General features: G+C 40.0%; 6 protein-coding genes and 1 long non-coding RNA gene across 23 annotated transcripts; 4 read left to right on the top strand and 3 right to left on the bottom strand.

Moving 5' to 3' along the window:
* Nucleotides 1-12,510: 12,510 nt before the first annotated feature.
* LOC127473092 (uncharacterized) lies at nt 12,511-19,161 on the bottom strand. The gene is made up of 2 exons (XR_007905271.1): nt 19,065-19,161; nt 12,511-18,521 (listed from the first exon to the last, which is right to left on the bottom strand). It is a non-coding gene; the product is annotated as an uncharacterized LOC127473092 (long non-coding RNA).
* VGLL2 (vestigial like family member 2) lies at nt 18,961-28,966 on the top strand. Of its 5 annotated transcripts, none has more exons than XM_051792277.1 (4): nt 18,961-19,121; nt 21,379-21,670; nt 23,371-23,928; nt 24,819-28,966. In XM_051792277.1, exons 1-4 carry the CDS (start codon nt 19,041-19,043, stop codon nt 24,917-24,919), a joined length of 1,032 nt encoding a protein of 343 aa, XP_051648237.1. In that variant the 5' UTR covers nt 18,961-19,040; the 3' UTR covers nt 24,920-28,966. The 5 variants fall into 5 exon arrangements, with proteins under 5 accessions (XP_051648237.1, XP_051648234.1, XP_051648233.1 ...); XM_051792274.1 differs by having other exon boundaries at nt 18,962-19,121; nt 23,371-23,886; nt 24,998-28,966; XM_051792273.1 differs by having other exon boundaries at nt 18,962-19,121; nt 23,371-23,886; nt 24,836-28,966.
* Nucleotides 28,967-37,918: 8,952 nt separating this feature from the next.
* Nucleotides 37,919-110,163, bottom strand: ROS1 (ROS proto-oncogene 1, receptor tyrosine kinase). Of its 8 annotated transcripts, XM_051792086.1 has the most exons (44): nt 109,846-110,163; nt 108,099-108,152; nt 106,353-106,412; nt 105,617-105,643; nt 102,881-102,941; nt 102,120-102,268; nt 100,822-100,960; nt 100,140-100,341; nt 99,401-99,477; nt 97,025-97,147; nt 95,880-96,064; nt 94,663-94,760; nt 93,616-94,124; nt 92,783-92,995; nt 91,804-91,914; nt 91,123-91,304; nt 89,966-90,157; nt 84,929-85,029; nt 83,151-83,365; nt 82,654-82,811; nt 81,886-82,048; nt 80,788-81,050; nt 80,135-80,198; nt 79,300-79,502; nt 78,561-78,772; nt 77,766-78,052; nt 76,611-76,787; nt 73,982-74,199; nt 73,184-73,325; nt 67,541-67,773; nt 66,443-66,619; nt 65,259-65,433; nt 64,666-64,783; nt 61,618-61,805; nt 60,898-60,987; nt 60,046-60,181; nt 59,466-59,628; nt 59,125-59,189; nt 56,378-56,507; nt 55,327-55,424; nt 54,524-54,727; nt 53,240-53,374; nt 47,815-47,978; nt 37,919-39,280 (listed from the first exon to the last, which is right to left on the bottom strand). In XM_051792086.1, the coding sequence occupies exons 1-44, from the start codon at nt 109,966-109,968 to the stop codon at nt 39,135-39,137; spliced, it is 6,930 nt and encodes a 2,309-aa protein (XP_051648046.1). In that variant the 5' UTR covers nt 109,969-110,163; the 3' UTR covers nt 37,919-39,134. The 8 variants fall into 8 exon arrangements, 7 of the variants coding, with proteins under 7 accessions (XP_051648046.1, XP_051648047.1, XP_051648048.1 ...); XM_051792087.1 differs by lacking the exon at nt 76,611-76,787; XM_051792088.1 differs by lacking the exon at nt 89,966-90,157.
* A 17,157-nt stretch (nt 110,164-127,320) lies between these two features.
* On the top strand, nt 127,321-177,901 carry DCBLD1 (discoidin, CUB and LCCL domain containing 1). 2 transcript variants are annotated; one of them, XM_051792161.1, is made up of 15 exons: nt 127,321-127,693; nt 143,136-143,348; nt 153,851-153,988; nt 154,544-154,595; nt 155,338-155,407; nt 157,008-157,141; nt 161,480-161,520; nt 162,805-163,020; nt 164,567-164,697; nt 166,434-166,581; nt 166,670-166,786; nt 168,301-168,391; nt 169,425-169,474; nt 171,033-171,152; nt 173,627-177,901. In XM_051792161.1, exons 1-15 carry the CDS (start codon nt 127,447-127,449, stop codon nt 174,142-174,144), a joined length of 2,286 nt encoding a protein of 761 aa, XP_051648121.1. In that variant the 5' UTR covers nt 127,321-127,446; the 3' UTR covers nt 174,145-177,901. The 2 variants fall into 2 exon arrangements, with proteins under 2 accessions (XP_051648121.1, XP_051648120.1); XM_051792160.1 differs by having other exon boundaries at nt 155,335-155,407; nt 173,627-177,900.
* Nucleotides 177,902-181,423: 3,522 nt separating this feature from the next.
* GOPC (golgi associated PDZ and coiled-coil motif containing) lies at nt 181,424-211,492 on the bottom strand. 3 transcript variants are annotated; one of them, XM_051792238.1, is made up of 9 exons: nt 211,099-211,492; nt 198,027-198,191; nt 195,500-195,523; nt 192,050-192,225; nt 191,607-191,772; nt 190,292-190,387; nt 189,371-189,535; nt 188,517-188,697; nt 181,424-188,004 (listed from the first exon to the last, which is right to left on the bottom strand). In XM_051792238.1, exons 1-9 carry the CDS (start codon nt 211,366-211,368, stop codon nt 187,886-187,888), a joined length of 1,362 nt encoding a protein of 453 aa, XP_051648198.1. In that variant the 5' UTR covers nt 211,369-211,492; the 3' UTR covers nt 181,424-187,885. The 3 variants fall into 3 exon arrangements, with proteins under 3 accessions (XP_051648198.1, XP_051648200.1, XP_051648199.1); XM_051792240.1 differs by lacking the exon at nt 190,292-190,387 and having other exon boundaries at nt 211,099-211,446; XM_051792239.1 differs by lacking the exon at nt 195,500-195,523 and having other exon boundaries at nt 211,099-211,440.
* Nucleotides 211,493-219,515: 8,023 nt separating this feature from the next.
* On the top strand, nt 219,516-229,261 carry LOC127473107 (nephrocan-like). Its single transcript, XM_051792328.1, has 4 exons — nt 219,516-219,529; nt 220,500-220,644; nt 222,919-223,820; nt 227,100-229,261. Exons 1-4 carry the CDS (start codon nt 219,516-219,518, stop codon nt 227,545-227,547), a joined length of 1,509 nt encoding a protein of 502 aa, XP_051648288.1. The 3' UTR covers nt 227,548-229,261.
* A 1,555-nt stretch (nt 229,262-230,816) lies between these two features.
* On the top strand, nt 230,817-247,264 carry NUS1 (NUS1 dehydrodolichyl diphosphate synthase subunit). Of its 3 annotated transcripts, none has more exons than XM_051792293.1 (5): nt 230,817-231,351; nt 239,417-239,539; nt 241,987-242,139; nt 246,237-246,336; nt 247,032-247,264. In XM_051792293.1, exons 1-5 carry the CDS (start codon nt 230,961-230,963, stop codon nt 247,120-247,122), a joined length of 858 nt encoding a protein of 285 aa, XP_051648253.1. In that variant the 5' UTR covers nt 230,817-230,960; the 3' UTR covers nt 247,123-247,264. The 3 variants fall into 3 exon arrangements, 1 of the variants encoding a protein (XP_051648253.1); XR_007905261.1 differs by lacking the exon at nt 247,032-247,264 and adding an exon at nt 244,393-244,526 and having other exon boundaries at nt 230,861-231,351; XR_007905260.1 differs by lacking the exon at nt 247,032-247,264 and adding an exon at nt 244,393-244,564 and having other exon boundaries at nt 230,861-231,351.
* Nucleotides 247,265-250,580: the final 3,316 nt, after the last annotated feature.

Genomic DNA, 250,580 nt, shown 5'->3' with positions numbered 1-250,580 from the left:
AAGGTGAAGAATTTATTAAGGAGCTCCACTTTCCACAAGATTTAGGAAGAAATTGAACTGTGATAATAATTCACAGCAGATTGCAGGTGTTGTATTGAACTTGCTTTTCTTTCCTCCATTTCACCAGCTCCTTTTGTTAGGGAGGATGCAGGGAAGGGTTGTTTTCAGCAAAGGGTTCTATTAATGGCATGTTTGCAGGAACAAATGTAGAGAACTAGCACATTTTTTTAATATTGTCTCCATGATAGGTATAATACGCTCTTCTATTAAACCAGTAGAAATAGTTCTTCCATATTTCCAAAGGTCCTGTGAGTTCAGAGTGTCACTTAGCCACCATCAACTTTTATTATTTGATCTGACTCTTAAAACATTGGCAATTGCAATTAGTCAATATATGTATCCAGAAAGACAAGTATCAATAATGTCAGCCAAAAGAGATATGTGAGTAGCTTCTGTATATAGATGACATTTGTTACTACTGTGGAGACTGAGATGAATAGCTCTGTGTGACCAGGCTCAGACTACAGGCTCTTCATATTTGCATAAGGGTACCTTAATGACAGTTTAGCATTCTACACTGATAGGAATTTTTAAACTTTTTCAGAAAGCTGCAATCAGTGTGCTGCTTAATTCACTGAGCAGACTCAGTCTACATTAAATTCTTGCTATAGGAAGTACAAAAGGAAGCAGTAAGCAACTCAGAGGTGGCAGGAAATAGCGACTGGGCCAGCACTGCTCAGGTCAACCAGCAATAGCAAGTGGGAAAGGTGAGACCTAAAGCAATAAGAATGGATTAAAAAAAATGAACAGAAAGCCCTCCTACTCAATTAAACCTTACGTGTTCAAAATTATTTAGCAGCTCAGCTCAAAGATGTAACGTAGAGGCTATAGTATTTAAGGAGGAATTCATCTTAGTTGAAAAACTAAGGATGACCTGGGCCTGATACTTAATGGAGGGGAGACCCTGGTAACAAAGAACACTGAAAAGGCAAACTTACTGAATGCCTTCTTTGCATCTGTCTTCAATGACAAGGCCAGACCTTAGGAAACTCCAACCCAGAAACCAAGGTAAAAGAATGTTGAAAAGAAGACTTTCCTTCGATCAAAAAGGATTGGGTTAGAGAACACCTAGACAAACTTTACATCCACAAGTCCATGTGCCCTGATGGGATGCATCCATGAGTGCTGAGAGAGCTGGTAGACACCATAGCAAGGCCACTCATGATCATCTTGGAAAGGTCATGGAGTTCAGGAGAGGTGCCTGAGGACTGGAAGAAAGCAAATGTCATCCCAGTCTTTGAAAAGGGCAAGAAGGAGGACTCAGGGAACTACTGGTCAGTCAGCCTCACCTCAATCCTTGGAAAGGTGATGGAGCACATCATTCTAGAGGCCATATGTAGAATGATATGGCTGACAAGAAGTTGATCAGGAGTCGTCAGCATGGATTTGCCACATTTAAATCATGCTTGACCAATCTGATTGCTTTCTACAATGAAACAACTATAAGGATGGATGAAGGGAGAGCACTGGTTATTGTCTACCTCAGTTTCAGCAAGGCTTTTGACACTGTCTCTCACAATCCTATTTGGCAAACTCAGGAAGTATGGACTGGATGAGTAGACAGTGAGGTGGATTGAGAACTGGCTGAACAGCAGCACCCAGAGGGTTGTAATCAGTGGTGCAGGCTCTGGTTGGAGGCCTGTCACTAGTGGTGTCCCCCCAGAGTCGATACTGGGCCCAGTATTGTTTAACTTATTCATCAATGACTTGGATGAAAGGGTAAATGCCTCCTCAGGAAGTCTGCTGACGGCAAGATTCTGGGAGGAGTGGCTGATCCCCCAGAGTGCTGTGCAGCCCTTCAGAAGTACCTTAACAGGTTAGAGGGATGGGCAGAGAAGAACTGTCCAAAGTTCAGCAAAGGCAAATGCAGGGTCCTGCACTTGGGGAGGAATAACCCCATGCACCAGTAAAGGCTGGGTGCCAACCTGATGGAAGCAGCTCTGTGGGAGTCCTGGTGGACAACAAGCTGTCCATGAGCCAGCAGTGTGCCCTTGTGGCCAAGAAGGCCAATGGTATCCTGGGGTGTATTAGGAAGAGCATTACCAGCAGGTGATCCTGCCCCTCTACTCAGCCTTAGTGAGGTCACATCTGGAGTGCTGTGTCCAGTTCTGGGCTCCTCAATACAAGACAGACATGGGGGTCCTGGAGCTGGTCCAGCAGAGGACAAGAAAGATAACTAAGGGACTGGAGCATCTCTTACAAGGAAAGGCTAAGAGAGTTTGGCCTGTTTGGCCTCGAAAAGAGACACCTGTGAGAGGAGGCCTCATCGATGTATATAAGCATCTGAAGGGAGGGTGTCAAGAGAATGGAGTCAGGCTCTTCTCAGTAGTGCCAAGCAATAGCACAAGAGACAGTGGGCCGAAACAGGAATTTCCACCTGAATAAGAGGAAGAATTTCTTTCTGTGCAGGTGACTGTGCACTGGAATAGACAGCCCAGAGAGGTTGTGTAGTCTCCCTCACTGGAGATATTTGAGAACTGTCTGGATGCAATCCTGTGCAATGTGCCCTAGGATGACCCTGCTTAAGCAGAGAGGTTGGACCAGATGACCCTCTTCCAACCTTACCCATGCTGTGATTCTGTGATCTTCTGGCCTCCTCCAGACACTTGTGATCTCTGTGTGTCTGTGCTCTTCCACAGTCTTAAGAAAACCGAGCATTCTCTCTCCTTCATCGTGTTCACAGAAAAGCACATACAAATCAATTCTTGAATACAATCTTTTCTCTTTGACTAAGTAGAATGACAACAGTGACAAAATTAAGTAGCAAGTTTGCTTTTGTATAAAGAACTAGGAAATTCTACTTTGAGAAAACCATTGATGTTTTCTCAAAATAGAAGTTTTAATGGACAATTCAAAATGCTAAGCTACTTTTCCAGAAGGGAGGAATCTGCAGAACCTCTTGTAATCACTTATAATTCCAAACAATCAAAAATCATTGAGTGGTAATCATTTAAATTTATGTTAATGGACAAACACATGAATTTTCTTGCAGAGGGAGTTAAATGTTCAGAGTTGAGAGAAGTAATAATGTGTGTTTTAATGGACTCAATGACAAGTACCTTAAAAGATGCAGACCCTGTATCTTGTAAATAAAGTTGTTACTGTTACAGGTGGATTTGCACACACTTTTTGAAACTCTGGATTCTGCTATTAAAACATTTCATACAACTTGACTGAAACATATGAAGCAAAAGATTTAAATCTTAAGAGTTAACATCTCACTATTGAGGATGTAAGTAAAATCACGAACCAGGTCTAACTGGCGGCTCCTCTAACCCTGCTGTGCTTGATCACAGTCCCCTTGCCAATTGGACAGATTGCTTCTGCCTTGCCTGGAATTTTCTTGATCTTCTCTCTTGAGTGGCAGCTGCTGGCACCCTGCAAGCATGGGAACTTCATGGCATATTGTGAGTCAGACACAGAAGATGCTGGAGCACAGCAGAAAAGTCAGGTGAGATCCTGCTAACTGAGACTGAAGAGCTCTTCACCAGGCCTGAAGGTCTAATATTTTTTTTAATTAGTTTCTGTCCAAATAATTAACTCATGTACCGTTTCCTGCCTGGACTGTATTGATGAACCTGACTGTAGTGGAATGGTATTAAAACACCCAGACATCTGCCCATACCCAGTAATAAGTAAATTCATGTGCCAACAGTCACAGTCACTTCTCCGTGGTGCCTGGACTTAGTTAGCATGAGCACCATGTTGGGTGCAGTCCTGGAGCCAGCTGCACTTCATAGTGCCCTGAGGCCAACACACAGCTGGGAACACTGCTGAGGTGTCTGACATGGATCTGCCTGAGCAACCTCCCATCCAAAAGATAGCACATATTCTCACACGAGTTGGCACCTGGAGTTTCTCTGCCTGTCCAACACCACTTATACCCACAAAGAGTAAAATCATGGCTAGACTTTGCGAATGAAGATTTAGGAAGGCTCTATCCATGTTTGTTACAGGCACGCTGGTGACTTATGAGGCCAATATGAGATAGACATATCCGATTGCAAAAGGCACAGCAGAAAGACTCCTTAGGTGGTGTATTCAGCAGGATACGATTCTTTCTGCGTTGTCTTTTCTCCTCAAGAGTGATCCTGTGTGCGTTCTCAAAGGAAACGGCAGAGTTGTAGATGGTGTGTCTCCAGGCCTCCCGATTGGAGGTCAGAGTAGACCAGTTATGATGATCAATGTGGCCGAGGTTGAGATGTTGTTTCAGGGAGTCCTTGTATCTTTTCTTCAGGGCTCCTCTCTTGCGGCATCCAGAGGCAAGTTCACCGTAAAGCAAGATCTAGGGAGGCGGTGGTCCTTCATCCTGGAGACGAGTCCTGCCCAGCACAGCTGAATTCTCAGCAACATGGTCTCAATGCCAGTGACTGCTGCTTGTTCTAGAACAGATGTGTTGGTCACATAATCTGACCAGTGGATGTTTAGGATTGTACGGAGACAGCGTTGATTGAAGCTTCCTAGAAGACGCGGGTGGTGGCGGCAGACAACCCATGATTCGGAACCGTATAAGAGAGTAGACAGCACTATGGCTTTGTAAACACTAATCTTGGTGCTTTTCTTCAAGTGTTTATTACCCATAAAGAGTAAAATACCAGACTGTTAATAGACATCTGCAGACAGATATTCTCCTCCTCACCAGCAAAACTGGTAGATACTACTATGCAGATCTCAGGTCACCAAGAGGATAAAAGACCTAAAATTTTATACATGGTTGTTTTTCCCTCGTGGTGAATACTTCAGCAGAGTAACAGAGATAATCCTGTAAATACTGGGATTTTGTTTGGCTAGAGAATCTCAGTTCTGCTTCCCATTGCATCTTTCTGGTGCTGCAGAAATCCAGGGCTTTTCAGGAGCATGGAAGAAGGCAGCAGTAAGGGAGACTACCTTGGGAAGTGTAGAACATGTAATTTAATACATCCCCTTTACAGTCAATATTGTGCAAACATTCATGAGAAAAAAGGAAATTAAAAGAAAGAAAAAGAAGGAAAGCGAGAGGGTCGGAGAGGGTCGGAGAGGGTCAGAAGGGGTCGGAGAGGAGAGGAGAGGAGAGGAGAGGAGAGGAGAGGAGAGGAGAGGAGAGGAGAGGAGAGGAGAGGAGAGGAGAGGAGAGGAGAGGAGAGGAGAGGAGAGGAGAGGAGAGGAGAGGAGAGGAGAGGAGAGGAGAGGAGAGGAGAGGAGAGGAGAGGAGAGGAGAGGAGAGGAGAGGAGAGGAGAGGAGAGGAGAGGAGAGGAGAGGAGAGGAGAGGAGAGGAGAGGAGAGGAGAGGAGAGGAGAGGAGAGGAGAGTGTTCAGCCTCCTTATTGAGCAACACATATGTCAAGGGCGATGAGGAACAGTACAGTGCCTATATGGAAATGCATGCTCATTTCTTAAATCATTATAGGAAATCTTTGGTCAGAAGGAAGCCAGAAAATCCTGCTAAGTCTTTTCCATGAAGTCTATCAGCTGCTATCTAAATTATAGTAGCCCAAACTGATAAATGACACATGACAAATATTGGTGTGTCTAGCTCTTTTTTGGTTTTTAAATATGTCTACCCTCTGTTGGAGAGTCAGCATGTGTTGTCACAGGTCAGTTGCCTAATTTTAACCACTAATGGAGTTTGCTTATCCTGGGATGCAGATTCAGGCCAGAAATAGGAAGCCAAGTGATGGTCATGTGTCTGACAAGGAGCCGGGCAGTGGGCCAAAACACATTTGAGTTGGATGGAATTTCTTGCCCCTGTGAAAATGCAGCGCTAAATCTTCCTCCCCCACTCGCCTCTTTACACACAAGTGGATCCCTCTAGTACAGTGAACTGTCACCCGAAACTAACAAGGAGGATGTGTCTCCCAGCAATCTGAGCTTCGGTCAAAAGTTCACCACTTGCCAGCCCCCCTATGCCAACTTGGACCAAGATTTCTGGAATGGTTAGAAAAATATTTTAATGTAATTCACCTTGCTACGCTATTTCATTAATAACCTCTAAAAATGCAGAGAGTGCGGCCTTAAAATTCCTTGACATCCTCAGCATATGACTAATAATAATGAAACTTTCTCGCTGTCGGTGGAGCCACTCTGTGAACTCCCTGTTTTCCCTGGAGTTTCATGGAGCCTTTAGTAAATGCAGTACATTTGCCATGTCCATTTTTTACAGCCTAGTAACTGCTGTTCAGCCAGGCTTGCCTGAGCTGGCTCTTTGTCCAGCCCACTACACTGTACTCTCCTTTCTTGCTACCCTGTGCTATTTTTCTCACAAGAATATTTTGTACAGGCATAATTTGGACGTGCGTGAAATACTCTTTTACACATTAAGTCTTTCCTATTTTCTCTGTTTCTGTTCTGAGTCCAGTCTCTCAATGTCTTCCAAAATATGTCGTCCATGCTAAGCACGGAGTTGTTACCAGCCCGCATCTGTGTGTGCTCCACACTGTGCTGAGTAAAAAGGGCTCAGCCCTCGGATGGGGACAGAGCGTGTCTGACATGCCATTATATAACTTGAAACCAAAGTATATAATACTGTCTTTAAAAGTACATTTTACATAGATCCCCATTTCTATATCTTGCTTCAAGCATTGCTTTCTAAAATAGCCTTTTGAGAGTCAGTGGATGAGACTCCGCTCACTGGGAGTAGGTCCAGGGCTGCAGGATGTCTTTCCACACCATGTCTGCATTCAGACTTCTAGGACCAGGACTTCATAAACCACTGGATGGTGTCTAGAATTAAATTAATTCTAGATTAACTTTTTACCCCAGTGGCAAAAGCAGAGCAAAGACTGCCAACACCTCCCAAATTAGTGACAAAACAGAAATCCTCTCATCATAATTTCTTTAAAACCTGTAGCAAGGCCTGATTATGGCCCATACTGTGTACTCCCTATCAGTCCTCAATAGGTCTGTCTCCACTGCATACCCTAATGGGATCTAATGGGATCATGTTCCACAGCACCAGTTGACACATGAATATTTGGAGATGTCATGAGGGATGACCGGAATAGATTCTTTACCCAAACAAAACCTCCTTTGGACATGAGAGGTTTGCAAAAACATAGTTCTTCTTTGGATCTGGTGTTTTTCCCACTGTGAGAAGCAATTGAGATCAAATCAAGACTGCTACCAAAAACCATGATAGGTTGTAATCCAAACATATTCTCTCCAACAAGCATAGCCAGAGGACTAGTTCCCTCAAGGCTATCCCGTGCCATGCCAAACTGACAAGCCTATTTCATATTGCGGGATCTGTTCATACCACACTTGTACCACACCAGAGGCAAATAGGCAGATTCAGAATAGTGTAGAAAGGGGAAGTCGCTAAAAATTATTTCTATAGCCAGATGACCTTCCACTGTGTTAATTCTAAATTACTCCTTTCCTAATGAATCTCTTTTTTTTTCTAACACAGCCTTGTGCCTTCCTCAATTAACAGTTCATTTTTAGATTAAGGTTGTGCCATATGCACTGAGAATTTATTTCCAAGAACCTCATGCACTAACATGTAATCTAGTACAGGTGAGGCTGAGCAAAGGAAGAATTTTCCAGCGGTGAAATGGAGATGGAATATTTTTTCCAAAATACTTCCATATTTGCCCAGTATTTTCCTATTCCTTCAAAAATTTGAGCTAGGAAAAAAAATGGAGCATTCCAACTTCTCTAGAGGTAAACAAAAACTGGGGAAAAAGAAACAAAAATTCATCAAGACAATTTAGTGACATTTTAAAGTCCAGAATATTCATGGACAAATATAAATATTCCCAGGCCCAGTTGCCTTGGATTTTGTAATAACAAAAAAATTGGATTTTTGGGAGAGCACTTTTCATGGCATGGACATTTGATTCAATTTGAAGAAAACAGACAGAGACTAGCTTTCCTCCAAAGTATGGGCAGTTGTCATGCTTCCACCAAACACTGCCATATGAACATAGGTAATGCTTTGGGTTTTTTTCTGCATGGGTTTGGCCAAGGTCTCTAATCATCATTTATAAGCCAGTCGTAGATGGTGCAGGAGCAGTTGCAATCTGGGGGAGCTGGAAGTGTTCTTTTGCAGAGGCCTTCTTTCCAAAACTTCTAAGAGAAAAAAGAAAGACCTGCTTCTGGCATCTTCTGGTTTCAGAGAAGCATCATCTACTGGCCTGGCCACACTCTTTATGTTGAGGCGGTCTTCAACTGAATATTAGGTTTTACCATTTTTTAAGAAAAGCATCCCTTTCCCAGTTTTTAGTGAACGATTTGTTGGTTTCTGACTATCTTCATCTTCAGACTTTCATTATGGTTACCAGAGAAGGAAAAATAATATTTGTATGTCAATCTGTCTGTCTATCTATCTATCCATCCATCCATAATGTATATATGCACGTATGTGTGTGCATGTATATAGGTTGGATATTAGGAAGAAATTTTTTACAGAGAGAGTAATCAGACATTGGAATGGGCTACCCGTCCCTTAGTACCATGGTCTAGTAACCACCGTGGTGTTAGATCAAGGGTTGGACTTGATGATCTCAGAGGTCTTTTCCAACCCAGTTGATTCTATGATTCTATATTTGTATACATGTACATGCATACACCTTTTAACCACTTTTACTGTCTCCTTCACAATAAACTGTCCATTTGTGACAGCATGTCACATCTGGCATTACATCCCAGATGACTAGTACACCAGTGGTGTACTGTTCTGAGCAGTCTCAAGCCCCATTTACCCAGAAAAGCTAAAAGTACATGTATTTATATGCAAGCTGATAAGTGGGAAGTAGTCAATACATCTAAGTTAATCAATAAAGCAGTCTTTTTAAAAAGCTATGTATATAACAATTTTTTCTGCAGGCTCATTCTTACTGCACTTGCTGTTGGTCCACAGTGCCAATCCTCAATCAATGTGCTTCTGGAAACTTCTATTCTTCTGAAAACCAAACCTACTCCTGCACTCATTTTCTTTTACCTTCCCTGCCTATAGCAAACCATTTCCTTGGTTTTGGTACTGTTGCTCACTGTGGGTCAGCAAGACCGTGAAGCTGGAAACCTCAGTGCACATGGGAGCAGGCTGTTAGAAGCATTTTTCACACATCAACAAGACCTGCCCTGTGTAGTTTTACATAGCATGGTGTGAAAGAAGGTTATAACAGCCAGCTGGCCATGCACACTAAGAATGCTGCTTATGCAGGGCTGAGATGAGGGTGCAACTTCCTAGGAAGTCCAAACTGGGCCCACAGAAGGGCAGGACTGCTGCTGAAGACACATGCACAGTGAGGTCTCACCACAAAACTGAAGGAACTAGAGGGTCTTCAGAGGCTTCAGCTGGCTCCAGCAAAAAGGATGGAAAGGAGGACTCTGGCAGGGAAGGGAGGCATAAGGCAAAAGTTCCCCCTTATCACAGAAGGATCATCACTAGAAAGCAACTACAGCAAAACTATCAAATACAATAGAACTAAATGGTGATCAGCTGTAGTCCTTATTGTAATTAGGCTGTGCTAGGGATTTTTAAAGATGTTAATATTCCCAATACAGGTAGATTTCCAGTCCTCCTTGATAATAAATTATAAAAACAAAAAAAGTGAGAGAAAAATATTAACTGTGGGAAATTAATGTTTTAGGTTTGAATCGATTGTTTCTACAAAAGACAACAGCAATCTGGAAATATTATGAGTTCCTAAAGAGGCTGGAGGTGAATCTTGCCCATGAAACTGATGCATATTAGCTTTTAGGCTACCTAGCCCCCATAAGCCAAAATGCTCTGTCCAGCCCTTGCTTTAGAAGTTCCCCCATCTTAGATCTGAAGGTTTGGCTTCTATATATTAGTTGCTCAACCTTCCCTTTCCATGCTATCCCTCTCAAATTGTCTCTTCTTAGGTATTTGATAATTGTGAGAAATTTGTATAATAGGCTAGTACATAGGGAGGGAGGGAGGGAGGTAGTAAATGGATAAATCTTGGTTGGAATAGTCCAGCAGACACATGAACTTCAATTTCCAAAAAATTTGGAGCTCTTCAGTGTGTAAGACATTATATATTTTGTGCATGTTTTCATACATATTTTAAATATTTTTTATTCTTTCTGAAGAGCAAAAGAATTGACTCTTTGTGTTGTGAAATTAACTTGTAACCGACTTACATTTTAGGACAAATGGTGAGTACGGGGAACACAGTTGAAGAAACAAATGTGTTGATAAAGAGATAATTACCTTTTTACTAAGTTGATGATGGTAATTTTTTCTGCTTAGTGTTTCATATATGTGTGAAATCACTACTTCAGCATGTGGTCTCTGAGAAGCAGAAGAAAACATGGTCTAGCTAAAGCATATATAACTACTTGGATAAAAACATGCAGTGTCAGGATGTCTGGAATACCCTTTGGAATGTTCATTTTACCTTGTGCCAGCTTTGTCTCACCTACCCAAAAGCTGCGAGGCAGCATAACCAATCTAGCAGATTAACACTGATACAATTCATGGAGTGCGAATCATCTGGCTTTTCTCAAATAAGAGAAGGCAAGAGAGAACATGAGGCAGTTGCAGGGCAAAAGAGAACACAGAAAGAAGGAATGAAGAGGTTAAAAGACATCTTTTCCAATACTGGCTTCAAACAGTGCAACAGCCCTTGCAGGTCAGTGGAGTGTGGCACCTGGTGTGTTTTGCTGAATAGTAAAAGCTGTTCACTGCCGTGAGAACTAGCTTACCTGGGAAAGAGCACAACACCCATTAATCTGTGTGTGGTTTCCCCTGGAGCATGGCAGCAAGCTGTGCTCCACATGGGCAGAGGCAGGAGCAGTGTCCCGTGCTGCGCAAATGTGAGGACTGCGGAGTTTTCTTGGTGCTGGAAGGTGAGAGACTAAAATACGGTTTGGCATGTGCTGGCTGGAAAGGCACTTTGAAAGACAAGCTCCTGTCTCTGGGTATGCAGGAGGATGGGACAAAACAAAGAGTATATGAGAGAGAAAAGAGCTGTAAGGGGTTCCTGAGTATCCTGCTCTTCCTCTGGAGCATGGAGCTGATGGCAAGGTTCCTCCAACACCTTTTTCTTGCCTGTTTCTGATTTCCCTGGAAATCACCCTTAGCTCCTGCTTCAGCTGCCTGTCAAGCAAATACCAGCCTGATCCAGGAAGGTGGACAAGGGCTCCCAGAGGCAGCAGCATCCTTGCACAGCAAAACAATAAAGCCAGGTCCCACTCTATTTTCAGATTGGAAGTAAAGGAGCAAATCAGGACAAGAAACACACAGACTGGTAAAATTGTCCCTGTGACCAGCAATAATATAACAAAAATTAATGCCAGTTTATTTAATGCAGCAGTTGTATTATGTCAACAGACAGGGACACAGACATACCTTTGAGCTGCTTTCCCATCACATTCTGCATTTGGCCAGCTCTTCAGCTTTCATACTGTTCTCTATAGTAAACTATCCTCCCATGTGACCAGTGAACTGTCTGTGAGTTAAAAATCAATTTCTGAAAAATGTTATTCAAAATGTTTGCCAAATTCTGAGCCTAAACAAAGTCCTGTCTATTCATTTCTTGTGAAGTAGCAAGTATGTGCCACCTGATGTTCTTGGCTCTTACCAGCTATGTCCAGAACCTCAACAAAAACTTAAAGGCAGTTTTTGAATTTTTCCTCAATTTGGTTATCTTTCTGAATTACAAATTGCATTCTGTTACCTTAATATAAAAACTGTACCTTCATTTCAAAAACTTGATATGTTAGGATGGTATCTCCATCAATTTAACTCAGTAGACCAGAAGATCTTTAATGCACTCATGCCTTCTTTAAAGAAGAGAGCATCACACCAGAGGTATGAAAATTACTTACTTTCCCTAAATTCATGCCTCTTCCCTCCTGTGCAAACTCACTGACTGATTCATATGTACATGTAAAACTCTTTGCAGCTCAGGGTAATGCCCACCTCAGCATGAGAAGAGATTCTTCTTTAAAAAGTACAACCATCATGTGTAAAGACTCCAGCACATGATCGCTGGTACGCACGTAATGATTTGCCTCAGAGGGTGTGCTTATTGCATGGGATTTAATTTAATTTGTCCTCATTCGAATAATTTTGTGTACAAGCAAGGGAATGGGGTACAGATTACATGTGTTCTCAATAGAGTTTGGAGCACTGTTATTTATTACAAATAATTCATCTGGATACTAATTTCTTATCTTTCCATATTAAAAGAGGTAAATCTATACAGATACTTATATGAAACTAAATAAGAGTTTCCATCCAGGCTACAATATGACTATGTATGCACTGGTTTCTGGTGGACTGAGCTACAAAACATAGGTATTATTATGAAAATCAAGTGACATTTTCTTTTGTCCCCTTCTACTTCACACAGTGCATACCTATAGTGTCAGCACCTTCCTTCATTCTTTTGTTACCATCTTCCTCTCTCTTTCTTGTTTGTTTTTGCAACCTCATTTATAAAGGTGGAGTTGGCTTTTGCAGCCATAAAGACTAAGTTCTCTATTAAGTACAGCAATTAAAAAAAAATTGAATGTGGGCTCTGTTCAGTTTCAGAAAGTCAGGATATATTTTCAGCCCTGAATTCACACCTATTCACACTTAACCCAGGAACTACATTATCTGGGGCAATTCCATACAATGAGAGCGCAGTTCCCTGTAGCATGGCTCTACTTCCAGTATTTTGCTATGAATTTTCTTTTTACTTTGTTTTTCAGTTTTGTTACTTAAAATATACTCTGTCACCATTTTCTAATAACATTATCTCAAGGTTTAGCCAAATACACACTGAATAAAACAGAAGTGAACCAGTGAATTCCTCCCACTATGATATAATATTGCCCACTCTGAGCAATTAAAGTTTCCACTTGAGGAAGACTTAATCATAGAAGTCTTTCTTTTCCTCATCCCAGCTTCATATTGTCAGTATTATACTAAAATCTGTACAGACAAAAAAACCTATACCTTGCCTGTCTGTACTGCGCTGAAAACCTGATCATCTTCTTGTTTCCTTGCCTCGAGCCACTTACACTCTCAAGCTGCAGTCTTCCTCTGCCACCTACCTCCCTCTGTCTGAAGTATTATCTACAAAAGTGGAAAGAAAGATACTTCTAAATTTAAAACATTTGTGGGAATTAAAGCCTTCATATAAAGCAACCATTTTTTTTCCCAAAAAAATATGCAAAGGTATGACTGGGCAATCAAGATCACTGCGACTTGACATTGCAGAGGATTTATATCACAATTACATCGAGTTTAGTGCCTGTATTAATAAGGTTGGTGCTTAAGAAACTTCAACAGAGAGTAGACACAGTCTGTTTCTACTTTTGCATCATAACAATAAAAAAAGTAAAACAAAACATAAAAAAACCCCTATTTTGTGCATGGTGGTGATTGTTAAGAAACATTTTCTCTGAAATTACCTTTGTGCCCTGAGCACAGAGAAAATATGTATTGTATATATTGTATACAAATAAAAACAATATCTGTAGAGTATCTTTGTGAATGCACCTCAGAAAAAGCCAGGTTCACCTTCTGGTGGCTCAGTGCTGAGTGGGGGAAAGAGGTGCATAGTCATGCAGCTCAGATCTGAATGTGCCGCAATACCTGCATCAGAAAAACTGCTACCTCTGCCTCTGTTGGCAAAACTGAGACTGTTCCTATGCCAATTCTGGAAAAAAACTTCCATGAGTTTTCATATTGCAAAATCAAGCCCTAAATTCAATGCATACAGTGTGTTCTCACGCATGTGAACATGTGTGAATATATTCCCTCATGACAGATCTAGATGTCTCTTCCAGCCCTGCATAATGATCTCTTCATCTGCCGCAATCAGTAGAGGAGAGACAGGTGATGCCTCTGGCCCATCAGGGTTGAGCAGGACGGGTGAGTGACACACGCCAGATGCTGCACCCTGAGCTGGGCAGCAACTCCCCTGTAAATACATCATGGAGTAAAAATCACCACGTACATTCCAGCTGCTGCAGAGCATGTCACTGGAGTAGGCATGCGGTCACGTGTACAAATGCACACCAAATAGTATCCGTACGTGTGATTAATTAGCAGCTAACAGTGAATTCTTTGAGCCACAGGGGGAAAAAAAAGGAAAAGAGAAAAAGAAAATCACACCCTTAAAAGAAAGATTTAAACTAACTCTACAAGGTCTCTAAGGCTGAAAAACAGTGTTCTTCAGGACAGTGAAGGAGACAATGAAGTTAGTGATATGTGTCCCCCAAATTTTACTTTATTTTTTACTATATTTTTAATACTGGTTTTTATCGTTAATGTCAGTTAATTCAGTGCCCATGGAAACTACCAAGCCAACAGCTCTTGAGCCTAGAGTCTTCTGTATCAATACAGACCCAGAGGTGTACCTCAAAAACATCCCTGAGAACACCATGGTAACAGTTGCCAAGCCCCCCAAGAAACAAAAAGCTTTTAGGGATATGGAGCACAAAGACTGACAAAATAAGAAAGAGGAACAGCATTATCTCTTAATTCATTTAGCCAAATTTGACCCATGTAAACCCATAAGTATTGCATTTGACTGAAAGTTAACTATGTGTTGAGTCCTACAGGCAGTTTGAAACATTGGAGAGTAAAGTAGAGAGCAGGAATAGGAAGACTATTAAAACCAATTTTATCATCTCATAGAGGAGGTACTGCACAATACAAGTTATGCACACAGGAAATGGAAAAAAATTGCAAGAAATGAGTCAACAAAAAATCTTTAGTATTTAGGAATATGAATACTGCCCATATGGGTATAGTATGAGAACACAGTATAGGAACAGTCATATTAGTTAGTTTGTGAACTAATTAATGCAAGATGTTCATCAGTAATTTGAAAGTTGATATAATATCACAGTAACAAATTTAGCAGGTAGCAGAGTAGCATGAAGACTGGTGAGTAAAGTGGGAAATGGGACATTCAGAAATACTTGAGCCCATTGCTAGCTCTCTTGGCATTCTCAAGAAGAAACAGCACATAAATGGAGCTGTTTGAAGAGTTGCACTTCTAGGACCAAGAAAGTCAGGTGATGGAAAAGGTTCTGTAAAGTATGACTCTACAAGGTGTCATGAGCAGATGCCATAGGCTCACATGAGACCACTACAGCTTTTAGCCTAGTTACTTGCAATCTCAGTCAGCTATGTAAGAACTAGAAGAAATGCCCGAAACTTCCCACAACCATCAGTTCCGTATCACCAAGTAGTCCATGTTTTTTGCATACTTTTAGAAGGAAAACTGAAAATACTCTGGTGATCACAGTGGGAGAGCACATCAGCATGACAGATCTTTAAAACCGTGTTGTGGCAAAAAAACCCACAACAGCTATAAGCATCAGCTGCTAAGAAGGTATTTTACTTTGTGTGTGCCTTCAGCAAGAGAAATGCTACATAATATCAAGTTCTTGTGTCAATATTTTTAAAACAATGTTGAAAAATTACACAGGTTGCAAATGAAAAAAGTACACAAACTATGTGAAGAATTGCTGTAGAAAGTTAAGGAACTTCATCTATTTTGGCAGGGAAAAAATTATATTATTATATGGAATAAAATAATTTTCATAACAGAAAATATTACATATGAAAGGACTGTTTAGATAAGTGAAGTAAGGTATTATTTGAACCAGCAGCTTGAAGCTGAAGCCAGCCCAACTCAAGCTAAAAGTGAGAAACACTGAAGCCTGCTAAGCAGACTGGCAAAGGGCTGCAGCAAGGAAGTGGGATTGTCCATCCATCTCGTAATATCTTCTAATTGAGAAAGCATGCCTTTCTGGAAACAGTAAAAGTCTCCCTGAGCTTCTAAAATAGCATGTTATGAACAGCAAGAATTATATATGTGGTAAGACTGAAAAAACAGAAAGGTCCATTCTGGATGTTGATGTTAAATACTTAATCTTTTCATTGAATGTGATGTTTGATGCTCAAACGTTTGCATACTGAGGGCTGGCAGACTAGCACTGGATGTAGGATTTCCAGGGAAGGTGAACAACAAATGTGGTCAGTCCTATCACGTTTCCATGACTTTTTTGTTCTAGTCTTTCTGAATGTTGATGTTTTGTTTGATGATCTGTTTGCTTGTCAGGTGAGCCATTCACAGTAATACACAATTCTTCTTTTGTGAAAAGTTCCAGATTAGTTAGATGATAACCATCATGGCTAGGCTTCGCTAACGAAGATTTGGGAAGGCTCTATCCACATTTGATACAGGCACGCTGGTGGCTTATGAGGCCAATACGTGACAGACATATCCGATTGCAAAAGGCACACTGACTTGCTTTATAGGAATGTTTTCTGAGGCAAGTTGTAATTTTCTACATCTTACTGTTTATCAGAGCCCATCATTCTGTATTCCTAAAACCAAGATTTTCTTTTCATATTACTTCTGTGAAGCATTTACCAGTGTATGGCCATAGGAGTAGGCCCATGACAGTGTTTTAATGGTACACAGCCAATTCTCAACCCATGTCCTTCCTAAAGCTGTGCTTTCCTTTATTGTTGTCATAATTTTCTCTCTGAGGTAACTCAGCTGTTTCTTTCCAAGGCTTTGTAGTTCTTTATGTCACTCAATCCGCCTAAAATTCTGTAGTTAGAACCAAGGAAAACTATTTTTATATAATTGCAAATATGCAGTGAGATCATTAGTGAATATAGTTTCTGACCCTTGGTTTCCAGGATAATTTCCTATACCAGGACTGATTTCACAGGGTGCACAGAGGAGGCAAAACAATGTCAGCACTTTCACATGAATGTCTGTATTGCTCTGCATTAAGACACTAAAGTTTACTTGTGTCTTACACTGGACAGTTTTACTGTCAAATAACTGTCTATAAAAGAAACAGAATTCATACCAAGCCACATTAGCCCCGATTCCTCTAACACATACTTGAATGTGAGGTAAAATCCCTAAATTCAGCCCTCAATGAGAAATTCTCCAGGGAGCACAAGCTAGACCAATTGCCTCAATGCAACACCCGATCTCACATGTTGCTGTTACTCTCTGGGTTTTTCTACACAAGAAGTAAGTGTTCAGCCTTGGCAATTGTCAGGTCCTACCTTTGCTATTACATAGAGTCGTTGGTGAAGGGCTTGTACAAGGTGTGCTCTGTCTTTGGAGTATGTGTCCATTGGACTCAGTCTCCGAGAAATGGGTTGGTTTTGGTACCTCGCCCAGCATACTACTACCTTTAAAATAGGCACAGATCTGTGTGGGCTGGGAAAGCTCCCTACCTCTCACAAGCAGGGACACAGAGGAGAAGTAAGATCTCATTGTCCCAGGTAAGATGTGTTAGTCTCTCACTGTGAGGAGCGGAGGGGTGTTCTTTAGCTGACTGCCTTAATTTGGACACCAGCCACAGAGTGAGTCCTTCCTGTGTCGTGACTATTTGCTTACTACTCAGGAGAAATAAAATTATAGAGTATAAGATACATTTCTTATTTTAAGGCCTAATACCTACAGGTCTTCAACTTGTTTTCTTCTTCTTGGCCACCAACAAAAAATTTGCTGATGGGGGAAAGAGTGGTGCTGAGGCAGAACCCTCAGCCACGGCATTCCAGGCTGCATTGCAATATGAAAAATGAATTTACCAAACTAAAATAGGGAGAAAAAAGTTTGTTTAAATATGAATTTTAAATCTCGTACATGATGCAGAAAATATTGAAACATGCTCATTGGGCACTGAAACATCATTTTGGTGAAGGGCACGTATTTAGAACAATTTCTAGCACTTGCAATATGAAAATTACATTTTGGGGAAAACAAAATAGAGTCAATACTTAGTTTTAGTTCTGAGGATTTTCTGCTAAAATTATTTCAAATATTTCCAGGTCTTCAAAATTCAAAGTGTTCATTCTTTTCAGATTTTTCCCCATACTCTTGTAAGCAATCAGCATTTGAAAACCAAGTAATATTCTTTCTATCATATGTTCGATATTTTTTTCTGCTTTATTACAGATTCTTAAAGAAAAAAGAAACAAACCCGGGTCTCTTTTCACTGTAGTTGTGACCCTTACCACGAAGATGAACGTTTCAGAGAGTTGGTATTGAAATGAGAACTTAGATCTCTGTTAGAAAGTAATCTAGTTCCTATGCAACTCCGTCAAAATGAGCAGTGAAGATACATTCACCTATTTACAACTTTGCATGTCACACTCGGCAGAAAGCCGAGGAGGAAATCAAGTTTACCTTCACGATAATTTGTTCTTTTGACGTGACTTTGCCATCGGCGTTGTTTTAACTTCTATTAATGCAAAAGCATCGCGGTTCCCAGGATTTGAAATGATTCAAAAGTTTCTGGGAAGATTCCTCCACGGGAGCAACTGGATTTTCCTCCTTGGATTCATCAGACCTCCCAACTCCTGTGACTTTGGCGGTGGCATTTTCCGGCGGACGCCGGACTTGGTGGGATTTGGAGGGTGTTATCCCGACCCCTGCCTTTCCCGGAGCTCCACTTCTCCCCGGCCAAGAGCGGGGCCCGACGAGGCAGGAGGAACGACGGAGGCATCCTCTCCGGGGGGCGCGGGGCAGCACCTGGCACAAGAGGCACGTGAAAAGAAATTAAATAAATGAAATTAAATGAAACGCAGCGGGAGATGGGTGAGCCCTCACCTCCCGCCGCCCCACATCTCCCTCGCACCCCGCAGCCGTCGCTAGGTCCCTGCGTGGCCGGGGAGGGCATCTTGTGCCGGAGCCCTCCCCCCGCCTCCCGCCCCGCAGCTCCCGGGCAGTCCCGGCTGCGGGGGGATCTCCCTGGCTTCCCCCGCCTTTGCCACCCGCCAGGCACGGGGCTGAAATTCCCCCGGCCGCCGCGGAGCCCCTCCGGCCCCAGCGCATTTGCGGGAGGGAGCCACGCTGTAGAAAGGGCGGGAGGCAGGGAGAGAGGGCAGGGAGGGGGTGCCAGCTCAGCCCACTGCGGCCTCATCCCCCCTCACTCCTCCCACCAGTGCGTGGTGCCTCTTAACCCCCGGGAACCTCCCTCCCGCGAAGCATTGTCCACTTTGCAGAACACGAGTTGATGACGAAAAAAATACTTCTCGGCCGCGGCCAGCCATGAGCTGTTTGGATGTTATGTACCAAGTCTACGGTCCTCCCCAGCCCTACTTCGCAGCAGCCTACAGCCCCTATCACCAGGTAAGTGTGGGGGGCAGCGGTGAAGAGGCAGAGGGTGGGAGGGGTGTCATCTGGAGGATGGCCGTCTGGGGCCTCACCAAAAGGAAAAAGGGAAAAGGAGAAGGGGAGGGGAAAGGGGGGCGGCGGGGGGGGGGAGGTCTGGGAGCCTGAGATGGTGATCGGAGCAGAATCGCATCCCACCTTGGAGCAGGGCTCCACAGGGTACGTACACTGGCGGCAACCGACGGATTACGGGATGCCTTGGGAACTTGGGCGCGATTTTAACCCTCAGAGGGATTTTTAGGGGGTTGGTTTGTTTTTTTCCAATATTTGTTTGTCTGTTTCCTTTGCCGGGACCGGCTCCATCCGAGCGCGGCGGCTCGGGGCAGCGATGTCCGCGGTGTGTTTAGCCCGTCGGTAGCTGCGAGGCTGGGCTACCCGGGGTATTGCTCACCCCTGCGCGCCGGCATCCCGGTCGCCGCCGCGGGAGCCACTTCGTGCAGAGATTTTATAGCCGCATCGGAGGGGTGCTCCGGAGTTACGCTCTGGAAGTGGAGGAGGCGACAGTGCCGGGCGGCTGCAGAGTCTCCGCGGTTTGTCGATGACGGGAAAAGCCCCGGCAGCGAAAGGGGACAGGGTTTGAGGGATGCTCCCCGCTCCCGGGGCGCGCTCGGTGGCAGGACCCTGGCCCGTCTCCCAGCCCCTCGGGGTTCCCGGTGGCGCCGTCGCCTGCGAGACCTGCGGGTGCTCCGTGGGCTGGAGCCACGTTTCGCCGCCGCGCTGCGTGCGGCTCCGCCCGCGCGGGCGGGGGTATCAACTCATCCCCGGTTTTCAGTAACAGGATCCTGCCGGCCGCGGGAATGTTTCGGGCAGGCACAGCCCGTCGTGCGCGGGGATCTGCTCGCTTCAGGACCCGCACCGTCCCTCGTGGGTCAGGGCTCGTTTCCCTGGGCTGCACCTGTTGCACACCTCTTTCCTTTTACCCCTCTGCGTTTCCAGCTTTTCCCTCGCCCTTACTACTTCCAGAAATTAATTCCTTTGTCCACCAGCGTAACGAAAAAGGGGCTGGATAGAGGAAGTAGCGCCCCAGGCTCGAGGTGGGTGAGAGCCCCTACCATGCAGAGTCGGGCCGGGGTCAGCGACCCCGCTCCCTGCAGCCCCCGGCGTGGGGGGACCCTGTGCCGCCTCCATTGCCCGGCAGCGGGACCCAATTCCCGTTACAAATAGCAGATGATATCTTCCCCCACCTTGCCTTCTCTCCAATCACCCCCTAACCCCCCCCGGCACACGGTTTATGACATTATTAAGGGGGATGATCATTACCTCAATGGCCGAACTGGGAGCCAAGTGGAAAGGCGGTCGTCGCGAAGGAGTGACATTATGATATATATCGTACGTCTTGGCCCAAGGCTTTGCCCCATCCCCTCGGTGGTTCCCTCGCCGGCCGCTTCAAGGCTCTGCCCGTATAATCCAAGCCCGGGCTCCACGTCTCAGCGCTTATTGCTAAGAAACTCCCAGCACCTGCAGGCATGCTAACGCAGATAAAGATGGGAAACATCCACCAAACTTTTCAACGCCCGCTGTTTTCCCACTCATCGAAATCCAGTAAAAACAGAATAATTTTGTAGGAAATACCTAGAGCTTCCTGCTGGCCAGGGAAATTATGTGCTTTGCTCTGAAATGTGTTTGAGTCTTTTTTTTTTTTCCCCTTTCCTTCTCCTCGCCGCTGTGAGTTACGGGACGCTCTTCGCAGCAGATTTTGCGAGCCGGGGACCGAGCGGCTCTTGCCTTCCCCCCACTGCAGTCGCTGCTCCGTGTGTGCCTGGCCGCCGTCTGACCGTGCCCGGAGCCTTTCCCCCCGCATTGCAGCCCCTTGGCGGCCGCCGTCCGCTCCGGAGCCATGTGCAAAGCGCTTTCTTATGCCGGGCTTGGTGCGGAGGATCAGGGCGTGTGATCCCCACCTGGCCGCGCCTGTCCCGCCCGGCGGTTCTTTCTCCATCCCGGCCGGCAACTCTGGGTTTCGGGCCACCTGCCCTGTTTGCAGCCTCTTCGCTGCCTCCCAGGGGCGGTGCAGAATTGCACTTACGGAGGGCGATGTGGGGGTGTGTGGGGTTGCGGTGTGTGCTGGGGGAACAGCGGGCAGCCGAGGGTTAGACTTTTGCATCCTCTCGGAAAGATCACGGGAGAGGGCTCAGCGCTGCATGTCCGCTGGCACAGTGGGGAGCAGCGCACCTTGATGCGCTGCGTGACCGGCTCTGTTTTCTTTCCTTCCTCGTAGAAACTCGCCTTTTACTCCAAAATGCAAGAAGCCCCGGAGAGCGGCAGCAGCGCCAGCGCCAGCAGCTCCTTCTCCAGCCACCCCGCGGCCAGCATCAAGGAGGAGGACTGCAGCCCCGAGAAGGAGCGACCCCCCGAGGCCGAGTACATCAGCTCCCGCTGTGTCCTCTTCACCTACTTCCAGGGGGACATCAGCGCCGTGGTGGACGAGCACTTCAGCCGGGCGCTCAGCCAGCCCAGCAGCTTCTCCCTCGGCAGCTCGAAGGGGACTCGGAGCGCCGGCTCCTGGCGGGGTGAGCACCCAGCGCGGCGGGGGGAGCGCGGGGGGAGCGCGGGGGGTGGCGGGGTCCCCCTCCGGGCAGGCACCTCGGACCTCGACATCCCGTCTCCCTCCTTCCTCCCCTCGGCGGCTGGTGCTCGGCGGGCAGCCCCTGGGAGCCAATGTCCCGGGCCGAGAGCTGTCAGCTGCTTGGCCCCTTTAAGGGAAAAAAAGAATAAAGCCCTTCAGTTCATGCCGGACCGCAGTGGACCAGGGGGAAGCAGCCTGGGAGGTGGAATGGGGAAATGAACTTTCTTTACACTGCAGGTGCTTTACCTGGAAGGGGCTACAGCCAAAACAGTTATGAAGTGACTGTACAGGGGATGCCCTGTTGATGCTAGCTTTCAGTTCAGTGTGGTCATAATGATGGGAACAAAGCAAAAAGCAAATGTGGGAACCATCTCATCATCTTCCCACCTCTGAAAAACTAACTGTGTTTGTCCCCATATTTTGCCCTGCATGTATCACCACTCTGATTGCTGCTGGAGGAAGATCCCTAAATTTCTGAAAATGAAGGCTTCTAGACCTGCCTATGGCTGTGGCCATATGCCGTTAAGGTTAAGGCCAGGGCTTATGCACAGCTGATTCACTCTAGACAGGCCTAGAGGTACCCAGGGCAGAAGGGAATAACCTTCCCCATCCTCTCTCCACCAGAGAGTTAGGGCTGGCATTTCTTTGTGGGCAGTTTTGGTAACTCTCCCTCACAGGGCCACCTGCTCACCCAAGGCTGGTTTCCCAGCCTCTGTATGAATTACTGTCAGTAATGTCTAAGAATGAAATAGTTTAAATAATTCCTGTGTGAAACATATTCAACTGATGGCAGGAAAAGAGTGTTTTTGCTCATCATCAACCTCTTCCCCTTCTACTGAGTAATGCCAGGGCTCAGAGCTGACATACTCCCTGGCAAACGTGTATCAGGAGCATGGTTTTATTTATTTCTTTTGGGAACCATGTACACTCTCAATTAATCATGCACAACATCTACCTATACTATTAATAATCACCAGTCCATCTTGCGTGTTGCTTACTGGGCTAAGAAAATGTAGGGTCCTTGTCCTTTGCCCTGCCTTCCAAATATCTCCAAAGGTCTACAGAGTGCTTCTCAAACATGTTGACTATATACCTAAGAAACAGACATAAGTCTGGTGTAATAGGTGGACAATTGCCCCCAGAAAATTAAGGAAATTCAAGCTGGCCTTTAGTCAACTCTCACTGTTCCTGACCACTTTGAAACTGCACTGAGGCAGCAGCTGCTTTCCTGGAGGTGTTGGACATAAACGTTTATACAAGGAGATTATTACAAAAACAAACAAGAAAAGTCCAACCCTGAAAATTTCAGTGGCGTATAATAGCTCTCACTCAGTTTCCACTATGGAAGTGATGTTTCCCTCACCTTAGATAACAGCCTTTTGCCCACCTACATACTAAGAGAAACCTGGAGCAAATAGTTGCAGCTTCAGGGATAAGCCATAGCCTAGGTGTGTTGGATGTTAAGCTGGAGAGGAATCTGTGTTTGTTTGCAGCAAGTTCTTGTGTTTGGTAGCTTTTCAGAGAATAAAGGGAATGCAAGGTTTGGTTTAGTTGGATCAGGGAGGGACAGAGGCCTAGGGAAAGGTGATCAAGGCTTGCTGGGTGTGCTCATTGCTGACTTCCTCTTCCACTTCTTTCACCCAGATGGCTCCTTCCCAATGAGCCAGCGCATCTTCCCACCGTCCTTCTGGAACAGCACGTACCAGCCCTCCTCAGTCCCAGCCAGCCTGAGCAGCCCCCTGGCAGCTGCTGCCCACAGCGAGCTGCCCTTCGCCGCCACCACCGACCCCTACGCACCCGCCTCCCTGCATGGCCACCTGCACCAGGGTGGCCCTGAGCCCTGGCACCATGCCCACCACCACCACCACCACCACCACCACCACCCCTACATTGGGACACAGAGCACTGCCTACCCTCGCCCTGCCACCATGCACGAGGTCTACGGCCCCCACTTTGACCCCCGCTACGGCTCCCTTCTGGTGCCCACTGCCTCCGTCCGCCCCCACCGCCTCACCCCCGCCTCAGTGTCCACTCCAGTCAGTCCCCCCTGTGAACTGGGCAAGAGCGAAGCGGGCGCTGCTGCAGCCTGGACGACACCGGGCCCTTTCCCCAATGCAGCAGGAGACATGGCACAGAGCATCAGCCTCAATGTTGACACAGGTAACAAGCTGCCCTTGGTGCCTACAAGTTCCCTGAGTCAGCTGCATCCCTGCTCCCTGACTCCACACCATCCATAGAAGTAGGGAAGGACCACCCTGGGGGGGGCTGGGATGCTGCTGTGGGAGAATAAATTGGGGGTGGAGGCCCCATATACAACACCTGAGCTCTGTCCTGAGTGTTCTTCTTGGGGTTCTCAGGCCAGACGAGAGGATGGGGAGAGGGAGGATGGGACAGGCCAACATATCACATCCCCAAAACATCATTTGAATTTCTGATGCCATCAAACATACCCTGAGGGTACAGTTGCTTTGAGGTACTCTTGTCTGGGCCCTGGTCCTGTTTCTGCATTGAGCAGCAAGAGCTGGGAGCAGGATGAAGCAGCCCTAAAGGTCACTGCTTGGCCCCCTTCACGTGCTGCACTGAGGGCAGTAGTGTGGGCAGCCACAGCAGAGCAGGTCATTTTTAGACCCCACACAGGTTCATGAACTATCTCCTCTCCTTATTTACTTTTTCCCTCAAGTGTTTCAAATGAAAGCCCAATTGCATTTGCTGAGCAAAAAGGGCAATGGCATTCCCCCGGTAGTGCCTGGTGGGGTGTCTGGAACCAAGGCTGTGTGACTGTAGCAGTGATAAAATCAGGGATACAGGCAATTAGCAGTGGCAGATCCTGAATCAGTGGTTGTGAAGGCAAGGAAAGCTTGCTCCATGCTGGTTTTGTTATCACAGCCCCAACGGATCCTTTCAGTGTCCTCATTTACAGCAGGAGGGATGTGTGCCAGGCTCCAGTCTGGCTTGGGCTCTTCTCCTTGCTTCATAGCCTTCTGGGGCTCTAGAGACCCCGTGCTTTAGACTGATCTCAGCTGGCAGAAATGCATTTTGTTTTCCTTTGTCCTTAAACGCCTGTACCTATTTTTCTTCTTCCCTTTTTTTTTCTTCTCTCCATTCTCAGGTTTGCAGACTCAGGATAAAAGCAAGGATCTGTACTGGTTTTAGAGCTGTCCTTCACTCTTCTTCCCCTGGCTATCCCCTGTAGCTCTCTGCCTGTTAGGCATGGTGGCATTCAGAGCTGAAATCGGGTCAGTTTGTAACAGCTTCTGATCTTGGTTTGCAGCTCGCCGTTACTCCTTCTGTGGTGGATCCCTTCTGAGCTGATGTGCTGACTCAAAGACTCTCAGATTCCCCCCTGCCCTTTTCCAAGCCCACCGTGGCCCCGCAGTTCTGGTAAAGACAACGGGATTTAAAAGGACCTGGCATTGCAAGGGCGATATTTTAGATTTGTTTCACAAAGGAAAATCCTTCTGATGCAAGAGGAGAGCCAAAGACATTGAACTTCCATTTAAGCAGACCCCACACTGAGACCTGAATTCAGACTACTCTAAAAGAGTCAAGTGACATCATGGATGGTGATGCAAAACGACTGGCCTTCATACAAGGAACAGAGAAAATTGTGGGGGTTCTTTTTTAGTGGTGTGAATATTTTTTTATGGCAGCAAAAGTTATTTCTTGAGTGCAAACATGGGAAAGCTACTTAGCAGCTTTGAACTGGATTTTTACTTTCCTTTATAGAAAAGTAAAAGGAGAAGAAACTGGAATTCACAAACATTTTCAGACTGTCAAGGAACTGGTCAGATTTTTCAGCTTTGTGGTTGTGAGTGGCAAGTGTCTGACTGGGGCCACCTGCCCTGGGCTTATAGATATGCAGCTGTTCTGCTCACAACTGCTCAAATCCCAGAAAGATGAAAACCAAGGTGGCACTTCTTAGAGTTTGGCACAACATTTGCATTGGATGTATAACAGTTGTTTGGTTGGGGGAGCAGGGTGGTGTTTGGTTTTTTTGTTTTTGTTTTTGGGGGGTTTTTTGTGTTCTGTTTTTGGTTTTTTTTTACAATAAACATTTTCTGGTGAAAGTAAAACCCCCTTAAAGCAGGGGGAGAATGGAGTCTGGAGAAGAACGCTCATCTTCAATCCAACAACCTTTAAAGGGAATACCAGAATGAAAAGCATGTGATGGACAATAGGTCCAAGTTGCTTCTAACACTTCTCTTTGTCCACTTGTTGCTGTCATTTTGTCACTTTAGTAGTTGTTTTGGTTTTTTTAAAAGAGGGAATAAGATAGCTATTTAACAGTAGGAAAGCTATATTAAAGGTATCTCCTTCTTTCACCCTGTGTACTTTTATGTAGAATTAAGCTAAATAAGAGAAATGAGGCAAACTGGAAACTTCAGGATGAAAAAGAAAAAGGATCTCTCACATGGATGAAGTGAGTTATTTTATTATTTTGTGTTAAAGATAAATAGAAATCCTAACAGTTGAAAATATTTTCTTAGTGAGTAAAATATACAGCGATAAATACAAAATACAAAAAGTGCGAGACTATTGCAGTGCTACATTTTAGTGTGTGGTGTATCTGTAAGATCTGTAAGGGGCTCTCCATAGTAGCAGATATTTTTCCATGAAGCTGCTAGAAGAGGGGACTATAGCATTTAGCGTTGCTATTGCACTGGTAAATTAAAATGTTATTATCGAGTGATGAATAATTAATGAAACAGGGCAGAAATAGAGATTACCCTATACTTAAAAGCTGACTTTTTTACAGGCAAAACATCTGATTTGAACACTACTGTGTTGTGTTTTTTCTGGTTTTTTCCCTCAATGTAATGTCTTAGGAGGCTGACAAAGTTCAAAGCATAGAAGAGGAGAGTCCTAACACTACCCCTCTGACACTAGGAAAAGCAGTAAAAAATGGACTTTTATGCTGTGATGAGAGTTTTTTCCTTCCAACACTCTCACATAAGCTGACATAATGTTCGCTATGTGTCAGAAGTGGAGTTATGAATAACCCAAACTTGCCTCTCCTAGGTCTCAGCTTGAGGATAACTAAATTTCTGGAAAAGATTAGGAAGTCTAATAGAAAGAGTATGATAAAGCAGTGTGAGTACACACTGTGAGAAGCTGACAAGGAAGAATGTGTGCAGAGCATCCCTGGCCAGTGCTCAGCAAATAGCAGGAGGGGACTTGTTGTGATTTCCTCAGCCAGACATACCGCTGAGCATTTTGTCCTCACCTTCCAAATAGCCAGAGTCCAGAAAAGCTGCAAAGGGTAAGGGAAGGACCCCAGAAATTATATTACTGGTTAAAGCAAAAATATTCTGAAGTGTCTATCAAGGAAGAAAGCATCAGGACTTTGCAGGAGAAAAGTAACTAAAAATGGTGTTTAACTTTATTGCTGCAGAGACTTGAAGTTAACAGGATCATTCTATGAGCATTTACCTGAGTGTTTTTTCAGGCTGTTTTTAAAGGGTTTTTTTTTACAAAAAGATAAATCTGACTCTATCATTGGTTGTGCTTCACCATAATTGTTTCTTTTTTCTTTCCTTTGCCCCTCTCTCCTCTGCAATTCTAAATGAGGAGGGCTGAGCAATGCAGCCCAATACATTTGGCAATACTCATGTAAGCATAAACCAGTCATTTACTACATTGGTATTTACAATACATTTTGACCCTGACCATATTCAAGCATGAAAATTTGTGCAATGAATACATTAATATCGGTTTTGACATTTGTTCTGTGGCTGCTCTTTTTTACTATTGTAGCATGAAAGCACCCAAACACCAAAGCCAAGATCGTGCCTCAAGGCGTCAGATGTGCAAACAACTTTTTAAAAATGCTCCTACTCTGGGTGGACTGCAGTCTGAAAGCACACGTGTCCTGTTTTGGCTAATCCTTGCAGTTTTGCTCATTCTGACTCCTGGAGGACTGCTCACAGCACCTACCTTTAAGGTTTGGACATGAGTCTGCAGGGCTGGAGCCACAGCTCCTAATGCAGTAACAGTGTAAATGACTTCTGTGCCATTTTGGAAGTCTGTTTTATTCCTCTTTGCATCATAGATTGTTACTTCCTTAATCAGGAATGCTTGCAGCAAATCTGGAAATACAAAAGAAACCCTTCTTATACATTACGTGTGTATTACATGTCACACGCTTGTCACACACTGAAAGAACAGGGCTGTGAGTTCCCACCCCTGCAGCTTGAAGAGCAGATCCTCCTGCTGCCCTTTCTGAGTGTCATGCAGAGGTTAGCACCTGCTTGTGCTCCGTAGCTGCCCACCTGACAAACAGACTAGACCATCTGGGACAGACAGACACAGATCCCAACCTATTCATGCAGAATCCAGGGAAGGAGGCAGAGGGACAGGAACTGCTGCAGAGTATGGCAGTGCTGGGCATGATGAGAGTGTCTGCTGCTGCCCAGTTGCAAGAGTATCCTCTCTACAAGGAGTTTGCAAAACAAGCTCTGGACATAATTCACCACAGACACTTATTTCTCTTTCTGAAAATAACTGAAAATTAGCAAAGCATGAAGGAATACTCTTTTAATGAACACTTTGAAGGGTTAAAAGGGATCTGTCAAGGGAAGAATGGAAGTGAGATAGGACTTTGTGTATTTGTGGTTGCACTTTATTTCAGAGGTTTTTGCTTCGGTATAGCCACAGTTGCAAGAATGCAGCATAAAACTCTTAAACACATATATGTGCCCCTCTACTTACAGTTTAATGTTGTAGAGTTTTAGGGTGATGTTTCTTACTTCCCATCTCCTCTTCCAGTGTTTTTACCATAGAAGCCCCCAGCAGAGGAGGAGGAGGGGAGGAGACAGAGGGTGAAAGAGACTCTGAATAATCCCTTGCACCTCCCCCGTGTGTTGCCCGCCTCTGGGGAAATGTATCTGCCCTGTCTCCTCCTTGGGTCAGGAGCTGCTGATCCTTCTTGCTTTCCCTTTGAAGTCCTATTTAGGTTCACGACAAGCTCTAGCTAGGGCTTAAAGGTTGGTCCCTTCTTGGAAGGGAGGAAAATGCTGCTGGTGGCTTTGAATGCACCCGTGTTCTCTAACTGGCAGTCACTGTGTGTCTTTTTCTGGGCAAGTGTTGTAATTAACGTGCCCTTTTGATTACAGAAGGATGAGCCAGCTCCCATTGGGGATTGTGGTGTCCTGGCTGTCTTCCTGGGCCTGCCACCCAGAGGAGCAGTTGCAGCAGGGAAAGGAGAGAGGCTTATGATTATTAGGAGGAGTGAGGTATTGATTTTGTAAGATAGGTGATTTTGCATAGGGAATTGTGAGTAGACATCACAAAAAAAAAAAAAAAGAACAAAAAGAAAAAAAGAAAAAGAAAAAATGGAAACAGAAAAATAGAAGAAGAAAAGGGAAAAAGAAAAAAGAAAAAGAGAAAAAAAAGGCAAAGAAAAGCTAAAGCAAAGAAGGAAAGGAAAGGAAAGGAAAGGAAAGGAAAGGAAAGGAAAGGAAAGGAAAGGAAAGGAAAGGAAAGGAAAGGAAAGGAAAGGAAAGGAAAGGAAAGGAAAGGAAAGGAAAGGAAAGGAAAGGAAAGGAAAGGAAAGGAAAGGAAAGGAAAGGAAAGGAAAGGAAAGGAAAGGAAAGGAAAAGAAAAGAAAAGAAAAGAAAAGAAAAGAAAAGAAAAGAAAAGAAAAGAAAAGAAAAGAAAAGAAAAGAAAAGAAAAGAAAAGAAAGAAAAAAGAAAAGAAAAGGCTTGGGACTATAGCTTTGGTAATCAGATTCTTCATTTAGTTCCCAGTATGGTAACACTTATCTAAACTGACTGTATTGACAAGTGGCTCAGTATGGACTGTTCATGTCCATCTCTAATCATAAAAGAGGAACTATCTTTGCAGTGCACCTTCTGCTGCCTCCTTAGCCAGGCATAACTGGTGAATAATGTGCATCAAGCCTATGAGTGCAATTTGTAGCAGAAAGGTACCAAGGTGCCATCCTCCTGCCTTTACCCTCTCTGTATCAAGTCCTACGAAAGAAAGGGAAGGTGCTGGACAAGCCTGTGCAGGAGTGCAGATATGCAGGAGTGCAAGGGTGCCGTGCAGGGTGCAGGGGTGCTGCGTGCAGGTGTGCATGCCCTTGGGACTGACTCTCATGCATATGCACTTCCATTTGCCATGCTCAGCTGCAGCCCACAAAAGTACAGTCTGGCCGAGGACTGGCGTGTTTGTTTAGGTATGTGTCAGTTGCTTATTCATTGATGTTAAAGACAGGATGAACACCCGACAGGAGTGCTGTCCCATTAGGAGATGTAATACCACACTGAACATTATTGAGTGTGCTCCATCTCCCCATCTCCCTGCTGCATGGCACATTTCCTTCTGCCCCATCTGGCCCGGGTACAGATACAAGACGCCTTCCTCCTTCATCACACTTCTCCAACTTCTTAGCTTCTTCTCTCCTTGACTTCTGGCCCCAGCCCTGACTGTGCATCTCATCCTGTCTCTGTTCTCCTGCCTCACCCACTCTCTTATGTTCTGCACTTAGCACTCTGGCCCCACACTCCAGCAGCAAGGAGCAAAGAAACAGCATTAGGAGGGTCACAAACTTCCCAGTGTTATTTGCATGGAATTGGTCTTTGCATAATAAACAGAATTGGACAAACACAGACCTTTTCAGGAATAGCCAGCACATTGGTCTCAATCCTGCATCATTCCTCTGTGACAGGAACCAAGCCCTAACCTCTGATCCCTGATCCAGTGGAACAACCGCTTTTTCCAGAAGCTGAGTCTTAAAGAACTGCAACAGCCCCAGTTATACACAGACACAAATGATTATTTGCTCTTGACAGACCTGCACAGCTCCCTCCTTGTATTTAACTGCAGTCCAAGAGAGCTGGATCAGGAAAGAGACACTTGATAGCTGCTGTTTCCGTGGTTGAAATATTTGTGAAGTTAGCGCATAATCTGAAAGCAGAAGCTAATAAATTATAGGGTGCTAATTGGGGCCGGAGTGGAGCTGCCAATCATATTATCCTAAACATGCAGAGACCCTCATAACCTAAAAAGGCAAGAAAGCCTCTGGGAACAGCTCCCAGTTGTCACTAGCCATGACCTCCACTTCACTGAGAGCACTGAGAGTCAAGGTAGAAAGTTTATTCAGCTAAGAAAATACAAACCCTGTGTTTAAGAGGGCACTTGTATTTGATTTTGTTTACCCTCTTTGGTTATGTATTTCCAAGGCCACTTTATTATTTTGCTTTGCCACTTAGCCTGCCAGTCTTGCAATTTAAAAAAAAACAACATGTAGATCAGAGAAGAATTTGCAATTTTTCTTCTACACAGTCCTTAGAGTAATTGTCAAAAGTTTTTATTTACAGTCCAACCTCCTTGCATATAGGCTTGTTTTTTTAAAGCCATCTTATTGCTCACATATAATTTATTGCTTCTCATTTCTCAGAAACATATATCCTACTTTGGGGCTGCAGGACTCTGTGATCTGAGCCAAAGCCCAACTGATCAAACATGGTGATAAAAGGACATTTGCAGCTCTAGTCACTTTGTCAACACTTTTTCTTATATTGCTTCCATCAAGATCAAATATTTTACTCATAATACAAAATTGAATAAAAAATTCTAGAGAGGTTTTAATGAAAATTTCCCTAGAAATTCATGTCTATATATAGAGAGGTAGGCATTCCAGAAAGCATGCCTTGAAGAAAAGATGTGAATGAAGCAGATCACCTTGAGTGCCATCACATGGCACGTGCAGGACAACCAGAGGATCAGGCTCAGGCAGCATGGGTTTACAAAAGGCAGGTCCTGCTTGACAACCTGATCTCCTTCTATGGCAATATGTCCCACTTAGTGGATAAGGGAAAGGCAGTAGCTGTTGTATACCTGGACTTCAGTAAAGCCTTTGACACAGTTTTCCACAGCATTATCCTGTACAAACTGGCTTCTCACAGCTTGGATGGGTGTAGTGTTCACTAGGTAAAAAACTGGCTGGGTAGCTGGAACCACAGTGAGGCAGTGAATGGTGCCACATCAAACTGGCAGCCAGACACCAGTCAAGTTCCCCAGGCTTCAGCCTGGAGCCAGCCCTGTTTAACACCTTTATCAATGTGGATGAGAGGATCAAGCTCTTCCTCAGTCAGTTTGCAGACAACACCAAGTCGGGTGGGAGTGTTGATCTGCTGGAAGGCAGGAAGGCTCTGCAGAAAGATCCAGAAAGGCTGGATCAGTGAGCCAAGGTCAACGGTATGAGGCACTGGTTGACAGCATGTGTCCAATCTTAATGATTTTGTGATTTTGTGGAGGGCATCAGAGCTGGTGAAATATCTGGAGCAGAAGTCCTTTGAGTAGCAGCTGGGGGAACTCAGGTTGTTTAGCCTGGAGAAAAGGAGGCTCAAGATCACTCTCTACAACCACCTGAAAGGAAGTTGTAAGAATATGGGGGTCAAACCCTTCTCCCAAGTAACGAGTGACAGGATGAGAGGAAAAAGCCGCAAGTCGCACCAGAGGAGGTTTAGATTAGATTTTAGGGGAAATTTCTCTCAAAAAGGGCTGTCAAGCATTGGAACAGGCTTCCCAGGAAAGTGATGGAGTCACCATCCCTGGATGTATTTAAAAGATGTGTAGATGTGTGATTTAAGGACATGGTTTAGTGGTGGACTTGGCAGTGCTGGGTTAATGGTTGGACTCGATGATCTTAGAAGTCTTTTTTGACCTAAATGATTCTATTCTTTTCTATTCCAAAAAGAAAATACAGCTGCGCAACAGTGTTGCAAAGGGATTAATATCCAAACAGAGAGTGGCTATTTTACCATTCTTTTCTTACTCTAAAAGATAGAAGGCAGTGATGAATGTCCTGCAAATGGAAGATGTCACACAAAGAAGTTAACACGTTATAACAAAGGTTTTTTTATTCAGCAATATCAGTCATGTCAGTAGTAATAATGACAATATTTTGGTATCTTCATTTGGCTTTGATAACCTGAATTTCTGGTTATTTTTTAGAGTTAAAACATAATGTCAGTTAGAGTTGCCAAGTATCATTATAAATAGAGCCATGATCATTTGAAAAAGCCACCTGATATGGAAGCTCCTGCGACTCACTCCAGAGTGTGTGGGTAACAAAAATTTTCAAGAATTAATTAAAAGAAATGAAGGTGAATTAGAACTTTTCAATCATTAACAGACCTGCCAGGGCTATGTTACAGATATTCTTTTCTGTAACACCTACTTTTGGGTCTGTTATAGCTGAATTAATATCAGCTTTGTGTAGAAAGAGGTAAATTTGAATTTAGAACAAAGCTTGCCCTCACAGTTATTATTAAAATGCGTAGTCCTAAACCTGACTTACAGAGGATCAATTTCACCCAATTATGTTCAGTAAAGCCACAACTGAGGACTCAAACCATCACAGACGGCATGCCACAGATGTCAAGGAAAATTAAAGAAAGAGGAAATAATCTGGAGTCATTAGTTAAGTCAAAGAGATGGCAAAACTTTCCCTGCTGTAAAACAGCTGTGGAAAGCAAGAGTGCAGTGACACTGCTGTAAGGATCTTTGTGCCCTTCTATACAAGTGGTGAAGGAACCAAATTTTGAGGGCCCTTGTGATCTAGAAGACGTTACTAGTCTCTGTTATATAGGGTAATAGGAAATCTGAGGAAAACCAAGTTTAGGTTCAACCCTGGGCCCTGGCTTGAGGTTCTCAGATAAGTTAAGCTGAGGTGAACCTAGTTCTTGTCTTTCTTGTTCTCACTACTTAGTTTCTGCAGGTAACGAAGACTAATAGAAAAAACTTGTGTTAGCACAACCTTTTGCCCTTCTGATGGTCATTTTTAAGTTTCCCAAAGGTTGTGATCATGCCATTGAATGACTGACAATAATGTCTCCCAGAGAAGATGAGACCTGAATTTAAACATAAAAAGACCAAAAAATCATCTTGAACACTCAAATTTTTCAGTCCAATGTGATACAAGCAATCATGTCTTTTGCCTTTCGTATCTCAACAAATCATCTTTTCAAGCTGTATAAATTTCCCCTTCAGAGCTCTCAACAACCATGTTTCTACTGCTCGTGTTGAACTGCTGACCACTTCCTCTATGGCACATGGGGATGAGTGTATGAATCCCACTAAAGCCTGGCTTTTCTCTCAGCAGCAGATACACACACACACACTTTCTGTAATTTTATCCAGTAAGGACTCAATATTTTTGTCATAAAACATTTTTTTTCCTTTGTAGGATCTTGATCATGATCCCAAATGGAAAGCATGAGGTACACATGTTTTGGATAGATCTGCTCATCAGTATGTGACTGATGACCAGCTGAAAAGCCCCTGCAAGCGGCCCTGAAAAACAGAAGTGCACAGACTGTTGGGTGTTACCACCTGCTGTAGGGCAAGGGACTAGAATTGATGCCACTGAAAATGCTACCTTAATAAACAAGTAGCTTCTGCCCTCACATTTACAAAATAATTTGCAAATATTAATTGATCACCGCAGCACTTGTGTTAGATTGCAGTAAATAATAATCATAGGTAGAAGCAGAATATTTTTCATCTGTTCATATGAATGTCAAGTCTGTGGTTGCAGGACTAAATAATCCCATTAAAGACACGCAATATGTCCATGTCTGTCCAAGCACAGCTCAGAGCTCAGCCATAGTCATTTGAGAGCCCAGCAGTCATGGGTTGTGTGTGTGGTATCATGTGTGCACCATGCTCACCATTGCAGCTCAGTGATCTCCCCAATTGTCTGTGCTGGCATCAAGGAACATGGAAGAGCCTGAGACACTAACTGGCTGTGGTCCAGAGACTCACCTAGGGCATCCCCTGATCAGCGCTTGAGGGCACACATCTCCTCTTCCCTGGCAGTTTAGAGACTGTGCTGGATTGGAGTTTTTATTTTCTTCATAGCAGCTTGCCTTGTGTTGTGTTTTAAATTTGCAACCAAAACAATACTAATAACAGAGTATTATTTTAGTTCTTGCTGAAAAGTTCCTGTACAAAGTCAAAGCTGCCTCTGTTTCACACTGTGCCCCTTCCCCAGTGAATAGACTGAGTTTAGGAGGGGACACAACCAACCAAATACTTTGAATTAACTAAAGAGGTATTCCATGCCGTATAGTGTGGTGCTCAGCAATAAAATGAAGAGGAGAAGACTTAAGGAGATTAGCCATCTTTTGTTCAGGAACTGGCTGGGCATAGGTCTACCTGTCTCAGGCCAAATCTAAGCTAAAGACTTGGAGACAGTTTCCCTACTGCTCTACATCAGCTTAGCTTAATGTATTTAACTGATTTACAGCAGCTGAAGATTAGGTTCATGTGCCTTATACTAGCCTGAGAATGATGCTTTTGTTCAGAATGTTTTGGAATGGCCGACCCTTGTTCATTTATGATTCAAAGTTCAGACATCACTTTCTGGTTACTGTAGCTCTTGCAGAGGGAATCTTCCTAGGACAGATATCTCCTCTTATTTAGGTGGCTTCCTCTGACTTACAAGGGAATCCAGAAAGATTTTCTCTTACTACATAGACATCACAACCTAGACTCAGTCTCACTGTACACCTTAAAGGAAGTAACTAAGAGTGCAAGTTATTGCCTTTATGCTTGAAGACGAGTTCTCTCAGAAGTGCGTCACATAAGTGTGATCACAAGAACTACTTGTACCCTTATCTCACATACAACCTTTCTGACGTGTCAGGATTCTTTTCTCCTCTAAACACATATTTCTTTTAAATGACATTATTACCCTTAAACCCATATATACTTATTTAAAACCTATTACCTTGAAAGTCAAGACACTTGAACTCAAGGATTTCTTGACTCTTTTTCTTGATCTGCCACAGGAGGAGGTACTAACAGTCAGAGACAAACACAGGCCAGGTATTATCCATTTCCCTGCTGTAGTGGGTTTCTGTGGTTGGGTTTTGGTAGCGATGGGGGAGCTACAGGGGGCGTTTCTGTTAAAAGCTGCTAGAAGCTTCACCTGTCTGGTGCAGCCAATGCTGGCTGGCTTCAGGATGGGCTTCCTGCTGCTGGCCAAGTCTGAGCCAAACAGGAGTGACAGTAACACCTCTGTGATAACATGTTTAAGAAAAGAAAGTTATTGTGCAGTGAAAAATTCCAGCCAGGGAAGAGCAGAGTGAGAATATGTGAACAACAATGTAGACACCAAGGTCAGTGCAGAAGGAGGAGGTGCTCCAGACACCAGAGCTGAGGCCCCTGCAGCCCATGGTGCAGACCATGGTGGAGCAGCTGTGCCCCTGCAGCCCATGGAGGACCATCAGGCTGCAGAGACCCACCTGCAGCCCATGGAGGAGCCCATGCTGGAGCAGGTGGATATCCAAAGGAGGCTGTGATCCTGTGGGAGGCTCAAGATGGAGCAGGGTCCTGCCAAGGACCTGCAGCCCATGGAGAAAGAAGCCCATGCTGGAGCAGGGTTTTCCTGGGTAGGACTTGTGGCCCCTGTGGGGGACCCATGCTGGTACAGCTCATTCATGAAGGACTGCACCCCATGGAGATGTGACCAGTGGGACAGCTGTTTGGGAAGAACTGTTGCCTGTGGGATGGACTCATGCCGGAGAGGTCTGTGAAGGACTGTCACCTGTGGAAAGGACCCCACAGGAGCAGGGGAAGGACTCCTCTTCCTGAGCAGCAGCAGAAATAACAGACCATAACCCCCATTCTCCATCTCCCTGCACCGCTGGGGGAGGAGGAGGTAGAGCTTGGAAGGAAAGGAGGAGGGGTAGGGGAAAGGTGTCTTTAAGATTATTTTACTTTTCACTCTTTTGCTCTGAACCTGTTAGTAATAAATTTAAGTAATATCCCCACTTTGAGTCTGTTTTGCCCATGATGGTGATCAGTAAGTGACCTCTCCCAACTCTTAATTCATGAATCCTTAGCTGCTTTTTTTTCTCTCCTCTGTCTAGTTGCAGAGGGGAGTGAGAGAGTGGCTTTAGTGGGTACCTTGTGTCCAGACAGGGTCAACCTACTACACTTGCCTAAGAAAGAATATGCTAAAGTGGTCTCTCATTATCATCACCTCTTATATCTGTCCAAAAGCAGCTGCAAAAGGTGCCATCAGGCCATGGCTGCTTGAAGGTGAGATGTGACCTCCTGACAGTGAATAAATGTTGATGAGAAAAACGTGAATCATCAAGACGAGTTTGAATGAAGAGAGGAAGCAACACCGCAATAAGATAGAGAAGGTGAAATGATTAAGATGTATAAAGAGAAGGGTGATACAAAAAACTGAGGGATTAAGAAACTCTCTTCAAGTAGCATCATGGGTGGATGCAAGTGAGGTTAAATTTGCATACATCAAATTCAGCCTTACTATAACTCAGTAGAAAAGTTGCATTTGCATACTTACTTCTTTAAGGCAGGAAAATGAGAGAGGGACAATGGAGTTATCACCAGTGTATGAGCAGGGCCATGCTCATGGTCACACTGTATCACTGAGCATGACTCAGTTATGGGGAAGGTTAGGTATTGTGTCTTCCACTGAATTCAGCAACTTATAGATCAGGATCCTTAGATTTGGATTGATAAATTTGGTTTTTACCCAGTCCAATAAATTTTTCATGCTCTGCACCAAAGGCATAGGTCACTGGCCAGTACCCTTAGATTTCACTTATTAGCAGTGTATTATTAGACTTGACACTTTCTTTCTCATCATGATGTTGTAAATCCTTCACTAAAACTAGCCTTGTCTTGCAACACTTACAAGATGTGAACAAAACAAGAATTTTCTTTCTGTGCCAGTTTGGATATTTGTCACTACACCTGAAGGACATTACTCCTGACTGCTGTCTGTTACCAATGCTCACCTTGCCCACTAACCCAGTTTACATGTTAGTTAGGCTCTTCTGTGATCCTTTTCCAATGCAGACCTACACAAAACTGAATCCACCTGGGATGTCACACCACAGGCACTCGTGCAGACTGTGAAAGATGTTACCTAGACAAAATTTTAGCAGGATTGAAGGTTTCTCCTGCTAAAAAAAAAGATATCATTCGAAGTCCCACTGTTTTCCCAAACCTTTGTGTGTGGCTTGCTGACTGATCAGTCTTCGCTAGCTAAGTGGAATTACGCAAACATGTGAAGACATCCAGGTGTGGTGATAAGGAATTGGGATCCTCCTGGTTTCTGGCTCACACATGCTACAGCTTAGTAAACATCAGCAATTTTATATTATTGAAATGGAAGGAATGGCTGTAAAACAAATCAAGAAGCACTTGAAGAGGAAGAAAACATAATACAGTATTTATTTTTTTATCTCTTGCTCACAGTCTGGTGAGAATAGCAAAATGTTGCAATTGTTGTTATTAGCAAATCTATTTATATAATTACAAAATGCTTCAATAGGCTTTGTCAGGGACTTTGAAGAATCCTAATTCAAAATATCTTAATTTCTATTTCATTTGAGTAAAACAGTCAAAGTCCAAATTTCTTGTTTATTTGTGTTGAATCTCCATTTAAGAAATTTTTGAAGCTTGACTTCAGTGGAGTTGCATCTTGAAAATGTGTACATTCTGACATCAGATAGCACCATTACTACTCTCCAGTATGCCACATTATCAAATATTTGCATAAAATCATAACATGTTTCTAGCTTCCTGAAAGATGTCAGTGAACAGCTCTGCATAATTTGCTAACTACTGCTCATTATGAAAGGTTCCAAAAAGCTTATTCCTGTTTTTTATTCAGTAATGATTTAGATTTAATTTTATTATATACTTTGAGTTGATCTTGAAACACACCAAGGAAAAGTATCTCCCTTCACCCAGTCTCATAAAAAATAAGTGAGGATGATGAACATTAAAAAAGGAAAGTAAAAGAAATGTAAGAAAACAGAACTGTCCAGATTCACAGACTGTTTGCTGTGCAACTTAATATGCAAGATGATTGCAAGCATTTGTTTAAATTAAATAGTGAAGCAGACCATCTGCAGCAGTGGACAACCTTCATTGATAGGTTTCTGATTTGAAGCTCAGCATTTATGTTTTTTTTCAATTTTTAAAATCTTGCTTGTGCACAGTGAAGCTAGACTTCAACTTTTCGTTTTTTTTCATGAACAAGTTGGTCTGCTCTTTGAAACAATGTACCAGTGCTCCCTTTTTTTGAAGGACTGCCTGTACCTAAGGCATACGTGATTGCATAAGTTTAATCAATACCACAGTAAAATCAGTTATTGTCTATATTTTATTACCTTAAACTATCTCCTGTGTAAGCACCCAAACCATAACATGTAGAAAATCAAAGGATACATAATTGTTGTCTTATTCTGGTGCACATCATTCAGTATTTTATTATATTTTCTGGTAGCTTTATTAAAAAGTTGTTGGGGCTTTTTTAAAACACCTCTGTAAGTATGACGATGTGCAGAATATTTTCCTTTGCTTCTGTCTTCTCTGAAAGAGTTTTTCTCTTCTTTCTCTGGGGGAACCAAACTTAAGAAAGTTCAGTAGAATTGATGCTTCCTTGATCTTGTTTGCCTTCTTTGACTAATACCAAATAACTTAAGCCCTCTTGATTCCTTGTTTCCATTAATGTGGCTGAAAGAACACTATCTGAATCTGCATATGGAGCCTCATTATCTGCATTTAAAAAAAAAAAAAAAGAAGAAAAAATACAACAGCTCAATAATATACATATAGTATTTGAAAGCAAACAAGATCAGATAGCTGTTGGAGAAAGCTGGTCTAGTGACTGCATAAGGAGTGACTGATGATTTAAATTCATGTTCTGCTAATGCCTGCGTGGATTAGAACTTTAAGCAAATCACTTGGGGAAGGTTGGTCATCAGCATTCATACCTCCAGAGGCAGCAATACAGTTATGAATACTTGACTTACTTCCTTTCATTGTAAAGATAGACTGCATAAAGCCAAAGTGATTTCAATCTGTACCTCTGTAGTAAACCTGCTAATAATACTGCTAAAGAGTCCTGTAACATAGGCAGTTTTATATCTACTAAATCATTATATACTGTCTCTCTAGACGACTTGTAGTATTCCGTCTTTCTAGAAGATTAAACTTGTCAATCCATTGTGGCTTTCTCATTTTTAAAAACTTTCTATTTTTTCTTAATTTGATGCAGTTCATATATACATAGTTGCTTGAAATCTATTGCAGGGGATATATATATTAAAAATATAAAAATGGTTGACTAAATGCTCAAGTTATAAATGTTGCTATTTTTTGCATTTACTACAACATGTACCTTCTTTTACTACACTCTCCCCTTATTTTACTTCATAACTGAAAAGTTAAGCATGTGACATTCAGGGCTATGTATTCAAAGGAATTGCAACTGTTGTGCTGTTCCACCAGGCAATACACAATTTATTATGCCACTATAATCACACATTTCCCCCAGTGATACAGTGAGAAATACGTTCCACATGCTAGAGTCCATTAGGCAATATTATCAGGAAAAGTCTGAAAGAGAATTTTGGTTTTAGAAACCCATTAGCAAGACAGGGTTGGGAACAAACTATAGCAAACTATGGTCACATACCACAGTGACTGACAGCAATGAAAAATAATTTGATACTCATTTCATCAGTTCAGGACTATTATGACAATATTTGGTAATTCAACCCCAACTAAGCCTTTACCAATCAGTTCAGCTCTTCTTTGTATTTGTTTTTTGTTTAATAAAATTTTTAATGGGAATCCCCAGGGGCAAGTTACTTTTAAAAAGGCACACAAGCAAATGCTGAGGGCACATTTACAGCAAACTCTTAAGAGGGAAACCTTAAAATACCCAAGTAAAACTGGGTATTTACAGACCAGACATATGCCGGCTGACCTGCCTAAGTATAGAACACTAGAGGAGCATTCAGATTTGTTTCCTGTATAAGTATCTGGAACTGATGAGGTGATGTTTACACAAATGTGAGTATGAGGTCACTGAGATATTTTTACCAGATATATAGATACATTACTAATTCTTTCCCCAACAGGTCTGAAGAACTACAGAATATATTAAATATTATAATCCTTTTTCAGCCTATGCACAACTGTGTTTCTCATTACAGAGAAAAAGATCTAAAAAATCAAATACTTTGCCCTGGTTTTACTTCTTGAGCTTTGGGAACGAAATAATCAAGAAAGTCTATTTTTGCAGAATATTCTTATCATGTCCAAAGAGGGAGGAAGAATACAGTGTTCATGACTTTTCTCCTATGACATGACATGTATAAGATACACTGCCATTTTCACAATGAGATTTTTATCTGTAACTGCCCTTTCCTTCACTATTGATTTCACAATGAGATTTTTAACTTTAACTGCCCTTTTCCTTCACTATTGAGTCATCTCTTAGCGTAGTATTCAGTGCCCATGAAAGTTTAGCACTGCTCTGTTGTACAAGCCGAAGAAGTTACACGAAGATCTCAAGCTATACAGTGCAATGCTGGACTGTTGTGTAAGTCAGCAAAGCAAGCAAATACTTTTTGCTGGTTTAGTTGGAGCAAAACGATGGATGGAGACAGAAAATACTGAAAATGAACAATTGAAGAAAAATATCATGATAAATGTGAAATTGCCCTAGAAATGTGAGGGCTAGAAGCACACCAGCACCTTGAGAAGCCATAAGTCAGAGAATTCTGAATAATCTTTGGAACCTCGTTTCAAAAAACATTAAGAAATTGAAGGAAGATAGAGAGAAACTGGAGGGGGGGGGCAGGCCAGTATATTTATGAGATATCGTTATTTTCTCTTCAGTTTTAACATTGCTAAAATTAGTTGATTGATGTATAGTCATGCTGGATTATACGTGAGTAAATGCAGGATAAACCATGTGATGTGATCCCCTCAGATTTCACAAGCAAAGCCTGGCTGAGTCAACAAAACACCCCAAGAGGAGACATCCAAGAAACACCTTCACGGAATCTGAAGTCGTGCTGGGGAGTCAACTCCAAATGTTTAAATTCTGAGGGGTTGTCTACACTGTGAACTGCTGCATAGTGTAGAGTTACCCATGCTCACTTTAAACAACCTACTTCAGGGCACGAGACAGGCTAGCTCTGTCAGTCCAGAGCTTTGTACAGGCTGAGAAGCACTCTGTTGAGAAGCAGGTTCCCACTGAGCTCTGAGCTGTCTCACGTAGACTGCTTCCAACAGCTAAAATGGCAAGTTCAAAACTCAGCATTTTACTTGGACAGACACAGGTCTCAGGTCTTAAATTCATGTTGTTTTGACCTTTCTGGACACTTTTCCTGGTAGTGCTGTGCTTAAAGCTGATGTTTAAAGCTTGTGCATAAATCACAGCCTCTAAGCTAAACTGCAGGTAAATTAATTACAATACATCTCTTGAGGAGTAGGCAGAAGCTTACTCTAGAGAGCCATGCATTAATTGACACAAGAAACTATTATCACCTGACTCATACATAATGAGGAATAGTTTGCTTGCTTAGCCTCCTCTGAGGAGACTGGCCCTAACCTGATAAAATCTGTGCTTCCCCCTTCCCAGTCTCAGCATCTCAGTTAGCTGCTTCCTGCCACAAAGTAGCCATGGTGCTGCCTCATGATTGCGGTGTCTTTCCTTGCCTGCTTAGTAGACTCTGAGGGCTCACAACATGTTTTGAAGTCCTGCCTGGAAGGGTGCAAATTTTTGTGATGTCTTGATAAGCAGAAGGGTTTTTTTGGTGTTTAAATTCAAGAAGGTGACAACACATAAGAAGAAAAATAATGTCGGTAGAAAAGCTGATTGGTAGAGACTGAACAAACTGATCTGGAGATGCTGATCTTCAATTACAGCTATTTCAGGACCAGATCCTCAGCTAGCATAAATTAACAAAGTCCATAGAAACCAGTGTGATACCACCAATTTACACCAGCTAAGTAGCCAGCCTGAGACATTACTGATTCTGGGTAACATAATCTCATGCAATGCTTAGCACCTTCACTGTGGTAAGGTATTTAGAAGTGCAGACACATTTGCTTTTTCTCATTAATACCTTCCTGTTTTTCTCATGCATACTCTGTCCTTTGTCACTGCCACACAAAATATGTGGCAGTAAACAAGAGACGGGCTGCCTTACTGGCATGGCCACTGTGACCACATTCAAGAGGAGCACATGATGACATGTCTTTGTCAAGTCTATTGAACCTAGACTTCTCTACCTCAGCTGTGTTGGTTATCCCAAGGAGATAGTTCCTGTGTAGAGAATATTTTCCTGGTACCTGATGGCCACCTGGAGCTGGAGGTGCTGTGTTTCAATTTCTGCACATTGCCAGTAAGAATATAAATAGAACAAATATATATCCGTTTTAATACTCCGCTCTGTATTATATATCAGTGGAGATATATCTGTGTTTCCTGTCTAATGAAGCATATGATCTAGCATGGTTTGAGGATGACTCATGGAGCTTCGCTATTCTGTCAGACACTGTGTTAAAAGTGAGAATTTTGTTCATCCTGCATTTCCTCAGCTCTAATCTGCTTGGAACATTGACTGCCTGCCTTTCTTTTTATTTTAATAGGTTTTTTAGAGATCTGTGAACTGAAATCTCTGTGTGCAAGAAGCTGTCTGAGGAATTACAGATATAAACATGATTCTTTTCTAGTTTATTATAATTAATAATATAAAAGCAACAAAAAAGACCAATTCCACATTTGTTGCAACGCAATAAGGCTATACAAATAGGAAAGCACTCTCCTTCTCCAGGTCACAAAGCAGGATTTGTTTTACCAAGTTTTGAGGACCCATATCTTATGTGTCCAATTTAAGCTCCCTGCCTAGGCTGTCTTTGCAGTCAACAGAGAGAGAAAGGAGGAATGAATCGCTTTGTGGAGATGCTTATTTCGCATCCTTGCCTTAATGCATTAACATTCCCTGAATGTATCTACAACTCTCTGCTGACTATCAAACAATCTAGACAGATAGTATGAATACAGTGCTTATGTTTTAGTTCCTTATACCTATCCACATCTGTCTACACAGATGTCAGCTCTTATAACATTATATCATGTGATTTTTTTTCCATCAGTTCAAGGCAAAGTATTAGCATGACTTGCAGCATCATATGGCTCACATGCATCCTCTGGAGTCAAACAGCATTTATCTAGAGTACAAATAAGATATCACACCATCAAGTCCCCCTTTTCCTGCAGTGTTGTAACTGCTCACTCTTTTAGAAGAAGCCTTTTCTCTGACCTCTGCTGGCTTTGGGTCAGCCACTCACTAAGCTAAGTGGGGAGAGGATTATTGAATTTCAGAAAAATACAAAGGAGACTAGATACAAGGTTTTAAAAATGTCTCTTATCAACACATCTGCTTTAGAGAAGCTTCCGTGATTACGGAAGCCCAAGTGATTACTTTAGGTTCAGAGAGTTGTGTGGAACAGTTTTTAAAAGGCAGTTGGGTTTAGGAAAATAAACTGATGACTCTTACATGAGGAACAGAAAACAGGAGCTACTCAGTCAGCAGAGAGTGCAACATACAATTAATGATGAAATCACTGATTCTATATTTTAATTATCAAATTATATCACGTGATTATCAAATCCCCTCAGTGCAAAGTTTTGTACAGAGATTTTAAAAAAGTACAAGTGACAGTTTTAGAAAGTACCTGAACTGCTGAAAGAATAAATACACTGAGTTACTGGCTTTGTAAAGAAAAACAAAAAAAAAGGAAACATTACAAAATTCTAACTCTTTTATCTTCCCACATTTTTCAAGCAACATCTCCAGCTTAGGGATTTAAAAATCATTTAAAATTGTTTAAAAATCATTTTGAGGCCAAATGTGTTTCCTCTTAGTCTTTAGTCTTTTAGCCTGGATTTCATCCAACTGTCCTGCATCTTCTCTCACCAGAGGAGCTACTTTTTCTGAGCAATTAGACATTTTTTCCATATAGGACCAAAAGGAATTATGGGGAGCAGCCCTGATAAGAATAGTCCTCCTGGGTCATAAAGGCAAGGAGTCGCTCCAGCTGCTTAATGCCCAGTTGTCTGATGTCGGCAAAAATGTTTGCCAAATCAAACAGGTGTTTCCGTCTGTAAAGAGGCACTCTTGGGACCTGAAAAAATACAGTGCTGTCTTATATGTGCAAATGTAAAAACTTATGTCTGAAAATAGATGGTCCAGTTATTTTTACAGCAATGCAGAGCCATCCTTCTAGCACACTGCACCTCTTGTAAATGGGGGAAGAACAGACTATCTTTCAGCAATGAATGGGGACTCTGGTGACAGGGCCTCTGCTCAGTAAAGTCCCATTGAATTCAAAACCCACTGGTGTCTCAGTACTCAGCTGGTTAGTGCTGCCCTCACTCAAATAAATATCATTACTGCTACTTTAAGCCCACAATTAATGTCCTGGGAAAGCCTGTAAGAGCTAGAATGAAAAACTCTAGACTGGCAGACCCTGGTCCTGCGTTTCCTTCCCTCCCTTCCAAAGCAGCAGTGCCAGGAGGTGCTGGTATTGCTCAGGCATATTTATTGACACTTGACACCTGCTTTAGAAGGGTGACTCTTGCAATAGCACAGCATGTGTCTCTTTTGCCATCCCCATGCTATCCTGTTAGAGTACTGCCCAGACCACTAACATACTGTCTGTATTAGTTCACCCACACTTGCCATCTGTGAGTCATATTGCACTGGCATTAAGACTATTGAGAAAATCAGCTCTTCCACCTATGAAAAGCACTGACAGCATGTATGGATCTGTTAAAGGTGTGGCTACCTACAAGCAGGAAAGACTCAAGACAGTTGGAAAGATGTATGATTCCATGTAAGGCTAAGTATCACAGTTATTTTGAGGCATGTTGTTTCACTTTGCTTGACATTTGTCTCTTTCTTTTGGAACCAGGTCACCTGATGAGAGCAAACACTTCTTGGCAGGAGGCTCATAATAGGAGTTTCATTACACACAAAGGCCAATGACCGTGTAACATTTTTGGAAAATGTTGTCCAGGACAATCCATCATGGAATAGTCTTTTGGATTTGTTTTTCCTCTCATCTTTCTACTACTACTACAAACACAAGTACTTCACTTAGTTCCAGCTAAAAATTAGTGCAAATTTTTAAAATCACTTACTTATTATACAATATTTTACAAATTTCAAACTAAGACATATTCCAAACCCTAAACTGTTTTCGACAGGGTCATAATGGAGCGTACATTTTAGTCTGGAAGCTTAGCTAAAATCTGAGTGGCCTTTTCTTGCTTAAATCAATCTTGCTTCTGGAGTCCACATTTCTCTGAACTCCACTGCATGAGATTTACACTGCAGGCAGAAAAACTGTTGAATTAATTTAAGGCTGGACAGCTACAGAAAACTGACATGCACGTCTCCCTGATCAGGTAATTCAACAACATTAAGACATCACCAGGACTCTAGACCTTCAGTCAAGTACACAGCAAAGGGAAGAATGGGGGAAAGCCAGAAGAAGAAACACAGCATCTAGTGGCTAAAAGTCTAAGGCTCAGGGAGGGAGTGTGCCAAGCATGAGCTCTGAGAGCCAAAGCTCTGCCTACACTGAATTACCCTGCTTACTGGAGTGGGCCTGATTTTACCAACTAAGTTACTGTAAACAGACTTAATGGAGTCTGATTTTAAAAGTGACCACCATCAACAGATTCCCTGAATACAACATACACTATGGAGTACTACTACTATTAGGACAACCTTGAAAGTCCATTATACAACAACATTTTCTGCAGTAAACTAATTTTATCAATTTTTTGTCATTTAAAGTGAAACTTTTCATGGAAGCCTCAATCCATATTTCCCTTTGCAACAACTTGGTCATTTCTAAGAATACTACTTCTGTTCCTGGCAAACAAACAAAGCAATGGCTTTTTCTCTGTGATCTCTGCTGTGTGGTAGAACCTGAAATCTTGGCAAATTAATGTTTTTTACATTAAGAATATATATTTGTCATCCCATTGAAAGCAATTATTTACCAAGATTGAGCAAGTTAACAGCAAGGGAAAGATCATGCTTAGTTGACACATGTTAAACAGAGATTTGCAGAGACTGAAACTAAAATTCTTTCATGTTACATCTGTGCCACCTGCTTCACCAAAAGGACAGCAACCTATGTTCCAGCCCCTTTCCCCAATTCTAAGCAGCAAAAGGGTAGCCTTCTCTTTAGAATTTTCAGCCCTGCTAAAGATTTTAACAGATATTGATGTAATGCCACAAGAATTTCTTAACTCCCTTAGTTTTGATGTCTCTGACACCTGTGGAGCTACGGAACACAGCACAGGATGTCTTATCTAGAAACCACAGTAGCTCAAGAGTAGGTGTGAGCAGTTGAATCAGTACAGCCCCATACCCAGTGAATGTTGTGTTCCTGTAGCCATCCAAATATTAAACATCTAGACTGAGATACTGTATCTGAGATGTTGCATTTTGGACATGATCCTGAGTAAAGTGTTTAAGGGACCCTGGTTGAGCAGTGATGTTGGACTAGATGACTTCCAGTGGTCCCTTCCAATCTTACCCACCCTGTGACTCTTTGTATTCACTCCATGAATATACCAAGTCACCTAGACACCAGTCATCATTAGTGAAGAATAAAGCAAAAGGTGACTCCTTTCATGCTAGGATACATGTCTAAAACATAGGAGTTATCACTTTCTGGAGATATCTGTTTCTACTTCTGACTACAGAGCTATTTAGAAGAGTATCTTAGATGAGACTTCTAGCTTGTAGACAGCTGCATTTAGGTGAGATAAAGTCTATTAGCTAAAGGCTATTAGCTTGGGCATAGTGCCTAATTGATTGGCTGTACTCCTTTCCTGACCTAATGCCAGGCTTAGATTTGTGCCAGACTAAGTATCTCTTTCCTGAATGCCACTATTCAGAACAAAGATACCCTTAAAGAAACTAAGGAATTCCAATGTATGCAAATAAATAAAGCTTTTCATTATAGCCTAAGGGTGAAAAATCAGCTGCTAAAAAAGCATGAAATGGTGGGTTATCAGTGCTGGCTTACTTTGGTCCCATCACGTCTTTATAAAGATTTTAGTCTTGCAATGGCATGTAAACTTTGCTGTTTCCATTTTACAGGCAAAGAATTTGAGACAGTGTCAAATGCAATGAAAAGCACTGCTGAATTCCACTTTGCTCACAGGGAAGAGGCCATAAGAACAGGTGCTGGCCCAGACTCACCTTCAAAAGCTTGGTTGATGACTCCAGTTGATGCCTCTTTGTCTTCAAGGTAGTGGGTGAAGGACAGTGGACAGTATCTTATCTCTTGCAGTTTGGCATGAATATAAGAGAAAGTAGGTCTGTTGTGAGGCTCTTGGGACCAGCATCTTGTCACTAAATCACATCTGAAAAAGAAAAATTTACAATGCAAACGTTAACGATAATAGAATCATTCATCTCAACACTTACCATTAAACATCTGAGAAGCAAGCTTGGCCTGAAAACTTTCTATGTGGTACAAAGATTATCATCAGCTGCTGAGGAAAGGAAAAACAAATTAAAGATCAGATGTCAGGAATACTCACCTTAAAACCTTTTAATTTTTCAAAGATGGATATTTCTGAGATTGGGAGCAGCTATAACATAAAAACAACAAATAACCAACAACAACAACAAAACACAAAAAAACCCACCACCACTAAAAACCACACTTGCCATTAACATCTACTCTCACTGAAAAAGCCAGAAATATTTTCTAAGGAAGCAGAGAAGGAGGAAATTCTCTCACAGAAAAAAAAAAAAAGCGTAAATCCAGAAATGAACCTGAAGATTTTAACTTATTTAATCCTCCTTCAACTCATGTTACCTCAAATTTAGAGGAAGTTCAAGGCAAACCCTCCAGCACAGTGAGTGTTAATTTAGATTTCTACCTCCAGACTAAAACAAAGTGGAGTAAGTTTTCCCATCAAAGGCAAAAATGCTATAAATTTCCTCTGGGTGCAGGGATTCTAGCCCACGTTGTACAACACTATCTCTACCATTCAGCGAAAAACTTTACCTCCTGTTTGTATAAAGGATAGGGCTGGTTTTTATTCCTTAGTCAAGGAACCAAATCCTACAAAAGCCAGTGGGAGACAGGCTGAAAACCAAAACACAGCCAACACCTGGACATGCTAAGTGTTGGGAGTGGGAAGAGGTCTTAGAGTCTCAAAACCAGAAAGCAGCCAGTGAAAGGCCTGTTCAGGAAGCTGCTCATGGAATGTGGAGCATTTACCTCTAAGCCCTAAGTTCAAACCCTCCCCTGACAAACACGCTCCCAAACCTACTGCTATGTGATACCAGGCATTACTCTGTTATGTGAAATGAATTGGCTTGCTCAGATCCTTGCTTATCCATCTTAAAAAGATAACTGCTGTCCTTCACCACAACTGGGTATTTTACAAAACCCTTAGTGACAGCTGGGAAAAATCTTTTGACTTCTGATTTTTCAATGATATTTCTCATTAAAATATTAGTGTTGGATGATAATGTGAGTAGAAAAATTGTTTCAGAACCATTTTTCATTGACCTGTATCTAGTGGTTTCCAAGCTGAACAGAGCAATTCTGTGTTTTGAAAATGATCCCATGAAATTTTGCAAATCCATTTTAAGAATCTAATAAATGGTAGTAGCTTCATAACACTCTGAATCACTTCATCTGCTTGCTTTCAGGTGTACTGGTTATTGATGACACTGGAAATATAGAATGAAAAGTACTGAATAGGACTCAAAATGAGGTTAAAGAATTGGTTTTCCTTCTGCTGTCTGCAAAATGTCTGTCACACTAAATTTCAGCCTTGGATGCTGGAAGCCAAACCATCTGCTTTCTGGTTGTGATTGTTGGTAGGATATCCAAGCAAAATACATGAATTCAGGTGCTGTGCTCCACCAGGTTAGCACCTGGGTTCTCATAAGCAGAGCCTTGTGGAAGGCGTAGCAATGAAGTAAAAGAGCTGATGGAGTACACTGCTCCTTCAACTGAAAGGAAGAAACAGCCAGCCATAAGCCAACAGAAGAAGAAAGAAACAGGAAATTATACATAAATCATAGGCTCATAGAATGTTTTGGGTTAGAAGGGACCTTCAAGGATGATCTAGTCCAACCTGCCAGCCATGTGCAGGGACATCTTCCACTGGACCAGGTTGTTCAAAGTCCCATCCGACCTGGCCTTGAACAGCTCCAGGGATGGTATATCCACAACTTCTCTGGGCAACTTGTTACAGTCTTTCACCACTCTTATCATAAAAAAATTCTTCCTTATATACAATCTAAATCTACCTTCTTTTAATTTATGAATCAGAACATCATGAGTGTGGATTCTGAATATTTTTGTATTCTTATGACAAATCACTGTCTTTATAAATAACTAATTTTTTATTGGACAATCTGCTTTATAAAGCAGTTCAGTTTTGCTATGGAGTGGGGATATTAATTGTTGCTGAAACATTCAGTACTGTAATTTTCTCTTTTTAATTATATTTCATATTTTTATTTACTGAATTAAATTACTTGTTAGTTGTCTTAAAATATCGATACCACATAGAACTGGTATTTTTCACCAAGTATTTAATTCAGGTAGGCCTTTGGTTTCTAATGACAAAAACTTCCTGTCTCAAAATATATCTGCAAATTTTGCATGTACAGCTATTTGTGGCACGATATTTAGCATTCAAGTCATGCTATGATATTGAAAGCTTTAAGTCACACAACATAAACTTCCACTAGCTCAGAAATGCATCAGCACGAGGTCAATCAAGACGGTGAAAGCCAGGTAAATATACCAAGTTGCTTATAAACAATAGCTTTTATCCTGTACATATTCCTATATATTTGGGGATCCAAACATATGTTGGCAAACAGTGCATCATTTTAGCATAAGAAAGAGACTTGGAGGATTCCCCTACTTTATAGGGAAAGCTTTTCAGGAAAAAGTGCAAAATAACAGTTCCAAACACAGCATCAGCTAAAGGTTTATGTTAGGTTTAAGAACTAGCCTTTACACCTAGATGTAAACCTACACACCTACACTTCACACCTGTGTTTTATCTGTGTGCAACAACTGACAACCATATGTCCAATAGAGCTGCTTACATGGGGCAAATTGAATTTCAAGGGCCTGGAAAAAAAAAATAACTAATACTCAGTATCCAGTCCTGGAAGCTGAAAGTGAACAATTCCTGAAATGTGCTACAGAGCACAGAAGCTATAGGGCAGCATTACCAATTTTTTCTCCCATGAAATGGAAAATATAATCAATGTGGGATTTTCTTAGAAAAAGTTGTTACGATGAAGAAGAGTTTCTGCTTTCATCTGATGCATTCTGATCAAGGCCTTCTTCTCTCTCATTCTCTTAGTCCCTCCAGGGGGCCATTCCCAGAGACAAATAGCAAAAAGCTTTTAGTTACCAAACTAAAATTTCTTCATCGAAGTCAGTTGTGCAAATTTGCATGGGACTGAGCATTTTGTGAAACTGCAAAATCAGGTCAGCAAGTGGTATGGTGCTTGTACAAATTCTCTTGACTGTAATCCACAGACTTTGAGGATCTATGTTAGCTCGGATCAGTCCGAACCTTGGCATTCTCTTGCATGCAAGTCTCACACTCAAATGATTGTACCAGATGTGGATCTGACTGCAAATGTAGCTCCATTCATAGATCTAATTCATATTTCAATAAACGAGTATCATTTATAGGTCCCCAAGCCTCTTTTTCCAATTCATTACCACGCTTTACCTATCCACACTTCTTTGGGGAAGAGTAGATGATTAGTCCCTGGAGCAAAATCTTGTGGAGGTAAGGGAGAGAATTTCTCCCCTGCCAAAAAAAATCCCAATCCCACTTTCTTAGTGCTTTTTCACTCCAAAGTTTCTGTGCCAGCCCTACTTGCACTTGCAGTGTAAGCCTACCACAGATTCCTAAACACTTCTCAGCTGAAGTACTTTGGCCTTTGAACTCTTTTCCTGTCAGTGATGGTTTGTTTTGTCAAATGACAATGAGCAAGCCAAAGTGCCGAGGAGACAATTACTGACGGCTGGTGTCCTGATGCAGGTTCAAAACCTCAAGGAGGGAAACAGGAATGTCAAGAATCCCAGCATGCCATTAATGACCTAGGAAAGCAGCAAAAAGCTATTTATGCTACTGACAGAAGCTGCATGCAGGTGCTGAGTGTTCACCAAATGAGATAAAAGATGGTACAAGAGCCTAAGCTCATCAGCTCCTTGGCTTTCCCACTCTTAGGCATTGATCCTACAAGTTACAACAGGCAGACCAGTATTTAAGCCCTATGCTATGCTAAGTTCAAGATCTGGCACCTTAAAAATTACTTCAAGCAAAGTTTTCTTAAGATTTGGTCACTTGTTTTAAGGCAACTTATGAGCCTTTGCTTAAGCTTGAATGTCAGATTAGTACAGGGATATAGCTGCCTCCTATCCTTTTTTATTCGCAGGAGAGCTGTCAGAAACTTTTTGAGGAATCCTTTTTCAGAAGAAGATCTCAAAAATAAAATGGCTTTGGGCTCTCATTTGTTCTGTGACTTCCAGTTTTCCCTCTGTTCTTAAAATTCTAATCTCTTCAGTTTTCCAGTTCCTCCAAGTGCTAAAGCTTGGGGGGATTTGGTTTTATTTGGTTTGGTTTGGTGTTTTCATTGTTTTGGTTTGATTTGGGTTTTATTAATTGCTACTATGCTGTTCCAGCTATATCTACATAATGATAAATAATCATCTTTTTTGGAATTCAGAGCATGGTAATTGACTGTGAAATCTATCAGAGAAATACTGGTTTTCCAATCACAGAATTATTCTCAAGCCTTTTCCTCAGCCCCAGGAGTAAGAATTGTTCAGTAGCCTCTTCTTCTATTTGTAGGACCAGCTGTCACATGCATTGTTGGGACAGAGTGGGTAATAAAGAAATTGAGAAATGAAATTAGACAATATTGAGTGATTGTTGAGTTCACATTCAGCTTCCTCCTTTACACATTTCTCATCAGCATGGATTTGATCCACTAGATGTATTTATTTTATTATTTTAATTGCAAGAATTTTGCAATTAAACCTGAATTTTGTGCTCAAGAGACAAATAGAAATTCAAGGCTTTATTTATCCAGCCCAGCTAAAGACTAAGCAGAATTGCAGACTTCCCTTTTCCTGTACTGCTTTGGCTTTTCTTATTGGTTTTTTGCAAGAGTTCTATCTATAAAGAGAGCACAGGTTATTTTTCACATATATTCTAATATTAGCCTAATTCCTGCATCTACCATTGAGAAAGCCAGTTATATCTACTGTTACTAGACCAGTAAATTCTTTTTTGAAGCCATCTTAACTTTTAACCAATACCGTCAGGTACTCCCAGGCAGTTCTCACATTACTACCAGATTCATGCCCAAGACTGACTTTATATTGTCCCTGAAACTCTATTTAAAAGACCAATATTCGCCATTCAACTTCAACACTTATATTCTTGTTCACAGGCTGCACTGCTGGGTGAATTAACAGGAGGTTGGCAGCTACCAGAGCTAGCTGCTTTATTGGAAACAAAAAGGAACGATGTTGAGCTCTGCGTGGGTATGACTGGCAACAGGTCTCTTGCTTCTTATAAATATTATCAACAACATTTAAACAAAATTAACTTACAGGTCATCAGGACAATTTTTTGGAGATTCCAGCCTTCCTCCTGATCGTACATGGTGTAAAACTTCTGTATTGGACAAACCCGGATATGGCTGTTGACCCAAAGTTAATGTTTCCCACACTAGTATTCCAAAAGCCCTAAAAAGCACCACCAAGACATAAAAAAAAAAAAAAAAAAAAAGGAAAGAAAAATTAATAGCCATAGTCATCATGAATAATCTCCTTATTAACAGCTAAAATATGCCTAACCTAAGAATAAGACTCAGAAAAATTAAGTTAGAAGTCTTAATTCATTGTTGTCCCTAAACCAGTCTCTGGAACAGCTAAAATAGATGTGTAGAACCGACGCACTTTCCCAGACTCAATGAGATGCAGCTCAGAAGACATTGAGTACCCACATCTTCCCTGGGCAACACTGCCTGACTGAGCATGTCCTCACTTAAACAAGTGTTTAGAAATCTCTAGAGGTGATGTTTTAAATGGAGAGAGACAAGTTCTCCTAAGCCCCACTCATGGAGCAATCAGCACCTCATTTGGTTTGGCACAGAGCACTAAACGACTCTCTTAGATAAGTGCAAGAGTGGCAGTCAAATGGATTGGTGCAGGGGCTGAGGACTTGGACAAGATGGGTGGGTACAAGCCACCTGAGTACCTGTGGCCACGAAATCTAAACTTGTGTGAATCTCAGGTTTTGTGGATCTGTTTTTATTTGGGTTTTTTTCCATGTCTCTGACAGTGGGTCTCTGCTTCTTCACCATACACTCAAAGTTACTGAAATACACACTTTAGGTAAACCTCCACAGCAAAGTGCTTTGACCTTCCCCTGATGACACTGAGAAAGTTGATCTTCAAAATAAAGAAGTCACTTGAGGAGGGTAAAATGGTAAGGGTATTTGGCTGTAGGAATGAAGTGCCAATAAACCTAATGGAAAACAAAATGGAACAGCATGCAGGCAGTCGATTCACTGTCCAATCAAGTAAAAACCACATTGTGGGCCTAGTACAAAATTGTTTAAGTGACATAAGTGACATTCATGACTTTGAATCCAGAATCCAAAGTTAGAGCTCAAAGCATAAAGAAATATACCCATAATACATATATATCATATATTCGTGGTGCCAAACTTTTCATTAGCCCATTAAAATATCACTTAAGAGGAAATCTGTCTTAGCCTAAATGTTATTAGAGATGGAAATATACAACCTTGTAATTCCTCCTACGAACTAATATTTTCTTGTTGTGGGATTTAATATTATTCCCACAATTGTGTAGCTGCTGTAACTCACCAGACATCAGAATGATTTGTAAAGACACCATCAATAAGGCTTTCAGGAGCCATCCATCTGACAGGGAGTAGGCCTTCTCCTCTTTTCCTGTAATAATCATTTTTGTAGACATCTCTGGCAAGCCCAAAATCACCAATCTTTACTATCCGGGAGGAGCTCTCATATTCCTTCTCAGACACAAGGCAGTTTCGAGCAGCCAGGTCCCTGATTTGTAAGGCAGAAAAAAGAGGATGTAATTTGCATTGCAGAATAACTCAGGTCTGTAAGTCACGTGGTTCAACCCTCTCTTCAGAGCCATGCCAACCTCAAGGTTGGATCATGGGACTTCGGACCTCACTTAGTTCAGTTTGGCGTATCTTCAAGACTGGAGATGATGCAACCCCTCTGGACAATCTGTTTCAGTGGTTGATCTTGCATTGTGAACAACATTATCTAATATCCTTCACTGTAAGTTGTACCTGTTGCTTCTCATCTTTTCCCTGTACTTCTCTGAAAAAAGTCTGTGTCCTCTAAAGCAGATGAGGACAGTAAATTGGATCTCTCCACTTGCCCTTCTCTCTGTTGCACAGGGTATGATTCTTGCCAAGGGTTCAATAAGCCCTGGATTCCGATCTTAGAGTAGCCCAGCATTTTGAGAGAGAACTGCAGATGATATTTAGGAGAAAAGTGTAACATTAGATTTTACTCCAGTGCTCTCCCCTTTCCTGTTACATTGTGACATCTTTCTAGGCAGTTTTCCCAGTTAAGAGAATTAGTCCCGACTCTGTGGGTAAATCTGTGAAGACTAACGTTGAGTTCTGTACCTGTGTATAAAATGCATTTTCTCTAAATAGACACAGCCTTTGCAAACATCCAAACATATATCCAAGAGGTCAGTCATTGTCAGTAAAGGGTTCTGGAGCTACAAGAAAGAAAGACAGAGGTTAATCATGCCTTTCAGCTTTACCAACTCAGAATGACAACCTCCCTATGTAAAGATGGTATTGTTTCCTCATTTGAAATGTGTAGGATTTTTCCAAAAGAGTAGAAGCAGAGGTGTAAAATCTCTATGTCAATAGAGTGAATATTAGTTAGGAGCAGGGTAAACTGCCAAATCACTACACTATAAGGAAGGTGAATGCATCCTGTTCTTTGATTTGGGACTAAAAATATCCTAGGACCTTCAGAGCTGTGGAAGAAATGGGATCCTGAAAATTTCTTCCCACTATCAGATCAGGTTTTCTTGATGCTGTATTAATCAGTGTGGTGTATTTCTAATAGAGTACATGTATATACATTTCAGTACAGTTCAATACTGACTGTGGATTTGATCTGATCATGTAAATGAACTGTACAATTGTTATAATGATATAAAATTTCATTGTTGAGTCATTTTGACCTACAGTCTTACCATCCACATTCTTAATCTGCATACTAACTATGAAAAAATTTACTTCAAGTTGTTCATTCTTTATTCTTTTCTCTTTCCTTCTAAAGAATTTGAGGATATGGGGATAGTATCTTATATGTCTGGACTATGCCTCACACCTTAATGATACTGCTATTACTTAAAGACAAAAACCCCCTACGATGCCTAGTAGACCACATACATGACCACCATTATTTATGATCACTTTTCAAAGGACTGGTTATGATTTTGACAGAGAGAAATTCAGCAGACATTTCATGACTGAAACCATGATTTTGGTCAGTAATCTAATGACATTCACTCTTCTTCACAGCACCACTGAATGCAAGCTTGGCACTCAATATTGAAGTCTCAGGGTGTTAAGGAAAAACCAATTCAGACTTTGCAGGTACAGAAACAGTTGAACGTCAGCATGGACTTTGAGAAAGGGCAGTTCCTTACCCTACCTTTTGTCTTCTGGCTCCTCGTAAATAGTTAAGTAGATCCCCTCCTTCCATCAGCTCCAGTATAAGATACTGAGGTTCATTTAACAGGCACACACCGAGTAACTTCAGAATGTGGGGATGATCAAATTTACTAAAGAGAGGGAAACAACTGTAAGACTACAGATGAGAAATCCAGCTGGTTGATAGCTAACAAAACGTATATAGCTGTAAGCAATGAATGAGCAGTTTGGCCTTTACAATCCTGCCTCTACGAACAACATGATTCAGTGCCTGGATTTGCTCAGTCATGGAGAGAATTCAGGGACATCCCTTCAAAACACAGGCTTACACTGCCTTTGAATATAGGCACTCTAATACATGTACCTATATTAAAGGCACACTTCATTCTATTTCCAGGAAACAAAGAAAGGTAGCCAAATGGCATTTTCTTCTAGGAATAATGTGATTTGCCACCTGTACATTTAAAGTATCTATATTATTTTAATAAATTACTTTTACTACTATATTCATAGTAGAACTGATGATTCAGAAAAATGCACAGAGAAAGGTAAAAGCACAAGGTGCAATATATAATTTTCACAATTCAGAGGGGAACTGTTTTTCACAGTACATTTTCAACAGAAACAAAATACACATGACAAATACTTATAGGTATACAAGTAATTGTCTGTGTGTGTCTAAAAAGACAAAGATTACCACAAAGGAATTGGCACTCTCAGACCTAGCACTTTTTAAAAATGAAGAATATTTTTGCTTCTGTCAGTGCCTGTGTTTTTACAATCACATCTCTTGTTTTAGAAAATGGTTTTGCTTCTCACGACTGTGTGAAAGCACTTGCACCAGCAGTCAGAGAAATTTGACTCTACTGGGAGAAATGATGGTGTCCAAAATGCTGTCAAATGCACAAGTGTAAACAAATAAAGCAGAGGGACATTTTCCTTCTAACCTCTTTTAATTCATGTAGTCTCAGGTGTGGCCAAAACTTTAGCAAAAAGTGTGATTTAGAATTTGACAGTTGCCCCTGGCCCCTAGCACATACCTTTCAATCAGACAAATTTTGGCACTTTCAGGAACAAAAAGAGGGGAAGGAGCACCTGGCATTTTTCCTTACAACCAATACAGACCTTTCTCCACTGAGTTGTCATTCCTTACTTCCCAAGTGATGGGACAAGGATTTCCTACATATATCTGTACACAAATGACTCACCAATTACCAATAACAAATGACTTTCTGTAATAGAGACAACTCAATTTCCCCACTGCTGCATAGCAATAATAGAAGTACTAAATAGTCCTATATTCAGCTTAACTGTGCCAGCATGCATAGCATTACAATCCAAATTTAAATGAACATCCAAAAAGGCAAGCAAAATAAAAGTTACTCTTTTAAATCTTACATCAAGGTTTGTAAACAATCAGATCTACTTATTTTTCCTTTCCATGCTTGATTTCGTTTATGAGACCTTACAGATGAACATAAAGAAAAATCATTAAGTTCTCCATGTCTGAACTGTTATTTTTCATATTAAAAAATAAATAATAAAAATATATCTTTTTTATTGTTATTGTTTAATGACTACTCGAAATATATAATACTTAAACTTTTCTATTATTTTAATTTCTCTGACTCATTTTATTGGTGTACATATTAATGTTTACATTTAAATGTAATAACTTTCAATTATATATTCTTCCAGGATTTCTGGGTTTGGATTATAACGTGCAACAAGAAAGTAGAATTGGGGAAGTTTCAGAGACTTCAACTATGGGTCCATATAATTTCCATACTACACAGAAAAGAGACCTTAACTGGGTTTATGACTGCTAGATAGACTGAAGAGAGATTATAAGACATTTACACACAACTGCTACTGTTTATAATTAATTTTTGCTTTAATGACATGGTTACATTTCGGTTTTCACAAGCCTTTTACCCCATTCAGGTACAGTATGTGGAAAAAGTTAGGCAAAAAATGCAAGATTTTTTTTAAATATGTAACCAAAAGTAGAATGCTGTGAAAACCAATTTCAAATTTAAAACCACAATATTTTCTGTGCATTATATAAAATCCTTCATTTTTTTAAAATGCTTCTAATTCTGCATTCATGAAATAAAAGTCAAAGTGCAGAGGTGTGTCTGAAAATTAAACTACACTCTTAGTCCAATGTTACCAGCTGAAAACTTCAGTTGTATTTCTGCTTGTTTCTGTGGAGACTCTGGAAAACCAGATTTTCAGCTGAAACACAAACCTTTCTATGTGACATTCTTGCATTGGTGACAGATGCATTTCTACCTCAATAGAAAAGGTATGTGGCAGCCTCTAGTGGTAAATATGAACATTTTTTAGAAACAATTTCCACAGTAAGTTAAAACTTGAAGGCATCAGCTGGTTCTGATCTGTTTTGGTAAAACAGGATTAGCCAAATGTTGTTTGACTGCCTTTAGCAACTAACTTAGTCTTAGATGAGCAAGGATACCAAAATACACCAGTCCAAACCCAAATAAATTCATGTTATGAGCATACTGAACTTGCAATATATATTTTAAATTTTGCTAATCTGTTTTATAGCTTTAGTTTTGTAAGATTCATCAGTAGTGATTTACTTTGTTAGCAAAAACAGGAGAACACCCTAAAAGTGCCACAATACTTTGTTTAGAGGAAAGTGCTGCTTTCATTCCTCTGGAAGGCCACCATCTTCACATGATGCTGGCTTTGAAGGGTGCCCAGTGGCAGAGCTGTCCCTACCTCATTAAGTGTGCCTCCTTCAAGAATTCACTCTTCTCGTGGTCTGTCGCACCCTTCTTCAAAGTCTACTCAAGAGAAAGCAAAAGTGTAGTTACACTTTGGTCATCACCATCATCATCACATAGCACTTACGTAAAGCAATCATACATAGACATGGCCTTAAATATACATTATTTTCCAGAAATCATTACAAGGAGATAGGCATAGCTTTAAGTGACTTGCAAGAAATGCTGCAAGGAAGTACCCACATTTGTCAACACCCATGTCTCAGGTAAAACCTCTAAGACAAACCTATCTGCCCATCCCATTCCATTGCCAGAGAAATATACAGATACAATTACCTTGACTGCTACTTTGGATTCTCCATTTCCACCTGCCAGGATATCTACTGCAGTCCCTTCATACACTTCTCCAAATGCTCCACTTCCTAACAATTTGTGTAAGTTCAGTTTGTCCCGAGGGAAAGCTGGCAATGATTCAATCTCTGCCTGAGAAGGAAGAGTACTACAAAACAGCAATACTAATCACTTGTTCATACCTAAAAATGTTTGAAATTTTATTAAAATTCTTCTTCAAATGAAGGTGGTATTATTTCTATCATCAGATGCATTTAAGGGAAGCTTAGTTGAGGCCAGGATGTTTTGGAAGCTATTGGAAAACACCAGAACTTCTTCCTTCCTCATGCACTTACTTCTCTTGCCAGGGTGAGCATGAAGGGTGGGCTAGGGGCAATCCAGGCCAGGCTCCATGCCAGGGAGACCACATGTCAGCAGGCCCTTCAGAGCAGACCTGCCCTGCAGCACAGATGCAGCCCTTAACTCTACCTTGAGGTGTCAGGAATGAGTGCCCTGATGAAAACTGGTACAGGGAAGCCCTCTTACATGTTTTTGTCCTGAAAATACATCTGCCCTGAGGACATACCGTATAGCATAACAGGCATTGGCTATTCCCACTGTCTCAGACATCCCTCTGAGTTGAGCTAGTTCCTTATCTTCCTTGATATACACTATCCGTCCAGGCAAGGCTTGTTTTCTGGATTTCCCTCTTTGGTGCCATACTGGAACAGAAAAACAGATGATCAGGTATTTCGCTCTGAGAGCATCCCAATGTGCAAACAGGCTGAAAGGCTACAGACTTTTTGTTATTCAGTTCAACATGGCCCCCAAGCATCTCATGGGTGCAAGTCATTTCCAACCAGCCATCTGGCCAACTTTTTACCACAAAACACATACTAAGCTCATTGTGCTGAGAAACCAGTCAAGCATCCATTTCTGTATGTGGCAAGCCTGAAGGGCAGCTGATGCATCCCAGGGAAAGGAAGAGGAGTGAGAGGACAGGACCATCAGATGTGGACATGTACATCTCAGGGTAATCATTGCATCCTTTCTTCAGGAACAAATCTTAAGAGAAAGATAATGGGACTCTTGCATGAATAAATGCAGTTCCAAACTTGAGAATTGTAAGGTACAAGTTTTTATAAGGATACATATGAACATCAGAGCTCCCTCTGCATTCCTGTGCTCTCCCTGCAGGTAATCAACAGCAAGAAATGCCTGAGGATGGAGAGAATTTGCATCCTATTCTTGATACTGAAAATATAAACAGTTATCTTTAGGGCTTCAAAGAATGAGAATATGTAAATTCCTTCCAGCTCCCATCCTAGGAATAGCTCAGCATTTCCTTAAACCTGGAGGACAGTCATCTCCCAACACCTGGACTGCCTTTTACTGAAGCCTGGCAAAACAAGCATATGCAAAAAATTTAGCCACATACCAAAAACGAATAGCAAGACCACAGCCAAACTCAGCACAACTCCAATCACAGAAGCAATGGCAGTGATGGTGTCTGTGGTGCCCATGCCTTCTGTTAAATAGAAGAGGAAAATTGGTTAATGATTGTGTATACAAACAGTATCAATCCTATGGAGCTGACCTGAGAGAACCCTTAATCAGCCTGCTTTGTGAATGTCTTCCTCTGCACAAAGCTCTCTTGTAGACTGTATGTGGATGTCTGCATTTGGTCAGACTAATCCTTCTCCCCCAGACCTGGGCCATTTCTGTGGTGATGACCTACAGTGTATGCAGAAAGAGAAAATACTGAACTGTTTAACCACTCAAGGTGGGATTTCCAAAAGCACCCACAGAGTGTAGGTCTAACATTCTGGCCAAAGGAAAGAAGTAATCCTCACATCTTTGCCCAGTGTGGGAGCTTGCCTTTTTTCAAGAATCATATCATAAAGCAGCGGCAGGGCCACAGAAACAAACTGGTATAAATGAGCAGAAGTACATTTCAGGCCCACTGTTCTGTGCAAAAGAGCCTACATGAGCACTAGCAGCTGGGGTCCATCATATAAACGTCACCAGTTATTACCTACAAGACACATTACCTTTGCAGCAACATCATTATTAAAATAGCAAGTCTCTGTTCATTAATTGGTGTGATTACTTAGAAATAAAAAAAAAAAATAAAAGAATACTAAAGTATGAGACATACCTTTACCCAGAACTATATTCTTGCTTGTGTCACTGTATTCACCAACTCCCAGTGCATTTGCAGCTGCTGCTCTGAACTGGAAAGTTCCTTCTAAGTTCTTGGCCTTCCATGTGCAAATACTGCCACAGGAGCCATTGTAAACCACCTCCCACAAGAACTTCATTTTGCTAGTGTTGCCAGACTGCTTCCTGAAACATGCACAGCACAACACCACAGATAAGTCATTAATGCCACGAGGGCAGTTTACTGCTCCCCCCCACCCTGTTCTTCGCTTCAGTTCCATGGTTTTCACAGCATCTCTCTGCCTGCATGAAAGCTCAATCTGGTTGTGAGATTCTGGCTACAGAGTAAAAAATTGTGTCATGCCATTTCAGCAATGCTAAGAATCGCACGTCTTTATCTTCACATTGGAAATTAAATACTAGAACATTTTAGACATAAAAAGCTACAGCACACTTTCACTTGTTTCAGTGTATGCCTCACAGCCACAATTTCAAAATTTTCTTATTTAACTTTCAGAAAAAAGTAATCATTTTTTTCCTATCCTTTTTGATTGCCCAGGCCCAGAGTAATTCAGTGGCTCAGGTTTCAAAAGCTAAACAGGAAGTAAGTAATTGTCAGCGAAGACACAATTCTTTAGTTATCCACCTTCCCATTGGACTGAGATTGACTGCTCACAATAAATTCAGAGCTGATTATTCACAAAGCAAAAGAAGACCATGTATTAAAACTTGAAAGGCCATATCTGAAACATCATTTCATGTCATGCAAGACCATGATATATCATGTGAAATGACCTTCATGAGCATGTCAATCATTCTCCCAACACACCTTAATGCAGAAAAAAGTTCAAATGCTTCTAAACCAAACAGACATGGGAAAACTATATTTTCATGTCCTTGGTGTACAAATATCCCTACTAGAGCTGTATGATAAAAAGTGGTTGTTTCAAAGGGCTATGCAAATATTTTCTAGAATGCTGTGCAAATGACCTAACATTTTTCTACCTAATGAAAAAGGGCCACGAGGCTCAAAGTGAAATTCAGTCAAAAACATCAGCATGTGCACATTCAGACTGAAGGAGAAAAGCTTATTTAATTAAAAGACCACCTCAGCGATGTTTCATAACTCCAGAGACGAGTAAGAAGCTGGAGTCTGGAGAACACAGCAGCTAATGCACGGCCCTGACACAGGCCAAGAGACTGACTTTTCTTTACCCATCCACAGTAAGTCAGATACAGACTGGCTGCTGGTATATCAAAATTATTGTTGACTCATAGCACGTGGGTCAGTGCTCCCGTATGCTCGCAGAGCTGTACGGAGGAAGCTTACAGCACCAGGAAAATATGTCTGGGTGAAAACTTATATAGGTAAGGTGTGCCCAGCTCCAGAGTGCTGTCAGTCCTTAGGTTTCATAAGCAGAGAGTTAACTGAGAAGAAAGAAATAATAGCTGAGTTTAGCAAACTACTTCCTTCCATCAGTAGTGATTTCAAACAATGACATGGCTGACATCTCAGAAGATGGACTCTTCTCATTTTTAAATAATGGTTAATTAAGCTTTGCTCTGACTGCTTTAAACAGATGTCTCCAGAGTCATGGTCAAAAAATTAGAAATTTCAGAGTCACTGCCCACAGCAATATACTCTAACCTGCCCACCCAGCCCTTCCAATGTCAAGGCAGGAATAAGCATGAACTGGCACTCTAGTGTGACATGTATTTGATGACAGAGCAGTCTGTATTTGATGACAGAGCATTTTAAAAATTATATAGTTATCAGAGACTGAAACAGTTAATGACTTACTCATTATAAGATCACCAAAAGACTTTTGCAATCTGCAAAGAAACAACTGCTCACCCAACAAAGCCTACCCCTCCCTGAACATGCCTACTGTGAAAGGACCTTCAAATCAGATAAGTGGGTGCTGTTGTCCAACTATCCCAGGTGCAGGCATACCTGAAGCTACAAACTGGATTTCCACATAAGGAAAGAGACTAAGAAGAGACAAATTTTGCAAGGTGGGATAAATTCTTCTTATCATGCCAAGGTCCTCCCTTTTACATGATGACTCTGCTGTGAAAACCTCTCTGGAGGAGCATGGAAAACTTGTGACATGTCCTGTGACATGATCCATGGTAAAACTCCCTGCCTCGGGGAGGTACAGAGTGTTCCCACCTGAGCTGGAAGTGTACATTTATTCATGAAATATTGGAGTTTTGGGGTGGGCTTCCCCCAGCCCCAGCTGACCAAGACCACCACACCAACCAACTGACATGGAAGCTGTAACTACCAAGTTTCATCGCTGGATCCAGTGGGCTGGGATTATACATATATTTCCAACTTTATCCTTTCTTCCCCTTTCTCTCCCTTATGCATTTCTTTAAGTGTTATCTTTATGCTTTAATATTGCTATATTGCTATAGATGTTTTAATACTTCTATATTGCTATAGATGACAACACCCAAAATGGCAACATACCTGTTTACCTTTGAAACAAAATTGTTCCAAAATAAACTCTACATACATATGTTTGCAAACACTGATTATTCAATGTCATTTCACTCTAATACACCTCAAGGGATTCATTAATAAGAACTTGGGTTACCCTCCCCTTCTGAGACAAGTTGTAACAATAGTCATCCCATGTTAGTGGGAATACTCTACTTCTGGCAACGCTTTAAGACCTTTTCATGAGTCCTCTGAACACTAAGATATTTATACATATATTGTAGCCAAAAATACATACTAAATACTTGAAATTTGTGATCTGAAATTATCTCTGAATCTTCTAATTCACTGACAAAGATCCAAATATATCACCATATTTCAAAGTTGGTCTGAAAATATTTCTAGTGTATATTTTCTTCTAAGTTTTCCAAGAATTTCTGGAAATTATGGCTACTTGGTTTATCTAAGAAAGGGATCCCAATGAGAAGGGCCTTCTGCGTCATAGATACTTCACTCTTCCCATCAACCTGGAAATTCCTGCACACCGGATTTTTTTCTGGGCTGCTACCTATGGGAAGGGTACCTGCATGCATAGCTTACCTGCTTTCTAAGATATAGTAGGTCAGGTTGCTTCCATTATCATCAGCCTTTTCCCACTGGATGGAGTTTTTAGAGTCTTCTGCTCTTTTTGGTACTCCTGGCTTACTAGGAACACCAGCTTAAGCCAAACAGGGAAAGAAACAGAACTTTTATAATGTGTGTATAGCAAGACAAAGGGCCAACGGGCACAGAAAAAAATTAGATGTGCACATGGGTGTTTAGACGCACAAAAGGATGGAGGATCTACAGCAATAATCCCCATCTGGAATGTATCTTTGGCCTTCTCTTTGCAATGGATAAATTTCAAAATTTTTATTCACATGTAGCCTTTCACCAGTAATGAGTTCATATCCATACAGGCATTTCATTTCAGTTTCCATCACTCTTTTCCTCTGCTCCACTTGGAAACAAACCTCATTTCTTTCACCCTATTACTTTCAAAGTTATGATATTGTATTATTCTTTTTCAAACACGCAGAACTATTGGCTCTTAGCATAAGAAAATTGCCTGCTAAAATTTAGAAAATATTATGTTTAATATTCGCATCCTGAAAATAGTCTTAAAATCTTGTTATCCTACATTGAGTGCTTACCTGTAGTTTTAAAGCTTGTTGAAGAGGAAGTACTTTTCAGTCCTGTAACATAAACTACTGTTACTCTTACAAAATAGTTGGTTGAAGGAAGAGTTCCTGTCAGGTTGCATGTGTAAACAAGATCTGCTGTGCACCTAGTGCTTGCAGGAGAAAACCAGTCACTCTTTGTTGGCCACTAGAAAAAAAAAATCATCATAGTCAACTTTATTGCTCTTCTGAAGCATGTCACAGTTCTATTCCTGGGTAGAATTACTACTTTTCCACCTCTTAATAATGTAGTGGGGATATAACACATGTGCTGTTTCAATCATGGGACTTTGTCCTCTTAGAGACCAAGGTCACAAACCCTAATTTTTTTCTTTATTTTCAGAAGACCTACAAGTCTTGTTGGTAATAACGATCAATAGATTAAGTGACTGCTTTACACAGCCAAGAGGAGCCTTCTCCTTGTATTTCTGGATCACCATGATGTGCCCATGAGTTCAGCTTGCCATGAAACAATTGAAAGGAGATGGTTTAGAGGAATTGTACTATGACATTTGTTTTAGGGCAGGGAAATCTTTGGTGTAAGTTTAATGAATCTGATTTTATATATTAAAGAATCTATGTGATTCAGTTTAGCACATGACTTTTTCAGTGTTCATTGGTTCAAGCACTAAAATCTGAAGTTTTCATCCATGTTGCTGTCACTCTAGCGCTTACTTCTACAGTTTGCACTTCTGGATCTGTCTTTGTCTCTAGCATTTTCTCCTAGCCTCTATCACAGGAAAATAAAATTCAGATACTAGGTTGTAGCTAATATTTATTGCTGAAAACCCTTTTCTTCTTTTTCTTGTGCAGAGCAAACATAGGATTTATAGCTGCAAGCCAGGTTGGAGCAGGGCAGTGAGGAAACAGGGAGAGGACTCTGCTGAAACTGGAGACCCAGGAGTAATTCTGATGGGGTCATCCAGGATGTCCTTTGGCACTATGGAGTACTAAATGCTCCAGCTGCATTCCTCCTTGTTCCTGGCAAATGCTGACTCCATCCTGCCCCTTCTGAGACATTAAGACTGACATCATCATGCCCAAATTATTCACTGAGACTCTTCATGTACATCCTGCCACCCACCCTATCCTGCTCATCGGGAGAGAGTAGCTTAAATTCACTCTAATATGAAGGAAAACCGTAAGTGGATTTTTACCTTACACAGCTCAAACCAGAAGCTGGATTCTTTGATGTGCAGAGGAGCTCTCCATTCTAGCTGGAAACTTGTATTTCTGGGAACTATGTTGACAGGTGCAGGTGGAGTCTCAAAAGTTTTTGCGATGACAGGGACACTTTCAGAAAACCAATTCTCATCAGGATGAAAAGCAAGAATCTAGTAAGGAAATGAACGAACTATACAATACCAGACCACTTGGAAAGGCAGTTTTGCTTTAGCAACTCAAAATGTTTAGAAGACTAGCTGTTTTCAAACAAGACAGTGTTCAGGCAATACAGATACAGGTGTAGAAAGATTTTAAGCCTCATAGTTGCAGTGTTACACACCTTCAGGCTGGAAGTCCATGGCCTGGAGGCCATGGAGTACCCTTCCCTTCCTCAGAGATTCTTCTTAGTTTCTTATCTCAGCTTTCTTACCAAGACTTTTCTCTTTCTAGACCTTTCTTAAATGCCACATGGTCTTACACAGACATGCAGATGTCACATCACATTAGGCAGGGCTTTAGAACCACAAAAACACAAAGTGAGGAGGTGCCTTAGGATGTTGTCTTTCACTAAGCCACAGTCCAATATGACCTATGTTTGGGTATGCATACTTGCATAAACTCATACAGGTATTTAGGTAGGTGCATGTATACATACATACATATATATATATATATGTATATATATGTATATACACATATGTATACACACACATATATATATTCCTCATTGTAACATCCAAGCTTTTAACAAAAGCACAAAATCAAATTAAGACCAGAACAGATCCCCTCCTACCATCATCTGAATGTTCTCCCAACTGTGAAAACCACACTGACTATTTGTGATGTACCCAGAGCACATTCTGCAGACAACATGTTTACTTGTTTGCTTTTGAAAATGTCACTCTGCTGACAGCCCTGCTGTCAAGACACATCATTTATTGTTTTTCTTTTAAGCCTTCATCTGTAAAGGGAGAAGCAGTACATTTTGTTATGAATCCACACTGGACACTTTTATTTGTCTGCTTTACAGAAGAGCAGTCAAAATATTTGCAGTTTAGTGAACAAACCAATAAAACTACTTGCAACTATACCTTGAATGAATTGCTTATTCCAGGTTGGAGCCCACTGACAGACCAGGCAAGCATCCCATTTGAAAATTCACTTTTTCGCAAGGGTGTCACTGGAACAGGAGGTAATGAATTGACAGCGATTTGATAGCGGATAGATTCAAGAGGTCCATTTGGCTTCAGAGGTTCACTCCAAGATATATTGATGGTGGTGTCAGACAAAACTAATGTTTTAATTGTATCAACTGCCTCTGGTACTATAATAGAAAGAAAAATGAATCTTCTTTTAGGTACAGATCTCACAAGAGGTTTTTTTGTCTGTTTTATTTTTAAAGAAGTCAAGAAATGTCACCAGGGAAGGAGAATAAGGTTAGATGTATATGAATATGATTAATTTACAGGACTGACACTTTACACGTGTAAAACTCATATTCTTGTGTAGTCAGTCAGCTGCAGACAAGTTCGAAATATTTTGATGGATTTTTTAGTATCTTCTTAGCTATCCTACAATGAAAGCAGACAAAAAAATACCAAAAAATCTGGTGTCCTGTACCACTACATTTATAGTCGTATCACTGAATTCCTGCTCTCTCTTGGTTTCCTAATCGGGGTCTCAGATGTGAGTTTAATATGATGCCTGGACACACACACAAAAAAATACCTGTGCACTATTCCAATTGGAAAGTCTGTTCTTGAACAGAAACTTCTGATGGAAGAAAACCCAAAACTAAGCACTGTTTGCCATCATTTGCAATTTTACTCAGAAAAACATGATCTGGCTGAGCTGTGTAAGGAACAAACTGGGTTGCTGGTCTGATGTTCATACCAGCTGGTTACTCACTAATTGTTCTGGAGGAAACAACCTTTCCTTTGAAGCTTTAAGGTCACAGACTTTGAAATAGTATATGACATACCCCACCTCTGCATTGAAAAGTTCATTTGCTATTGAACTGTCCAGATAGGTAAAAAGTTCACTTATTTTCCCAACATATCAGAATGATGAGTCCCTATGCTATCATTTATGTCCTAGTAGCAAGACTGTGGATTATTTAATGAAATATGCAGAAATTAGACAAATAAAGAAGACAAACTTCTCATTTTTCTAGCTTAGACATATGTGGAGTAAGAGTGACACTCTGTGGCAAGAGCAGTGCATTATTTTTTCTAAGTTGTCTTCCTCTTTTTTCATTCCCTCTATCTTGCTATTTGATGGAAAGCACAGATTAATCCGAGCTTCTTTTACTTCATTACAGAATTGAGAGAAAGGCAGAAGGAATTCACACAGCTTCAGAGGTGTAAAATAGTGTACACACTTCAAGAGGCTCTAGCAGCATCTGATTACAATTTAAACTAGCAGTTACATTCATGAAATTGAGAACATAATTGTCAGGACACATATACCTTCTATTTACAGCTGGTTGGAAATTTTTCAACAAATTGTGAAAAGCATTCTGAATGTTGATACAAATACATATTAAAAACGCTCAGAGTTTGTGGGCTGGGATATTGGGGGGAGGGTTGCTTGGTTGTTTGATTTGGTTTGGCTTTTGTCTAGGACTTTATTTTGATCCGGATGTTTTGTTTTGCCCCAGCTAGAGAGGCCTATTCTGAGTTTCATGTTTCATTTTAACTTGAGACTGAAAAATTCCATTTCAGTGGAGCAATTCAGTCTCCCATTTCATTGCTACCCTCATGTTTCACCCCTGAAAGGGCGCACATTGCTGCAGGATGGATTGGTTTACCATACAAAGAAGTAATGGTGTGAATTCTTGCGGCATCCCAATAGTATTCAATGTTATTCAATCAACGTGTCACACTAATTTTATACTATATATATGGATTCTCATGCAAAGAATTGAAATCTACTTTTTTTTACCCATACATTCCTTAGAATACAGAAAATATAGAATCATAGGGTCATCGAGGTTGGAAGAGACCTTTAAGATCATCCAGTCCAACCATCCACCCAGCACTGTATCCCTTAAACCACTAAGCCAAACCACCCAGCACCAGATTCAGATGCTTTTTAAATACCTCCAGGGATGATGACTCCACCATCTCCCTGGGCAACCTATTCCAATGCCTGATCACCCTAACAGTGAAAAAAAAATTTTCTAATATCTAATCTGAATCTCCTCTGTCTCAGCTTAAGGCCATTTCCTCTAGTCTTGTCACTGAAGACATGGTAGAAGACACTGGCTCATAATATTCAGAGATCCACATAGGATGAGAGCCTATTTGCTTGATGCTGCAGATGCTAAGAGATCTGACTGTTGAGAGGGAAAAAAAGTAGCATAGTTGCAAGAGAACTTCCAAAGTATAATATGTCTGGATTTCAAAAAAAGAGTGGCAATATGCCTGCACCTCTTGTTCCACTTTCATTTGAAAGATGAAAAGAGGTTCCTCTTAAACAGAGGGGGAAAATGTGACTGCTCCCAGGACAAAAACCAGAGAATGATCTGTGCATAAGAGAAGCCACTGGCAGTTCACAGGTGATGCTCTCCCGTGGACAATGGTGGCAGAAAGAGAGGTTACTTATTCTATAAATGAACCTTTAAAGAAATCACAGAGTACGTCCCCAAGGGAAGAAGAAAAGGAAACAGGACCCCTGGCATGTACTTGTTGCCAGGTATTTTGAATAAAGTGTTTCCTTGGACATAGCTGATCACTAGGGAGAGAGACATTGAGGCAAGCAAGAAAAACATAGCGGTGGCTGTCCTTATTTCAATTCTACTTACTTTAGCACCTTCTGAAGCAGCCAAAAGCCAAGGAGAGGTAAAGAAAGAGGGAGGGAAACCTTAGAAATCCTGCTGTGGCACCCTAACTGCATGTCACAATATCTGCATAGCTGCCCAGCCTGCACAGCTGTATGTAGCTATAGCCATCCCTGCTGTACCTGGGCCAAGTGAGCCAATGCCCAGGGACCAGGTGGACTGTGACTCTCAGTTTTACTCCTTTCTCAAAGAAAAACTGCTCCAATTCTTCAGGACAAGAGCCAGGCAGGAAAACTAGTGAAGATGAGGTCCATAGCATTTCCATATCCCTGTGAATTCAACAGCAAGCATCGTTAGGTACAATCTCCCCAGTGTTTCCTGCAGAGCACAGACTTGCTGCCACGTAGACTTATATATAATTCTGCCTTGCTGACATAGGTATTATCAGAGGTGCCTGATGCAAGTGATGACTTTATGTGGATCAAGCTGACACTGGCTGATGACACCCGCCACAATAAATGGGCGACAGCTTCAGAGCAAATCTGATACAACAGAAGAGCAAGCACTATGTATACTACAGGGAATAGCTACCTCTTATAATAGTTTTCCATATTTTCAGAGAGTTCAGCAGGTGCACTCCAATTATGAGAAAATAATCTGAAGAGAAGCATAAAGGCAACTCCTCTGGAAGACAGGTACGCGTGTGCATGAGTACACACACATGCGAAACAAGAAAAAGTGCTGAGCAAGGTACTTCTATTGGGTTGGGTTGCAATGTAAGACAGTATGTGCAAAAGTATTACATGCATCTTTAGATGATCCTTTTCTTTCTGGAAGACAACAAGGGCTTCAGGGAATTTACCCAGTAGCTGCCCCACAGCTGCAAACAAGTGGAGTGAAGCAGGGAGTGAGCTGAAGTATCTTCCTGCCCTCACTTAGGTGTTTCCAAGCACAGAAGGCATCTAGCTCAGACTAGTAGTATTCTCAAAGAATAAGGACACCTTGGACTTGAGCTGCATGTGAATCTCAATTCCTCTTCTAGTAATTGATGAAAGTTTCCAGGTCACGTTGGTTTCAAGGACAGAGGGGATACATGGCTCTGTACTAAAGTGGCAGAGAGTTGGTTTTCCTTACTATTATATGCCCCAAGTTTCATCAAATATGACAAGCTGAACTCCCCCTGAGTTTCTTCTGTGTTCAACGGAGTCAATGCTAGGTGGCTCCAAGATGGACCCAAGGCCAAGACCACCTTGGCCAAAGCCATTACCATTAGCAGTGGTGGTAGCACCTGTAGAATATTTAAGAAAAGAAAAAAGAAAAATGTGCAATTGCAGTTGGAGAGAGGAATGAGAATATGTAAGAGGAACAACTCTGCAGACACTCAAGTCAGTGAAGAAGGAAGGACGGGAGATGCTTCAGGCATCAGGGCAGAGATTCTCCTGCAGTCCATGGTGAAGAACATAGAACATCAGGCTGTGCCTCTGCAGCCCAAGGAGGTCCATGGTGGAGCACCTGCAGCCCCTAGAGAACCCCCAACAAAAAGAGGTGGATGCCTGAAGGAGGCTCTGACCCCATGGGAAGCCTGTGCTGGAGCAGGCTCCTGGCAGGACCTGTGGAGAGAGGATCCCATGCTGTAGAGGGCTTGCTGGCAGGACTTGTGACTTTTTTCCACAGGTGACCTGCGCTGGAGCAGCCTGTTCCTGAAGGACTGCAGCCCATAGAAGGGACTCATGCTGAAGCAGTTTGTGAAGAACTGGAGCCTGTGGGAAGGACTCATGTTGAAGTTCATGGAGGACTGTCTCCCATGGGAGGGACTCCATGCTGGAGCAGGGAAAGGATGTGAAGAGCCCTCCTTCTGAGAAGGAAGGAGTGGCAGAGACAATATGTGATGAATTGACTACGACCCTCCCTCCGCACCTCCCCTGCACCACTGCACAAGAGGAGGTAGACAAAACTAGAAGTAAAGCCTCAGAAAAAGGGAGGGCTGGGATTAAGGTGTTTTAAGGTTTTGTTTTATTTCTCATGATCCTACTCTGATTTTATTGGTAATAAATTAAATTAATCTCCCCAAATTGAGCCTGTTTTGCCCATGATAATAACTGGTGACTGATCTCACCCCCATGAGCCTCCTACCTGTCCACCTGAGGAGGGGAGTGATAGATTGGATTTGGTGGACCCTGACTTGGCATCCAGTCAGGGTCAACCCAACACACTTAACATCTTATCTTGCCTTCACTAAAAGGCACCTCTCTCACCTATCCACTCACACACAGATTTCTTAGTTTCCCTCTGCCATAATTAGATAAGTTTACCAATGTGTTTATTTATTTTTAGTTAACCTCTAACCAGTCCACTCCTGAATGACACAGTGAACATTCATGCGCAAAGCACTACTCCTAGCTTTTTCTTCCTATCTGGAAAGGACTGAAAGGGTGCACCAAAATTCTTGAAGCCAACTGAAAACAGGTTGTTGTCATTCAGGCCAAAAGTAAAAACAAAGCATTGTCTTTTCAGTCTGGTTCACAACAAAACAAATCTGCATGACCTTAAGAAACAGTAATTATGAGAATGATGTCAAGCCAAGGGGAAAAAATCTTAATGCTGAATGAACATGTAACACGCATATTTAAACATACATAACCACATATACATTCAAATACAACCTGTTAAAAGATGTGGTCCAAGGCAGAAACTGCAACTGTTTACCCAATTTTAACCATAGTTTATCTTTCCTCAGGAAGCCAATGAGCCAAAACATTAAAGAATACATATGTGTCTTATGAATCTTACAAATTCATCAAGTCTGGTTGCCAAAACCTCGTAAAGATCTACACAGGTTAAATTTTAAGCAGACAATTTGTCTGCTTCCTGATTTACAAACCAAACTTACATATACCTTTCTTTAACTGAGATGAGAATTCTGTTCAAAATCAGAATAAAATGTGAAACAAACCTCCACACAGAGTTGTGCCAACTATGTTTTTACCCATAGGCTGCACTTCCTCTTCTGAATAGTAGTTTTTCACTGCTACCTGTATGGCATAACTTGAAAATGGCTGTAGGTTTTCTAGGACAGCAATAGGATCCTGAAATTCCTGTAATTAAAAGTCAGATAATAAACATGCATTCTCAGAAAAGAGAGTCATATGTCAACCCAAACATCTGTCAGTGAAATGCATGTTAAAAAAAATACTACAGTAGTTCTTTTGTATTGTACTACACTTTGGTGTTTAAAAAAAGAATGTTAAATTCATAGTTTTGGTAATAGGTCACCACAGAAAAGAAAGCACATACCCAAAAACAAGCTAAAGTATAGTACCACACTCTTCAATGGCAATTCCAGAAAAGGCAAAGTTAAAAAAAATGTAAGAAGAAAAAATTATGAATAGAAGTACAACTACCACAAAGAACATAAAGGCAAACTATTTGGTTGCTGGATGGCTTCAAGAGTTATTTCAACAGATTAATATCAACCACAACCACTCATTTTACAAGTAGAAACTGAAGACCTATTTCAGCAGGATTTTAGCAAAGGCGTGTTGAAAAGTAGAGGAGTGCTTGCACAAAGGAAAGCTAAGAAATCTACCACTTACCAAATACCAGACAGAAAGGTAAATTGCTGTTGGAACAGAGAAATGGAAAAACTCACTGATAGAAAGTTACAGAATGGTTTATAAAATTACTACAAGTGATATCATATTCCCTGTTTATATGTGATATCACATGCATTTCTGTTCTGAAATAACCATACCAATGTTTTCTGCTGTAGAGCAGTCAAACAGTGTCTTGGGTTCCTGCAGTTGTCAGTCATTTCTCTGAAAAATACCAGGTATGTCGGTGTAGGCAGTGTTATGCCAGGGCATAGCTGCTGTGGTGTGACAGATGGTAACCTTAATGTAACACTGGTGTTCGTCGTAGCAAGGATAGTAGGTTTATCGGTGTCTGGCAATACCATCAGGCATCTTTTATCTAGGAAAGAGATAAAATTAAAAAAAAAAGTTAATTATGGCTGGATCAACCCAAGCTTGCATGGGATCTTACCACTGTTCTTAGCAGAAAGCATAACTACAAAGTATTCTCTCCGCTTTTACAAAACAAAACAGAAGAAAAACCCACCTGAATGTACTTTATTTGATGACTTTCATGGACACAAAAATAATGGTCACCAAAGGAAGTCTCATTTATGCTTGATAAGATACAGCTTTAATAAAGAATTTATGTTCTTCTTTAAGCAGAAAATGAAAATTGAATTTGTAGTTACTGTGTTATCAAGGGCAGTAAACATTGATAAGCCCAAACTTGCTTGTCAGAGGAAATAGAGAATATTTCCTGTGTCAAGGAATAGAGAGTACCTTTCTCTAGCAATTAAATGGTTTTGGTTTGGTTTTTTTTTTCCAAGCATCTTTCCACATGCAAAGCAACAACAGGGAAGGAGAGACAAATTTTGGAACTAATAAAGGAGTCTGTAAGGAGAAAGCAATATGAAACTACATTCTGACAGTTAACAAAAAGTAGCAAAAAAAAATCCCTCATCACTTGATATACTTTTAAAAACAAAATAAAGATATATTGAATGGATTTCCTGCTAAGAAGGAAATTATTAACGCTTGTGCATAGGGAAGAAGGTACAAGGACCAATGCTTGCCCTTAGGCCAGAACAACTGACCCCATAGTCAAGATCTTTTCTTCCTAAGTGAGCAACCCTGACATTCCTATCAAAGTCAGGTTCATGCATAGAAGGGAAAGCAACTAAAAAAGTCTTATTTAACAGAAGAAAATGTAAAGTTAAATCTTTGTCAATTTTATATCTACCTAGAGTAGTAAAACTCCCATGGGAAAAGTCCCAGATGGAATAAAGAATTGAGTCACTTTCAGTGTTAAAGTTTCTGTCAGGCAGTTCCATAGAAATATGTTTACCCTGACAAAGAAAATCCTTCACTACATATTCAGTCCCCTTCCTTCTAACTCTGAAGAGAAATCATTCTCTCGGAGAATCGGTGACAAGACAATAATTTTCACCGAGTACTTCTAATGTGTCAAATGATCAACTGACATCACATCTCTGGATGGCAATTAAATAGGTTAGAATGAAAGGAAACTCTTGCAGTACTCCTTGCTCACATCACTAAACCAATAAAAAGCATGTCAGTCAACCCAGATGGTCTTTACAAACACCAGTTTTCCACATATACACCATTTGCTTTCAGTACTGAGAACTTTCTTTTTCTTATTTTAGCATGTTCACTTACTTTTATTTTAAACTTGTGTGAATAATTCTCTTTATTGCCCTCCTCCCCAGATGCCAAGGTTGTATATTCCTTCAAATATATTTGCAGCAATGTACATAAGAAGACCTCTGTAGGAATCTCTGGATATAAATAGTCCATTTGGACTGAGATTTGGTTCTTCCATTTCTAAGCCAGCTAAGCCTGGGTCTCTTGTGGGAAACCCTATCCCCTGGGGACAGGGAATGGCACATTTTGTGTCAGGGCCAAACCAGGTTCCTGCACCGATGCCAAACCCACACAGGTCTCATGAAAACAAACATGCCCAAAGTGCTGGTAAGAATAGCCTGGGCATTGGTAAGAGCAGCTGCAGGCAGGAGTAACGCTACTGGCTACCCAAAAGAATGTGACATTGTTTTATTCCAATGAATTCTATCTTGTTAAAACATTCTCTTGTGTACTTGTCAGGTTTTTCATACAGAATCGGAATTAAAGAATTATTTTGAATATATTCTCACCCTCTGCATTTACAAAGATAATTCCTATAGGTACCATGAATCCTAATTTTCTATTAAAACTAATTTTTTTATTTCTTTCATTATTCTACAATGATTTGTTTAAAATACTAGATATTCTATCTGAAGCTTGGGTCTACTATAATGTAACCTATAATTGTCTCAGGGACTTCTTTATAAACAATTTTAATAATCAGAGTCTTACCTCTTTGTCTTTGGAAGGGCAGAACTTTTTATTTCGGTTTTATATACTTGTGAACAAAACCAGAAATAAGTGTCACAACAGGGGTCATTATCAAACTCTTGCTACAACACTCTGTGGAGCACATTTGCTCTTTTTCTGTGCTTTAATGTGCACCACCTTTTCTAAATCTCCAAGTTTGACACAACTTTGAAAATAGGCATGGTTTGGCATTAACAAACATGGGCAATGCTCATCATCATGACTTTTCACGCGATCTAACATAAAGCCAGTCCTTATATTCATCCTTTTAAAAAATATGCAAATTGTTTCCCTGTAGAAGGTACCTGAATCCATGAAGCATACTTTGCATGAATACACATAGCACCATCAGCAACTTAAATACATGCTTCTGAAATAAGTTGGTTACATTTACAAAAGAACCCAAATCACCTCTACCTGGATACAATTGTGCCGCCGAGCTGTAAGCTAAGATTTTTAGCTTATGATTTTGTCTCTTGTGAAGAAAGTATCTTGTGCTTTCTTTATTTGCTAGCCAAATTTCAGTGTATTCCTTTGTTTCTGCACTCCAGTATATAAATTTCTTATCTGCAGTCAAGCTGCCAATTTTCTTACCTGTAGGAAAACATTGCATAGTTAAGTTTTTTAGTCACAGAATCACAGAATATGCTGAGTTAGAAGGGACCCACAAGGATCATTGAGTCCAACCCTGAGCAAACAATTTTACAAGAGTAGATGGGTGTTTGTATTCACAGTGTGTCAACATGGGTTGAGTCAACATAGCCATAGCGTATCTTCAAAGACCACTCCTTGAAAAGAGATTTCTGATATTTTCAAGTAGGTTTCATGAAGGTGAGACACTGTTATTTCAGTTTACAAGTGTAAATTCGAAGGGGTTTTATTATCCATAATTATGAGAACTGTAATTCTATCACCAAACACAAGAAATGAAACATGAAAGCGAGAGTTGTCTACAGAAATTTTCATCTTTTTTCCAAAATGTAAACCACTGTGATCTGCCATCTCCCAGGAACAATTAAGACAGCTCCTCTGGTAACAGAACAGCTTTACCAGCACTCATCCAGAACTGAGCTGAAAACCAAGCAACCAAAATTAGGTGTTATTACAAGAATTGAAATATAGATAAGTTGTCATACAAGACCGTACCTTAATGAAGTACCCTCCCCACATATTGAAGTCTCCAATGCCATTTTCAAGCATGACTTAATATGTTCCTGTATTTTGTCATTGAGATAAACTCTAATAGGTGTAGATAATATGAAATCCTAGCAAAATAAAGTGTTAATACTTTAAGTGAAATCTGTTGACAGGTAGCATTTGAGGCTGTAGCATCTCATTTGATTTACATCTTACTAGAATACATACTTCCATCACACTGCTCTTCCTCCCAGTTTGTATCAACAGGGTACACAACTGGAAACGTAGAACAAACATTTTGTCCATATTGACTAAAGATGAATAAGTTTTATAAATAACGTGCTCCGTGACTGCTATTTTCAGAAATGAATATTGTTTGATGTAAGAGACAGCAAGAATCACAAACTACCTAGAAAAATGACAGAGCACTCAGACCTTGAAAACCTGGTATTTTGGTAATTCTCCAACAGTGGCAACCGTCCACATCTGAGGCCCAAATTTCATCTCTTCCTCTGATGAAGAGAAGCTGGGAATTCTTGGAGTCAGACACATCTATAGTCATCGGTCTTCCTAGTTCTGCTTCTGTCACATTACAGGTGCAGTAGTTCCTCATCTGTTCTTCTACTGATATGTATCCCAAAATGTGGTGCACCGTGTTATTCGGAATATCATAATAGAACATGTGGCTTCCATAATCAAGTTCTTCCATCCAGTACAAGCGGCTATCAAATAAAATGCAATTCTTACAGTAGAAAAACTTCAATCTGAGCAATCTGCCCCAAGACCAGTCCTGTGAGTTATTAGCCAAAAACCTCCCAAATCTCTAAAATGAGGTAACTAGAGCAGTGTACTTGAAAAGTGATTCCAAGGGCTTACTGATTATTTTTGTATGGAAGATCACAATAACTGATTATTCTGAATAAAGTGGTTACTGTAAAAAATTGTTGTCTGGTGCTGACTTTCATTTACATTACTTAGATGGAAAAACCTGTCAGTATTTAAGTATGATTTGAAATCTTTACTCAAACACAGACATCTTTTGAAATTAGATATGACCAAGCTCAACTAGCTGTATAAAAGTAGAACTACACCCAAAAATTTCTGAGATTTACATAATGCCAAAAACTCATGTACTATAAAAAGTCCTTTTTGGTCCTTAAACAGTTGAAGATTTAATGAAAATAATGTTTAAAATATGTCTTAAAAAGTTATTAGTAATATATGCCTTACCTTAAGAAAGGATATGACAACAGAGATGATATAGTTGAATTACTTTTGCCCAACTGCATGTTCAAGGCTTTTAGAGATTTTTTCTTGAGCTCAAGATAAATAACAAATATTTGAGTTTCATTCCGTGGTGTTTTCGAGGCAAGAAAGAGATGTCTTGCAATCCAGTCAACTGTTATGGCTGTGACATTGTGAAGATATGCATCTTTGAAAAACTTAAGGAAAAAATAAAAACATTACTAAAGCTGCTTAAGAGCAGAAATTTCCAACCTTATGCTAGAACGTTATGAAATTAGATTTGTTTCTGAAAGAAATGTCTACTTGGGAAGTAGAAGTCAAAATATAAAGAGGCACCATGGATTGAAGATTGCAATATTTTTATACAATTATTATATATTTATACAATATAAAATATATAATATTATATATTTATACAAACTATTGTTTAAAAATATCAATTATTGCTTCCATATTGCTCGTGTATTCTTGAAATCAGAATGAAATGAAATTATATAAATTTGTTACAAAAATAAAATTCTTGTATTTAATAGTGTGAATTTTAAATTAAATATCTGATTAAATATCAACAAAGCAGATGTCAGTAAAGCTATTTGTGATTAATAGGATAACTTCATCAATGGTATACTCCACCCATTTTACTTTTGAAAAAACACAGTTGGCCACAAAATAATGACACATACTTTCCTAGATTCTCTCAAGTAAGGGAAGAACATAGGAATACCTGAAACTTTGAAGCATTCTGCATATTCAGAATAAAAAGAGAATCTTGTATTATATAGTATGCTTTGTCATCATTAGCAGTAAAACAGATGTCCTTTATATTTGTCTTTGTTGAAAGTTCCCACATGGTATGATTACTGTCTATGTCAGCAAGAAACAAGTTGTTGGCAGTAATAGTTATAAGAGTTGGGACAGGGAAAAGATCTGGAAGGAAAAGGACACAGCAGAATTTATGAAAAATATTCTGGATAATCACAGTAATTCATAAGGAAAGTACAAGATATAAGTAAATGATGGCCCTGCTCTCAGTAAATAAATAAAATAATGAGACGCCTTCTTGTCATCACAATCAATTCCTCAGATATTTTCAACGGCATTGTGGATGTTTATCTAACAAATTTAAGCATGATAAAACAGATTTGCTCATTTAATTAACTTTAACAGCCCAACTAGAAATAACCTATGATCTCTAGTAGATCTCTAACTCTCCTGGTTACTATTCACAGCCTAATTAGAAATATTTTACGATCTCTAGCACTATGCAGATTACAGATCAAAAGCCACCATGACATATTTCCTGGACTTGACTAGATAAGTTAATTTAGCATAGTTTTGAGGAAAGGCTTGAAATTCCTGAAATTTAGTCTAATGATAAGTGATGTGTTCATCATTTCATGTCAGAAACTGTAACTATCTTCTCTGTGGTGTCTGCTGTAAGGTGGAACAAATGTCACATGAAGTGCTGGAGAATATTTATCAAATTGCCAGATTCTTCTACTATTGATTTCACCAGCTATTGCACACGAACTATGAGAGGGCAACTAAATCATCCATACCTGATGTATTCCTCTCTGCCATTTCAGACAAAGGTCCTGGACCTACAGAGGTGAAGGCTTGCACCTGTGGGACAGGAGATTGTTCCTTATGTTAAGTAAGAGCATAAATGATTGCACTTGAAAGTCTGTAAAGTCATAGTTAATGACAAAACCAGTAGATCCACTGTCTGCTCACCAAGGAATATACGTGTGTGCTTCTGTTTGACATAAGTGCTGGTCAGTTCAAAGGCAACATTCGGGTTTGGACCGTGGCTATGAAGACAATTTTAAGCAGTGGGCTAGAGAGTGACAATCCATGCTTCGTCTAACAATTAGAGCTCAAAGGACTCCAGACAGTCCTGCCTTTTTCCCCAGCCTGGAGCAATTCCTACTGTTGGTTGATGGTTCAACCAACACGGTGTTCTCCCCATCAATACCTGGTCTATTACATGGTCTCATGCTTTTAACTTGCCTTTCAAGCACACATTCTGTGTGTTCCAAAGCTTTTATCACAATGAGACTATGACTTCTTGACAAGTTTTAATCTTTTTTATGGAAGCTGTGTGAGTCCTCGCAGAAACCACAAGCTCTTGCCCTAAGCCCAGTACCATCTCCTAGGCAAACACATCAGACTGCACTACTATCTAGCATGACATAAGCTTAATTTTTCATACCTGAAACCTTACTGTGAGGCTGGGAAGCACATTCTTGACAGAAAAACGCATCAGGGTGGTTTTAACATTACTTGCATTCCACTCTGTAAAAGTGTCAGCAGTGCCACTCTGATTCAGTAATTGATAGTAAATCCTGAACTGCGTTAATACTCCATTGTCCCTTTCAGGTCTGTCCCACCTGAACTCCACAAGGACTTTCTCATCACTTTCTTGTAGGTTATGTCGTAATACATATATTCTAGGGTTTGTAGGTGCTGAAGGAACTGTATCAAACAAAAAAAAAAGATAAAAACCACAGAAGCAATACTTCTATTAACACACAAACTCTACCTCATAGTTAACTCTTTTAGTTTTGGGCTAGAGCTTTACAGCCCGAATGCTGACAGAGACAAATAGCAATTTGTGAGGTGTAAACTACAGAAGATTATATAAAACTTCATGGTAATTCCTTTCTCTTTTTCATTGGTGTGTTGGTATCTGAATTTAACTTGCCTAGCAAAAAAAAGAGTTGTATAAACAGAAAAAAAAATGCACTCCTGCACTGAGATGGGACATATCTATTTACCCAAGTCCTGTAGGTAACTATGGGGCAGCAAGAATTTTCACAATACAGAGTGTACTCTACCTCCTCTTCTATCCACTTCAAAATCTATTGTATCTCATAAGCTTTCTCAATGCTCCCTCAACACTATATTTTAGCTAACTTAACTTTGACATGCACAAGAGAAAAAATAAAAACTGAATGAAAAGTAAAAAGTGCATAATATTTACTAAAAATCTAATAAGTAGTTAAGATACTGCATGCAGCCTTTAATATTCATTGTGATGGATCCCAGTTCCTCTTCTTTGCTCGTGGTCATAAGCACATGGCGGATATGTTGTCATGCATTTTCTGTTCTGATTTCTATTACTGCAATTGTGTGCTTCTGTGTGTGCAATAGATAATTGCCAAAGATGCTCAGAAACATGTCCTTGCAACTCTGCCTACAGCTGGCTAGGTCTAAAAGCTGCTTATCCTTCTCCAGGGTTTCACTTGCTGACATAGACCTGGCTCCAGCACCCATTACAAGTGAGGAATGGGATTTAAAATTTTAGTACCTCCTTCAGGGGCTCGAAGAGATACAGATGTTGTTGGTGCCTTGCCCCAGTATGTGTATGGAGTGACAGTAAAATCAAAGAGTGCAAATGGTTCCAGCCAATCTACTCGGTAGGATGGCATTGTCAGGTTATAGGGATGGAGGCACTGCTCACTCTTCAGAGACTGTGAATGAAATAAAACAGAACAAAGTAAAGCAAGACTTTTTTCCCACTCAGAAAGGCCTTAAGTTTTCCAAAATTCCCTCAGCAAGCTGGTCAACTAAATCAAAACAGAGTTTCTCTTCCTGTGAGTGATCATTGTTTCACCAACTCCTGTGGTACTGTAGTGATGTGTAGCAATGTGTTAGCAATATGCCCCCTGAATTTAAAGAAAAACTTGCCAAATGCACTAAAATTAAGTGTGGGTGAGGGCTAGATTTCACATTCAGGCAAAGGCTGTCCACTGTCAGCTCAGAGGACAGTTCTCTCTCTGAGTTACCGTGAAAGGCTTTCTCACACATCTTTGAGCACTGTGAACTCCTTGCTTGGCTCTTCACACCCCAGCTGCTAGCCCAGAGCTACTGCTAAGCCCGTGTTCCTCCTGTGATGACTGCAGTGATGGAGAACCTGGACAACTTGCATTCCATTTACAGTTTAGTTTTGTTCTTGACCGATTTGTAAATGCTGGAGAAGAAACAAACTGAATTTCTGTTTAAAAAAGAGATATATCGGCAAGTAGATGCAGTAATATATGCAGATAGTAGGGAAGGATTGCATGAATATCCTCACCTGTAGAGCTTTTGATCCCACGCAGTAAAAGACAGTTCCCCATTCCACCTTGGTGGAGGGACTCCAAGTGATGTGAAAACTTGAAGAATTTCCTTTAATCTTGAAGGAAGACTCTGGCACTGCATCTGGAATCACTTTTGGTGTAAAAGACAAATTTCCTGTCCATAAACAGAAGAAATAATAATAACCTAAAGAATGTGAAGAATACGTAGACTTTTCAAACCTGACGTAAAACATTAAAGTACTATGGAAAATCCTATAAACTGTCTTAAATAGAAACAATGAATAACACCATCATTGGTATGGGTATTCTTTTTATCCATACCCATACCACCAGCTTTTATAATTGCACAATAACTAGGAATATCCTGATATACTTATTAAGAAGTTGCACTTGTCCTTATCCTTTGTCAAATAACTAAAAAAATTTCAAGAATGAAGAATTGGAGGCTGGCAGTGAGGAGTTATTGAGGGTTTAGATAAAGAAAATAATGTACCTGGTAAAGGTTTAAGTGATGCATGAACAAGGGTAAAGGCTGTAAACTGTGCTGGTTGTGAGAAGGGAATGCTAAGGCTCTGATTTACTTCCTGGGTTGTAATGAACTGAAGCCTATTAATCCAGAACAGACGACCACTGTAGTATTCCAGTGCACTCTGAGATATTTCTGAAGTACTCCATGCTGCAAATTCTGTGACTATGGCATTGCCACTACTGTGAAAACGTGTATGAAATTAGCAAACTGAAAGCACACATGTAGAGAGAACAGATTTATGCAATGTTTGACACATTTATAAGTTTCTCATAATTCAAATTCTTAATACTCATGTAGGAGACAGGAAAACAAAAAGTTTTCTTTAAGCTCTTTAAATCAGAACACTTTTCAGTATATGAAACACTGCAGAAACACCTGCAAGAAAATCTAAACAAACAAACAAAAAAGCCTTTTTCATTCCCTTGATTTCATTGGAAAACAATTATAAAATGGTTTAATATTCTGATGCAGAAAAGTGAATATTTTGAACAATCAGCTCATCTTCTTTCAGCAATTTCACTGAAACAGAGTCTACTTTGCAGAATAAGATTCATTCCACTTGATTATATCAGAAACCCAGATGAATTTGACCCTGCTAGTTTCCTTCTTTTATTAAATTCTATTAACATTTTCCTCCACTGGGATCACTGATGATTTAGTCTGCCTTGTATATTGTATGTCAAAACTAAAAAGGCCTTTTTAGGTTCCAATTTATCTTCTGTGTAAGAGATTATATATTTCGTTAGAGGCATCGTTTTGCCATCTCAGAAATGTCTTTAAGCTTAGACGCATGTTATCCAAAACAAATTTGGAAAAGCTTTGACACACCAGCAGGTCCATTAGGATGGATTACTTCTGATCTCTGTATTCTGGCACGTCAGGCCTAATGATTTACGGTGGCCAATTGGTTCACAATGGGGTTGCATATTCCAGCTAAAAGTAATCAAGGTATTTTGATTCTTTAAGTATTTTCTGTTAATTATAGCAAGGCTAAAATGAGTCAGAAAATTCAGCTGATTCCACACAAAGCCATCCTGCTACATTATAAGCACATGTAAATACAGATGCTGTTCAGGTAACTTTAAGAAGTTTATTTGGATGCTTGAAAAAAAAATAGTGGCATTATCCACATGGAAAGGAGAAAAAGATTAGTTTCACAAACTACCACTCATCACACACTTGGCACTTAGAGAACAAATTACCACTTTTCTCAAGGTCTTAGTAAGTATTCAAGCTAACCCATAAACATGGTTTTGTTATGTTTTGTCTTTTTAAACTTTACCATTTAGGAATAATGCAGCCATTTCATATTCAGGATGATCAAGAGGAAAGCCTGCTGAGTACTGATTGCTCAGATGAGAAAGTAGTGTCAGTTTGAGTCCTGAGCTTCATGCAAGATGAACAAGTTACAGAGCTCTAGGCACTTGGAAACTGTCAGATGTTGTAAATGCCAAGATAAAATAGATAATAAATGGTGACTATTTCCCAAAGCTAAGTCTAAACATTAATGAGCATTATCTCAGTGAAGCTGAGCTTCCACATTGTGTTTCTCTCACTGTAGGACTGTTACCATCTCAACATGTAGTTTGCAATCAGCCAGTTGTGATCATTAGCTCTTCCTTTTGTTCATTGTTAAATTAGTAAATAGTGTGTCCAGCATTGGATAATTTCTTTTTTTCTCAAAGAATATCACAAAAGCTAGAAAATACAGGCTTTCTTAACTCTGCTATACATTTACTTACTGTTCTTTGCAGAGAGAAGCTCTGTATAGGTTTAGACATAGACTATCTTGCACAAGCCAGTAAAGAAAACCTTGGGTGAGATCCAAAGTTAAACCAACCACCTAGGAAAAAAACAGTCCAAATGGCAATTTGAACACATCTTCACTTCTGAGATAAAAGCCCTTAGGCATAACTATTGTCTAGACAACTTCATGCATGGGTATTTATTGGCAAAAATAACATTACTACCATGAATGTTTATTCTAACACAAAAAGAGACAGCTCTAGAAAATAATCAGGTGCTTGGTGGACACCTATTTATAGTAGCTGGTTATTTTCTAGATAGGATTTTATTAACGCCTGTCACAGTGTTCATCCCCGGAGTATCTGAGTACTTCAGATAGGATGGCAATAGTGGATAAAGTAATTAATGGAACTACCTATCAAAATGTCTAGAATACCCCCAGTATTTTAACAATCTTTGTCTGAAACCGGTGGTTGATATCCAATCTGAACATCAGAATCACCTTTTAAAAGAAGTATTTCAGATCTTTTGTCTTTGTTTTCTGGCTTTGATTCTATACATAGAATATATAATGTGTTGCATTACTTATGAAAAATAGGTGCAAAATTTTTATTGATTTATTTCATTAAGTGGGAAATTTAAATATTTACATTTTAGTAAGTAATTCATTATTTTAAAAAGAGGGGGTGTGTAGAAAACTAAACAATCTTTCTGTTCATTACTTCAATGTTTTACCCTCATTTAAGTAAAGTGAAAGATTGTTTTGTTAATTTTTCATAGGATCTAATATACAAAATAGAACTTTCTTGCTTTTGCAGTAAACAACAGATTCAATACCATATGCAACAGTAATAGAAATCAGACATCTAATAATCTGTTCTACAAAGAAAAAAGAATTTGCTTCCACAAGTTAGTCTGCTAAATGTTATCAAGTTTAGTCTATGTTATATCATTAGCACAGCTTACAAGTTGTTAGGGGCCTCTCTGAACATGTTTTCCAGCAGCTCTCAAACTTCTCATCCAAACACTAGCTGTAGCTATTCTTTTATAAGCTTAAATTTCCATTATGGATGTAAGTGGAACAGCCTTTTTTTTCCCCCTAACTCTTCATTAATAAACTGCAGAAGATGATGACAGGAAAGCAAATGCTATATCACTTAGTTGTCTGTTGCTCCTTATGTAATCACATTCTTGACATATTTCTGTTGACACTGTATGTCAGAAAATTAAGGTTTGAATGATTGCTCCCGTAGGTTGTCCTGTTAAAAATATCTCACAGCATGTACGTGTCTGAGTGTATATTTAGTTAACCATGTTATATTTTATCCTGTTTACCTATTCTCCCTCCTATGCTCAACAACAAATGACATCTTCTGGAATTTATCTTGCTTTCTTTAAACATTTGGGTTTTTGTCCTTGCCCCATTTTTTTTCTACAACTATTATATTTTCCCATAGGTGTGTCCATTTTCTTTCTCCTAATCCCTGGTATCACCATTAATAAAAGGCAAATAAATAATTGTACTATTCATCTTCAGGAGTCAGGCAGTAATTTAACATCTCCCCTTCTCTTGTGCTTCAAAAACAGAAAAAGTTTTTCCAGCTCATGAGAGGTACTAGTTTCTGGACACATCATGTAGTTGTGATGATGCAACGATGCAGTATAAACTTAGCTATTTGAAATACCCTTTTACTAGAAATATTAAGAGACGACACCTAGAGGGTCCTGGGCCCCTTCCATATAGTGCACTTTGCTGTTCCCTTACAAATAACTTTTGTTCCAGCCATTGTACAGCCTAAATGGCTTACTAAGCACTTTGAAAGTTCTACGCCAGGTTCTAAGTTGGTATAAACCAGAATAGCTCTGCTAAAATCAATCAGGCTATGCCAATACACACTAGCGAAGCTAGAGAGCTGATTGAAAAATAAAATAATTGTAATAAAGGGATCTAGTTCCTGCCAAAGAAATTAGACTTTCAAAGCTCTATATTGGTTTAGGAAAGCTGTCGTTTTCACAGTAGTCTCTTCAATTCCTATTCCTAGCACTCAAGCTAAAAGTAACACCAGTAAGGAGCAGTTATGTGGAAAACATGTTTTAACTGTTGAATAACAACAATTAACGATTACATCTGCGTTTTAATACTGAGGTAAGACGTGCTCTTTCCAGGATAAAGAACTCCATTGTGCAAGGAAGATACATTAGTACTTGTGCAAACATATATTTACATCTTTATATTGAAACAATATGACCAGCTCAATAATTCTGCCATTACAGAATGCTGTGCTGCCCTTTTTTTTCTGATGGGTTTATTTTGGGGTTTATTTTAATAAACACCTGTAAGCTATAACTGGTAACTTCTCAATCTCGGTATTTTTAGTTGGCTTTTTTCCTGTATGCATCACAGCAGGAGGTTGAGTTCAGGAAGTCAGTGCATAGATTAGGGCAGCAGAGAATCAGGAGAGGAGATGCTTGTAGGAGGTGTGAATAAGTGGATGGTTGAAGGCTGATATCACTGACATAGAGAAAGGTGCAGAAAAAAAATGACAGGAGCAGACAAGAAGTCTCATTGCTGCCAAGGTTCTTGAAAAGAGGAACAAGAAATCTGAGGTTAGCATAAGGCGATTAAGAGAAGCAGGTAGTGAATCAAAAGAGAAGGACAAGGAAGGTAGTGTTCGGCTCTTAGAATAAACTGCAAGCTTTGGATCCTTTGAAACAGATAATTCAGAATATATGTGATAAGTCTAAATGTGCCATTGGGCTTGTACAGCACATATTTTCCCATGAAGACAGTCCACACCAGCCACCTTCAAAAGAGAGGTGGGAGGCTAATACTGGAAGATATTTGACCTTTTGCAGCACAGACATTTCTGTCATGTACAAAAGTTCTCCATTTCTTCTGTATTAAGGTTTACAAGTAGAGTAGGTACCACACCAGAAAGAGCTTTCCTTCTTCCCAAGCCCTCAGGAATGTAACAGACCTGTGAGATTAGCTGGTCTTTCTGAATGTTAATTCCCTTTCATGGGCTAAACCAGGCCTGGCTTTTTTTTATAATTGGAGAAACACTATCTTCTTTTCCTTTGGGAAAGAAAATTGAAATGCTCTGGGGAACAATACAAAGCTAACCAAGAAAGATAGATCTCTAAAATTGTAATGGGTCTTTAACAGAGAATCTGGCATCAGGTAAGATGGGAACACAAATTGTATAATAGATGGAATAAAAACAAAGGCTTCTTTATCATGAGCTGTGTTTTAAAGAAAGCTGTTGCAGCAAATAATATATCTATGCTGACCAGTTCTGTGGCAGTCAAACTCCAGCACTCAGGACAGAATGTACAAGCCCACACAGGCTGTGGTTTATGCTGAGGAGCATTCAGCTCTCCCTCAAGAGAGACTCCATAGAGTAAAAGTAGTGCAGTAGATGGAACAGTCCCTCAGTCTGACCTGCTCAGGACACAACCTGGAAAAGGTTCAAAGCTACCACTGGGTCTACAGTCCCAATTACACTGATTCCTAAAGTTCTCAAGTCCCTTTTAAGAGAGTAAGGGATTCACTTGCCAGGGAATTGGGTCATCCATCAGTTTTCTTCCAGGTACATGGGAGGGAGGGAAGAACTAAAAACAGGAGGGACGGATATGCAGCTGCTAATACCTTGGTAAATCTTTCATGAGGTAAATATTCAGTCTCAGAGATCCTTCATTACATAGGCAACACTGAATCCTGCCTAGCAAAAATGAAGACAAATCCCATGTGGAGGCAGAGGCAGGATGGTTTTGGAGAAGACAACAATAATCTATGAGGAGCCAGCAGTGAACCAAAGTTTTAAGAGACTTGATAGGACTTCAGAGAGGGTGAAGGAAAAGAAAAGGCATGGAGAGATCAGCAGAGATACAGAGGTTGTCTGTGCAGGCTTCAGAGCACATCAAAATGTCTTCAGGTAGGGAAGAGGAGTTAATGAACACTCACAAACTGCAGGGTCTTTGATGATCCATAGGTGGAAATGACATCTCTATTTGCCCTCTACCAGCCTACTCCTGCATGTAGGAGGAGTATTCCACCCTGATACAGCTAAAATGATAATCCCTCATCCCCTTTTTCCCCCTATACTGTCCACTGTCTTTACTCACTCTTATAAGAAGCCCCCTTTCCTTCTCCCTGAGGAGCTGCTCTGCTCTTCACAGCCTTCTGGAGTTCCCCATGAGCCTGGAGCAAAGAAAGAGGCACCAAGCTAGGGCCAGGCTTGCGTCTGACTTGGCAAAGGATAAAGAGAAAATGGAGAAGGGAAGAGGTGAGCTGGGAGAGGAGACCCTTGACAATTCTCAAAGTATGGGACTTGCTGTTCCTGGCACCACAGGAGGGACAGGATGAGGCAGAATGGAGACTGTCAGTGGCACCCTCATCAGCACTGCGGCAGAAGCAGCAGCGAGCTGTGCCAGGCCTCAGCAGGGACCAGCTGCGCTGAGTGCAAGTATGGCACCAGCTGCCATTCCCCCTCTCTCATCACCACAGGCAAAGCCTGTCTCTACAGCAGCACCTCTGTGGCCTGAAGCACAAATCTGATGTCCCTGGCAAGTGTCTAGCCCCAGAACTGGCCCTGTCAGGACCTGCAACCTGGGCAACATCACAAAATAGGCAGGATGCTATGGAGCTCTGCCTACTTATTTTGATGTGAAAGATCAAAGTGACCATTAGACTTAAATCATTTGGGGAAAAGCAAGTACCTTTCACATATGGGAAGGAGCAGCATTACAACCACAAAGAGATCTCTAATGTCACATTTTATTGCAAACGTCTGATTTCAGAATTGTGAGCCACAGTTTTAGTACAGCTACTACATCACTTAATTCTTACCCTATTCTCAGAATGATACAAAACTATTGCAAGTAAGGCATGTTATTCTGGTAGTAAAATGTCAATTTTGGCAGCCATGAACACTGACTATATTCAAGAGATCTAAATACTAAAACACACACCAACCCACACCCCCATGACTCAAAAAAACCCTGAACAAATAAACAAAAAAAAAACCAGTCACCTGTTTATCAGAAAACTGTAGCTGCTCTTGTAACATCAGATACTCCTCTCCATTCAATCTTGTGCTCTCCACTGAATACATTGTGGCCCAGTACAAATAACCATTTACTGAATCCACTACTAGATCCTTCACTGGGAGCATGACATGAGCCACAACATCCATATGGCCCCCCTGCAGAGATTTTCTGTATATCTAGGGACAAAATAATTGCTTTTAACATCACACCTAAATCATCAGCCATGCTCGATTGAGTATACAGTGGTGACTTTTCCACAGCCATTTATCAGAAGCCTATGCAATCCTTGGACTTTCAAAGTCTAAACCTTTTACATTCAAAGTATAAGGATGAAGAATAGCTCCAAAATTATTAGTTCGTTTTTGCCAGAAAGTAACAAAAGAAAAAAAGCTGAAATAGCTTTTCCCTTTCATTTTCCCAGTTTTGGCAGCCTTCTGTCTGACAGAGTTTCTCACCCGCTTCATATTCACTATTCACAAGTGTAAATGAGGGTGCAAGGCAGTGTGAAATCTGGCCTTCTAGCTCCAGTTTTTAAAACAGCTTCTGACTTTGCACTTACAAGAAATGAAAGCATAATTTGACAGCACTGCATAAATTAGCACTACAATTTTGAAGTCAGATACCTTTTAAATAATTCACATGTCAGTGTTCCTGATATGAGTGTACAAAGTGCATTTGTAATTATTTTTTAACTGCAGTGATCTGCAAAATATCACAGTACAGAGGTCAATCTTGAAAATCTCAGTGTAAACAAATAGTGTCAAATTTGATTAAAATAAAGTCCATCTACTTCTTAGACAAGACCAATTTGGTGGCCTCCATTTTCACTATCTTCTCTCATTTTTAAAATGTTGAATCCACCAAAACTGTTGATAGCATGTTTGATTTGCCTTTTTTGCACCTGGTAAATTCACTATCCTGGATTAGTGAACGTTAGTGAACATTTTACCCCAAACTTTTGTGTAACTCTGGAAAATCACATAAAGAAAGAAAGACCTCTTTGTTCTACACTATCATAGCAGAGGTCCAAATCCATCTCAGATTGCAAGAAGTAGGGATTATCTTTCTAAATTCTGCCTTACAGTCTTTTATTGTTGACTTAATGGAGGTTTTTTCTCTTAAGAAGTGCAACTATACCTACCATATTTCCTTTGCCAGCCCAATACAAGCATTGACCCAACCAATCCAATGCCAACATCCTTGCATCTCTGACATCAGGTATATAAGTATTCTCAGTGGTACCCTTTCTTGTGTTAAATGACCAGGTCTGAACTTCCCCCATGGAATTAATCCAATAAAGAGTGTTATTATACCAATCGAGGTCTTGAAGAAAAAAAAAAGGAAGATATTAAGCATTTCACAAACATGCAAATAAAACCCTCATGTTTTGTAAAGAATAAAATGTAGCCAGACACTTCAGTTTTTTAAAAATCAATACAAATCCACAGTTAGGCTCAGCTAACATGAAGATAGATGTTTCTCTATAGGAATACAATGTATATGATGACTATAAATGTATGACAAGCATATACTGGGATGCTGGAGACATAACTATTTAGGTCAGAGAGTTGATTTTAGCTCTGCTGTAACTGGGGGGATGTCAGTAGGGTTTCACTAGGGGTTCATTTGACTCATAAAATAGAAGAGAATGAGGACAAAAGCTTGGCTCAGTGAAGCTGTTGCACTGCACTGCACTGCACTATATTCAAGTCTAGACTGCTGCAATAGGAACTCTTGTCTTTCAATTCTGCTGATGAAATTTATGGAAACCTAATAAATTCCAATGTCTGTAGCAGCAGCATGCAATTTGTTTAGTATTCACCTGAAATGTTTCCTATATGAGGATAGAGGAGTTCTCCTGGCCCATAGCTATCCAATCCCTGCTTCCAGAGACCTTCAGGTCCCACTGCCAACATACATGGATCTTCTTCAGCTGATAAAGAAAGAAAACAGCGGTTTTGCACACTAAGAAGCAATTTTTGTATAATATTTGTATTTCAGTAACAGGGTTCTTATTTCTGGAAAGCTACAAAATCACCCTTAACACTTTTTCCTAAGGAATAGTGGACAAAGAAATGCATGAAAATATCATAATTTGACAAACTCAGAGGTTAAGGGCAGGTTTAGACACAGAACAATAAGGCATTTTGAAATCCTATTAGGTGCTTACAAACCACTGTGTGTTTTGACCTGGCCTTACCAAAGTCAGACAAAAGTCACCCCTAATCTTAAAAGCCAGTCCAGCACTTTAAGCTGAAAGGTATTTTCCCCTCAGACATAGGTTATTATGGGTGAACTAGCTTTCAAACCACATTCCAAAGACCTACAAATCTCAGACATCTCACACACATCCATTTCCTCTCATTATTTATGCTCAAACCAAGGATTTTCAGCATTCAGTGAGCTGCACTTTTCCATGAACTGTCATTAACCCCCAAGTGTGCAAACCACTTCAATGTAGAAAGTTCTTTACAGAGCATAGGAAAGGAATAACAGGTCTCATACTGTTAATTTGATAATGTATCAAATAATGTGTTTGATAGCAAATTTGCATTAGAAAAATGTAGATAAGTAGCAATATTAAATGCATAAATAATATTTAATAGCATTATATTATTTTAAGAATCTCACTACTTTGACTAAAAGCAAATTTATTTATCCTGTGTTTCTTAATGTTTCTAAAACAAACCATTCCGTGTCCCTTATTTTACAGTCTTTGCCCAAGGTCTAGGCCTCACCAGGTGGAGATCTGCATATAAAACTTGTTCTTCATTTTTCCTATGAGACAAAGCAATTCTCACCTTCTTCTAAAGTTGTGCCTCTAAATGACTCTGACCATGGCCCTGCACCAGCAGGAGACACAGCTCTAACTGACACTTCATACACTCTGAAGCTGGCCAGACGCTTCACTGTAAGCCTCGTGTTACTAATATTTGAGACAATCCATTTCTCCTCAAATGGGTGTTGAGATGACACTTTCACATCATAGGTCCATTTCTGCCAAGCAGATGAACCTGTGAGAAGCAAATCATCATGTTATTACAGAAGAGATGATTGCAACAAATGATACACATTCTTTGAGAAAACTGTATATTGGAGACTCCTTTCAAAAATGCCAGTATCAGGGGAATTGGGAGAGGGATAAATTAAAAATGTACACTCTTCATCTCTGGGACCAACCAAGAGCAGTGGTTCAATCTCCCATGAAGAATGAAGTTGGAAGAACCAAAATTTTCCCCAACCAGGTAATTTTCTGCTGGTCAAAGACTCATACACAGAGGATAGAAACTGTAACACAGTCACTGATCAGAAGTCATTACATCTCTGGCATGCATGTTCTGTGTGATATCAGCAACCAATATTACTGCTACACCACTTTTAAGATGAAGCCTTGCTTAAAATCCTTGGAGGGGACAGATGAGTTACCAATATATACTTGTATTAATTCAGACAGACAATTTGGCTATTTTACTGGAAATTATGGCTTACATTTTTCAAACTGAGGTAATTCCACAACTTCTATGAGGACCTGCTATTGAAGTCACTAAAGCCCAAATCAAGAAAAGGGAAACCAGAAAGTTACTCTTCTAGAAAGAAAAGGAGTAGACTTTCAGGGAGAAACAACTGAACTTACTGGTTCCAATACTGTGTTCAGGTGGTCTCCAGCTGATCACAGCTTGGTCCAATCCAAACAGCACCATGACAAGATGAGGAGTAGTTGGTAAAGGAAAAGGCTGAGCTGATGCCCCATAGAAAATCAAGTTGCCAAAGCCAAAGTATTCTGGATACACCAAATTGCAATCCACAGTATACTCATTGAAGCTAGAACTTCCTGGAGAGACCTCCTCGTGAAAAACTGCAGAGCCATCTGTGACTGTAAATGTGTTATCCTCATAAACAAAGCTCTCCACATCATTAAATGGCACGTGTGATCGCAGCATGCGAAATTCTGAACCATCAAGGAAACCTGACACAAAGGCGTGTTCTGTTTTGTTGAAGAAAATGAGTCTCTTAGATTGGAAGTTGATCATGAAGGCTCTCAGAGCACTGGATCTCACTACTGGTGAAGCTGTGGAGGCAGTGCCAGGAAAGAGTGGAAGGTTTGCTCTGTATATGCCATCCTCCAGGAGACAGAAAATATAACTGGCCATGGAGCAAAATAAACCCAAATAACTACAGTGCAAGCACTCTGTAAGTGACACACAAATATTTTAACAGCTCAGAGATGTGCCTGTGTTTGTGCATAACAGGAAAATGCTTTTGGCAGTATTAATATATATATACTTCAAGAAGTAACCACATAAATTTTTACTTTCTGGGACTTTTGATAGCAGATTATTGGAGAATATTCTTCCATAATATTTCAAGTGTTAAGCATGAACATTTAAAATGCATAGAGATTCATATTCATAAAGCACGAAATTTCTGAAACTCAGTTTTCTGTGCTGGAAATGCTTTATCTCTTCTACTAACACCTTAAGAAAGAAAGTGCAGAAAACAACATTGTATGGCACCACTCTTGTTCCAATTGTTTTGTAGTTTGCTATTTGTTACCAATTGCACTTCTGTTTAGCTAATGCAAGTGCTTGAAACAGGAACCCAGATGACTAATGAAGTGGAGAAATTTAGAGAGGAGCTTTATAGCACCTTTGACATCAAGTGCTCAAAGGAGGACACTTACCCATTATAGGGATCAGCTATAACCTTCCTAGGAGACGTCACATAAAGAGGAGTGATGTCTTCAACTACCGTGCAGTTCTCCAAATGGCAGACATGTATCTGGCAAATGAGAAGAAAAACTGGTCATGCATTCACAGGGTGTTTGCTAAAGAGCAAACAAGCTGACCCAAGATTCCTTTGAGGGAATCAGGCAATGAAACAGCTCTCTCAAAATCCTAGGTCCTTCTGGGCTCCTGAGTTGTCAGTCAGCCAAATATAACACTTGTACACAAGCACAAATGCAGCCATGACAGCTTACCCTGAAAGATCTCTGTCAGTCATCTTCTCTTCCTACCTCTAAGCTACAGGGAAAAGCCCAGTTTTGATGGTCTACGCAAACTATACTTGGAAAATGATCTGGCAGGGAAGGGAAGTGCTTTTCTGATTCTGGAACCAATAGCTTGGGATTCAGAACTCTCTGCCATCAGTCTGTTCATGTACAGCTCAGTTGTGTCTTTTTATCACTACTGCTTTTCCTCCTCCCTGTTCCCTGATCAGTAAGCAAAAAATCAGACATGGCAAGAGGATTACAAAAAAAAAATTGCCCCACTAACCATTTAGGGCAAGTTTCTAGTCTTTAGTACAGCAGGAGACTACATAAGTACATTCAGAGTCTTACCATTAACGTAATTGATGTTTTATGAGTAGGAAATCAAGTGCAGGATTGCCATCTCCATTTTTACTTCAGATTGAAGTCATTGTAATCAGAGCTGTCATCATTGTATGAAACACTTTCCCTCTTAAACATCTTTTGTCAATTATGAAGGGCATTATAATCACTAACTAGTTATCTGACCATCTTCCTGAGGCAGAGCAGGAACCAAACAGATTAGATGGGAACCAAGTGGATAAACAAAGTGCCTATACTGGGTATGAGGAAGGCATGAAGTCAGTCTCAAAAACAAAGCAGTTAAAACTAAAAGACTTATGTCCGAAGGGGAAAATAAGACAAGGAACCAGAGTTCCACATAGGGGAGTTACTTTAAATATGATCTGATACTCAGGTCTTCCTTATTTTTTAAATTACGAAATATGTGGATATTACTGAAGTTAAAAATATATTTCTGTAAGTATATTTTGTGCATACATATCTACATATAAACTGTATTTTCTCATGTAAAATGAATCACAGTAATGGTTCAACTTTAGTAAAAAATTAAGTAAGCCCTAGAGCATTACCTTTTCATTCATGACAAAGTATATTCTATGGTAGAGCCAGTCTACTGAGATGGACGTAATATTACCCCAGCCAGCATAAAAGAGTGTTAGGTCAGATATATCAGACATATTTGCAACTCCTTTCACCCAGATGGAATTCCCCTCAGAAAAATAGACAACTTGCTGAAAAATATTCACAGAAATTCCTAAAAATAGAAAGATAAGTGCACACAGATAATATAACAAATAATTTTCAGTTTTTCAGTTAATATTTCTATTTGCCTTAAAAATATGTATTTTTCAATCTGCAACTCATCATCATAGGAGAAAAGTTAACTGGTTTTTCTCCTCCGCTTCTTTTCTTCTTTAAAGCAATAAGGAAACTTTCCCATTTGCTATGTAAATGACGTTATTATAGACAATTGTCCTTCAGAAAGGTAATCAGACAAAGAGGAGATATGTAATATGCAAACTGACACTGATTGCCCCTCTATAGGGCAAACAGATGCAATTGGCATCACCTCACAAAGTACCATTCACTTTAACAGTCAAGCTTGACATAATCTGTGCCACCCCTGCACTGTCAAAGGCTATTTAGTCAGGGGCGGCATTCTTTCTCTGGAGCCTTTGCCTCTGTGAAATTTGGTAAACTCGGATTTCCACACTGTCACCAAGGAGCAGTGTAGATAAGAAACATTAGAGTTGTGAGGAATTTGAGATAACAAGGTTGTCTGGTGACTTTGACTACTAAATCTCTCATTAGTATGCTAACACATCAGCCAGTACCTTTAGCATTAGGTATTATTTTATTCTGAAGTTTGAAGCACATCCCCATATTCATGTTGAGAAAATATAGACATTAATCATAGGGAAACATGCATTCATGTTACCTCAATTTAGATACCTACAGTGTAGAAGTCTCTCTCTGAAGCAGCTGCCTAAATACAGTGAAGAAAAAGTTGCACTGGGGAGAACAATTCATCTCTTCCCAATGCCTGTCACTTCAAATAGGTCTAATCATATCCTGAAAGTTCCTATTTCTCTTGATTGACTATAAAAGGAGGCTAGACACTGTCTCAGGCTATGTGAGGTGCATTCTGCCCTTGGCGAACACCAAGGTCTTAGACACACTTGACAGAAAAGGAGAGAGCCCAATTAGATTTTACCTGTAATGTGGTGGTGTATAATATCATCTGGCAGGCACTGAGCAGCTGCAAGGAAATATTCTGTGTATCTCTTCCTTAAAGACTCTTTCCTAGATAGGAAGAACCATGATGCTTTTTCCTTAACTAAAAAACAGTGAAATTCAAAATTTAGATGACTGCAGCACAGAGAATAATGTTGTTAGCTCAGATACATCATTAATAGACATGTACATACATATGTATACATATGTACATGTATGAATATATTCTTACACCGGAATGACAGACTAAAACCTAAACTCTTTGAGTGTTGAAAGTGTACGGAGTCATTATACAGTGCCTTCTGGCTCCTCACACAGGATGAGAATGCACCACATGAATTTCACACCATCATTTCCTGCAACAATAGTGAGTCCCTAGTGAGGAAAAGTAAGCTGGAGCAAATGAAGCTCTACTGACTCCCGAGGAAATGAAGGCACTAAGACATCCATATGATGCCAGGATCCAGCAGAAGTGGGATATTTAACCCCTCTGGACCTCTTTGAAAACCTCAGTGAAACTAGAATATTATCCCACAGAGGTGAGGAAGAGCAAGGTAATTATGTTTATTTCATATGTTTCATCCTGTTGACAAGTGATTTATTCAAGAAACAAGTAGTTTTCATCTTTCATAAAGATGACAATTGTATAATATCATCTACTTCAAAGTGATGAATTTAATAATGGTTTTTTTCTAATAAAGTCACAGAATTTAAAGTCAAGGAGAGATTTGGTCACATAAGCTGACTTTATGCTTCGGGCCCAAGTAACTTATATCAAAACATCTGCAGTAAATCCACACCTTCTGTCTGGGCTATGTATAACTCTGAGAAAGACAGATTACCTTGTTTCTGAATCTCAGATCCTTGAAAATCTATCACACACCCTGTGAAATTGATCCATGAGGTAGTAACCTTCATTTCAAAAAGTGGTGTATTATTTCAAGTGTGAATTTGGCTGATTTCCATTGCCAAACCATCGTTCCTTTTTTTTCCTCCAGTGTAAACAGCTGTCTGCTATCAGATATCATTTCCTCATATGAGTATCACAAAACTGTCATTAAACACTGTCTTAATTTATTCCCAGATAATCTGCATAGATTGAGCTGCATGTATTTCTCACATGATGCACACACTGTAATTTTGATAATGATGCCTCCAGAGCAGAGTACAACAGGGCAATATTACATCCTCATCTCTTTTCAAGTAACATTTCTTGCAATCTACAACAGCAATCAAATTCTTTTGCTGACTCTTCTTGGGGCTCAGATCTACACAGCTCAGTATCTCATGCAGTAACACCATTTCTGAACACAATATATGAGGAAGGGTTGCTCCTGTTCAACATTAGCACAGGGAGAAAGCACGTGCCCATGCAATTCAGTGGGAAACAACTGAAATTTTATGTGATGACTGGTAAGGGGAAGTGGGGTGGTTCCCCATCCCCATTAAGTTTTTTTGGGGGGAAAGGGTTGTTTGTTTGTTTTCTACCTTAAATTAATTGCTTGGTAGTCGTATTGACATAATGAATGAACATGGCCTGGACTTCTCACAAATGACACAAATGTTTATGGTTCAGGGTCAGCCAACCCTAGAGCAAAACTCCACAGAGTCACCAAGTAAGGACATATCAGAGTCTGAACTATTATTAAAAAAAAAAAAAAGCACTAGAGAAGTAAGTTCAATTTCTCTAACCAATAGCAGAAGACTGGCCATTCAGAGACAGTTTTGAAGTGTTTTCATAGAGTTGAAGTATTTCCAGGTGTTTGACAACTGAATTTCTTCAGGAGGAGGGGAGTATCCTTTGTTTTCTTTTGGTAACATTGATTTCATTCTTGTGCTCTATCTCAACGTGTACCTTTCTCTGACAATTAATTAATTTTTCTGCAGACTATCATTACTTTCAGTATTAATTAGTTCATATAGCAAAATAAATACCTTCTTGAAAGCGTAACAAAAATTGATATGGTCTCACATACTTGGCTTGAGACAACTGGGAAGTTTTAACAAAAGAGTTTTATGTTAAGTATTTGATATTATTAGAAGAAATATATTTGTTTGTCAGCTCTTAAAATCTCATCTAGAAAACAGAATCATGTTTTTTCAGTCGCCACCCCAGACCACTGAGGTGGTCTGTTTGGGCCTGCCAGCTTCACAGGTCATTACCGTGGTGTGTAGCCTAATAATGTCTACAGTTAAAGAACAGGACTCTCTCTGAAATGTTATTGACTTGTCAGTATACAACTCCTTGACATACATTGTTTACAGTCTAAATATTAGTCTCTTCTCCCAGGTACACAGCAGGCCAATGAACATGAGTTTTGTCCTCACGAACAGACAGTGATAAGGACTCTTGTACCTTTGGATGCTGGGGTTGTGATGTTGGCTTCAGCAGGGGGTCCAGCACCAATCTCATTAACTGCCACAATACTGAACCTATGGTAAACCAAAGAGACAAGTTTTGGTTTGCAGGTTTCTTTTGAAAGATTGCCTGAGAAACGTTATATCAAGTAGGGAAGCTGCTACAGAAGTGTTTGCCTTTTAGAAAATATAATGTTCTGGGAAATTTATAATAAAAACAAAACCAACCAAAATCTGAACTGCCCAAAGGTGGAACAACAACAGAATATTCTAAATTTAAAGTCAAAATAAATTTGCAGACTGAGAAGAACAACTCAATTTCATTTCAAAGGAAGGTTTGTATTTACCAGTGCCATCAGAATGCAGGCTTTCATGTTTAATAAAAACAAAGGAATTTTTCCAGATTCTTAAAGGACTAAAGAGTACTGCTATATCATTTCCTGAATATACTAAAAACATGTCACACAAACGTAAAAAAATTAAAAACAACAGCTAAGAAAATGCAGCCTCCTGGTGCTATATCAAGTTGCTTTTCCTTCCTACCCATCTGACTTTTGCATAAGCAGCCAACATACTTGGAATAACTCTGTTACCTCAAGGAAAGCACCCCTCATTTTGGCAAGAACATAAGTAAATAGCATAATTGTGCAGAAGTGGTATTAAGGCATACTCTGGGCTATGTGGGCAAGAAGTGTGACAGCACACTTGGCCACGTCAGTTATCTTTTATTTTTGTACCTGTAAGTGGTGTTTGGGAAGGTGGAGTAGAACTGGAAGCTGTGGCCCCTTGAGGCTCTCAACAATTCATGATTTGCACTGGTCAGGAGTAAGTTGTATCCAATAATCAATCCATTTGGGAAAAGTGGTGGAGACCAACTAACTTCAACAGTGTTTGGACTTGAACTCTGAATATCTTTAATGACAGGAGCTGTTGCAGGAGCTGCAAGAGACAGAAATATCTGACTCTGGTATGGTGTTTAAGACATTAATGGTTTTTCTTTTTTTTAAGTACATTTTTAGGTTTCATACCTCTTAATCCATTTATACACCAATAAACATTATTAGGGACAGCATAAAATTTCAACAACAGTTAACTTTTTTAATGTCCAGGAAAACAGGTGTGTGTTTCAGTCAAGAATTTAGCATGCATAATTATACACAGAAGTGTCCAATGTGTCCTCACAGTTTTGACCATGTAATTTTCTGTGCTTGCTTTTAAAACCAAAAGGAGGAAGGAGCCCTACTTCAAAAAAAAAAGAACCTGTGATATTTTAGTTTGGTCTTCTGCAGCTACCCAATAGACAACACACACATCATTTTGAAGATTAGACATCAATGTTTTCTGTAAAAGAAACAGCAATGAAACCTAAATGTTCCTGTTAAAGTCCTGAAAGATGTAATTAACAGCACAATTCATTACCTCCAAAAGCATGTGTCCGGTAGCTGGGACTAGATGGAGAATGGAGCTGCAGCTGAGACGTAATGATCCAAACTACTCGAAACATATATTCTGTGTAGGCTTGAAGGTCTTTGACTGTATATGAAGTTTCAGATATTACCTAGATTAATGCACAGACACAAGTGGGTTTTTTGCCTTCCTCCATCTGCAGCTAATATGTAGGATGGTATCAGGGCAAAAGAGGTCTCATACAACAACGTACATATTTCAGGATAAAAAAGTTCAGCATCCAAAGTTTAAATAAGAGGAAATTCCGGGAATTATTTTCCTCATAAACTTTAATTTTCCATCTTTTCAGAACTTTTTCTCTTCTCTTTTCTTTAGAACATGTGACCAAATCTAAATAACGAGCAGATGGAGAGAAGGATGGATGCAATATAATAGTAAATTTTAAGAAGGTAGTTAAAAAAACCTAAAATAATAACTTATTATGAGCCATGTATTTTAAACTGCTGATACATACACTACAGTTGTGAGATCCAAAGGCTCCTAGCTACACTGAAATATTTATTATCTGAAGTAATTGTTCCCTATTATTTCATTAATGATTCATTCAGAAGAACTTCCTGGTTAGCCAATTACCTTTACCTTTGATTTGCAGCAGTAACTTGTCATATTCTGTAAATTGGTCCAATAGAGATGATGGTAAGATAACAAGTGTATAGTTGACGCAAAAGGACATAGTATGAGAATAACAGTAGTGAGTCAGCAAAAAGGTCTTTCTAGACAAGTATTGTGTTTTGACAAGAACCAAATAAATTTCCCTAGGGAAAGGCATTTAAAAAAAAAGAAAGAAAGCAAACAGCCATATTTCTCTTGAATACTCTCAGTCTTGGCATTTCATAAGCATGGCTCAACACGAAACTATGGGAATGTTTACATTTAGTAGAATTCAATATTTTTGTCCCTAAGTTTTTCAGTCACTTTTCCAACCCTATTTAGTAATTTTAGCAATTTCAATATTAAGGAGTTTATAGTAATTTAACATCCACGTGGGCTAGGAATCAGCTGAACATTTTAGCTACATATTCTGCGAGGAGATACCTTCATTTGATAGTTTTGAACCTGCTACCTGCTAGTTTACATCAAATTTCCTAGTTCCTATGTTGAAGGAAATGGGCAATAATCGACCACTCCTCAGCTTCTCCATGCTACTCATGATTTTGCTAACTTCTTTTATGTACCTAACAATATTTTTTTAAAAAAGGACAGAAAAGAGCCTATTTCCTTGCAAAGTAAAAGGAAGTGTCCTTCTTTACCTCTGTGTACCTCCAGTCTCCAGGGAGCTGATTGTACTTCCACTGGATAATATATTTCACCCCAGAGATATTAGCTGGCTTCCACCCTAATGTGACACTATGGCTTCCAATGGCAGATGCAAATGGTGCTGTAGGCTTGTTCAAGTAGTCTGAGGGGAAAATAAAATGCAACTGTAAAGAAAAAATCTTTCAAGGTAATCTCTGTGTCTCAAAGGTAAAAGCCTATTACCCCATACACCTGAAAGTGGTGAAGCCAATAAAAACACACAAAAGAATATATTGAAAATGCTGCTAAATAAATCCATAACATTTCAAAGACAGTTTGATAAGTAAGCCTGAAATGGGCCAAGTTCAACATGAACAAATGTAACTACAACTCTGCACTTTTATAAAAGCACTTTTAGTTACAGATGCTTAGTAAAATTTTACTGAATAGAAACCTAGAGAAGGTGTAGGAGGCCTCTGAAGAGACTTTCAAGGGAATTATTTCATTAGCCCTACATCAGCCCAAGGTATCATCTTAAAGAGTTGAGACTGGATTCAAAAATCTCACGTCCATGAAAGGGAGGGAAAGAAGTTTTACTCTAAGATAAACTTCAGTGTATTTGTTAAAGGAAAAAAGAAGAGTGGTAATATTCTGATTAATGAAAATACTCAAGTCATTCCTATTTTTTAAAGAAATCCAGATCGTAGAACAAGACTATAATCTTAAAAATGAATTTATCACTGTCAGTTGGACACAGGACTCTATTCAGACTTACTTTGTGCTTCAGCTCCATATGCATCCTCTGCACGGCTACAGCCAAACTTACAGGAAACTGTCTGTGTAGGGTACAGAAGTCACTGGTTAGCTTTGTGTAGAGGCAAACTTCTTTCCAGAACCATGCAGACACATTTTGAATACATACAAATTCTGTGGACATTTTGCATATACACAAACCCTGTGAAAATAATCATATTCATTTTGAAAGATATCGGTATCATAAACTCACTCCAGTGATTTTACTGAGAGCCTTTTTGTCAATTCACTAGGCACTGAACTAAGGGTTACCTACTTACACATTGTCCCTTTGTGGAAAGCACGAATATGGGGCTATATTAAAGTTGGAAACAGACTTCAGAGATAACCATGGAGTTTAACCAAGGTTTTTGACTTGTTAGTGATGTATTCCACGTGTTGGATTTCACCCTTTCCCACTTCAAGTATTCCTTATGAATGAGGCTCATTCTTACAGATGTACTTCCAGTGAATTTTCAAAACAGTCTGAAATCAGCAATTTGTAAGAGCAGTCATGCCTAATTCACACTTCCTTTTTAGTAGTTACTCCTTCTGGTACAGCGGTGTCTACAAGCTACAAACATAACAAATATCCCAGGGCAGTGAGCTCCACATTCATGTCCGAAGAACAGAAAATTCCTGACTTTTCAGTTTTGGTAGGAAACATAGATATAGTATTACCATGCATTATAGGTAGAGAACAGGTTGAAACATGTTCCAGGTGGGTTTCAGTAGCTTTAAAATTACATTCTAGAGTCTCCTGGAAATCGAAAACTTTTGAGAAGTGGTGGTTTGAGCTTTGCTAGACAGGTGTTTCATTTGGGTTAATTTTATTCTTCAAGTTCACTTGGCCTATAAAATCTTGAAGTTTCCTTTATACAGCAGCCACCTTTCAAGCGATAATTAACCTTTAGATCACTAAGAAGCAATTCATTATGGCAAGTGAGGAAATTTTTTTAACTGCTCTTCCTATGATTTGAGGATACACACTTCTGGCACCCTCTGGAAACTGATAAGACATATTATTCCAGACAACACAGTTGCAGCTAAGACAGATTTGAAAACTTGCCTAGCAGTATCCTCCTATATACAGTATCTCACGTGTAGACATTCAATGCTGAGTGCAAGCACTTAAAAAATTTTATCCAATGTTTTCATATTCAGAGAAATGAAATACTTCCAAGTGAATCATCATGACTGTTAGTGGGCAAAGATCTGGGTATTAGCAGATATCAGTTATCAGCTGTACACTGGAGCTTTGACTTACAGCCAATATTTGTTTAGTTGAAGAGGATAGTGTCCCCAGATTACGTACTGATTCATAGTGCCTTCCGCTTCCTTTAACACAGACATTTCTGAGCATTTGTTTTTTGTTGTGTTATTCTTTCTTCTGATTTTTGTCTGAACCTGAACCATAAACCAATTTTTTGCTTGAGGATTGCAAAAGCTCCTAGCCTTACAAATTTAGAGGAAAATTTGTCATCTGTTCTACCTGAAAACAATAAATCTTCATATATTCTCCATCCATCAGAAATGCCCTTGTATGAGCCAGAGTATACCGTCCTTTCTTGTGAATATTCCCACCAAATTCAGTGGCATTCCCCTGCTCTCAGGTGAAAGGAGAAATACTACCAGATTTCAGTCCCAAGGTGTAGTCACACAACAGAACTGAGCTAATGTCAAAGGAAAAGTCTTACTCTTACTCCCACTCCTTTGCTCTGCAGACTGCAATGACCTGATCCTCTTTGTGCAGTGACATGATGCATGCCTGACCAGGTGGGTAGTGAAGTCAATCAACCAATCCAGTGGAAAGATAATCCCAAAAAAAGCCCTTGCAGTGACAGTGAATTTAAGTGACATATTGCATGACCAGACAAACAAAACAAAAAAAAAAAAACCAACTCAAAACCAAAAGCAACAAACCCCCCCCCACTAATCTTGTGTTTTTACAAAAGTAAGTTGGTTACTTCTTGGACAGTTCCTAGATTCCAAAACCACTGTTTAGTGCATTAGTAAAACTTTTTTATAGTAAGATTTTGATAGATTAAAAAGCATTAAAAAAAATAAAAATGATCCTTTCAATCAAATTTCCAGGTTGCCAATGGGTTTGTATTCTACTCAGGACTCTCTCCAACTCCTCCGTCACCTGCTTGAAGTGTGTTGCCCCCAGCTGAGAACAACTTTCATCCTGAGGTCTCATCCTTATCATCTCATCTTTATCCTATCCCATTTTACACTCTGTGTTCATGATAAAAGGGCCCCAGAAAGGCATTGTCTCTTTAAAAGCACTTTGTTAACCCACTTATCTTTTTTCTTCTATCTCTCACTCCTTGTTTCCACTTCTTACCAAGCTAGTATCAGACCAACCTTAACAAGCATTCTCTCTGGATAGTCTTTGATGTCATTAATGAAAAACTGGATGAACAAGACTCTGGTGAGAGCCTAGAACATAGTTTAAATAGGTCTGAGATTAGTCTGCTTTCATTACAGCAATGCTCTTTGCCATACAGCAGTGTTTAACACAAACATGACCTTAGCCACCATGCTGAAAAGAAAGGATTCAGGTACTTCACTCATCTTCAGAAGTATAAAAAAATTAGACCTGAATTGACAAGTTTGTGTATCTACATTTTTTTTTCTTAGCACTATGTGGACACAGTAATCACTGAAATTGTGATTTTTATTTTTTTTTTTACTGCTCTGATAGCATTTAACTTACCTCACACGCTTTGGTGTATGTCTCATTCTACCAAGAAACAAATTAATAAAATATGGGATTAGTATAAATATAATCACAGAGTATTTCAAACAGATAATGCCTATTAATAAGAAGTTTCTTACAGTGAAAGTACACTACAAAACCTTTGGCAAATAATGAAAGACAAAAAACACACACTTGAAAAAACAGAAAGTCAACACTATAACGATGGATGCTGACGAAAGTCAGCACTAAGGATGAATGAGATTTAGGTGTTTAAGAGGTCCAGGAAAAAAAGAGCATTTTAAAAATTATCATGGCAGTTGTCCCAGACCAGTGCTAGTTCTCATCCATCTGTTTTAGTAAAATCAAGAAATCAATCTAATAAAGACCATGTGCTTCATTTACATCTACATGCAACTCTGAGACAGTCCCTGGTAGAGTAAAATCCTGAAAAGCACTAGTTCTTTCTCACTGTTTGAAAATCTGAGTGATTGAGCGGTTGAGCTTAATGAACTGCAAAATGCCCACGCATTTTGTCAAACATAATGAAAACTTTTGATATTACAGGCAACTTGCATAGCAAGAATTAGTAGCTTCCCAAAACAGAATTTATAAACAAACTGAGAAAAGATATGGACATTGCATCTTTTCATAGAAACACTACTCTGAGTAGATTTCAAATGTCTGTCATTGGATACGCCATCTGATGGACTGGAGACAAGTGCTATAGAGCTAAGGCTAAGGCAATACTCACACATTTCAGTGGACAATTGATTTGCACCGTTTCATTCCAAAACTGACATCCCTGTATGCACTGCAAAGACAGAGGGTGGCTTTAAAAATGACTTTGAAAGTACATTTTTTAAGAGAAGAGATACTCCAGCTCTAATGGTAAGGACATTGGTTCAATTTTCAGCTGCAGTACAACATTCTGCATGACCAAGTCACTTATCTCCTTCATGAGCTGGTTCTTCAGCAATAAAATAGATATTTATAGCACTTAGACTCTGTAAAAAATATATTAAATATACCAAACATTATAGGTACTCAGATCTTACAGTAAGAGAATTATGTTGTATAGTGCCCTTCTCAATGTAAAACCAAGTACAGTGAAAAGGAAAAAGAAATCATTCTTAGAGATTGGTTTGTGAAAAACTGGAGATGTTCAATTGCCTGTTCAGCTCTGGTAAAGACTGTGACACTGTTGCTTGTATTGAGAGCACTTAAAGGATAGCAGGACACTTGAGTAGACTGTGACTATCACTTCAGGAGGGTGCTCAGCTTTACATAGGCCTTGGGAAAGGGCTGATATGCAGCTCCAGGGGTAGAAGGAGCCCTGGCCAAGACAGTCCACATTCAGTATTGCTCTGGGAATGAGTTTATTCAGCCAGCTATGATGTGTGTGGCCAGTGCTCCAACCATCCCAGGTTTATTTTAGCATCTGTTCTCTGTGGAGAAGAAACAGATATGCAGTATGCAGCACAGCCAAGCACAGTGGAAAGCTGTTCAACACAAGTGTCGTCCCCCCCCCCCACTCTCCAACAGGCAAGCCACCGGCTTTAAAACCCTGAGTTTTCAAAGATGTAATAAATATTACATAGTTCAGTTTTGATGTTGGACCTTTCTTGTTTCTACCGTCCCATTTCTTAATGATCATGAAGGTTTTTCTCTTAAAAGGGAAGCTGGAACAACTTTAGAAGCAGAAGACTCTGATATTGAATATTGCAAAGCCACATGAAAAAACAAATTATTTTATAACACTGAGCAAAGATAATTGTAACCTAAATAGGAGAGTCAACCTTGCTATGTATTGTCATGACAACACAGACTTTTATGGTCCCACCATCATAAATGACCCAGCCTCACTAGATATCAGGTGCTGAGAGGCTGCTTCCCACCAGTCTCTGCAGAAAATATTGATGACTGAATTCTCCAGCACTCTTCAAGGAATATGTGTAACCACCAGCTTGAATTGCATTTGAAATCTGAACTAAGAAAACATCAGCTGAAGTCCTCCAAGAATGCTCCTATGGAAAGCTCATGTTAAGCTGAAGATTTCCCATGATAGAGACAACCATTTGAAGTCCTAGAAACTATAGATGTTCAATAATTGTAATTATAAGTTTTCTACCATTGAATCATTGAGAAAGCAAAATACTTAACTGTACAAAGGAAAATGAATGACAGTCTTACTGATATGCATTTTGCAGGTAACACTCATTTTGACTTCTTGTCTCAAAAATGAGAGACTATGAACTTTGTAGATCACAAATGTGAACATGACTCACATTAGAGATCCACACCCTTTACACATTTTCTTTAAACAAAAAAGATAGCCATGTCTCTAGGAATCCGAGCCAAGTCTAACCACACAACCTAGTGACTTGTGCTAGACAAGCAACTGTGCACATTTACTTTGACAATATGATCACTGTACCCGTTATACTCAAACAGCAGTAATACAAAATGCCTTTAAACAACAAAGTGAATCATTACTCACTGCTCTAGTGATGTCACTAACATAACAAAGGTTAGTAATTCCAAGTTCTCCTTCCTGTAAGAGAAATACAGACATTTTTAAAAAGGGCCAGAATATTTCCCCAAAATTCTTTGATTAAGATGTAATAAAGCATTGGTTCCTTGTAAAACAAATTTTCTTTGACCAATGTTTCCTCACCTGGAGAAATTTATTGTTGACACACCAGTAGCTTCTCACTCGAGACTAATGTCAGAGTAGCATCAGAGACATTGGAAGAATCGGTTGGTGTTAATTAAATTATCTCAGGTAGGAATTTGGCTCTTGTCTCCTGATTCTGGTTCACTGAGTCAATAACAAATGCTTCACAAATATGTTGGACCAAGTGGCTTTGACCTCTGTGAGCAGAAAGACCTTCCTTCAAGCTAAATGCCTTTTGTCTGGCTGCCTGTTGAAGGGTTTTACCCAGCCATATGGTGACCTCCACCATCCTTCCTCTCCTGCCAAAAGTGCTCTCCAGCTAATGTGCCTGGGTTTTTTATGTAATTCAAAGTGTGCAAAACCAATCACTGTCTGTGAAATGTAAATGATTTGAGGATGTATGCAACAACCTTAGAGAAGCTTAACTCTTGAGTTTTGACCTGAAAACAGGTAGGGCCAGCCTTAGTAAAACAATTCTCAGAAAGAAATTTTCTGCAAAACTAGGCACATTGTGACAATAGTGAGAATCAAAGTTTCACAAAGCAAATTTGAACACAAGTAGACTGGAGGAGTAAAATAAGATTTACATCTCTCAGACTCCAAAATTACATTTTCCTCATCTGAATGCCTTACACAATACATTCACTGAACATGAATGTGATTTTCCTGTCTTTCAAAGCTGAAAGGAAGAGCAACTTACTTCTTATTCTGAATTAATTTAAGCTTAAATCAAAGGATCCTCATTAAAGTTATCATTGCATGATAGGCTTCCATCAGGGAAGACAATTAACTCTTTCACTGATGCAAGAGTTAGAACTAGTTTTAAAGGAACTGTCAGGAAATGTATGAAATAAAATGGAGCAGATGATAGTGATAGTCCTCTGCAGCAGGTTTCCACAGTTAGTTAGCACCAAGGCACAAAATGTCTTTTTTACAAAGCAAAGATATATGGTCCTCTAAATCACATCAACATTTCAGGTAAATAGAAGCAAGGAGGCAATTCCTGAAAACAGAATAATTGCTTGGATTTGAGAGGTTTTGCTAATCTTTGTTCTGCATTTGTAGAAGGAAATGTAATGAATTCCACACCACTATTCAAAGGAACATTAAGAAAGCATAAGACTAAGGATCTGACCACTAATTTTAATACTTATAGAAACACCTACAATTTTAGCCAGTTAACTTGAAAATTAAGCTGCAACCAGTTCAGTATAGTTGTGCAAGCCACATATTCCCAGACCATTTCTTGTGAATTTACAGTTTTCCTAGGTTTATAAAAAAAAGTCCTGCATTAGACAGAAGCTAATTAATAAAGTGAATAAATAAAGAAAAAATGTTTATCTCCCCCACCTTCCAGGGTTTTTAGCATTCATAGTAATTTCATTCAATCGAATCAGTAGGATTTCTTCTTTATCAGTTTCCAAAAATTCAAATGTCAAACGTTGGCTCTCAAACTCTGCTTTTACTCGAATACATTCTTTAAAATCATTTTGGAAGAGCTGATATGTAGTATAAAGTGATAAAAACCATCTGTGTTTCAAAAGATTAGGTGCAGTTTTTGAAAACTTACCAGGTTACTTGTACATAAGTTTTGGCAATTCCTCGAGAAAGTACAGTACACTGCAGAAATCCATAGACTGTAAAAAAAGACAAGTCTGTTTAGCGGGAAAACCCACAGGCAAGCGTTTCTCATAACTCAGACTTAATTTTGTCTGTCAGCCTGATTCTTTCCTCCACTTGGCCATACAAACTCCTTTTAGTCTGGGTGACAGAGACACAACTGTGAAATTTCTGCATGTCAGGCTATTAGAATATTCTTTAAATCCTTGTTTGCACTCTGTTCCTTCAACAGCTTCTCAGCTTCCTGGAGCACTTGTCTCAAACTTACGCAACATCTCTTTCATAGTTTCTTATTAAACCACTGAAACAAAAGAGTTGACCAATGAAAGTCAGTGTATCTACTTACACAAATATCATTAACGTAAAACGGAAACTAAGTGCAATATTTTTAATCAGGTGCTCCAAGCAACACGGAAACAGTGAAAGAATGGGAAATAAAGGCCTAAAGTTAATTTTTACAGTGATTAGGCTACTTCTAAATATTTTCAAGTGAATGCAACTAAGAAAATCTGCTTGTGATGATGAACAACCTTGTTAAAACTCACCTGGCCATATCAGGTATGACAAAAATTTTAATTAATTTTCTGTTTTAATGACTGTTTTCAAATGTTCCATTTCCACACCAAAATACCACTCAAAACAGCCTCCTGTCTGCCCTCTGATGCAATCTAGACACAAACAAAATAAGCAGAGCCAAACTGCTAGGGGCTTTCTACATGAGTAGGCACAATTGTGGTAGTAAATGTGTACCCAAATCATGGAAGAAAATTGAAACTGATAAATAAATCATGTATCTGATTTAAAGAGTGGTGAAGAGTTGGAGACTCACATTAAAGAGGTCAGTGGAAATTCAAGCTTAAGACACATCCAGTCCTGCCTAGTCCATGGCATATCTGTGCTGCGTTGGCAGAGCTATTCACAGAGTCATTCTGCAGCAGAAAATCAATCCAGCTTACATATATATATATACAAAAACAAATGCTATAACATTTTGTGCATGTATATTACTCATTATAAATAAAATTTGCTATTTTATAAATAATATAGCATTTTGATGATCAGTTGAAGCTGACACATCCTGTCATTGCTGCTTAAAGAGGGTACCTGCTTTTCCACCATATCTTTCCAAGCCCCTTTCACTTACCAATCAAGCGTTTCTACAGTCATGCAACAAAACAGGCTAAGAATCTGGTTAACACTAACCCAGCAACTGGAGTGAACTGCTCAGCATTAACCTGATACTGTTTTCTCTGATTCAGGCTCTAGAACAATCCTCTGTGATGCTCTGTCCTTGCAGTGAAAGGAGTAAAAGCACCAAGGCAGGAGAAAAGGGTAAGCCAGGTTGGAGACAGTCAATGAGCGCTGCGAAACACGGGGCTCAAAGATGGCCAGAGGAAGGAAAGGCTTTGTGGAGAGTGTTCCTTCCTTTTCTGCCAGTTGCTCTTGGAAGCATTTAAGGGGTTCCTTTTGCATTATCTCAGTGTCCTCACTACTACTCAAGGGAACTCCTAGATGAGAGTGAGACTTATCTAGGGTGAGCTTAGCTTCAGCTAAGGGCTTCCAGCTACACAGGTGAGGGGGAATTACTGCCCCATTTGCTTGTCACTTCTCCACTCCGAAAGATGCTGTCCCCGCTCCAGCCCATGAGCAAAACTGCTCAAGGGGGAACTCCTTAGTTCCAGCCAAAATAAGTCAGTTTAGTCTTACTGCCTAAACAGTAGCTCTCTGCTAATCCAGCTCATCTTGGTTGAAGAACCTTCATCAGAGCTCATGTGATCAGCAAAACTGAAGAGGAAGCTGGTGACAGGCAGATGTAGGCTGCTTTGGATAGTTAGGACATTTAGGACCCTCAGTATTTGGTTTCCAGGACTAGCAGGTCTATACCAATAAATAAATGTACCAACACCCATGCCCTAGCAAGTGGCACAGGATAACCCACATCCACATTTTAAAAACCAGTCATACCCCAAAGGAGGAGAGATGCAACTGAAATACCCATGGATTACAGTTCTTAGCTTTTACTATATGCCAGACTGTTTCTGGTTGGGCTAGTGCTGATGTGAATCAAAATCAGACAGAGCTCAATGATTGATCTATGTGGTCACTTAGGATTAAGAATGCTGGCTGGCATGGATTTAAGTTACTATCTTAGATGTAGCGCAGGTAAACAAATATGACTAAGTTCAAACTTTTTTAAAAAATCTTTTAATTGCATTTAATTATTCAGCACTTTTTTTGTTTTGGCTTGTTGTGTTTTTTTTTTTTTTTTAGAAATTGGTTGATTGTTAGGATGTCTTGGGTCTTTTTTTGTCATGTATAGGGAGGAGTAGTAGGAGATGAGAAACACAGAATCATAGAATCATTATAGTTAGGAAAGACTTCCAAGATCATTGAGTCCAACCTTGGACTGAACACCACCATGTCAACTAAACCATAGCACTTAGTGCCATGTCCGGTGGTTTCTTGAATATTTTCAGGGATGGTGACTCTACCAGGTTAAGAATCTGGTGAGGAATACAATCAAGGTGCATCTTAAAGTCTGAAGAAAAAGTCCGCAGCGCCATAAAAATGTTGGCATTTGGCTTTTAGGACAAGGAAATTTGGTTACTATGAAATATACATAACTAACCCTTTCTTTATCACTGGAAAGCTTGGCTATTACTGATGTCAATAATTCTTGTCAGTGAGCATTTGCACACTCATATATGGATAGTACATGCATACTTTGCACAAATGGGTTCTAAACACTATCGATAGTTAATAAAATAAAAACATTAAAGACACTATTCAAACGAACAACTAGTCGAATGATGCAGAATTTTTTCTTAGACTTTCAACACTGTCTTCCACCAGGTGTCACTGTAACATCCCATAAACCACGACCTTCAAAGAAAAAAAACCCACTGAAATATCTCCTTTCTTTTTTATGTTCCTTTGAATACGCTGATCGAACAAATACTAACAGTCAACTGAGTCTTCGGATTTTTCACCTGAATTTCAGAAATTCTTCAGAAATAGAATACTTATGGGCTTTAGAAGCCAAACTTTAAAAGGAGGGTTTGCAACATCTGTAAATGACCGAGCATTAAGTGCAATTTTTAAATGCATCCCTGTTGTAACACTGACATGGAGTTGTGGATCCAAATTTTATGATATATCATTAATAACCTTGTCCTTTATATTATAGATCTGCTTACAAAACATCATTTCCTTCATTCCAAAGACCAGCACAAGGAGAGGATATGCAAGGGAGAAGACCCTGAACGAGGACAAAAATTGAGAAAACTCCATTACAGTTCCCTACCTGAACAGCAGCATATATCAGAACACTTTGCAAACTATGGACTCATCTTTCAAACCCTTTCGAGATAAATAGAACTATGTACAGACAAATAATCAGCCCTCATATCTTGAGGAGAAACATGCACATTATTACTGCCAGAAAAACAAGTAACTCTTATTTTCTTTATACATGAAATTTTCATTATCCACAAAGACAAACCTTTCCTCTGTGTGAACATGCACATGACTGTGTATATGTATACATGAATGGTACAATATAAGCAGACTGATGATCTAAGACACAGAGCTTTAGGGCCTTGCTGCACTGAAATTATCAGTTCAAAGTGAGTTGGCAGCCTCCTCTACCACACACCCCAGTGCACAGACACAGGCTGTTGCACTTACAGCCAGAAAGATCAGCTGGGAAACATCTTCTGGGCTGCCAAAGGTTACAGCCCAGCACATTAACACCAACTGATGGCAACTTTTTTTTAATACTACAGGACAAAAGTTCTCAAATTCCAGGGCAGCTCCTAGCTGACCCAGTCCTGGAGCCAGGTCATCATCCCTGCCCCTGTGGCGGCAAACTCCATCATAAAGGTGGTCTGAGCAGCTCAAGGCAATACCCACTCCAGCAATTTAATTTTGATCTGCTCCCACATGTGAGTCCAGCATCTGAAATCTCTTCAAATGAAACCCTTGTCTATGTGCTGCCACTTAAACACGTCTGTACAGAGTTTCACAATACAGCAGCACACAGCAGCAATTGGAAGGAGAACAAAAATGGAAGAGGGAATGGCAGAGGAGGCAAGGAGGGGGACACCCAAAGCCCACAGATGTCCGTGTCTAATCTGGGCTGGTTTTGTCCAGTTACATAGCACTACAAACATCTTGAAGATGGACCACACTTGTGAGTCCTTGGTGGGGATGAAAGTTGGGAGAGGTGAGACAGGAGAGACTATCAATCCCTCAGCCAGCCTATAGGGCAGAGCAATGAAAAGAAAAATCTCAGCTTTAACTTATCAGTTTCTAACTCCTTTGTCTTGGGGAGGTCATCTTGAAAAAATATGCTGATGTGAAGCACTCACTAGGGGTGATGGATTTTTACTCTTTTCCAAAGATCACAGATTATTCTTGTTTTCCCTTCAGCAATGGGCCCCTATTATATTCTGAATTTCTCACTAAAGTAAGTGAACAAGGACCCCAAGGGCAAAAACCTTCCCTTCACTGCCCAGGCCTTCCTTCTGCCCCTTTTATTTGTTAGTGCAACTGCTAAGACAGCTGTTTGTCTGGCAATAGCAGCCAGTCAGTCAGGGAGTGTTGTGCACAAACAGAGGGAAGGCCATACAAGAGAAACCCCCTGGAGTCTGGCTGAGATTTATATCTATCTCTGCAGATTAGAGAAGTGGGGTTGGGGGGGAGGGAGAAGCAGACTGTTAAACTGGATCAAATTGGAAAGACAGTCATGCATGAGATACTTAGCTAAACCAGTCAGGAGACAGGGATTTGTTTCTATCGATCTGCAGTAATGACGACTGGAGAAATGCCTCATGAAATGATGGATGTACAATGATGGATTTCAGACTAGGCAAATTTGAGCTGTGGAGATTAACAATACTAAGAGACGTGAAAGCTAGGCCAGGATAGAAAATACATGGAATGCTAAAGGGTAACATGGATCTATATGTATGTCGCTGAAAGATTCAAATCTGAAAGGAAAAGAATATATTAAGGCTTACTAAACTACGTTTGTGTAATCATCCTACATGACACCAGGGGAGAAAGAGAGCAAGCACAAAGTGATAACAAAAACCTTGCTGTTAAGTAGGTAAAGCTTGCACTGCTTTTTGTATTGCTTTAAAGAGGATAGGTTAGCATAGTATTTGCAAAGCTTTTTAGTGATTTGTTCAACCGTATTGTCTATTAGATATATCCAGATTTTTACTAATCAAATGTGCAGTCTGAAATTTGAAGAAAACTAGATTTCAACATACACAGGTATCAGGCAGTGCAACAGTGTAAGTATAAAATGGCCTGTTGCAGCATTTCTGAAAAGGATTGCATGGAAAAGGCGTGTAAAGATTTTTAGAGAGGAACAGAAGGAAAGAAGATTGCATACTACAGAGCAAGTGACCTATTGCTCTGAGCATGTAGATCAGTGTATAAGCAGATATAAAGCCGAGATTAGGAGAAAAAGACAAAAGCTGCAGAAGCAATAGTGTAGATTACAGGATCTTTGTAGAGATCTTCAGAACAATCAGATGTTCAGCTTGCATAAACATCTCCCACAGAAGTCTTTATCTCTAACACCCCCTGGTTTCCATGGCATTCCCAAATACCTGAACATTTTATCTCCCAGTAGTTCCATAAAAAGAAATTGCTTATGCAGCAATCCAAAAGAGAGCCCACCTGCATAGAGTTTCTTACAGATAAAGAAGCAACAGTGTCCACTAAGGAGATGGGATTTAACAGGGGCTGTTTTGACCATTTCAGTCACCTGCCTGTGTGTGTTGCTGGAGTGTTTGGATGTACTGCTTAATAACCTTTTGGTACATATCTAGAGTTTCGGCCTTTCTCTCCAAAACTTCCTGTCTCCTCTCCTTAGTTGAGGAATACCCCTGGGTACAGGCACTGACACTGGTCCACAGGAATGAGTAGATCCCTTTCTCTACACAAGCAAAAGCAAAGTTCCTCATAGTAGGGGAAAAAATTAAACAATTCTCTAAAATGTTTTTGAGCCTCAAACAAACAAACACAAACTTGTAACAAACAGGTGAAGATATGTCTGATCTCTTCTTGTTTGAGGGACAAGGAAACATCCCCTGGGAAAACCATGGTTAGCTGGGACCATCATGAGAAATCCCGGGGATGGCAGTCCAGCACATCATTTCCACCTGCATTAACAGGCAAAGAGATAAATTTTGTCTTCACTCACTAACATGTGCCAACACCTCAGGCAGTCCAGCCAAACTCAGGTTTCATCCTCTGAGGGTTTCAAACCCTTCTGGAATACTAGCAGCAGCCACGATTTCAGACATGGCCATTCCTTGCCCCTCTGGATGGGGGGGAAGGCCTGAGCACACCTCCACAGGCCCCATATTCAAATCAAACTGCTGAGGGGCAGCCCATGCTGAGCTCCTCAACTATGCACCTGCTCCTCTGCTCTAGGGAACACAAGGCTTGGTCCCAGTCCCTAAATACAGGTCACTATTTCAGGGTACCCCAGATACTAACCCAGGGCTGTCAATGTCTAGGCACCCTAGGAGGGGCATCCCAGGGCAGCATCTATCCCATTCCTACCCAGGAGCAGGGCAGTCAGGGTAACCATCAGGCACCTCCCTGGGGACAGAGACAGGCCAAGGCCAGACTGGGATGTGGGCCCATGGCTGGGCAGGGTGAAGGGCTGGAGACTGGTCCTGCCTGTGGCATCACTGGGGCAGAAACTGACGGCCTCAGGGGCTGACATGGGGTCCTGGTCCCTGGGTAGAGCAGAGGTGGGGGGTGGAGGGAACCCTGTGGGGTGGGGCAGGGAATGCTGATCCCAGGGGTACCCTCAGGCCCCAGGCTGGCAGATGTCACCCAGAGCAATGGAGCCCCTGTCCTTCTGAATCAGTAGCTGAGAGCCAGAGGGATCATCCAAAAACCTCAAAAGGCCACTGAATTGAGCCTGCCGTCTCCATCGACTGCTGCAGCAGTCATTTGAATTTAGATGTATTGATTTTAAATTAATTACAGTGCTTTTAAACATCCTAAGTATTATCTGCCCACAGCCATGTGTGTGCCTCTAGAGCTGGACTGACGTGTTGTCGGACTCACAAAAAGGTGGTGGTTTGGGTGCTGAACAAGTTTTTTATTTTCTTTTGCTGAGGAAATTTCCTTCCAGCTGAGGAAGCTTTCTTCACTGAGAAGTCAAGCAGACTTGCCAGAGCAAGAAGGGGGCAGACACACAGAGCTACACCTGCACACTGCCAGTGAGGGTGCACACCAATGCTGAGAGGAGTTATCACTCTGTGAAAGACATTAGCCCTGGCATTCCCTACCACGTTCCCAGACCTCAGTTTCCCTGCTCTGCCCCAGCAGAGTGGTCGCTTCCCGGTGCACCAACTCTTGTGCTGTTTTGATCCTCTACTGAGTTAATTCAGGTCCCCAACACAGCAGAAGGCCATTCACCTTGTTGTCAAGAAAATGTTCTGCTAGCTCAGCAAACTGAATTAGCTCAACACAACATCAGGTGAACACCAGGAAGCAGGGAAGTAAGGCCAAGAAAGGAACCCTTTGACCCAGCTGGTTTGAACCTTCACTCTAACAGCAGCTATTGTTAACTAAATTTAGGTCTGATGCATCATTGTCCCTTAATAGAGAGAAGCCTGGGGTGCAGGGTCTGCTGCTCGTGACATGTTTGAATGTGATCTTGCACAACAGAGCTGTGACCTCTTTCTGCATTATGACAACACAAATAGTAAGAGTTGGCCCTTAATTGTGAGTACATCTGGACTCCTAAAAGATTTGCAAAACAATAACATGCTTAAGCTGTAACGACAAACACAACCTCAAGGTAAAGCAGGCTAAGACCAGAGAAACATTAAAAAAGGGATGTCATATTGATTCATATGTTTATGCTCCCAAGATTAAAGATATAAATTGGTTTATGAAAAGTACATTATTTTTCCAGTTTTACTTACATGCACAAACATAAGCACACATATACCTGAAAGGACACATAGGCTGAAAGGACTCAGTGGAGTTCAAAGAAGAAAGGAATACATTATAAAGAGTAAACCTCTATATAGAACTTATTACTTATTTTAAAACAATAACTACAGTAATTATTTCTGAGAAAATTCTTCTAATTTGGTTAGGGGTTTTTGTTTTGAGGGTTTTTTTAATTTATTTTAGAGTGAAGTTTGGGATTTGTACTAAATTATAAACCAGAGAAAGACTAACTACTCTCAAAAAAGGGTAATGTGCCCTTTGGCAGTAATCCACAGCAGCAACTACAGTAGAGACCATATCCTTCAGCTTTGCCGGGCATTTGTGTTCACTGTCCAGTGTACTGGTGGATGCCCATCCTAATAGAATTTAAGTGAAGGCTGAACAGCAGAGCTGCAGACAAATGCTTTCTTCCATTGCTTTGCAAACTGCGGAAGTTGAGCAGAATGAAGAGCTGTGGATACAGCAGTATCTTGAAACACTACAGCATCAACATCTAGAAAGCATGGGCTCAAAGGAGCACTTGGCACTGCTGTCAACGCAAGCTCCCCCAGTCACTTCAGTGTGCTTTAGATTAGGTCCAAGAACTAATCTGAAGGAAGACACTCTGCACAAGCAGGACTACTAAGCAGTAATGTTTCCTTTAGTAGAGTTTCCAGGTGCACAAAGTTCCAGGTGCCCAGGTACATATACAATATCTGTATACCAGTCAAAATAGTTCACCGCTTTTTCACACAAGTTTTTCAGATAAATATAATACATATGAGAAATTGTCTGTAAGTGTATTTTTATAAGACTAGTAAAATAGAACAGCTATAAATATTTCCTTTGTGTAGCAAAAAGTTAGCCTTCACTTGGTAGAACAGCTGTCTGCAAATGTTATCATTATTTTCTGACTGTGGTATCTCGGTCATGCTGGTTTTGTTTCCTTTGCTTCAGTGTTTGCTATTGTATCACATTAGTGTAATTCCACCAATTGAAACAACAACAAAATTCCTGGGACACTAACACAGAACAAGGAACATCAAGAAAAAAAATACTGATTTTAAGTTTTAAGATGCAAGGAAATAAGTGAAGGTTCATGGTCCACCAAATCCAAACTCTGTAACCAGCAGAAACCAACGTAAAATCGCCTACATGTGCTCCAACAGTGGTTTGTAACTGATAGAAGGCTGAAGAGCAGCCAAGCTTCCTGCTCCTGCTCATTTAGAGGATAGGATTTGCCTCTCTAGATCCCTAGTAATGAGGGCATGTTGGTGGGAGTGTGGGAGAAGAATCACGTAATGAGAATGAATCAAAATCCATTTGATCTCTCTCTTTTCCAAGTAAAAGCTATGAAGTCAGCTAGAAGACAGTTCAACAGTGCCAACATGAATCCAGGTGATTGATTATTATAACATGCTCATCTTTATTGAAACAGTAGGTCAAATACCTGTAAATGTCTAAATGGTACTGTATTCAAATGTAGACAGCAGAAGTCTGAGCCTAAAAGATTATGGTGACCCCTGAAGTGGTGCTGAGTCCTGGTAATTACCTGATGAGCAGGGAGGTGCATGAGAAAGTCAGAAACCACAGGGACTCGGGTCTTCTTTTGAGAAAAAAAAGTATGTGTTTCCACTGCAAGACTAGGCCTGGTAATTACTATAAGGGTTAGTTTTGCCCTGCTTGGAGCAGTCAATAACACAGCCTTAGCTGTGATTAGCTGCAGCAACACTGTGCTCAACATTTGGCATCTCTTCAGTGAAGCTACCTGTTTCTCTTGACACATGAGGAACTGTGGCTGGATAGTGGGGACTATTGCAGGGACTTTGGCCACAAACAGTAGCTCTGTTTGTGGCCAAACAGAGCTGCTGCTCTGTCAGAAGCTCTGACTCCGTCTACCAGGCTTGGTCATGCCAGCTGAAGGTTTTCTTATACCTAGATGTTCAGAGCTGTTGACCCACTGGAGGAATGTCTTCACATGAAGCCATGAAGGGTTCACTCAAACATTTTAAGGTGTGGACAAACGTGCATGAAACAGATAAGAAAACACATCTACTGCAGAGCCTTTAGAGTGGGAACTCAGCATGCCCAGGCAGCAGGAGCTAGAAATTTAGATTAGGCAGCAGAGCTACTCACACGGTGAATTCCTGGCCCTGGCCCTAACATCTGTCATCTGTGCAGGCAAGCAGCCCACAGGAGATGAATTTGTGGGCTAAATCCACATGGGCAATCAGCCCAACCCCGCCATTCTACACCAAAACCACCATCATGCTCAAGGGAAAGAGGATAAAGAACATCTGATTTTGGTGGACAAATGCCATACTGGATATAGGGGAAAAAATTTAAATACAGGCTCAATTTAAATCTAAGAGGTAGATCTAACTGGGGCTAAACTACATATAGCATGTTTTGAAAAAGGCCTTTAGGACCATTTGTGAACCCTGGCCAAGAACAACGACCACTATGCATGTCTTAGCATAACTAAGTATACAATACCTTTAATGAAAAGAAGTAGGCAGAAGGATGCCAAACGGAATATTTGAAAAATTATACTGCCCAAATAAACCTAACTTTCAGGGATAAAAATTTCGATTATTGGTCATTTATTATCTTATGAGGAATGAAAGTTTAAAATTGATTTGGATGTTCACCAACATACTATATTTACCTTCTGTTGAGCAGTTATCTTTGACAAGGAACCTAAGGCAGGCTCTAACCTTTTGTATTTTGTAAACAGCCACAAAAATACATTGAATACTGTAAGTAAAACATGAGAAAATATTCACTCAAGCCCACATTTTTTTTGAAATTATTTTCAAAAAAGGCAAAAAGGTCTTTATAAAACAGATAACATTAGACCAGGTTTTTACATTTGACAAATAGCCTGGCCTTAAAAGCTATTGACAGTGAACCCTTAAACTCTATATACAGTTGTAACCCACAGCTGTGATAGTTATGAATTACAAGAATTTGACCTTGTGATTCCATGGTGTGATGACGCAATGCTATGTAGAAAAGCTGCACAAGAATCTTTTTCTCCGTAGATAATGATTATTGCAGATTTATGAGCTATGCTTCCACTACGCATAACTGGCTTACTTCCGTGAAGCTCACGAGGACTGCAGACTTCCACAGGGCCTGAACAGAGCACAGGGAGAAGGGATGGAGCACACCACTAATTGCTAAATGAATAAGCATGATTCCCAACCCTCTCTCTTGAAACAAATCAGCTGAAGGGAAAGAAGGCCATCTCTGGTCTTACTTTTCAACTCCTGAGGCTTTCAGCCTAAGTTCATATCACACCGTGCAAAAAAACTGCAACATGGCATGAACAGTCGAAATGAGGAAGAAGAGTTAGATCTGGTGTAAACAGGATGATTTCTATTAAATCAAGCAGTCACTCAGCTTGTACTTGCTTTCAGCTTTTAAGCTGTTACTTATATAGCCAGGTGTATAATATAATGATCAATAAAACAACATGTAAACTACCCTCTCCAGTATAAAAAAGTGCTACAGTCTTTATATCAGAAATGGTCAAACTACTTAATTTCATTCACTTTCCATTACTCCACACCTTTTGGAGGAAGAATATAATTAGACCAATTGCTCTCTTTATTTAAGTCGTGATTCAAACACAGTTGGTTATTCCTGCAAGTGACCAGGGGATTGCTTCACAGTTTGCACAAGTTATTTTTTAGCTCCTACTTGGATGCAGACTCATAAACATGAGTAATGATTAAGACCACTTGTTTCTCACAGAAAAAAATGCAGACTATGCAAATTCAGCTGTGAACTCCCTCTTGAAAATCCCAAACATGCTACACTTAAAAATTATATACTATCTATGCATTAAGGGACAAAATTTGATATTTTTAAAAAGTATGTGGACTAATACCTTACAGAAACAGGAGAACTCTTTAAAACACCTCTAAAAAACAATGAGAGCTTTGTCACTGACAAATTGATCAATGATGCTGCCAACTAGTAAGTTAAAAAATAGTAGGCTCTGTTTTGACAAAGAGTGTCATGAATCTCTAGATCATAATATTTTTCAAGGCAACACTAAAACAATATGTTTAAATGAAAAGGAACATTCTGCCCCATATTTCTTGACAGCAGCATAGCATATTTTGTTGATTATCTTCAAAATCCAGATGATTAGCAACTTTATTTCTTCTTGCTTGAAACTAAGAAAAATTATGACCTAAGACTACTGAGCAGCTGTGAGAAACTGCAAAATATGTGGCAGTGGGACAAACGATTAGTCTTCAACTTGATCTCATAATTACATCATAATAGGTGACATGATTGGATAGGTTACAGCAATTAAAGTGATGAAAAGTGAACATTCATCCCCTTTATGACTCTCATTAGAGTTACACCCAACTGCTGCTGTTGTAGTGAATGAGACTGCCTATCTCTTAGCATCCAATTATCCCATGGACATTTCCTGCCAGTGCTTGTAAGAGCCCTGCTATCATTCCCACCCAGACAAGACCTATAGTTCTCATCTCCTGAAAAGACAAAGTCTTCAAGCCTACTGCATTTTAGTTTTCTCTCCTAGTATTTATTGCCTGTAATTTCTTCTTCCATATTCTTAAGGTCTAAGAATACTTATGGTCTCTACCCCCTGGGGATTTCTGTTACCAGTGTAATTGCATAACGCCACTCTAAGGTTCTAACTCATCCGTATGGGTGTGGGCAGTGACCTATGCTAGCGCAAGTCAAACTGTTTCTTCTATCAGGATTTTTTTTCTGTCTGATTCTTACCTCGTGTTTGCCTTAAAGTACTAATGAAGCACTTGGTCAGGATATCCTCTTAGCTACTTGCTCAGAACCACTTAAAAAGTGGAAAGGTTATTTTACTAACTCCGTCACTCCTGTGCATTTTCACACCTGGAGAGGGATGCTTACATTAAGCAAGAATGGAAGTTGCTAACATGAACGTCACCAGAACCAAGGCTGGCTCTGAGAAGGAGAACTCAGTCCCACAGTTTACTACAAATGGGTAAGACCTTTTTTGCAACAGTAGTTAGATAAATATCCAGAAGCCCAGAGGAGTCCTAGAGGTCAGTCCATCTCCTGCTGGTTTAATGGTATGCAGACCTTAATAGAGGGTGATGTTATACAGGCTGAAATGTTCTTGCTGCTTCATGGGCATGGCATTAGCCTTTCTATGGAAAAAACACAGCACAGTGCACTGTGTCCATTAAATACTCTAAGTATACAGAATAATTCATGTGTGTCTCAAGAAACTTGCCAAACTTTCTAAGCCATGCCACAGCATAGCAGCAGCTCTGACTTTGCTGTAGCCTAACCATTTTTAACAGAGAGGGCTCCTTGCGTATGATATACAAATGTTGAATCTAGACACATCTCAGGCTGCTACTTTATATGTTTTATTTTCTGGCTTTTTTATACAACTACCACATACACTTCTGGCAGAACACAGTATCTGAATACACAGAGATCAGCAACCAGAGCACTTTGATCTCAGCTTTATCCTGTAAATTCATTATACCATTTGTTTTGCCCCAGTGAAAATGCAAAGCCTGGCCCATGTATAAAGACTGCTATAAGGCCTCTCAATCTGCAAGCTATCCTTCTGCTAATGAAGAGATTAGCATACCTCTCAATGTCTAGAATTGCTCTTGGGCTTTGCAATTTGTAACCTCGGGTCCTTTCCATCTCATTGTGCTTTCCATTCCTCCCCCTTCTTTTATAAAGTCAGCAAAGAAAATGCTTTCCACTTACTAACAGGAACTTTCCTGTTAGCCACACAAAAGCAAGGCTGCTCCAAGAAGGTGAAACTTGAATGTCTTTGTATATATTATGTTTTTGGCTTCTATTTTTTTTTTTCCTAGAACATGTACAGAATAAGATGCTTTTGAAAGAAAGCATTTTGAAAGAAAGTGTCATGTTTGCAAGATAAGCTTAGGTGAACTTTTCAGTGTGTTTTTTCTTCCTCCCCTGCCCCTTGCCCCAGACAAACTACCAGTTTAACAACACACGAGGCACTCAAGGACTCATCGGATTATTTAGGTCTGTTTAGAAGCAGCTTTTCAACCCACGTTACATACAAGTATGCAACAGTATATAAAAAGTGTAGGTTAAGAAGGTAAATCTGTGAAGCTAGAAACTGTATAAGTCTATAAATGAAACCTGCGTATGTCCCTGCCATACTGACCAACCACCTTCTAAAGTGTTCTGAGTTGATTTTGTCCTGAAGTCTCTTCTCTTGCTCTTCACCCCGAGGCCAGAGAGCTGTGAAGTAAAAACTGAATTTCTCGTTTGCAGGTGGCTGCACAGTAAAAGTATCTATATAATGAACACGAGATGATACATATTATCTAGTTGTAGGGTACTCAGTTAATACCAATTTCATCAAACACACAAAATGCTCCTAAATCGTATGTTTGGAAAACTACCTGTAAATGAAGGGCACATGCTCATGCTAAAAAGTAGCCCATCCGTGTCCTTGGGTGAATTATGGCTCTTCCAAATTAAGTCAGTTTTAGTGACCAAAATAAGCTTCATTAAGCTGCCAGAAGTGGTCTGCCAGGGAACTTTTATATTGTGAAGCTCCCATTGTGTGAAAACTTTAATTAGTCAGGCTCCATGTATGCCTTCTTTCTGAACTAATCTTTTGCCTTGACTCCAAGTCCTTGCCTTTAAAACTGTATTTATTTAAAAGCTCATTTTAACTCTCCTCCTTACAAAAGGAAATTGGGAAAAGTACATATGAAGCAATGTAGCAATGTGAGGGGTTACACAAGTCCTTGAATAAGAGCTTTGAGAGCTATAGACTACTTCATTCGTCTTAATGATTATTTAATCTTGGAAGATGACAGTAAGTTCTTTGCCTACAGCATATTGAAAACTGACAGGGAGATGGTATGGTAATGTGAATTTAATAGCAAAATAAATAATACAGAAGCTACTGCACTGATTACATTGTTATTATTATCCTACTGAAGTCAATACGAAAGCTGTGCTTCCAACACCTGCAAGAGGTGTAGAGTTTCCACGGGAGCATTATATACATTTGCAGTAGGAAACATGTAGCCTTGGGCAAGCAACCAGCTCTGGATGAGACCTGGGTGGTGAGAAGTTTGAAAAGACAGCCTGCATGCCCTTCCTTTGACCAGTGCTCTCCTGTACCAACAATGAACAAAAAAAAAATACCACTCCCAGACATTTTACATCTCCAGTCTCAAGGGCACAACTTACCATTTTACTAAAAATCATTGAAATAAAAATAACTGTGAATGAAATTATTCTCTGTATATCTGTTCCAGAGGGCACTGCCAAGCCTCCAGCACCCAGGAGAAGGAGAAAGCTTCCTCCTCACTCTGAGCCTCCTAAACATGTGTGACAGGCAAAAACCATTTTGGATTTCCAAAGCTGCTAACTTGCCTCCAACAATTACCAGCCACCCAAGTTCTGTGGAGAGCTCAACATTAGTGACATTATCTGCAAGCTCCATGGCAAATTTAATGTTTTGCACATTAAATTGCTCAAGCTCACTAAAACCAGTTTATTGCATCACTGCTTGGCCAAGATTACTTGGGATCGACCCACAGGACTGTTCTCTCAATATTTACGATAACCCTTAACAAATACAACTAGAACCTGGCTCTGTTTTTAGAGAACACATTTTAGATCTCAGTTGATGGAACACAAATCAGTACAATTCCCAGTACCAACCCGTGTGTGACTGACTGGTTTTGATTGCCTGCTCAGACTGACATGAAACAATGCACTCTTGTGTTGTTATATTGCTTTTAAATAACTGCAACTCTTTCAAGGATGATATATGTTTTGCAACATATATATTGTCCTGTTCATTTATCTCCCTCGTGTTTTTATTTATGTTGGGTCTCATTTGTACATTCTGAACCAGTATTTGGTATTGGAAAAACTATTTTCTATGACTACAATATTTTCATCAATTCTGTGAGGTTTTCAAATCCAATCTTGAGGATGTCACAGAATTTTACTTTTTGGTCCCTTCCCCTTCATAATCACCTTCATTTGTATGGATTTGTTCCTGAGGATCTGTGAGACAAGTACAAGTACAGGCCACTTTTATTCACATGGACACACTCTTCTTTAAAAGCCTCTCAGCCTTCAGAATCTTGAAGTAAGTAGCCCATCCCAGCCTCCTTCAACCAGAAGGATGCTGCCATTTGTTGGCAAAATTCAGCAAGGCTTAGTCTGACCACCAAACTGCTTCATTAACAAACATTCTTTCTGCCTTACATCTTAGACCATTTTAGTCTAGATTTCAAACTCTCCTTTGTAAAGAAGGGTAAGTCTCAAATACTAACAACGTGTGTTAAATACATATACCAAGAATATAATGTACTGAGTACGTGGTAGAAAATATGCCTGATCACATATGGTGTCTGAAAAGTTAAAAAACAGACATTAACACTTATAAAACAAGAACTCAATTAAAATAAAGGTTTACTAAACTTCACTTTTTTCTAACATAATATAAAACCTAATCATTTTATCTCTATGACATACAAGTTAATTCTGTACTTCATTTTAGCATAGCAGTACAGTGTTTCTGACCTGCCAGCAGTGTGAATCCACCTGCCTCACAGCAACTCACCCCTGAAAAGCCTGTATAGAGTCAGACAGGCTACCTTCAATACTCCAGAATACTTTTAAAAGGCCAACCGCTGGGGCTTGCTTAATATGGGGGTCTCCTGTGGTCACTGGCACTGCTTCCCTACCATGCACCTGTGTCCCTCTCTGTGCCACAGGTCTTCTCCAGAGCCAAGATCATCTCACCCAGCCAGAAAGATGCCAACAGCATCGTTACAAAGGCTGTGTTTAATTCAGCCCATAATGGTAACGCACAAAAGCTCGCATAGGTTAACCTTGCGTTTGCAGCCCTGCATGGAGATGCCCTCCAAGGAGCAGGTTACAGGAGAGAAGCCCCATCACGACCCCGGCTATGCTGAAGGGGTCGGACGCTCCCCCTTGCCCCGTCGGCTCCGCTGCCCACCGACCCCACTCGTGTCCCCCCACTGCGTAGGCACCCCCGCGACCCTTCCCGCTATGGCAGCGGGAGCGACTCCTGGGAATTAGCCTGCAAAGGCAAAATAATCCTGCTTCCTTATAAACATACTTGTATATACGACTGTGCGTGTATATACGTGGGCATGCACGTGGCCTGCCAACTTCGGGATTTCGCAGGCAATGCTGGGGGCTGCATGGTTTTGGGGGAGCCTCCCGACCGCGGGGAGCCCCACGATCCCGGTGCAGCACCCCAGAGCGCCGGTGGGTGGGAGAAACAGCACTCGGGGAGGGGAGGGGGCGCCGGGAACCGCCGGCCCCTCGGTCCACGGTAGGAGGAGGAGATACCCCGCGCGGCAGCCCAATGGGAATAGTGGCGCTTCCCCTTCTCCCGTTTCCTCTCTCCACCCCCAGCCCCAGACCGGGGAGGAGGGAGGGAGGCAGGAGGCAGCAGCGCTGCAGCCCGGCCACCGGCGGGGCACGGGGCCAGAGGCAGCCCTGCACGGCCCCTTCTCCGCCTCCGCAGGAACACCTGCGGGGGGGAAGGATGCCGGGAGTTGACCGCCCCCCTCCGCGGGAGCGCTGGCTGGCCCCGGAGCCGCCTCAACGACGAGGAGGAGGAAGAGGAGAGGAAGAGAAAGGAGCAGGAGGGAAGTGGGGAAGTTGTGCCTTGCCCGGCCCGCCGAGAGCCGGAGCCATGGGCCCCGCCGGGGGGGCGCGGGCCGCCCCCTCGCTGCTGCTCTCGCTGCTGCTCGGAGCCTCGGCCCCGCTCTGGCTGCGGGCGGAGACGCTGGGTGAGTCCAGGGGCGGGGGGGGGGGGGGGGAGATATCGGCGGCGTGCACGGCCCCCGAGGGGCTCCCTGCGCCGGGGGCGAGCGGTGGCTGCTGGGGGGGATCCCCACCGTCCTCGCCTCGCTGCTCGGCGTGAGCGTAGCCTGAGCTGCTCTCAGGGCTGTATATAGTTGACCTCGTTAATCCTCGCCGGGTTTATCCCCGTGTCTGAGTAGCTGCGAGATTAAAGTGGTAACCGGCCTTCTGGTAAATGTATACTGCGTCTTTCTTGATCTTTGTTAATTAGGATTTTGTTTTGTTTTGCTTTTTAATAAGTCAAGTAAGTGGCGAAAAAGTCCCCGGCAAGTTGCGCGCAGGAGGCAGGGAGCGGCCACCTGGGCGCCCGTCTTTGGCCGCGCCTCGTCAGCCCCGGCGGGAGCCCCGGGGCGCGGCGGGAGACGCTCGGACACCGGCAGTACCGCGTCTGCTCCGACCGGGGCCGGGGCCGGCAGCCCTTGTCCCACAGCTGAGACTGCCTGTAGGCAGCTCTGCTCTCCCACTGCCTCGCTGAAAACGGGAAATGCCCATACACATGCCGGGACAAAGTTCCGTAGGAATCTCCAGGGGATTTTACGAGCCCTTTTGTGATAGTGCAGTTTGTTGCAATTAGGGCGCAGGTACTGTTCTTTTTAGCATCTGTTTTTATGCGGCTCACGGTTAAGCTTCCTGTGTAAATTACAAGTACACTGAGATCTCCTACCGAGGAGTTGCAACCTTCTGGCAGTGGCATTGCATGGCCTGATGCACCTCTCTTAGAAGAGTTCACTAACAGCCACCGATAAAATAGTTAATACTGGAAGCTAAGCGTCATAATGAGCTTGACAATGCATTCAGATAAATTAGAAGCTCCCCTATCGATGTTCTAACTTGGCTGCAAATTTCAGAATCCAGTGATGTGAATTAGCGTTGCACGCAGGCAATGACACAAAGTACTTTGGCTGATTTATACCTATTTTTCCTAAAACCTTCTTTTAACAGAGATTTCTGGTATGGATCTCCACAGAAGGGAGAGTTTGGTGTGAGTCCTGTTGCCTTTCCACCTACCAGCTTCATGGCAGCTTTGCTATTCTGTCCTCAGTGTGTTGGGACTCCAATTTGATATGTTTCAGGAAACATATGTAGCAAACAAAAAATATTCCTTTAATCTCCTCTTTTTGTCAGTGTTTCTTGGAGTTTTTTGTTTGTTTCTTCTTTCACCAATGTTTGTTTCTCACACAATGACCTCAAGGAGAAGAAAGTCATTCGAGGAGTGAGAAACAGTAAGTTTGTTGGAATTTCTGGGGGTTTTTGTGCATACAGTAACACAGAGCAGTAAGTATGAATGTCCCTCCTTGTTTGTATTCCCACATTAACTGGTAAAAGCATTTATGTTGTATTCATGATATCAAACCAACAGCATGGAAACACAAGTAATATTTTGCCTGGTTCTTTTTGGATCAAACTCAAATTTACAAGTCTGTCCAGTGTCTAGAAAGCAGAAAAGATGTTGATTCTCTGTCCCACCGCTTTCGTTTCTCCTCAGAGGGCAGTTTTTCTATGTGTTTGTTTATTACTATTACCCTATAAATTAGGGGCTAAGTGTTCTAAAGTCACACCAGTGGAGAAAGGAGATAAGTGGACACAAACTTCCTGTTACACAAGCTTCTTGACTTGATTTAAAAGTTGTAATGGAGCAGGAGAAGTGTCAGAGTGAATCAGGCTTGAGTTTCAGATAATTCTATATCTCCTCACCACTGGTATCTCCCACTAGCTGGTTCAAAGATGTGCTGGTGTAAGTATATTGATTTTAAAATACCCATTTTTAAAAATAAAGCAATACATTTTTCTGACCTGTCATGAGCTGGCTGCACAACCTGCAACCTTCACATTTCCCTTAGTTTTTTTCTTGGGGGGGTGATACAGAACAAGGATGAAGCAGCTTTTACAGCTTATGTTCTTTTACTTAAGTAAGTTTCAAATTAAGGAAAGTCCCCTTTTTTCACTGTGACTTGGTTACTTCAGAGAATGGCTCATATATGAGTGTGTGCAGAGTCCAGGTGTCAACTCTCTTTCTGTTCTTGAAAATATGTTAACTGTATGTGTTGTCCCAGGACAACTATGAATGTGGAATTTTGTTGTCCATAAAATAATGATAATAAAGGCTGAGCACTTAGGGAGCTGATTTTAACTAAAAATATTTTTAGGCTTAGTAGGTCTCATCTGGGGACAAATACTGCATCTGTGACTGCCCATGAGTGATAAATAGCTTTGGGATTTCTAATAAAAGGTGGTTCTTTTCTCTTTTTACTCTGCTCTGCGCTGATCTTCTCTTGGGGTTTCAGTTCTTTGCTGATGACTATAAAACATGCCTTACTCCCTGCCTGCCAACCTCACACAGCCGTGCCTGACCTGGTACCTCCTCTAAAAGTCTCCTCCAGCATTTAGGACCCAAGGCAGAATGGAGGCAAAGCCTTTCACCATTCCCTGTTTTTTCTTCTGGAGTCGTTTAAAAGACCTTGAAGCATGTAATTGTGGGTATCAGAAATGAGAGTTGGATCTTAGTCTTTCAGAGCTTTCATTCATTTTCTGTCACGTTTCTGGCCAATAGGACTTTAAAATGACCTGAGAGTTGTTTGTTTGTAGGAAAGCATAAGAGGAATGGGGATTTTAATCTATTAAGAACAAGATTTAAGCCACTGCTCTTCCTGTACCTCATTTATTTTCACTTCAAATAAAGCACAGCTATGAAACTAGTTCATGTGGGATTTGCAGATCAGCATCCCAGAGTGAGCTGTGCTTGCAGTATTCCTGGATCTGTTGCCAGTTGCACCCAATGCCCAGTTGCAAGAATTGATGGGCAGTAGACTTTTAAATGTTTTGAGGAAAGGCTGTTATTTAATGTGACAACAGTGTATCCAGTAATTATGAATGATTATGCCTGTTCTCAGAGGCTTTCACAAAACCCTTACCTGAAGAATACTGATGTGATCCTGCTAATCCACTTTGTATGCCCATTTCCAGCAGTTTGAAATGCAGATTGAGATGAATTTTTCTTGTACACCCCCCCTCCAGTTTTTGAATATAAGTAATTGGTAAATTTTCAGTTTGTTTGTGTTTTGTCCTTATGTCTTGTTTCCTTCCTTGGCTCTCTCTCTTGCCTTGGGAATGCTGACTAGAATTGCTAAAGAGGGAGGCAACAGTTTTCCAGTTGCAGTTCGTAAGCAATACATGTACCCACCACAAGAAAACTGCTATGTTTTCAGTCACACAGACTTTGCTATAAATAGCGCTAAGCTCTTTATATGTACTTCTCTTTAGTTTATCAGGGGATGTATTTCAAACAAAATAAGAGACAGGTAGGCTACCAAGAGTCTTGCTGACAATGCAAGGAGAAGATGCTTTGGGAAAGTTGTTACCTACATGGCTACTGAATGATATTTCATGAAAATTATTTGTTGATTTGCACATGCAAAAATACATTCATTTCTGTTTAGTAAAACTATGTCACCTTTGGTCCACTTGAGTTACATGTGTAGCACAGTAAAAATTAGTTTGAAAAAACCAACTTTGAGGATGCTCACGCTACTGTATGTAGATGCCTAAGATACCTTCTCAAACCCACCTTAGGTACCAGTAGTATAGTTTTGAAAGCCCATCTGAGCTAACACACCGTGCCAAGAAGTGTGGTCCTACATGGTGGCAGGCAATGAAGTCCTCAGCATAGACATCACTGTAGTTTGGGGCTGGCTGTATCGTATCAGATGCTCTCCTGTGGCATGTACTCATCAACACATGGGTTTGCACCATCTGCTAAGAATAAAATAAGCCAGACAAAATCCAAATAAAATCCTTCTGACTGGAATGGTGTTGGATCCCAGCTAACTGCAATAAAAAAATATTAATAGCAATGCATAAGAACGAGCACACAACTTCCCCAAAAGGTTTAATTAGTGTTACAACTGTGAGTGGGAAACTTCAAACTGGGACAAGCTAATAGTGATGTTTAAATAAAAAAGGAGAGTGGTTTGACTAGTTTTAAGAGTATACAGAGATTTTCATTTTTGCTTTCAAAAGAAATTACAAGCTATCTAATTAAACTGATTTTTGTCTGTAAAAATTGTGTGAGTGCTAAAGCCACATTTTTGAGGTTGGCTCTTGTATGTAGAGAGCCTGCCAGTAGTTATGGTTAGGATTGTTGATCCTGTATAATTAAGCCTGGGAGTTGAGTGTTATGAGGAGGAAATATTTTGGTCTTTTCATTCCCTCTCTCCCTGTCTCTTCTTTTGACAGAGACAGGACTTGCTTCTTGGGAGTTTCCTTCCAAGATGTGAAGGCTTATTTTGGTGGTGATGGGACTTTCTCATCCTCCCTGAGCAGGATTTCCGGTCCCAATGTGACCTTACTAGTTATTTCCATCCCCCTGATGGGACAGGATTACTGTCTGGTGGTAGCAGCTTCCTGGGTGGCTGCTCCATTCTTCCCTCTCCCACATGGGCAGAGGGAAGGACAAGTGTACCCATGCTTTGCAGTCTTTACCCATCTCTAAAGAGCTTCACTAAAGGTGTTTTCAAGTGCCGTGATGAGGGACAGAAGAATAAATGGGGAAAAGAGAGCAAGGCAAGACTAGAAATCCCATCCCCAGTCCTCCTACAGGACCAGTATCTTCTTCAGTTTTATATTTAGTATTACACATTTATGCCCAAGTTGCTTCTGTAATTACCTTAGTGTTGGTGAGTCATTTAGTAAAGCTCTAAAACATTGTTTCTTCCCTCAGCTGTGGCAGAAACTTTGTATCCATCACAATTTTATTCCATGATGTTCAGGTTTCTGGCACTTCCACCACAAATTGTTCAACAATATTGGAGTTCAGTCTATTGCTTTGACATTAAAGTTGAAGTCATGTTGATGTCATCTTCCAGATGTTCATGTCTTCTGCATAAAAATTGTGTTTATTTGTTTTATTTTGAATTACAAAAACACATGGGGAATTCTGGATGTGATCCCTCATGCTATACAAAGGCCTGTCAGAAATCAAACAAAACTTTTCTTCATGGAGTAGCAGGGGAGAACTCAAAAAGCTGAAGGCATAGGTGGATTTCTTCACCCACCCGAACAGAATGGCTTTTGTTACATGCCTGAGCCTTGTTGTTGCAGCTGTGGTAACTGTGCGGCTTCTGTCTGAAACTACTTGTGTTTTGCTCTGGTGCCACACCAGTTCTGTGTTGGCGTGTTGCTTTGACTTAATGTCAGCTATGCTTCATTTGTAAAATGAACTCATGACACACACACACTAAAAAAAAAAAAAAAAAAAAAAAAAAAAATAAATCCACTTTGTCCTCCAGCTATGAAAATACATATTTTAACCTGTAAAATAAATTCAGGTATCCTGTGGGTCCCCCTCCGCTGGGAGACTTCAGCAGCAAGGTCCATGGCTCACATTAGAGCTATTGCATTCCCTGTTTCAGTTTTCTCCCAAAGACAGAAGTTTATATTATCCCATGTATCTTATGTCAGCATGCTACAAGGGAATTGAAGTTGAAATGCCTGTGAGCTACAGAACTGGAGGTTTTTTGAGTGGTCATAAGTGTTAACGTTTTCAAACCCGAAGAGTCAGTACTTACTGCTCTATTGGTATTTTAGCACAGACAGAAGAGGTGTGGTTAAACTCATGGTCCTTGCTAGTGCTTGTGTTTTGAAAATTAATCTGCTATTTTGTTTTTAGATGAATTTCAGTCCCTGTATTCTGGAGGTGGAAAGCAAAATAAAACTGTATCAAAATAAATTGAGCAGTTACACTGAGGTATTCACTCTTGAAATGAGTGAAAAACTGCTCAGATCTTTCTGCTGTATTCTATTTCAAAACTGGAGAACATGATTGATAGTACTGCTAATCAAAAAATTCCAGTCAAAATGAAATTATGGGGTTTCAGTGTACGTGATGTACACAGAGGGGCATAAAATACACTCTTCTGTGCTATTTTCTACATCCATTAGCAAATACCTTTTGTGCAGTCTCATATTAACATGTCACAGAAATGATGGGCCATATATGGTACCACAACCAAGACTACAGTACTTAAGTAATGCTGTAGCTGCTTTCCTCTCTATTTTTTAATTTAAAATATTTTTCACAGTGACTATCTGTAACCACAATTAGCCAGAGAAGTCACAAAGTTTCCTGGTGTATGGAGCTTCTGCATGCACCATTGTGGTTAATACCTTGATGACAAGCATCAGGCAGGCTGGTAATGTGACAATACTGATAGAAGGCATTTCCTGCTTTCAGTGCTTCAGGTCAGAATAGTAAGTTAATCTTAATTCAGGTAATTTTTGCTTCCATTCCTGCTGGAGTTGCAAGAAACCACTTCTTGTTAATTTGCAATAACCAAGAAGGAAATAACTAGTTTCCTAGATGTTGGGTTCACTGAGTAAAAAGACAAAAGAAAAAAATATATCTTGCTAATAAAAGGCGATTATTGTTTCCATCAGAAACCAATTAATTTTTTTAAGAGATATTTGTTAATTTATACCTTGGGGATAATGGAGTGTCTGCATAATTTGCTCGCAGAAAAGTGGCATGCTTTCTGTTGTCCTTTCTTACTAACAAATCACATATTTCACCTAGAAATACAGGCATAAAAGGTGAATGCATGATTTGTCAAGTAAGCCAGGATAGGTTTGATTTCAAGAAAAAAAGGCCACCTTGCATCATTGCTAACTTTCTATCTTGTTTGAATTGTATCACACTAACAAGGGAATTACATATTAAAATAAGGGGAGTGTGTAGTTTCATTCTGTCATGTTCAGCCATTTCCTCTTGCCCAAATTAAAACTGTTTTGAAATCTTGCCTTCCCACCTGCTACTGTAACTGGAACAGCTCTGGTTCAGCCTCTCCTTACTGTGGTGTCTCTAAATTTCCTGTCCCTGTGGGTTTGTCAGTCCTTAGCACTGCTGTGAATATTCCTGTGCAACCCAATATTCGAGTCTGGCCCTGAGATTGCAGCATATGTTTCCCACACAGTCCAAATTTGGTGCAATATACTGTAAGTTAATCTCCAGTAAAGCATAGTGAAGAGAAAAACCTGAGAAGAAAACAGATGGAGAAAGTAGAGCAAACAATTTGCATATATATGATATGACTTTCGGTTAAGATTAGCATTTCCTACTTTGCCTGAAAAAACCCTTAATAAAAATTCAACTGTATGTTTACCACAAATCAGCAGAATCAGAGGAGATGCCCTAATGGCAAAATGTCCCTCCAATGCAGGGGCAGCCCAGCACACAACTGGAGAGAACTCCATCTCCTGCTGCAGCCCTGTGTCTTCGACACCTTGCTGGGATGCTGTAGGCAGAGGGGCAGGGAATAAACCTCTGTCTGTGGGATATTTGTTCCCCATAACCTTCATAGCACTGAAGCATCAACAGGATTCTGAGTTACTCTACAGAGGTGGATGATGACCATGGGTGGAGCATGGCCATCTTCCCACTCATTTAGAATCCTTCACAGTTCTTTCCAAGTATGCAGTTACAAGTGCTTGGGAATTAACTTCTCAGTGCCTTCACTGCACTTGAGGTGCATACTATGGGCATGTATCTCAAAGAAGGCAGGTATTTATTTAGAAAACAAAAAATCAAATTCCCTTTTGCAAAAAGGGGACCCTACACTTAAAATTCGTCTGAGATTTCCATACATATGTAACTCTGTTCTCCTATCTCTGTCCAAAACCACACAGAATAGTAAGATGTTGAGGTGGTCAATCTCAGCAATATGCCACCTTCATAAAAGAAAAGCACTGACAAATATTAAATGCAGCTATGCAGGAAATAAGTAAATAATCTACAAATCTCTTTTGTTTCAGCAGCTAAAAAGGCTTAGAAGTTTTCTCACACCCACAAGCACAAGACTGCTGTATTTAGAGTGCTGAAAAGCAAATTCCAATGCTGAAACTTGCCACTCTGGCGGACTACATTTGGGTATACTACCTAAGTCCTAGAAGCAGCAACTATAAACCATAGTTATTTTTGACATGTACTCTGGTACTGTCTATCTTTCACAGATTGTGATGGAACCAGATAGTGATACTGAAAATCAAAGGCAAACCTCATTTGCTACTATTTGCATATATAATAAAAGCAAAGTAAGAAAACTGTACAATGCTATTTGCAATTTTGTATAAACCTTATCCCTTTTGTGTTTCAGGATTTTGTTCTTCACAGAATGCAGCACCTTCTTAATCCTGTGTACTCATACAAAATTCATAGGAAAGGAACTACCGGGCTGTAGCTGCTATTCTCTTCTTTTGCACTGTGATTTCTACAGTAATCTGAATTGTCCTGTCACTGAGGTCTCCTGCCAGGCAGTGTTAGGCTTCATCCTGATACAAGTCCCTAAAATGTATAAGCAGATGAGATGGTTGCTTTCCAGGAAGTTATTTTAAGTAGCAAAGTTAATCAAGTCTTTATGGATACTGGAAGAGTTTCAGTGAGAGAGTTTCTGGTTTGCATTTTTGTTAGTTTAAGTAAGACTTTACTACTTGTTCAGGTTTCAAACCTGCATGCTGAATGTAAAGTTCCCTCTTCAGTGAATATGGCTTTCTGTTGACAGGCGAAGTTGCTTATAAGGAGACTTCTGCTTTCTTTTGACCTTTTAGCAGCTAAATAAATAAAATCTCAGATCTTGCTAGGTTTTTGCCTTTGTGAATTTCTGCAAGGGTGAGAGGTTTCTGGGATAGTAAAAGCTGCCCAGGTCAGTTGTAGCAATCCAGCAAAGTCACTAGCATGTAGGTCAGCACAGCTGGAAAGATTTCCCTGGCTACTGGCAGATGGCTGTGCTGCAATTGCTAAAAAACTCTTTAACTTTGAAAAATGGTAGTATGGATGTAAGCTACTTTGCTAGATAAGACATTTAGAGGGGTTGTCAGGGATTTTTTTTTTTTTTTCTGTACTGGATGATGGTAATCCAACTGGTTACCAAAATAACTTGTTACACGTTTGAGGCAGAACATCTCCTGAGGCTGGTTGCAGAGGACACCCTGAGGAAAGCCAGCCCCCAGCTGGAGCCTGAAAGGCTATAGAGGCGATTGCAGATGGGCACATGGTGGGAATCTGTGATTTATGGAACCACTGTGGAACCAACTGGAGATCATTTGCTTTTTTCTCATTTCTACTCTAAGAGCAACATTACAATAAATAACGTCTGTGAAGAGGAGGGGAAAACATTCTGTGGTTTATTTGGCCTCCTTCTCTTTTGCATCCCTTTGAAGTTCATAAGTAAATAATTTGGGCAACAAAATCAGCACTCCACAATTTTCCTTTGTTTCTTCTGCTGCTCTACCTTCTCTTCCTGCTCTCGGCCCTCCTGCCAGCCACTGCTTGGTTAGCTTGGGCAGCAAAATGGGTGTCCTCAGGAGCTGCTACAGCAGAAGTTAAAATGTTTCCTGGGAACCTAATGGAGTCAAATTAAAATGCAATTCAAAGAAAATGTTTACACACTATTTGTTTTTCCTTTTGTAGTATGGCATACTGTGGAGTGGGAGACTTCTTCCCTTAAACAGATATTAATACTAATTGAAAGGCCATGGAAGATACCAATCACTGGTTTTTTTTTTCAGATGATTATAGACTTGCCTTAATTTTTAATGGTTTCTTTCATTATTTGAAAATTATTTTTGCTGTATCCACAAAATATTGTGAAGATGTAAAGCTGAACTTTTGAAAAAATCCTGCTGTGTATTTATATACTTTAGAAGTAGGGCTCAGCCAGTTGCTTGGCTGGTGTAAGTGGCATCTGTCCTGAATCTGGTGGTTTGTGAAATCCTCAAATGCATGGCCATCCCCCCACTGCCCACATGGTGCCTGTGGCTCTGACCCCTAGCACTGCTGGGAAGGAGGACTGGGGGTACTCACCTGCCCAGCCATGCCACAGGACTGTGATGTTGCCCTTCGTTTTAGTTACCTGCTTGATGTCACTGCCAGAAAAAGCATAAAGGTCTGACATCTCACCATTCTCTAGAAAAGTGATGGGTTTAGGTCTTGGCTGTGTGGAGCTCTCTCCCTTCTGTTATAATGGCACAATAAGGATCTGATGCTCTTGACCCAGGTTTGGCAGCAGAGAGGTTAGAGATGAAAAACTAAACTCTAGATTTTACTCCGTCACCTCAGAAAGCAGTGAAGGCATGAACACATCTGTGTTTGCAGTGTGCATGATTCCACTAGTAATGGAAGTTAAAGTAGCTGTATGAAAACATGAAGTGTTTTCAGACCACACCAGTGGATTTCTATGGCATTTAGCAAGAAACTTGGTTTTTCCCTGTCTTTTTCCCTATCCCACGTGAGCAGGGATGGCACAGGTTTGACTGGAAGGAATTGATTTCTTTTTTAGATACTTCTATGTTCTTATGCATAACTCATTTCAAACACAGATGCAAAACTCCTTCTTGGCTCAGTTATATTGTAGCTTTTAATAAGCTGGAGTGATTACTTCAGTGAAAGCAATGTGGAAGATGAGACAAATCTTATTTCTCTTTGTGGGTTTCTCATCAGAGCTCTCAGAGATGTACCCTTGACTCTCCACCTTGACACTGTCCATCTGCAGCTGTGGCTTTTCAGAAAATGCTGATTTTTTTTGTCTGAATCAAAAATTTAAGTATACAGAAACAGTTTTCTGCTCTCTCCTCTCAAGGGAGAAAGGAGTGGGAAGGAAGGATAGGCCATCAGCCCCCAACAGCTCTGCTCCCTGGCCTCATGCAGGGTGGGGAGAGCATGCCTTGTCCCAGGCATCACCATGAAGGTGGCTGTGCAAAAGGATGTCAAACTGGGAGAGGAGGCAGGGAGATAAAGTTGCTTTGTGGGGCTTCATGCTGGTGGGAAGAGATGGGCAGCCAAGGGGCAGCAGGTAGCAAGAGTCTGTAACCAGAGACACCAAGAGTGAAATGCTGGTACCAAGAGTGAATTGGCTTGTCCGATGGGATGGAAGGGGGGAAGGGAACCACAAGCTGAGCATATGAACAGGCCTAGGTATAACACGTATTTAGCCCTGGATTAGGTCCAATCTGTTATGAATTGCTTCATGAGGGTGAATCAGGATGAAAAAGGCAGCTGTTTGCAGCCAGGATATTGTAGCAATGCTTTTGAAAATGTGCTTTGATACCATACTCTGTAACTGTTTTGTAGTTGGCCGTATCAACATGTTTCTGAAAGGTGCAGCACATAGAAACTTTTTATAGCACTTATTTGAAAAACTGTAACCTTTTCCCTAGCTGAGAAGGGGATGTGATGACTGCTTGGATGAAGGCACTGTGCACGTGTACATGTGTTGTAAGGGGTGGAAAAGCCCAGGGAGCAGAGGAGTGAGAGACCAGGGCTCAGCTTGCGTGCTGGGCTTGGGAAGGGAGGAGCGAATCGTCCTAGCCAGGTGATTCTGGATGATAAGAGGGTGCCTGAAGGAACCAGCATCATTTTAGAGATCTCTAGCTGTGCTGCCCCTGGCACCACCATCATTTTGCTAAAGCCTCAGAATCTGTTAGGGGCTGTGCCGAGGGTAGCTCACAGTGTGGAGCCAGAGCTTGTTTGAGAACATTGATTTCATTACCTATGTCCTTCCTGGGCAGGTTAGATCCCATAGGGGGCCCTCCTGCCTGTTAGCCAGCAGCCATGGTGAGACCCAGCCCAGACACAGCAGCTTGGAGATACTTTTCCACCTTGTCCCACACACATTAATCACATGTGTGTCTGAGGGTGGGAAATGGTACTATCTACCAGCCACTTGGTATCTCCTCTTGCTCTCACCACAGAGACATGTGCTGGTGTCTTCTGGTGGGGTCCCGGGTTTGGTTTTAAAAAGATGCACAAGTGAGCACCATGTGAGACAGAGCAAGGTGTGAGTGGTGTGCTCACTGTTGTGGCAGAAGGTGGCAGCTGTGGTTCTCACTTCTTGGGGAGCTGTTTCCATTATCTGCCCTAGGAGAGTATTTTTATCTCTGGTAAACAGCCCTAATTTCAGTGCTGTGTTGTCTTCGGTACAACCTGGAGGCCAAGAGGGCCATGATCCAGAGACTATGATCTTGGTCTTGATTCAAATGCCCATGGGAACTTCTTTTATAAAGCATGTTTGATGTGCTTTAAATAACTTCTAGTGCTGTGGGGAGATTTTATTAAATCTAAGTGGGTTTAGACTCTGGTTGCTGAATACCTCGTGCTCAAATATTTGCTTTGCTCCTGTCCAGTGAGAAGTGATGAAACTTGGATGTCTGAGGCAAGGCTGCCAGCTTCTTGCCAAATGGGGTGATAGAAAACAGTTCTCAGAAGTAGTGCTAATTTAAAATTCAGTGTCAGCAAGAAATTCTGTGTCAAACTGACTAGTCGAATAAACATATTTCCAGGCAGAAGAGCTGTGCCTATAGAAAAGAGTGTGACGTCAGGAATTTAAATGATAGTTTTCATAAGGACAAGGAGTTGTGTTTTCAACTCAGTGTTTTTGATGTTTGACCAATACATTTCTGCTGGAAATCAAAATTTTCTGTGGAAAATAGTAAGAACAAAACTAATGGTAGTATTGTTCACATTTTTCATTTGAAAATAGGGATATGCTTTGAATTTTTTACAACTTGCCTCCATTTCTGAGCCCTTGTTATATAATGGTGTTATATTTGTAATTTTTTTCACTAACATTTAATCATTAAATCTCTCTTTAAACCATGAGATCCTGAGCTTTGCTGTACCTTCCCTCTGTACCTTCTGACTCCTTCCCTAGGATGGGTTTTACAGCAAATTTCAGTGTAAGATTTTTCTTTGTTCTGGCAATCTTGCTGAGAAACTCAAAATTCAGAGCTGCAGTCAGCCTTCTCTGTAAGAAACAATAGTTACTAGGACTTGGTCTGACTTCTTGGACATTGCTTCAGTTCTTGTGGCAAACAAGCTTTTATCATTAGCTTTTCCTTTGAGGCAGGCAAGAACAGAGGCAGCAAGGGATGTCACAGGTGCAGGCTGATGCTGAGCCTACCTCTCATCAGCTAGAGTGTTTGAATGACCATGACCCACTAGTGAAAAGTCAGAAAAGAGCATTTATGCATTCTTAGCTCAAAAGATGTTCAGGTGTTAATACTCTGACTCAAAGACAGATTTAACAAAAAAGAAGGAGTTTCCCTGGGAACAAGACCTTGTATAACCTCGACAAAGGCAGGCTGAGGTCTCTCATGCACAGTTTTGCCTCTACACTTTCTTCAGAAATATAAGGCTGTGTGACCTGGACAGTTGTCAGGGTCTTACCATGATAGCAATGTCTTTACAGTTTTTTGAGGAGCATTTTATACCACAAAGGATCCTTAGGAGTGTACCAAGGTGACACAGGCCAGAATATAGCCCAGTGAGATGAAAACTACGTGAATATTAGACTTTCCATTCTAAGGAGTTCATCCCCATGTGGTCCTGTAACTTCACCCTTTGTTTTCCCTTTTCTTTCCTAATAAGGATAAGTTGCAAACTAAGCTCAAGATTGTAGTTACTTTATTTTCATCAGCCCAGCTAAAGCAAATGCTCACAGATAGAAACATGCAGTGTAAATTGAAGGCCATGGGCATTTTTTTTTATTACACAGCAGTTGGCTACATAGGCAGCAAGGTTGTACTGTGTTCAGCTAGAAGTGATCTGGTTTTACATTTTCTGGACCTCTGTGGACCCCTCTCTCTGTTCAGAAAGCTGATAGCTCGTGTACTGTATTACTCTTTATATTTTTATTCCAGTTGCAGAAAGCTTCCATTAAAAGATTATTTGCTCATGAGTCTAGTTTTTCTTTCATCTTGAGTATTTTCCTATGCATCCTAAAATCAATAACACTTAGATAAAAAACTGGAACAACAGATTTTTTTAAAGCATGTGAACAAGATCTGAAAACAACATATTGAACATGTTTTACAGTGAGCTGATTTTGGATCTGTATCTTCTATTCCCCTCTATTCCCAGCACGAACCTGCAACAAAAATAAATAGCAGGCAACAAAGCTAGTAGTAATGCTAAAACTTCAAAATAAATGTGGTTGCTTGTGAAAAAACAGTTGAGTGATTTGGATAAAATTATATGTAATTATATGGTAGTAAGTCAAAGTCTGATAGCTTGGAGCTTATCTTTGCATAGCATGCCACTTTGCCCGACAAACCCCAATAAGTCATGTTTCTTTTTCAACACTTCATTTCTTGTTGTTTATTTTTAAATAATCTTATGAAACCTTAAGTTTGTTTTACCTAGTGTTTGTGAAAGGAAGTTCAGATAGTAATGAAAATGCACAAACCAAAACAGTTTAACCAAAATATCCCCAAAAGTAAAATTTTGGGTAGTTAAAGAGGACATTGTGAATTCTCAGCTCTGCAGGACTGTCTGTTTTATTAACATTTCTTGGATTAGCTTCAGTTTTGCACAGATAAAGATAAGCAGTATACAAGACTCCTATGTAAAGAATGCCTATGCCCTAACTGACCTAAAGCTAAGGACTGCCTACATGCACATGTATATGATCCTAGTTTCACTGTTGCAAAAGTTTCCATTATTTGGATGATTGAGCAGAATGAAATGGCTTAGGCTTTAATATATCAGTTTTAAGTTCCTAGTATACTTTTAAATAGTTCAGTAAAAATTGCTTCCTTTAATAGTCAAGGTCTCTTATCTGATACCTGCTTCCTTCCCCTCTGTGGATGCTTCCTGTTTTCCATGTCAGTCCACACATCCCCCCATGTATTTCCATGTGCCTTTTCCTGTTGTCCTATGTTCTGCTGCAGCTGTTCCTCAGATGCTTCTCCACCAAGGAAAGGCTCTAAAGCCAAGTTGGCTCCTATACAGTGCCATGAAAACACACTTTGCGGGCACCTGCCCTCACCCCTTGAGCAAGGAGGCAGCAGCACTTGTATTTCCAGGCATGTACTGCGAAGTAGCCTGCGTACCATTAACAGTGCACATCCCCCTTTTGAAGACTCTCCTGTGTCTTCACCTTGTCCTCCGTGCTTTTTTGTGTTGTGCAATTGAGACAAGAAAGCCAACAAGAAAGTAAGGTGTTTGGTCTATGATAGTACATAGTTAAATCATGTCTGTTGTGCTTTCATGTATGATTCAGTTACCCTCTCTTCAGAATTCAGTAGGGTTTGTCTGTAAAGCAGACAGCCAGAGAGACTGTCTGTACAGTACTGTCAAATACTGCTTAGTTCATTAGTGTTTCCAACCCCCCTTTCTACTGCTTTACAAGAGAAATGTGACTAGATTTATTTTTGTTACCTGTGTTCCAACAGAAGTAGAACTGAAATGGAGTATTTCAAAATACTTTTTTAAAAGGGGAAAGTGCACGAGACGTGATTATGTGGCCAGTATTTCTCTATATGTTTTTTATTTCTTTTACATTTTTCTTATTACATTTCTTTTCCTTTTTTGTTCTCCTGTTGCAGGGGATGGATGTGGGCACACAGTGATGTATCAAGACAGTGGGACGCTGGCATCCAAGAACTATCCCGGTACATACCCAAACTACACACTTTGTGAAAAGAAAATCCAAGTGCCTCAAGGAAAACGCCTGATTTTGAAAATTGGAGACCTGGATATCGAATCACAGAAATGCGAGTCCAGCTACCTTACCATCCAGAGCTCTTCAACATTGCACGGTACGTAAAAGACAAGACAATGGTCAATGCATGAAATGGTGAAAGCGTGAGTAAAAGGCCAGCTCAGCAAAATGCAAGAAATGTCAGCCTCTGTCCTCTCCTCCTCCTTTTCATATTCAAGTGTGTCCTTCTCTGTATGGGAGGCCATTGCCCCTCACACTGTGTGTAGTTCTGCCCAGGCCAAGGGTGCTGCCATGCTCTGCTGCAGAGGGGCTGCCAGGGACACAAGGGCATATGCCTGGCTCTGCCACATCCACCCCAAGGGCTCTGCCTTCAGACCTGCAGAGCTTCACTGTCACAGTTTTGGTACAGCAAGTTTGTGGATCTGTAGCAGCCCTGTTCCCTTGCACAGGGAAAGAGCTTGCTCGTGAACCAGACAAAGATGAGAAATTGGAGCCAAATGATCCTGCGTGTCTCTATTTCTAGGCAGTTCATGGCGCAGAGAAGAGATAACCTTTATTATTGCTACCTATTAGCCACTGATAACCTTTGCTAATGTACAGGCTTTAATACATGTAGATATTAAATGCATGAAGCCAGACTGCACTGCTGTAAGAGATTTGCACAGGAAGATAAGTAAATAATCTGCTATAGCTGTGCACTTTAAACAATCATAACAACAGGATCCTCCCCCAGGGAGAACCTGAGGCCTTCCTCAAGTTGTTTTTTCCCAGTCAGATGTCACTGAAACTTTGATCTGCACTTTCTAAAAGAATCAAACTGATTTTCAAGTCAATGTGCCCTTTTTCAGAGGTCTAATTTAAATCCAAGGCTGCAAGGAGATCCCTAATGTAGGAGTAAACTCAAGAATTGACAGTTCCTAAGATTTTGCCTGTTAGGAATGGGCTGTAGCCCATCAGTCAGCTGAAGCTGAATGTGCTGTACTGGACTTAACAAGCAGAATGGATTCAATGGGAAAATGTGACAAAGACATGAGCTACACAGAGCCTCTGCAGGTTTTTCAGCTTATTGCTTGGCTCAGAAAAGTATGTGGTTCTCCAAGGATGAGATCTAACAGATATCTTAGTAGTAAGGAGGGTTGATTGCCTTTCATTCATCAGCATGATAGGCTTATCACTCATCTGGTAAGAGAAGATCAAGTGAAGTATTAAAACCTTGCTCTCAAAGGAAGGTAAAGGTAATTACTCTTCTCATGGGGGAGGTATTACATTTTGAAACAGCCTTCACTAAGAGTGGGCAGTGACATGCTGATGTCTAAGCCTTGCATAGAGCTTGATTTGAGGCATAAGGAACATCTTTGTTCACATGTGCTGGGATTTTTTTTTATTTCTTTCTTCACTATGAGGGTGGTGAGGCACTGGAACAGATTGGCCAGAGAAGTTGTGGATGCCCCATCCCTGGAAGTGTTTAAACACAGGTTGGATGGGGCCCTGAACAACCAGATCTAGTGGAAAGTGTCCCTGCCCATGGTGGGGACAGCTGGAATTAGATTAAGGTCCCTTACAACCCAAACCATTCCATGGTTCTATGATCCATTTCATAACTGTAAGTAATGAGTTGTATTTACCTGACACAGTCTGCCTGTACTTGGCTGTAAGAACTAGGTGGTTGATATTATATTAACATATCTGAATAATTTTTATTTATACTATCTTGGCATTTCTAATCAAAGTATCTTGGAAACAGGGATGAATCAATATATTTTTTTCTGAAGTGAAAAATGAATCTTGGATGTTGATTGAAATTTTGAGTCCTTACACATCGGCATGAAGGCATCTTCACATAGTTTATCCTGCAGTTTTTCAGCCTGTAAGCACAGAATACCTGTGTATTATGCAATCAAATCCACATAATTAATTTTTTTAAAGTATTCCCACACCCATTTTCAGACCTAATTGGTAATGTTACATGCATGTGGACTATAATTTGCATTCTCATAATGAACTGCACAATTAGCAGATTTTGCTTATATCTGATTAAACCAGTTTTATAGGTTAAACAGACATACCCTCTGTAATGTTTTTTTGTGGTCTGCAGCTCACTGTAGACTTTCCCACCAGCATACCTACAAAGTCTCTACATTCAGGTCAATCCATGCACAACAGTGTGGAAATAGTTCTATAGGCATAAATTCATCATGTCCCCTGTGTTTTAAAAGACACAGTAATTCTTGGATGAGACTAGAGCTCCTCTAAGTAATTTTTTTCAGTAGTTTTGCTATAGCTCTGGCTTTTAATACGCATTTATGTCAGCAAAAGAAGCCCTGTGAGTAGACACTGCTACATCCATTCAGTCTGTTAAGTGTCATTTTAGACAGCTGTTTCTGAATCCAGATCTCCTCTTTGCAACTATCTCCTCCTCATGAACATCTACAGGCAGGTCAACATCTTCCCTTTGGCCAAGGAGACACCTATCTTTGCCATCGAAATTATTTCACAGGAAGACAGAGCATTGAAAATATTTTGCAGTCATTGGAAACATCTGAGCAATTAAAAACTCATCTTTGCATGTTTTCTGTATTTGACCTGGGTTTGAAAAAGGAAACCTAAAAAGCAAAGTAGGAAAGCTGGCAGTGTGAATATTGTTCATGTTTCAAATTAGCCAAGCAGTCTTTGCTCTGTATTTAAGAGGTTTGCAATTACAAGACAATAAGATCCAAAGGGAAATATGTTTTAAATATCATGCTGATCTCTTCAACTCTACAGAAGACAACAGTGTGAATGTCAGTATGAGTACAAACATCTGCTGAGTGTTGAATCTGAAGCTTAGAAAATCGGTCAGAGGCAAAACACTAGATTATGCGTGTAAATATAAAATTAGGGTAAAGAAGACTCAGATGACAAAGTATTGTTTTCCTTTCAGATTTCTTCCAGTCTTTACATTTAACTGTGATTCATTCATGATTATAACCATCTGCAGCGACTCATGCAATACAACAAAGAGTAACTCAATTTGTGTTTGGGGTATTTCTATTCTGTGCAATAAGGGGAAGCTGTTAAATACAAATAAATGGATTAGTTGATTTATGTTAGCTGTAACATGGATGTCTTCACTTTTGTAAATTGGTGACTACAGATTAGACCACTTGCATGCAAATTTTATTTAAGTTCAGGACATTCCTTGATTTTTGTAGACTGATAGAAGAGTACAATTCATTCCTAGAAAAGCGCATTGTTGGGTATGCTGATGTACTGAAGCCTCTCTGAGTCTCAACTGAGACACTAATGTGACACTACAGCACTTCTCACCTTTGATGGACCTGTGAAGGCAACTATTGCATTTAGATTTCTCCAATATTGCAATTAAAAGATGATAATTAAATACTCTTAATGAAGCTCTAAAACTGGAGACATAAAATGTCTGAACACTGTATTTCTGGGTTATTACTCTGCAAATTATTTTCTTCAGTGTTCACCATAGAAAAGAACCTGTAGCAAGCCTTTTCTTTCAAGCTGTTATCTTTGTATCCAGACTTAGATGTGAAAATATTAATCATCAGTCAGCAAAGGGAGCCTAACACCCATTTTGGTTGAACTGAGTCACCTTTGTCTGACAAACCTTTAAATATTAGCACAGTTTTGTCTCTAGGAGAAATAAATAGATGATCATGTTCTGTTTCAAAGGCATAGCTTTTCACTGGATTAAAATATGGGGGGTTTTGTCCCACAAAAAGAATCTAGAATAAAAATAATTATGAGCATAATCTCACAGTGTACACAAGGTGAAGCCTTTACCGAAATGCTTTTCTTCTCGAGTTAATTGCATTATCTGAGCATATTAAAAATACTGAGCTCTGAAGTAGAGCTTCTGATTTTTTAATTAGTTAAAGGGATATGTGAAAACAAGATTAACCATGTCAGCCTTGTAGTTCTCAAGAACAAAATTTGCACTACTTAGGAAGGTGGAACATAAATGTTTGAAGAGTATGACAGGAACTGCTTTTAGTCAGCTTCTTTATATGTCTTTATCACAATTCTGTACCTCTTTTGACCCTTTTTCTTTGCCTTTTCTGTCTTTTTCCCCATCTAATGGCTTAGTATTTTTTTCCCTTAATTTTATGAGCTGATCATCAGCCCTGACTGGAGAGAAAGACTAAAGAAGAGATAAGTGCCTACTTACTTCTTCATTCACTTCCAGTCAGTAGGAGATTGATGTGTTCCTCTGGGGTGGATGTCAGAGCTGCTAAGTGACTAGTAATAATTTGGAGAGTTAGTGCAGTTGACTTGTTCTTGCATAATTTACAGCCGGTAACTAATGTGAAATAGTGAAATTACTGAAAATGCTTTCTCCTCCCCACACCCCGCCACTATGGGCTGTTAGACAAATTGAGCATTTACTGGTGTCTAATAGTTGCTGAGAGTGTGCACATGTGTGTGTGCAGGTGTGCAGGAGAACCAAGTGCCTTTGGATGCCTCCTACCTGTCATTATGACTTGAGGGGATTCATCAAACCAGTCTCTCCTTATTATGTATAGAAATAAATATCTTGCTTGAATAAAGGGTGTGTCCAGGTTTCTTTTTTGTCCCTCAAAGGAAACTTGTTATTATTGTATTGTTTCTGGTATTTCAGGAAACCCAGGGAAATGCCCAGACAAGTTCTTGCTGAAGATCAAGTCAAGCAGTTTCTTAACAGTCAAAACTCTTCTAACAGTTGGGTTTCGCCTGAGTGGTTGCTTGAGTATCCTGAGGTTTCAGATTTGGAAAGATTGATGCAAGAAAGAATGTCTGTGTTTTGTTTTATCAAATGGACCGTTCTTTTAGCTGCATACAGTGTATTATGTATTATTCTCTGGTTCTTGTTAAACTACAGCTCTTCACTCACGATTCCTAGCTGTTGCTGTGATTCTGTCTTTGGATTTGGCTAAAACCACAGCAATGTTAGAAGTGAGGGATCTCACTTGAAGTCAAGCAGGCAGATGTACAGCCTGTGCAGGTGGTCCAGACCCTCCATTTTTTAATTGTGATTACTTCTCCAGTCAAACGAGGATGCCTTTTTCTTTTCTTTATGCAGTCTTTGGCAACCCTTTGGAAACAGTAAATGAAAGTTATATTTGTTTTTCCTAAAACAAGAAATGTTTACCACTCAGCCTGGGGTCAGACTGTGTTGCACAGAGTTAAATGTTGAATAATCAGGCTGTCTCATCTTGACTACTCTGTCAGCTTGTATCTACCGAGTATTAAACACCACCTTGCTTGAGTCCTGCAAAGAAGGACATAGAGCAGCACTTTTTCTCTCCTGGCACGTCCTTGTGGGGTCATGCTTGTTACCTCTGCACGTGTGCGTGTCATGGTTGGAGCAAAGAGGACCTCTCTTGGTCTGGAGGAGAGGAAGACTTACTGCTTATCAAGAGTTACTTCATACTGCTTATGAAGTATTTGTGTGAATGTAGGATGGAGATGAATTTTGAGAATGCAGGTGTTTTCATACAACAGATCCTTGCTGGTTTTGTGTGGTATTTGTGAAAGACTTGCACTCTGGATGAGGTTTTAGCTCTGAAGCAAAACAAGCATAATCTGTGTTCATCATATCCCCTGTCCTTCCCCAGCTACTGAGGTAATGCCAAGTTGATTTATTTGAGAAAAGGCGACTGAATATAAGGATGACATTTTAAAACATTGTTTTCCCCAAACAAATGCATCAGGACATACTAAAACTGGAGAGGAAGATCTATGGGATTGTTGCTACACCTTGCCTGACAACTGTGGCTTATTCTCTAAGTAAAGACTGAAAAAAAAGGAAGAAGATTCTCTGTTGAACGGAGGATGTTATGATTTGATATCTAAACTGAGTTTCTTAAAGACCTCTGTGAATGTCAAACTGCAGATTTCAAGTGAAGTTTGGGAATTTGAAAGGAGAATGAGCATAGTGAACCAGACATTCAATAGCTAAAGAGGGAAATAATTGCTTCTAAAAGGAAGCAAAAGCCTTATAGAAGAGGCAGAAAGTATTAAGAACTACAGAAACAAACGGCATGTAGGCATTGCCAGCTGGTGTAAGAGTAGAGGGTCCTCTAGGCACAGTACTTCTTACGGGAAGTAGAAAAAATAAAGGAACATAATTCAACAAAGAAAGCTCATGAGCTGTGCCAGAGCCTGGTTGACAGGAGAAATAAACTCGACCTCATAAAACCAGACAATGCTGTAAAGATCATCAGATTATTATGAAAAAGACAAAAGCAGTAGGCCTTTGCTAACATTTAAAAAATAAACAACACATAAAATAGTCTCTTCAGTCTCCAGAGTAGCAATCCAAAGGATATCCACGAGACAATTTACTGTGTATCTTGCAGGATGTTAATACTACTTGGAGACAGTGATTCCAAAAGAAAAGTATTTAATTTAAGCCAGCTAGACCATACCAGCAGATCAAATGTTCTGGAGGAAAGGCATTAAATGTTAGTTTAATTATAGAGAATATTAAATTAAATTAGGTATATTTGAAATCCTTAGACTCCTAATATCTCTCCTGCAGAATTATATTTTTATATATATATACATATATATATATGTATATATATATATATATGTATATATAAAGAATCTGGAGCGAACAGACGGAACCACAGTTGGGTCAACTTGTTAATGAGGCACGGAAAGAAGAAAAGGCCCTGGCATCTAGATGTAATAATACTGAAATATGGAAAACACCTACTCAGTTTCATCACATGTAACACATCTGTTTATTAAATCAAACTCTTTTCTTTGTTCTTAGTAAACAAACTCAATAATCCTGCCTAGTTACCCCATCAGAGCTCCAGCCAAGTGACTTTAACAGGAAACAGAGAGAGATCAGCATTCATGACTCGTTTTTCAAACTGAATATGCAAAACAACTTACCTCACAACTAACATTAGGAGATGAAAAACTGATAACGTGATCTGGCAGTTCTCAAAAGGGATCTTAAAAATTTTTGGCTAAGTTCCAGTTTTGGGAATTAGATATTTATCCAGAGTCAAGTCCAAATGCTGCAGTAAAAATTAACAGGGCCCTATAAGCAAGTTTCTCATTTTCATACCAGACACAAACCAAGGCTTTCTCCATCATCTCTCATCTCAACTATGGTTGTACTGTATTCATATAGACAGCTCATAAATCAATAAATCCTAGGTGGAATGGACAGACAACACAGGGAGCACATATGAATGTATGAGTTTTAGAAGTATTTTTGCCAAATACCTCAATTGTCTTAAAATGGAAAATACTGAGTAGTAAATAGAGTTTTCAGATGAAGTCTAATGTTTACAGATGCTGATTAGTTTTATACTTCTAATGCCTATAAATTCTCACAATATATGTATTCAAGGTAATGGGTAAGTCAATGGAGAGCAAATCTGCTAGGCATTACTGTGTATATAGAAAGTGCATCTAATTCAGGCACACCACAAGCTGAAATGCAGAGAGACCACAAGACTATCTTGTCTCTGGCTTTACAGCATGAAAGGAAATGGAGGATTGCTATATGGAAGTGCATAGGAAAGAGTCCATAAAAACAAAGATGTTATTTTTCTAAAGAAAATTAGGAAACAGATGAAAGCATAAAATTCTCTCATCGGTCAAAACTGAACCCAGAGAATTGTCTTGATCCTGAATCAGTTTTATTTTTTAAGCATTACTAGGTTGTTCCCCTGGAGAATTTCTTGGAAGACCATCAATGTAAAATAAATTGATTTGGGGGAAAATGAAAATTTGAGGTAAAAAAGCCACTCTGCAAAAACCTGGCAAAATGGAGTGAGGTGCTGCTAAACCAAAACCAATATTATTAGGTAAATCAAATCAGAAAGGTGCTTTTACACAGGTCATTTTAAACACAGTAAACAGCAAAAATAGTGGATTAACACCTTTTCCTGAAAAACGGACTGTACACGTCTAGTTTTTCAGGGAGTAGAAAACCTCTAAGCCAACCTGGTGTCTGATCAGCTTCTCTAAGAACATCAATATAGGGGTGAGATAATGCTTACACTTTTTTTTCTGAGCACTACCTCTCAGCACTTCTTTCTGTATTTGATAACATGGAAATAAACTCTGCTAGACCTCAGGCAAGTCTGAGGACCTCACAGTATAGTGCTGACATGGTGTTTCGCTGATTTATTGCGAAAAAATATATTTAAATATTTTGCAAGCCTTCCTTAGTTTGCATCAAGAGAACAAGTTAATGTTTTAGAGTATTAATAAATCCCACACCTATTTTTTTCTTAAAAATCTTTGCAGAAAACTGATAAACTTTCAGAAAATAGTCCTTCCTTGAGTGCATAATCTTTCTTGTTTCTGTATTCTCTAAGGAATTCATCCTAGGCCCCCTTAATTTTGAGCTACCCATGGAAATCTCTCAGTACACCAGAACTGCTCTTAGCAGAAAATACCATAGCCTGGATTTAAATCCAAAAAATACCATTTTTGGATTTATCACAGGTAGAAACTTGTCTTTAGACATCAAATGCTGATTTCTTAAGCTGATTGTTTCTGAATTTCTGGCTTTCATTTGGATTATACAACTCTGTAAGTCTAGCCTATTTTATATTTTATTTTATTGGTTTTGCTCATGATGTGTGATTTGTTTGTATAATTATATGGAACGTATGTAGACTTGCTACTGGAGGAGACACTCATCCCTGATCCAGCTGATGTGTGGTTTTGTGAATCAGTCATCTAAATTATACCTACAGAGTAGATAGGTCAGTGCCAATTGCTGCGAGGGAGAAAGCCAAAGAGTACTTGTGAGAAAATATGTACAGACAGTCCTTCAGAGAAGAAAAGGACTAAAGCTTTCTCAGGTGTTTGTTTTGAAGAAGTGCAATGCCTCTCTGTCTTCTTCCCTTTTCTCTCTCTCTCTCAAAAAAAAAATATCTAAGTTAGCACTTTACTTCTCCCACTGCAATCTGACACAAAAGACCTTCTCAAAAAAATCACTTGTGCAGTTGTCTGGCATGACACGGTGTCAGATGCTGTCTTTTTGATAAGTTCATTTCCTAAGCAATTTGTTTAACCCTTTTTATAGACTCTGTTGTCTCTGACTAAGTCGTGAGTCATTTTTCAACACACGAGTAGTCCAGGGAAATGTCATATTCCTCTCTTGTTTCTCTGCCTGCCTGGCTTCACCATGTGACTTTTATAAGCCAAAAGGCAAGAGTTCCTTCTTTTGTTTGTCCCATTCTGCTGACAGCTGGCTGTCGTTGGCTCCTATCAGGCTACTCTATAGGCTGACCTTATAGCTGTAATAAGGCAAATGAAGTATTTGGGAAAGAGCTCTCCTTCCCCCCCCCAACCCCAGAATATCAAGTAAAATGAAGAAGCTTTTAGGAGCCTGTTAGGAAGGGTATCACTCATCAGATTTGTGTCATGCTGTGAATGTAATTTCTTGTGTCTCAGAAGTCAGTTCCAAATTGCCCTAAAGTAGCCACAATCAACAAAATGAGGTTGTCTAGGAAAAATTAAACTGATCATTTTTCATCCCAAAGACTTACTTTAGGACACAAAAGCTGTCATTCACCTCAACAGAACAGATGGGCTGAAGGCTCGTAAAGGGTCGCTTGTATCTTTTTTTCTCTTGGGAAAAAAAATCTGTTTCCCACCTTACAAAACCTCTTTGCAGTTTATATTGTAAATAGCCTCATAAATTCGGACAAGTGTACCCAAACTACTTGGGGTTTTCTGTATTATCTGTGCCTGAGGGTAGCCAGGGACAAGTGTTTGCACCAGGTATGGTGACAGAAGGCAAGCGCAGAGACTGTGGCAGTCTCAAAGGAATGCTCCCTTTGGGAACTGACTTCTGAAGAAGCAAATGTAATTACTAGGAGTCCTGGGCATGCCTGCTCTCACAAGAAAGGAGTGTCCCAAAGACTGTTCCAAGATACTGTAGTTGGTAGCTATAAAACCCTTATCTAATTCAATGTAAGCACAAGGCTCTTGTCTCCCTGTTCCACTCCCTTCATCTTCCCCTTTCTCTACCTCTCCTTTTCCTTTAAAATTCTGGAGACTTGAACTGTGTAATTCCATGACCTGATGGTGTTTTTAAAAGGAAAAGATTAAGAAATGTTCCCAGTAAGGTGTTAACTGTCTTGTAGTATGATTTGTGGCACGAAGGTCCCTGAAAACCAGGTACTCCGTGATCTTAATCCTTCCTGACTGGCTGCTGTGCTACAGCAGCACGAGCTGTATGTGTCTGGAAAGTTTATCTAGGGGACCCTGCCTAGACCCTTTGGATTGCTTTTAAATGTTCTGTTATTTTCTCTAATGAATTACTGCTGATTGTAAGCATGCTATACTTCAAAGGTCAAAGGGCATTAATCATTCTCTTAAGGCTTATGTGATGAGAGACACATAATGGAATTTCTGCCACGGAGAGACAACTGGATCCTGGCCACTCCTTGTCAGGATAACTTTATAGCTCATACCCATAAAGGACTGAAGCCAAAAACCTTTTGTCAACATTTGGATTGTTACTGAAAGAGAATGGATGTGTTATGAAACTCTTTGCTAATCATGAGAATATTCCAGTCTAATTATGTCATCTAAACTTTTGAAATCTTCTTTGTTCTGCCATAGGGCCGTATTGTGGTAATGTGATGCCTGTCCCCAAAGAAATCATTCTGGATAGCAATGAGGCAACTATTCACTTTGAGAGTGGATCCCATGTGTCAGGACGAGGTTTTCTGTTGTCCTATGCCAGTAGTGATCATCCAGGTAAAGTGAAATCCAAAAGTAGTAGAGGATTAGTGGCATAGTCCCCCCTATTTCATTATTTTCTTTACACACATAGACTTTAGCCCAAATGTTTGATCCTAAATATTTCCAGATTATCATCAACCAAGGTATTTTTAATAGCATGTGTGCAAGGAATAGTTGTAGCATTAACCAGATATAATGGCTGCTAGACCATCTGCAATAAAGGCCCAGTGAAAGAGAAAATTAATACATTCTCCTTGAAGCTCCACTGTTTTCTGGGCTCCAGCATCCACCTTACTGTGATAGGAGCACGGGGTAGGACAGATTATTATTTTCATTCCTACATTTAATGTTCTGGAGGTCTGTTCAACTTTGATGAAGGTGTAAAACAGAAGAGGAGTAAAAGAGAGAGTTGAAAAGAATGAGGGAGAACCATAGCTGTTGCTTCCAGTCTAACAAAATTGCTTAAATATTATACAGAGGGGTCTTTAAAGGTAATTACACATTTAACCAAATATTTATCTCTATTTCTACATCCTACAATGGGAATTGACATTTGTAAACTTTCCACAGATCTAATCACCTGTTTGGAACGAGCAAACCACTATACAAAGGCTGAATTCAGGTAAAGAGGGTTTGTAGCTCTCTGCATTCTGGCTTGCTTTGCTGTATGTCATCTGGTCCAGTCATTAGAAAATGTTAGAAAACAGTCTTGGTTTTCTGAAGAAGTGAATTTTTTTGAGTTCCAATGCTGTAAGGCTCTGTTACGAGAAGCAATAGTGCAGAATGGAAGTCTGCAGCCCAGAAAAATGATGGAATGGAGTTGCAGAGCTCTCAGCAATACTCGTTAGGGCACACATATATATGGTATATATAAAAACAGTTTCCACTTTGAAATTCAAAATAGCTTTAAATTCCTGTGCTCCCTCTGAGAGCAGATCACATCCCAGCTGATATAAGATTATCTGAGGACAAGCTATAATTTCTTGATTCCTTGAACTTTGTGATAGGATTTGAAGTGGTAATAAATTGTGCTCTTCTGGCTGCTCTCTGAGTGTGCATATAGGCTTCTTATCTCATCTGCACTGAAAACTCACATAGTAGCATTTCTAGAACAAGAGAATTAGACAGAAATAAGTGCCCTTGCAAAACTGCTTTTCTGTTTCTTTGTGTGCTACAGTGTCCAGTCCACCTATAAACTCAAGGGCCCATTTATTTATCCCCTAGACTCACTAACAGACCACCAGCCAGAAATTGCTGCTAAAATAATTATTGGTTTGAAAGCATTTCTTTTGTATGAGTTTATTTGTGTGTATCATCACTACGGTTCATGTTTTAAACAAGCCTTTCTCCTCTCACTACAGCAGATACTGTCCTGCTGGCTGCAGAGACATAGCAGGTGACATTTCTGGGAATATTGGAGAAGGATACAGAGATGTAAGTACACAGAATAATGAGGGGAAATTCATAAAGATGAAAGAAACATGAATAGAACCACTCAGTTTAAACTTTTGCTGCTTGACTTTTGTCAGTAATTATTCCCAGCTGTGTTAAATAGACCCTTTATTATCAGTATATAAGTAAGCTATCAGTATATAAGCACACAGAGACACTTGTCAAACAGACAAATCAATTGTGTGAGAACAAAGTCCACTAATTGTCAAATACACCTACTGACTTGTGGCTTCTGGCCTTCTGGAAAAACCCTGCATAGGGTTTGTCCCTCTTGAGGCAGTGGTCATCCATGCACCAAATATTTCTGTGATTTTAGCTTTTACTTTTTTGTTGTCCACATGTGAAAAAAATACATTTCAGTAACACATGGTTTTTCTTTAGGATTATGCCTGCAGTATCCTAGCAATCTCCTCTGAGATGAAATAAATATTGCACACTGCCTAATCACATCCCACTGATAACTACCAACCTCTTGGGTTGTTCTAACTGCTTGTTCTTTAAAGCAAAGAATTTGCCCAAGTGCTTGCATTTATCCACAGTTCATATCACACAGAGCTCTGCCCTCTCTGTGCCCCTCACCATGGACTGTCCTCCTGTCACGCCTGTGAAATCTCAAAGAGTAAGCTTAATCATATCCCTGAAGTAAAATCCCACCCTATCACAACTATAACAGTTGCTGTGTTTCCAAAAAGTCAGTGTTGATGTTTAACCTGTTCATCCAGTTATTCAAGCTTGCCGGCTCCCGCCTGGAAAGTGGCAGAGCTGAAGAAACAAAGAAATGCCACATTACATTCTCATTAGCTGGAGTTATTCTGCCCTTGGGTTGGATGATTAGGACAGAAAAGCAGCACATGGCATGACCTCATGCAGATCTTATCGGCACTGAGGAATTTGTGAAAGACATTTTCCCTTCACCATTAAGAAGGATTTAGCTTATCTGATGGGAAGAACCTGCAGGGCTCCCCTGGAGACCTGCTGCCTTTGAGCCCCTGTTCCCCGCCAGCCCTCCCTGGAGGGAACAGCCCAGCAGCCCAGATTTTCCAGTAGCACAGCCCAAGCAGGGCCTCTGTGAACCAGACCAATTTCTGCCTGCAGCCACCTAGTCAGCACAGAAGTTGTCCTGCCTGTATTTTTCAGCGCTATCCCACCTCAGACACTGGTAAATGGGCTATACTTAAAACCCAGCAGCAGCTAGTCAACACATAGCTAAATCTCCTAATGTACGCCATGACTCAAGTCCTAAGGTGCAGTAATAGGTAGGTCTGCCTTCAGGCAAGAATAGCAAGCAATTACTGATTTATCTTCCCAAGGAAATCCTGCCTTGCCTTTGACTTTGTTTTCCTGAGGAGTGACAATCTTACAGCACCTTCTCAGAAGCAGATTATTTGATCTTTCATTTAAAAAAAACCAAAAGACATTACTTTGGGAAAGATTGCTGTTCTTCCTTCCTCCCCTGCCTCGTATTTCTCTTGAGCTTTACCTGGATTTTATGAGCTGTAACACCTGTATACTAGTGGCTTGGAAGGGAAAGCATTTGCAGTTTGTCAGATTGATCTTCTGAGTTTTGGCTTCTGCCTTTCAGACCTCGCTGTTGTGCAAATCTGCGATACACGCGGGCGTGATCACGGACGAGCTGGGTGGGCAGATCAGCGTCACGCAGCAGAAGGGCATCAGCCGCTACGAAGGCGCCGTCGCCAATGGCATCCCCTCACAAGAGTGAGTACCACTGGTGGAGCTCACACTGGGGGCAAATCCTGGGGTACAGTGCACTGTCCACATCAGCAGAAGCAGCTGGGGACACCTTTTGGGGAGGAAAAGATGTTAGGTGTGGGTCTAGAGGCTTTTGGGCTTAGTTTCTATAGCTTTATTAGAATGGTGTTGGCATTGGAGATAGGAAAATATTCAAAGTTTTCAGTGGCTCTATACCATGTAGTGGAGTATTTTCTTCTTTTTTTCCTTCTATTCTTTCCAACACATATCTACAAATTACTTTGTTAGCAGATACAAGAGAATATGATGTTCTGCACTGAACACCTTTAATCGATGTGCTAATAAATCATGGTAAATTCATGTTAAAGTTTGAAAAAAGCTAGGAAGACTGAATAAATAAAAAGTGCCATTGAGCCATAGGGGATTTAATGAACAACTTCTTAAACACTGTGCTATTGACATGTTCAGAGTTTTTCTCTTTTAGAATATTTATAGCAAGGGTGTTATATTTCCTGCTTATCTTCTCACTTTTAATTGTACTGTTGTTGAAGTAGAAATAAATCCTCTAATCTCTATCCAGCACTGTAAGCCCTTCCAGCAACTGCTTCTGTCATTCCTCTTGGTTTATAGTTTTTAATTTTCAAATGTTATCTGGATTTTACATGAGGCTTTTTTTTTAAGTAGGAAGGGAAATTTCCATCCCACAGCTATGAGAGCTAAGAGAATATGTGTTTTTTATACTATTTTCCTGTTTTCTCCATGATTTCTCACACCCTCCTGACAATTTTACAATCATAGTTTCATTCATTAAAAAAAAAAAAAAAGGCATTCATTTGCTCTGTTGCTGTGCTTAAACTTCAGCACAGATTGAAATGCTTTATATATAATGGAACTGAAGTATACAAACCTGGGTAGTATGTAGATCATAGCCAAAGAACTGTAAAGCCTAAATATTTTCTATATTTCTTGAAAGTTGATTGCCAAAGAAAATTAATATAAAGTTGTATCAAGCTGAGCAGGATTGATAGCTCTGCTCAGGCACCAAGCTCCTCCATAAAACAAATAATACAAATTCTTTCCATCACACATGCCAGCTGAGTGAAACCATAAATTTAATACTTTGTACCTTTCCTGAAGATGTTACAGAACTGCTTACATACATTCATATGTTTGTGATCCTTGAGAGTCCCAGTAGGAGTAACTCAGATAGCAGCACATGAAATTTTATAATGAAAGGCAGTTATGATTCCCATTTGTATTTTTTTCACAGTACAAGAGCTATGGGCAAGGAATTAAGTGTTTAAAACAGCAAATACTCATGTGCTGGGGGAAAACAGTTTGTGTAATTACCAATCGCCTTAACTGTGTCCTTTTAATGTTACTATTCACAAAATATCCCAACCATTTCACGTGAGTAATAGAAGTATCCATGGAGATGCAAACTTCTCTCTGTTACATCAAGTGGGAAAACTCCCATTTACTTGAAGGAAAGCTGAAACGTGCTTCCAGGCTGAAGCCAGCCTCCAGGACTTGGATGTAGCCAATTTAATGTGAAGCCCCTGAGAAAGCAGCCTAAGAAGGAGCATAGCCCCTGTAGCTCTTCTGCCTACCAGGGCACTCCTTGAGCATGATGCACATCTTGAAGAGACTGAATTGCCCTGAGGAGACAACTGTCACTTTCTACAGGTTATACAGGGAGCTACAGGTAAACAGGTTCATACTGGGTTGGATGCCTGCAAACTAGATGGCATGGACCTTAAGAAAAATGGGATTCCTAGGATGCTTCTGCCATACCTGGCAGCTGGGACAATCCCTGGAGCAGATGAACTGCTGGTGTGAGCCCATTATGCCAGGAGAGGAAATCTGGAGCATTCAGGGAAATCCTTTTATTTCAAATCATGAAAAAATGTTCCTAGAAACAGTGGGCCTGTTTACTAAAAAAATGAACCAACACATATGCTTTAAGAAAGCTTTTACAAGAGGTATTTGCAAAGTTGCATGGCTTCCCTGTCCTCAGGGTACCTACACAGTGAAAGAAAATCCTGCAGAGAAGCCAGTGCTGGCAAGAAAAAATTGGTGCTTGAGCAGCAGTGCTTTAAGAGCTTTTCAGGTGCCCTTAAATAAAAGCTTACTCAAGCTTTTAAAATCTCATTTACAGTGGATTCCAGTACTAAAGATTTAAATTATTTAGTGACTTGAGCTGAAATTGACCTCATCAAAAGCTGGTGCTGGAGTGCATCGAGCTGTTAAGTATCTGCATTGTTAACACAGCTCGCTTGCCCATCATCCCGGAGAGCTGACCTTCGCCTCCCCACTCCATTTTTCAGTGCGCTTGTTACGCACCAGCATCTGTGAGGTTTTCAGTTCTCATGATCCACGCATGGACCTGCACCCACAAATGCTGTAATGAAGACCAAGTGGCTGAATTTATTGGGCAGTTCTGCTACCCAGTACAAATACATGAGGGTTTAAGTTTGTGACGTGGCCTGGCCTCTCACTATACATCTACGCACATGAAATCATTTGTCTTTGAAGACAGAAGATACTGTGTGCTTGTGAACAGAGAAAGATGAGATTTGGGGTTAACTTTCACTGCTTAGGAAAAGCTTGCTTGAGACCAACTCTGGAAAAAAAATGTATTTTATATTTATTTATTTTACTTATTATGGGAAGTAGCATCCTTTTTTTGCAGAGCTACCAGCACAGGTCTTCTATGTAGTGCTGCCACTAGTACTGTTAGAAAGGCAGGATCCTGAAGGTTGTCAGGAAAATGAGGAGCATGGGGCGATACCCTTCCTTAAAGGACAAAGTGGAATTTGTGTGACGAATGCCAGTTGTCACATTAGGAAACTGATGAATTACCACTTACTGAATTACTTTTTCCTCTTTAGTGAATTATAGCAGAAGTATTTCAGCTTGATTTCATAGCTTTATAGACCTTAGAAATGGTAATCTTCTCCCTTTATTTGCTAAATTTGCTGCTCTCTATTTGAAAGGGATCTGGGTGACTTTTTTATTACAAAGCTTTATCATATTCAAGGAGTGCCGTGATTGCTGTTTTGGGTAGGTTTTTATTTTGGGTAGGTGTTTATTTTCTTCTTTTCTCTTGAAATGGATTGCTTTGCATTCACTAAGAAAGCAAAAAATATTTTGGCTCTGATGTCGAACTGGTTTGAAGTGAGCAGAGTGCATCTGATCGCCCCTGAGGATTGCCTGGGGGGAAGATGTGGGAGGGAGGGCTTGTGTTTCCCCTTCTAGCTACATGCCGCCTACATGCCCAAACAAATCAGCTCCCACCCAGTGCTCCCCATCATCTCTGATGGGTTTCGTTTGCCTGTAGTCATTAGTTTTCCCTCAGTGACAGAAAGAGGCAGTGTTTTTATTGACCTTGACATGGGACTACTTTCCTATTCCCCATTTGCAGTACTCTCAAAACATACAGACAGTGCACACCGTGGTTTAGCCTGCAGACAGTACCTCAGGGGGAAATTTTCCTGGTCAACAACAAAAGGGCAGCCTGAAAGGGAACTGTCTTGATGTTTAGTGCAGAAGTTGTTTTACTGCTCAGTCACGCTGGCCAAGGCTTTTCAAAAGGGGCAAGTGATGCATGCAGCTAATTGAAGTGACGGTGAAGGGGTCAGATTTTTAAGAAATCCAAACTAATTTCACGTTAAAACCCAGGCCTTCCTTTTTATTAGGCAGCCAGTCAGCTTCATTGCTTCTGGAATGAAACCTCAGGGGCATCTCCTTGGGAATCAGAAAGTGCTCCCTGGGAGGCCAAGGGAAGCTCAGCTTTCCCTCACAGTGATGATTTTATCTTGTCCTGCATTGTGCAGGCCTGTGTGGAGTGGCCCAAGAAATGGCTTTTCTCCTGAAGCAAAGCAGTCCCTGTCAGAAGCAGGAAGAAAAAGAGATCCATAGATGTGGCTAATGGAGCATAAAGAACCATTCCTGATGGGAGATGTTGGCCATGGTTATAAAGAAGTGGTTCCCACCCAGATTAAAACAAGTAGTTTTCATCCAGTGGCATCCTATGACACACCTGAAGCCCAAGCAGGAATGGGCAGAGCTGGTGTGGTTTAGTTGCCATCAAGTATAATTCCTTCACATGTAGCAAGAGTAACAGGCTGATGCAACAGGAAGTCACTTTAAAGCATAACAAATGTTCAAATCCATTTAAAAAATGATTGGAATTCAGTCACAGTAAGAGATGCACTAGAGTGCAAAGAAAGCGGCTGTCTGGCCAGAGACATTTTACTGGATAAACAGTGATTCAGAAACTGTACCTCAGCATTCCTGTGATCACCTCATGAAAGGCTGAATTACCTTTTTCTTTTCTTACAGTGGTTCACTCTCAGATAAGCGGTTTACATTTACTTCGAATGGTAAGAACAATTGCTTTATTTTTAGCTATTCATATGTTACCTTTTTATTTAAGTATTTTCTGCAAAAGTTTTGAAAAACGATCAGGAGAATGTCAGGCTGTGTCTAAGAAGGATGTTTTAGGACAGCAATTTTTTAAAATTGGTAAGTGAATAAAAAAATTGAAGGGATGTGAAGTGAGCTACAAAAAACCCAGAGAATATGTGCGGTCATACGCACATAGACTAGAAACCGAAATAGTACTCTGCTGTTGCATTTCTAGTGCCAGCATATGGCAATCAGATAATCCCATTTTTATGTACTTTTGGCTACAGAAAAATTAAAGCAATTTTTCTTCAGACATTTATAAATTTCATCTTCATCATACAAGAAGAGAAAAAAAAAACATAGGAGGAATGAAGATATATTTATATTGCACTGATATAGAACAAGTTTTTGTTTATGACTTTCCAAGATGCAAAACCCTCTTTTTAATCTGTCAAGCTGTTCATTTGCATAAAACACAGCAAAGAGGGGAGAAAAGTTCACATTCATTCATTTGGATTATATTTTACTCATTTGAGATAAAATCATTTACTATTCCACTGAAAACTGAAAATGTGTAGAGCATGTATAGGCCTTTAAATCTGCCAAGGAATTATTTTTAACTTCATTGAAACCATATTCCACTGGCCTGTTTTCTCTGAAGAACCTCGATGTGCAGAAATTTTGTGGGTTCTTTGGTGGAGTTTGTAATACTTACCTGCAGCTATTATCTTCATGATATCATGTCTTGGCAGCAGTATCAAGGAACTTCTCTAATGAGTAACTTTCCTAGCCCTAATTGCAGGTGAGAATCATGAAATATTTACAGTAAAGTGTTCCTTTCAGTACAGTGCCTTCATCTGTGAAATGTTTTGTAGAGCAGAATTAGTTAACACCAATCTCAAAACATAAATATTATGTTTCAGAAGGAAAATTTAAAAATAAAAAGTCTTCACAGGAATGAGACAAAAGTGCAGAGATTAAAAAAACAAAATTGCAAAAATAGCAGATGTAGTCAGAAGGTGTCTTGTACGTAGGAGTTAGATTGGTAAAGGAGAGGGACTGCACCACGCTGGTACTGGATAATCCTCTACAAATTCTGGTAAACACCACAGCTAATGGAGAGCATCAGGCTAGCAGTAGATTCAGCAATGTCTGATTTGGCTGTTGTGGGTGGTCTTTAAATGTTGCTAGCCTAATATAAAAATATCCTGTGAAAACGCAAAGTAACTCCTTCTGCCTGTCTGTGTGGGGACTCCTAGGCTGCAACAAATCTCTCAGTCTGGAAGAGGGATTCCTCTCCAAGAGCCAGGTTACTGCATCTTCCTACTGGGAGGAGACCAACGAGTTTGGGCAACTATTCCAGTGGTCTCCTGACAAGGCTTGGCTTCAAGTCCTGGGATTGGCTTGGGCCTCTAACCACAGCAGCAATCGTGAATGGTTGGAGATAGACCTGGGAGAGAAGAAGAGAATAACAGGTATGTCGCTGTCTGGTTATTAGAAACTGGTGTTGCAGCTGGAGAACAAAATGAATGCAGCAGAAAAGCTAATAGTGCACAAATGCAATGTTTCTTTTGTTAAATGTAATGAAATGTTCTGCATTCAAGAATATTTAAAAATATTCTTGAATATTTAAAAAAATGTTGGCTATTTACAAGACTGGTCTTCCTATGGAGATATAGTGTTCAACTCAATTGTCATGTGTGTCTGATCCATAAACATGCTGACAGAACAAAACACACAGGGACTGGTAGAGCCTGGGTGGATGATAAACAATTGCTTAGGATCTGTTAATGATGCAGTTCTGGAATCAATAAGAAACATGAAAGTCATAGCCTTTGAAACAATTGTCCAGGTGAAAGAAATTCCTGTTTCCATCTCCTGATTTAGGTGTAAAAATGTAAATTACAGTTGCTGCTAAAGATGTAAAGATGGCTGATATGGACCATAATACCAAAAAGCAATTATAATTTTGGAGTCACAGAATCACAGAATAGATAAAGTTGGAAAGGGACCACAGGGGGTCATCTGGTCCACCCTCCCTGCTCAAGCAGAGCACATGGCACGGGATTGTGTCCAGATGGTTCTTGAAGATCTCCAGTGAAGGAGACTTCACAACCTCTCTGGGCAACATGTTCCCAGTGCTCTTTCACCTGCACAGTAAAGAAGTTCTTCCTCCAGGTGAAGGCTGGTGAAGGGACTTGAGCACAAGTCCTATGAGGAGAGGCTGAGGGAGCTGGGGTTGTTTAGCCTGGAGAAGAGGAGGCTCAGGGGAGACCTCATCACTCTCTACAACTACCTGAAAGGAGGTTGTAGCCAGGTGGGTGTTGGTCTCTTCTACCAGACAACCAGCTGTAGGACAAAAGGACATGGTCTTAAACTGTGCCAGGGGAGGTTTAGGTTGGATTTTAGGAAGACATTTTTTACAGAGAGAGTAATCAGACATTGGAATGGACTGCCCAGGGAGGTGGTGGATTCACCATCCCTGGAGGTTTTTAAGATGAGACTGGATGTGGCACTTAGTGCCATGGTCTAGTAACCACAGGGGTGTTGGATCAAGGTTGGACTTGATGATCTCGGAGGTCTTTTCCAACCTGGTTGATTCTATAATTCTATGATTCTTATTCAGGTGGAACTTTCTGTGCATCAGTTTCTGCCCATTGCCTCTTGTCTTATTGCTTGGTACCACTGAGAAGAGCCTGGTTCCCTCCTCTTGACACCCTCCCTTTAGATGCTTATACACATTGATGAGGTTCCCTCTCAGTCATCTCTTCTCGAGCCTGAACAGGCCCAGCTCTCTCAGCCCTTTGTGCTCTGTTAAAAATATCCATGGCTCTGACAATTTAAAACTGATTTCCATTCTTCATCCAACCTTAAACTCAATTTCAACACAGTTTGAAAAATAAATTAAGACCTTGAAGGCAAAATTTTCCGAATTGTTTTGGCTTCTGTGTTTGCATTTGAAAATGTTCCTTTAAAACAGACACCTAGCAAATGAAAATGTTTTTTGCATCTTGTCAAAAGGGATTAAGACCACTGGTTCTGGATCCACGATGCTGAATTTCAACTTTTACGTGAAGACATTTACAATGAACTATAAAAATAACAACTCAAAATGGAGAACTTACAAAGGGATTCTGAGCAACGAAGAAAAGGTAACGGAAAGTGGGAAGGGTAGGAAAACACAAAGCAATAATGTGTATGCTGCCTTGACATTGAAGGGCAGGTTTCACTGTCAAGAAAGATTAGGAGTTTCAAACTAGTCTCAACTTGGGTTGTCTTCACCAGTGTAATTTTTGCCCCTGGAGTAGTAGGCAGTAAGCTTGTCAAAACAAGGAAGTTATCCAGGGACTGATGAAGTTGTGGGACACACACAGGGAGGCATGTGTATGTCCATACCCTTCTTTCAAAAAAATGGTGTAATGAAAGCTGTACAGCAGGCTGTTTGGGCAAGTCTGTAGCTCAGCTCAGCTTTTGCCTGTGCTAGTAATGCTGTACCAGTGCAGAAGCGTAGGTCAGCACAGCACCAGCGAAGCTGAGGCTCAGCTTCAAATGCCTCTGGATGGTCAATCCACCGCCCCCGCCAAATGAAACAACTCCATCAGGTACAGCGCAGGTGCTGGAGCTGTGCCTGTGGCTTCCGCAGTGTCCGTGTTACCATCACCAGGGCTACACCACTCCCCACTCCTCACTGGTGGGACTCTTCTGACACAAGTGGGCACAGCCTACATCTGTTAGGAACTGGTGTAACAGAATGTAAAATATACACTCTTACACTAAAATACCCAACAGCTTTCACAGGCTCTGTGTGACTTTGGCAATGAACGTATAAAAGAAGTGCAACAAGTTAATGCAGACAAAAGACGCGCTGCACAAGTTTGTCTGATAACGTTATCCCCTGAAAACCTCATGTTTCCTTTCAAACAAAAGAAACCCCAAAAGCCTCACTCTGTGTCCCCACAGTGTTCAAAGTCAGACCTTCACTTATCATTTCTGAGAGAGCTCAGTTTGCCTCAGGAGAAGGTTCTACCTGGTCCTCAGGCCTGATGACAGGTTTTAAAAATTTGGTAGAGCTGCAGAGAGATTTCCTGCTAGCTCTGATTTTCTTAGCTTGCAGGGCAAGGAATTTCACTGCCCAACATTAACTAGTTTAATGTTTCTTTTAAACATTAAACTGAGGGGATGTTGGCCCAAAAAGTGACAAATCAACCTAGTAGTGGTTGAACTGCAAAGACTTGTGGTTTTCCACAATGACTTGCTATATGCAAATAATCTTATTAAAGTATTATATATGATCTTAGTTTCAGCTAAGGTGCATGACAGAACCTGTCCTATCGGAACCCTGTGTGGCCTAGCATTTTATCTAAGATATGCTGAGCTCTATCTCATCAGGCTTTTAAGTTTTCCTAGATCATGCTGAAGCATCTCTAAGAATTAATATTGCAAGGACTACTGTTCTGCACAAGGGGTTGAGCTGATTCTAGGAAATACTGTATAAGTGCAATAACAACTGCATGGTTAAAAGTCACTCTTCAGTTCAGTTTTTTCTTTTTATGCCTTTATCCCCTGTTCCCAAGAAAGGGTGCTGCTGTGCTATTAAATAAAAAATGATAGCATTATACCAGCATACATTAACTAAAAATTACACAGAATTGAAATGGTGATAATCTTTCTCCTCCAAGCTAACAGAAAAATGTGATCATCTGGCAGAACTGAAAAGATTACTTCTTTCTTTCCAGAACTCTCAATTCCTAAAATCTTGTGTCTGAATCCCAGATTATCAATGTATTAGTTTCAGGATAATGAAAATCTTTGAAGATGGATGTCAGGAACACTTTGAAGAAAGAGACTTTCAGAACCGAGCAAACAATGTGTGCACATTTCATTGCAGGTATTCCAAGGCAACTCCAACTCCGGTGACGTAGTACGCAATAACTTCATCCCTCCAATAGTGGCCCGTTATGTGCGAATTATCCCTCAGACTTGGAACCAAAGAATAGCATTGAAGCTTGAGCTGATGGGGTGTCGAATAATGCCAGGTATGGGGTAAGCAGTGGTCCCCAGGCATGGTGCCTCTAAAACCACTGTGCTACCCCAGTGCCACTGATGCCCCCTTCTCTTTTGCAGCTAACAGTTCATTTACGCATTCAATGTGGCAGAAACCAAGTCAGAGCACAGAAACCTCCCTTGGAAAAGAAGACAGGACTGTTACAGAGCCCATCCCGTCAGAAGAAACAAACTTGGGTAACGCTACCTAGTGCTGCATTTTCTCTAGGATGCATCATGTCTTCAGTCCAGCCTGAGTGAACTTTAAACTTTCTCACAAACCAAAACTTTCATTTTCCCTTCAGACTTTTTTAAAGATTAATGACAGAGAGAAGAGGGAGGAACTTACGTTCTTTTTGTCTTAAGGCACAGAAAGAGATCGAAAGCCTTAATTTTCGTTGATGTGTTAACATCAGGCTTTGGTTTCCCCGTCCTACTGGTTTATTTGCCATATTTGGTGGGTTGCTCAAGGGACTATAGTGAGCACTCAGCAGCAATTTTTGGAAGAGCTCTTCCTCACTATTTTCCTATATTTTATGATTTTTTTAAATTATAAAAATTAGTTAAAAATGTGAGGTAGTGGTCTCACAAAAATGTTACCTTCTCTCTACACAATCATGACCCCTCCCAGAGAGGGTCCCCAGCTAAAAGCAGCATACAGTAGTGCACAGTTATGTACTTAAACATTTTTCCATAATGCATGTGTTCATGGGGGCTCAGACCACCTTAATTTGCATACTTCTTCCTGAATTTGCAGTCTTCATCCTTTAATGCTGTGGAGCTAGCATCTAAGATCTTAAAAAGCAAACAAACAGAATTTGGTGCTTATACTGACTGTTTGGTGGACCCACAGTCAGGCAGGCATTACCAGATCCACTGTACCAAATGCTTCTACCCACTAGATAGCCGATAGTTGTAGGAATGGCTCTGTGAAAAAAACTGGTTGTAGAAGCAATCACTGTAATAAAAAAAAAACATTCTGAAGCTCTTCCCAAGAGCAATGAAGCTCAATTCATCTGTGCAGCAGCATGGGCAAACCATATCCATGTTCACTGAAAATTAAATCTACTGAGATTTCATCTGCTAAATTGTAAATACCCCGTGGACACTTGTACTACCTTATTGTCACAGCTGGCAAGTGTCTGTAGAAACAGGGGATGAAACACTCCTGACACAAGAGCCACCCAACTGCTGATTTTCAAATCCCTGTGCTAAAGCATGTTGTGTTAGAATTTAACAGGGGCTAAACAGGTTTTTCCCTAGATCCACTCATGGAAAGCTTTGAACTATTTTGACTGAAATGCTTCAGTCTGTTCCACGAGCCACATACTCAGCATGTAAAATTGCAGCCTTGTTTGGCAGATTTATAAGCAAGTGCAAACAAAGTGTGTGTAAGTGGCTTTTTAAAAGTCATCTGGTGTGTAATAAGAAAGAACTGCTCTCTATAAGGATGCATATAGATGCCAAGTCAAGTGTCACCCTTGAGAAAGTATATTAAAGTCTTTCATCTCAACATTGTTCCACGTAGGTACATGGCAAGAAAGTGTAGCTGAGGAGTAGTATTTTAGTTTTATAGATGTACATTTTTATGCTCTCTTCAAGGAACATTCCTGCAACATTATCTACTTTTTGCTGCATTCTCTATAGTAAAAATTATTATCTTCAGAGTAATTTGCCTTTTAAACTTTTATCACTTTTTTTTTCTCATGCAGGTTTAAAGCTTACAGCTATAATTGTCCCCGTCCTCATTGTGCTGTGTCTGTTCGTGTTCTCTGGAATTTGTATCTGTGCAGCCCTACGCAAGTAAGATATGACTTTTGTCACAAGAGGCATTTGTGGGTACCTAGCTACCATGTCCAACTTTGTGCCCTCTTTCCAGAGCCCCTTTACCAGGGAGCTGGGAATTGATCCTGTTTGTCAGTCCTCCTTTTAAGTAGAACTCACATTGTATCTCTGTAAATTGTATTTCTTATCGTATGCCTCCCCTAGTCAGAGAAAAACAAAGGTAAAGCAGGTCAGAACTGTGCACCCCAATTTACAGTCCAAGGTAACCAGCTGTTCTCTTCAGCCTACATATACCCAAAAATACTACGGTGTAAAGCAATCGAAGACAGAATACTTTCCACACCAAAGCCAAGTAAAAATTCAGTGAAGGGAAGATTTTAGCTATCTATCTGGATCATTTTCTTTTATTTCCCTCCGGTTGTGTTTCTGCTTCCCAGTACCTTAAGTCAGAGCACTTAACCTAGCAGGCTGAAAGCAGAAAGAGCCCAGCTGTAAGGAGTTGCACACATACACTGGGGTAAGCAGCTAAAACTAAGCTACTTCAACTCACAAGTCAGAGGACTGGAAGAAGCACTGCTAACTGTGCTTCTTGCCACATGCCCATTCATATGAACCTGCACTTGCATGTAGAGCCAGAAAATATTTCTGTAAGCAGATGGCAATTTGGAAGTATAAGCAATGCTTTGGTGATGCTGCTTCATCACCAAATCTGCCCTGGATTCCCAGTAAATCTATAAACTAGCCAAAGAATTCAGAAGAGCAGACGCAAACATAGCCTGGGTCTATGGACACAGAGACATGAACACATCAAATTGATGAGTGCCAGTCCCAGACATTTGAGCACCAACACTCACAACTTGCACACGGATGGGGAAATAGAAAATGTCAAAGTGCTGGTTTGCATGCCTGACATTCTGGTAAACACCAGCCTCCAGGAACTTGAAATGAAGCCTTGTCCTCAGCCACTAAACACAAAGCTCTGCTGGAGCTAATGCATGAAACTGAAATGCTGTGAGTACAGACATTCATAATTCCTTTTCTCTCCTGGCAGGCGAGAAGCCAAAGGACTTTCTTATGGATTATCCAGTACTCAGAAATCAGGTTAGTGGAGAATCATGCACTTCATCCTGTCCTGTCCATTGGGCCAACAAGAAGGGGGTTATACAACTAAGCATTTAATGCTTGTGAAATAGCATCCACATTTCCTCATTCAAATTCACCTCTTCATACAAGGGAAATGGCAAACGACAGTCCCACTTGTGTCATCCTAGTACAGTGCCCTGAGAAACAATATAATTTGGTTTCTATGACAGAAAGGCAATTAACAAAAGATCTATTATACAGAGTGCATAAATTAGCATGTAAGAGTGCTCCCAGGTGCCCTCCTTTTCCCTCCCTCCTCCAAAATACCTATTTTGCAGAAAATTGCTGCTTTCTTCTTCTTTTCCCCGCAGCAGAGAGGATTGCCTTTCTTCAAGAGAGCAAGGGATAATCATTTTTTATGGCTTTAATATTCTTATCTCACTGCCCTCCCTGTTTGGGACTGTGTTTATAAAGCTTAACAATACTCAACTGTACTGCATGTGTAAAATCCAAATGAGGGATTGGCTTGAGAACACTGCTTTAGGAGATGCCTGCAAAACCCCGATGAAGTATTTTCTTTGTCTTGCTCAATAACGCTTTCTGGAGTGGGATCTCCCATCAGCTTGGCAGTTGGGGTTTAGCTGTTTTTCCTGGCCAACCGACTTGATAGAGGAATATCCTTCTGAACCTCGGCTTTTCGTAAAAAAAGAAACCACTAAGCAGTTCATATGTCTCTTGACAAGTGTTTTGCAATAGCTCAGCTGCGAAATTTCATCCCTCAGCAGGCGCTGACGTCAGTGAAAGGAATGTTGTTCCCCACTGCAGCTTGCCCTCATTAGAAAATTAATTTGTACTTAACATCATATTTGCTAATATGATTTTTCAAGGTCACATCATAATCCTTTCTCACTTGCTAATGAGGACAAATCCCAAGAAATTGGAGATAGCCTCTTACCCAGTCAGTTCATTTGTTGCATGCGTGCTTCATAAATCAAGCTCCTAAGCCCCTGTGAACCAAGCTTGGGACTTAGAAAGCTGGTAGTCGAACTTACCTCTCCACAGACCTCCTGTTGCCAGCTCCGGGGAAGTGCCTGACATTGTGGAGTTTTTTCTTTTCTGTCTCACAAGGATGTTGTGAGAACAAATGAACTGACGAGTGCAGATGCTCAGATACCAACAAAATGAAAGCCACGCTAATCTACTGAAAAAAAAATTAAGCATTATTTTTGCCACATAATCAATGCCATAAGATGTAACTGATTTAAAGCTAGTATTTTATCAATGTACCTTGTTAAGGCATCAATGCAGGCACCTACAGAATCTGAGCCTTTCTTGCCAAAAAATCCTATGTAAAGATTCATTTTCATTTGGAAATCCCAGTTGATGAATCACTTTTTCCTTCACCCTCCATATTTAGGGGACTCTTTTTACAAGCAGCCTATTTTAGCCTTGGTTTTTAACTTTAAATATATATTGACAGCAAAGAGAACACCAAATATTAAACTTCCTGGTAAATCTTCTGATTCTAAGCATTTAACTTGCTGATAAGCCTTCTATTTTTATTTCTTTATCATAGGTTGTTGGAAACAAATCAAGCAGCCCTTCACCAGACATCAGTCAACTGAATTTACCATCAGCTATAACAATGAGAAGGAGACACCACAAAAACTGGATCTGGTCACCAGTGACATGGCAGGTAACAGTTGCTTCCCCTCATCTGCATTCCTTTTGCTCCATGTGCAGAGCAGGTAATGGAGAGGGATGGCCCAGCAATATTACAAGCTCCAGCTCTTATGCAAGCTGAGGCCCAGGAATAGATTTATCCATGTTCATCCCAGATATGTAGTGAAGCAGCTAAATATATTAGGGAGGGAAAGACCACTACTTTACAATTTTTTTCTTGGAGTTGTTGGAAAGATTTTCTGACTCTGAAATGCTGGAAGGCACTCAGGCATGGATGGAATGCAAGAATATGCCTAGGATAGGATCGTTCGCCTTTGCTGACTAATTTTTGTGTTACTATTTAAAAACAAATGCTTCTGAAAATGGAACAAAATATAATGCCCCTTTCTGCTGAGCAAATAGAAAAATTACTTAGTTGGTTTGTGGTGGGATTTCCTGCCCAGCTGGAAGTTGTGCTGAGATCCCAGTGCAGCTTTCCTGGTGCTGAACTATCTGGGAGATGAGACCCCTTGAAGTGGAAGCAGGTAGACTGCAGAGAAGAAAAAAGCCAGTGCTTCTCTCCTGTGCTACCTTAGCTCTAGGTCACTGTTTGGATAGAGCAAATCCCCACATCAGTACTATTTGCATTCCAAAGGGATGATTTTTTAATTCATCCTCTTAGCACATCTTATCCCCGCCTAGTCTAGTCTGTCTGGTAAGGCTGGTGAGAGCAGCCATTTCATGAGATCAGTGATCAGCAATCTTGAAGAAAGACTAGTTTGCTGTTTCCAGCCTCCAGACCTCAGAAATTCCTTAGAATTTCTTCAAAGCGTTTGGCAGAGAAATACATTTAAAAACAAATGGATGGTTACTGTAATTCCATATGGTGCTACCCTCCATATCTTTCAAAGACAGTTTCAATCATTTATAGAAACTTTCAATGTAAATATGCAGAGATCTATAAAGCAATTTTCTATCATGAAGGAAAGAGAATGAATAAAGGTTGCTCAAACATCATGGTTATTTGGCTCCCCTGGCCATGCTTAGGGAGTTTCTGCTCTGTCCATCCTCCCCTCCTGCTGTGTTTGTGGGAAGTCTTAACTCTCAGCCTGGCCCAGGCAGCTTCCCAGCCTTAGCCTTTCATTTACAGTCTCCTTAAAAATAAGAAACATGACATAAAAATGTGAATGCAACTCAGAAAATTTAATAATTTAATTGCAGAGAGCACACAATTTGCATATAGGTTATCATGCTACATGGAATTCCCTCACTTCAAATCCCCATCTGCCTACTGGTTCCCAAAGGCAGCCAGGAGCAAGTCGAGATGCTGCATCCTGAGCGAGAGATTGCTGGGGATGGCGGCAGCGATGCGGAGGAGAGCTGCACCACTTACTTAGTGAAATATCATAACACCTTCACCCTCCATGCTGAAGTTTGGGAGTTAGCCAGAAACTGCCAAAAAGATTCACAGGACATATGGGATCGAATTCAACGCTCATGTCAGATGAACCACGATGCCAGAACAGAAACTGAGCTAACTTCTTTCACGCCTGCATCAAAACACGATACTTTAGCAGTGTCATTTACTAGAACTGTTCAGGCCACTGTATGTATCCACATGAGATTGTCACCAGCGCCAAAGTGAGAAAGTTAGAACACTGAATTTTCTCATAATAGTATTACTGGATTTTTTAAAAAAACTTTTTAGTTCAGACCTCCTCCTTACATGGCAGTCTGGCATCTGCCTTGACTAGAGGTGCAAACAAGCAAATCTTGAGGCCGTATTTCCTCCATCTCACTCCTTGCTCCTGCTCAGGCCGTTTGCCTGTCGCCAGCTGTATCCCTGTCATCCCCCTTCACCAGGGTGACTGCCCAATTTCCTCTGGGAGCACCAGTCCTGCTTCTCCTCCCACACTCATTCCCCCTGGCATGCCTGCAGCCGTGCGAGCTGGCTTAGTGTGTTTCACACTTCCACTGACTCTCTTGGCTGCCGTTTTGCCTAACTTCATCCATCTTGTCAGTCAGCTACTGTGAGATGCCTTTTAAATAAAGCTGTCTCGTTAAGAATCCTGGGTATTTTAATTGTTCCAAAAGTGGAACACTTGTTGTGGAGAACTTCTTACCTGAAGATCTTCATGCAGTGTCCTTTGTCCAGTTTGGTGCTAATATTTTGTTGACTTCACTTGTTTTTCTAGGGCTTTTAAGTATATTCCAGAAATGTTAATTTATTTGGGTGGGTAGGTGGGGAAAGGGAGGGAGGGAGTAGGAAAAGGGGTGGCAGATTGCAGTTCCTCTGTGGAAGAGCTTCTGCCATGTTCTACAACGCTTGCTCGCGGAAGGAGTTTACAGGATCAGTGCTGCGGAAAGGTTTCCTCATATCCCCAATAACCGCACAATTGATATAATAAGTGAGTAGTTTTTCATCATAAAATACCTATCTATGCATAAGTATTACATACATAAAATAATCATTCTGTGCCTTATTGAGCAGTTCATGCTTCCTTTTAGATTATCAGCAGCCTCTCATGATTGGGACTGGGACAGTAACACGTAAAGGATCTACTTTTCGACCTGTGGACACCAAAGATGAGGGAAGAAGGGGGAGTTCCGAGTCTGAAAATCACTATCGCTGCCCTCACAGAGCTAACCGGCATGAATATGCTCTGCCCCTGACCAGCCAAGAGCCTGAATACGCCACTCCCATCATAGAACGGCACATAGCAAGAGAAAATAACTTCCCTTCTGAAAATGGCTACAATGTTCCTGTTGTCTCATCTCAGATACACTCCCTTACTGCTGGCAGCTTCTCCAATTCATGTAAAACTGACACCAGGAACGGAGACTATCAGACACCCCAGAGTGTCATAAACTATGACAAACCCAAAGTTAATGGTGTTCTGACCTCTGTGAGCTACAGCACAGACTACCAGAAACCTCAGCAAAATGCCCTTGGGAACGAGGGTTACTCAACACCCAGAGACTGCCTAAAACCCATAAGTCAGACAGCAATGACAGCTCTCTTGTGATTTGCTGAGCAGGAGAGGTGTGGTGCATAGGAACATCACTGCACAGCTTTCTGAAGCAAAAACAGAGTTTGGAGGGACTCTGCTGTGGGAGGCAGAAGGCAAACAAGCCCTGTGTACATAATATTGCTGTCTTGCTGGGTTCTGACATCTGAAGAAAGCATATGCTGTTTATCACTGTTTGTAGCAAGAGAGATGTTATCAGTGAAGACTGTACATCTTATTTTCTGTAACTGATCTCAGTGCTCCATTTGCAATGTGTGCAATTTGTACATAGCTTTTATTTAAGGAGAATTTCTTAAGTTTCCTTTTCACCTGGGGGTTTGAAAGGATTGCAGAAAGGCCTGTTTAAGAAAAAACAGGCCTCCTTTTCTGTCTTTATTTTACCTGCTGCTGTACTGGCAGCTGTACATGGTGTATCTTATGGTTGTGGTGATTCATCTCCTTTCCTATGAAAACTGAAGATAGGGCATCACTGTAGTTCTTTCTGGGAGGGTAGAAGTTAAACTACTTGAAGCATAATGTGCACAAGAGAAGGCAGCTGAGCATTTAAATACTGTGCTCAAACCCAACTTCCCAGCTGCTTTTTTAGCAGCAATTCTCACATGCTTTAATTGGATCTAGCATATGAGCTGAGCCATCTAACTTGCAATTCATGTTAGAAATAAGTAGAAAGGCTGAAACTGGTTTTGGGTTCAAGCCATGGTGATCACTCTACAACAGAAAAAAAAAAAAAAAACAAACAAAAAAACCAAACAAAACCAAACAACAAATCCAACACCAGTTAATCTGGTTTTGTTTCTTTTTTTTATTTAAGAAGTGTGCATGGAACCAAAATGTGAATTTACAGCTGAGAATTAAATCCTGTTCAAGCCCTAGCTGACCTTTTTGCTGCTAAACTGTAAGGACATTTGTTCCTTGGCACAAAGCAGCAAACTTCCTGAACTCTTTATTGCTCCACTAGGTATTTTTCTGTCTTACAAATTTAGTGTAACATTTCTACTTGAAATATTTCAACTAAGTAACAGAGTGTGTGTACTGTTGCAGTTAAATTTGCAAGACAGTGGATCAGCACCATTGTTTTCAAATAATTTTTCTTTTGCAGCTGATGTTCCCCTTAGTTCTGTTTTTGGACAAACTTGAAAAAGTGTGGGGATGGGTGCAATGTATCGCACAGTAGCTGGCTCCTCTTTCAGCAGAGGCAGCGTTGGAGCAAAACAGCTTTTGGTAGCAACTGGGACCATCTGCTGCCCTTCTACCTCCAGTGCTTGGGGCATTTCTCTGAATTCAAAAGCTTGTCCTGAAGTGTCAAGAAGTGATATACTTCTGTGAAGAAAGAATGGTGCTATATTTTAAGCACAAGGTTGGGAAACGAGACCAGTAAAACCTGAGCTCTGGGAAAATCACTCTTCGAAAGCCCCCCATTTCCTTGTGTGTAAATGGGATAATTTGCAAAGGATGCAGCCAAGATTATTCAGTCTGTTTGTAAAGTGCTTTCAGACCCTTGGGTGGAAAGTGCTGTCAGAGGACAGACTGGCTGCAGTGATACTACTCATGAATACTCTAGCCATACCCGAACCTGAGGCAAGGTCTGAGTGGGTTCTTTGCATACGCGTGTTTTGTGGCCTCGAGTGGTGCCATTCCCCCACGCCGCACCGTGCATGCAACTCCTGCGCAAAGAAGAGTCAAGGTAACCTCGTAGCCTTCCTGTGTTTCCTGTCATTACAGTTTCTGTGAAATGTCTAAAACACCTCAGGTCCTGAAGTGAAACAGCAGCAGCCTGTTTGTTAGACTGAGCTGGGCGGTGTTGTTTACCTTCTGTTGTTTACATGTCTGTGTAAATAAAGAACACTGGTATTTGTAAATCAGTCACACGGGCCTGCCACTTAACTCGGGCCTGCCACTTAACTCAGTGACTTGATCATCGCTGCACACCCACTCTCGTCACATATGCTGCAGGGTGAGAAAGAAGAGTTCTTCACGCCCTGCAAAAGTGCCAGTTGTGCTGCCGCAATTCACGGTCCCAGTGTGACTGGCTAAAAAAAGATTCTCTCAGTGCCCCATTTAGCCCAGCTTTTCTGTCCATAAGCTCTATAGAAGAAGCCACAAAATAACGTCTATGCCCAACCCCGCTGCTGGATGCATATAATTGGGGAAAGGATGAAGATGCCCTCCTGATGAGCCTGAAACCAATCCTCCACCCACGCAACTAATTAGCCTCACTTGACAAACAAGTCAGTAATCAGACCTACTCCCCACCTAGCGAGGCAGCTAAATAACACAGCAATGCAAGGGACTAGGCAGCAGATGACACTACTTGTATTCTAAGGAACTTTTCATATGCTTCTGCCACATGCTTGGTGCATCTGCAGCATGCTACAAGTGTCAAAGGGTTCTTGGCAGCATATGCCCATTTCTGCTGTCATTCAAACACATCTTAACACAGCTGGTTTAGCCTAATGAAAAGTTGGGTCTCAATTTGCACCTTCCCTTCATTCCCCCCACCTCCCCGCCATCCAAAAAACCCCGCAAAGATGGTTTAAAATAGATCCCCAGACATCTCCAGCCTCCCTTCAGAATGGCTTGGTGCCAACAGGGACGGAGTGACTGCTGAGGGTGGCTAATCTAAAAAGCCTCAGCTTCTCCACCTTGGCCTGGGAAACTTTTAGTGACCCTAGCAGCAGACATGCAAGGGAACTTCCTGCCCATGTAGCCTCTTCTATCCTGACAGTGGTAGAGATACAAAATCCTACTGTAGGAAGGAAAGGGGAATGCCTGAATCTTACCAGTGCTAGTGCTCATCCCCATGTTCGTCCTCTGAATGGCCTCTTACATACTGATACATCGAACTCCAGCTTGTCTACATCAACCTGTTCTATCAAACCCTGATGCAAGGCACCCTTATAAAACGCCACAGATTTAAAAAACTTTGTTTCACAGTGAAGGTTAGAGAATGCATCATTTTGGGACATTTTCATGCTCAAAAGGGCTGCTTTAGCTTTGGATCTCTCACCAACAGCTCTAGAGATTGTGGGAGAGCTGAGTTTGACCCTCTAGTCAATGGAGGCTTTGAATAGCATTTTGGTACCGAACTTCTTTCCTGAGCAGGCACTCCCAGTGGGCTGGAGCACTAAAACCAAGCCAGAGTCCACAAGAAGGTTAAATATTAACTGCTCATGGCACTAAGGGCCTGCCTGCCCCATTGCAGTTGACAGCAAGTCTCTGACTTTGCCAGGAACAGGGGCAGCACTGTAACTGCACAAGTCTGACCAAAGGAACTGAAGAAGGTACCTCTTGAGGTAAGAAAGTGTAAAAGATGGTGTACACTACCTACAACTGAAATAAAAAACCAACAGCTTAGCATGTTTCCAGCTGGTGCCTCATACTTAAAACACAAACAAAAAACCTACAAAAAACAACTACAACAAAGATTCTGAAAATACCACTGGAAAAACACAAATGTTCTTTGCTTGCATGTCTGACTGGGAAATAGATCACAAATTCTTATTTCTTCTATCAAGTATCTTTCTAATGCTTGATATAAAAGCATTTCAAGTGTAATTCTGAAGAGTATTTCTCTGTTTCTTTTAGTTGCTAAACATCAGATATTAAACCCTACCTTAATACCTAACAGAATCTTTACATCCAACAGGCAATAGAATAAAAGTAGCCCTTGTAGATTGGAACTAGGATATCCTGGTTCAGGTGATGCCCTACTCGCTCACGTACAGTATCGCCTGCTCTCATTTATGGTCTTTCTCTGGATCAAAAACTTGGCCTCACCTCCAACCAGCTCAGCACTGACTACAGCAGTCTGCATAGAAGGGGGGAGGTAGGAAAAGCACCAAGGACAATCTGCACCCCCTGCATCTGATAGTATTGTAAGCACCGAGTCAAAATGTCAGCAGTCACAGCAGTGTCTCGAGCACCTGTGTGTAAATGACACATCCCTGCCTCCTTACTTAAAAAAACCCATGAGGTTGGATTACAACCATTAGAAGCAGCTTGTGAATCCCATAGCTGGTCTGCATAATTGGCATGGCTAAAACTTGGGAAGATTGAGTTTTTAATACAGATTTTCTTCAGGTTTTTCCCACTGCCTGCCAGAGAACTGGCAGTTCTTCACTCCGTGGGCAGATTTTAGTGGACCCAAAATACTTCCTACACAGGATGGGAATGTCAGGCTGTAGGTCCCATTAGAGGAGCAGATGCCTAACTGTGATTACCTATTTGGTGGATCACTATTGTTAAAATAAAAAGCGAAAAAATGAAGAAAATTCTAAAAAAGGAGTCAGTGGTCTCACAGTAGTCCTGTGGGATTGGATGTCCACTGAAAAGTAACCTTATATAAATCCATCTGTACTTTTCTGTTCACCCTCTCTCTAAAACCAGGTTAGCTTTGCTCAGTGAGTGGGTGTCTGTAATCAAGCCAGACCTAAGGGATAAGAAGGTTGTGTTGTTGCATTTCTTTCCTTATTACTTTCCATAATAAAAATTCTATACTGCCCTTTTCTTTCCAGTGTCAGCTATGATGCAAGCTTGTTGGAGAACCTCCACTGCAATTAGTACAATGTGAAAATAGTATTTACCATTTCATTTGAAACTCACCAGTGTTGATACTTACACTGAAAATCACGGTGCCATAGCTCTGTGGGGTTAACAGGACTAACAATGTTGCAATTCCTATGAACTACTGAAGACAGAATACATTTCACGGAACATATTTAATAGGAAGGTGCCATTTCTGCACAATCACTTTCAAACTTAAAATAGAAACCTCTCCTGAGGGCTTCCTTTTTTTTTTCAAGTCCCCCTCCTCCCCCCAGTACAGTCCTACAGTTCATAAAGGACATGCAAGAAGGAGTCAGATAAAGTGTTTCTAAACTAGATGAAGACAAGAGGGAAGACACTCGAACTTGGAGAAAACTCATGTTATCCATAAGGAGGATGCCTCACATCCAACTTTCTCTGCTATCTCTTTGTATAGTCTAGACATGAGAATCTGGAGACTTTTTCATTAAAACTTCACCAATTTGTTTTGGCTTCGCCTCACATTAAATGGCTGTAAGTCCTAAAATCATTTGCCACCTACAAGTAGGCAAAGGTTATTCAATAACCTCTTGTCCTGGGCCAAGTTAATTCATTACTTACTCAGACAGTCACAACACAGCTACTGTGCTGCCATGTGACATCCAAGAGATTATCATCCCATTTATTTTAGTACAGCCACAAGTATAAAAATGAGAAATCCAGGAAAGAGACAACTTTATCAAGTTAAAATATAACATTTTTCAGCATAGAAAAAATATAACTCAACAAATACAACATAGTAATGTTACTAAGGCATTTGTGCCCTTAATAACCACTCTGAACTGACCTCAAGAACCTATAATTCTGACTAGGCACAAAATTTTTAACAGACTTTACTGGAAAATCTCCTTTAATGCATTGATTATCTGCATTATTGGCTAACCCAAAGAGGAACAGTATCTCCTCCTATTAAGTCTGAGCTACCCAAAAGAGTGAGAAAACTTACAAACGTAACAAATTATTTGAAACCTGTAACATTCTCTCAGCCGGATCAGATGACGACAGACAATAACAGACTTTAAAACACATGTATGTTGCCTACTAGAAGGCAGACAAAAAACTAATGACAAAATTCTAGGCTTAAAAGAAACACAAAGAGCAATTTAATACAAACAATACAGAAACATACAGCAATGGTTGGTGCCTGACCCACGACAGGGACTTTATCAGAAGTCATCCTCCGTGAGGAGTGGCTAATAGCAGAGAAGATGGTGATGCTTGCCATAAAAGAAGGGAGAAAAGACAGTAAGTTCCATCACCCACCACCCAGCCCCTGGTCTGAACCATTTAACCCCTTTAGCATATACTAGAAACTTCAGTCTTTACAAACTTGTTTTGTGCATCTTAATTTCTCTGGTCTAGGAAAACACCATTTCACAGATGGGTGAACTGAGATAGATAATCTGCCACCTGTGCAGAGCTGTAGCAACAAATCAAGTCCATCCAAAAACGTAAAGGCCTCTGAAAACACCAATCACGAACCTGTGAAAAGTCCTTGGTTGGGCAGGGAGAGAAGGCAGGGGTGATAAAAACTAAGACAAGCTAGCAGACCTCACTTGAAGAGGCAGCTTTTCTTCACATCTATGGCTAAGCTTTTTATCCTTAAGTGACACCATCTGTTCTGACAGACAGTTTTATAAAATTTGAATAAGGTGACCTGGTTAAAGCATGCCTGTTATATGGAAATGCCAGTGTCATATGTGGATGTGGAAAGGTCATGGATGGCTCATGCAGCTTCTCTTCCACAGTTATCCAAGCACTTTCAGCATCTCATCGCAAAAGGCAGCACAAGTCTTTTTTGATACCCCACAACACAAAGTGAGACGTGGTTTTGATAACAATGCTGCAATAACTTTTCTACTATCTTACAAAGGCCAGGCAATGGTGTTCATAAATGATACTCCTTTAAGGTAAATATTTAATTTATATAGGCAACTTTTTAACATATGAAGTCATGCTCCATCCTCTCCCACTTTTATAGTATGATCACAATACTGTAAAAGGACCAGCATTGAGGACATAAATATGTCTCAGAACATTTTGTTGACAGATCTACTGATCACCTGGTTAATGACAACAAACAAGGTCTGGAGATTGCACTATCATTTGGTGGTGACTGGAAACCAACAGCAGTAGAGAAAAGATGACGGTAGGTCAATGTGAAGCGACCTTCCTCTTTTTCCAATCAAGAGGCTTCTGCCTGAAATTAGACTAGAGCAAAATATAATCATCATGTCCTTTTTTTTCCCACTTCTCCTCACCACAGTTTGACATGACCATGGGCAGCCTCTGTCCTAGCAAAGATTCCAGGAATGTGACAATGCTGGTTCCATATCATGCTGGCAAAGTGCAGGCAGGAGTGTTTAATATCTACTTGATACCTCACTTCATGTTTCATCAGTGCATTTGGTCCCTTCTTTTGGAAAGCCTTAACCCAACCCAAAGATTAAAAACTTCAGTGCTTGGGTGTGAGATTATAAGAGAGTAGAGCGCTCATTTTTTAAAGTAATTGATGGAGATATTTGTGTTTTTTAAAAAGTCATGAATCCAGAGCTTTATGAAATTATTTATGTCTGTGTTTATATGTGCTTGTACATATGCTACACTGATATATAGAGAGGACAATTTTTAACTGTAAGATGTGTCCCCTGCTAAGTACTTGCTACAGGATGTCAACTAGACTGGATGTTCGTAATTTTAAGATTACATGCTACTAGAAATAGTTCTAATGAATAAAGTATTCTATTTTTTAAATTCAAAAAAACTCCTCACAAAAAAACCCAACAACCAACCCACAAAACAGTAGGTTCTCTTTCTCAAAGGCACCTTAATGCTGAAGATTTGAAGGAAGCTGCTGCCCCCTCTTGGCACTACATACAAATGCAAATACTTGGCACTAAAAATGAGGACTCCGGTCACAAATTGCAATTACTAAGTAATGTACAAGTTTGGGGGTGGAAATAGCATAAAACTGAGACAGCCCGAAGTGCACTTGCCTATTTAACCAGGCCACTCAAGACAACCTCATTAACTTACTGAGATGTAGGGGTCATAATACATAGAGTTGCCATGTTTTTCATTTCAAAATAAAAGTTAGTAATACGTGACCTGGATTTAAAATAACACTTGAATAAGCACAACAGATCTCAAAAAAAAAATCCTGCTGGCTTCCTGAATTGTCTTATAACACCCCATGTCTGTCACAAATTAGAACACCTAAACTGGCACACTCACCAAAAAGGAAGATCAAATAAAGGGGAATGTGTGCAGTAGCACTCGACAGCTACACAGAAATCCCCATTTATTGTATATAAAATGTCAGTTCCTCAATTCCAAGGCCAGAGCTGTCACCCTCAGCAGCTGAGGTATGTTCCCATTGCAGAGTTTATATTGTAGCAGCCATTGGGAATCCCTTCTCACAAAACCATGGATAACCATGCAAATTATAAATCAAAACAAGAGGAACTGGTGCATTTGTGGACATAAGAGGAACAGCATAGGCAACCTACAGTAACCTTCTTCCCCTACCTTTAGCTGAAGAAGAGTCAATAGCAGTAAACTCTCTACAGGTTGTTCCAGCAGAGAGTGAACACAGACACCCCATTTCTTATTTGAAGGGAACACATTCGAGCCCAGTTCTGCAGCATGATTGTTAATGTTTCCAATTCCCCTAAAGAAATTGATAACAGACATAAACACTTGGACAACAGCAAATAAAATAACATTAGAAAAAATATTTTCATGCCAATCTGGTTTATTTCATTTGACAGTAGTAGTATCTGTGCAAATATTTAGACAGTTAATAGGTAAATGAAGACTTAATCAACAGGATTTACAGACATTTACAGATATATTTGAAGACTTGCAGTTTTAACAGAAAAGTTACCAGCTGTCTCCCAAGCACCCCTGACTTCCAGCACTACAGGCAATCAAAACATGTCTGTGACTGCCTGTTCTTTCACTTTACTTGTTTTTACATTTTCCTAACCTTCTGATTGAGACCCAGCTATTGAAAACCAGGCAGCAGAGTGCCGATGGCCTCACAACTGATGGAGGGGAAGCTGGGGAGATGGCTCAGGCTGCAGTGCTTTTGCACTTCAAAAAGGAAATCTGAAGAAATAGAGTGCCAAAAACTCAATGATGGAATTGTGATTACTATCTCCTATAGAAAGTCACAAAGAAAGAAAAGCAGCACAACTTTAACTGGTTTTCCTGCAATCTTTTTTAGGGATCAATAGATGGACTTCTAACATACCTCTCATGGGGGACTGGAAGAGCATACTCCTGGCAGAGCCTTCAAAACATCAGCAGCTCCAACACTTACCTAGGTAGAGCTGGGAAGCACAAGTCTCAGCACACAAAGTTGAAGGCTGACAAAGAGATACCAAATAATTAAACACTTTTTTATAGAGTGTGGAAAATTTACGCAAGTGACTTCAATTTTTCACCTAAGAAGTGAAAACCCTTGAAAAATATCAGTTGGCCTTTTTCAACCATCTGGCTTAGAAGCATTGTCCTGCACAGAAGCAGGCATGAGGAGCAGATACCAAAGTATGTCTGAAGTAGGGGTACATCAGGCAAACACAGCTAAGGCAAGACTACTCCGAAGCATAAGAAGCAACAGCTGTCTCGTTGAGAAAAGCAAATCCAAAGAAGTTGAGTATTTATCTTTCATAGTCATCACATTTTCCACTTCTCAACTCCTAGGTTCCCTTCCAACTGTGAAACTTCTAAAGAATTAGAAATCACATTGTGCTGGAAAAGACACACTGGACAAGCTTGTAATATTTTTCAATTGCTGTAACATAATTTTAAGCTTGTAAAGCAAGCTTGAAATATTTTAACTAATTTTCTTCTCAGGTCACTGAGCTGAAGTTTTAACCAAAACAGACTTCCCACATGCACCCTAAGTCAGGATGTGTTTCTCTTCTCTTCTGTCACATGTGGATTCCTGGAAGAAAAATTCAGAGGACTAGTGAGCAGCCTCTGCAGTCTTTCAGTAGGGCACTGGGATACAAAGAAATTTTGAATGATCTTCCTTGACCCCAGGTGACATAAAAAAGTAATTTTCTTTCTCCTCTTTCCATTTTCATCTTCATTCATAGCTGCCTCTATTCCTCTCCTTGTTTTATGACAACTCAGGCAAGATTTCTCTGCTTTCCCTCTTCCTTCCATCTGCTGAAGTCACCCATATCCAAACCCTTCTAAAAATTTTAGAGCTAAAAAATACTTACAGTTCTATCCCTCACCAATTGTCCATTATACATCTTTTCATCCAAAATGACTCAGCCTTGTCTATTGAGACAGTTCCTACGCTCACAGTTTTCTACTCTCTACTTACACACTCTCAGTAAGTCCTTAAGTACTACCAGAATTATACTACTAACCACAGCTACCAGACCACTACCTTTCATTGGAGCTCTCTGTTCATTCAGATGAACTTGATGTTTTAGGGCAAGATGATCACTCAAGTGTAGGTGAGAGATTATTTCTTTTAAAATACAATTTAGAATACAAAACAGACACTTAATCTGAACAACAAGACCTTAATATCAGGACTAAAAATTGTAACTTAAACGTGTTTCGTAACTTTAGTGGAAAACTCAGAATACACTTATTATTCATAATGCATGAGAAACAAAAAAGGCAGTATCCACAATTTTACCCAAATGACTTAATTGGTTGACAGGTTTGGGTCTTTGTAGCTCTTAGTCAAGGGCTTCAGAATACTTATGGTACTATTATACAGCCAGACACTGCAAATATTTCTTTTTTTTTTTTTAACTGAGGAACATTCGGTAGAAAATGTATCTCAATGAAATTATAAACATATCCTATAACTATCTTTCAAAAAATGTAATTTGCTATTAACCTTTGCTGGCCAAGACTGGAGTAGAGTCAAAATTACGCAGTTTTGGTTTGCCCCATATTAGTTTTTAGGTCAGGTGAGAACTACATGTTTAACAGAAAAATATCACATACAAAGTTGGGTGTTTTTTATATATAAAAAAAGAAGAAAATTAAATACAAGTCTGAATTAGGTGCAGAAATCACTGCAATGCAGAAGAGTATATTTATTTGCAGGCTAATAAAAATATATTATATTCAGCTCAACGAGATGTATACATTTTTTGCAAAATGTTGTATCTGCTAGAGAAATGAGAGTAACCCATGATGTAATTAAGTTTGGACAAATACAATAAATACCTTAATTTTGTCTGATATAACTGTGGATTAAAATATAGTGAGACAGATACAAACCATCTTCACTGCCAAGAACACACTTGTACAAAGGAAATACTACATACAGCCTTTGGTCAGACTTAAATTTATTGCCATAAAGCATTTTCCTTATCTTACATGCTTTTAATTAACAATGGTCCCAGATGCCAACACTGTCCACCTTTAGCTTAGAACACAATTGTCTCACTGAAAATTTTAATAGGCAAGGAATTATCTACTAAAAAAAAGAATTGCAAAATTATCTTTAGAATATTATTTTATTTTTTTAAGTAAAAATATATATGCACACACAAGTAAACCATTTTACACTTTAAAAAATAAAAATGACGTCTGAACACTGACTTCCCTCAGGAATTCTTCCAAGTCTAACTAACTTACTCAACTCCTGGGAATCAGCAGGACTGAGTCTTCCAGTTACTGACAAAGGGAAGAACACATATTTGTCTACTGAATCTGGAAATCTCAACTTGCAAAACTTTTCTCAGTTTAAATATTAATCTCTAAGCATCTCAGTATGATTACAAATAAACCAGCATGTTAAATCAGCTGATAGGAAGTACAGAGTACATGGACACAGACTGTAGCATCTGAGCAAAATCCTCCCATTCAAGACTTTCTAAACAAAATTATAAAAACTGTCGGGAAGGAAATCTGATGATAATTTATTGCTACCTGATTCATCTACTCCTAGTCGTGTTCCTTTAGTTCTCATATATAGTCAAAAACAGACAAGGTAAGAGCAGAGAAAAGGGTCTAGCAGATGAAGAAGAGAATACAACATCATGTAAAACTGGTGGGCAAGAAATGTTAGGAAAATAACTCTAGAAACATTCCCCCACTTCAGGCTAAAACTGATCAAATGCATTAAACAGAAAACAGGTGTGCCAAGAAGTAAGGAAGAACAAATAAATTAAAAATTTCACTTTTCCCTCAAATAAAGAGAAACCATACAGGCAAACTTACTGCCTTTTTAAAAAGTTACACAACTGGTTGGACAAGCCTAATTTTTAAGAATTGCAGCAAGATTCCATAAAGCCATGATTTTCAAGGACAAAATGACCACTACTTAGCTTTGAACTATCCCTCCTGACAGAGAGGACATTGAGTGTTCCAGGCTACATACAGTTTCAGAATGCACTCTGCTTGAGTAGCTGTGGGAAAAACACAAATTTGAATGCAAAGTTCTGGCAGTGGATTCATCTGCTAACACACAGCCAACATGTCCTCAAGTTTTTGAAGCTTCAGAAAAAGAAACATGCCTGGGGACCTGTTTCTTCTTCACACAACTTTATTTTTAAATACTAGTTTCTGTTCAGTGAAAACTGTACAGCCTTGACTATTTTAAAAACCGTCAACAGTATGCTGTATGACAAAGACTATTATAAAAAATGAACCAAATAATGTTATTCCACTGAGCAAGTGGAATTGATGCACGCACGTATACACACACAAAACTATCGTGTAAATAGCGAAGTTAAGGGATTTATAAATAGCAAAATCTTTTAATAAAGTATATACATTTTTAGGCTTTTTCTATAAACATATATATATATATAGTGCTCCTAGGAGAGACAAAGTAACTGTGTTCTACATCACAATTTAGAACATAAGATTAGTTGATGTTACTCTAAAGGCCTTTGAGTTTTTTTCTTATGTATGTACATCCTACACAGTAACACTTGCAAAGATGTCTTTTCACGTTAGTTCCTCTTTCAATGTACAAAATCTTTTCACATTACAGTTCAACAGCCCGCAGAGAAATGGGCAGGAAACACAGCACTGCATGCTGAAATAATAAGTGCGATGACAATGTAGAGCTTGTTCGTGGAGTGTTCTGCACTTCACCAACAGATCTACAAATGGAGTATGAGAAACTGGTCAAGACACTGTCCTCAACATTGCTGTCTGCAGCCCTGTCATGGGCCTTTAGATGTACACCAATCAAAAACAATTTTAAGATACGCTGCTCTCACAAAGGCAGTAACATTTTGTTTCAACAGTAAGACAATTTTAAGTTAATAGGACACAGATAGGGCCAGACACAGTATCATTCTGAGCACCTTCTGTAAGGTACTGTGCACTCAACTTCCACTTCTTTAAGGATTATTTTAATGTGGAATTAATATGTTCAGTACCCATCAAAAGCACTGAGCATTTCACAAGGTAAAGCTAATAATGACCAACTCCATTAGCAGTAACCATATCCATTCAAAACCAAACACTACATTGACGATGCTCAGAAAAAAAATACCAAAGGGCCCACATAATTGTGAGTAACTTTTAAACTAATTTCACCTTTAGAACCCTGTAATATGGTGGTGCATTTAAATTAAAACAACAATTCCAAAAATCTCACTCATTAAAATTATCATGGGCTGAAAGATCATGATTAGCAAGTAACCCACTGCCTATTTGGGTTTTGATAGTCTTTGCGCTCAAATAAAAGCTTTGATCTGCCCCCCTCATCCTTCTACGGTTTAAGCACCAAACTTAACATCAGTTGTCCCTTTAAAACATCAAAGGGTCAAAATGAAGCTGGCCACATACTATTCTACTTCCTTAGGGACATCAATGAGACTAAAAGTGGAGTGTATTGAGGTTATTAATTTTAGAAATCCCACACTTTGGTGGATTACTCTTTTATTATTAAAAGAAATCCATTTCACATGCCATGTGTTAGGTAACTACTGTGTGTCACGCAAAAGACAGTTTTCCACATTTAGAATTGCTCACAATGAAGCCCTGAGGTAACCGCCTTTTTTCCAGGCAACAGTAATACAGTTCTCTTGACATTTAATCATCCTTTTACAACCTACTCTAGTATATGCAACTTTAAGCAGTCAATATTGATTATCAATTGCTCCCAAAGATGGGATTTGTCCAGTTGATTTTTTTGTTTGATTGATTGTTTTTAGGATAAAGACTCAGCAGAATGGGCTAATTTGGGTGCAGTGTCTTCTAATGAACCTTCAACTGAATTCCCCAGGTCTCCATTCTCATGTCCATCAATACTTGGCTTCTTATCAAACACTGCAAGATAAAAAGAAAGTTTATTTAAGGAAGTGAAGCAATATTGGGAAGGACAAATCAGTGATCCATATTTCAGAAACTAGAAAGCGTGCTTAAATGACTACTCAAAGTTAACAGTTTTTTAGCAGAACGTAGTATGTCAGGAAAACGGGAACTGTTTCTTTACCTCTCTAACTTAACAACTGTATCTGATGAAGCCAACAACGTTACGTGTTACTGGGCATTAACTACTCCCAGACCAGAGGCAGGAAAAGATAGGAATAAGTTTGAATTTCAACCTTTGGAAAAAAATGACCATGAAAAAAATCCATAAATGAATTCAGTTAATTCAGGTGTATCTAAATAAACCAGGCCAAAGAGTGAGGGACCAACCAGAAGAGCTGATGGTCTATGAGTAGGTTAATTGAATTAACAGTAGATTAATTTCACAATGAATATAAAACCAGTGTTTTCCCTAAATTGGTTTGCATATTGAGAATTAAACTGCATGTAACACATTTTAGAAGGTTTACCTTGTGAAGGTTTGACATCCACATTTGCATCTTTCCTATTAGAACTTGAATTTGCACCTTCCTCCAATTCATCAAGGTATAAACGATAACGGTGTCCACTCTCATCCTCATATTCCACATTTTCATCATCCGAATCAACTTCTGGAGCAACATACACTACTTCAAATTCAATTTCACCTCTCTGAAATGCAATGAAAATTACAAATTTACTTACTACTGCACAGCTACCTAACAGGATTACCAAGATGAGCTAGGTTACTAAAACAAATACATTTTACTATTGTAAACACATTTGCAATTGTGTTGAGTATTTTGGACACATATCTGAATTAAGCTTTTACTGACTAAAATAGTACAGCTCTATAGCTAAGCTGTATTTTTTTTTTTACAAAATTATCTGAATTTCTTAGATGTATTCTAATATATTTCAAACAGTGACTTCTAATGAGGAAGCCGTCTGCTAAATTAAACAGACCTGTTAACCGTCTGAAAGAGGCAGGAAGAAGATTCTAGACCACAAAGAAACACTGTTTGGCTGGAGCTGTTCAGTCATAAAAGACTGAAGTGTATGTCACTGAAGAATTATTTCTGTGGGGCAATGTGACAAACTGATTTCTATCAGCCTAACTGAATTAGCCAATACATGCGTTTAACTGAACCAGTACTGGCCCAGCATTTTTCCTCCTTAAATTGCAAGACATAAGAGGATTAAATGTAAGGTGACACAGTCTCAGGAATCACTGCAGCTTAGCATTACACTGTGCTTAACAGTAAACATAAAAATTCAAAGTAATTCAACAGGCAGAACACAAGAAGCACCTAAACGTGCCTATGGATAACAGGTCCCAACTGACCTGTTGGGAAAGAATAGTTACAGCTTCTTTATGTTTGGCATCTCTTAGATTAACTCCATTTACTGCCAGAATAGCATCACCAACATGCAGTCCTCCACATCGATCAGCAGGTTGCCCAGGATGGATTTCGGAGATCAGTATTGGAACACCATGCTCCTTCCCACCCTATTTAAGAAAAAAAAAGTATATTTTAATAAACTGAGATGCCCTTTAACATAAAATCAACATGCAGGTAATTGCTCCTAAAGTGCTTATTTCAATTTCTGTTTTAGAAAATTAGAAATCATTCTTCAGACAAAAAGAATCTTTAAGAAGAACACATGCAATGCTTCCTTTAATTCTTCTCCCCACAACAGAATGGAATATTTCAAATATGTACTCAAAGAGTCAAAGGAGGCAATTTTGAATAATAATAACACTATATACTCATATACAAGCTGATGAAAAGCTGAAAACTTCATTTAAAAAAGCCTATCAGGCACCATATTGACTTGTAAGAAACAGTATTCATATTTAGAATACAAGTATAACAGTCAAAATTTTTAAAATTTGTTGCAAAAAGTTTATACAGCTTTTTTTAGGTATGACATGCCAGTACAGATACTTAGAAAAAAAAAAGTTATAATCACAACAGCTAAGGTCTGGTAGTCAGGTCTCAGATTGCCTCTGCTCTTCTACACACTTACTACACCTGAAATTCACCACTGGCAAGTGTTTATACCTTAAACCTCAAAATAATAAGTTTGACATAAAGTAGCAATTATCTATTTTCTAATCTATCAAAATGTGTCTTCAAGTTCTATGACCATAGCTATGGATTTTGGTATGTTTTTTTCATATGTTCTAACAATACATTTACTGATCCACATATTTTACAGAAGTAGGACTTCGGTGTCATAGAAAATAAACGCAAATATTTACTGTGATTGAAATTCCTAAGCCTTCATGGTCTTCTTTAACTAGCAAAACTTTTCTGATTGGACCAACACCTTGACTCTTCTTTAAGGCATCAGGATCCTAGTTTGATAAAAAACAAACATAGCACAAACACGAATGTGTGAACCAAAAACTGATGCGTTTCAGCATTTTGGTTTTTTTAAATTATATACAGGCACTGGATGAGCAACAGAGTTTTAGGCTAGCTCCAGGCAGGACAACTTACACTGCCCCGTTACAGAAACAGTATGAAACCAGAAAAGATTCTCCATCATGCACCCCCCGATGAGAGTAATTATTTAAATTATTTTAGTGCTGAATGATGCACAACACAGAACTTCAAAAGAAGGAAATCACCCACATACTAAAAATATAAAGGGACTACATGAAGAAATGCCGATCACTGCTAAAATGTTACATGATGTAAACTCAACTTATAACTAACCAAATGACAGAAGAGGTAATACAGTGCCAATGAAGAGGTTGCTTGCTCAAGTTTATTTTTATTGTAATAAAAATAAACCAAACCAAAAGCCATTGAACACAAAACTAAATGCCAGACTAAATAAATCAAAGTATTGGTTTTTGCTTGTTAAGTCACTGACAGCATTATGCACACTCTTAAAATCACACACATATTTGTCCGCCAATAATTTGTATGCAGTCAGGAACATAAGAAGTAAGACCCACCTGACCAACTAAGGTATTCAGAACAGATCAAAGTAAAGCACTTTCCTGAAAACGTTTGGGTTTATGCACTGAACACTGGGGTGATTAACAGGACATGTGCCACATTGGGTGAGTTCTAAGATACCCAGAGTGAAACGCTGTTTAAAGGTTTAGTTTTAAAAAGTACCTTTATGAGGAAAAAAACAAAACAAACCAACAAATTATTTTACAGTGTCAATTTATGTGGTCTTTAAAAAAAAAATTTAAATTTACTTCAGTTTAATCTAATCCTAAAAATGTTATTCTTGTTTTTTGTAAGTAAGTTAGCTCCACATTTCGAAACCCAGGTTACAAAATTATGTTGTTAAATTTATATTTATAAACACACATAGCAGAGGCTCAGTTTTCAGAAAGACTGGGTGTTCCCAGGTAAGTCAAAGGAATTGTATCATCTTTCCTGTCATCTATAGGGACACGCTATTCAGCATGGAACAGAAGAATTATGCATTTACAAGTGACATTTGAAAGAACACAATATTAAAGTGAAAACAATCACAAAGATGAAGTAACTTGTGTCTGTTTCCCACAAATGGTGGAAATCCTGGAGGAATGGCTTATCTTTTCAACTTACATGACCTGGTGGTGCTTGCATTGGTCGTTTCAGATCATTCCGACCTCGACACGCTCTAATAACAGTTTTGTGACGGTGAAGGTGTATTTCTGCTTCAAGTTGATTCCACAGCTTGTCATGAGCAGGTCCTTTCATATCTCGGCCCAGTAACTGAATCTGCTGGACCCTACAGAGTGACAAAGAGAGTAAAACAAGATGCTGTATTACAACCAAAAAATCAACGCATTGTACGACTCATACACTTCACGTGGCTACAGCACATAGTCACGCAGCAACTACTGCAAGAACTGTGGGGATTTTATTTCTACCTTTTGTTCAATTAACTGGAAATACGAGACTTTTCTTACTTAGTCTTAACTTTGAACCTGCCTCTGGGGATGCAAAGGAAGAAAACAGCAACAAAGAACATCTCATGCTAAGGAACACAGATTGACTTCACATACCTTCCAGCTAGCTCCTTATCTAAATACTTGGCTGCTAGTCTTGCTCCATAAACCTCAGCCTGAAGCACCGCTATGTGTCTACGAAGGGCTTCATTCTCCTTCCTCAGCAACTTCACCTCAGCTTCCAGCTGAGCTTCTTTCACTTTTTCTTTCTTGTTAGCTTCAAGTTCTCTCTCCTTTACAACAGCAAAAAGAGGAAAAAAAAAAAAGGAAAAATATGTTGAAAAGCCTTTATCCAAGTTAATAATGAAAGAGCACTTACTGTTTCTGCACACACAAACTGAAATTATTCTCCTGCGTACAAGACACGCATGCAGTAAAAAAAAAAAAAAAAGCATGGACTGGCACTACAGCTAGTGGTTTGCATACTATCCTATAAAAAGCTGGCAAAATTTAAGTAGACTAAATATCATCCTTACTTTTCACTGTCTTGCAAATGGAAGATTCAAAGGTAAAGAATACTATTTTTAAAATTAAAGGGTATCTATAAAGCCGCTTCATATTTCAATTTGACCACATTCTTTAACTATTTGATGATGATGATAATGATGATTATTACATCAAGGAAACGTTTAATAACGCCATGTGTCCTTAAAATGACAACTGTTTTCATGCAAACAACTGAGAAATGTCCAGTCAGAGACATTTCCAAATTAGAATCTGAAGACCACATAAATAATGCCAGAGATTCTACACATAAAGATGCCCACCCTGACAAACTTAAAGGAAAATTAGTGCAAAATAGTTTTGTTAAAAAAACCAAAACAAACTAAACAAAAACAAAGCCCACACTAAAATCACACTTTAAGCCCTGCCCTCTGAAAAAGGAACTATGGAAACATAAATTAGTCCCACAGTGCTCCATCCCAAATGTACAGAAACGGCATAGTTATTACCTTTTCCGATACCTAGGGCACTGGAGCAAAAGGAATTAGTATGCTCAGATTGCTAATCTACAAAATCTACTTTAAGGAGAGCACGTTTGATTACTTGTATCTTCATATCTTGCTCTGAATTGCTTTTACAAGGAGAGGAAACCCCCTCACCACAAATAGGAAACAGGAAAATGGAAGAGACACAGGGTCTAATACTGTTTCCTTTAAAAAATGGCTGACAACTCAAACAACAATAAAAACTAATTTCACCACAATGCATTTTTGAAGACATTTAGAGTACCCAAAAAAACTCTTCTCTGTGCTTGTATCAATTACATTGTTAAGCAAATAAAACCAGGAAGTGCTACTAAAGAAGCAACAGGACAGATACAAAATTTTACAGAACTGGCAAGACAAATCTGTCGTCAAATTGTGAATATGATGTTCACTGTTCCAAGCCTGGATATAAACCACTAATATAGTCAATATCATCACATTTGAGAAATTATGCAAGGTTGGTCCTCCCAGAGAGTTATTTTCACAATAGATACATGTAAGCATTTATAGCTATTTGCCAGAAAGTCAACTCTGAATTTGATGGGCTCTACTATCTCTCTCAGCTGTTAAATACTTGTATCAGGTTAGACAGATGAATAGAGAACACCTATGTACATGTTAGCCTAGCATAGTGCTCAGTAGGAGCAGCACAAAGACTGCTTGAAACTTGCATTTCACTTTCTGTCATTCCCATATGCACATTAGAAAACGTCACACAAAGCCACTTATGGTCTCTGGTCTTTGAGTTGAGGCTTGTCTTGTGAGAATGACTCTCTTCAGCAAATCTCTTTCTGAACTGCAGGATCACTCCTAAGCCAAGAATTTTCACTAATCTACCTTTCAAGGATAGGAGTTCTGAAGATTATACCAATTCTTTCTACTATTATTTTGGTCTTGGGCTTTAATTCACAGCTACTGCCAGTAGCCAAAGGGCAATTACAAGAATTCAAGAGTGCAACCATGCTGTGTTGTCTCTGCCACACACCCTGGCAGTGAGAAGGGTCACTGTTCAGATATAACACCTGTTTTACGGTAGCTGCAAATTCCATATACAGGTACAGTGCCCCTGTTCACTGTGTACATATTGCCAATATCACACTAAGGTGTTCTAAACAGGATAGGCTCCCTGTTCGTACACATACTGACTTTTAGAATGTCTTTTATTTGACAAATATAAAAAGATAAAGACTGGAATTTAAGACAGACATATTCCAACCTGCCTCAGAAAACTGAATTGTTGAAGCAATCCAAGATATTTGATAACACTAGCAAATTTCATGCAGCACATTTTACTGTATTTATACAAAGTATCCAGCTTACACACTCTCATCAGGACTGAAATTTTCCATTGATTTTCTCTAAATTTGGTTTGTTATTTAAATTAAATTCAAACAGAAAGCCAATGTTACATTTCTAAGTAGAATCACTTTTAGTCATGCATTTTAAATGGTAGACCTAAAATACCAAGTAACAGTGCAATCCCATAGAAGTATTTTCTTGCTATTTTCCCCATTACTACGACTAGTGTTCTATGACTGAGGTGGAAATGGCTTCACACCCAGAAGCCATTCTTTTCTGGACTGTCTCCAACTGATCACCACACAAATTTAAAAAAAAAATAAAAAAATCAAAAGGTTTGCAATACGGAATCTCTGACGATGTACTGAAAAAACATATCTCGTTTTGAATGTCAGGAGATGTGATAAAAGTCCCCAAAATGTTTCAAGAAATCAGAGAAGTTACAGAATAGTTTCATGTTTTCTAGTGTTGATAGTATGGCACAGGTTCTGAAAACAGAAAACATATTTTCTGTTGGTAATATAAAAAAAAAACTAAACCAAAAATGCAACTGCAAGGTTGCAGTTACCAGCTATCCCATGGCTTTTCAAAAAGCAAATACTGAGTAATGATAATAAAGTATATAAGATAATAAAAGTGGAAACACTTTTTAAAAACCTTTTAAGTCTATCACTGAGAACAACTGAAAGATAAAAGTCACCTTTGCTTCACTTTGTCTTCTTATCTATGTATTATCGTGTTTATATGCTTTTGGTTGTTACACAAGATAGTACATCATATTAAATCAGGCCCATAAAAAGAATAGAGAAAAGGGAAAAAAAAGGAAAAGTTGACAGGATTTTTTTACATACAACATGCAAAATACTTCAGATTACACTCACAGATGTGTACAGTGTTTATGCTTTAGCAATTGTATAACACATTTTTTGAGATACTGCCAGGACAATCTTTCACAACGTCAAGCTTCTAGATATCACCTCAAATTAGCTGTAGCAATAATAAATAAAACATATACAGACTTAGGAAAGAGGGCACCACATCTAGAAAAGAAATTTAAAATGCAAAGGAAATTCTTTACACAGCATCTTGCCAACTGTTAGGAAGAAAGAACAAGCCAGATCTGTTTTGCCAGTTTCTGAGGCCAACAAGCATATAAGTTGTTGCACAAAACAAAAGCACTGCTTAAACATAAAGAAAAATTGGCAATCAGCATACTTACCATTTCATCCACAGAAAGGACAGACTTAAGACAGAAGAAAAGAGTTTCATAATTAGAGAAAAAGGCAACAGAAACTTCAAGAAAATGCAACAACGTAAGTTATTTACTCCAAAAGACATTCACCAGCAGACTATATTTTATTAGAAGGCATAAAGAACAAGCATAAAGAACTCTGCTACAATTGTATTTAGCAACAATTTTGGTATTTTGCAGTAGAAGTTATCAAAAGCTTAGCCTTATTGTAGCATTAAAACCAATATTTTCTCCTAAAATACCAAGCATCTCTATATAGAATAGTGAGGTAATGCAATATACATGAAGGTATCACAAAAAACCATTCTGCACTATAACATCTGTTACACAGATAACAGATTTTTTCCTTTCAGAAGGAATAACAAAATATGTGTTACAAAGGGACACAAAGGACAGCAAGAAGTATCAGAAAAGGTATATCAACTGCAAAACTCGAGAAGAAAATTCAACTAGGCAATTGCATATTTTTAAAAAAGAAAGTGTTACTGTGATTGGAGTGAGATTCACCACTCCTAAAAATGGATTCAGCCTAGACTACATAATGTCATCAACTGCTTAGCAATATAAACATTTTGAAATGTCTTAGTTCACCACTAGGTACAAATTTATAGATTACAGCGTATACATTTATGCTAAAAGTCTACATAGAAAAGAAGAGTGTCTGTCTCTCAAAGAAAGTAGGAAGTCAACTAGTGCAGAACTTTATTTCCCCATTACATATTCTGTTGACACAGTCCTTCTTTGCCCTCAGAGGCTTTCTGACTGCCAGAAGGTCAGTACAACAGTTTTTATTTACCCAAATATCACAATTCCCATTTTATTCTCATTTCAGCAGCCTCAGTTTTGCTTGTTCTACCTTCACAGACCTTTACAGCTTGCTTTATCTTGAAGAGTTTAAAGCTGAGCTTCTGTCCATAACTATGGATTCCCTAAAGGTAAAGTAAAGTAAACTCCAAAGACTAGTTCTGATACGTATAAAAAGGAAAAACTAAGGGAAATTAAGGAGAGAATATCAATCTAAGCTGTTAACAAAATTCAACTTCAGCACAGATAAAATCTGAAACTACGTAGAGTAAAATGTATTTATTGTCACCTGTGGGAAGAAAACTGCTGTCAACAGATTTAATATATCTTTAGAAATTGTTTATAACAAGGTAAAGAGAAACAAAAAGGTTAAAAGTATTACTCTCCATGTCACTCAAAAGTTAAGTCTAACTAATAAAATTTACTCACAGTGATGTGTTGACTTAAAATTTTGCTACATGTAAACCTGTAGCCTAACACTTACAAAATGCTTATCTACAATTTATTTAACTAATGCTTATTTACAAACCTATAAGAATTATTAACAGCTCTAAATAAATTTCATCATACTTAAGCTATAAATCAGTACAGAATAAATTATGTACAGACAATCCAGAAAATATTATTCTTATACTGAATATACAAGCGTGTAGCCCTAAGAAGATTCAGTTACAGCTTTTGGATCTGAAATAGAAGAATTTGGGTTACTGCTGTTATTCAGTGATTAGCCTAGACATCCTTTAAGCCTTATAGTCTATTACTGTGTTTTACTGTACATTAATTAACAGGACAAAATAGCAGAAGTATCTAATATTCCACATACACTGTGACTAGGTATTTGCAACCCAACTGTGAAGCAATTTTAGAAACAGTTAGAGATAGACTTGGATTCGTGCCAACAGTTAGAAAACAAATCTCTACAAAACTACGTTACTTTTCTAATTTACAAAGTCTTAGTGTTAGAGCCTGAATTTGTGCTGTGGTAGTAACAAGGCAGACTAGGCTCTGGCTACCAGTCAATGCCAACTAATTGCACAGATTAATTATTGTTAACTTTTGGTGTGCTTCGCAAAAGGACTGAGTTTCTAAAAAACATATTGTACAAAATTATTAGGGGTTTACTGAGTTCTTTTACAACAGTCTGCTGCATGTAGTAACTGCACCATCCATGCATTCACAGCACTCTTAAAGAGAAAGAATGACCACAGAGAGAGAGACTGTGATGCCATCTACTCTCTCTCTCTTTCTGCATGGCAAACCAATCCCATTCTTACTCTTATCAGACCGTTATTACAATAAAAACAGTTAACTTATCTCACTTTAGGCTTTTGCAAAATCTGGTTGAAAATTTGGTTGTGTCTGTTTATTGGAAACTATTATCTTTGGCAACTTCAGTCTCCAGAAAAGCTCTATAAATCACCAAAATATTTTCTTATTTTACTTAAAAAAACCACTATGTAAAAACAACTTCTTAAATTCTAATTTTTTATTCTGACATTATTTATGTTGTTTTTAATGGTTGCTAACAACCAACCATAAATATTACTTAAAAAATATTACTTAAAAAAGAAAAAGTTAACATTTTCAACATGAAAATCTGTAATCAGCTTATTAACACCTTCCAGCTAAAAAATTCAGTCAAGAGAGGGAAAAGAATAATATAATCCTAGATTTAAGTCACCACACTCACCAGTTTTGCCTTAATAGCCCCAGAATCAACATTCTGACCAGTCTTGGCATGTAGCTGAAGCTGAACAGCATGGAGTTGCAAAAGCTGATCATGCACTTCCTTTTCCAACACCGCTTTCTCCGCCTGTGTTTCTGTCAGTTCCGACTTCAGATCAACTAACTGTGCCTGTGAAGATATAATCCATCACAGTGATGAGCAATGACTAAACAGAGTCACCAGAACTATGATACATAACACATCATTTGTTGGTACATACATGTTATACATGGTGTATACAGCTAAGAGCACACGCTCTTCCTCTGTAGCCCAACCTAAGCACTGGATCATTTGCAGAATTTTCTCCCCAACTGCCACAAAATTAATTTACCCACAAAAGCAGCATCAAACGGCCCTACTGCCAAAAGCAACAACAGCTGAGTTCTTCCTCATGGAGACAATGTCATGTGATGCTGATGTCCACTCCAAAACAGGGAAATGGCATTAAACCTATGTAGGGTGTACAACCGTACCAACGTAAACACAATTTTAAACTGTAATATTATTAAATCTTACTGAAAGATATTGATCAAAGCAAAATGCCATTTATTTATGCAATGCTGAAATCAAATAATCTTATTTACAATTGGTCTATTATCAACAGCTTAACTGAAACAGCAAATTAGGTGGGTAAACCAGAAGCCACAAATTACCATGCCCCTAGAATGGACATGTAGAAAACAAAAAATAGTTAGTAACTCTTGAAAAAGTGGTTTCGAGACATTTTAAAACCAGTTTTCATGTAGGGTTTATATCTGGAATAAAAGAACAAGTTTACCGAGTTGCTTTTATCCTTAAGTTCAAGTAGCATTTTATAAGACAAGATACATATATATAAGATTTAAAGCTACTATTTACAAAAAACCCCACTCCCGAATACGATTTCAGGGGATTTTTAGCTAAATTCCCAGAGCATATTTTTGCTACCAAAAAATTTGGAACTGAAGAGCAAAAAGGAAAAGCCACTAACTCTAAAAAAAAGCCCTCTCATATTAAAGAGGGTATTATAACAACGTTATACTAATGTTCAAATTCACAATGAATATCGAGTTGCAAGTTGCAATGCTCACCCCATTCAACTACATAAATCACTGCTATAAAATGTCTGTATCAGTTAATGAAAAAAAAAGCAGGAAGGATTTGACTATCAGTAGGGAGTACTTACTGGGTCTAACATTAGGTACATAATTTAAAGGGACAGCCTCCTTAAGCTTCCAGAGTAATTCAGACATAAGTAGGCTTTTCCAGAGGTGATTCAGAGCACCTAAATTAAAGTGTAATTTGATGAGATGGGTCAAGCCAATCTCCAGTTTGCTGCTGCCGACAAAAACATCTCCCTTCCCACGTTTAGGTGGAGCCTCAACAAACCAGGCTAGCATTTACTTTTTGCCAAGGAATGGAGCTGCATGCATTTCCACCTTCCAACTGCCAGAATGACAAAAAAACTTGAAAAATTTGTAAACCCTTGCAGAACTCCAAAGCAGAAATTGCCTTCTACTGAAAGATGATACTTTAAATATCACATAGCCAAATAGTTTCAGAGAAATGGGTTACTTATAAAACTGCACTGTTTTCCCCAGTGACCAGCAATGGTTACAGTCTCTCTGCTGTGGATTATCTACCCTCCAACAAAAGCAGACACACACCTGAACTAATGTAGCAAAAGAAAATATCACTGGCATAAAAGGTAATGATATGGTACAGAGCAGACAACAAAGACTTTAATAATGAAGGCACAGTTTGCCCCAGTCATACTTTCTGAGTATTTTGTTATTATTACATAAGGTACATATAACTTCTACTAAAAAAAAAAGAAAAAGACCACTAATGTCTTCCTCCTTTCTAACAGGTACTTACAGCTCACATACTGACTTTTATTGCTTTTTTAATACATGTAAACACACTCTCTCATCTGTTCTAATTCAAAATACCCATAAAAGGGCAAAGTGGCAGAACAGATAAATTAGAGCAGTTTAATATGTCCAGCCTCACTTAGTAGAGAATGGCAGACAAAACAGTTCTGGTGAGGGAAAAAAGAAATAAATTTATTTCCCTGTGCAAATTACAAAGACCAATGGCAGCTACCAGTTTTGTGGCATGAATGATGCTCCGAAAGTATCACAAAAAGACTGTCAAACTCATAATAAAAAATAAAAATTGTACTCTGTATATGACCTATGGTTTAAATTCATGTCCTGCTGTTTTTATCATAAAATGGCCTGGTTTGAAAGGGATTGTACAGATCATCTAGTTCCAACCAGCCTGCCATGGACAAGGACACCTCGCACTAGACCAACTGCTCAGAGCTCCATCCAACCTGGCTTTAAACACTTTAAGGGATGGGGCATCTACAACTTCTCTGGGTAACCTGTTCCAGTGTCCCACCACCCTCACAGGAAAGAAATTCTTCCTAATATCTAATCTAAACCTACTGTCTCTCAGTTTGAAACCATTCACCCCTGTCCTGTTACTACATGCTCTTGTAAAGTCTCTCTCCATCTTTCTTGTAGGCTCCCTTCAGATACTGGAAAGCCTTAATAGATAAAGAGAAGAAAATAAACAGAGCAAAATGAGAAATAGTATGAGCATACATCATGGAAATAATCTGTTTACACATTATGAAAAGTCACAAATCTATCCCCAGGTACAGATGCAGACACAGGAGACATTCCAAAATGCAAACACAGCAAAGCTGGTTTCAAATCCTGTGATCACTTCTATGAAGGCTGACAAATCTTTATATTATTCACAGACGTCTCGTCATTCTCTGTTTGGCCAGCTCATTTAATTTTCCTTTATTTTACTCTTACTAGCACTATTTTTACTCAAATTCCCTCAATTTGTTATAAAGGAAACATATGGAAAGACTGCTGGAAATTCAACAGCTCTATATTCAATTTTGGAAGCTACTCAGTAAAAACCAGATGGGGGCAGAGACAGCAGAGGAAATGACGAGCACGAACAAGAACTATCAGTAAGGCCATTCCTTCCTAGAGCATCATTCACTGATGGCAGGAGGCAAGGGTTCTACAGAAAAAGATGGTCCCAAATAATACAATTTTAATATTTCAATTTGTATAAACACAAGGATAAATTAATGTTGCACAAGCAACTGTACTAATCCTTCACTGGCAGCTTTTTTGGATGTATTCTCCAACAAGACTGTCAAAGAAAAATGTCACGTATATTGATGGTCACCTGCAACTGCTCTAGAATTTGCAGAGAAGTCAGCTGTGGGCAGAAGTAACAAACACCCAATCACAGGAGACCATTGAGCTTCAGGGTCAAGAGCGTTCAGGAAAAGCCATCAAACAACAAACAGAGAACACAAACTTTCCTTGGGGAACAATAAGGGGCAGAGGGTGAAGAGAAGGTAGTGTGTTTACTTTCATAACATCCCTTTAACTGTAACTTGCTGATTCAGCCAAAAATGGAACTCTTCTGGGCAGTATCCAACTGTGCAGATTAGTACTTATCACTCATTAGCAAGTACCATACTACAAGGTTACACCTGCTAACTCATTTGTGTCTATGCCCCAGCCAACACGCAACTAATAGCACAACAGGACTGTGGTTCATGGAACTAGGATTTAATCATGAAAACCTACACCTAGACCTAGATGAATCAAGGACACAGGACATGAGAGATAGAATTTGAACAGCTCTTTTTTTCCTTTTATTCTGACATATGCTGGCAAAGTCAATGCCTTTTGAGATATGCTCATTTGCCTCTGACTCACTGAAGTCAAGATCTGTAACTGGAATTCGGTGCCAATGGCAATAGGAAGTGCTGGTCTGGACCTTACAACAGAAGCCAAAACCTACTGAAGTCAACTAGAAAATAAGCAAGTTTCTTAGTTATTAAAGGAAGTCAGGCTCATTTCAATTCTCCACTTTCCCCACCTCTCTTGTCATGGACAACTTTTCCTGAAGTGCTCCAAAAAATGCTTCAGTTAAGCACTGCCTGCTAACTGAGAACTCAGAGAAGTTATGGAAACGAGTCAGCATGGAAAACATTAAGCAAAATAAGAACAGCATTACTGACATCACTTATTCCTAAGTACCTCATTCAAGCTTGTTCCCTAATTTATCAATAATTATTAAACACATTACTGTTAATTCTTTGTACTTATTGTCCCTTGTCCATACACTGTCAAGTACAGAAGACATGCTTCTTGGTTTCTTACCTTTTTTCTCCTCACTGTTTGGAATAAAAAAAAAACAAACACAACAAACTAACCTTTAAGAGTGATCTGATCTGTCTGTGGTGCAGGGAGAAAAGCCTGGTTTTCCTTCTCCTCCACAAAGTACTAGTAAACACAAGGTACTTCAGAAAGAGCTACTGCTTCAAATTATTGCACAAGCTATTTCTAAATTCCACATGAAAGCACATATTTGAGTAAACTGAAGATCTTAGTCAAATTCACCAAATAGTACAACTCAGTATTTATCTTCCAAACAATCTAACATACAGATGATACCAGAAAAAGAGTTTTGAAAGGCTAACTAAATATTTACTCAGTTTTGGGGCATACTTTGTCATTTACCAAGTATTTTGTATTTCCCATTAGTTTAGACCATATCATATAATTTTTTCATATCACAGTCCGAACTCTCAGAAAAAATACTCATTTAGTCACCTGTATACTTTTCATAGAAAAGTGAGCATTAGAATAACTAACCAAAATTATTTATTTCTGTAAGATCTCAGAGATACACTCAAAGATCATATAACTTTATACATTGAAAAGATTAAAAATGTGACCTTGTCCTGAACAATTTACAATGTAAATATGTGAAGGAAACGACGAAAAAATGTAAGATAAAGAGAAGCACAAATGCAGAGCTATTTGTGTGTAGAAGTGCACAACAGGAAGCAGATAGATGGCAGCTAAAACCACAACTTACCACTGCTCATACCCATCACTGCTTGAATGAGGCACTAGGATACAGCAATATCACAACCTCTTCAGATCTAAAGCATCAGAGGGAGCACAGAAACAGAGTAAACTTAGGAGAGTGGGATGATGGTGACTAACAGGTCATGTCAACAGGAAACAAACCCTCACTACTGAAAGGGAAACCAGCTGCAAGGGGTAAGAGGCAAACTGAGAGATGGCATCATTAGATAAAATAATGACAGTGTTTTTGGGGAAAGCTTTTTCATTTTCTGAGCTATCACTGCAAGAATTTTTGCAGTATGGACAAGAGTTTTCTTTGACCTAATAGATACAAAATCTACCTATGACTTATCCATTTCCCAGAGAACTCAAAATACAGCCAAACTGAATCGGAAAGGTGGGCCATAGGCCTGAATAGCAATACAGTGGCATTATTCACCACACCAATTAAAAATGAGAGGAAGACCTGAAATCCCTCAAAGTGTAATGAATGCATTTTTTGGTATATGAATTTCTAGCTCAAAAAAAGACTAAGCATAATCCACGTATTAGAAAACTCATATTTTTCAGCAAAGAAAAGCCAGACACATACAAAATTATCCATCATATTACCAGCCTCCAGTGATTAAAAGTCATAAGCCAAACACTCATCAAATGCCTTTAAAGTTTTTGTTTAATTTCAGGCCTTTAGAGTCCACCTAATTCATTCTCATATCAAGCCTTCTAAACTCATAAAGGTCTGAAAACTGTCTTTCTAAAGCAAAAGATTATTTTTCCCACCATATAATCTCTCAATGCCAGTACTTAATTTCAGAATTTCTTATTTACCTAAACAAGACAGTCTAGTGCCATCATTTTATCTCTATGTCTACATTTCTCCCTATTTTGCCTTCCTTCCCTCTTGAACTGAATTAATTTTCAAGATTCAAACCAAGCTGTTAAAGAGGTAAAGGTGTGTATGATTAAAGTTCCTACAACATACAAGTTTTGCACAAAACAGCTGCTAGTAGTAAAGAGTGAGGGACTAGTGCCCTCACAGAAGGAAAAGTGGGACGAGTCAGATCTTCAGCTAATTTGTTTAATCTACCCAGAGACAGGAGGCAACAGCCCGGTGTCTGGGCAGCACAAGTGCAGTTCTGATCTTGAGACTGAGCTGCTCTCTGTGTCCAGCCAACTAACCAAAAAACATAGGTAGATGAAAAGGCAAAGGATGCTGTGACGTGGAAACTCACAGATCATGGGAGAGAACGGGGACTGCCTGAATCAGAAGGTTTTAGTGACTTGAGAAAGTGCTCAACACTTCCATTAGGACAAATCACTCCCCACAAATCAGCAGGGCACAAGATTTCCAAGCTCCCTTGATTCTATTACTAATAAAACACCTCCACTATATATACACATATTTTTAATAGCTAATTTTACAGGACAGATCCCTATCAATCTTGCCAAGGGATCAAAACAAAATTCACAGACAAATCAAGTATATGAGGTGGTTTTACTTCTTCAGAAGAATGTCCTCATGTACTCTACACTTGACTCCAAAACGTTTACCAACATACATGTTTATACATTTCAACACTGACTCCTGATCAGGACTATTACCTTTCTGATATAGAGGCTGCAGGATCTGGGATCATGAAACACAACAGAGCATACTACAATGCTTATGCCCCCATATATGCACAAAAAAGCAATATAAATATCAAGATATGACACTAGTATATTTGCCTAACATTTCATTCTGGGGGCATTTTTTTAAAGACAGAAATGTCATTTAAATTAAAAAAATCCCTAATTATGCTTTACAAACAACAAAATCATTATTCCTAAGTGTTCCCATAACATTAGACAAATGCAGGACAGAAAACAATTTTTCAGGATGTGACAGCTGCAGCTCTTACAGCCTGAGGCCTAAACACACTCACAGACACCCAAGTGGCATTGGTTCAACAACAACAGAGCCTGCCGTGCACAGTTATGAACCACACAACCCACCTACTACCAAGTTTTCAGGGGCAACTCTAACTTTGCATCAGCCCCCTGATGGGAAGCAGCTGAAGCTCTTAATGATCATGTTTCTCTAACTGCTACAAAAAAGGACTGTCTCCATTATCTCACCAGCATCACTTCACCACTTTGTCTACAGCTCTCCAAAAGACAAGAACACTCTACCCTTCCTCAGTCTTGACTATTTGGTTCTTCCTGTCTGCTAAGCAACATTTGCTGCAATTTCTCACACATCCCTATTAAGTTTAATGGACTGTTTTGAATAAGAAACCATGAAACAGATCAGAGCCCTATAAATCTCACTGTGTTCCTTGCAAAACTAAACAATGTGACAGCACTGTCCAAAATGTTTCTGAATAGATGATTCACTTAGGAGCCATAATTTTTGATGATAAATCCCCCCCAGTTTTAACATAATGCTTACCACTTGTCAATGATGCCAATATTTCAAGAAATTATTTGAAAAGACTGTACTGACAAATTTTTAAATTATATTAAAAGTTTTTATTTCATTTTTATTATGACCCCCAAAAGGACACATGACTTAAATTTTTAGCTAAAGCTTTAAATTTAATAAAATGCTCTTTATCGTGTGGCTAATAAGAACATGAATGACAAAACTGATGATTACTGATTCCCTAAATAAACATTACAGTTACAGTAGCATAGCTATGTAAGTAGTCTTGGTAAAAATGCAGTGTACAATATTGAAGACGCAAATGAACTGTAAATAAATTTAATCCACTTTTATTATGTCTCATACAGATTACAAAGCACATGAGACAAATTAACCTCTCTGTTTCTTAGATTCTATTCTGGTCCTGACAAAACATTCGAAAGAGCAGGTAGCAAATTAAAAGGATGCAAAACAACATTCCTCCTTTTTTATCTTCTCTGCTGAAGATTAGTTCTGGACACATAATTGTTTGCACACTTTTCCTCCCAACAATTAAAAGATAATCATAATACTACATGTAAAGCATCTTAAGAATTTGGTTTCCATTTACAAAAATGGATACATCAACCAACATTTATACACCAGTCACTGACCCCTTTCAGCTCTATCATTAAAATACCTGTTACTGCAGCAATCTCTTACCGTTTTCACTTTGCTTTAGGTACTGTTTCTTGCTACTGTTTTACTTTGTATTTGACTGTTTCATTCTGTTTACACCTACTTACAGAAGTACAAATTATTTTTTTTTTAATCACTACTTGTACACTTCACTGCCAGTGACAAATTTCTGACTGCCTCACAAAGACTTTTTTTGTCAGGTTGCCCATGCTTCTGATTGTTTATTAAGAAGACACAAATCTGTTCTTAGAAACCATGTTGGTGGTTTTATTATCGCCATTATTTTGAAAGCTATACTAGCTATGCAATGTAATTCAGGAAATAAAACTATGAAATATATACTACAATGCTGGTTCCCTCTCAATTTCTTTTTGGCAACTCCCAACAAATGAGACAGAGAAAAGGAAAACCCTTTCTATATGCAGACTGAAAATGAAGTAAGCTAGTTCAACTTGCATAGAATTCCAGGGTTTCTGATACAGGAAAATATGAATTAAGTAGAGGTGACCTCTTTAAAAGGTCTTAATTATTCTGATAAAAGTTATATGTATCAAACTAATGACAATTTAGCATATATACCCGTATTTCCACTTCCTGAATATTTGAAAACTGTTCACATTTTAGGATATAAAATAAGCTGGATCAAATATCATTCAAATGTTTTTTCAAAAAATCACACTCTGTCTAGTACCAACAGATTTCTATCCAAAAGAGAAAAAGCACTAAGAGTCAAAAGTACAATCAATAAAATAACACCTCCCTAAATACTAGAAATATTAATGAAATGTGAAAAAAATTAAACAAGTTCTTGCAACTATGCTCCCAGTTTTATATACATATTTCATATGGGGCAAAGAAATATCTTGGTCTTCAACAAGTGAGTTTCTCAGTGCAAGATAAAGGAGAGAGGGTGAAAAAAATCCAAACAGACCTTCCTAAGAAGGTGAAAGGTCCTACCTTGGTTTAAGAAGTACTATCAAACAACAAAGCAGGACTACAACTCTGCGGTGTGCTCCGTAAGACAGACTCACACACTGTATGAAAAGTCATCACACACACAAAGCCACCTACGTTTAGCTTTTTCAGTTTGCCATTGGGAGGGTTTATATATAATTTTTATATATATACACATATATATTACCTACATTATTCTACACATGCTTTAGCTGAAACAGCAAGGAGTTATTCACAGAAGAATTCAGCTTATAGAAATATGTTCCTCTAAACCTGCTGATTCCAAGTTAATCACAGACATAAAACTACATAGGCAATTAACTTCTTAGACATATATATTTTCTTTAACTTCGGCATGTATATTGTCTTAACACAACTGCCAAGATACAGGGTGTGCTCCATCAGACATTCCTTTCTAGCTTGTTCATTTAAAATTGCAGAATCAGACTGGCAAAGTGCCAGATTTAAAGTCAAGCTCAGTCTTCACTGGCACATTGACCTACTAACTTTATTTCTACAGTACTGCACTACACGGAAATTTTTGAAATGGACATTCAGACAACGCCATAGTCAAGTCACAGTCAAACAGGAAAAACAAAAGCCTATTAACTACTTCTCAATTAAATACCTACTGAAATCTCACACACTGACTCCCAGCCTGCATCTGCTGATTTATAGGGCTTTCCAAGAGACAGAGCACCACAAAAAATCTCCTTTAAAATGGCTGTCATCTCCTTTTGTTCTAAAAGCCTGAGGTCCTGACTGTCCTCCATCAAGATACACTTCGCTATTTTTTCATCGTGAAGTGAAGCTGATCTCAGAAAAGACAGTGGCTTCTATTGCCTAACACTTTTTTAAGCTTTGATAAGCTACTTAATTCAACTTTGTCCTACTGTGACCAGGAGGAAAATCATGAAAACAAGTCCTCCTTCCCTGTCATACCACTAGTTTAATTTAAGACCGCAAATGTTATTAGCACAGTAGTATGTTTATGAACTTTCACCAACCTAATGCACCAGTAAATTTATTTGCATACATCCTCCGTGCATCTGCCATACCTTCAGGCTCCTGCTAAAAATAACTTACCCCTGAATTGCCAACATATGGCTGCCTCTTTGGAAACTACCATCTTCCTGGAACACATCTTTCAACTCTCTAGCAGTAGGTGTACACCAAGATGGCAAAAACTTTTTTGAAAAGTCCTACAGCAGGAGCTTCCATCCACCAAACTAAGCTGTGCCTCTTAAAACCAATTGTACGAACCAGAGAATGCATATTAAGCTGATAAAGTGGATAAATTAAAGCCTGAACTGCATTTCTTTATTCTTGCCTGTAATATTATAATAAGACCCAACAATTTTGGTCAAGGAAATGGAATCCACAAACAACAGAACGATATTCATAATTTTTTGTTATTTTTCTTTATGAAATAGTATCAGTCATTCAGTAAGACAAGATCAGGCAAATGCAGCTGCAAGAGTAAGTTTAATCAAACTTAGCTTCAGTCAAAGTATTATTTTAATTCAAACAGAGGCGTATTTCTGAAGACGGATCTTATTGGCTTGAATAAGAGTTTGTACCTAAGTAAACTCTTACTGATGACATTTTCACGAATGTGATGAAAGCTTTGTATAAAAAGTACAAGTAGTATAAAACTACACTTGTGGGTTATTAAGAAATGACCACAATCTTAAAACTTACATTAAATACAGTAACTTGCATTATAAAAAAAACCAACACTGATCACACCCTAAGCTCCAGTATTAACGTTAGTGATTTCTTTCAGAATACGTCACTGTACCCTTCATGTTGGACACTGTGGCTTTCCACTAGACATCTGTGCACATGAAAAGACAAGACACTCACTTTAAACAGAGCAGCTCCATCTTTTGGAGATTTTAAATGGTAGCTTTCATTTCAAGTTTATGACTTCAATAAACATGAAGCCCTAAAATTAGCAACCTTCAAGGCAATACTAAAATCTTCTAAAGGTCTACTTGAAAGAAAATAACTCCTTTATATGTATAAGGCCTAATGTTACTCCTAGTAATAAAAATATTCCACAAAATAAAAAAGACTTTTTATTCACTTCAAAAGCATTCACTCTAGACTAGCAGTATCATTTTTATCAAACAATTACCTCATAGACACAGATATACACAATAATTATGCTAATTATTAACAACTGTGCTCCTTTGCTCTTCAACTCATATGCGATTTAGGTGTAGATCTTCAGTTCCTTAGGTGCCCCTGATAATTTCTTAAGGATACAAAATCTTTCAGGATCTGAGTTATATAATTTCTTTTAAAAACATTTAAGCTTGAAACAACCTTTCAAAGAAATATTTACCAAGCACCAATCCATTCTCTTAAAATATCCTGAAAACTCACCTGGTTTACAGGTCTGTACACAAAACCCACCATCCCCGCATAATATGCAATAAACACTGATTATCTATCTACTCACATATCTTATTTTACTACACTTATACAATTAAGCCTACAGTATAGGTTGATAGTGTATATATATGCAACATAAACACAAAGAACATAAACATCACCACAGTAAGCATTCTGCTGAAATAAAGAATGTGATTAAAAAAAAATCCTAGTTTAACCAGTTCTTTGCTCTACTCTGAAATATTCTAAGCCTCTTTCCCATTACAATGTCTTCATACCAGGAAGAAACCTGAGTAAAATCAAAGCCAATCTACTTACTTTACTTCTTACTGAAAGGCATACCTTCAGAAACTGCTTGAAGACTCTAGAATTCCTTTATTATAATAAGTGTGACACAAAAAAAGAAAGAATGGAATTCTGTCTATTGAAGCTCTTACAAAGCACGTATCTTCACGGTTTCTCAGAATTTCCCCCCTTACTCCTATATACTTACAAGCTAGTAGAACAATAAATAAAGCTTTAAAAAGTATGGCCTTCAACAGATACTGAAGAAACTAGAGGGCTTTAGCCCAGGGAAAAGGTAACTGAGGAAGAAACATCAACAGCCTTCTAATATGTTACTGAAAGACAAGCAGGCAGTTCATATTCCTGCCTGTTAAGGTCGAGACAAATGACAACACTTACTAAACCAAAGATGCTTAGATTGGACAGATATAAAATGACCACAAAGTTTCCAAGAATCTCCTTCCAGAGCACTCCAGTTCTTGCACAAGCCAAAGGACCCTGCCTCTCAGCAGCATCAGCACCAGACAGCTTGGTTCTGTCTGGTGCTTCTTTCTTCCCACCCTGACTGAAACTCTGGATCAGGCAGGAAGAAAACTTTCCAACAGGAAGGACAGTTACTATTCTTCTGACAGAACGTGTGACCTCTGCTAATATCTTCAGTCACTAAGCTTGGCAGAGAGCTGTTTGATCTGCTTTGTAGTGTGAAGGGACAAGAGGACCTGTCAAAGTCCATCCCCAGTCCATTTTTATGTTTTCTTTATTGTAAGGAGGAACAATGTCCTCATTTTGACTACTGAGACTAAGCTTTAAGCACCTCGATCTTGTCTTTGTCCCTTTTTTAAAAAAGGCTTTCCAAATTCACAGAATCCACTAGGACCTCTAGACTGAGTCCAAGCTATGACAGAACACCACTCTGTCAACTAGACCATGGCAATAAAGTGCCACGTCCAGTCTCTCCTTAAACACCCCCAGGGACGGTGACTCCACCATCTCCCCGGGCAGCCGATTCCAAAGTCTAAACAGCCCTTCCCGCGAAGAAATTCTTCCAAATGTCCAGCCCAAACGTTGCCTGGCACAGCTTGAGACTGTGTTCTCTCATCTCGGCTCACCAGGGACTCAGTGCCAACAGAAGACGAGTTAGCAGCATCTGTTGCTCAAGACTCTTGTTTTCCACATCCAAGAGAACTCCTTTGGCACGCACTGCTCCATGCCAGCGCTGGAACAACCAAACCCAGAGGGAGGATCGTCACGGCCAGGCCCGAATGCTAAAGCACGGGGCCTGGTTCATCCTCCCCCGTCGCTCGCAGGGAAGGGGCAGGAAGAAACCCGGCCGGGCTCTCGCTGCCCTGGGGCACGGCTCGGTCCCCTCCCCGGGCACCCCCGGGGATGCGCCCCGGCCCCGCATCCCGCTCACCTCCAGCTTGTGGTTGATCTGGGACACGGTCTGAGCCTTGTGGCAGAGCTGCGCGAAACACGAGCTCAGGCTCGTCATCTTCTGCCGGCCCTCGTACGTGATGTCGGCCTGGTCGGGGTCGATCTCGCCCAGCAGCAGGTCCACGTCCACGAACGCCTTGTCGAACTCCTTCTCCAGCACCTCCAGCCAGCGGAACATGGACACGCCGCCGCCGCCCGGGGCCGGCCCGGCCGCGCCCGGACCGCAGGGACCACCGCCCGCCGCCGACATTCCACCGCTGCCGCTGCCGCCCCCTGCCTTCGCACGGTACTGCCCCGCCGCAGCCGCTCCCGCCCCCCAGGACCCGCCGCTCCCGGTCCCGCTCCCGGCGCTGCTCCCGGGACAGCCACGCAGGGAGCGCGGGCACGCGCGTGCGCGGCGGCCGCCTGGCGGTGTGGCAGGCAGCACCTGCCGAGCGCCGAGCCCCCGATCGCGTCCCGGCCGCGCCGGCAGGGGGCGCTGCGGTGCCGCCCAGCGGGGGCGGGAGGGGCGGAGGGGCCGGGGGCGGGAGCGGGTCGTGTCTGTCTGTCCCCTGTCCTCCTGTCCCTGGGTCCCCATGTCCCCATGTCCCCGGCCTGGCCCCCGGGAGCGTCCGCGCCCGACCCCCGCAGGCAGCGGGCGTGTAATTGTAATTATAGCCACTTTTGTATTGGCATATAGTCCATATAAGACCTATGCTAAGTTTGTACATGGTGAAGAATAAGAATATGGACCTTGCCCCGAACGACTTACAATGTATATACGTGAAGGAAATGATGAATAAATGTAACATAAAGAGAAGCATAAGTGCAGAGGTATTTGTGTATAGAAGTGCACAACAGGAAGCAGACAGATGGCAGCTAAAACTGCAAGTCACCACTGCTTGAATGAGGCACTAGGATACAGCAATATCACAACCTCTTCAGATCTAAAGCATCAGAGGGAACACACGGAAACAGAGAAAACTTCAGATGGTGACTAACAGACCATATTGACAGGAAACAAACCCTCACTACCGAAAGGGAAACCAGTTGCAAGGGTTGAGGGGCAGACAGAGATGACATCATTAGATAAAATAATGACAGCATTTTTGGGAAAAGCTTTTTCATTTTCTGAGCTACCATTGCAAAAATTTCTGCAGGACCAGGGTTTTATTTGAGCTAATAGATATAAATCTATTTATGACTTATCGATTTCCCAGACAAGAGAATTCAAAATAGAGCCAAACTGAATTGGAAAGCTGGATCATTCTTATGTATATATGGTTATTTTTATATATAAGGGAGGAGGAAGAGAGGAAAGAGAAGAAGAGGAAAGAGAAGTCTTCATTACTGTATTCACTGATGTGATGAGCAGGTGCAAACCACACTGCAGGATTTGCACCAACACATCAATTGCTTGTGCTCAGAAAAGATGCAGACTTGCAAGTATTGCATAAAATCATAGAACCATAGAATGTTAAGGGTTGGAAGGGACCTTAAAAATCATCTAGTCCTAACAGCCCCTGCCATGTGCAGGGACACCTCTCACTAGACCAGGTTGTCCAACCTGTCCTTGAACACTGAGAGGCATGGGGCATCCACAACTTCTCCGGGCAACCTGTTCCAGTCTCACCAGCCTCACAGTAAAGAATTTCTTCCTGATATCTAACCTAAATGGACTGCCCCTGTCACCTTTGCATCTCTAGAAGCACCAATGAATGCAGTTATATCCATATAAAAGGTATTTGCTTTTTTTTTTTAGCTCATCCTGGTTCTGACAATGAAACAAATTTCAAGGAACACGCTACCCCTACACGGGTGCTTTCTCCAAGACGTTCACCTTGGCTTCAGCTCGTCTCCTTTGAAATACTGCAATACTGCAGCTCTGATGTTGATTTCAGCTGGAGCTTTATTAGCAGGTCTTGTGGAGAACATGTGCAGCTTTGTTTTATTGCATTGAAGTCGTAATTCCACCTCAAAAGAGAAAAAAGAAAAAAATCACTGTAAAGCAGATCAGGACCCTAATCCTGCCTACAACATGGCCCCACAAAATACTCTCCCAGCACAGCAAAGAGCACAGGGACCCTCCAGTCAGCAGTGGAGGATACCAGAATAACAGTAAGGGCACCTCCCCCTTCCTCCTTCTTCCCCCCACTTTCTATACTGAGCATGATGTTATATGGTATGGAATATCCCTTGGTCAGCTGGGGTCAGCTGTCCTGGCTGTGTCTCCTCCCAACTTCTGTGCATTCCCAACTTCCCTTGCCTGTGTGGCAGTACAAAAAGCAGAAAAGGCCTTGACTCTGTGTAAACCCTGCTCAGCAATAATAAAAACATCTCTATATTATCAGCCCTGTGTTCAGCACAAATCCAAACCACATCCCCACAGTAACCACTGTGGAGAAAATGAACGACCCCAGGCAAAACCAGTACACCATTCAAATTGTCTGCACTGCAACTGAAGGTAGGTAGCAACAAACTGGGCGGGGTTCCCTTACTGCTAAACCCATCCATGATCGAAACAAAAGCTACGAACACCTTTACGTATATCTACAGAAAAAAAACCTGGCTCAGTAAATTGGTGTATTCAGAACAGCAGCTGAGCAGAGGGGTACGTGTCTAAAGTCGCGCAGCTACTCAGCCTGGGCCATATTGATCAACATAACTGGTCTGCTCTGGCCTCCAATCGGGAGGTCTGGAGACACACCATCTATAACACTGCTGATGCTTTTGAGAAAGCACGCAGGATCACCCTTAAGGAGAAAAGACAATGCAGAAAGAATCGTGCCTTGCAGAATTTACCACCTAAGGAGTCTTTCTGTTGTGCCTTTTGCAACCGGACATGCCTGTCTCATATTGGCCTTTTTAGCCACCAGCACACTTGTAACAAACATAGGTAGAGCCCTTCCCAAATCTTCGTTCACAAAGCCCAGCCATGACAATGACTTTGGAGTGAGCCCAGCTGAACAGAGCATTTGGCTGACCTTCGTCCTGGCGTTCACTCTTCACAGCTGTCTTTTTTTGCACAACAGCGTCCCATAGAAAATCAAATTTTTTGCTGTATCAAAAGCTAAACTAATTTCATTGTTTATATTAGTTCAGCCACACAAGAAAATTAATTGTTTCAAAACTATCAGTTTTTATGTTAGCTTTGGCTTTGATTCTGGTAGATATCTCACTGGAGAAGTACCTATAGAATCATGTTACATTTTTTGCCTTTTTTTATTTAATGGAACAGTAAGCTATCCCTTAGCCAAATATTAGCATTTTCTGCTAATATACCTCTATTGTGCATTTGAACAGTATCTACTTATCTTGAGAAAGAAGTTTCCCATAGTTACTATGTAACATATCTATAGCAAATACTGCCTTTAAAAACTTAGACGTAATGTAATTTATGTATGATTGCTTCTTTTTAAAGAATTGCTTATTGTCAGTTTTTTAGTGTCCTTTTCCTTTATCTCACAGGTTGTTCCTGATCTATTTTAAATTGTTTTTATCAACAATGGTATCAGAGTTTTGTGGTCATTAATTTTAATTCTTTCATCCCTTAGCAGTGCTACCTTTGTTTTGCATGTCCTTACATTTCGCCACTCAAACAAGGTTTTGTCTCTCCTTATTCTACTCAAAGATTAGCTTCTCAAATGGAATCCTTTTAGAAGCTTACCTGCAGTGTAATATCGGTCTAATACTTGCTGGACTATGTATAAATGAGAAGGAATACTAGATGTTGTTAAGGAAATCAGCAGTTTTGACACTGAATCTTAATAAATGTAGCTACCATTGGCTACTATTTATATTCCTCTCCAGAAATACTGTGTAAAAGAGGGGTTGAAATTTAAAGCAAGTGTCTCTGATATTAGGGTAAACACAGGAATAACTGAATTATCTCAAAACTATACTTGGAGATCCTCTAGAAAATTCTGATAAATTCCAATTATCCTTGAAATGTCTACCGAAAGCCCCCAGAGCAACTGTAACTCTGTTCTGTAAGCAAGCTGTGCAGTAATTATGGAATTGAACCTAAGAAAGGTTAGTAAGTTTGGCCTTCAATTAGAATTCAATCGATTTAGAGTAAACTGTAGCATACTACACCCTGATAACATCAATAAAATAATTGAAGAACATTTAAAGAGCAGCAGTGGTCTGAGTCAACCAGTCTAGCAGTAAGAATCATTTCTACAAGAGACATTTCTAACAACAGTTGGAGGAAGTTATATGTCAAGAAGAATTTAAATTTGCTGAATGCCCTTAATGTCAAAAGGACTTCACTGAAAGGTTTGTGATTTGTTTCTTTGACCTTATTTATGATGTAGTTCTGGTGAAGCTAATCACCAGATCATTTCTTCATGTATAATTTATGTACATAATTTCACTTATTTTACACAGGCTATAGAGCATGTGAGGTATCTGCATTATACTGTTATTAAGTACATTTGAGTACAAACAGTCCTTCATAAATTTAAACCTGCATACTTTGACTGATTACTGGAGTACCTAATTAATTATCTGAAACCTTACTTTGAGCTTAAAGAGTAAATGACCTTAAGCATGAGGAGGACACATTTTCATACCAAAAAAAAGCCCCAAAGTAATACCCAAATCAAAAGGAAAAAATAAATTGCTTGGATTGACATCTCCACTGCTGTAGATTTTGTATCTAGTGTCCATGCCTAGACTGTGAGATACTCTATAAACCTTTGGTTAGACCCAGCCCCTGCACAAAGAATTTACAATATAAACACTTATGTTTGCACATGAGGGTCAGTTCCCCCGGAAACCCCTGTAATTGCAGCTGCCCAGCTGTGTGTGCTGGGCTGCAGTGCCTGCACATGTCAAGGCCATCTCCTGTGTGGTTAATGCTGAAGCATCTTGAGTGGTTTGATTGCATGGGTGGCTGTGCAGTCACAAGCAGGGGCACCAAAGGGGAAATGGAGTGAAAACAAGTAATATCTTGCAGGATCAAGGTATCAGAGAAAATAGAGATGATAAAGCAAGATTTTCTTGCTAAAAAAGGAGTTAGAGTAGATGATTAGAAAGCATCTTTCTGAAGCACACTCCTTTCTGAAGGAGAGGAGGAAGTCATCCACCTGCATTGATACCTAAAGGGGCATACATTTTCAGTTGTCATTACAGAACATTTCTGTTAACAAACTCCAGACTTTTTAGTTTTTGTATTTTAGGCGATTCCTGCCTTGCAGGCCTAGAGAGTTCATAGTTGGCTGCATTTTACAGTCTGTAGGTGAGCCCATAGGAGCAACAGTTTACTGACGACTGTTTTGAACCGTCACTCTATATTGGTCTCTTTTTACACAACGCAACTTCCACAAGTCACTTCTTTAGGCCAGCTTTTCTTTTTCACAGTGCTATTCTGATCTTATTCTCATGCTTATTTCTATGTATACATTTATGCTTAATTATTTTTGCTCTGAACTTTTGTTTTATTTTAAAAAATTAATAAAACACATGCAAAAAATGTTCAGCTTTTATAGCATGCAAGAAAGAAACCCTCTTTTGGTGCATGATCCCAGTGTATAATTTAGAAAACTGCTGTTTCAGAGTCTTTGTCTTATTGAAATTGTGCCTTGCAGTTTGAACAGTAAATAATTTTTACAGTTTAAGCTCCATTCTGTTTTTGTTGGATGCACAGTTACTAGCAGGCTGCTCTTAAAGCCTAAAGATATCCAAAGGAAATGGAAGGGCCAGAACTACAGGACTCTGAAAAAGTTCCCTTGGTTTCATGGTTCCCTTTTTGATTGGATGACCCTTCCCTGACGTTTTACTTTTAGGTGGTACTGTTCGAGGCATGGTCTCATAAGTTCACTACAGATCTTACATAACTGCTCATATACAAAAGACCTGTATGTTTATACTCTAGGCTGAGAATGGACTCAGCCATCAGATCTGCCTTCTTTATTTCCCTCTCTTCATTCCTTTTTCAGACTTACCTGGAATGTCATTACTAGAAAACTGTCACACATCCTAAAGGCTGTCACCACATCCTAATCTCTGATTTCATGGGCACAGCTCTCTGTGGCTCAATTAATGAAGAACAGTCCTCCATCAAGTGGATACCATTAACTACAATACTTTGAAGGCCAGTTACAGCATCATTAGTGGCATTAGGGTATGAAATTATTTAAACTGACCTCTGCTTATTTGTTGTTTGTGGGTTGCCTGCCCCAGACACGTCCCACCTGATCTGGGCTAGCATCCCTCAGCTCTGTCATAAAACTGGCAATGACTAAAATTCCTTAATATGTGAATTTCTGTTCAACAAAGTTTCATTCCTTTCAGCAGGTTTCACAGTGCTAGTTCCTCTGGAATGCAAACATGCCACAGACAAGTGAAACGCCTCGTGTAGCCAGCATGGAGGAAGAAAAGGAAATCTACCTTACTGTGTGGAAAAAAATCTGCTTTAACTCATCTGGCAGCTGTTTCCAGTGTATGAAGATGACCTTGCCTGGAGTTAGAATGTGCCTTCTCCACATACTATGAAAATGGATAAAAAATATTTCTGCAAAATTCTTGGTGTAAGAAGAAGATTAATACTTAATTTTTTTCAGACAGGTCTCTGGCTGTTTTTGTGAAACTCTGCTTTGTAGGATTAAAACACAAAACCACTTTTGATACATTTTTAAGCTTTATATTAATTAGGTCCCATTAATTTGCCTAAATTCATAGGTTGACATTTTTGATTCAGTGTAACCCTCTGAGGCTCTTTGTTTAAGAAACATTTCTATAAAGCACTTCAGGTTATTCCAATAGATGATTAAGGGAAGCATCATGTTTTTCTAAAAAAATGTTATGATTGTTTCCTTTAGTATCCTGATCCACTCTGGAGAGAAATGCTTGATTGGAGACAAATGCCATTTGTTGTCCCTATGAAAAACTGGTCCAAATCCAAGTTAAAAACCTTCTGTAAAAGATAATTATAAATTCACACATACTCAGTGGCAGGCACTTGATAGCATATGGCAGCTAAATACGCCAAGGATTCTTCAGAGCATACGCCATCACTTAGCAGCTTCTAGTTGCCAAACTCCTTCTGCTTGTGATATCCCTCAGGGACCAAGCTCCTACCCATGCCCTGTGCAGGCCCTAAGCTGGTCTTTTCCTGCAGTTCTTCCTTTCCATAGGCAAGCAACATGCCAGCTGCAGGAGCTCAGCTTCTCCATGTCTTTTGTGATAAGGCTGCATCTTCCCTTGTGCAGTCTGTGCACATTACAAGTCCTGCACATTACAAGGGATCCACCTGCAGGTTTTACAGGCAGGTGTACCTAGCTGCCAAAAGCACACGTATATCAGAAATCAATGGATACATAATTTCTGTAATCATTTAATCATTCAAACTTAATCATCAAATTTAATCATTATTGATTACATCATTGTTGTTAATATAATGGAAAAAACCTATTTAATCAATAAAGTATCCTTTCATTAGTTTGTAAAGACCAAGGATTATATTACTCAAAACTTTTGGCCAAGAGCCAAAAATATTACACCTTACTGTGGCATTACTTTGTAACTAGAGCTATGAGTTCTGACATTAGCTGACTGACTTAAAATTTACAAAATAGGGAAGAATGCAATCTATGATTCTTACTTAAAGGAAAATTTACAGAATAGGGAAGGATGCAATCTATGATTCTTACTTAAAGAGATTTGCAGACTGACCATGTTGTTACTCTAGAGCTGTAAACTTCAAACCATATGGTTGGATCTTCATTCCTTTTGACTCTGCTTGAGCAAAAAGGAATTGTTTTCTGACAACATTATTGAGGAAGACAAATCCCTACGTAGGATACTGAGCACTACCGTCTAGGTGACATCAGCATTTAAACCCATGCCAGTGGAAAGATGGGATCAAAGAAATACATAAGTAGCTGTCAGGATGCAGGAAGGATTTACAGTTTTGTTAGAGCACTTTGACTCTTCTAAGGGCTAAAAAAAAAAGGCAAAACCACAAGCCAGGTACCAAACTCTAGATCGAGACACATTAAAATATTTGTTTTAATGCACAGTTGCTAATTCTCCATCCACTCATTTTTGCTCATGTGCTCACTATGGCATAAGTCAGGCATGGTTTTTCTGCATAGTTTGTTAAACATGCCAATTTGACAGGTTGCTTTTGGAAAAGGTTTCTGCTCTTGCTCTTTGGTTTAGCAGATGCTGGGTTGCAGTTCTGTACTCGCAGTATAAAGGATTAGGAAGACAAAAGTGTGTCCAGGAAAGAATATGGCAATTGTCCAGTGTAAGCCCAGCTGCATCCAATAGGCATTCCCATCGAGGACTGTCCCCCCTTCTGTTATCCATTTGTCAAATCAAATTGACATTATCTTCAGCTCGGAAAAATAAGTGGCCTAGTTCTGCATTTAAGGAATAGGATTAGCTACTACTGAAGATATGATTGAGAGGATGGAAGGAAGCAGGTAACAATGCAAAGCAGATCACTAAGATACAAAGGTTTGCAAAGACACAAGTTTGTACATTGTAAATTGCTCAGTGCAAAGGAAAATAATCACAACTCAAACTGTATGCCTTTCGAAACTTTACATTTCCAGCTGGCACAGCTAGCAGATATGTAAAGAAACACCAGTAAGTAGAAAGAAAACTCTGAGGGGAACTTTGGTGCTCTCCATCTGTCATGGGATAAATAGGTCTTATTGATATCTGTCACTTGATTTATACTAAACGCTTTCAAGCATTTCACATTTATAATTTTCAAATATAAGAATAATTAAATTATGATCTATGGGAATTTCCCAAATACAGGTTTTTTGTCCAACCAGCAGCACTCAGCTGTACCACAGATATTCAAAAAGTGAATAGAACATTTTCACTTTAAAATAATAGCTGCCTGAGTTTGGGGAGTCTAGGGGAGTGTGTGTGTGATCTGCATAATGCAAGAAGAAGAACGAAAAAGCTTTAGTGTTGGCTGTAGTTGTGTTTTTTCTGTTTCTAATACTGGGTCACAGAAGAGACAAAGGTTTTACAGCCCCGGTATAAAACAGCTCTTTATCTTTTCTCCACTAATTCTGTGGTGTCACATTTAACAAAACTAGGAAACTGGAGATAATATGGATGTTTGCAGATTAGATGTCAGGTAATAAATAACACTAATTTCGCATACCTACAAATGTAAAGGCACCTTATCACTGTTTAAATTTCTCAGTCTTTGTAATGCCTGCCAACATTTTAACCCAGGCAAATTACGGTATTGTTTTTGCTGTTTTTTCACTGGGATAAAATACACAGTCATAATATCCTTTTATCAGATTTCATGGTATAAAAGGGCTTTGGTGCTTAATTCAAGCTGCCTGTTGCTGAGACAATGTCAGAGTTTCTGTTTTGGAAGATGTATTTATCATATTTTTCAGTCATCTTCTTTTCTTTTCCCAGTGGTCTAAGTACCACTTGCCCAAGAAGATGCAGCTGTGACCCTGCCCAGTCAGTGCAATGCTACAGAGCTACAGAGATACCCAGAGAGATTCCTTTTACCACCAGGAGACTCTACATCAGCCACAGCAAAATTAAACAACTCCAGGTAGGAAAATTCAGCAAAAGTACTTTCTGTAGTGCACTGTATCTGAAAGTTGGGCTTCCCAGATGGTGGTGCCTTTCAAGTGAGGAATCTTATTCCATGTTCTAAAAACTGGTGAAATGCTGACAGATCTAGTTTTTTATTTTTACTTACTCTTTAAGAATATGTAAATATATTCCTGTAGTGTTTTCATTACCCTGCAATCTCCAAGCAGTAGTTCATGCTGTCACACTAATATTTTCTATGCAACTCAAAAAAATAGTAATTTACAACTAGGAGCCAAATGGTGACTTGTTTTATATATGGTCAAATAAACATTGACTTTCAGAGTAATTTTTAACCTGTAAATTGAAAGGTTTTATGTCATTAGAATAATTTCCCTAATGAGTGAAATGGAAATTCTTTTCCCCCTCTAGAGCTGCAAGTGTCAGGTACAACTTTAAGATTTAATTTATTTCTAACTGTGTTAATAAGTGGTGTTTTATCTGCTAAAAGAAAATTGTCTATCTTGCCTCCACGACAGAGGACTGTTTTAAAAAACTGTTTATAACAAATCCCAGTTCACAGCAATCCTAAGAGAAAAAAAAGTCATTAAAAATTACAAATTGATTAAAATGTTTCTATTAAAATAATAGTATATTAGATCCATTTTCAGGAGATCAACATTTTAAAATGTAAAACTATACTAGTATCACTTCAAAGACCATCCAGTTAGAGATTAAAACACCACTTTCTAGCAAAAAAAGAGCTGATAGTCTTTCAAATATGTCTTGATTTGTATTAGAAAGACTGGTGGTTTGTAACAGCATGGATAAATGTTTAAGTCTAAAAACAGCATGGTCACAAAGCTTAGCAAAGCATGCCAAATAAGTGGAAAATAGAAATTATAATAATACACATTAAGAAGTCTAACATCATTACAGAGTGAATGTCTGAAAATTAAGCCTCTTAGAGACTTACAGAAATCAACTGAGGAAAAGCAGAAAAATACTGCTTTTGAATTAATAGGAGAAAATATGTTGAATTGTCAAGGTTCACAATTGTTTCAATTTCCTTAAGATGGTTTTATAATTACATATGACTATGTTTTTGTACTCTTGAGCAATGCAGTTCATTCCTATGGGACTTCTCATTGTAAAGCTTTACAAGAGTAGCCTCCTAATCATGACCAAAACTGGACATGCAATTCTGATTTTGCTATACAGCTACATATACAAAAAACACAAAACTGCATTATAGAAGAAAAAATACAATTCTGACAACTTTATTTGCTGTTGAAAATATAAGATTATTAATGGAGTACATTTCCTTATTAAATTTAAACGTAATTGATGGAGAAACCTGCATCAATAGAGGTTCCATATCTATACTTTCTCCCTTACTGCATCCAATCTTGCAGTGCTCAGAAATTACTTTACAAGACAGAATAAAATTAATCAGAAGGATAAACTAAGGGCACCAGAAAAAAATGAAATCTGACTCCTCTTTCAGAGCTGTTTGGGCTTTAATTTTAACAGAAGTTAAATGCAGATAAAACTGCATAGCTAAGATAAAGAGATAAAACCCAAAACATGCAGGAGTTGGATTAATGAAGCTGGAAGGCATCTTTTAACAGTCATCTTTATAAGCTGATTTCATATACACAAGTATGTATTCAACTAGGATGACAGAAAAATAATTACTACCCAGAACCTGTACTGCAAAAAGACTTGTACTGCCCACCTTGTACTGCACTCAGATTCCTGGGAGATTATGCTGTAGAACATGCTTTGTGTTGGATTCTAGTTTCCTGCCAAAACCTTATAGCAGCAAGAGGTAAAGATATCCATGCATACTTCCTCTGGGGAATACATGCTGCAATGACAATACTGTTGATATACGGCAATGGCTGTATGATAAACTCAAAATTGCTTCAGCAAGCTCCATTGAGCACAATGAATATTAACAACCATCTACTCTCTGCAAAGATTTCTGCCACTGGTTGTATTAGCTCTCTATTTTATATAGACAATCCACCAGGCAGAAATAAAAGATGTGTTTGCTCAAAACCAGACACAGTATAGACTTAAACAACAAAATTCTAGAAATGTGACAAACCGCAAGCACCTATAGTTAGTTAACACCTCTATAGTTACCACTTATCTGTTTCTCATTCTAAATATATAGCTTTTCCATATATACTAGCAATTGTCAGAGCATCTAAAAGAAGTAACCAGTGAGGATATCTATAAATAGATGGTGTACTATCACATGAATTTATTTTTTTTTCTCTTTAAGTTTACTGACTTCAGGAGAATGTCTGTCCTTGAAGAGCTGGTCCTGTCATGCAGTGGCACAGAATCAATAGAAAACAACACGTTCAAAGCTCTGAACTCCTTGAAGTCCCTGGAACTCTGCAAAAATCAGCTAAAGCAAATACCCACCTTTCTCCCATCTGGCCTTGAAATTTTAAAACTCGCTGATAACTCCATCAACACTCTGCATGCGACTGATTTTGCAGGTTTGATGAAACTAAGGGTGCTCGATATTCGGAACAACTTGATTGCAACTCTGCCTCCAAGTGCATTTTCTTCCCTTTGCAATTTACAAAGTCTGATCCTGGATGGCAACAACATGGAATCCGTGTCTGCACCATTTAAGCTTCCTAGGCTGAAGTATCTAAGCATGGCTGATAATAAACTGAATTCATTCCCAACCAACTTCTTTGCATCTTTTCAAAATCTACAGTTTCTCAGTTTAAGTGGAAACTTTCTGACGAAAGTGCCTCTTGACCTACCTAGATCCCTGCTGTCACTGAACTTAGAGAAAAACCGACTTAAAATGGTGAGACTTCGAGACATGAAACATCTAGAAAACTTGTCTGAGTTCTTCCTGTCAGAAAATCGGCTAACATCAATAGATGGTGCCCAGCTTCTTCTTAACTTAACAACATTGGAGCTCTCTAAGAACCAGCTCCACACTATGCCATTCAAGCTGCCTGGCAGACTGCAGAAACTTGACTGCAGCAATAATCTGATTCAAAAGGTGACAGCCCAGGACTTCCAAGGACTACAAGACCTCAAGCACCTGTTTCTCGACAACAACGCTATGAGCATGTTCGAGGCGGGAGCTCTTCAACAGTGTGCACAGCTTTCAAATCTGGCGCTGGAACAGAATCTCCTCATTTCTATTCCGCTGAGGCAAGTGAATCTGAGTGCAGCTGGTTCCAAGGTGTCATCTCTCCTTCCTTGCATTATGAGAATAAAAGCCAAAAATTTGTATTCAGCCCCAGTCATGGTAGAAGTCTATCCACAGCATAAACCAACTGCCATAACTAGCACTAATTAGCACTCGTGTTAGCAGTCTTAGAATAGAAGTAGAGCTGTTTTCATTACATCTGTGGTCCCCAGTGAATCTGCTCATTTCACATCTCTTCCTGCCAGTGAGACCACTTTGTTTAATTAGCACATGAATAAGATGAACCTGCTAGGAGAATGCAGCAGAAGTTGTACTGTTACTTAGATTTATCTTCCGTACAAAAGAAAATTAATAGAGCATTTGATAAAAAGGAACTAGAGCAATTTTAAAGCTGATGTTTCCACCAATCCATGCTGAGTTTATTATTGTTAAAATATTAAGATTTCAGGAACTGAGTCTGGTCAAAAAGAATGTGCTCTTTCAGTGATAATAGCATTCCTAACTTCATTAAATTCACACATTACGAGGTATTTGGAATGCATATATAGTCTCCAGTTTAAGGCTATAAGCAAAATTCCAGTCAAAACAGCATAGAAGAAACATCCCTTGGGCACACTGTGTTCATTAATGCTCTGCTTAGAGGATGTCTCACATTCATCTAAGTGTGGTCGTGGCCATTATTAGAGACAGCATATGAAGCCAAAGGGAGGTTGCTCTGATATAAAGTGGCAATTTTATTATTACAAAAAGCTGTGCGATAAGATGGCATAAAAATAGCAAAGTAATTCCATTAACATCAACGTCTTTAACAAAACTGCACTGTAAAACTTTATTTTTATGGCTTGTGGACAGGTTTAACTAGCCCAAATAAATAATGCAGTAAAATTTCAATTCGTTTAGCATAAGGTCCTTTAGCATTTGAATCTATTTGGCAGCAGCTTTATAATCAGAAAGTGATTTAGTGGTGTATAAATATTTGATTTGACCTAGCTTGACAGAAATGTTTAATGCTTTCTAGTTACTTTAGGATTGTCTAATCCATCTTACTTTACAACCTTCGCAGTGAAGAGAATTAACAGGAAGGAGTTCTCTATTAGTCTTTAAACAGTACAACTTTTAAGAAGATATCAGAGGCTTTTATTTTCAATTCAACAATAAATACAGATTCCCAGGGAGGGCTGTAAACACATAAGAGGGGAAAAAATGACAAGATGTAAAATTTATGTACTTAATTTATTTGTCTGATGATGACCAGGTACGAACAGATATACAGAAATAAAAGTATTACTTTTGACAGCTACCTGAGAACTGTCACCACTGTAAAAGGTTAAAAAATATGGATAATATGATAAAGTGAATAGGTCCTAGCAGTTTTTTTTTGGCAGGAATGAGGTCAAAGAAAACTTCTTTTGTTTCTTTTTTGAGAAGAAAATAATCCACAAGTCCAAGTATTTTCAGGACTTTTAGAGAAGAGTCTGTACTTTCTAAAATCTTGCAGGGAGTGGTGCAAGTGTGGGGAAGAGTCTGATGATGTGCCCTAAAGTGGTAGTAGCACAAGGCGGCTGCCACAGTCAGCTCCTGAGTGAGCACAGCTCATCTTCTAGCAGAGGGGTCAGTCATCATGTACTCCAGTGACATTATTTTCTCGAGATCTACATAACCTCAAGTCAAATAACATGGGCACAAATAACATGGCCTAAGTCTAACATTAGTACAATAGGACTCTTAACAGGCTTAAAGACTTGCTGGTCAGGCTTTGGACTGCAATCAGTCTGGATAAACATCTTGAGTGATTTCCCACTGCCCTTGACACTAGTGGCACTCTGGGTGCCCCAGAGTACCCTTCTGACATTATAGTGTCATATTGAGCAAATATAGTCATTGCCTGTGGTTAGGTTTCAAAACAGATTTACTGCAGGCACAAGCATTTGGTAAGATCAAATTTTGTGGAGTGAATCACCATATCGACATGTGAAATTCTCATCTCCACTGCAAATATTGCAAAATACAGATCTGCACTACTCTTGAAATAGTACCACTGAATGTGTCAGATTTTCATAAATTTGGGAACCATTTTTCAGCTTAAGAGGTTAAACTCAGCTTCACAAAAAACAGTTGGTGAGGGTCACAATTACCCTCTTAGTCATTTTCAAAGGTATCTCATATTATTACATTGAGAGAAACTATCACATGAACCTATACCAGTTGTGGTATACTGCTGTTTCTATTATAAATAGGTCTTGGTAGTATTATTTATAATTTCCCTGAGAGTTTCAGTCAATAAGTTTCCTTAAAATCTCTAACTATGACTTTTAATTTCATCACCTTGAATACTACCATACGAAAGTGATTTTTAAGATACTTTCAAATAAATTGTATAAAGATATTCCATACCAATTAAGTGGTTTTTCTGTTAAGCACTTGTCACTAACTATAGCAGAAGAAACTTAGGTCATAAATGAGCAAGACTTTTGAAATAATAGTCTTATCATAAAAAATTGTAATATGTATGAAAATAAGAATTATACTAACCTGTCTAGTATCTTGTCCAGAGATTATCAGCTTTTTTTTTCTTTTAAATGTAACTAGTTCTAATTCTCCGAAGTACAATTTAAAAAGACCATCAAGAAGCACTTGTATTTTCCCTGTTGCAGATTTATTAACAGGATGTCATCAGATGGACCACTGCTGTGATGATTAATGTTTGAGTCTTATGGGAGCAGGAGAACAAAACAGAAGAAAAATTCTAGTTCTTTATGAATAAAAAGAGCTTTTTAAACAAATCATATATAGGAGCACTTGAAAGAGCAGCGTTGCCATGATTCTCTAAACTTTTGATCTTTCATGGTGCTATAATTTGGTCATTGGCATGCTTATGGCATTGAAGAGTACAAAATGCATTTTTAAGCTTGACACTCAAACATAATTTTCTTCATAGTATAGCACAGCAAGGCTGCTGTTTAGTTCAGCTGCACAAGCACAGTCAGTACAGGTCAGAACTGCAGTAATTTGGGAAAAGAGTTCAAGGGTACACAGGCAGTATACTTATAACTTATAAAACCAAACAAAACCTACAAACAAATAAATAAACAAACAAAACCCCCCAAATACTCACAATTCAACATGACCATCTTTTTTTGCAGAAGATTGCATTTTTTAGTGATAGTTTTATTTTAGTACATCAGATGTGCCTGGAAAAGTAACCATCAGCAAATACCCCTTACAGAAACAGAAACAATATGACAAACATAACATCTTTGTGTTGTTTTATTTTTATTCAGACTTCCAGACACCCTTGCCAGATTGGATCTAAAAGGAAATGGCATAGAGGATGTTGGAGAACAAGAGCTGAAGGACTTGAAACAGCTTCAGGTTTTAAATTTACGGAATAACAAGATATCTGCCTTGGATCGCAAAGTCTTGGAGTATTTACCTCGTCTTCGTCATCTGTATTTAGATGGAAACCCTTGGAACTGCACCTGTGACCTTCTCAGAACCAGAAGAGCGCTGGTGGCCAAAGGAACGGATGTCCAGGGAGGGCAGTGTGCAGCGCCAGCAGAGAGCCGAGGAGAAAGTTGGATGTCTTCCAAAAAGATTCTGCAGCAGTGTGAAGGCAATCCATCTTCCACAGAAACAGATAAAGAGGATAGAAAGAAAATGAAACCCAATGAGGCCTCCAGCATTGGAGTAAACACGGACGATGATTACTATGATTATGAATTAGATTAACCCCATGGTTTATCTGTACTGAATCTTGAAGCTGTCTAGAGCTGCCCGCTGCCACCAGTGTCTCTACTGGCAAGCAGCCTTCTCATCTGTCATTAGTTTTCCTCTTTTATTTGTACTATAAGAGGTAATAACTGGTGAGAGAAGGTCTGTAGTAAGGATGCCATTGTGAACTGCATATTGTAAAAAAAAATTATTTGTTTATCTATGCCATTAGTATACTATGTAGGTTGAGGGAAGTAAGAATACAAATACTATCTCTTAGAAAAGCAGCCTGTAACTCTGTATGGACCTTTTTATAGTAGAACATTCTTATAATTCTTATAATTGCATAAAACCCCCACAAATAAAATCTTGCAATACCACAAGATGCTATTACTGGGAGTCTGGTATTCAACACATTTAAACTCATGGGTTTGCAGTTTCAGATGGAGAGTTACACTGATGTGAAAAATTTCTCAAGATTGTTCAGAAATTCTTGCTTTTGAGAAACTGATTTCAGTTTTTCTGTAACATTTGCCTCATTTATTTGAGACTATTTTAAATGACGTTAGACAAAATTAGTTGAGCTCCAGGCAAAGCACAAAATCTTCATCACAGCAAATGAAATAAACAAAGAATCAGTGTCCTGGTTAATAAGATTTAATATTAGTTCCAAAGTTTATTAGTAGTGAGGACTGAAAACTGTGGGGTAAAGTTGACCTTATTCAATTGTTGTAAACAAAAGAAGAAAGATTCTCAGGAAATAGATCTCTACCTCTGGCAAATATTAGGATAAGATCAAGTGAGGTGAATTTTTGCAAGAGTTTATTTTGGTATCTGAATAGCTAATTGGTTACAATATAGCTTAAGATGCTGTGTGTTCACTTTTGGGTTAGGTGTATTTAATGTGCAAATACACACTGCAAGTATCCCCCTTCACTGGCAGGAACTTTCCAGACTTTTGCACACACACAAAAAGAAATTACTTAATGGTATATGCATTAACTCTGATGCATGCACAAATTTTATCAAGGAGTTCCCAAAGCGTGTGAAAATTAAACAAAACTCGATTACTGAGTCCACTAAAAGAAGTGACTTACAAACAGTAACCTAAAGGGTTTCCTGGCAGTTCATGATTTCAGGTGATAACTGAGGAGTAATTACAGCAGCAAATTACTTTTCAAAGCAAACAGTTTCTATTATATTTTATCTTCTGTTGGCGTTCAGTAACTGAGCAATCACTCACCTTCAGAGAGGCTGATTCGTCAGGTGTTAGAGCACAGCTATTTATGTTACCTATGCAAATGCAACTGACACTTCGGTTTCTTTAGCTATGCAACTGGACACATTAAGCTATGCAACAGGAACAGAAAGACCTAAGCTCATTTTTCTTTACATTTACATACCATCAGGCCCTACATAGGGATCTGGACAGGCTGGACCAATGGGCCAAGGCCAGCTGTATGATATTGAACAAGACAAAGTGCCAGGTCCTGCCCTTGGATCACAACACCACCATGCTGGGGGAAGAGTGGCTGGAAAACTGACCAGTGGGAAAGGACCTGGGGGTGCTAGTCAACAGCTGGCTAAATATGAGCCAAGAGTGTGCCCAGGTGGCCAAGAAGGCCAATGGCATCCAGGCTTATATTCAAAATAGTGTGGTCAGCAGGAGCAGGGCAGTGATTCTTCCCCTGTTGTTGGCACTGGTGAGGCCGCACCTTGAGTCCTCTGTCCAGTTCTGGGCCCCTCACTACACAAAAGATGTTGAGGTGCTGGAGCTGGTCCAGACAAGGGCAACAAAGCTGGTGAAGTGTCTAGAGAGTAAGTCATATGAGGAGCAGCTGAGGGAGCTGGGGCAGCTTAGCCTAGAGGAGGCTCAGGGGGGACCTTACCCTGTACAAATACTTGAAGCAAGGTTGAAGAAGGTTGGGGTTGGTTACTTTTCCCAGGGAAACAAGTGACAGGACCAGAGGAAATGGCCTCAAGTGGTGCATGGGCAGGTTTAAATTGGATATTAGGAAAAATTTCTGCATGGAAGGCACTGTCAAGCATTGGAACAATTTCCCAGGGAAGTCGTGGAATCACCACCCCTGAAAGTGCTCAAAAGACATGGATGTGGCACTTAAGGATATGGTTTAGTGGTGAACTTGGCAGTGCTGGGTTAACAGTTGGAGTTGATGATCTTAGAGGCCTTTTCCAACGTCAATGATTCTATGATTATACGGTCAGTCACCCACATTTTTGGTAGCTAAGCATTCAGATATTTATGGAATAGCACAAGCCTTTCTTGTGGTTTGACTGTGTCATTTTTGCTGGCTAATGCTGGTCTGTATTAAAAGACTGGGAAGTAGCTATTTTCTGAGCAAGAAAAATATTTTCCTGATACACAATTTTTCATTTAATTTTACATTGGCGGATTCTTTCAATAGAGTGCTTTAAATATCTCACTGTGTCATTTCAGCCCACCTATGTGCCTGAGAGCACCCGGCTGGCTTGTCAGCTCTTGCTCTATCTTTCGCCTGCAGCGGCGTTTCCATCTTCGGACCTTTGGGCCGTCACAAGTCCAGGTAGTTTGTTACTTCACTAGGTACCTCCTGGTGAGGCAGCAAAATCCCGGGAACTGCAGGTTTTGCGGGAGACTGCAAAACGTGGGTCCCGGCCGCTGCAGGGGCATACTCCCCGAGGTTCGGGGGCTGCGCCGCCCCCCGTTTCCCACGCCCGTGCTGCAGAATCACCCAGTGAGCATTCGCAGGACGCTCTGACGCTGAAACGTGCTGTTTAGTAAAGATACCCATGAGACGCGGCCGCTGCTCCGGCGTTCGGATGTGCTCCCCGCCCTCGCTTCACACGCCGGCGCTGCGGGCGCCAGGAAGACCAAGGCTGCGTTCGGAGAGAGGAACGGGCCCCTGGAGCAGCCGGGAGATTGGACAGCGCTGCGGCCCAGCCCGAGAAATGGTCAAGGGCCGGGTAGAGGTCAGCGCGAACCCACGCCCGCCGCCCACACACCGCCACTCTCTCTACCCCGGCCCGGTACCCGCGGGGCCGCCGCCGCAGCGCCCGTCGGGGGGCGCGGCCCTGCCCCGCCCTGCCCCAGCCCCGCCCCCTCCCCGGTCCGCCCCGCCCCGCCCCGCCCCGCCCCGCCCCGCCCCGCCCCGGGCCGTTCCCGGACCCGCCTCCCCCTGGCCCCGCCCCCTCCCTCCCTCGCGGCCACGTAATTCACGCTCCGCGGGCGGAAATGACGTTAGCGCCCGGCGGCCAACGGGCGCTTCGCGTGTGGCGGGTCGAGAGGTGAAAGAGCAGGCGGGGCGGCCGGAAGATGGCGGCGCGGGTGGTTGCCGGGCGGGGAACGCGGGCTCTGTGAGGGGATGGCGGCGGCGAGGCGGGCGGCGCGCCGCGGCTGAGGCACCTCCCGCGCGTTCCTGTCGGTCGGTCCCATGAGCGGGGCGGGCGGGCTGGCGTGGCGCGCGCTGCACGCGCTGGTGCGCGCCCTGCTCTACCTGCAGCGCGCGCTGCTCGCGTGCCTCCGCGGCCGCGCAGCTGCCGCCGCCGCCGCCTCCTGCGCGCTCCTCGCGCCTGCCGCCCGCGCGCTCGGCCTCCGCGAGGTGCGCGCGGCCTGGCGGCGGCAGCGGCGGCACGCGCCCGGGCACGCGGCGGCGGCGCGCGGGCGGCAGCGGTGGCGCGCGGACGGGCGCGCCCTGGGGAAGCTGCCGGTGCACGTGGGGCTGGTGGTGACCGAGGAGGAGCCGAGCTACGCCGACATGGCCAGCCTGGTGGTGTGGTGCATGGCCGTCGGCATCTCCTACGTCAGCGTCTACGACCACAACGGTGAGCGGCGGCGCGGGAGCCCCGAGTCCAGGCCCCCGGCGGTGCCTGCCCCCTCTCCTGGGGTCTTCCCAAGCCCGGTGCCAGCCTCGGTGCTAGCAGCTCCTTTCCCGTCCCCTGGAGCTGCTTGGCCGCTGCAGCGCTCCTAGCCTGGGGAATGTCCCTCCTGCCCCGGCTCGTGTGTCGGGGTGACCCTGTCCTGCCTGCACACTGAAGGGAACAGAAGGTAGGGCCTTTCTAGAGCCTTGTCCCTTGCCCTGGGCTGGCAGGGGCTGCTGGCATCTGAAAGCATGATGGAGTAGGGAAGAGCTTTAAGCTGCTTCTCTTATATGAGCACTGTTCATGAGCTATATGTGAATTTCCAGAAGTGAATGAATGAAAGTAGCCATCTATTTTCACATACTCTTATGTGAAAAGATAGGATGGACAGGTAGTTAAACGTAGTCGTGTGTCTTGTGTGCTTCCAGACCACCATTATGTGGTCTGCATTTGGTACTGCTTGGCCTTTGAGTTAAGCCTGAGCCAGTGCTTGTGGAAACTTTGGTGTTTTTTTCATATCTGCTATGTGGTTTTATTTGTTACTAGGTCTCAGGTGTAAGGCTGTTGAACTCTTGCTCTTGCAGATATGTTGATTCCACATCATGGAGTATCATAAAGATAAGCTCAGAGTTTGGATTTAACAATCTGAAGTAGTCATGCAACAAATCTGTCTTCCTCACTTTTCCTATTGAGGAGCTAAAACCTTTTTGTCTAAAAGCTAAAAGCTTTTTGTAATCAAAAGCATCTGAGGTATGCAGGCTTCTCCTTGAGCATAGGCATTTGTGATTTTTTTTTTTTTTTAATTTTTATTTTAAACCACCACCATTTATAATTCTGTTTCATGTCTGATCCTTCATGTGTGAAACAAGACTCAAAGGATTTGACTTTCACTAGTTTCTCTAAGATTATTATAAGAAACTGGGCTTAATACCAGTCAGCACTTTAAACTGGCCGTCTGTGCAGGGCTGTTGTGGAACTTGATTATGTTGTGTTTCAGAGGGAGAACACTTCCTCATTTGGAAGTCAAGGAATGATATAAAATATTTGTATAATATCTCAAGGATACAGAAAACAGCGCCTTCTGAGAAGTCATTTGTATGCTGACAGTTTTTGCTCTGGAAAGCATTCAGCCAGGTGTAATGCTGCAGAGTGAACATTAGTACCAAAGAAGAGTGACAATTTCCCTCATAGCCTTAAGAGAGACATTTTATTGTGTAGTATCTCTAACTTCGTCTCACCTCAAGTAGGCTATGAGCAGTATTGTCTTATATGTATGTGTGTTTAGGTCCTTTTTAGATTCCAGCACTGTACTGCACAAATTATACATCTGAGAACTGGACTGAGGAACAGATGAAGCAGAGAATCTTGTTTCTTGTTGGTTTTGGCTTTCAGCTTGCTTACTGTGCAACTCTGAGGAGGGAGAAGGCACCAGCCAGTGCTTAGGTAGCCACTGCTGCTCAGCTGCTGTCCAACAAGGTGGAGCCAGTGCTGTAGCAGTGTCCGAAGCATTAATTTTCGAGAAACTACTACTGCTTCTCCAATGTGTGTTGATATCCAGTCAGATCTAAGACTGACTGTTTCAAGACTACATGTCATGACCAGAAATGAGAAGGTTTTATCCTCTGAAGAGCTGAAATAACCTTGCAGAACAATTGTTGTTGCTAGCAGTTCAGAAAAAAAAATCGGATTATTTTCTGCTGTTTCCATGTATTGTTTCATTCATTCTGAAGTTACGTGTTAAGAGATTTTGCTATCACCTTTGAGATCTGAAAATATTGCTCTGATCTGGTGATTTCATTATCAAAACATATACTTTTCAGTATTTTGTTCTTCTGTTGATCATCTGATACCAGAACATGCTAGTTTATTTGCCAGCTTGAATTCCAATTTATTGGAGCATAACTGAAGAAGGCAAGACAATGCAGAGAACTAAACTGTTTTAAATCAGTGGCTTTAGCCAAACTTTCAGGGTTAATGAGAACAGCCTGCCATTACACATCCATGTCCTTCCCAGCTGTTCAGTGGGACTGTCTAGGATAGCAGCCACAATTGCTTGTTGCACAGCGGAGCTTTTTAGACTTGATTTCAGAGCGTGAGCAAGTAGTTATTCATGTATATTTAGTATATGCTTACTTCTGGTAATAGCACATATGTTGCCTTTCTTTTGGTGCTAAGCTCCTTATGGTGTCTTGATTGAGCCCACACCATTTCCAGATAGACTTGTCATTAAGTAGGATGTTACAGTTGCTGCTAAATCTGGTCATGAATAATAATGATGTCTGGAGCTCTGAACAGTAACACTGGTATAGTGAAGGTTAATAAAGTCAGGTACAGCTTGTTCTTATCAGTATCAGGGGGTGAACCTTAATTACAGTGTGCACTTGTTTCCGTCTTCTCAGATGGTGACTCTTGAGGACTGAAGCTGAGGTGCTTCAGTAAGGTTCTGTGTTCGTACAACTGTACCAACTATTGACTTATGAAAGCTCCCACTGATGCTGATTGTGGTGGAGAAGGAAAACCAGTGATGAGTGCTCTGAATCAATGTTAACTGTAGTGAGGTATACTTTAATTTGTTTCCTTTTCCTTCATTGCATGTTTATAGTGCTGAGATTCTTTGGATTGCAGCAGAAAACTTTGATTGTAAGTGTGGTCTTCCATGGCTGCATTTTCTGGAAGAAATAATGTGTCAGTTTCTTGCAGAAGGATTAAATTCAAAGTGTGTCCTTAATTGCCACCTCTACAGGAAGAGAGAGCATATGAAGTTCTTTGCAGAAGAAGTGCAAGATAAGCTGTTTATTTGTTTATAATATGAATTTCTGTTTTTAACAGAATTAATAAATAGAGGGTTGTTTGTGTATTCTTCAGTGTCCAATAGTAGCTGTATTCCAGCTGACGCCGGTTTGCTACAGCAGCTGCACCAGTAACTGTAAAGGCAACTTGGCTGGAGTTGTGCAGGGCTCAGAACTGAGGCTTTCTCTGCTTCCCCAGCACACTTGGAGGCCTAAGGTGGCCTGGCTTTACTGCCTCTTGTGTGGAGGGGCCCTTTTCATTATCCTGATTTTCACTGATGTGCAGCAGAACAAAGCCATAATAAACTTAATGCTATGGGGAGAGCCTTGGTTAGTAAAGGCAGTTTGACTAAAATTGTGGGGGTTTGATCAAGATTTCTTTCTGTTGTCTGCTGTATTGCCAATCCTATTAGTTGGTAGAAATCCAGCCATGCTGGTCAAGACCTTATCTCTGAGGAAATACTGAAGCCTTCCTGCAGTCAAAAGGCAGTGATTGTGCAATTATGTAGTAGCATTTAAAATATCTTCTGGGGAGCAGAAGCATTTGACCAGTGCTATGTACTTAAACTTTTCTTTTGTTTGTTGTTTTGCCACTTGGGAAAGCTTGCCTGAATGTTACTTCTGTCCATCAGTGAAGCTTTTCTGAAGTAGCTGGGGACAAGTCTGGAGTGATTTTTGGGAGCTTGTTGAATCCTGGTATTTGGGTACTTTGGGTTCCCAAATAGATGCTTCAGGTTGAAGGTTTCTTGTTCTCAATACAGTGTGCCTATATTGAGAACCTGGGTTTCCTCATCCTAACTTTAGCTTTCCAGTGAACTGCTTGCTTCTGACCAGTTTTCTCTTAGAAGTTCTTTGAAAGGCTGGAGTACTCCAGGATGCAAAAGAAATTATTTAATTAGCCCCAAACGTAGGCTTTTAGTCTCCTCCAAATTAGTCAGTAGTTGTCTGATTTGATCAATCCATTAAATTTTTTGGATGTATGGTGTGTTCATTTAACTGGGGAAGATGAGTATGTTGTGGTTTTGTGTCACAGGAACACTTGAGATCCTGCTATCACGTGGCATCTGCTGTGGGATTTCACTCACATGAAACTTCATGTTCAACAATTGCGTTTTGGTGTTGAGTTGAGAAGAGTTCTCAGACCACATTTTTTAAAAGAGCTAACACTAATCTGTAGTAGGTAATGTCCTTAAAGGTATGGGAGATATGAAAGTGGTATCTCTTCTCTCAGTTGCTGATCTCCTGTTCTTCTGGTGCAGAATACCCCTTCAAGAACTGTGTGAGGAATGGTCACCTACAAGGTTCTAACTCAGATTCTTTCTGTTTGGTTAGCACTATCTTAAGTGGCTTTAATCTGGCTGAAATTTAAGTTACTTCAGCTGTATTCAAACTTGAATTGATTTTTTTTTTTTTGCTAGGCTCTTGGAATAAAGATATTTTCTTCTGGCTTTCCATATCCTGTGAGGTCCAGTGTAGTGACCATGTCATCCTCCATTATCACCCAGTGTGATCCAACACAAGGATGTGGGCAAGACTTGTTCATGTGTTCAAAAAGTTTCTTGCTTGTACATTCTTTGAAGTGGATTGATTTGACATTTCTCAAAATGCTAATATTTTGATGCTTTAAATAGATTGTTACCTCATAACAATTACAATAACTTTTCTTGTTAGCACTGGAAGAAGCTGAAGAAAAGCAAATAACTGGAATGCTGTGGCAATGTGTTCTTCCCTATGCCCAACTTTGGTAAGGTCATCCCTTGTAAGGAAGAGCTGTCTCTTATTCTGTGTTTTACCAGATTCTGCTGCTTTAAAAAGCAGGCTGATTGAGAATGTTGAACTTTGAGATGCCACCAAGGCGTTAACAGGTGGTGACTGTTGTAGTCTAGTTAGACAAACAAATGCTTGACATCATCAGGTGTTTATCTGTGCCTTGAAAGTTTTCGACTTCTAGTTCACAATTCTTGTCACTTTTGCCTCTGCTGAACTCTCAACCTCTTAATTACAAATATAGTTTGTCAGTCTCTAACCCTAAAGTGCTGCACCACCATGGTTGCCAGCAAAGGGGCCTGGCTTGTAGCTACTGTAAATCCAAGCAAAAAGTATGTGCCCTGGAAAAGACCTGTGTAATGGAGGACTACTGCAGGAAGGTGAAACACTTTTGGTTGGCCTCAGCTCCAGTGGGAACTAATGAGCAACAGCATGTTTGCAGCTTCTGTTGTAAAAGCAAGTATTATCCCTGAAAACAGCTCACAGGTTCTCAGTAGTTGAAAATAAAAACAAACAAAAAACCCAAAACAAACAAATGCACAAAACTAGAATTTTTATACTTTTGCTTTGGGAATTATAGTGCTTAAATATGTGTAATTCTTAGAATACTTCATTTGCATGAACTTGCAAAGGCTTCAGAGTTCTGACTGAACAAAACAATTTCTGCTTTTCAAAACCAGAAATTATTTCTAATGAGAAAATAATGATGATTTCATGTTTGTGTTCCATATTAGAAATAGTAGTAATGCTGAAATCTTTTTCACTTAACAGCAAACAGCTGTTGTATTGCTAAAATTTATTAGGCCTCTTGTCAAACGTTAACTTCCTGTAACATTAAAATCATGTTATGGACTTTCTTTCAATTTATGTGAGAGACTGAACAAAGTTGTAAGGCAGCAGTAAATGAAGACTTAAGTTTTGTTGACTTTCATTAAAGGAACACTTTAATTCTCTTAGTGAGTTGGTCTACTTGTGCACTTGTTTGCTCTTATTTTTCATGTATAAATTAGCAGCAGCATCTTCCAGAGCTAACTTAGGTATATTTCCAAGGTTTTAAAAAATGAACCTTGTAGACAAATGGGGGTTTGAGATATTGCAAGGGAAAGGAACATATATCTGAGCCACAACTACGTAAAATGTTTGAAGTCAAATATGAATTTGGCTCGTGAACATTGCCTTTGGCAGGACTGTGTTTGCAGTCATATGCATTCATAAGTGTCTTGTTCACTGAGTGAGAGACAAAACACTGAAGCAGTAAAGTTCCCAAATGCTACTAGTTTTAAATGATTTCAGTTAGTTTGGATTTTTACTACCTTCTGCTGTGCTTCAAGATCTTCTCTTCAGGAAAAGTGCATATGTGTCAACGTTGCTGCATCAGTGGGAATTTAGATGTGGTGGCCTTTCCAAGAAATGGACACTAAAACTGTATGGTACAACTACAGTAGCTTCCTGCTTTTGTTAAACTGCTGTTCTAAGAGCCACACAGGACCTGAGTTTCAACTCAGGTGAGATAAATGAGGAGAATAGAAGGGTGATACTCAGATAAATCTTAATAACACATTTAGCAAGTCTTCTGTATCTGCTGTGTGTTTAAGGACCTTCACTTCAGAGGTGGACCAAGTCCTTTATCTGATGTCTGGTTTTACTGAGCAGCAAACACCTTGGTCTGTTCTTTTGTTATCCTAAATGTCCTCATTTACTTTAGAGCTGGAGTGAGGATTCTTAAATCTATTATTCTGATCTTTGACAGGAATAGGCAAAAACCTTTCATGAGAAAGTATTTGGTTTTATTAGTGTTGGGTGGAGAAGGGGAAGAAGAGAGCAACTGCCTGTTTCCCAGATTGGGAGCCTTTCCTAATTATGTCATGTCTTTGTCTGAATACTGAACATAGTTTTTTTTTCTCATCTCAAAGTGTGTGGAAGTCAAATGAGTCTTAGAGGTGAAGCACATGCGACCTTGTACAGATCTTAGTTGAAGATGGTGCAGGATTAGCAATTGCAGTAGCAGCACTGCTGCTGGCTGTAGGCATAGGGAAGACAATCAGTGCTAACCCTAACATGAAACACTTAGCCAAGCGGAGTTGTATCAAACAGTATTATTCAAAGCAGCATTCTCAACTGCTATTATGTATAAATGTACATTACAAAGCAGGAGCAGGAAATCTAACAATTTAACTTTAGTTTAGACTTGACAAAAGTATTTACTCTCTTTTCTGTAGGGGTTGGTGTGTTACCAAGGTTGCTTGCCTGTAAGCATGTGAAGTCAGTTATAAACATCACTAAAACTTCTGTAATGAAATAAAGTATTTAATTTTACAGGAAGTATCCAGTATGGGAGAAAAACCAGATACTTTACCATCTATTAAAACCTCTGATGAAACCAGTAGAAAAGTAGTAACTCGTTAGACCTAAGGGCTAGCGTATTAAATAAATGTATTGTATCGCTTCATATTGCAAACAAACTCCTGGTGTATTATGTTCTTAATCCAGTGCTTATATACTGTTTGACCTCTGCTGATGTGGAAACTTGTAGCATTTCCAAATGCTAGAACCAGATTGAGGTGATGAATCATAAGCCTGATCGTAAAATTGCATACAAATTCAGTGTGTCTTGTAAGATCAGTGTATGGGCATTTTTAGACTGGTCAACAGAGGTGCTTGACATAAGGTTCCTGAATGAAACTTGGTAACAACCTCTGAATATAATACATAAAAGCACTGTCCAGTTCCTAAGTAATATGCCTAACCATGCTTTTAGATTGTAAATATTTAAATTGTAACATTTAGTTTCTACTGTGGCTTTTAATTAGAAATTGCTGCATTATGTTTCTTAAAAGCTAGAATTTATTTTAGTACAGGAACCCAAGTGTGTTAGCTTAAGCAAGCTTTTGTAATTTCCTGCACTCAAAATGTGTCTGCCATAATTATTTAAGTATGAAAAGGCCTCAGACTGCATTAACTCCTTGGAATATACAGCTTGTGAAATTCTCTTATTAGGAAATTTGTGGTATTGGCCATGGTGTAAGCGTGGATGGTTAGCAAGACCTGAAATGCTGATTTAGTGGTGACTTACTTTGTTAGCCTGCAGCCCTGGGGTGGAGCAGTAAGTGGTAGCAGACTTCAGCAATGTGGGCATTGAAGAAATTTGGTGTTAATCTGACTTGGTGGTTCTGTGCTGGTAGGTTATTGCTTTCTCAAACTATTGCTAGCATACTAAGGACAACAAAGTAAGTCCTCCACAATTTCAGCTTGCTACTTAAATCAGGTGGATGAAAGAGGAACAAAAGCATATGAGTTCTTTCCAAGGTTACTGAAATTAAGTCACGTGCAGTAGCATTTGCTTTGGATTCTTAACTGTGCTTGTGAACTCCAGTCTGAAACCAGTACTGACTACTTTTTTCTTCCTACCTAGTGTCAAATTTGTTTTGTAGCACCCTTTATAGGAGTTGACTGACATGCAACTTTTTTTAAAGGTATTTTCAAGAGGAATAATTCAAGATTGATGGATGAAATTTTAAAACAGCAGCAAGAACTCATAGGACTAGATTGTTCCAAGTACACAGTGGAATTTGCAAATCAAGACAAAACTGGTCAAGGTAAGATGAACTGCAAGGGGAGCTTGTTATGGCTCTAAATTGCTGTATATAAATCATGATTCTGCTTTTACTTAAACACATTCCTGTGTACAGTGACCTTTTCCTTCTTTAAGCACTGTTTATCAGAACACATGCAACCTTCCTGTGCTAGTATTAAACTTTGATTATGCTTATTTGTTCTTAACTAACAGCAAAGCATTGCTCTCTCCTCACCATAGTAATCATTACTGGGTGGCTTGATTCTCCTGTTAGCCTGACTGCTGTGCCATGACCCCTTCAATGCAGCTATGTACCTCAACTCCCCACTGTTTCAGTGAAGTGACTTCTTTTACTGAAACTTGAAAAAGCACTGGAATACTAGCAAGGGAACTGATGTCAAGTTAACAATGTGTACACTTCCACTTTCCCACTTTGAGGGGTATGTTTGGAGATGAAGAAGGGAAAGAGCAGAACTGCTAGTTGTCATGACAATATATAATGACACCAGGAAGGTAAAGGGCATAACTCTAAAAAAAAAAAAAAAATTTGGTGATAGCAGCTTTTGCATGTGGTTAGATGTGGAAGGCAGGAGTATGTTTCAAGGTTAATGTTCCTTATTCAGTAATATCTGCTGTAAGTGTTCATTACTGAAGGTCTGCTGCCTAATACAAATGCTAATAAATCACAATGTTCAAAATGTAATAAATCACAAGCATGTACTTAAGAAAGCAAAAATTTGTCTTAAAGGGATAGGCTAGTGCTTTCAGCTGTCCTAAATACGACTCGTAATATTTAAATACATCTTGTAATAAAAAGCCAAACAACCCTTATGTTTAAAGACCATCATAGTTCAAAAACTTCTGAAAAGACTACACAAGCTGTAGCCCTTCCAGCTGCATTTAAAATGCTACTGGCTGAGTTTTACTTACCCTACAAGAGATGACAGGGTGCCAAAATCCTTTGTGCCAGTTTTCCAGTATAAAGTTCAGTGTTGTAGCATGAGCTTGCCTTATAAACAACTTGGCCTAAGGTGTTAGCATTTACATGGAAGCACCCAAGTTTCATGTTACTGCTTCTTATTCCTGTGAGGGTTGAAATAACCAGCAGAAAATGGGGTAGAGAGGCTGTTATTATGTTAAACTCCAGTATGCTTAGCTGCACTTACCTAAATCAAAATACTTATGTTCACACCAAATGAACTACTGAGAGACTTTGGACTTGTTGATGGAAAGAGTGCATTTAAGTGTCAGGAACCTTTTGTACTGGAAAGTGTGAAAAGCAGGGGTGTTTTCTGTTCTCTTTAAAATTTTCATTCTCTCTTAGAAGACTTCAGAGTCAGGTCAGATCCTTCATGCTTTGAACTGAACAAACTGATGTCTATCCAGTTTATTATAATAAGCTGCAGTTTTTCACTTCTTCTGAAAAGCAAAATGATGTATCTTACACTTATAAACACTGTTAGAGAAATATTCTTTAACACAGGGCATTTGACAAATCAAGCAATATCAAGGAACAATTATTTTCATTGTAGTGGCTGAGGGTTTTTAGGTGATCTTATGAGTCTTTTGACTGTGCTCTGTGGTCCTTTGCGGTCAAGTTTTACAGTTCTAAAGTATCTGGTTTTAACTAGCTTAAGTTCAGTATAAGTCTAATGTGTTCATACACTAGAATTCAACCCACTTATTTCAATTTGACTATAGTGCACAATATGTAGCCTTCAGCTTCCTTGGTAAGTTTACGTCTTAGGTACCTTACCAGAACTGACAGTGATGCATCATGTAGCCTGAGAAGACTTTTGCCTCACAATAGTGCAGACATTAAGGTTGTTATTGTTGTGAGGTGTCCTCCTAAGTTCCAGCCATTATTACTGATAAATAGGTGAATTCTGGACTATTATCTGCTTCCTAGCTTCTCTGTAGCAATCTTAGATCAACATTTGTAACTCTTGCATCAATTTTGAAGTGCTGCTGGAACATCTGTGGTCACGTTGAGGGAGGGCCCTGGCTTAATCATTGTGACACATGAATGTCCATGGTAGCTGTTAAAAACACCTTTCTGTTTTAAGGTAGGAATTAGATTATTCTTTTTTCTTTTTCCTGAACTGCAGGTCTTTCTGCATCGCTTACTACCCCTTAGTTTACTATCCAGGCACCTTTCCTCTCAGTGCTTTGCCTGACAGCATAAGAACCAATGCAGATTCCCTTGGAAACTCTCCATTTCAAGACTGAATTAAAGAAACCCCTTTTCTTAAGACTACCCCAAATAGTTGCCTTAAGCTTGTGTTTTAGTAATACAGCAAATCCGGAAAACTCTTACCCAGTTCTCTAAGATAGATAAGGTTTATTTATGGCTAGCTGTAATATATGAAGTAAACTACAAGTTACTTGCAATTGCCTCCTGTGAGTATCTAAAGCATATGCAAAACAATTATATTTCTGCTGCTTTTAAACTGTGTTTTGTACTTTCAGTTTTAAAATGCCAATCTACATTGAAGGTGCTGTCTCCAGAAGATGGAAAAGCAGACATAGTAAAAGCTGCTCGGAACTTCTGTCAGTTGGTAGCACAGCAGCAAAGAACACACACAGACCTGGATGTGAATGTGTTAGACAACTTATTAAGTAGTAAGTATAATATGGTATATAGGGAAAGAGTACTTGAACCGTTACAGATTTGATTTGTAGTATATTTATTGCTTGGAATGTATGCATCTTGATGCTTAGTCTATCAGAATAAGTTATGATTATGCCTTTCAGTCTTCTGTTAGAAATTTCTTACTGGTTTACTCCCTTTGGAACTGCTTCTTTAAAGCAGAAAAAGGAAACATTAAGCTAAATTGCAGAGTCTTGGCTTTTCAGAGTTTATAGCCTCTGTGGTATGTTCTGCAGTGAGCTTTCTGAAAAAGTACTGCTGGGATCACCTAATATTAGACTATTCTAACTAAAGTTAACTTCTTGCAAGTTAGTGTGCTGCAAATGTGGGTATGCACAGAGTCTTTTCCAGATCTGGTTACAGTGATTAAAGCTGTTACTGCTGCCTGACTACCACCCTGAGTGCAAATGCGAGAGCACCTAGTGATCTTTTGTTGCTGTATAACCCACACTAGTTTAGTTTCCTTCATTACTAATTCATGCAGGTTCCTGACTCTGTGCTGAGGTGTGTGGCTATATGTAATAGCTGTGAAAAGGGCAGGGCTGCTCTAAATACCACGTCTGGGAAAAGTAGTTTCGAACAAGCGTCCACTTTTCCAGTGGTACTAGGGAGCTGTAATAAGTTGCTCAACTTTCCTTGGTGATCAATGCATGTCGATTGCAGCTGTAATTAGCTTGGCAGGGTTCAAGTTTTGGGTTGCAGACTTCAACTTGGATGCCTGTGAGCACATTATTGTAGTGTGGCTTCCATTAATTGGACTGTAGAGAGTGATTTCTGGTTTTCAAGTGGATGGTCAGCTGAATTGCTCTGTGAACGGACTTCCGTGTCAGTTTGGACACTTCAACCTGAATTCTGTCCCTATTGTCAACATGCTACATCAGAGCTTCTCCTGTAGCAGAATAATTAAACGTATTTACTAAGGCACCTTAAGAAGTAGCTTAAGACATCTGTCTTGTTATACCCCAAAGGCAATTTAAGGAAATTAATAATTACTTCTTTACAACAGTCACTACTTAAATGTTGAACTGGTGACAATTGATACCCATCTATCTATTTTGGCCAGTTATGTGTAACTGAAGCTTTTCAAGCACTTGTTGGGGGATCTTCTGTCTGTGTAAGTGTCTGGATATATTAAAAGTATTAGGTCCAGTCTTAAAACAAGCATATTTATTTTTGAAGTATTGCATGCTAGCTGAGCACAGAAGGAGAAATCTCCTAGACTTTTAACCTGTCAAAACTGCAAACTTTGAAAACAGGCTGCTTAATCTATGTGGCTGATAACTGAGGATAATATCTATAACTAGTCCTGTTTATTAATTTGCTTTGGTTTAATGTTTAGGACATTGTTGGAGGTGAAGTATTCTTTCATGACTTATTTAGCAGCCATTTGTGAAACTTCATTTTAGTTGTGGGCAAATTTAGTTTTTGTGCATCCTTAATGAAACAGTATCAAGTGCAAACATCTGTGAGTTAGTGATCTAAGTTGAGAATGAGTTCTGAAAACCAATACTTGAGTAGTTATATTTTTAGGGTTTGTGTTCATGGTGTCTTCTGTAAGTTCTGGGCTTTCACATTTTGATTTAAATACCTGATAATGTAGTTTTTAAACTTTCTGTTCACGTTTAGGATGCAGTTATTGAAGCCTAGTCCTAAAATGGTATGGCTTTTTTCATTCTTAATCCAGTCATGCAATTAATTCTTACAGCTTGAGTTTTCTGCAGTGTCAGAGCACTTTATTCTGAGCAATGCCTCAGCTAACCAGCTTGTTTTCAAAAAAAGTAGGTGCCGGCTGCATTGTAATATTGTCTCTACTTGCTGTCTGCCTTACAGTAAAAAACATAACTATCAGTTAAGGCTGCTCAAGTTGCCCTGTAAAATCTATGTGGAGAAAAGTTGTTCTATTAACTTTACAAATTCCTTCATGTTCCCCTTGCACAACTCCTGACCTAGAAGGGATGTTGCCAGATTCCCATCCCTTGAGTGTGCAAGTCTTTTGGCCTCTTTTTTTTTAAAGACTGCTCCCAAATCCTTCTCTCTTGCGTGTTCTAAACTTGAAGACTGCTGTAACTCTAGCAGCATTGAGGGAGCTTCCAAATGTAAATTATATGTAGTGCTGATATGTTTAGTTAGAGAAATATGTGTAGAGTGGGAAGCACAGTGTACTGTGTTTTTTAATAGGCTGTTCTGACAGTAATACTGCAGTGTGCATTTTCATTTTCCTTCAGCTAGGAACCAGAAGGAAATGTTAGAATTAACTGGGCTCTCTGAAGGTCTTTTCCTGTTTGGAAAGCCATTGCAGTATTGAAGATCCTGCCACTGAACCAGCTGAGGAGTACTCAGCTACTGAATCAGCTGATGAGTAAAGCTGTTCACTTCCTCCAGAGTTCCCACTTCTAAGTATTCACTGCTTCCCTGCAAAGCTCTTTCGCACTAACATGCTAGCTTCTGAACACATAAGTGGCTTTTGCTTTACAATTTTTTTCTTAACTTTGAGATAAGATTGGACTGTGGCACAAGACACTTGTATGTAAATTTCATCCTTCCTTAGAAATGCACTTGCTTTTACCTCTGGTAAAAGGATGACTATTGTGATGATTCCGTGGGGAGGGAGAATGTGAATGTGAACTTCTTGAAGTCTCCAACTTCAGTTTGAAAACCTGGGTGGAGCAAAATCTGATAGGACCTTAGTTAAGCTGCTCTACAACTAAACTTGAAATTTTAAAAGGCTCTTGACTGGTTTTGTTTAGTGTTGTTTTTTGTTTGTTTGTTTTTTAAACAAATGAGAAAAAAAATGAGAGAAAATGCCTGAAGTTTGGAGCAAATAGGCAGTATTAAACTTTATCTGCTAGAGGTAGTCATTATGCAGTATAAGCACTCTTGCAGCTAACTTGCAGAACTGGTGAATAATGGAAGGGGTGACAAGAAATAGCACGCAATAATCATGACTAATTGCAGCATGATAGCAAAGTAGGGTTTTGACTGCTGGAATGCTTTTCATATGAGCTAGGTAGGTGCAAGAAAAACAACCTAGCTTCTTGGGTCCCCTTGGGGTGCTCTACTGGTTTTCACATGTTGCTCTAATCAACTTGCTAGAATTAACAGGAAAAGCTGAACTCATGCTGTTCATTCTGAGCCTATTTCCTGTCTTCCAATTTTAGCCTGGAGTAGCCTAGGCACTGCAGAAATATATGGAAGGGAGACAGAGGCAGTGGTGTTTGGCCACTGATTATCTTCTGCCTCAAGAGATGAATAGGGTGCTCTTATTAAGGAAATGACAGTGGCTGGGGTTTTAAGGTATGGGTAATAAGAATGTGGGCACCTGATGAAATTCATCAGTGTTACCTAGCTCTGCCCTGAAATGGGTCATGATGTCCACATAGTAACAGAGAAAAAAAAAATACTACCCTGTTCTTCCTCACTCATCTCACCAGAAGGATGTCAGCTGCAACAGTTTGCTTGAAATTTTGTGGTAAAAGTTGGTTTTAAAACTTCTGTGTAGCCCAATACTGAGAAAGAGATGAGTCATCTAACGGGGTATTATTTTTTTCAACTTGTTTCCTTGATGGTCTGTAATATCAAGTTGTTCTTCAGTGAAATCTCCTTAAGCTTTTTTTGTGTTAATAGTCCTTTTACTTGACTGCAGCTCCATGTAGTTGAGTAAGGACTGTAGTAGGTAGGATCAGGGTACAGCATGTTCTATGCTACTAAAATAGAGTTTGCCAAGAAAAACTAGAGCAAATCAGATTAAACTGCATTGTTAAGGTTTGCTGTTGTTCAAAACAATGTAACTGTTCCTGTCACTTCCAAATGAAGTCTCTATAAACTACCTGGCATAAAAATAAGAGGCCAGCTGGGCCTGCAGTGGCCGCCTAAGCTTTTGTTCAGTTGATTGTGTCAGATGTTTCAAGATCAGTTTGTCCTCTTGAGCTTTTAATTGTTGACTTGTCCTTGGGAGCTTCATTTAAAAGAAGGGGGGGGGGAAGCGTTTACTAAAAAAGCAAATACCTTAGGGTTTAGAACTAAAACAAATCCTCTGGTGAATTAAATAAAACCTAACTTATTATTACAGGTACAAATGGATTTCCTGATCCTGATTTAGTTTTGAAGTTTGGTCCTGTGGACAGCACATTAGGATTCCTTCCATGGCACATCAGACTGACAGAGATCATGTGAGTTGCTTACAAATGCTGTGAAACAGACTGGAATAATATCTAGCTAAACAAGCGTTTATGTGACTTAGCTTATGGAAATAGCTGTAAGAGGAGATTTATCTAAACAAGTGTCTGGAGATAGATTTGAGGGTGTTTTAAAGTTATTAAATGAAACCTGTCTACCATTCATTGTTGTTTTTTTATTCTTGGTTAGGCAACAGCAGGCTTCATGCTTCAGGTTTAAGGAATAACTTCTGTCACCACCTAGTCTCAGTGATCAGTGTTCCTTATGTTGATTTCAAGTGGCTTACAGGTTTCTAATGGGGAAAGTAAAGATATAATGGAAATACGATAAAATAAGATGATGGTGCGTCTGGATTACTTTCCAATTTTAGCAATAACTGAACTGACTGGATTTGCTGTACTTCTTAAATCTGAAAGAATTTATAGGGCATTGAAATATCAGGACACCTTTGTAGCTCCAGCTTTCTCACTAATTTGAAGGGCCCTGTGTGCTCAGGAGATTTTAATTTAGAGGGTGACAGGATATTAACAGCTGGTTTAGTTACTAGAGTTGAGTGACAATAACCATGCTGAGAACAACTTCACAAGGTTGCTCAGACAATAGCTTGCCTTTAATGATATTCCTGACTGGTCACACAAATAATGTGTTTATAAAAGCATATTTTAACTTTTCTATCTTGCTTTCTCAGTTCTTTGCCTTCCCACCTAAACATCAGCTATGAAGAATTTTTCTCTGCCCTCCATCACTATGCAGCCTGTGAGCAACGCTGGGGAAAGTGACTTCTGGCTGAGCACGTGGAGTCAGGCTTTCTATGGGAAGGAATCGATGTCTGTTTACAAGCACCTGTGACCCATAAGTTTGGTTCATAGTCCTTTCTTAATTTATCAAAAAATTCAATAAAGTGTCTTACCTTTCTAGACAGTCTGTGTGAATGCGTCAGAATCTATGGGAGTGGGGAATATGTAGATTTCCTGTATGAAAAAAGGCAGTTGTAAGCAAAGCTGTTCAAAGCTGAATTACCCTCACTTTCATGTCCAAGTGACCAAAAGAACATGCAAAAATTAAGTTTTGTGAAATCTACAGGACAACATAAATAGGAGTTCCATGCCCTGAAGGTCCTTAAATCCAAGAAAGAACTCTCATCTTTGTTTCTTCTTAATTCTTCATGGTCAGGCATTTCAGAGCTAATGGTTTATCTTTGGATATATTTACTATGTAATATGTGAATTCTAGAGAAGTTGGTTTTGTTAACTGAGAATAGAGACTGCTACTTGGCTGGGATGACTAAACCAGTTGTAGGTGTCAAGTTCTAGAAATACTAAGAAGATTCCATAAAAAGGAATGGAAGCTTCTATGGTGAGTTAGGCAGTCTGTGTAGGACTAGTCATCTTCTCTTCTTTTTTTTTTTTTGTTCTCCCTCTTTGAGATTGAATGAAGGTATTCCCTACAGTCTTGAGTGAAACATCTCTTAGTTCAGTTTTCATAGGGAATAAGCATAAACAGTACTATGTATTGTTTGTATACCTATTTGCCCCATAAAATGCTCACTTAAGGTAACAAGCAGGCTAAGGCTCTGGCATCACTTGCTGAAAGATTTGAAAATGAACTGGGTCAACTTCCCTGGATAATGCGACTCGCTGCTTCTGTACCCAGCAAGGGAGACTGCTTAAGCCTTTTATTAGGTTTGTTGTGAACTGAGCATTACAAGTTTGAATGGAGGTCTGCAGCAGACGAGATGGAAGATGAAGTGAAGCTTCACTACACTATCTCAAAACTGAGATAATATATTGGCTAAATGGTCTTCATCTTGGAATGCCCTGTTTGAGTTACATTCCTATTGTTGGAAGTAATTTGAAATTAAAAGTTTTATGGCAGCATTTGGACAAAGCAATATCTTTAGAGCTGTATTACTGGAGACTAATACTGCAGCCTTTTGCCTTGCAGGCTGTAGAACTGTTGGACGCTTCATTCTGGAAGTGATTCCTGTTTCCCTCTCCCCCCACCTCTTCAGAATGAGTGGCTTTATCTCCTTTGGGATAGCCATGTCACTGGAAGGGAAAACAACTGCTTTTAAAAGGGAATTGTCACATTTTGAATGAATGTCTGCCTCTGTGAAATGGTGTATATTAACTGTTGTTGCTCGATGTAATGTTACAAAGCAGATTGCCTAAACTCTTAGCTGCAGTTTTTCATCACACCAAGATCAGATTGCAGTTACAGGAGACCTGTGGTCTGCTTTATCTTATAAAAAAGAAAGGTATGTTTATTCAATTAACTAATGGTTTTGGCATCAAATTGCTTTCCATATGAGCTGGAATGCTCAGACAAACATTTGCAGACTGCTCTCTTGTGTGTGCCAGGTCCTGTATTGCAGAGAAGGTCAACAATGCAGTGTGTTTTCTGGGTTCTGTCATTGACATAGGCAAGTTTTCTCACCGAATGTTAAGTTTAACTTTTTTGTGGGGAGTGGATAGCCTGTTGCAGGCTATCTGGAGTATTGAAATATATCTGTAATATGAATTTGTTTCATTAAAATGTAAGGTTGTGTTTAATTTACCATATGTAAGTGTTACTGTGTCACTGAAGCAGTTCTGGTGCTGGCAGTAAAGATATAAAATGGGAAAAGCTTAGTGTAGCCCTCAAAAGTAATGGTAATGTATTTTCTATATTTGTGTCAAACTGCCAAAGAATACTTCTAATACCTGAGTTCCCCTCAGTTCTCAAACTTCTGCATATCTCAGCTAAAGAGATTTGTTTAATATTGGAGACGGATCTTAAGGCCTAGGATTTGTCTGTAGAGGATTGCTTAATGAAACTAAAGTGATTAGTTCAGCTGCATTTGATTCATCTTAATCAAATCTCTTCTGATGGCTAGTTTAATTGTGAATTAAGTGTTCCTCCTGGAATTACTGTAGTTGAACTAATCCCTGTTATCACTTTGTTGGGATTATTTTACTGTCCCTGTGTGGGCAATCTTCAGTGAGGTGTGCCAAATGCACTGTGCATATCCATGACTTGATCTCTGAATGTACATCCTTGCAGTTAGCACCTCACCCTAGCTTGTTCTGTGTGAAGGTCTATGGTATTGCTATAACATGCTGTTTGGGTACCTGTACATAATGTGTAAAAGGAGTTTTTATGATTAGGGAATCAACTTATTGAACTTTATTATTGACAGCTGAATCTGTAAAACAAGAAATCAATAAAAGACTATAATCTTTCTACAGGCTATGGTGATACATGAATACTTCTGGAGGTTTGGCTGGGGAGATGTAGCCTGATTAATGTTGCTACATCACTCTGGAGAAGTAGAGAACTTCAAGTGGTGTGCTCTTTTTTGTTCTTAAATTACTTTTTGTAGTGTAAGAACTGGACAACTTTTTTATCTATCACTTCCAATTCATTAGAAGCTCTTATGAAAGCTTTCATAATAAAGCATTTACTGTAAAAATATTTCTTTGATAGTCCTGGGAACTTGCTAAACTTGTTCTTGGCTACTAAAAAGCTTGCTTCCTCTCCCTGCTGCTGAGTCAGGACTGAGCCATGAGTTGTGCTGGGCCTCCTGCCAGCTGTGTGCTGTGGAACAGGGTGAAGTGGGGATGTGGCGTGGCAGAAGCCTCTGCAATCTGAGTGATGTGTGGGCACTGAGCATGGGAAGGGTGGATAGTGTTCAGGTTGGTTTCAAAACACAGTGGGAATCGTGGCAAGCTGACCATAAGCCAGCCTACAACAAACACCAGCAATCTCCCAGCTTGTGTTAGAAAGAGTGTTGCTAGCAGGTCCACGGAGTTGATCCTTTCTACTTTGATCTGGTGAGACCTCTGGAGTGCTGGGCTTCCTTGGTACAAGAGAGACATGGACCTAGTGAACCTAGTCCAGCGAAAGGCCCCAAATGGAGCCACCTCTAGAGCAGTGGTGGTGCTGAGCTCTCCCGTCTCAGCTGGTTTTTAATAGTCAGCAACAGAGGCTTGCAGTTAATTTGTCATTTTAATACCAAAGAATATTAGAACTGTGTGGTGAAAAATTCATCTTCAGTCGTCCCATTGGAAGTGAGAGCTCCCATTCACGGTAACTGCTACTCAACAAATGATTAAAATTTCTATATTTTTCCTCTTCTTTTTTTTCTCTTCCAGTGGTGCACAGTAGTTGGTCTAGTGAAGGAGCCAGATGAGATTCTGAAATAGTTGCTTTTCAGCAGGGAGTTTGGGGACATGGACAATAATACAGCTGTTATAAA

Source organism: Manacus candei, unplaced genomic scaffold (assembly GCF_025592945.1).
Source record: "Manacus candei isolate 608988 ecotype Guabito, Panama unplaced genomic scaffold, ASM2559294v1 h1tg000034l, whole genome shotgun sequence".
In the NCBI taxonomy this organism is placed as follows: Eukaryota; Metazoa; Chordata; class Aves; order Passeriformes; family Pipridae; genus Manacus; species Manacus candei.
The sequence above is the reverse complement of the archived record's forward strand: the minus strand, read 5'-3'. Positions and strand labels throughout refer to the sequence as shown.

Excerpts from the sequence above, each read along its gene's own strand:
- VGLL2 (XM_051792277.1), top strand. The coding sequence starts at position 19,041 with ATGAGCTGTTTGGATGTTATGTACCAAGTCTACGGTCCTCCCCAGCCC. Across the intron at positions 19,122-21,378 it reads CCTACAGCCCCTATCACCAG|AAACTCGCCTTTTACTCCAA; the intron begins GTAAGTGTGGGG and ends CCTTCCTCGTAG. Across the intron at positions 21,671-23,370 it reads GAGCGCCGGCTCCTGGCGGG|ATGGCTCCTTCCCAATGAGC; the intron begins GTGAGCACCCAG and ends TCTTTCACCCAG.
- GOPC (XM_051792238.1), bottom strand. The coding sequence starts at position 211,368 with ATGTCGGCGGCGGGCGGTGGTCCCTGCGGTCCGGGCGCGGCCGGGCCG. Across the intron at positions 195,524-198,026 it reads GGGCTATTAAGGCAAAACTG|TCTGTCCTTTCTGTGGATGA; the intron begins GTGAGTGTGGTG and ends TTCTGTCTTAAG. Across the intron at positions 189,536-190,291 it reads GCTTAGGAATTTCAATCACA|GGTGGGAAGGAGCATGGTGT; the intron begins GTAAATATTTGC and ends TTTCTTAAATAG.
- LOC127473107 (XM_051792328.1), top strand. Across the intron at positions 220,645-222,918 it reads GCAAAATTAAACAACTCCAG|TTTACTGACTTCAGGAGAAT; the intron begins GTAGGAAAATTC and ends TTTCTCTTTAAG. Across the intron at positions 223,821-227,099 it reads CTCATTTCTATTCCGCTGAG|ACTTCCAGACACCCTTGCCA; the intron begins GCAAGTGAATCT and ends ATTTTTATTCAG.
- ROS1 (XM_051792086.1), bottom strand. The coding sequence starts at position 109,968 with ATGAGAAACGCTTGCCTGTGGGTTTTCCCGCTAAACAGACTTGTCTTT. Across the intron at positions 102,269-102,880 it reads ATATGGAGCTGAAGCACAAA|ACTACTTGAACAAGCCTACA; the intron begins GTAAGTCTGAAT and ends TTTTCCCCTCAG. Across the intron at positions 67,774-73,183 it reads TGGCACAACTCTGTGTGGAG|TACCAGAGGCAGTTGATACA; the intron begins GTTTGTTTCACA and ends TTTCTATTATAG.
- NUS1 (XM_051792293.1), top strand. The coding sequence starts at position 230,961 with ATGAGCGGGGCGGGCGGGCTGGCGTGGCGCGCGCTGCACGCGCTGGTG. Across the intron at positions 231,352-239,416 it reads CAGCGTCTACGACCACAACG|GTATTTTCAAGAGGAATAAT; the intron begins GTGAGCGGCGGC and ends CTTTTTTTAAAG. Across the intron at positions 246,337-247,031 it reads ATCAGACTGACAGAGATCAT|TTCTTTGCCTTCCCACCTAA; the intron begins GTGAGTTGCTTA and ends TTGCTTTCTCAG.
- DCBLD1 (XM_051792160.1), top strand. The coding sequence starts at position 127,447 with ATGCCGGGAGTTGACCGCCCCCCTCCGCGGGAGCGCTGGCTGGCCCCG. Across the intron at positions 143,349-153,850 it reads GAGCTCTTCAACATTGCACG|GGCCGTATTGTGGTAATGTG; the intron begins GTACGTAAAAGA and ends GTTCTGCCATAG. Across the intron at positions 169,475-171,032 it reads ATCCAGTACTCAGAAATCAG|GTTGTTGGAAACAAATCAAG; the intron begins GTTAGTGGAGAA and ends TCTTTATCATAG.